This window comes from Antechinus flavipes, chromosome 2 (assembly GCF_016432865.1).
Source record: "Antechinus flavipes isolate AdamAnt ecotype Samford, QLD, Australia chromosome 2, AdamAnt_v2, whole genome shotgun sequence".
Lineage (NCBI taxonomy): Eukaryota > Metazoa > Chordata > Mammalia > Dasyuromorphia > Dasyuridae > Antechinus > Antechinus flavipes.
Window position 1 is genome coordinate 194595122 of NC_067399.1, and position 258076 is coordinate 194853197.

Here is a 258076-nt window from a genome sequence, read left to right on the forward strand (position 1 = left end):
ACAAAATTGATGAGCCTATCAATGCTTTCATCTGTAATTCATAAAAATCTACATTTTCATGAATAAATATCCTCTTAATCTTTCAGTCATCATTAACACTTTGTCATCATTGGCTCCTCATCCCTCTTCCCTTATATACATCTAGTCAGTTGCCAAATCCTGTAATATCTACCTGCAGAAATTTTCTTGCATTCTTTTCCTTCTTTTCTGTTTCTACAGCAGTCAACCTGCACTGAGCAATTCTTAATTTATATTTTGCTTAGACTACTGTAACAGCTTCCAGACTGGTTTTCCTCTCTTCATTCCATGCCAGCTCTAATTCATCCTCTACATTTTCCCCTAATAATCTTTTTAATGCTCTGCTAGGATATTACTCCTCTATTCAAAAACTGTCAGGGGCTTCCACTGCTTAACACATAAAGCATAAGCTCATAATCTTAGCATTTAAGAGTCTCCACAATCTTGTTCAAACCTATGTGTCAGATCTTCTCTTAAATGATACCCATTCTGAGATAATCTCTCTAATGTGCTTTTTATTGTTGTTCAGTTACTTTTTGTTATATCTAATTTTTCTGACCCATTTGGAGTGATTTTGCCATTTTCTTTTCCAGTTGATTTTATAGATGAGGAAACAGAGGCAAACAACATTCAGTAGCTTGCCCAGTGTCACACAACTAGTAAATTTGATTTGAACTTAGGTCTTTCTGTTTTTTGACCTGGCACTCTATCACCTCGCTATGCTTTAATAAAGTAATTTGTGAACCTTAAGGTGCTATGTAAATGCTATTTTTATTATTGTCATTATTAATAAAACCAAAAAGTTTTTTGGCCTTTGACAAGTACTCAACTTTTTTAAATGTAAAATCATTCATAGCAAATAAATATTATCTACTGCAATCTCTCCTATGCAAATAAGGAATATGAGGTCCAGAGAGAAGTGCTATATTTTAAAGTCAAGGTAATAAGCTGGGATTCATATCAAGGCCTTCTGACTGCAAATCTTCAGCCCTCTCTGCTATACCACACTAGTTGGACTGGATGACCTCTAAGTTTCCTAAGATTCTTCCCAGTTCTAGGATTCTACAAAGCTCATCTTCCAGGAGCTAACAATAAGGATCATTACTTCTTTAAACCTCTATTTCTTCATTTGAATAATTGGGATAATAATACCTGCAGTACTTAACTTTACAGGGTGTTATACATGTAAAGTGTTTTGCAAACTTAAAGCATCACACAAATGTCAATAATGATTATTACCTACAAAAGTGATGATATGTTATAGTGAATCAGCTTAGATTTAAAGTTAAGAAGATGTGTGTTTGAACTCTGCCCTCAGACATTATTAGCTATATGATTCTAGGAAACCACTTAAATTGTCCAAGGTATCCATTTCTTCATCTGCAAAGTGAGGAATTTAGATTTGATGAACTCTAAGTCTCCTACAGATTCAAATCTATGATTCTATAATCAGTCATAGATAATACAGTGTAGCTGTCAGCTAAATTCCTATGGACCAGGATGTTTTCCTCAAGTTTTAATCTTTGAAGTATTTCTTTGAATTTTATATGACAGTTCAAAACAATCAAGCAACATGAGAAACAAATATATTTCTACTTTTGTCCCTTCCCAGACTGCTCCTGAAGGGTTGATATTTTATCTTCAATAGCATCAAGATATTGGATGTTTCCTTTAAATTCTTGTTGAAAAGCCTGACAATGTCGTTTTTTTAAACAGAACATCTTCCCCAGTCCCACTATACTTACTTGCTCTACTCTCCTACCTCAGGGAGAAGAAATGGAAGCTTAGATGGCATAAAGATCAAGTCTCCACTTGGCCAAAAGCAGTATGCACCTGTGCCAAGGCTCTTCTTCTTTCTCTAATATCACACTAAAACATGTCTAGAATTTAATTAGATTATGTAAATGCTGCCTGCCAATTTGAACTTTCTAAAATCATAATTTCATGGTCTAAGCTATGTAAATATTGAAGTATTTTTCACAGCAGTTGAATTAAAACACAAGCCAAAAACTGCCTGGTGCTACTCCTACTATTCTAGCCTAAGGACTAGAGTCCACATAAGATATGCCATTAATCCTCATGTTTTTTTTTTTTTAATATAAAAGTTAGGACTGAAGATTGCAATGAGTTCATTCCTCTGCTTCTCCTCAAAATATTCCTCTTCAAAATTGAAGATGGGTCTTCATGTCCTTCATCTCACCTATAATAAAAGCAAAATTTTCTCAGAAGCAATGGTGGATAGTTAATCTGCAAGTACTATATATTGACTTCTGTATTAAAATAAAAAGAAAATTAAAAACCACCTGAGATCTGTAAGTAGAGCAACATATGAAAATATAAAGAACATTGTGATGAGCAAACAGAAATTGTCCTCATATTTTATAACAAATTTTGAAAAAAACTAAAAGCACCATAGACCAGATATAATAATTATATTTCTCTGCTCCTTCAGTGACACTTTCTTGAACTATTATTTCCTTTATTCCTAGTCTCAAAATTTCTTTGTATCATAAGCTTTCAAAATAATGCTTTGCACAAAGTAAGCACTTAATAAATGCTTTTTCATTCATTCATTCATCTCATTTCCTTTTTGCAGCTTATGTCCATCTTATTTGAATATTTTATTCAGTTTTGTTTCTGTGATAACAAAATCTGAAGTGAACTTTCCACCTAACTAACTAAATAGCTGTTTTATTTCCTCCATGTCCTTTCCCAAACTCCAGTTTCTTAATGCAACTCTTTAAAAAGGAAGGATTGATTGAAAGTCAAATGACTGATTCCTTCAAAGGCCATAGTCTACTATTAAATTATTTTAGAAGGTAAGAATACTATCAAAGCAGGTAGGAGTTAAGAGATTAACTATCCCAACTCCCTATTATTACAGATAAGAAAATTGAAGTTCAAAGGGGTGACATGACTGCCTACTGTCACAGACTATTTGGTGGAATTTTAGCATTATCACATCATTTTCTCTAGGTCATATTTACTGAGTAGATATCTATGTCTTTGATATATACTCAAACTACATTTGAATTCTTTCTTTCCTTTTTTTGTGAGGCAATTAGGTTATTAGGTTTAAGGGATATAGGATATAGCTAGTGTCATACAGCTAGTGTCTGAGGCAAGATTTGAACTCAGGTCCTCCTGACTTCAGGGGCTGTGCTCTATCCACTGCACACATCTAGCTGCCCCTCAAACTCTATTTGAGAGAATTGGCATAGCAATATAAAATAATGAGACATTAAAAAAAAATGCCTGAATTTACACTTTCAAGTAACAATTCTTTACTCTTATGGGCAGCACATCATAAAATTTAAAGTACTGTCATAGATTTTACTTTACTTGACAAATCTTCAGTCCAATTCCACAAATATATTTACTTATCATTTGCCATACATGAGGCACAGAGCTCACAAAGTGAAATTAATACTTATTGTCTTCTATTGGGAGGAAAAATAATCATAATATAAAGGAGAGAATGGTAAAGTCCTTGACTTTAGACAAAAAGCCTGAGGAAAGCTTGAAGCAAAAGAAAACACTAACAGTCTAATAGTGGGATGGATCCCATCCATTTTACCATTTGAAAACAAAAAGTATAGAGGAAAAGTGGTTTTTGTCCCTTCTTTACTAGAGATTGGATGATGCAGAATCCTGTTGAATGATAAGCTAGCTAGATTTCTCTGTCTTGCCTGAAAACACAAACTTAATGAGCTTTGCAGTTCTTTGGCTTAAGGGAATTGTCTGCTACTTTATTAGTAGCACGTCTAGGACTGGAAAGGAAGCAATTAGTGAAGAAGTGGCTTTCTGTGAAACAAATTGTTCCTAAAAAGACCACAGACATTAAGGCCTTCAGTTCATCATTGTGAGGTGCTTGAGTATATAGGTTTCTCCTTGCTAAGTTTTTGTGTATACCCAGTCTCCCCTAAAGATACTGTAGGGATTGGTAGAATATGACTCAGATTTATAGTAGACTATGATAAATTTGTTATTTCTGCATTTGCTTTATCTTTAGTAACTGTGACGTCATAATTATTCTTGCTTTTGCTTTATTATTTAGTCAATATTTTATGTCTAAAAGCTAACGGCATCATAGTGATTGATTTTTGTAAATGAAAAACACATCAGTAGGGGTTCATAAACTACAATGGTAAGCAGTGACATACATTCCATCTAAAAGGAGTAATACCTAGGCTCCTGAGAAAACTTGAGCAGTAGCAAAATGGTGGCACTCCATTTCTGAGAACCCCAAAATTGTCAATGTTGGGGCATAATGAAGTAGACACACCAGCTTAGAGAGAGGAAATATCTATGATCCATTCTAGAAATCAGGATAAGGAAGCATTCTTAGGAAGGCAGAATTTATGAAGTTTTCTTCTATGAAAAACAAGGTTATAAAATAAAGGAGGGGAAAGAATAGAGCCATTTAACCCCAAGCTTTGGCAATTGCCTCAAGTTAATGTGACACCTAACACTGGCAAAGAGAAGCAATTTTTAGGGAAAGGATTATTGCTCTTTTGGCTTTGGAATACCTTCACCTTTGTGTAAATTGCTGTTCTCAGGAACTAGAATTGCTATAGGAATTAAGAGAATAAGGAGCTGTGAGTCTCCTTGTCCTCATATATATTTGATTACCAATATTCCTATATCTTTGGATACTTAGTAAAAGGATAATTCAAATTGTCATAGTCCTAGTAATCCTGAACCTCAAGTCCCTGAGATTTAATAAAAATGGTGAGGAAGAAGGATGAAACTTTTGGGGCAAAGAATATAAGTTCAGATTTGGATGTATTATGATTGAAATACTAATAGATCTAGATGGACAGATCAAGTTTGATACATAGGCCTGGAGTTCAGAAAAGAGATTAGAACTAGATATATAGATTTAGGGGTCATTTACATGGAAGTGATTAATAAACCCAAGGGAGCAGAGGAGTAGAGACAGCAGACCCAAGGCAGAATTTTAAAGGGACAACCAAACTTATGGAAGATAGAACATAAATGATAATGCTGAGAAAGTAATTAGGTAAGAAAAAAATTAGAAGACAATAGTGGAGGTAGGGGAGAGAGAAAGTGGAATGTGGTGTGCCGAAAGGATAATCAACAGTCAAAATCTCTATAAAGACCAAGAAAGATGAAGACTGAAAAAAATAGACTGAGAAATGACCACTGGTTTTAATAACTATCAGATACTTCTGAGAGTGCAGCATCATTAGAGTGTATGGTTAGAAACCAAATTATAAAGGAGTTAGGAAGGAGCAGTTGGTGAGAAGTGAAAAAAATGAACACAGACTGCTCTACACTTTCCAAGAGTTTGAGAGTTCAAGGGAAGAGAAATATATGAAGATAGCATGAGGGGATGGCAGGATTAAATGAAAAGGAATTTTTTTTATTGTGGGAAAGAATTAATAAAGGAAGAGAGGAAGAAGAGGGAGAAAATGAACAGCAAAGGGGATGAGAAAGGGAAATGAAATAAATGAGACTGGTTGGTGAAACAAACTTCCAAAGGTTCTGGGAGTATATAAGATCTAAGATGCAAGTAGAATAGTCAGGTTTGGTAAGGATAAAGACCATCCTCTTAAAATTGGAAGAAAGCAAAAGGTTAAAGATGAGTTTTGCAGTTTAATAGGCATGAAATAAGGAAGTTGAGAGAACTTATAAAATAAGATACAGGATATTGTAGTATATGAATGTTATGGAATATTATTGTTCTGTAAGAAATGACCAGCAGAATGAATACAGAGAGGCTTGGAGAGACTTACATGAACTGATGCTGAGTGAAATGAGCAGAACCAGGAGATCATTATATACTTCAACAACGATACTGTATGAGGATGTATTCTGATGGAAGTGGATTTCCTCAACAAAGAGAAGATCTAATTCAGTTTCAATTGATCAATAATGGACAGAAGCAGCTACACCCAAAGAAAGAATACCAGGAAATGAAAGTAAACTGTTTGCATTTTTGTTTTAGTTCCCGAGTTATTTTCACCTTCTGAATCCAATTCTACCTGTGTAACAAGAGAATTGTTCGGTTCTGCACACATATATTGTATCTAGGATATATTGTGACATATTTAACATGTATAGGACTGCTTGCCATCTAGGGGAAGGAAGTGGAGGAAGAGAGGGGAAAAGTCGGAACAGAAGTGAGTGCAAGGGATAATGTTGTAAAAAAAAATTACCCAGGCATGGGTTCTGTCGATAAAAAGTTATAATTTAAAAAAAATAATAATAATAAATTAAAAAATAATAATAAAATTTTTTTAAAATACAGGGTATAATAGGAACAACATTCATCTCATGCAGGCTGGGATAATTTCTACTTAAGGGTCAGGGAAACTGTCATTGAAATCAAATTGGTCTGGGGGAATTAGATGTGAACCATCATAGTTTTCTGGTCACCTGGATATAAAAGAACTCAGTCTTGGAGGAGTCAGTGTTCTTTAGGCCTGATGGAATCACTAATGCCTTGTGAACTAACATATTATTTCTGCTCAGAAATTGCCAGCTACATCCATCTGAATCAGTGCTGTATCCTTACTGAATCTCCTTTTTATTATATAAGCTTCTTTTCATTAGTTATTTATTCATTATTCATTACTAAAGTTATTATTATTACATGGTCCTTGTTTTTCTATATTTATTACTAAGCCTGAAACACTGAACTTGACCTAAAATATAAGGTCCATTGAGAGAAAGGAGGCTGAAGAATAAAAAAAGGTTTGGAATAGTTTCTGTAAAGAGCATGATAGAGAATCAATCAGCAATGAATAAAAGTATTGCCATATAACAGTAAAAGTTCAGTGGAAGTTTAATAATACGAATTTGTTGCAGATTCAGCTCAACCCTGTAAAGTAGACAGAGGAAGCAGCAGAAAGAAAATAATGTTAGAATCATAGTTGGAAGGGATCTAAGGGTTTGTCCAGTCCAACTCCTGTCTAAAGGCCTTTCTATAACATCCCTCATAAGTGGCCATCCATTCTCTGCTTGAAGACCTCCAGTGACAGGAAACTATCCATCTCGACAGAGATAGATTTTTAGCTGTTCTCTTAGGAGGTTCAGCTGATTTCTGCTTCCTTGTAACTTTCTCTCATTGGTCCTAGATCTGTCTTCTGGGGCCCAACAGAATAGGTCTAATATTTCCTCCCTGTGACAATCCTTAAAGTATTTGAAGACCACAAACTCATCTAAAACCTCTCTTTTCTAGAGCAAAGTTTTTCATTCTTTTAGCTCTCAACCTAAATACATGGATTTGAATCCCCACACTCCTCTTTTGGATGCATTATACTTTGTCAATGTCCCTCCTAAATTGTGGTGCCCAGACTTGAATGTAATATTCCAGAATTGGTCTGAACAATACAGTCTCTGCTGGGACCATTATGCTATATTTCTGATATTATAGCCCATTAGCTTTTTGGCTGTCACATTTCCCAAATGGCTCATTACACTATGAAATCTCAGTACACTAAAACTCTCAGGTTTTAATCATCATCAAAGCTGGCATTTATAGAGCAGTTAGTCAGTCAATAAACAAGCATTTATTAAGTGCTTACTACATGTCAGGCCTCAAGAGGGTGTTTTGTCTATTGACCTTCAAGACTGTGTATTATATAAGTTGGAGAAAAACTATCCTAATTAATCTGTAGGGCATAACATCAAAGCACTGGCCTTAAGTCAGGAAGATATGAGTTCAAATTTAGCTCAGACCCTTACTAGCTAGCTATATGATTCTGGGTAAGTCATTTAAATCTGTTTGTCTCAGTTTGAGGATTTGTAAAGTGAAAATAATAATAGCACCTAAGGATTGTTATGAAGATGAAATATTTGTGAAATACTTTACAAATCTTTAAAGCTAGTTATTAAAAATCTTCAATTTTAGATGGCCTCCAAACAGGGAGTTTTGATCAAGGAATTGAAAATGGAGTCATAGAGCAATGCCTAGAGTGCAGAAGCGTGGCATGAAGAAAAAAAAATCTAAAAAAGGTCTAAGAAAGGTGAAAAATATAATCCTGGAAATTGTCCACATGCAGGAGTCTAGAAATAATTGTCCTTCACATATAAATTCATCCACTGGACAATAAAATTCACAAAACAAAGTTTGTCTATTTGATATTTAAGGAAATGATACTGTGGAAGCAAGACACTAAATCAAACACGTAAACAAAAGAATCATTTGCATTTTCTAAGAGTAGGTGGGGTTTTCATTAATCTCAAAATGCAAGCTTTTTGAAGGCAAGGATTGCCTCACCTTTATCTTTGCATCTCCAGTGTTTAACCCAATGTCATACACAGACAAGAGACATTTAATAAATGCTTGTGGACAGAAATAAATTGATCCTGAAGTCTGGGACAAAGACTTCCTAAATTTGGATCCACTTCATTTCATTTTCTTTTTATTCTATGGAAACCCCAAGGTTGATTCTTAATAACTGTTTTAGCTATAAGGGAGTGGAAAGAGTCATAGCCTTAGAAATATTAGACCTGGGTTCAAATTCTTGTCAGTAATAGTAGCTAACTGATGGAGAATTAGATATGTATTTGGGCAAATCACTTAACATTAATTCTCAGGTTCATTACCTGTAAAATGGAGATGATAATGAGTCCCTTTCTCATAGGATTGTTATAAAGATGAATCAGAAAATTTATGTAAAGCGCTTCACAAACTTTAAAGTTTTGTATAATTGTATGACAATTACACATAACTTTAAAGTTCATGAGCACATAGAAGATAATATATATGCTTATTTTCTTTTCAAAAATTGATTAAACATAATAATTTCAATAACTGTTCAATTATCTTCCCCCATCTTTAAGATTCTTTATTTTTTATTTTCTCATTTATTTCTCTTACTTGGTCATTGCTAGCATGTGTTACTCTTCTGAATCTTTTTTTTTTCCTGTTTTATTTCACAAAAATCATCCCAAATTTTTTACAGATAGTTCTCCCATTCATCTTAAATGCATTGCAGTATTTAATTATATTAGTGCACAAGAATGTTTTGAGCCATTATCCTATCTGACATTTGTTTTCAGTTTTGGGTGTTGTTTTTTTTTTTTTTTACAATTATGTATAATTCTAAAAATGTTTTTGGAAGAATAACTTTTTGAATGATCAAGTAAGCATTTATTCATATTAAGTACTTATCTACTACGTGCCAAGCTCTATATGATACTGAGTGGACCTGGGGATATAAACATAAAAATGTGATCCTTCCTTTAAAGAAGTGTTTCTAAATCTATGATTAGGTGGTGGTATAAATGATCTCTAAGGTCCCTTCCATTTCTAAATATTAAGATACTGAATGGGAGTAGAACATAGGGGATCATTTAGTTTCTTAAAGCTTAAAATATTATGAAATTGTCCTTTTAGGAAAAATGAATTTGGGGAAGTTGGATTGAAGGAGGAAAGGATTGGAAGTCAATTGCTGAAACAATCTATGTGTGAAATGAAAAGAGTTTGGGATTAAGGTTGTAGTCCCCCAAAAAGTGAACAAAGGAGGGCTATCAAAGAAAGGATGAGGTTTGGTGACCAATTAGATATACAAAAACCCATATCCAAAAATGAGCTGCCTTCATCTCTTCACTAATCTCTCTAGCTCCATCTTGTGCTTTTTGTTCACCCCTCTCAAAGACATATATTTCCAGTGTGGCAAAATTCTGCCAACTGTGTCCTCTCAACAATTCATGGATCCAAGTCTGGCTCATCAATTCATGTTTTTCTGCAAGACATTTTTCAAAGAAAACTTTCAGATCTTTTCCTGTGTCTTCTCTGTTCTTTATGCCTTTCTTCCCTTCATGGGGCTTTCATCCTGGCCTTTACTCGCTTTTGTTTTCAACGTCTATCCCTCTGTTCCATTCTTGGAGGTTCTGGGATGATAGTTCTTTGATCTTATCTTATCCAATTTACTTTTCATTCTTTGCTTTTAGTTTTTTCCTACTTTTGTTTCTTTTGCTCCATTCCCCCTTACCTCTTGCCCCTCCCAAGTCTTTAAGCCATTTCTTCCTCCCTTCTTTATTTTCTAGTCTCTTTTTCTAAGTAAAATAGACTTAGAATTAAACAAGAGCAACAATAGAATTTTATTTGGAAAATATTCACAAGGTGGATAGAATAATAGTTTTTCTTCCTGCTGATGGGAAGGCTCTTAACACACTTTTTAATCCTACACATATACATTGTTAGCACTGCAAGGGACCTTTGAGATTATATATACTAATCACCTCATTTTACAAAGGCAGATCCTGAAATCCAGGGAGTTTACACAATTTGCTTAAGGCTAGTTAATCACAGAACAGGGACTAGAACCCAGGATTCCTAGCTCCCAAACTGATGCTATTTCTGATAAGGTTCTGAATGGTGTGTTAGACTAAGAAACTAAAGTATTGATCCTGAGGCAAACAGGGAGAAGACACTGATATCAGTTTAGCTTCATGGTCCCACCATCTGGGGAGGTCTGAAATCCAAGTTATGTCAGCCCCTAAGACTATTCCTCTGTAGAGGTCTCCAGCAGTCTCATCTTGTCATGCCCTGTCAAAAATCCAGTAATATCCCTGAGATTAAATTTTCCCTATAAAATATACTTCTGGGACATCCTAAGGCCACTGTCCTCTTTTGAGTCACTCTGTCATGGCATTCTACCTCATGGGCTCTTTTTCTTTAAGCCCCGTCCTGACCCATGGCATATGGTATCTCTCCTCATCTCTCCTATGTTTCTCAACCTCACTTCTCATTACCATTAACTCTTTTAGGGTGCTAAGTCCCTTTAAGGATTTAGCCTGCCAGCTAAGGGCATGCCCCAACCTCATGGGGTGCTCCCTTTCAACTGATAATCGTGAGTTGCACTGAGGAACTGGTCTTTCATATGCTCTCCCACTCTATTTCATATTTACCATTCCTGATATCTATTGTGCCCCTTCATTTTGTCTACAACCTATTTTCCTAATTAAGTCAACCTTTTGCTAATGAAAATGGCATTATGAATTCTTCACATGACCAAATCCCAGCTTTTGGTGCCTACCATCATTTGATATCTACATCATTCAAATGATTTTGCTGAAATTATAGCATTTTGGTACATAACCCACGTACATAATTTTCACCATACTTCTGGGGCTATAATTTTCTTACTCTTCCTATCAATCCCCTCTTCTTCCCCCCACCAGTCCCTATAATTTACAAGGTAGAAAGAAAGAAAAAAAGGCTGAAAACAGTCTCAGACTCATTCAATGCACTTACTTCATGTATATGGACAAAAAGAGATGGGGGGAGGGGGAGATTTGATATGAAAACCAAGTTCTACAATTTATTATTTCGAATCTCTAAATATTCTATTTCTTTTCTATTATTCCAGGTACAAAAATATACTAAGGTGAAGAAAGTTTTGCCTTAATAATAACCTTACTGCTTCATTCAGTGAGGTCTGGATGATAAGAAGCAAGGGCAGAAGCCCAGTGAACAATACATTATGGATGATATTAATCTTATTCACCAATGACCTTGCAAATGGCTGCTAGCATGTGATGGCTCACAGCAGATACCCTGTGTTATAGAGTGAGCAAAAGAGAGAAGATGAGACTAAACAGACCAAACCTTGGCCTAACCCTGCTAAACTGCCTTCCCTCTTGCTTCTCCGTGATAAAAAGCAGCATTATCCCTTTATCACCAGTAATGAAGCTGAGCTGCAAAAACAAAATAAAATAAATTTTATTCCAAGGTTGAGCAGATACCTAGAGACCCCATTTTTAGTTTTATACTAAATCACCTGCTCCAAATAGAAAATACTGGTGAAGATAGAGCAAAATTTCAAAAATATTATAAGGAAAAACCTGGATATCCAAGTTTTCTAATTATATAAAAAAAAATTATGTGATGTTTGCATTTTAAATAATTATTTGCAACAGCCCATCATTATAATTCAAGTCCTCATCATTAGGATACTTTCATGTGATTACTGTCACGACCTGAGCTCCTAATAAATGATTTGATGACTAAGTTACTACTTCATTATTAAAGCTATTTTTATTGGTTGCTAATGAATAGAGCATGAAGTATTAAATGCCATGGAGGTATTAAGTTTTGATACCTACTAATTTTAAATAAGTTTATTTTCAAAAACATCTAAAATATTAGATTTTTTTCCCCCCTGAAATATCAGGGAACTGAATATATTTTTTAAAAATGGCAATGAAAAATGACTGATGAAATTAATATGTAATTAAAAACTAAAAAAAATTTAAAATAAATTCAAAAGAAGAAATCTTGAAATAAGGACAAGGATAAAAATGGGGGGGAAAGTCTTAGATGATAAACAAAAGTAAGCTAGGATTTTTGGATTAGGGGAAAAGCTTAACAATCAATATGTATTTAAACTGATTTTTAAAAAGAAACAAAATCAAACTGTCAAATTAAAAAAAAAAAAAAATGAACAAGGTGACCCCACAAGGGAAAATACAAAGAATAATTATATGAGTACTGGTTAGAAGAACAAGGGGCTATTTAACTTGGAGAAAAAAAGACTCAGATGGGGACATGATAATTATCTTCAAATAGTAGAGCTGTGATATGAAAAAGGCATGTTTGTTTTATTTAGCATTGGAAAGAAGAATTAGGACCAATGGGGGGAGTTTTGAAAAAAAAATAGGCTTAATAATATTTTTTTAAAAACTTTCTGACAATAACAGTGACCAAAAGTAGAATAAGCTGTTTCAAGAGTTGAAATCTGAAATCTACAGTTTGGAGAATTATTTGCTGACTATGTTAAAGTGGAGATTTCTTTCTTGTACTTAAAAGAATGTTTCTGTGAATTATATGCTGGCAAAAGTGACAATTTAAAGGCAAAAAAAATTTTTTTACAAAAAATAATTTTGTAAAATTATGAAATACTTATATTAAAACAACATGTAAACATCTTAAACAGATTACAATAAAGATGAGACTGAAAATCAAAAAGCTCATAAAAATCTTTCCCATTTCTATAATTCTCTGTTTTTTTTAACAATAATTCTGATTTAAGTAGTCAAGTACCATTTTACAGATCAGGAAACTGATACCAAATTTTTTGCTGGTAAAATAAATGTTTCTTTACAATAGAGACTATTAGCAAGCATATTTGTTTTTGTATTATACAAGGGAAATGAAATTAATAAATGTTTGTAGAATGAATAATGAATGAAAGCCTGAGAGATGTCAAATAACATACTATGGTTATAGAAATACTGTCAAATTTGGAATTTGAACTTGGTCTCCTCTGATATAAAGAGTTGGATTTCTTCCATTACATCATAGTACCATTCAAACAAAACTTAAAAGAATGAGGCAATATCATCCAAACTAATAAGCAGAGTTTGAATTTAATCAGCTAATGCTACAGTAACATTTATAAGTGGATCATTTATCCTTCTTTAGCAAGGTCAAAGTTGAAATTTGCAAGGCAAAAAAGGTTTCTGAGTTATCAAAATTGATATAATGAAGTCTATATAATAAATTTTATATATCTTACAGAAGAACCTTCATCTCTGTCTCAGCATGCTGACTCTTAGTTTACACATAATTCTAACCAAGTTTGGTTATCTGTTTGCACAGTTCACCATGGATTTCAAGCAAAAACTTCAAAGTAAGGAAGAGAAAAGTTGCTAAAGGGCATTGATGCAGGAGAAAGAAGAAATATCTGATAGCTTGAGAAAGGAAGAAATTAAAAAAAAAAAAAAAAACCAGACATAACAACAACAACAACAAAAAACATCCCATATTAACATAGTTGAGAACTTTTTAGTAAAGAGATCTAGATATTTTTTTCTATGTGATATGTGATAGGACCTTTGGATTTAAAATGGAAAAGAATCTTAAAATTCAGAAGGCCCACTTGATTATGTTACAGATTAGGAAAGTGAAGCCCAAAGAAATGAGGTCAAATAGCTAAAGAGATGCAAAGCTAAGACTAAAACCTAGATCTTATGAGTATTACATTATAATTCTTCCCATTACAATAATAAATGTTCAGAATGAGTCATCAATAAGGATTAGATTAAATTTGGTATCCTTCACAAGGATATCTCAAAAATTCATTTATGTGAAATAGCTCATCCCCCAAATTTGCTGGATAAATGATGTTTTGTTTCAATATTCCAATTTAGCTACCCAGAACCTATTCTTACATAAAAAATAGTGTCTAAGTCAGCCAAGAATGAACTTAAGTCTTCCTTTTTTCAAAAGACAGCCTTGCTATCAGATTCATTCATTTACTGGCTACACCAAATGCACAGTGTAGCAAGAACAGTAACAACATAAAGTTGATATTTGTTAATATTCTGATATCAGCACTTTTGAATTACTCTTTGCTATAAGCTGTGTAACAAACAACAGGAAAGAATAATTAACATTGTTTCATTTTCTCTGCAAGTACATGGATCCATTCTGACAGCGAAAAGTTGCAAAGAAGAGAGATCCAAAATAAATAAAATTCAGTAAGCATTGGCATAATCTTCTATCCTAAGCATGTATAGCAAATCCCAGAGCAAATACTACAGGAGTAACTTTGGAAATCACTCAGAGATTTCTCTTACATTTTTTTTAATTTTGCAAATTATGGCCTGTTTATATGATGATTCAAGCTGTTGGGGACACTGAGGGTCATTTTCTCCAGTCCCTCCACTATTTTAAAGTTGAGGAAATAAAAGTTCATAGAAATGATTTGACTTGCCCAAGGTGACTTGTCAAGTTCAGAAGCAGAACCTTGGAGCTATCTCCTTATTTAACAGGTTAGGATAGAAAACCATGCCATGGAGTTGTCTAAATAAGCCAAAGGAAGGAAAATGAATGACCAGACAGGTTGCAAAACTACGATCTGATTAACAGGGTATACTGAGATAAGAGCAAGACTTTTAACAGTTATACAATCATTGTATAGGGATACCCAACTAACTAAAAAAAGGAACATATTCTTTTATTTCCTAGAATGATAAAAGAAACATTTACTATATGAGCAACATAAAGACTGTGGTACATAATGGAGAATAATACACATAGATTAGAACAGGCATATAGATAAAGGACAAAATTTGGTAAAAAAGTAAAAATGCAGTCTTTATTACAGGATATTTCTTGAGGCTCCTGAAGTTCACTATGGCAAATACCACACTCCTTGGGACAATAGTGAGAGCAGGAGTCAATTCATAGGACATTTGATGATATGATGATCATGCATGCCTCAATCTATAAGGTTATTCAGTGATAAACAGCCCTCTTTGGAAGAGTTTTCAATATTGGCTTTGGGGAGTCAAAAGAAAAGAGGCTTCCTTACATTTACTCATGTGCCCTTCTTTTTCTGTACTGGACAGAGAAAAAATATGCAGATTCTTTACGGTGGCAAAATAAACAGTGATAGCCATTCATTAAAGGAGAAACCATAAAAATTCATGAAACATGACCTTGTTTATTATGATGACGATGATTATTCAAGAGAGAGACACAGTTACTGGTATAGAAATAGGAATTAAAAAAATTCCTTATCTTCATGAACCTTACATTATCTTTTGAAACAAACAAAAAACAAACAGCAGTGATTAAACAGGAACTCTTTTCCTGAATTGAAATAGGATAGGAAACCATTTTCCACCCCTCATATTTTCAGTGAACTTTTCCAAAGATGTCATTTTCTTCTTTCAATAAAGGAGAAAACCTTTTTAAATGTGTCAGTTTGTATAGTTAGTTGGTGGAAGACTTTATTATTATTTATAAATGCTTACATTAAAAGAAGGCAACATGGGTTGTCCTAGAGTAGGAACTATTTGGAAAACTAATTACCTCCAAATTGCTGCAAATTCTCAAGAATATGCCAAGAGAATGAATCGGGAATGGCATCCAAACAGATTAAAGTAATATGTGATATTTAAGAGCTCTGGGAACCCTGTTAATAACAAGTCTTCCATCATAACTTAAAGAGGCAAAAAGCCAGGGGTCTGCTGAGGACCACTCCACTGCATACACACTGTCTTCATGCTCTTCATAGGTGGCAATAACGCTGTCGGGCAGCGGCTCTTTGCTCCTAGAATCAAACAAAGACAGAAAAAAATGAATAACAAACCAGAGCAAGGATGTGCTCACCACACCCAAACATTCCAATGTTGGATTCTGAAGGAGGCTGTATGAAAGAGATATAAGGCCACATTGAAGCTGTTACTGTGAAGTGAGACAACTCCTACTTCATTTTTGATAATGCCATCTTATGTTGATGGAATCATCATGACATGTCTGTTTATTTTATGTTGGACTTTAGGACAATTATGAGACAATTCATTCATGAGAAAATGCAAGGCAAGAAAAGCATTAACTGTACCTGATTTCGCCATTAAAATAATAAAATACTATAAGTAGAAAACCTTTGGACATCTGGTTCAAACCCATCATTTTATTATTTCCAATGTTCTTTTTTCTCAAGACTCCCATATTCCTTCCTTCCCTGCCCCCCTCTGCTAAGGACTTCACCTCCTATTTTCCTGAGAAAATAGAGACCATTCTGTTTATACTTTCTGTTTCATAAACCTTTAACATCTTTTCCTGTTCTTTCCTCCATTTTCTGTTCAGGAGTTAGCCCTTTACATCAAGGCCAACTTCTTTACTTAAGCTTTTCATCCCATTTCCTTTTGTCTCTTCTGGCTGATTGCCCTTGCAATAATCCTTACTCCTTCTTTCTAACTGTCTGTCTCTCCCTATCTCCTGGCTCATTTACTGCAGTCTACAAATAATATCCAAGTCTCTCCCAACTTTAAAATCTCTCACTAAAACCTATCATCCTCTTCAAATTACCACCCTCTATTTTTCCTCTTATTCCCCAAACTCAAAAAACAAAACAAAACAAAAAAATCCTGTTTATTCTTGTCTTCACTTCTGTCTCTGTGCCTTTGCCTGGAGTGTTTCTTATGTTTGAAATGTATTCTCTGCTCACTTCTACCTTTTAGAATCCCCAATTTTCTTCAAAGCTCTACTCCGAGACCACGTTCTACATGAAGTCTTTCCTGAACTACTCTCCACCCCCCAAAGCTGATACTGCTTGTGCTCTCAAATTACCTTTTATTTATTTTGTATCTACCTAGATGTGTCTACATTGTTTTCCCAAAAGAAAGTAAGATCTTTTTAGCAAAATGGTCAAATTATGCAGATGAGGATGGTTAGGGAGACCAGAAAGGCTAAGAGAAGTTTGCCAAAGGAAGTGGCAGAACTAGAATTAGAATCCAAAATCTGATTGCAATATATTAAAGTGTCTTCTATATTATGTCTGTCATATCTACCTGTAAACAAAATGCTTACCACGTGAATAGGTTTAAAATATTTTTCTTACTATGGTATAGAATCTTAAATTTTAGTGTAGTAAGGAAAAATCATTTACAAATTAGAGAAGGAGGCATTATGAGGTAATAAGATTTGTAAAAAAAAAAAATTTCACTTAAAATTCTATTCAATAAGCATTTGTAGAGTACATAAATGTTAACTGCTATAAGGGCTATATAACATAGAATTTAGCTAGTCAAAAAACACTTATTAAGTACCTACCATATGCCAGGCACTATACTAAGTGCTAGGGATACACACACACACACACACACACACACACACACACACACACACACACAAAAGCATGTTCTTAAGGAGCCAATAGACTAATGTGAGAGACAACATGCAAAGTTATGTACAAATAAAATATATACCAGTTAAATTATGGATAATATCAGAGAGAAGGCATTAAGAAAGAGGACTGGGAATAGCTTCTTGCAGAAGGTGGAATTTAACTGAGTCCTGAAGGAAGCCAGGGATTTGAGAAGGAAGAAATGAGGAAGAAGAGAATTCAGGCATGGGAGATAGCCAATAAATTGGATTAGAACCTGGAAATGGAGTGCCTTGTGCAAGAAACTGAAAAGATATCAGCATCAAAAGATCAAAATGTATGTTGGGAGGGAGGTTGTGAGCTATAAGAAAAATGGAAACATAGCATGAGACCAAGTTATGAAAGATTTTAAAAGCCAAAAAGTATTTTATATTTGGTCCTCTACCAAGATACCTACTGGAATTCACCAAATGCAGGAAGGGCATAATATGTGTGAAATGGCCAGATCTGTGCTTCAGGAAAATCAGTTAACAGTTAAGTGAAGGATAGTTGGGGTAGAGAGTCACTTAAGGCAGGAAAGCCAACTAACAAGTTTTTTTTTAATAGTACAGGTTTCAGAAACAAACTAAAAAGAGAATAGCTGAACCCCTAAAAGCAAATGAAATCATTAAGTGAAATAATATAGATGAAGAAAAAGAAGGGATCTCCATGTATACTTACAGTTTGTGTCCATGCCCTAAATGAAGGTGTAGCAAAGGAAACTGAGAAAGAGTCATATATATCGGAGAACCAAAAGAGATTGGTATCATTAAAAAACATGACATTAAAAAAAAAAAATCAAGATAGAAAAGGTGACTGGTAGTGTTAAAGGCTGCAGAGAGGAACAAGAATGAATTTAACAATTAAAGACATATTGGGTAACTCTGTAGAGAGCAATTTCAATTTAATGGTGAGGATGGAAGCCAAAACGTATAGAGTTTACAAGAGAGTAAAAGTTACAGGAGGGGAGACAACTTGTGGTTCTTCTTTAAAATATAATAATGGTTCTCTCTGGGAGAAAGCAGGTTTCTCGGGGAGGTTTTCTGGAGGCAGCCTTAGTTTCAATTACAAGTAAATAATCACCCAAAATGCAGCCAGCTGGTAAAAATGCAAATATTTATTTTCTCCTTCCAAAATAGCCCGGTTAGTTGAGGCCTCTCTCTGCTTGGTTCTAAGAGCTCTTGCAGCTTTGTCCTTTGCTTCTGCCTCTGCTTTCTTCAGCCTCCTGCCAGCACCAAGTTGAATTTGTCTTGCCTCTGAGAGAGGTCTTCTGGCTCTCAGTCTCCCAGAGTGCTCCTCTCTGACCCCAGTCAATGTTCTGAAGTAAAACTCCTCACTCAGAGAAGGCTTCTGGCTGAACTCACTTGACGCTCCCCTCTCAATCTAAATTCAGCTGAACTCTCTCTGAGAGCCTCTGTCTGTTTCTTATATATGAGAGAGTGGGATTGTGGCATATCTCCCAGCGTGCTCTCTGGCCCTAAGAGCATCAAGGGAGGTGTGAATTCGGCTATCTCATACTAAACCCTGAAATCTCCCAAACGCGTGAACTCCAATGAGTAAAGGGAACACAAGCATTATATCAATTAGTTCTACTTAGTACCTTGTTTCAGGTTCTGGCCCAAAACATCTTCTTGTAAGATCAGATCAATAATACTGAACCATGCTAAATTAGATAATTATTGTCTTTATCAACTCTAATGAGCTAGCAGTTTGTAAAGATTCCAATACAACTATTGTAAACAATCGTGTCAAGGAACTTAGCATAAAAGGCAAGAGAAATAAGGGATAATAATAATGAGAGAGGATGGATGGATCAAATGATTGTTTTTGAGGATGAAGGAAAAATGGGAACATTTGCAGGCAGGAGGGAATTAAGAGGCAGGAAGAAATTGAAGATGAAAGACTGAGATGAAAGAGGAGAAAAGCTGCTACAGAAGATGGGATAGGACAGAATGGAATCACTTGTGCAGGTAAGGTAGTCTGCCTTGGCAAGGAGAAGGGCCAGCTCTTCATGTGAGATGGGAATGAAGGAAGAAATAGCGATAGAAAACAACCAGCTACATAAGCTGAAGAAACAGGGAGAATGGATAACTCTTGATGAATGATCTCTAATTGTTCAATAAAATATGAGACAAAGATATCAACTAAGAAGGTATGGGGGGGGGAGATATAGAAAGTTAGAGGAAAAATGAAAAATCACTTGTGGTTGGTGAGAAAGTGAATCCATTACGAAGTAATCGGAAAGGATTACTATTCTGCCAGGAGGGCCCATTTGGAATTATGTAACAAATTTGTAGTGGACTAAGCAGCATAGTTTCTGGTAGTGGGCCAAGTCAGCATGGTTTCTTTACTTTCACCAGCTCCATTGTACAGTATGTGAGTAGGAGCAAAGGACAATAGGAGTAATTCAAGGCTGGGGTGTGACAGGGAAGGATCTTTCCAAAGGGATAAATGCAAACCCTTAACTTTGAGTTAAAAAATTAACAATGAAAAATGGATGTCATCCCAGCCATTTAGGTAAAGAGGACTTATGAACTTACAAGTTCAACATAAGTAGACAGCAGACCAAACTGGATAGCTAATGCTTCTTTAGAGCCACATATAGGGTCTATAAAAAGGAAGGTACTTGATCTACAGCATTCTATTTCCCCAATTAGGCCATATCAGTATTGTGCTCAGTTCTGGAAACCTCATTTTGGAAAGGACATGAACAATATAGAATGAATCAAGTAAAATATTAACAAATGATAATTACAGATATTTAATTTGAAAAAATATTTTTATTTAGGAAGATAGGTGACAAGTGGAGAGAGTACAAGGCCTAATATAAAGAAGATTCCTCCTCCTGAGTTTAAATCTGGCCTCAAACACTTATTAGCTGTGTCTTATTAGCTAGGTAAGTCACTTAACCCTGTTGCCTCCATTCCTCACCTATAAAAGAACTTGAAAAAGAAATAGCAAACTACTCTAGTACTTTTGCCAAGATGAAATCACAGAGTAGGACACAACTGAAATGACTAAACAACAACAAATTTTTATTTACTTTATTAGCTATATTTTGAAAAATATAATTAAGCATTATGAGAGTCCTCTTAGATCTTCTATTTAGCATAAATAGCATGATATAGCAAAGCAAATAATTTCTAGTTCCCTAAAGCCCAAGAACAAAATAGGTACTTAAGGCAATTGTGATAGTGTATTAATTGAGTTTATATTTCTTTGTTCTTTGCACCTGGCAACACTGTTCTTTGCACCTGACAGCACTTTCGATAATTTTTGTAAGGCTCATAGAAATATGAAACCTGGAAGATTACCCTTTTCCTACATTTAAAGAGATAACACAACTTGTTTCCAAGTCTAGAGTTCTGCCATTTTCTCTCTCCAATATCACTGGACGATGGGTCAAAAAATAACTGTCCAGGAAACTCTCTATGTGCACCCATATCATTTCATTTTCCTCAGTACTATGAGCACTGGTATAGTTTGTATTTTAATTTTTACTTATATATTGTTGGGTAAGTGGTCTTAATTCTATTCACAAGTGAATTAACTTCTTGCAGGTACATCCCTATTTTTTGTTGCTTTACAGCACTGAGCACAGAATTCTCCACATAATAGGTTGGTAATTCATGTATTTCAAAATTCCGTAACTAGAGGATTTGGCTCATCAATTGAAAGTTTACTACTCCAAATGAATTAGAAAATGCTTATGAGTTGAGTACTTGTTATTTTCTGAATTAAATAAGATATGTAAGCAAATTAAATGAAAAATAAACCCCCAAACAATTGGGAAATTACTACAACAAACACATTTTGGTGTCTTCTTGTTTAGGTGCATCTGACAAGCAATAAATGCTTCATCTATTCCAGAGAACAGCTCCACTGCAGATTACCTGTATGGAAATGGGCCAGTACAACTATTCACAGAGGTTCCAATTAAGGGAATGATCAGGTTTCTCTTCTAATAAAGATTTCACATCAGAATCAGTGAAAAACATCTCCTTAACCATATGAAATACAGTTGGCCATAAAATAAACAAAACCTAGACTTTATAAGGATATATTGTTAGGTTGTAACCACTGTGATTGTGGTTAAATATTATTCTTTGAGGGACCTGTATTTCCAAGTATCTGAACATGAAAACTATAAATAGAGTAATTTCCTCAGTCTAACAATATATAAATTAGTAAATTATAGTTGTAGAGAAAGCCTCAAATACATAGACATTTTCCCACAAAACAATTGTAAAAGATGCACAAACAGGCACTGGAAGAATACAGATATATGAGTGATATGATGCTCTCAAAACAAAATAATAAAGCTATCTCAAACTTTAGAGACCACCCTATTCAATTCAATTAGGCTATTTTCCACAAATCATTACACAGTAAACATTAAGGGATCTGTGAAATCACAAGAATCTGAATTCTTTGAGATAAGTCCTTAAATACATTCAGAAGTGGGAAAGAGTTGCTGCAGGTACTGAAAGACAAATGAGTGATGTTTTCTTTTAATGTTGACTTTTGTGACAGCAACAAGGACATGTTCACAAACATGTTCACAGAACAGAACAGCAATGGATCTCCATTATTAGTACTGTGTGGCCCAGATCAGTGCAATTAAAAAACTGCTAGTTAGACCAAGAGTTAGAATTACACAGCACTAGACACAGAAGACTAGTTAATAGTAGACTGTGACCCTTGAGCAAGTCCCTAAGAAGATATTTCAATATGCTCTGTTTTGTCTATAAATTAGGAACAATATCTATCCTAAATGAGGATATTGTAGGGATTCAATGTTATGATGAATGTAAAGAGACTCTAAAATGTATAAATACTAGAAAAATCAAGGTTTTTTTTTATCATTATATTCATTATTATTTACTGTATTTACTATTATTAGCAGCCAATTAAGATGCTGAAATTCATTGGGACAGAAATTGGCATAGCAAGTTCAAGATCCTTAAGGAATACAAAGTTATTGAATACAAGTAATATTAGGCCTAAGGGAAAAATCCTAACAATTGGGGTGGTAATAGGAAAAGAGGTCTTATCTCATAGGAACATCTTACATATATCAAGTTAGGACCCTTCCCCTAGATCTAACACTACTTTTTATTTACTTATCAAGTTACTAGTTGCTTTCTTCCACTAGAATGTAAGTTTCTTGAGGGCAGAGACTGTTTTTGTTTTTTTTTTACTTTGTACTTGACACAATACCTAGCACATCATCCTAACAATAAAAACTTGTTGAATTAATGACTATAAATTAGAGTGTATAAAAGACTAAATGGTGACAGTTCTGAAATCATCACATGCTATTTTTTCATTGGAGTTTAAATTTGTTCCTGAGAGAGCAATCATAAGAAATGAAAGAGACAAAAAGTAGAGATCTCTGCTGCTGACTCCTAGTCTAAGGCATTAGTAATCAGACCACTGTTCTACCTTAGTTTAGAAATGAAACCTTTGTGAAGAAGGGGGATTTCAAATGCAACTACTACTGTACATAACTAAAAGTTTCATTTTTTTTAAAGCACCTAGAATAGCAGATTATACGTAATAAAAAAAAAAATAACAACATTTGAAAAAGTCATTTTTCCCCTAAAACACAATAATTGAATGGAAAGTCATTCTTACTTTTCTTCCTGGTGGTGGTCTTCCTGGTCACTAAGGTCATCTTCATCTACCAAATGACCAAAGGGCTCTGAAGAAATTGATACCATGTTTGAAAGAATGACTCTGCTATCACTGCTTCCTGTGAGGATCAGCTGGTCATGAGAATGGTTGTAACGCACATTCCATACCCTACAGAAGGTAATAAAAATCACATAAGTGAAGGTTGACTAATACAAATATACTAAAAAGACACACTATTTTGACTCTGAGGGTTCTTTCTGAGAGTCAGAAGACTGGAAAGTACTCTCCAAAAGATGTCAACAGATTATGCACACAGTCTAAAAGTGTCTTTAAGGGTATAGCTGCTGTTATAATCATGATCAATATGATTACATAAGATGATTGATTTAGTGCTGGAAGGGATCTAAGAGGTTATCTATTAAAAATCTCTTCATCCTACAAATGGGGAAATGGAGTCAGTCAATTAGCATTTACTCTACTGAAGGCCAGAGACTTAAAATGACATAGTCACACAAGAAGGAAACAAGAGAATCAAATAAGTTTTGAATTTAGGTCTTCTAATTCCAAAATCCAGTGTGCTTTTTATCTCTTAAAAGACCCAGTTGATCTGTTCAGTTTCTACGAGGTCAATGTCAAAACGCTTTATAACTTCACCAGGAGTTATAAAAAAAAAGCAAAGAAATGTGGGAAAATGGAATCATTAAAACTGGATTTGAAACTTAGCTCCACAGCTTTCTTGCTACATGATCTTAAGGAGTTATGTGACCTCTCTGGGCTTCCCTTGTTTTCAATCATAAAAAAGGTAAAAAGTAATTATCAAAAATTATCAAAATAACCAATATATATTTTATATACTCCTAAAACAGCATGCAAAAAATTCATATTACCAGTGGGAATGCTCATCGAGTGTCTTCACAGGTTCACCAACGTTTCTAGTGTCCCAAAACTTCACCTTGCAATCATCTCCACAACTAGCCAAGTAGTACTGTTTATTGGGATTAAAGTCAAGGTCCCGTACCAGCTGTCCATGGGCATTCTCTATGCAATATATCTGGCTAGAAAACAATAAAACATAACAGCATATAAAAATAAATTGATTAAGAAAAATAGTTGTGCTCTTTAAGAACAAATTGGTTTCCTGGTAACCTGTTTATTCCTTAGGTATTAAGAGTTCTGGTGGCTCCATCGCTGGGATGTTAGGAATAAGTTTGGGGAAATTTCAATTGGTATTTCCAGTTCTTTTCAAAACCTTTTTTTTTGCCCCTTTGAAGAGTTTGTTACAAATAACAACAAATAGTGAATTCAGGCAAGCATCTACTTTCATCTAAGTGAAAATAAGAATTAGCAATAAATTAATGACCTTCAGGGTTGCCTTTAGAGTTTACATAATTTTCAGATTTTTGCTATGAAAACAAACTGAGTACCTAAGAGTCAAAGTAATCTGATTGAAAAAGATTGATGATGACATAGAAGAGCAAGCTGAGACTGTTACTTAAGAGTTTTGTGAGAGGAAAAGGAAGGTTTGGGGTAGGAAAGGGTATAGGAAACAAAAGAAAAATAGGACAAGAGGTAAGAGGAATAAAGGAAAAGTAAGTTCAGTTTGAGGCTATCTAGTGAGATGGGAAGGAACTAGATGAGAGACTGGGATATCTGATGTTTTTTTTTTTTTTTTGACCCACTATCCAATAAAGCTTGCCTTGCTATTCATAACATTATCTTATACATCACATTTTTATCCTGAGGTGTTAACTTAATCCTTTCTTCTGCAGTTTAATTTCTTCTTGTTGTTGCATCAGTAGACATGGTGAACAGCTGGGCAACTTCGCTCCTTGTAATTATCTTTCACATATTTGAAGACCATTATTAAGTCACCTTCTAGTCCTCTATTCTCCAAGGTAGATAAACTCAACCCCTTTCAACTTCTCTCCTATGCTGTCTTTCCGGCCTTAAATCAGTTTCATTGTTCTCCCCTGGACTCTTTCCAGTTTTCTAAATTCTTTCACAAAATAGGACACCTCAAACCTAAAACCTTTCAATTGAAATAAATCAACATATAGAATTAAATAAATACTGACAAAAAATAGATAAGGCAAATGTTTCCAACATTTTTTCCATAAAATATTAACTAGCCCACTTCATGTCAACACTGTGCTAGGCACAAAGCTGTTTTTTTGAATAAGAAATGTAAATTTAGTGCTAGAAAAATGAAGAGAGTTTTCTGATTAGGAAATCCATGACTATTCCTCTGAAAAGAAAAATGTAATGTCCAATTAGAAATAATTGCTGCTCCCATCTTTTGCTCACTTCCCACTGATAATTCAACAAAGAGATAATGTAATGAAAAATGGATTAAATACTTAAGATTCTAGAATTCAAAGATTCATTCACATATTCTGGGCTTTTTAAATATTATTCTAAGGACCCCCAGTCTTTAGATACTAAAATACTGGATATCCTTTCATAGAACAATGGAATTAAAAAGGACAGAAAGAGAACACTGAGGAATGGTTTTCAATCAGTGTATTTATCATCTTTGAACTCTATGGCTTTCAGCTTCTGTTTATGGAACTAAATAAGCCCCTTTTATAGATATGCACATGCTTGGAAAACAGCGATTGATTGCTATACCCTGAGCTTGCAGAGGGAGCCATAGAACTAAATTTAAAGTTGTCCCCCCCTTAAAGGCAACAAAAGTTATTACAAGACATCCGTCTTCTTGGTTTAGTGATAAATTACGGTGTGCTGAGGGGATAAACTGTATCTTAAAAAAGCTTGCACAGGCTTCTGTTGCCATGGCAACAGATATGCACAACATCACTCCTTTGCTTATCAAAATCACAACCAGAGCAGAAAAAAAATGTCTCTTATTTGTTCCATTGGAACTGTTGGTTGTTGGGTACAATTACCTAAATGACAAAACTTGATTAACCAGTAAGTGTATATTTTAAAGATACAGCGATTACATATTTTAAAAAAGAAACAATTAAATATTTCCTGAGGAATTGTAATTATATTAAGTTGTAATACTTTATCATATATACAAAAACCAGTCTATAGTCACTATTTTCACATAAATCTGAAATTTTCATATAAACAATGATTCTTATTATAAATAACTGCTACTAAAGGGTTATTAATATCCAGCATTTAACAACTGATTCAGGTAATAGAATCCAGCTGTACTCAAAATGGAAAAAAAAATTGTACTACAAACATGATACAAAGAAAGACACACTATGTTAGCTACCCTCCAACCTCCAAAATCCATTTGGCTCTTAATCATTTTGCCCCTCTGCTATCTATGGGATAAAATATGAACTCCTTAGTTTGACATTTAAGACCCTTCAGGATTTGATTCCCACTTACCTTTCCAGCCTTGTTTCATATTACTTCCCTTCAGTCATTATATGTTTCAGTCTAACTAGATTGATTAATAGTTAGCTATTATTCCTTTATCTTCTCCTGCTGTTTCCTGCCTTTCTACATCTGCGTGGTTCCCTGTGCCTGAAATCCTTTCCTTCCTTGTAACCACATATTAAAATTCCTTTCAAGGGTTAGCTCAGGTGTCACCTCCCCGCAAAAGTCTTTCATGATCAATCCAGCTGAAATTAATCTTTCCTCAGCTTTCTCAGAGGGTATGGTTCAGATCTCTGCCTATATCTTTTCACATTCAACTTCATATCAGACTCATTTATATAATAATTATAATTCTCACTCTCCCTTAGCAGAATGATAGTTCCTAGAGACCACATAATAGTGCTTTAAAAAAGTTTCCTGAACTGATTAAGAGAAAAGGAAGGAAAAAAAAGAAGTTGGATTCTGGTCAGCTGAAGCTTCATATTAAATAAGGTATATTAGTGCTTCACTTACCTCATATTTCGAGTATCCCAACCCCGGATGGTAGTATCATTGGCTGTTGCAACTTGAGTGCAGTTGTGATGGGGGCTCCATCTACCAGAAGTAAACTTCAACTGACCTTTCCCTTCTAATGCTGTAGAACTAGACAGCTTGGCATTTGGACAATATTTCAAAAAAGAATAAAAATGAAAAAAGCAAATTCAATTCATTGAACTAAGATTCAAGTATAAAAATACCAAAAAAAATTACTAATAATAATTCAGAAGCATTTTTATCTTTTTCCTTGAAAAGGCTCACATGTTTAAACCTTCTCTGGAAAACTATAAAATTGAGGACATAGGAAAAATAAAACAAAAAGCCTATTAATAGATCTCTATTAAACAAGAATCATGTGCAAGTATATGAATAGAGATGATCTGCTAAAACTTGAAAGATAAATAATTCAAACATCTGGCCTTACATAAAGACAAGGACAGAGCCATTAAAGTACACACTAACATCTTGAGAATAAAAGGAATAATATAATTTAGTCAATAAAATGTTATTTTAAATTCTGTTTTCCTCTCCCTTTATTCTGAAGATCTCAAAGTACTTCCTATGGAAGTTGATTAAAACTCATTAGAACAGTGAATATGTGGTCAATGTCTGTTTCAAAGAAGTGTAAGGAAAACTTTCTCCTGGACAACATAATCTTCATCAGTGAAATAAATCCACGAGGGCAGAGCACCTGATAAGTGAGAAAAGGAAAAACAACTCCTTCTCTCTTTTTTTGGTGGGGAATTGAATTTGGAGCTAGATGACATACATTGAATCCCAACTCGGTATGGCCTCAGTCAAATCACCTCACCTCTATGGGAATTAATTTTGTTATCCACAAAATGAAGAAGTTGAAACAGATGATCCTTAAGGCCCACACCTTGATTTCAATCTATACATTTAGAATTGAGCTACTCTTTCTGCCTTATCTTTGATCAACTAACCTCACCAATTTATTCACATGATTTTTTTTTACTCCAGATTATATGGAACTGATTTACATATACTTCCCGCTCTAAGTTATAGAGAAAATTTTAATCATATTGTGTTATTTAAAGAATCCATACTCTTTTCCTCCCATGAGGTAGATATTTTCCATCTTTTGCAGTGCAACAGTTATTTTTACCTACCTATCCCAACTAAATAGTTCCCTTTAGTCACTGTGTATCTAATTATCTGACTGTCCTGAAAATTTCTCTCAAATAATCTTAAATCAACATTCGTTTTAATTTACCTTCAACTGGAAAAATAAATACTCCCTATATAGTACTTTTATGAGAGGGGAGACTAATCAAACTAATAATGATAGAATATTATAATTTCAAAAAGACTGAGAATCACCACTGTCTCTGAAAGAGCTAATTAAAATGTAATCTTATGGATATAATTTAGAAATCATTAGTATGGCAAAAAGGACTGAGGACCTATGTTCAATTTATAAACACATGGCAGATTTCTGGATAAAAGCAGGAGAAGTACTTCAAATTCCTGCTTTGACATTTACTACCTGTATAAACAGACAAGTTACTTAGTCTTTTTAAGTCTGTTTCCTTTATTTGCAAAATTATTGAAAAATTCATTATTTCCTTAAACAGTATTATTTTGAAGAAAGTCCTTTGTAAACTTTGAAGTGCTATAAAACTTTAAATTATACTCTCCTTACCTATTGAACAGCAAGTGATCCATCTACAATCTGAATAAATTCAGCTACAGAAACATTATATCATGAATAAACAAAATTACAATGCTGAAAATCAGAGAAAATAGAGCTCAAAAGAACCTTAAGTTTTGGGAAGAATTAAATTACTAATGACTTCTGCAGGGGTCAATATCATATAAAAAAAGAAAAAAGAACAAAATATACTACTCATGACTATGGTCCCTCTTTTGCCTTCTCAAAAAGAGCTCCTCAAAATATTCTAAGTTTTAAACCTTTTAAGGCAAAAAATATACATCTTCTCTCTCTATCACTTAATCATCAAAAATTTAGTTATTTTGTCAAACTAGTAAAGAAACAGAAATTTAAAAATACACACATAAAAAGTCATGTGGATTTGAAATATAAAGTGAAAGAATCTGCTCTACAACTACTGAACTCTCATCTTTAGCTATGATTATGTCAAGGTGGGAAAACACATCTAGTGATGGCCGGTGTCATAATGGAAACAAAGTCAGGACAAGTTTTGTGTTACTCTGGGAAAACCATATAACTTCTTTATGTTTCAGTTTCAGTTTCATTGTATGTGTATAAATAAGTTGAAACTAAAAGACTTCAAAAATCTTTTTTATTTTTGAGTGTATGATTCTAGCTATATGGGATCTTGGGCAAGTGCCTCCACCTATCTAGGTACTTCACTTTCCTCATTTGTAAAGCTCCTTCTCATTCTAGAGTTTGGTACTTGTGACATATTCAAGATCAGAAAAAGGCTAAAAAACCTTTATTTTGGGATATGCTAGGAAGAAGTATCTATCATTTCATATTCTCCACCCCAACTTAGTCTTTGGAGGATAACGGTAATCTGAATGAAGTTTACAAGATGCCACGTTACTGTAATTAATAGTCCCATGGTTTCTAAAATGTGACTGAAGAGTGATTTTTTTGAAACCATATTTAGGAATCAGAATTAAGTAAGGCTCATTAGCTAAGAGATCTAGGCTATCTAGGAACAGTAAGATATTTATAAGAATGAAGTAGTAGCAGAAAATAGCATAAATCACTAGAACAGATCATAATGATGTACAATGGGTAGATGGATTCTACAGAAATTTGGTTATATTTGGACAAAACAAAGCTATCAATAAACTCTATAAATAGCTCTTTTGGTGTAAATAAAATAATGTTTTATAAACTGTCAGCTATTTTTTCTACCTATCTTAGAGCCGACTCAGTTTAGTTAAATAAACATTTATTAGGTAATAATAGGTGGTGTAGTGGATACAGCATTATCCCTGAAGTCAGGAGGACCTGAGTTCAAATGGTTTCAGACACTTAATACTTCCTAGATGTGTGACTCTGGGCAAGTCACTTAACCCCAAATGCCTCAGCAAAAAAAAAAAAAACAAAAACAAAAACCATTTATTATACAGAGCACTATGATTACACAGAAATATATTTTAGATACATTAGGTAATCAGTTAATAACATACATTAAATACTGAAGGAGAAAAAAAGTTTTTTAAGATTTTACCTGGAGATCCATTCAGGTTCTTTTACTATTAGTGTATATTCTAGTTATGTCTTTAGCACTGTTTTAAAATACTCTAATAATAAGCATTCCATTTCTTCTCATTTATTCAACAAATATTTATTAAGCACTTATTGTGTGCAAAATTATAGGAAATTGAACTCTAGAGAGGTGATCTAGCTTAGATGGCTAGCATTGTAGAAAATGTGTGAGACTCCTAAAAGCCTTAATTTCTACATTTAGTTTGTTGATCATTCAGGAGTTTAGTCAAGTCCAGAGGCCACCTCTTTCATATGGTCCTAGGCAAATCTGCAAGGGACCTAAAACATCATCTAATCCCATCCTCTCATTTTGCATATGAAATAAACTGAACCCAGAGAAGTTACAAGACTTGAGATAATAGAGATAGAAGGCAGCAAACAGGGACTTAAAGCATGGTTCTCTAATTCCATATCCAGCACTTGTTACATTGTATCAATCAAAGGGCTGTATGTCTCTAATTAGTAAAAGGTATTTTTGTGAAGTGACTTTTCTATAATTCCTCTCAAAATTTTCAAGACGGTAGAGATTCAATGTTAGTGTAAGGTGGTTCTCTGTAAATGCCATCCAAAACCTTCCTTCCAATACAGCATACATCCATATAAAGATTGGTTTAGTTAATAGCACCACCAATTGGTCCAAATGCAGTCTACTTTCAAGTTTATATAAATCAAGTTTAATCAGATCAAGTTTATATAAAATTTGAGTGTGGTCAAAAATACGTGTTATTTTTATCATCTATATACATATATAATTTTCAGTAAGATATTTCAAGGATATGACCTATGTCTTGATAAGAGAATTCAAAAGAAGTAAAGGAAAATTATTCCTGCCCTTGGCTGCAGGAGCTTTTGTCTATCTGAAGAAACTTTAATCTAGCTTAATTACTAACTTTAAATATATTTTAAAAATCTAACTGGAGGAGCACTGATATTACTTAACTACTAGCAAAACCAAATAAAACAAGAAGAGAACAATTACTGTTAACCGTGATGGGCTGATCATGGGTACTATAGGAGTTCAGAAAAAAAAAAAAAAGATCAATGTAGGCTGGAATAATCAAGAGAAAGTCTTTGTGAAAGAGTAGAGTATGAATAAGGTAATTACAAGTATAGTAGACAATATATTCCAAGCACAAGAAATTATATGAGCAAAAATATGGAAGTAGAAATAAGTCTTGTTGTATAAAATGGACCTAATTATCTAGAGTGGAGAGATTTTATATTAGGGAATAGTGATTGGATGAATAGGATAGGGCCACTTTACAGGAAACCTTGAAAGCCGGAAAGAAAAGTTTGGACTTGATACAGTTGGCACCTCCATAAGTTTGTGAGCTAAGAAGTGTCATGATGAAGAGGATATTTTAGGAAGATGAATCTGGCAGCGGTGGGCGAGATGGTTTGGAGGGCAGAAAGACTGCAGGCAAGCAGAAGGCTGCTGCCAGGTGTGAGGTGAAAAGGAAGCACAGGAAAAGACAAATGGTTCCACTAAAACTTCATCCCCATAGGTACAAAGAAAAGAGTCTGTAAGGTAAATTTTAGTAAAAGCCCCAAAGAAAATTTATTATCAATTTTTACTGAGTGCCCATCCAAGGTGACCAGTCTAACATGGGATGAAGAGCCAATCAATCACATTTTTTTTGTTTGTTTCCTGGGTGCAATGTAAAAAATATTCAGTAAGAGATGCAATACACATAATTATATTTCTTAACATTAAAGAGAAATATTCAGTGATGCTGAGATTTTGTTGTTATTGTCATTTTTAAGACAATATAGTTATTCACAGGAAATGCTGTTAATACCCAGATACAAAAAAAAAAAAAAAAAAGGATATATCTTCTAAGGAACAGAATTATATGGCTTATATCAACTTTAGCAGTCTATAAATGGCACATTTATATGAAGGGCCTGAGATTTACAAAAATCTGTTAAGATTGAACTTCAAAACAAAAATCTATAATTACAACATAACAGAGAACCTAAAATAAAGGTTAAATTCAATTAAGGGAAAATGACACCCTTGACATAATATCTTATATACAGTAGCCCAATAATTTGATTACCAATGATATTAGAGTGATATTAATTAATTTATTGTTCACATTGTAATGTAGTGTAAAGAACACTAGACCTAGGATCAACTCCTGGCTCTCTCAATTACTAGCTCTGTAACCTAAGATAAGTTATAACTTCTCTGAGCCTAAACTTTATTATTTGTAAAATAAGGAAAATAAACACTATTTACCTTACAGGTTATTGTGATAATCAAATAATGAATCAGGTAGCATCCAGTATTCCCATACTCCAAAATAAATGTGAGCTCTTCAGTCTAAATGCTCATTCCAATCATGCAGAATACAACCTATCTATGACTATTGAAGTTCTAAGAGACAGAGAATCCCAAGCATGAGTATAGCCAAAGCAGAGAGGCAAGAGATGGAATATCACATTCACAGATCAGCAAGTAAGATATTTTGGCTAGATCATGTAAAGTAGTATAAAGAGCTGGCAAAAATAGACTAAAGGAGAATGCCAAGGGCTCTAAATGGTAAATGGAGGAGCTTGTGTTTTATTCCAAAGGCAATGGGGAGCTACTGAAACTCCCTGAACAGTGAAAGAAGCTTCTCTATTATTGTCTCCATTTTATAGAAGAGGAAATTGCAGCTCAAAATGAAGTGCCCTTAAAAATTAGAGGAGGAGCTGACCCCAGGCTTCCTTAGTTCAAGTCCATGATTCTCTTCTAAGAATCCCTGCCTCTTATTTAAGATCATGTACAATAATCAGGTGATCAGACTTTTATTCATGCAGCTTGCTCACAAGAAGAGATGCAGAAAACAAGGAGCCAAGTAGGACACTATTACAATGATCCAGACGAGATGATGAAGGTCAGCAGTAGGGTAGATGAAAGAGATTTTGAAGATGAAGCATAAATAAGACTTAACACATAATTGGATATTAGGGGAGGAAGATGAGGGAGAATGAAGAGTCATCCCTGAAATTCTAAATTTCCATAAGTAGAAAAATGATAGTAAGAACAGTAGGGAAATTAGGGACAGGGGTGAGTGATAATGAGTTGTTTTAGACATTTTGAATTTAAGATGCCTATGTAGCATTCTTGTGGAGATTCCAAATAGGCAGTTGTACATGTGATACTAGAATGCAGGAGAGAGATGAGAGATAGATATTTATAAGATCTGGGAATCAATTATCTAGAGAGATGAATGAATCTATGGGAATTGATAAGAACACCAAGTGAGATAGAAAAAAGAGTTTCTAGAATAGAGCTCCAGGATATATCCATGCATCAAGAGCAGAATATAGAGCTAAAGGATGACAGCTTAAAGAGATGGTTGGGTCAAGTGAAGGTTTCTTAAGATTGGGGAAGGAATGTGAGCCTGTGTGAAGTAGATAATATCATATAATCAGAGCTCTAGAGCTAGACAGCCCTTCAGAGGTCATCTAGTACAACTCCTCATTATTTTACATGTAATAAACTGAGGTCCAGAGAGATTAAGTGAGAATACTTAATTGAGATGACTCCACAAAACACTGTTCACCTCTGCAGCATAAGCTGATCACCTGAAATCTCATCACCAGGAAAACTGACTCAGCTTTTAATATACCTTTTCATCTCATCCTACCTGCCTCTCCTCTCTGACTGAAGGCTGCTGTTGCTTGTCCTTCATTCTTGAAGAGAACCATGACATCAGGGAGGTAATGCCATGATATGCAAGTGTATTGGATTTAAATGAGGGAGGGCTGTGCAAAGTCACTTGTCTCACTTTTCCCTCCAGAGCTATCTGGATGCAGTGGCAAGATATGGATCAAGATGACAAGAGATGGCATTAAATCCTCCCAAAGCCTTCCTTTATAGAAACTCACATTTCCCGTAGTTTTGGGGCCCTTTCAACTAATATTTTTGTTTTCTTCTCCTGTTAGATTGAGTGTAAGCTTTTTGAGGGTAGGTATTATCAAATTTTCTTATTTATATTCCCAGCACTTTAATACAATGCATGGAACATAATAAGTACTTAATAAATGTTTATTAAATTAAATTAAAAGAATCTATAAAGTGACAGAATTATTCATCTTAATCATGATATGTCTCACAACTGAGTCTGAATTATTTTGACTTCCTAAAAATATCTTACCTTTAGAGAATAAAGATTTGCCACAACTGAGGACAGTTGAATGAGGACATTCAAAAAGAATGGCCAAAATCCTAAAGGCAATTCATTTAAAAGGCTGGACTCTAAAGGCTCCAACAATCTTGTAATTATCTCTGCAAATAAATAATCCTTCCCCATAACTCTCTCTGTTCTAAACTTTCTCTTCAAATGACCAATGGCATCTCTGGTTCCCTTTCTCAGCAAATGACTAATAATTTTTTAGGAAAATCAGGACCAAATGACTGAAGCTTTCTCATTTTTTCTATTCCCCACTTCAAAACATCTACATTTTCACTCTTTTCTTCTTTGCTCTAACACTCAGATAATGAGATGATACTTTCTCATTACCAAGACTCCACTTTCACCTGTGATTCAGTCTGTACACCTTTAGAACGTTTTCCCCATCAATCATTCCTTCTCACCTTAAATCTATCTATTGATTTTATCTTTACTTTTTACAAAATTGCCCAATTCTCCCTCACCTTTTAAAAAAGAAAAAACCTCACACTTCATTTGACCCTTACATTTCACTTTATCAATTATTCTTATCAAAGACTTAGAAAGAAGAGTATATGCTTCCTTCTTTCACTTCCTCACTAATCACTTATTTCTCAACCTCCTATGACCTGGTTTCTGACCACAGCATATTAATAAAAAAGCAAGGCATTCCTCACAAATCTGGCAGAATAATCTCAAGGTATGAGTCTGATCAGGTCAAGTTCTTGTTCAAAGGCTGTCTGTCTTTATTGCCTCTAGGATAAGGTACAATCTCCTTAATCTGGTGATGGTGTCATCCTCACCACTGTCATCACATAAACTGACTTGACAAACTTGAAAAAACATTTTAAGATTTACAATATATTTTATATACATTATTTCATTTCAGCCTCAAAACAGCACTATGAGATAGATGCTGCAGATGTAATTGTCTTCATTTCATAAATGAAGATACTGCAGCTCAGAGAAACTAAAAGACGTGCCCATAGTCACATAGCTATTAAGTGTTAGAAGAGTAGGCCACTCCAGGTCTTCCTAACTTCAAGTTCAAAACTCTCTCCATAAGCCTCTCTACCTCTAAATTAAGACAATATGCAAAAATCAAGCTCTAACCTACAAGTCCAGCTTTATTTTGCATCATTTCTCTTTATCTAATCTAAAGCTACCACGATCTACATCTAAGGATTATTTCTCTGCCCTTGCCCTTCCTGATTTTTCCATAGACTTTCCACTGTTAATCTCCTCTCCAGGATTTTGTTATGCTTTTCTCTCCTTGTTCTTCTCTTATTGGTTCCTTTTGAATCTTCTTTCCTAGATCTTCATTCAGTCACACCTACTAACTATGGTAGTCATGCTCTGAATCTTCTCTCTCTCTCTCTCTCTCTCTCTCTCTCTCTCTCTCTCTCTCTCTCTCTCTGTGTGTGTGTATGTGTGTGTGTGTGTGTGTATATGTAAAAAACACTTCACTTGATGACTTCATTGCCTTCCATGGATTTAGTGAACATCTCTGACTGGACTATCTCCATTTCTCTCTCTACATAGTTTATAATCTCTCTTGAGCTCATGTACCACATTACCCATGCCTTTTGAATATCTACAATTCGAGGACCATAAATATCTCAAACTCAGCTCCTTCCTCGCCTTTATCACACATATCCAACTTGTTCTCAGAAGATGTCATTGTTAAATTCACAATATTTCTCCCAACTTTCTTTCTACTTCCACAACTGCCACTCTACTCTAGGCTCTCATCATTGTATTGTAAAAATAAAATAGCTTATATCTGGTCTTCATGTTTCAAGTTTCTCCCTGTTCCATCCATCCTCCATTCATCTACCAAAAAGATTTCTCTAAAGTGTAGGTCTGATCATTTCATCTCACCTCCCTAATTAATTAATGCCAGTCACTCCAAATTACCTCTAAAATCAAATATGAAATCCTCTATTTAGCATTTAAAACCTTTCATGACCTCTCCCCTTCCAACCTTTCCAGTCTCCTTACACTTTGCTTTCCTTCATACACTTTACAGTCTAGCTACACTGACTTATTTATTCTTCCTACATGACACTCCATTAGATAATTATGTACATTTGCAATAATTGCATCCCAAAGTCTAGAAATGCTCTCCCTTTTTACTTCTGCATTCTGACTTCTTTGGGTTTTCCAAAGCTTAGCTGAAACATCCTCTTCTTCAGGAGGCCTATTCTAGTCCCAATCCTACCAATGGCACTTGTGCAAGTTTAATCTGGCTGAGGTTTCAGTTTATCAATAAACATTTATTACATACCTACCATGCTGCACTACAAAGGGATGCAAAAAGAGGCTGAAGACAGTCTTTGTCCTCAAGGAGCTTATAATCTAATATACAAACAAATAACAAATATATACAAAGTGATCTATAAATAGGATAAATAGGAAATAACAATGGAAAGCACAAAGAATTAAGATGGTAGGTAAAGCTTCCTGTAGAAGGTGAGATTTTGCTTATAATTTGTAGGAAGCCAGGGAGATCAGTTGTCAGAAGGCAGGAGCATAAGGAAAAGCCAGAGAAAATTCCAGAGCTGAGAATAAAGTGTCTTGTTTGTGGAACAGCAAAGAGGCTAGTTTAAGTTTTCTTCTTGTGAAATAAGAATAACACTGGCATCAGCTATTTCATGGGAATGTTGTAATGCTCAAAAGAGATTATGTGAACATTCTCTTTTCCTCTATATTTTGAAAAAAAAACCTTTGTCATTATCTCATTTTTTTTCTTCCTTTACTCCACTGTCTAAATGAAAAGGTTATTCTTTCTAAGGACAGATTCTCCATTCATACTTGATTCTATCCCCTCCTGTTTCTTTGGGCTAATTGCTTCCATGATTATCCTTTCTTTCTAATCTGTTGTTCAGTTGTCTCAATCATGTCCCAACTCTTTTTGTGACCCCAATTTTCCTGGCAAAGGTACTAAAGTTGTTTGCCATTTCCTTCTCCAGTTCATTTTATAGATGAAAAAGCTAGAGCAAACAAGATTAAATGACTTGCCCTGAGTGAGACAGCTAGTTAAGTGTGTGAGGTTAGATTTGAATTCAGCAAGATGTCTTCCTGACATCAGACCTGGCACTCTATTTTCTATGCCACCTACCTGCCCTCTCTGATCTGTAATCTCTCCCTATTTATTGACTTTTTCCACTGCTGCCTAAAAATATAACCTGGTGCTCCCTATCTTTAAAATCAAACAAACAAACAAACAATAACAATAACAACTCTTGTTGGATTCTACCATTCTTTCAAGCTATAGTTCTATCTCTTTCTTCCCTTTCACAATCAACTCGTAGAAAAATCTAACCTTGCCCCTACCTCACATTATGTCACTTCTCAATACTTTGTAACTTGGCTCCTGACACAACTAAAGCTGTTCTCTCCAAAGTTACTGTTATCCATCCAGCCATTCTGGAGAGCAATTTGGAACCATGTTCAAAAAGTTATCAAACTGTGCATACCCTTTGATCCAGCAGTGTTTCTACTGGGCTTATACTCCAAAGAGATACTAAAGGAAGGAAAGGGACCTGTATGTGCCAAAATGTTTGTGGCAGCCCTGTTTGTAGTGGCTAGAAACTGGAAAAATGAAAGGATGCCCATCAATTGGAGAATGGTTGGGTAAATTGTATATGAATGTTATGGAATATTATTGTTCTGTAAGAAATGACAAGCAGGATGAATACAGAGAGGACTGGCGAGACTTACATGAACTGATGCTAAGTGAAATGAGCAGATCATTATATATCTCAACAACGATACTGTATGAGGATGTATTCTGATGGAAGTGGATTTCTTCAACAAAGAGATCTAACTCAGTTTCAATTGATCAATGATGGACAGAAGCAGCTACACCCAAAGAAAGGACACCGGGAAACGAATGTGAACTATCTGCATTTTTGTTTTTCTTCCCGGGTTATTTATACTTCTGAATCCAATTCTCCCTATGCAACAAGAGAATTGTTTGGTTCTGCACACATATATTGTATCTAAGATATACTGTAATCTATTCAACATGTAAAGGACTGCTTGCCATCTGGGGGAGGAGGTGGAGGGAGGGAAGAGAAAAATTGGAACAGAAGAGAGTGCAAGGGATAATGTTGTAAAAAATTACCTTGGCATGGGTTCTGTCAATAAAAAGTTATTTAAAAAATAAAAAAAATAAAAAAACAAAGTTACTGGTGATCTCTTAATTATCAAATTTTATGGCCTCTTTTCAGTCCCCATTCTTCCTAATCTTTGTGTAGCATTTAACACATTTAGCTTTCCCTCTCTTCCTCTGGCCCATGTTTTCAAAACATTCCCTTGCTTGGCTTTCCTGCTACCTGTCTGGTCACTACTCCTTTGTAGTATCATCACTCATAAGGTACTGCCTAAATATGAAAGTACCTCAAAGATTTGTCCTGTGCCCTGTTCTCTTCTCTTTCTACACTTTTTCACTTGATGACTTCATGACAATAGGTGAGTTTTTGGTCTTATCTTGCTGGGGCCTAGTCCTATACAACACTTCCTGGACATTTTCTCATCGCACTCTTTTGTGGCATCCTCCTCCCTCCCTGCTCTCTGGAGAGGAGACAGACCCGAGGCAGGGAGAGCAATCAGAAGAATTTACAAAAATCTACAGATGAAATGAGAGCCTAAACCAGGGTGGTGGCCATGTAAGGAAAGAGGAGAATTGTGAAAGATGTTATGAAAGTAGAATGAATAAGACTTGGCAACTGAGTAAATATTTGTGATAAGGAAGAATGAGAAGACAAGGATACTGCCAGTCTTGAAAATTCAAATGTCTAGAAAGATCTCATTGGCAAATAATGTCCATATTCTTCAGAATGGCTTTCAAGGTCTTTCACAACTTTAATCAACTAACCTCTTCAACCTTTCCTCATATATACTTATTCAATGTCTGTTGGAGAAATCTCAGAAAGAGCAAAAGAAGAAAGACAATTCCCAATACAGGAGCCTTTAGCATTATTTTATTTTCCCTTCCTGTTATCACTTTTATCTTAGCACAAAGCAATTTTTTCCTGTAGCTTGTGAGTACTACTTGATCTACAGGCAAATAAGCTCAAATAGAAATGGAAATCTCAGCCAATATGGTTTTCCCCTCATCAAAACCTGAAGACCCTGTGAAAAGTGTGGGCTCTAGACCTCCCCTGAGTTCTGCTAATGATTATAAATGGCATAGAATCTACAATTTAATTGCAAGAGGTAATGATGCAGGGAGCATAAGATTAGATTCACCACAGAAGGTAATATCCTCAAACAATAAAAAAAAAAAAAAAATTGAGAGGCTTGGTGTGAAGATGGTTGCAATCGATAGGAAGGTTTCTGTATTAAATACTACAGTGGAAGATCACAAAGTGATATTGACAGAACTGCTGACAGAGAATAAAAAAGGAGAAAGAAAACTAAATTGGTGTCTGCAGAAAATAAGTTACAGATTAATCACCCTACCAAAAAATCATTTTTAGATAGCTTAGGGTCTAAAGATACATTAGCAGTTTGATTATAAGATGGCAGTACTAAGTTGGAAGAGAAAAAAACCTGCTGAAAGCATCAGACTTAGTTTCTTCTAGACATTCTAGTTATGGAGATACCAAGTGGCTCATACCAGAGAAATTTTTATTGCCCAAAATATACTCCGTACTGTATGCCAGGATGCCTGACAGCTAAGGAAACATACAAAGGGATGTAGTACCTGAATTCACCTTTAAAATTTTTTTGCCTATTCTATTTTATTCTGAGCTAAACAAACATCAAATAAAATGAGCATTTCCATACACTATAGAACAGAGGGGAAAGGGTTATACATGAAACTGCAAGTCTCTTATTCTGTAGAGCTTGTTATTCTTTTTAAGTATATAATCAATTCAACATATAATTTTCAAAGTTGTCTACTTGCATATGATTCTTTCTTTTTTTTCTGACTTCTTTTAGAAGGGGGAAGAAGATAGCTTGTCTCTACTCTCTCTTTCTACTATATACTATTCCTTCTGAGAGAGAAGGAGAAAGAGACAGAGAGAGACACAGAGAGAAAGAAAATATCAAAATAAATGTATAGTCAAGGGGAAAAAATGATTACATTTTCCACGTCCAAAAATTATAGCCCGGTCTGCATATTGTTTTCATCAGAAGGAAGATGGTATACATCTGATGGGCACTCTTAAGTTTTTACAAATTGAGTACCTTTACAATGCTGATATTTTATGCAAATTGTTCTTTTAGTTCTGCTAATTTTATTCCATAACAGTGCTCTCAAGTCTTCTCAGGTTTTTTTAAAAACCATCCCAATTATATTCACATACTATGTAATTTGTTCAGGCATTTCCCAATTGATGGGCACCTTGACTTCTTGATTTCCAGTCCTCTGTCACTATAAAAAAAAAACCTGGTATAAATATAATTTTTTTTGCATGTGGGTCCTTCTACCTTTAGATCTATGTCCTGATGAGCTTAATCTGACAATATGCTTAAAATATTCATTAGAATCACCATGTGGATCACAATAACATGGTTAACTTCTTACTGACATATCCCACAAAGTAATATTATTCCAAGGGAGAAGTTACAACGATAGAATTCCAGTATAGTTTTTATAGACACCTTTGTCAATCTATAATTACTAGAATCAATGAAAGGACAAAGAGCCAGTCATTAAATCTGCTGAGTGACAGCTTAACTCAATGAGTCATTAATTATTTTGTTAACAATTTGAAGCTCACTGGGTTTATATTCCAAAGAGATATTAAAGAAGGGAAAGGAATTTGTATGTGTCAAAAATGTTTGTGGCAGCCCTTTTTGTAGTGGCTAGAAACTAGAAATTGAATGGATGCCCATCAATTGGAGAATGATTGGGTAAATTGTGGTATATGAATATTATGCAATATTATTGTTCTGTAAGAAATGACCAGTAGGATGAATACAGAGAGGCTTGGAGAGACTTACATTAACTGATGCTAAGTGAAATGAGCAGAACCAGGAGATCATTATACACTTCAACAACAATACTATATGAGGATCAATTCTGATGGAAGTGGCTGTCTTCAACAATGAGAGGATCCAAATCAGTTCCAATTGATCAGTAATGAACAGAACCAACTACACCCAACAAAAGAACACTGGGAAATGAGTGACTACAACGTAGCATTTATACTCTTTCTGTTGTTTGCTTTCATTTTTGTTTTTCTTCCCAGGTTATTTTTCCCTTTTTTCCTAAATCCTATTTTTCTTGTGTAGCAAGACAACTATATAAATATGTGTGTGTGTGTGTGTCTGTGTGTGTGTGTGTGTGTGTGTATACACACACACACACACACAGACACACACACACACACATATATATATATATACACACATAGATATAGTATTTAATATATATTTTAACATATTTAACATGTATGGGACTACCTGCCATCTAGGGAAGGGGGTGGAGGGAAGGAGGGGAAAAGTTAGCACAGAAGTTTTTGCAAGGATCAATGTTGAAAAATTACCCATGCATATGTTCTATCAATAAAAAGCTAAAATAAAAAAAAAAAAAAAACAATGTTGAAGCTCTAAATGAGTTTTAATTTAGAAACCATCCTAAGTTTAAGCAAATGCAGGCAGACAGGTAGGGAAGAAAAGAAGAGAGGGATAAAAGGGAGAGAAGGAAGGGAGGAAAAAAGGGAGGAAGGAAGGAAGGGAACAGAAAGAAACTTCTTTAATTTATTTTCCTTACCACAGCTTGGCTTGAACTTTCTTGTAAATCCCACAATAGCAGGTGATTATCAGCCAAAGAAATAATCTTTTTACCATCACCCATTGGCTCCCATGTAACACTGCAAGAATAAATGGAATCAAAAGTTAATACAAGACATTTAAAAATAGTTCCAAGGATTCTAATATATTTTCTTCAAAAATGAATAATGAGGTTATTCTTTTTTCTTTTTTATTATTCCAATATTTCCTTTTTCCTCAATTACATGTGAAAAGAATTTTTAACAATTTTTAAGGTCTTGAGTTCCAAATTCTATCACCTCTCCTCTCCTAATAGGGAACAATCTGATTTAAATTCAATATCTGCAATCATGTAAACCATTTTTTCCATAGTAGACATTTTGTATAAGAAAACAAAAAGGAAGGAATGAAGAAAAGAGGGAGGAAGGGAAAGAGGCAGGGAAAAAAGAAGGGAGAGAGAACTTTCTATAATATCCTATAATAATTTATGATAATAATGAATGGTAATTGATGGGCCTGAGTTAAGCTTAATTACTGTTTACACATGTTTTAGTACCTATTTCTCCGTGGTATTTAATTACCATGCTAAAGGCCTATCACCCGGTTTTGGGGTTTGGGGTTTTGGGAGGAAGGGAGGAAGATAGGAAGGGAGAAAGGGAAGAAGGGAGGAAGGAATCAGTTGTTTTCTCTGGAGGTAGAAAGCATGAATCCTTTGGGATTGTTCTGGATCACTTTATTGCTGAAAATAGCTAAGTCAACTATAATTCTTTATTATAAAACACCGCTGTTACTATGTACAATGTTCTTCTATCCGATTCTCCTCACTTCACTTTGCATAAGTTCATGTAAGTCTTTTCAGATTTTTCTGAAACCATCTTGCTTGTCATTTCTTATAGTACAATAATATTCTATCACCATTACAAACCCACAGTTTGTTGTGCCATTCCCCAATAGATGGTCATTTCCACAAATTCCAGTTCTTAGCTACCACAAAAAAGAATTGCTATAAATGTTTTTTAACAAGTAGATCCTATTCTTTTTTTGCAAATCTCTTTGGGATATAGTATAATAATGAGGTTATTTTCAAATTTTTCTTTTCCTAGGCAATGGCCTTGAAGTACAATTAAGAAATAGTAAATTAAAGTAAACTAGTAAAACAAAACAAAAAATTCCTAAGTGACATCTCTCTGATAAAAGATCAAGTATCTTCTAATTTGACAATGTTATCTTTTTGAGCAACCTGAGTTGTATCTAATATAGCAGAATTTTCTATTTCCATATTCTTACTAAGTTCTTTATCAGCATGGGAATAAAAACATACTTTTGAAACAATTAGATTAAGCACAGGAATTAAAATTAATCCTCTCCATTGACAAAGAATCAAAATAATTTTGTTGATTCAAAACTCCAAAATCTGATTAATTTATTATATTAAATATAATACTGACTTCTTAGAGTGTTAAGATTCTTATAAGGTACTAAGTCAGTGGAATTGATAGAGACAATGACTGTTTAGATGTTACCTAACAGTTCTCTAGTTTACTCATATATTTAGTACTCATTAGACTTCCACAAGAATCATACCTTTAAGAGAGCATATATAAGGAGGAGCCCACTAAAGGACAAGTCCATTCTCAGAGGCGGAGTCAGATTCATTCCATATTCCACCTTTGTGTTGGCTGGAGATTTGGAGGGAGCTAGAGGCTGAAGCTGGCAGAGGCAAAGGACTAGCGGCAGGAGCCAAAGAGAAATAGGCCTCTAAGAAAGGTAACTGGGCCCAAAGAAGGAGACAAGACTTAAAAGGAAACGATAAAGGATTTGGACTTTAGTTCCTGGCTGAATTTGAAGTAATTATTACTCTGAACTGAAACTAAGGCTGCCTCTAGAAGCCCCCCAAGAAACCTGCTCTCAGATAACATTATATTTTAGAGAAGAATATTATATTAGAGTACCCTTGTATGCTCCTACACTGTAATATCATTTTAGCTCTTTCAAATAATATAATATTTCTTCAAATTACAGAAAGGAATGCACACAGTCATGTGTCCCAATGACCTTGGGTTAAACACGCCTGAGTCACAGCACTAATTTATTTTAACACTTACAGAAAAATTTGGTCATTATGTAATGACCAAATTATATTAAATTAGCAATTCATAAAATAAGAGTTAGAAGAGACCTAAAGAAATTGTTTAGGCCAAACTAACACTTCTAAGTCATGTCCAAACTCAGATTGTCTAAAGATATCAACATCTAAAGATATCAAGATATATCGTGAGATGGAGATTTGATCTCAAGGAAAAGTTCTCACTACAAAATTATATTAAAAAAAAATAAAACAAAGGACAAAATCAAAGAAGAGTAATGTAATATTGTCTCCTTGTATAAGATGATATTAAATTAGCTATTAACAGGTCATTTACAGATTGTTTCTTCATTTGTATTGGTTAATTTGTACTAAGTGATGCATGCACTCTCTTGCAGAGCTCCTTTTTGGCATGCATTTTCTGGGCTAGGTAGGAGAAGAATGGTATCATACACCAATGAAGCATAAGATAACTTGGCCATATACACAGTGCTGATGAAAATTTCCTCAGATTTCAATTTTGTTATCTCCTGTTAGCTCTTTCTACCAGCTTCCTGTCACAGACAAATTTGCTGGGTATATAATTTATAGTACAATCTAAGTTATTGGCATAAACATTGAATAGAAGGTCAAGGACAGACCACTGAAGCTTACAACTAGAAACTTCACATCCAGATTCACAGTGAACCATTAACAGGTAATATTATTCAATTAATCTTGACTCCACCTAATTATTTAGGCCATATTTTTCTATCTTTTCCTTAAGGATATCATAAAAAAGACTGTCAAATAATTGCTGAAATTCTGTTGTGTCTGTATCTATGGAATACCCCCAACTTGCCAGTCTAATAAACTATTAAAAATAAAATAGTTAATCTGGTATAATCTATTCTTGATAAAGTTCTCACTTAATGATTAATCAATCAATAAATAAACACGAATTAAGTGTGGCAGACACTGTGCTAATGGCTAGGAATAAAAAAAGAAAGGGAAAAAATCTTAGGAGATCAAAGTCTAATGGAGAAAGTAACATGTCTGAAAGATAATATTTCTTTTTATATATATATATTTTATTTTATTTTATTTTATAATAACTTTATATTGACAGAATCCATGCCAGGGTAATTTTTTTACGACATTATCCCTTGCACTCGCTTCTGTTTCAATTTTTCTCCTCCCTCCCTCCACCCCCTTCCCTAGATGGCAAGCAGTCCTATATATGTTAGATATGTTGCAGTATATCCTAGATACAATATATGTTTGCAGAACCGAACAGTTCTCTTGTTGCACAGGGACAATTGGATTCAGAAGGTAAAAATAACCCGGGAAGAAAAACAAAAATGCAAATAGTTCACATTCGTTTCCCAGTGTTCTTTCTTTGGGTGTAGCTGCTTCTGTCCATCATTTATCAATTGAAACTGAATTAGGTCTCTTTGTCAAAGAAATCCACTTCCATCAGAATACATCCTCATACAATATCGTTGTTGAAGTGTATAATGATCTCCTGGTTCTGCTCATTTCATTTAGCATCAGTTCATGTAAGTCTCTCCAAGCCTCTCTGTATTCATCCTGCCTGGTCATTTCTTACAAAACAATAATATTCCATAACATTCATATACCACAATTTACCCAACCATTCTCCAAATGATGGGCATCCATTCAATTTCCAGTTTCTGGCCACTATAAACAGGGCTGCCACAAACATTTTGGCACATACAGGTCCCTTTCCCTTCTTTAGTATTTCTTTGGGATCTAAGCCCAGACACTGCTGGATCAAAGGGTAAGCACAGTTTGATAACTTTTTGGGCATTCCAGATTGCTCTCCAGAATGGTTGGATTCGTTCACACCTCCACCAACAATGCATTAGTGTCCCAGTTTTCCCGCATCCCCTCCAACATTCATCATTATTTTTTCCTGTCATCTTAGCCAATCTGACAGGTGTGTAGTGGTATCTCAGAGTTGTCTTAATTTGCATTTCTCTGATCAATGAAAGATAATATTTCAAAAAATGTATTTAAATTTAGGGAGATAGGAAAAAGCTTCCTATATGAAAGGTGGGATTTTAGCTAGAATTTGAAGAAAGGGAACCCAACATGTTCTGGAGATGAAGAAAGACAGATTTCCAAGCATAGAAGACAGTAAAAATTAGCAAAAAGTAGAGATGGAATGTCTTAAACAAAGCAACAACAAGGAGGCCAATATCACTAGATCATAGTGAGGAAGAGAATCACTTGAGAGAAATGTTATCAATGTCTTTGAATACCAAAAAGAGGATTTTATAGATTATAGAAAGTCATTATAGTTTATTGAGTACGGGTAACAATGGTCAGATCTGTGCTTTTGGAAGATCATTTTGGTAGCTGAGTAGAAAATGGATTATACTGAGGAGAGATTTATGAAAGAGAAACCAGCATCAGGCTATTGCAATAGTTCATGTAAGAGGTGATAAGGGTCTGCACTAGAGTAGTAACAATGTAAGAAAAGAGAAGAGTGCATATATGTAAGATGTCACAAGGCAAAATTGACAGGCCTTGGCAAAAAGATTAGATATGGGAGAGAAAAGGAGAGTGAGAAATTAAGGATGACACTTTTATTTAAATAAAATTTTAATCCAATTTTATTTTATTTTATTTTAAGGTCTGTATTCCTTCCTTTCCACTTCACAATGTCTATCCCCCTCCAACTAAGAAAACAAGGAAAAAAAAAAAAAAAAGGAGTTACAAACATGTATAGTAAAGCAAAACAATTTCACTCTGTGAGAGTCTATCAAAAAAAAATATATTTAAATACTTCACTTGGCACTCTAAATCTATCACATCTTGATCTCACAATAAGTAGTATGTTTCATCATAAGTCTTCTGGAATTGTGGTTGGTTACTTTGTTGATCAAAGTCCCTAAATCTTTTAGAATGGCTTGTTTTTACAACATTGTTATTGAATACATCATTCTCCTCGTTCTGCTCATTTCATTCTGCATCAGTTCATACAAGATTTTTTTTTAAACTATCACTTTCAATATTTTTAGAGCACAATGTTATTCAATCATATACATATATCAAAAGTTTTAGCTAATTACAATTGAGGAGTAAGCTCTCAGGTTCTAATTTTCTTCCTCCACAAAAAGAGTTACTAAAAACACTTTTGTATACATGGGCTTCATACCTTTTAAACCTTCAATAACATATTCTAGAAATTTGATAGAAGTTGAAGCCAAGTCACCAACAAATAAAACTCAATTTGTAGTCTGGAAGTTATAAGTTTTAATCCTGCTTCAGACTCCTCACTAGGTGAATGATCCGGAGTAACAAGTTCTTGGAGCCTCAGTTTCTTCATCAGTAAAAGGGGAAGAATAATAATAGTTCTGACCTTACAAAGCTGTTGTGAGGGTCAAATGAAATCATATACAAAAAGAGCTTCTCAGTCTTTAAGCACTATAAAATAATATCTACTTATTATAATTACTATTATCATTACTATTTTAGAAATTTAGGGTATCATTTGCCCATTTCAAGTCCCAAGTACTTGTTCTATTCTCTAAATGTTTCAAAGATAATTGACAGAGGATTATCAATCACAGCAATCAACATGCATTTATTAGGTGTTTGCTTTGTGCCAAGTACTGTACTAAGGACTGGTGATACAAAGGTAAAAGTAAGAGTCTCTGTCCACAAGGATCTGACATTCTAAAAGATGCTGTTGTGAAACATGTACATTAATAGGTTTACAAAAGACATATACAAAGAAAGACAAGATAACCTTATGAGGATAGGCACTAATAGCTAAAGAGAAAAGGAAAGCCTTGACCCATGTGGTGGCATCTAAGTTGAGTCCTAAAGAAAGCCAGGGAGGTGACTAGGGAGTCCATTCCAGACACAAGACACAGCCAATAAAAAGACACAAAGACAGGAGAGAGTTTTGTTAATAAGGAACACCAACTAGACTAGCATGGCTAGAGTAAATGGAGAGTACTTGTAAAGGGCTGAAACTCTTGAGTTGATGCACTGAGGTCAGGACTGCCGAGCACTGAGGCTAACTACGTATTGGACAATATTCTATGGGCATATGCTTGGAGGGTGGCCCTCCCCACTATCTTGTGCTGGCTCAATGATTGGTGTATATAGAGGATTGTAGGAAGGACTAGGGGGTGGAGTAAGATGAGCCAGAGTCACTTTTTGCACTTTTCTACCCCTAAAGACCAAGAATAAAAACCAAGGACTTTTGCTTATCCTGACTCCGACTGATTCTAAGGTATCCTGGATGCTAGTGCAGTCGTCACAAGTACTGACATGTAAGAATGCTGAAAATGTAATAATAGGACGGCTTTGAAGAGTTTTAAATGACAAGACCAGAATTTATATCTTTACTTCAAAACTCTTCAAATTTGTATATGATTCATTTTGGCAAGAGAAAAAATGCTTCAGCTCTTGATGCCATGCTTGATACTCATCCACTTGGTTGTTGTCTTGGTTAAGCAGTAGGCATACTGCCCAGCCCCATTGCCCACTACTACTGCCCTCCACCATGGACAGCTTCTGCCCAAAGAAGGTAGCATCAGGTTGAAGTCCACAATGCTGAGGTTGTACACAACAGCAGCCAGGTTGTATGGCAATTCTTGCAGGATAATGTGGCTACAGCATTTAGTATACTGACTCCCAAAACAGGGATGGGGTAGGGAGCATAGCTTGCATTTCCAAGGCCCCACCTCCACCCCAAAGGAAGCTTGGACAGGAGAGAATAAAAGTCATGGTTCCTCTCAGAAAGGAAATTGGGTCAAGAAAGGAAGAACCCAGCTAAGCTGAGCTGAGTTGGACTGGGCTGGCCTGTTTCTCAGCAGCTAGGAGACCCACTTGCCCCTTTAAGAAACTAGATGGAGATAGATGATTAGGTTGCAGACTGGAGAGTACTCAGTATTCATTGTTTTTGCCACTAGTAATGAATTCTAGAGCCAATTAATCATGATACCAAGATACCACTATATTAGAGCTTCCTGAATAGGAGATTAACATGGTCACAATTAAGTTTTAAGAAAATCACATTGGTAATTGTATCCTGAGTTTATTCAAGGTTACTAAATTGAACAGATTGAAGACAGCTAAGTACTCTCTTCATCTTTTCATTTATTGAGTATTTCAATTTCTTGTTACCCACTTTTATATTATTCTTCCTAATCCAAAACAAAACAAAAAAAGCCCCAACCCAACCTAGAATGTCTCTATATTTTCTTTGTTATCCATTAACATCATCCCATCTTGACTTAAGATTAAGTATTTCTGGCATCATTCTTTTTTAATTTGTTATTTTAGTAGTATTTTAATTTTCCAAATATATGCAAAGATAGTTTTCAACATTTACCCTTGAAAAACCTTGTGTTCCAAATTTTTCTCCTTCACCATCTCCCTGCCCTCTCCCCAAGACAGCAATCAATCTGATATAGGTTAAACATGTAATTCTTCTAAACATATTTCCACATTTATCATGCTACACACAAAAAATACCAGATCAAAAATGAGAAAAAGACAGAAAAAGGAAAAAACAAAACAAAACAAGCAAACAATAAAAACAACAAAAGGAAAAATTACTATGCTTTGATCCGCATTTAGTCTCTATAGTCCTTTCTCTGAATGTGGATGGACAAATTTATTGGAATAGTCTGACATCATTCTTAAAAGATCAACCTTATCTTTCATATGTTGTACAAGACACCTGCTTTTACTCTCATTTTTGTCTAATTACTTCCAAAAATTAGCCAGGTGACAGATCTTTTCTTTTTCTATAGCTCCACATTTACTAAAATTGTTTATGTTTATTTCATCCAAATTTAATTCTATAAAGTTTCACATTTCTTTTGGATCAATTTTTCCCTTTAAACTTGGCTAAAGAATCCAATCAGTCTTTGTGACTCTGAAATTTGCTTTTCTGAAAAGAGATCCTACCGTATTCCTTCAAAGATATAAATATAGTATTGGTATCCAAACCAACTATAACACATTATTTGAAGATATACAGATGTAAATGATTGCAAATTATTACTTATTCATGGTTAGACTAAGCTTATATAATAAAAATAACAATACTACCTAAAATAATTTCGTTATTCAGTACCATCTCAAACAATAAAACTATGATTTAACAGAACCAGAAAAAATAATAACAAAGTATATCTGATCAAGAATCTCAAGAAATAATTTTTTTTTAAGTTTGTAAAGTATTGGGCCTAGCGGAACAAGATTTACCATTTATTCTCTACGTAGTTTGTTTTTATATAACTGTTTATATGTTGTCTCCACCATTAGATTGCAAACTCCTTGAGATCAGGGACTATCTTTAACTTTTATTTGTATCTCCAACAAATAGGTACTTTTTCAGTGCTTGGGATATAACAGGCACTTAACAAATGTTTATTAACTTTCTGACCACTGATATAGTTGTGAACTTCATTCTGGTACAGCCATTCTGGACAGTAATTTGGAAGTGTGTACAAAAAGTTATTAAATTGTATAGCAAAATTATCTGATACTGAGAAAAGATTGGTATAATGGATATTATACTTGTAAACTATATTTACAAAACTTAAAATGCACTATATAAATATTATTTTTTGTCATTACTGGTTAAAAATGAAAAAGTAGAACAGTAAAAACCAAAGAAAACATTTACATAAGAAAAATAAACAGGTGTACAGATGAGTTGATCAGATTGGAGACAGTTAAGTACTCTCCTAATCTTTTCACTTATTGTGGACACCCAGAAAAAAAAAAAAAGGAATGGACTTTTATGGGATAGATCAAACAAAATTAAGGAGAAAAAAAAAAAAAAAAGCTGAACCCAATACCTAATATTCAATAATATCCTCCCCCAAATACAATACTTGGGGGAAGACTTCCTATTTAAAAGACATGCTAAGAAGTTTGCCAAAAAGGGGGAAAAAAAAGTTTAAATAAGCATCTTATACCATATTCAGAAAGTACCAACTACCTACATAATTTAAATTAAAAGGTCATATCATAAGAGGATAATAAAATGTTGTGTTTCACAATTATGAATAGGATAAGAAATCCAAATTAAAAAAAAAAGATATAGAAGAGATCAGAAAAGATAAAATAGATCTTTTTAATTGCATTAAATTGAAAGCCTTTGTATAAATAAATCAAGGCAATTTAAATAAAAAAGAGAAACCATAATAATTGAGGGGAAAATTTCACATCAAATTTCTCTGACAAAAGACAGATATCTATAATATAAATGAAAAATAATGCAGGTTTAAAGGCCAAATGTCATTTTGCAAATGCAGTTGTTTTTTTTTAACGGATATGAACAGCTTACAAGAATGTAAGGGTCAGAAAATAAAGGTCACAATTTAGTGCAAACAGGAAGTAAACAAGCAAGAAATGCTTGAAGTCCCTGGAAGTAATTTCTGTGAGCAGAGACCACCTCGTGGACGGGAACTCTAACCATATTGACATTGCTTCATTAATGGGAGTGTTTCCTTCTATGATTGGCTGTGCCTGTGACCTCATAGACCCTATTTAAGCTCTATGGAAAAGGAAGTCACTCTCTTTAATCCGGTGTTCACCTGGGAGCTGCAGAGAAGTTATAGGCAGGTTGTGAACACATAGGTCTCTCTTTGAGTGGTATTCACCTGGGAGTCAACAAGAGGTCAGGGCAGAATGTGAACATGTGAATAAAAGACTTTAAGCTTGCATATGGCTGTTCTTGAATGTGCTACCAGTTTTTAAACTACAATTCATTGTGAAACTGTGGCCAGACCTCTGAGGACCTCAGAAAGAGGTAAGCTAGGTAAAATTGATTTATATACTGCAAAAGACAAGGACCAGAAGTTTCTTTGAGGACCTGGGAATTAGGACAGAATGGCAATGCAAAATGCATAGTAGTACTAGGGTGTTCGCAATGAAGTCAATGCCCAGGGTCAAGCATTTTATTTTACAAGTTCTCAAGAGAATTGCAAATTATTAACATTCACATGAAATACTCTCCAAATCACTAATAAGACAAATATCAGTTAAACTAACTATGTAAAATGGCAAAGATGATGACAGATGGGAGCAGCTAGGTAGGGCAGTAGATAGAGCACCAGCCCTTAAGTCAGGAGGACCCAAGTTCAAATCTAGCTTCAGACACTTAACACTTCCTGGCTGTGTGACCCTGGGCAAAGTCACTTAACCCCCAATTGCCTCAGGCAAAAAAAAAAAAAAAAAAGATGAGCGATGGATATAACTAATGCTATATGGGTTGTGGATGATAGGCACACTAATAAATGATGGCTGGAATTATGAAACTGTCTAACTATTCTGGAAACCATTCATAATTATGTGAAAAAGAAAAAATAATCATACTCTTTACCCCATAGATAATATTCCAGAATATATTCAAAGGAATTATTGGGTATACCAAGTTAATCATTATAGAACTTTTTGGGAGAAAGGAAAAGTACTAAAAACTACAAACAAAAAGGATTTCCATAGCTAACTATATGATTATTTGATTATGGTATATAGTTTAAAACACCAGTGTTCTACCAATGTTGACTATGTTTAGGAGATGTTTGGGAGAACTACAGTCTCTGAAGTATTGAAAATGAATAACACACAAAGCAATGGAAAAGGCACCTCCATCTAAAGGAGCAAATACATGTAAGCAAGTGCAATGTATAATAAAAATAGAACTTTAAAGAAATACTAGGGGGAAACGTCTTCAGGAATAAAAAAAGAAGATGGCCTGAATATGTGGCAAGGGTGATGGACAACAAATAGATAACCTCAGTGCTCCACTGGTATCCTTATAATCTTTAGAGAAAGCAAGGAAAGTCTCTCAAATAATGGGTGGACCCTCTGTAATGAACTTAAATGAGAAGACTGAAAAAGTTACATAGGATAGACAGAAATGGATTTAAATCATTGAAGAGAACATACAAATTGACAAGATCACAGATTCATCTGAATCAATATTCATCTGAATATTGAAGAAATAATAAATGATGCATCCAGAGAAATATGGATAGACTTGTAATGAATTAATACAGAGTAAAGTAAGAAAAATTAAGAAAACTATTCACAATATTTAAAATAATATAAAAAAAATTAAAACAAAACTGAACACATGGGAGTATAATGACCAAGCATGACCCCAAATAAACAAATCTACCTCTCTTCTTTCACTAAAGGATGGGATGTTACATACGTTGTCAGATATGTCAATTTGCCATGTAAGTTTTATTTAAACTAGTCTTGGTTTCCTTAAAAGAAAAAGGGTAGATGATTAATAGAAGGTTATATTTGGAATTATTTTTTAAAGCACACGCTACAAGTTAATCTACATACTCTTCATTTTACTTTACAATCTATGTATACCCTCCTGCCACCAATTCTTCCTATCTTTTGTGTGGGTCAAGGGATTTATTTCTCCATGAGAAAGCTGGTGTTTTTCAAGGATATTCTCAAAGCAAATAATAAACTATATTTAAAGTAGCTATAGAAGTGAAGTTTCTTGTGTATAGAGGGAAAAATACATTTAATGATTTCAAAAGAATTTTTTTTAATTTAAGAGTGCAGGAGGTAATATCTCAGAAAATAATTTGGTTTAGGATTTTTCTAGGGGAAGGTTACAAGAAATAGTTTATTTTTATGAAGGGCCACATTGAAAAGCATCAGGTTATAATATCTACTTTAATGAATATCGGAAAATGGGATAAAGAGAAACTACAGTCATTAAGCACAAAAGATTTTATTAGAAAGATTCATGAAAGGGTGGCATAGTACACTCCAAGAGTTCTCTAAACATAATTAACAACATCGGATTGAAAAGTTATGACCCACAGTGTATTATAATACATATAATAATATATGTATTGTCTTTGGAAAGAACAAACAATATAAGGATTGGGAAGAACTAGGCATGTTAGTAAGGAATGGAAAAGAAGCCAGTAGAAAGGGAAAGACTGAAGATGAGAGAGAAAATAATTGTTCAAATTAGCTTCTGCAGGAAATACGAGATGATAGGATCTATAGGCAATTGTACTTAAGGGCTGGAAATACAAATAAAAAAAGACAGTCCCTGTCCTCAACAATCTAGCAATCTAATAGGGGAAGACAAAACACAAAAGAAACATGAGATTCTGAAGGAGAAAGAGAAAGTGAAAAGGCATGGTAGAAAAGTCAAACAGGTTCAAAATAAGTATAAAATCAAAGCTTAAAAGTAAAGCCTTGGCAAGAAAGACCACCAATGTCTAAGAGTCTGCTCTAAAGAAGCTAAGTGTGAGGGAAGACATAAAAGGAGTTAGAAGGCACTAAGGGAAGAGAGGGGACTTAGTGTAGGATGGACAATTTCTTCAGCAAAGCAGCAAGTAAGGTCATATGCTGAGAAAGAAGGAGGTGAAAGGGATCTAGGTAGTTTGAGGAGAGAAATTTAAAACAACCACTGACAGCAGTGTGATAGAGTTGATCTGCTAAGAATAAAAGGCATGGATGTGACACTGACTCTAGAAGTGTTCTGTAGCACAATTACAGGGAAAAAAGTAAAGGAGGAGGATGTAAGGGTAAGGATAACACCCTGAACAGTAAAAAAGTTCAAGGTAAAATATAGTATATAGTTAAAATAAACTTGAGAACGAGAGAAAGCCTTTGAGAGTGACATCTAGGGTTAAATACAAATTCGTAAGTTTTGCATTTAAGATGGTTCACAACCTAGCTTCAACATGCCCTTTAACCTTATTATGACTCTTTTACAATCCATCCAAATTCTTGATGTTCCTCAAACACAACACAACATCTTACACGTACAAGCCTTTGTTATTCCTTCTTCCACATGCTATGATCCTGCCAAATGGACCTACTGTCTCCATACCTTTGTGCTAATAAAAAGAGGAATGCCCTCTCTTTTTACCTGAAGCTCAGATGCCATCTCCCATATAAAAGCTTTTCCTGATCTCCTCAAGTGCCCATGATTTCCTCTCCCCAAAACTTTGAACTTAACTATTTTATACATATTTGTACTTATTAACTGTGTTTAAACTGTACACATTTTAAAATATATTTGTCATTGCCACCTTTCCCCATCAGAATGTAAGTTCCTTGTACAAAGGGATTATGACTTTCTTTATACTTGTGTGTGAACTCATTGAACTCCAATGAGTAAAGGTGTGAACACAAGCCTTGTATTAATTAGTTCTACTTAGTACCTTGTTTCAGGTTCTGCCCAAAACATCTTCTTGTAAGATTAGATCAACTCTAATTACTTAGCAGTTAGTAAGGATTCCAACATCTCCCCCTTTCTTTTGTTAGATGAAAACACCAAAGGAAATAGGAAATCTAATCAGATTAGTGGGTTTCTGAAGGGGTACACATAAATCCATCAATATGGGCCAGAACTTTGTAACCGACATACATGGTATACATAAATCCATCAATATGGGAGGCATTATACATAATTTACATAAGCACATAGCAATGTAACACAGGCTAGTAGTAATGTAACAACATGAATCAACCTGAAGATTTACACATGTCCACAAGTCCTAGAAATAGTCCATAAGCAATACATTGTCCATTAGTTCATGTGCCAGGAATCTAATAATTCTTGTAAGCTCTGAAGTACTGCAAAAGATCTCATCAACAATTTTTCATCTCAGGGTTTTCAAGAACTAAAACAGTTTCATCTTGTGTTAGGAAATCCAATGATTCCTGAAGATTTTAAAAGTCTTTTTAACAGTCTCCTTGTCAGCCATTTGATTCTTTCTCCATCTGTGCAAATATAAGCAGATCCTCTTCCCCAAGCAGTTAATCTAATTTCCTTCTATTTACCAAATTTGGGATTTCTCTTCATCATCTGGTAATTACATTGGAGCTGTTTGCACTGGATATTGCCTTGTTGTCTTAAAAGGCCTGTATTCTTCCCAACTGTAATCCTGATTGCTTTTCTGTTGGTTGATGACATCAGAATCCTGAATTTCTAAAGTCTCTCAGGGTATAACTTCAGCTGCTATCATGCCCCACCTGTCCTTTGATTGATACTTTGGAGCTGGGCCCTGCCTCTCATTTTTCTGGGTCAATATACATTTGGAGGCCCAATCTCCACTGTCTAGCACATAATAGGTGCTTCCACTCAATGATGAATATTCTCATGGAATACACATCCCAGTGATTCTAAAGTCTTGTGGAGTTAGGCTCTGGGTAGCTGGCCACACACCCCCCTTTCTATATCAGACCCTGGATAGCAGGCCATACCCCGCCTTCCCATGTTGGGCCCTAGATAGCACTCCATACACTCCCCACCCCCCCTTTTTCATTTGTGCAATTAGACTTGGGAAAACTGAATTTAAAAAGAAAACTTTAAATGCTGAAATTCCAATTCTCCTTCACATACCAGTGTGACACAACGAAGGACAGAAAAGAAAAACAATATTCAGATGCCTGCCATTCTGACTCCATCCTTGTCCAAAATTACCCTGGGAATAGAATTATTGTCAAGGACAAAGACACCAAGTTATGTTATCTCATCTCCTGCCCTGACTCAAAAACTTAAATTATGCCCTCATTAAAGCCTCCCTATCTGACAGGGCCTGAACCACAATCCCCAAGCTGTAAATGCCAAGTTAACTCTTCTCTCCCTATTCTCTCTTTAAAGTAAAGATAACAACAGCTGCCAGATATAGACTAATTGCATTCTTGGCTTCTATATCCTGCTTGCAAACTCTAGTTAGCTAAAAGACTATATAAACTCTGTGCCTCAGTTCCTCTGCATCCATTCGATCAGCTAGTTTATGGAACTCTCCACATTAAAATCAATAAATCTCTACTTGCCTCGGTTTTTCTGATACTACAGTAAGTCATCATCCAAATCCCATTTCCTAATCACCTAATCACCTTATTCCCTATTCCCATCCCCCTTAATTTTCCCACTCCAAAATCCCAACCAAATACCACCCACATCAACCACTGTGCTCTCTGAAATGCATGTTCTGTAAGTAATAAATTTCCCTTCATCCTAAATTTTTTCCTCTCTCATTCTTTCCAATTTCTAGTAACCATTCAAATTTGGCTCCCCACTAATGACACAAAGTCCTTGGCCACCTTCTCCAGTACAAGGTGCACCTTCAATCATTCTTCTCAGCCTACTGATTGAAATGAATTGGAATACTCCTTCTTCTCTCTTGCCACTTCCAAGTTTTTATTCTATCTCCATTACTCATTAACCTCTCTTCTGAGGTTCAAATAATTAATATCTACAACCCAATCAAATATTGGTAGTTGTTGTCTGTAGAACTCTCTGTCACTCCCTTTCCCTCCTCAATGAGTTCAAGACATGGTTCACAATCGTTTCTCCTTTTCAACTCTTGCCCTCATGCTAGGGGACGTCTATATCTAAGTGTGTGTGTGTGCGCGCGCGTGTGTGTGTATGCATGCATGTATTTATGTGTAGATACACAGAGAAATATACTTATGTGTACATGTGTACATTTGTGTTTGTGTGTATATAGACACAGAGAGAGACACACGAGAGAGATTCTTCCTTTAATACCCTAACCACTCAGTTCCTCAACATACTTCCCATAAATTACTCTTCCATTCTACCTCAGCCCCATACAAAGTACCACACTTTGCTTTCTGAAGTTCAGTTTAACTATTTACTGCATTTCACCTTCGAATCCCTTACCTGCTCAGGGTGTCATTCTCATTCTATCAGTGTTTAACCCTAGTTAACTTTCTTTCTTTCTTTTTATTCCTGTTCCTATGTTCTATCACACCACCTCTAGTTCAAATTCCAAATGTGACCACAATCTATTAGTTTTCCACTTCTGCCTTTCCTAAACAAGCTCTACTCTTCAATTACAAAATGACCTCTAATCTCTTAACACCCTGGTTCTCCCCTAGTCCATTTCCTTGGACTGGCCATTCTTTCCTTTTCCCCATCTTAACCCCTTAATGAAGAGTCCTTTTCTTTTTTGAGTCTTTGGCCCCCTTATTATATTGCAAATTTTGCCCTATAAAACCTTGGCCTTTGATGAATTCCATCTTCATTTTTACATACATGTTGCTGAGCATATCTAGAGAATATGAAGTAACTATTCTGGCTGGATCTACTAAAAATTATATTAATATCGGTTGGGCCCTCATAGAAAATCCTTCTGTACCTCTCTTACCCACTTAGTATCCAGTTCTTTACTGCAGTTCATCCCCACTTAAACCTCCAAAGGCTCCTTCTCTGCCACTTTCTCAGTATAGAATCTTCCCTTATAGTTTACAGAAAAAACTGATAGCATTTGTCATGAATTCCTGTTTTTCCCCTTTCTCATCCCTCACATGTCTCCTGCTTCATCTCAGTTTGACATGAAAAGGATTTTATTCCTCATCAAGCCTGCTTCTCCAACTTTACTTGTGATCCCATTCCATTCCAACTTCCATCAACGGATTGCTCCTTCTTTCATTGTCATTCTAACATTACATTGCCCATAAACATGTATAACTTCTCCTAACCTCAAAAAACCTTCACTTGATCTTTACATCTTTGCTAACTATTGCTTTTCAAGATTAAGCTCTTTGAAAAAATAACATACAATAGATATCTCCATTTTCTATCCTTTTCTCTAACTTCTTAACCAGTTTTGGCTGGCATCAAAATTGTTCTCTACAATTACCAATACTCTTTTAATTAGCAAATCTAAAGGCCTTTTCTTAATCCTCATTATTCTTGACCTCTCCATAACCTCTAACACTATGAATCACCCTATTTTCCCTGACTTCTTCCCCTCAGGTTTTCAAGCCACCATTTAATTCTCTTCTTATCTACTCCTTAGTTTCCTTTGCTAGATCCACATATGGGTCACACACCTTTTAATCCTGTCCCACAGGGTTCTCTCCTGGGCTCTCTTCTCTTCTCCCTCTAAACTATTTCATTTGTTCTCAGGGACTTAATTACTATTCTAAAGATTCTCAAACATATCTATACTGCCTTTACTCCAATCCTGCATCCACAATTGCCTTTAAGACATCTTGAATTAGATATTCTTAAATAGGTCCAAAATGGAATTCATTATTTCCCTTCCTAAATCATACCCCTACTTAACTTCCCCCTTAATATTGAAGTTACATCATCCTCCCAGTTCCTCAGGTTTACTCTTCCTCTTGATCTCTGGGTTCCCCTTCCTTCAAGTCCCAATTAAAATCTCATCTTCCGGGGAAAACTTTTCCCAACTTCTCTTAATCCTAATGCCTTCCCTCTTTCGATATATATTATAAACATATTTGTTTGTTTGTTGTCTCTTTCATTAGAGTTGTGAGTTCCTTGAGGGCAGAAACTGTCTTATGTGTCCCCAGCACAATACCTGGCATATAGTAGGCATTTAATAAATGTTTATTAACTGAATGAAGTATTTATCAAGTACTTACTATGAACAAAACACTGAGGATACAAAGAGAAAAGACAGTCCTTGCTCTTAAGGAGTTCAAATTCAAATAAGGAAGACAATATATATATATATATATATGGAAGATTTAGCTACAAGTCAGATGGAAAGTTCCCCTGGTTCTGATGATACAGTGGCAAAGCAAATGATAGCTTTTATTTTTTTTTCTTGATGTCATTTCCACAGATAAAATCTTTTCAGCTTTTGATGGTTGAATAATTTTGTCTATCTTCTGGGTCATCAATATCATTTATATCACCTGAAGGAGTAGTTCCCTGGATACTTCTCTTCAGTCACTGCTTAGCTGGATGATGGGTGATGACACTAGTCTATCCCAAGGCCCTTAGACTTAGGCACCTAAGACATCTCCACTGAAGTCTGAAGAGAGAGAGTAGTTAAAGTGGTAATGGTGGTTTGATGTTCGTGATACATGCTGTTTCTTGTCTTTACCTCAGGGTGCCTTATTACTTCTTCTAAATCTGCTTCCCTTCCTATGATTCCTATTTGGTTATTAGTTGGTGAGGACAGTTGCTCACCCTTTCTCAAAAAAAAAAAAAAAATTTGAAGCAATAGCATGGAGTTTTTGTGCTCATCTGCCTATTGATAGCAGCTTATCAGTAGTTATTGCTAGTGGTGAGCCCCTTTTTCACAATGATAACTGCTTTCAAAGATGGAAGTGAAGTTTGGTCTGAAATCAAGTCTGCTATGAAGGAGACACTGCTATTCTATTCCTTTCTCTTTTTTAAACAACATTTTTATAGCTTTTTATTTTTCCAAAGTACATGAGAAGATAGTTTTTAACATTTACCTTTGCAAAACCTTATGTTCCAAATTTTTCTTCCTTCCAGCCACTTGTCCGTCCCTCTATAGACAGCAAGCAATGTAATATAGGTTAAACATATAGTTCTTTGAAACCTTTTTCTATAATTGTCATGCTGCACAAGAAGAATCAAATCAAAAGGTGAAAGAAAAAAAAATGAGGGGGAAAAAAAACAACAGAAAGAGTGAAAAATATGATGCTTTGATCCACATTCAATCTCCATAGTTCTCTCTCTGGATGTGGATGGCTCTTTCCATCACAAGTCTATTGAAATTGCCTTGAATCACTTCTTTGTTTTGTTTTGTTTTTTGGTTTGTTTCTTTTGCTGGGGCCATTGAGGTTAAGTGACTTGCCCAGGGTCACACAGCCAGGAAATGTTAAGTGTCTAAGGCCAGGTTTGAACTCAGGTCTTCCTGCTCTATGCACGTCATCATCTAGCTACCCCAAATCACCTCACTGATGTAAAGAGCCAAGGGTCACTACTATTCTCAAGATTCCCAGATTCAGGGTCCTCTGAGGGGAGATGGTGAACAAGGTGGTGGTAATCTGACTCTTCTGGTAAAAACTACCTTCTGTTTCTCACTCAAAATGTCCTGCTGCTTTAGCTACTATAAAGTATTTAAATTTTTTTGGTGGCAAGAACTATTTCATTTTTTACTTTCTATCTTAAGCACCACATATAATGCCTCACACACTGCAGACCATTAACAAATATTTACTTGTTAATTATATAACCAGGAAAAGAAAAGGGTATGAAAGTAGTACTAGAAAGCAAGGAGAAGGCAGATTCCTCCTCCTGGCTCACTGTGTTAGGAATCATGGGAAAGAGGGGTCAGTACAGGAGAGAAGAGAAAGGTTTGAGGTAAAGTGTTTTTAGTATTTTATGGTTCACCAAAGTCTCACCGAATTCTAGCACTTTATCTGAATCATGACATTGGCATGAGTTTGTCAGGGCCCAAAATACAGGCCAATGAAAGCACAGATTTTTTTCTTCTATAACCTTGATGCAGAAAGCTATCCTATAGTGCTTCCTCCCCAAACTAGCTGGATCTCACAATAATCTTCCATTTTAGGTAATCACTGCAAATGTGTTGACTCAGTCTTGCCACTGATTTGATTTATTTTGAGGGTGTAGTTCATTTGAGAGTGTAGTTTTGTGCTATGTGCCCTAAACACGTTTTGTGAATACCGCTCTCTGTGTCCAATTTCTACATATGGCTCTTTTAAAGCACATCATTTAGGCATACTCTCTTAAGAGACCTGTTTGGGCATTTGTTTATAGAAGAGATGGCATTTGAATAACACATGTATACACACAATAATATGCCTCACTGAGAGTACTATAGTACTAGACCTAAGGTTCCTTTCCATTTTTGTCACTTTTATAAAGTTTATGAACTTCAATTCAATCATCAAAATGATGGCAATGAAACCATATAACAAACAAGAATAATCACAAAAACCAATGAAGAACAAAGTAAAGCAATGATTAGGTGCCCAATCAGATGCCAATATATCTGACAATCTGAGTAAAAAAAGAGGAATATTTATGAAAATGTTACCTAGTGACTTCACACCTCTCAGATTGGCTAAAATGACAGGAAAACATAATGATGAATGTTGAAGAGGATATGGGAAAACTGGCACACCAATGCATTGTTGGTGGAATAGTGAAATGATCCAACCATTTTGGAGAGAAATTTGGAACTATACCCAAAAGGCTATCAAAGTATGCATATCCTTTGATCCAACAATAGAATAAGTATTTATTAAGCAATTCTAGGTACTAATTAGCTTAAAGTTTAAAAATATTATCTAATTTGATCCTCACCATGACCCTGTGAAGTACATACTAGCTATTAATGTTGTTATAATGATTATCATATAATTATCTAAAGAGTAGATTTTAATTTTATATATACTGTATAGATATATAATAACTGACTTAAAGAATATGTTGAAGATTACAATTTACATAATTTCTGAATGTTTAGCTAAAATCAGTATAAGTGCTTAATAAATGTGCTTAACCATAAAGACATTTAATAGACTAATTTGAAAAAAAATCTAGCCCCATCTATATATTTTTTAAAAATTCTCTGTTGGAGGAGATGTGGGAAAACTGGGATGCTAATGCATTGTTGGTGGAGTTGTGAAATGATCCAATCATTCTGGAGAATAATTTGGAACTATGTCCAAAGGATAATAAAACCGTACATAGCCTTTGATCCAGCAGTCTTATTATTGATCACAGATCAATAGAGATCATAAAAGAGAAAAAGGAACATACATTTGCAAAAATGTCTATAGCAGCCTTTTTGTAGTGGCAAGGAACTGGAAACTGAGTAGATGTCCATCAGTTGAGGAGTAATTGAATAAGTTACGATATATGAATATAACAGAATATTATTGTTCTATAAGAAATGATATGCAGGCTGGTTTCAGAAAAGCCTAGAAAGACTTATATGAACTAATGCTGAGTGAAGTGAGCAGAATCAAGAGAACACTGCACACAGTAACAACAAGATTATGGACATAATTAATTCTGATGGACTTGGCTGCTCTCAACAATGTGGTAGTTTGGAATACTTCCAATGGACTTTGGATAGCAGGTGCCATCCACATCCAGAGAGAGAACTTTGGAGACCGAGTATAGATTGAGGCATAGTGTTTTTACCTTTTGTTTGTTTGTTTATTTGGTTTTTTTCCTTTCTCATGTTTTTGTTTTTTTTTTTCCTTTTGGTCTGGTTTTTCTTGCACAACATGATAGGTGTGGAGGCATAAAAAAAGTGCATATATATGTATGTGTATATATACATATACACATAAATATGAAACTGTAACCTAGATTGACATATCAAAAAATAGAAATAATCCTAAACAATCCCATCTTAAGAAACTGAATAAGTTATTAATGAACTTCCCAGGAAAAAATCCCCAGGGCCAGACGGGTTCATGAGTAAAGTCTACCAAACATTTAAAGAATAATTAATTCCAATACTATAGGAACTATTTGAAAAAAATAAGCAGAATCCTACCAAACTCTTTTTATAATGCAAATATGGTGCTGGTATCAAAACCAGAAAGAGCCAAAACAGAGAAAGAAAATTACAGACCAATGAATATTGATGCAAAAATTTTGAACAAAATGCTAGCAATATGATTACAACAATACATCACAAGTGTTAAATAAATACAAGCTACTGTTACTACTATTATTTCAGCCCATTTCCATATAAAGAGTTGGGTAAGAAAATTTTCTTTTCTCATAATTAATGAAACAGGAGATATATGGATATATGTTAAAACAAGTATAGATATAGGTATTTATGAATACCTAATGCTCAATAAGCAATTTATATCTATTCCTTGCACCCATCTTTTCTAAAGATATATATAAATGACAAACAAAATATATAGTAGTCTTCATTTATAAGTTTCAGAGCATTTTCGTTGCCATTAATAAAAAGTTTTCTAGGGAAAGGAAGAAAAAGAATAATAATTCAAAGCAAGACATAACTATTAGGTACATTAAGTTTTTTTTTAAATTAAAAAACAAACACACATATAAACAATTAAAATGATGGAGAGAATCTAAAGTAGATAGAATGTAATTAGCTAATTACTTGGTCACACAATAGAATTAACATCTCTATTGAAGCGGGTTGTGGTCCTTTTAAGAAACTGTATTTCCTATTGATCTGTGATTCCTTTCATATTGATCTGTGATTACTTTCAGATTCTTAGCCCCTCCTTGCTGAAGCACATCCTCCCTGGTCCAGGACGCCAGAGCCTTTGATTCACAAATCCTGGTCAAAAGCATCCCTTTGAATTCCAATAGGAGATCTGGGCTTGTCCCAGCCCCAACTGGATGGATCTGACCCAACTTGGGCTCTCCCAGCCCCCATTGGTTCTGATTTGCTTGGGTTTTCCAACCCCCCCACCAAGACAATCAATATAATAAGCTTCCATCAACTAAAGTCTTTGCAGATGGACCTCGGTGGCTTACTCAGCTACCAGGACTTTTTGTCCACTGACATTCTCAGTGCAAAACTCTTATTTTCCATAGATCTATCACTATAAAAGTCAGTCTCTGGTTAAAGTGATTTCTATCTAACAATAAACTCATTTTGCAACTAATATTCGGGAATGAATGAATTCTTTCACTCCTGGAACTTGTGGCTGATTTAATGAGGATTCTTGATAACTCTCTAATAGCCACTAACCTCTAGACCACCAGGGATCTAGACCACTCAAATAGCATCACTATGGCTATGAAACACCACACACACACACACACACACACACACACACCATAGAGTCAGAAATTCCATTTTATATTTATTTTTAAAAATCACAACCTGAGTTCACTTTACATTAGTCCAGGACCTAGATTTACGAAGAATATTTTACATAATATCTGAACCTTCACGCGTGGAATCTCCCACTCAAAAGCTGACCAACACCAATAAATTATAACCTGACCAATTTAAGAAGATTATAATATCCAGATTAAGAAAGCTGCAGAAAGCAGTGTCATAAATGTAACAAAAGACCACAGGTTATGATTCTATTTAAGTTGAAAAACTCCTAAATATAAAAAAACTATAAACAAGTAGTATCCTTCATCTCAAATTCTCAGTTTCATGTTTGCTAAGATTTCTAGCTTTTAAATAGAATTCTGTTCCCAATAGTTTCCTGAAATGTCCTAAAAAATCTGTCTCCAGTCCTCCTATTCATTTAATTTGCTAGCATTAACCAAAATATCTTTATAAAAATTCTTTCTCAAAAAATATCATAAAGCCTATTTGAAAGCTCTGTTCAAAAATATTATTTGAATTTTATTTAAAAGGTTCTATTCTACAGTTAGGAAATATGACTATAACTAACATCATTTGAAAGTAGAGACTAATGCAAGTAACACTATGCTAATTGATAAATATCATTGCATTAATTTAAATGAATTAGTCAACTAATTATTTATAAATTCAATCATTGTGTCTTATGAATGAAGATTGTTCTAGTGGTTATAAGAGAGACAAAACAAAAGGATGTTAGCAAATAATACCTACATTTTGCAGGATAAAATTTATAAGGATAAAAAAATTAAAAGAATAAAATGAAAAAAAAAATCTAATGATTGGAAAAAAAGAGACATGGGAACTTTTATGTTCCTAGTGGCATCATGAAATTACACAGCTATTTTTCTCTTTTCTTTTTTTTTCTTGTATAGAAAAATAAAATAGAAATTTAGAATGAGAGGCAACTAAGATTTTTCACCATCAATAGTTTGAAAAGCCAAGGCAAGGTGAACAGGCTGCCTGTGGCTGAGAAAAAGATATATATCTCAAGGGTCCTTCAATGCAGATACAGCACAAAGGCTGAAGACAAAGAGATTGGAAGGTTTTGACATCAAGCCAACACTCAGGATGAAAGCCGAAAAAGAAAATATTAAAGATTAATGAGAAAGATACCAAATTATACCTAAATGGTGATACCTAAGATTTTAAAGTAGCAATGTAAGAACTTTCAGATGGTTAGTGTTGACTTTAGAATTATGTTATTTATATTTTTTAATAAGAAAAGAGAACAGAAAATTCTTGAGGAAAGATTCTATATAGAAGATTCTAGTAGCACCTAAGCCCAAACCTTTCTTACAGTTTTTATAGCACATTACTGCCACTCAATGGAAGTATCTCTAAATTGCAGGATAAATTTTACAGAGGAAAAGACATATTTTGATAGCTGATCTTGGAAAACCTAATGGTGTAAAGTAAGAACAAAACCATGCTGGCGTGTATCCTTATTTGCCATTAATGTGCTTTTATTTGCCATTCAACATCAAGTTTTATGCATAAGATTAATATTTGATTCCATGAAACTTATTAACTAAAAACAATATTAATAAATCATAAATTACTTTCAAAATTAAGAAAACACCTCTCAGATCCCTTGTAAAATACAAATATAGCTCTAATACCTAAATTAGGAGAACTATGAAACAATGTTATTAATGAATATCTATTCAAATATTTATGGGTTTTTTTTGGGGGGGTGGGAGAGTGTAAGATAACTGGGTTAAGTGACTTGCCCAGAGTTACAGTTAAGAAGTGTTAATTGTAAAGGCTGAATTTGAATTCAGGACCTCCTGACTCCAGGGCAGGTATTCAGGCCAGTGCTCTATCCATTGTACCATCTAGCTGTCACTATTTAAATATTTAAATAAATCTTGTAGAGCAGACATCAGTGCCTCATCAAATAAACCATTCGTTATGATCATGTTGGATTTATAACAATGAGGCAGCTCGGTGGTACAGTGAGACAAAGCAATGGGCCTGGAGTCAGAAAGACCAGAGTTTAGGCACTTCTTAGTTATTACCTATTTTCTATATGCCTCAATTTTCTCAAATATAAAATGGGGATACCAGAACCTGCCTTCTAGGAAAGGATAAACAAAATGTTTGATTTTTAAAATTCACTAAGAATACTTCAACATTATAAAAATAATCAATATATTTAATCATATTAAAAATAAAAACATCCCCACATGATTATCTAAATAAATGTGGAGAAAGCCTTTAATAAAGTAAATAATCATATGCTTACAACTCTATATGGGATAGACATAAAAATATCTTTTTTCAAAATATCTAAAATATTTAGAAAAAATATTTAAAACTAAAAGCAAATATCATATACTAAAGGGATGCACTAAAAGGTTAGCTAGTAAATATAGGAGTAAAGCAATGAAGCCTCCAAAATGATTTACTACAGTGCTAGAAAAATATCAAAATCAGTAAGTCAAAAGAAAAAAAAAAAAAACTAAAGGCATATAAAGACAGGTAAAAAGGAAATAAAACTATCCCTATTTGCTGATATGATGGTTTATTTGGACAATCATATGAAACAACAAGGATACCAATTAAGACAAAAACTTTAACAAAGTGTAAAGCTACAAAATAAATTCAAAAATCAACATTTTTATATAATAACAAAATCTAAGAAATTCTATAAACAAACATAAATAAATAAATGAAATGGAAAGCTGGGGGAGGAGAGGTAGGGGGAAAACTCTAATAAATAGTAGTTTAAAATAGATAAACTACTGCTTATTTTAATTTAAAAACTAAATTACCACCCACAGAAATGAAAAGGGCAAATTCACTATCAATTAAGATGGAATTTTAAAGCTATTATTGGGAGGTATTTTGCTTAATTGTATACCAATGAAGCTACCAATCTAATTGAAATGACCAAATAAAAACGATCAGAGCACTGTGAGACATAAAATGGATAATTCTGATTAGTTAAATTTAAAAATATTTTGCATAAACAAAATCAATACAATCAAAATTACAAGGAAAGCAGAAATCTGAGGAGGAGGAGTTTTGATAGCAAGTTTCTCTGATAAAGGCCTCATTTCATAAATATATAGAGAAAAAAGTCAAATTCATAAAAATATGGCATTCCTAAATCGATAAACAGTTAAAGAATAAAAATTGAAATTTTTCAGAGAAATTGAAAGTCATATATGGTCATATTTAAAAAAAAAAAAGGTCTAAGTGCAGATGAAAACAATTCCAGAGTGGTTGGAGAGAAATTTGGAATATGCCCAAAGAAATATTGGTATGGACAATAACTGTCCTGACTCAGTTTCCCTGCACTAGTTTCCCTTGCCTCAATTTCCTTAACTATTCTGTCTCAATCCCCTAAACTGTAAAACTCTCCCTCTGGCCAATTAAGACTGAGCACCACTTACTCTAAGGTTATAAATTGTTAATGCAAGCAAGATAAACAAGAGGGTAGACTTCCAGACTCTTTTCTGTCCTCAAGAATTTACAATATCCCTCTAAAATATTCCAAGATACCTCACTAACATCTTTATCCCTGTGTATTCAGACATACTGTCTCTGGTTTTTAGGATTTATGGCCTCCCCTATTCTGATAGAAGTTTTCATGCCCTTTTCCTTCTTCTTTGTTTCTAAAAGTTATTTAAGGGTTTGAGATTCTCCCATTCATTGCTGGATGCTAGACCCTGGATTCTTTGAGATGACAGTCTCCTCCAGCCCTGGGATCAACATGGATCCCTTGGTCCCAGTATATCTCTCCATCCTAATATCTGTCTGACTGGATAATTTGAGACCAGAGTCCTATCCACTCAATTATGCTCTCCAATTAACAAAATATTAAAAACTCTAATCTCTCTCCTGCCTCAGTTTCTCCGGCATTACAATATAAACCTGGGTACACTCTTTGACCAAACAATACTACTACAAAGTCTGTATGCCAAAGAGATAGTTTTTAAAGGACCTATCTATACAGTATATTTATAGCAGCTCTTTTTTGTGGTGTCAAAGAACTGGAATATGAAAAATGCTCATTAACCGGGGAATGGCTGAATAATTTGTGGTAAATGTGATGGAATATTATCATCCTGTAAAAAAAAATAAGCAGAATACTTTCAGAAAAATCTAGAAAGACTTACATGAACTGCTGCAGAGTAAAATGAGGAGAACCAAGAAAACACTGCAAATAATAACAGAAATATTGTATGATGATCAATACATTTTACCTATTCAAGTGATACAATGATCTTGCTATCTCAGGGACAGAGGAAAAAAGAAGAGAGAAAATTTGGAACTCAAAATTTAAAAAAAAAAAGATGTTAAAAATTATTTTAATATAAATTATTATTCAAAAATTATAATTCAAGGTGGAAGAAAATGATAACCCCAATGGTGGCATGTCTTCTTGATGCCCTTCCATGAATGCCATGACTTCCTTAGAAGATAATCCCTCTTCAATCCTCAAGAATTGCATTGACCGGAAAAAAATTCATTAAGGATGAGCTTTTCCATTGTGGATGACCTCTAATTGTTCAGCCTTTTCTTCAGCCGAACATCCTATTTTTATCGGTATAGCCTTTGAGAACCTTCATACCATGACATGGCATTGGAATAAGACTTTAGTGAAGGATTAAGTCTTCTATGTAGACTTATATATAATCAAAGAAAATCAAATCATTTTAGACAAAACTGCTTCTTTACACTCAAATTTCATCATTTATTCCTAGGTGATTGAATACATCTAAAAAGATTAACAGTTTTATTATTTTATAGGTAGCAACCCCTATAATCATTAGTGCTTGTAAAATATGTTGAAATAACTGGTGTATACAATATGCAGTAAAAAAAAGAAATTCTATTTTACCATGGATCATCAACATGAAACTAGTGTTATAAACATAAGAAAATAAGCTAGAATTTTAGAGTAACTTGTTACTTCAAACTATGGAGTTTAATTCTTTGTTCATAAAAATCATCTCCTTTTTTTTGCTTTAACACACTCTAACAGTGAATTAGAAGTGACATAAAATGAAATGAACAAGAAAGAACACAGTAGCACATATCTAACATTAAAATATTCAATATCCTTAAAGTCATAAAAACAAATAAAGATTTTTTAATTCTTTGAGCAAACCCAGCCCCTACCAAAATAAAAAATTAAAAAATAAGCCTTTTAAAGGAAATTAATAAGGACAATAGCAAAAGGGAGGAAGGAAGGAAAATAACTCCTTCATTTTTGTTAATGGGAAAAAGAACTTGAAATTTGAAACACGGATTTGGAATCCTGGCTCTTTCACCTAGCTACATAATCTTGAGACATTTCACCTCCCTGAATTTCCATTCCCTCATGTATAAGATTGGGGCAATAATACCTATGTGAAAGATTTCATGGGATGGCTGAAAGAATCAAAGGAAAATGCAGAAAATGTTTTTGAAATCTTAAATAGATTATTTGCTTATTTATTCATTAATCAAGTATTTATTGAGTATCGATTATGTATCATAATGATGAAAATTGAGTTTTTTCATATTGGCCAAAAAATGCATCTTTTCTTTAGGTAATCAAATTAGTGAAGGAATTTACTTTCTGATAACCTGAGCTGAAGGTCATATGTAAAAAAAATTGCTGTAAAATTCTAAAATAAAGCTAATATGAAATGAATCTTAATTCCTTTTCATTTGCATCTTTCATTCAAGTCCTATTCTAATAAACCATCATATCTTGGAGGTAACTTTGATTTCTAAAAGGCTATGTCAAATAGAGAGAAAATTCAAAAAGTCTACCATGTGAAAAAAGTCTTAAATATATGTTAGCAATGAACAGTATGCCTGTCATCCCAAAAATAAGTTTAGAGAAAATGATCACTAAATTGCTTTAATAACTAGTATGATATGATGAATTTTTCAGTCACAGCTAAATAGTGAATTTGGTTATATTCTCTGTTGGTAGAGAGAAGACCCACATCAATGAAACCAAAAATAACTGAAATATTCCTTTACATATTTATATTTTTCATAAAAATATTTTAGGAGAGAAATCAGGAATGGTATACAATCAAACAGATATCAGAAGTTCCTAAAATGCTGGGAACCACTGCTCTAAACTATGCCATTATTTTATTATTAGATGCCAGTTATTCAATGTTTAAACTCTAAAAGATAATTGTTTTTAGATTAAAGAGGAATTGCCTATGTTAAGATTATTTGCTAAAGTATCTTTTTTAAACACAAAGTTTATAACAAAAAGAAAAAATCAAATATTTCAACAAATGATATGTATAGAAAAAATATGGTAAAGTTATATATGTTATATAAAGTGTTATATATATATATAAATATATATAAAGTAAATATGGTTACTCTTCCTTTTTTATTATGGTTTATAAGGGGAAAAGTAATAAATTATTTATATAGCTTGTACATATCCCTTTAAAAAATACAGGTGGTATTTGGTGGTAGGAAATGCACAAAAGAATATTCTATAGCTTTTCTTCAAAGATTGATAATTTTATTAAAGCTAGAGTTATCTAATTAAAGCAAGTATGTTGCCATCAAAATTTTAAATACTCAAATAATCTATATTACTATGAGATGTGGAAAATTCTAAAGTAAATTTTAAATCATATACCATCAAAAAAAGCATTTCTGGCAGAAATGGCTCAAAATCTTTTCACTAAATTTTCTTAAGCACTTTCTATGCATCAGGAATTATGCTAGGTACTGGGGACACAAAATAAAAATGAAATATTTCAAAATATACAAAATATAAATATTTCAAAATATACAAAAATAAACAGAAAATACATCAAGGGAATAAGGAAAGATCTGTTATAAAAAGCAGCTATGGAATTGAGCTTGGAAGAGAATTAGGCGTTCCAAGAAGTATAGAAAGGAAGCATTCCAAATAAGGAGAACAGCCTATTCAAAGGCAGATACATAAGAGAAAGAGGATATATATATAAAAAAGCAAATTGGTCAGCTTGGTTAAAATACAGAGTATATAAAAGTGTGTAATGTAGAGTAAAGCTGGAGCCACTACATGGATTTTTTAAAATCAATTTCATTTTATTTTCATATCATTCTCTCCTTCCCACCTCAATTCTATATCCTACTGAGAAAGAAAAAATCCCAAACCCCGAATTCAAACATATAAACAAATCCCTTCATTGATCTTAAAAAAAAAAAAAAAAGTATCTCTATTGTGAGTCTTTCCTCTCTCCCACAGGACATAAGAAGCATATTTTAATCATGTTTCCTTTGGAATCATTTTGTTCAAAGTTCCTAAGTCTTTCAAAGTTTTGTTACCCTATAAATTATTTTCCCAGTGATGCTACCTTCACTCTGCACCAGTTCATCCAAATATTCCCAAGTTTTCTGAATGCATTCCCCCTTCATCATTTTTTACAGGCCAATAATATTCCAATTGTTCAACTTATTCAGCTAATTCTCAATTAATGGGTACCTTCTCAATTTCCATTTCTTTGCTACCACAAAAAAGAATTGCTATAAATTTTTTTGTACATATGGAACTTTTTCCTTTTTCTTTTACCTCTCTTGGGATACAGACATTAATAGTTAAATCAATGGGTATACAACAGTTGAACGGCTTTTCAGGAATAAATCCAAACTGCTAGACCAACTCACAACCACACCAACAGTAACTTAATGTACCTCTTTTTCCACAGCCTTGTAGCATATCATTTCCTTTTCATTTTTGCCAATACAATAATTGTAGAGAAATCTCAGAGTTGCTTTAACTTGGAATTCTCATGCCCTTTCTTACACTATAATTATTTGAAAAATTCTTGAGCAATGTGTATCACAATCTCTCCATGATTTTCATAAATTGTTGGACCAAAATTTCATAATTTTTTGATTAACCATACAGTAGTGATGAACCTCTATGAATTCAGCTAAGCTATTCTTCCATTCTTTTGCTGCTGCTGTATGTCAGCAAGATGTGGACTTCTACAATCTCCAACTATTAAAAAGGAATATCAAACACAGGATAATAGAGAAGTTCTTTATGGATGTGAGAGGATTACAACATAGAACTAGTGTGGAATTTCAAAAAAGAATAGCAATAAAAGATGTCATTAAAGAAATAAGATAGGAGAAGATGAGATAATATGGTAAGGGTAATAGACCACAGATAGACCCAGCCAGAGTGCTTTAATAGTACTGTTGAACCACGACATTCTAGAGGCCTAAGATTTATTTCACACTGTCCTGAGATGCCATAAAAGAACCCGAAAGATCAAAAAATCTGAATCTCAAAAATTCATGGAGATTTAACCCTGGGAAAAACAGGTCACAAGAACCCACATAATCTGTGGGAGACCAAGTAAGGCTTACACTGACCCCAAAGAGCAGCAGGGATAGAACAAAATCCTAATTTAGGAACTAAAACTAGAAAGACAAATAAACCAAAACTTATTGTTTGATGCCAAAGGTATCGACCAACGCTAAAAATTACTGTGGACAGAAGTCAGAGAGAATGAGCTGATAAAAAGCTAAAGAGAGAGTGAGTGATAAAAAAAGTAGAAGCACTAGCTATTTTTTCATTCAAGAAATTTAACTGTGAAGAGGAAAAAAATTAATTAAATAGTAGCTGAATGGTTAAAGGAAAGCTGTACTGTATTTTCATTTAAAAAACTAACCATACAAATATAAAATGGGAGAGATGTAGTCAAACTGATTTTTCTAGAAAAGATCTGGCAGTTGTAGTGAGCTATAAGCCCAAAAAGAATTAAAATCAATTTCATTTTATTTTCATATCATTCTCTCCTTCCCATCTCAATTCTATATCCTATTGAGATAATAGTAATAAAGTTAATTCAATCATATGCTATATCAGAAAAGGGATAATATACAGAACTAAGTAGTGATGGTCTCACTACAGTCTGCCAGGGTCATATTGCCACTAGTGTTCAATATTCCACTAGGAAGAACATTGATAAATTGGAATACATACCAATGAAAATTAATGATAACAATACAAGGTGTTGAGATCAAGAATCAATGGAAAGTTATAGAGCTGTTTATCCTAAAAGAAAAAGTCAGGGGCAATTTTCAGATGATGAAATTGAAACTATTACCACTCATATGAAAGAGTGTTCCAAATCACTATTGATCAGAGAAATGCAAATTATGACAATTCTGAGATACCACTACACACCTGTCAGATTGGCTAAGATGACAGGAAAAAATAATGATGAATGTTGGAGAGGATGCGGGAAAACTGGGACACTGATGCATTGTTGATGGAGTTGTGAACAAATCCAACCATTCTGGAGAGCAATCTGGAATTATGCCCAAAAAGTTATCAAACTGTGCATACCCTTTGATCCAGCAGTGTTACTTCTGGGCTTATATCCCAAAGAAATACTAAAGAAGGGAAAGGGACCTGTATGTGCCAAAATGTTTGTGGCAGCCCTGTTTGTAGTAGCTAGAAACTGAAAATTGAATGGATGCCCATCAATTGGAGAATGGCTGGGTAAATTGTGGTATATGAATGTTATAGAATATTATTGATCTATAAGAAATGACCAGCAGGATGAATACAGAAAAGCTCGGAGAGACTTACATGAACTGATGCTAAGTAAAATGAGCAGAACCAGGAGATCATTATACACTTCAACAATGATACTATATGTATTCTGATGGAAGTGGATTTCTTTGACAAAGAGACCTAACTCAGTTTCAATTGATAAATGATGGACAGAAGCAGCTACTCCAAAGAAAGAACACTGGGAAATGAATGTGAACTATTTGCATTTTTGTTTTTCTTCCCGGGTTATTTTTACCTTCTGAATCCAATTCTCCCTGTGCAACAAGAAAACTGTTCGGTTCTGCAAACATATCTAGGATATACTGCAACATATTTAACATATATAGGACTGCTTGCCATCTAGGGGAGGGGGTGGAGGGAGGGAGAGAGGGGAAAAATTGGAACAGAAGCGAGTGCAAGGGATAATGTTGTAAAAAAAATTACCCTGGCATGAATTCTGTCAATAAAAAAGTTATTATAAAATAAAATAAAATAATAAAAAAAAAAAAAAGAAAAAAGAAAAAGTCAGGGGGAAAAGGTAGGAAAAAAGTGTGAATGAGATTTGTCTTCAAATATTTGAAGAGCTGACACCTGAAAAAGGTATTAGAATGTTTGACTTGTCCCTAAGGAGTAAAACTAATCATAATTTGTGAAAGTTACAAAGTGATTAATTAGTGTATGAGGTGAGGAAAACCTTTCTAAGAATTAGAGTTCTCTAAGAATGGAAAGAGGTGTTTACAAATATTGACATAAAAGCTAGATGACCCATTTGGCAGACATTCTATAGAAAAGATACTTGTTTAGGCATAATTTGCCCTAGAAGCCTTCTAAGGTTCTTTTAATTTAGAAATTCTGTTTACAAGTCTATGAGAAAGAATTAGCAAAAAGAGACAGAATAAAGATGCATAAATAGAGAGGATGGATATGAAGCAAGGACTACAATGAGTAGTATATGGAAATCTCTTTCTGAGATGGAAAAGAAAATAAGTAATGACATTAAGAAATTTTGAAGTATGGAGGAAAGGAATCAAGGAATCAAGAAAAGTCTTATTAAATGGTCTCAGTCTTTGCAGTGAAGTAGGAAATTGTATTAACTGCTATAAATAGATAGCTCTGGGAATGTGGTTGGAGGTATGATAAGAGATCAAAATATTTAGAATAATTAATGTAGGAAAGTCTATTCAGTTATATCCAACAAGCACCAATCTGGCACATGCTATTTTAGGAGCACTATGCTTGAGAATAGGATGCAAAAATAAAACTAAAGCAGTCTTTGGTCTAAAGGAGCTTACATTTTAACCTAGAGTTCATGGGCTATGGTTAATGAATGGTTGAACGAAAGTTATAATGTATTTTCATTTAAAAAACTAACCATACAAATATAAAATGGAAGGGATGTAGTCAAACTGATTTTTCTAGAAAAGATCTGGCAGTTGTAGTGAGCTATAAGCCCAAAATGAATTAAAAGTGGCAGATAATAAAGTTAATTCAATCATATGCTATATCAGAAAAGGGATAATATACAGAACTAAGTAGTGATGATCTCATGACTTGGGTACCTCTTTTTACCTACAATCAAACCTGTTATCACCAGCCACAAAAACTACATGAGTCCTGTGCCTCAGGATCAGTTTATCACAATACAAGCCCCCCAAATACTCTACTTAGGACTCCCCTGAAGACAATCTCCACAGGATTTATGTCCTTTTTAACTCAAGGTCCTTTTTGGCTATGGTTTAGATGAGTGATATGAAATTAAAATACAAACAGAGGATATTGAAAGTCACATGTTGACTTAAAAAAACAAGTCTATATATTTTTGTTGCTGTTAATACTTCAAGAAAAAATCAAATAGGAGCTATATTTGAATCTGGTCTGGGTCCAACTCAGGAGTGTTGTAAGCATTTGATACTTTGGCTTTAGAGCTTTGTTTTAAATATGACATAGAGAATCAATAATTCTTATATGAACTAGCTAAGCATCATGAATTTTGTTGAATTAATGCACCTTCTTCTAAAAAAATTCAACCTAATAAACTGTGGAATCCAAGTCACTTGATAAATCAGAAGATCTTTCTAAAATCTGTCTCAGCTCTAAAATCTTGTGACCGCTTACAATATGCTCCTTTTCTGGAGGAAGGCCATTGTTCTTTTTTCAAGAAGCAGTCACTACAGTTCCTTAACATCACAGAAAAGCACTGTAATAGCTTTGTCTTTGTGGGGATGTGTCAAAAAAAAACTGAATAGACCAATTGTTGATGGTGCAGCCTGCCTAACCCTTAACTAACTTGTCCTAAAACTACCTGATGTAAGCAAGAAATTATCTTAAAGGGGCTTTGATTACATTGTGATCTCTAGGGAAAATAGGCAAAAAATAAAAACTTCAAAAAATAAAGACTGCCAACACTAAAGTTACATTAAAAAAAAAGTTTTAAAGACAATTCCTTATCAAGGAGTTCCCAAAAATAATGTGGATAATGGCAACATCATCAGAATAATATTTCAATGCTGCTGCCAAGGTGATTGAATTGAAAAGGTCACCATTCACAAGATCACACAAATGAAAGTTATCAAAAATCATCTTGTTCAATCAACTAGGTTATCTCTCTTATACTGCTTTAAAATGTGATATTATACACAATGCTTCTTTTATACATAATAAAGCTCATATTTATATACTGCTTTAGTATTTACAAAACATTCTCCTCATAAAAGTCCTCTGAAGTAGGCAATATAATATTATGTCCACTTTACAAATAAGCAAGTGATTTCTAATGTGGCCATGAGGTCAAAAACTCAAGGATCTAAAACTGTAATTAATCTCCAAGACAAGCCCTTCATTTTACAAATGTTGGAATTGGTGATCAGAAAACTTAAGTGACTTACCCCAAGGTCACAAGGGAAAATTTGAAAGGGTATTTAAAACCAGATTCCTAGATTCTATAAAGTAATGTGATTAAGATCACATAGCAATTAAAAATGTAGAATAAAAAGTCCAACGGAGGTCTCTTGATTCCAAAGCTTATACTCTATCTATTACACAAAATTGGACAGAAAGAGAGAGAAACAGAGAGAGAGAGAGAGGAAAAAGAGAGAGAGAGAGAGAGAGAGAGAGAGAGAGAGAGAGAAAGAAAGAGAGAGAGAGAGAGAGAGAGAGAGAGAGAGAGAAAATCTTTAAATGTAATGCCCCAAACCTCAGTTTGAATTTGTTTAACTCCGTCTATGGATGGTACCCAAATGTTACATCTTTAACAGAAGTGAGCCTTTGATTCAGTTAATCAAAGATGTTAATCAAAAGCACATAAACCCCAGGGGAAGGGGTTATGATTGTTTTTATGTCTGAGGATACTGCTTATTCTTTATTTTCTCTCGGATTAAAAGTCACTCAAAGTATAGTAAATTTCCATTGGAGGATTAACCACCAAAAATTTGTAATCCCATGTCAGTTTCTATTTGGTAACTAAAATGTTTGTCATGTGTCCCTAATCACCAGTGAATGAGCATCTCAAGAATTATAAGCTAATTTTAATATTGCATATATACTGAACTTTCCAAGTAAATATAAGTAAATGACCCAATAGTAGCAAAATAATTTAAAAGTATGTCACAAAATGAATAAAAAATGCATTTCATCCCACATGTAACTTACTGTTGGATTTAATCATTACTATGGACAATTTTCAGCAAAAGGTCTCCTTCTCCTTGTTGATATTTGAAAATTTATTACCAAAACATGAATATATACAGAATTCCAAATACAAAAAGGACCATTGTTTTTATAGTTTTAATTACAAATCCATACTCTGCTCTCTCTTCATCTCTATTCCTACCTCCCCCAGAATGGAACCCATTAATTACTTAAAATTTGCCTATCTGATTCTGAGATCAAGTGTAATTCTATCCTCTAAAAGGAATTTCCAATTCTTCCCCTATTCCTAAATTGTATGGTGCTAGTGCTTACCAGATATAAGGCAATGATTGCTCTAAGGTGGTGAGTTGGATGTGCTAACTATTATAATCCTATGCTGTAGATATCTACATAGCAATTGGCTAGTAAATGTACAATGAATGACTTAAATTCAAATATCAGATGGAACAAATAAATGTGACTATAAAGGCACAGAGCATTTATGAAGCATGATATATATAGTGTGTATGTAGACATATACACATCTAATTCTATATTGGATAAAACCATTATGCACTTTACTTGAAACAATAAATAAAAATTTTATGACTAAAATATGTGAAATAAAAGGTATTTATGAAGATAAAAAGAAATATAAAAATGGTATACTATTCAGTGACTGACTTTTTTTTATTAAGTCAAGTAGCCATGTGCAACACTGATTTTTATATGAAAGTAAAAAAGCACAGAAGGAGACAGACTGTTCAGCCGTGCATGTGGCAGGACTACATATAAATGTTTCTAATAGACAAAACATCTGGGACCAAAAACGAATCAATTTGTACCATTTTTTGGAAAAAAGAAGTTTTTAGGTGTGTAATATCGCTTCAACAATATAAATCTGTACAAACTAAGAGCTCTGGTCTATCCTTCAGGCTTGTTCAGAGTATATAAAATATGCAGAATCCTACCAGGCCATGTTGCCATGGGCTGTGTTGTCAAGGTGACAGAGTAGCTCCAGGGTCTGAGTGGTGCTTGATGAATCATCAGGGGATTCATGACTGCCTGATTCCAATTCCTTCGGCATCCTCCACACAGCAGCACATGTCATGACTTTACTATCTGAAACTAAGCAATAGAGGATAATGTCAACAGAGCATGGTACGTGGCACACATTCAGTATACAATTCATCAACATTTACACAAATCCAAAAGCAGCTCACATCTGCACTTTAAAATATTAAAAATTTCATAATAAGTAACATGAAGCAAACAGAGAACTCTGTTCTCTCTCTAGACACAAATACTTTTAAGTTAGAAATCAGTTCAATGCATACAATGCACAATAAGCATGCATTTAAGTTACTTTCCTTGTTTTAAAAACCAGCATTTTATTACAAATGGAAATTTAATTTCCTCAAAAGTGATTTTCTTTCCCTATTCCTAGACAATTGTCTAAAAACACTATCATAAAGTATTTAGTATAAATACTTATAACTAAGCCCAAATTAAAAAAAAATTTTTTCAATAATTTTATTGGGTTATGCAAAACTGGAACTAGTAGTACTGAGGTTGGGATGGAAACCCCAAAAGTTTGGAGCCACAGACAGGTGTCAGGAGCAAAAGAATTTGCAGGGTTGAATCAATTTCCTAGGCAAAGTTTTATTATAATTGTAATGCCAATTGTAGCAGGCTAAGTTCCAAAAGTGCTAAGAGAGAGGAAACCCCTTTATCCAGCTTTCTATCACTGACATGTTAATTCTATGGCCCAGAGGTAGGAGAGGAGTGGTCCTCTCTGGAATTTGGTTCTCAATGACCAAGAGATTATCACTATTGTCTCAGAAGTTTGGTCCCTGGAACTATCCTGAGGCCAGAAGCTATCTGACAGTCAGCAATGAATTGAAAGTTGTCTATTCAGAATCAGACAGATTGGGAGTGTGGGAATTCCCTGAGGTGGACTTTAAAGGCAGAAGATTTAGAATTATGGAGTTATTCTGTCAATAAAAAGATATTTTTTACATAAATAATTAAATAAATAAATATGGAGTTATTATTAGAACAGAACCCTCCCCCTTAAAATCATGGGACCTCAAAATCATTGCTGTCCTCCCTAGAAGCTATGTTACATCAGTAGTATATGTTGGAATAACTGTCATTGTAATTCACCATTTTTTTAATCCACATGATACTGTTTTTATAAAATTCTGTTTTAAATTTTGAAACCAAAATTCTGAAAAAATATTTGCATTCATCAGAATTTTATCAGAAAACAATAACATATGAATGAAAGGTGATACCATCCACCACCGCTGCTGGCAGAAAATAAAAGTTTCATCACTAGAAGACTAAATAACAATTTCACAAACAAAACAATGAAATTTTTTTGGACATAGAATTAATTAAAACTCCCCCCAAAAAAGACATTTTAAAAGGACAAGTATTCATTGTCTAGTTCCAAAAGGTTAAGCCTTGACTTTTCACTTCTAAAATGTAATTATCTAATTCCAACTAAGCAATCAACCAATCGATGTTTATCTATTTGAAAAGTACTGTGCTACGAATTATGGCATATAGAAAGCCATATAACACATTTCTGAACTTCAAGAAATCACACTCACCTATCTTATCTGTAGCACTGTTCTAAAACTATTGGGCAAGGACACATCCACCTAATTAAACCTTACATTGTAGAGATGATGCTGAGGAATAGCAACAGCAACTTGCAACTTTTTGATGCAATGGTCCCATTTAACTCTGAAAACAGATTACATTGCCTTCTGTCTATATCAGAGATATATTTTGGTCATTGTGAATTTCGATTAGACACTTTTCATTGTAAGTGTATCTGCTAACTCTAAGAGATTTGACTAAAGCTGAAAAAAAAAATGTTACAGTAACTGAGAAATATTGGTTAATTGTGAAATGCCAAAAAAATGCAAATATATAAAACATTATTTCCTCCAAAATACAGATAACACTCTATCTTAATAAGGCCATATTATAAACTTCCAATAAGAAAAGTAATAGAACACAGTGAGAAATGAATTGTGTCTTCACCCCAAATGAATAAGAACTCACACCAAAGCATAAAACAAGCATAGGGTAGAAACTATTTTTGAAACAGCTTTCATATGAGAGAAATCACAGGTGGTCAGGCACTCACTGTTCCCAAGTGCAAATAAAATTTATACTAATACTTGGTAGCTAACATTTATATACTGCTTTAAAGCTTAAAGCACTATTTAGGTATGTAATGCTGGAGAAACTGAGGCAAGATAGAGATTAGAGTTTTTAATATTTTATTTGGATTTCTGAGAGGGAGAGATTGTGCTAGGGGCATGATGTCCTCAGGGCTGATGTCCAATCTTAGCTCGGGTAGCTAAACAAAGGCAGGGGGTGGAGTCCAAACTCTGGTGAGCAGGAATCTCCAGAAAGGGACCAGTTCTGACAGGTTAGGGGGTAGGACTAAAGATTCTAAAAAAGTTGAGAGTTAAGGAGTTGTCCAACTAGAGCCAGGAAGTCTGAAATATAGAGATATAAACAATGCCAATTAGGTATTTGAGATATTTATGGACTCTTATCTTCTAGAATGTCAGATCTCCATAGCACTAATTATCTCAATTTTAATGGGCAGAAAAGGAGAGTTGCAACCAGGTTAACTGAGGCAGAACAATAAAAGGGAACTGTGGCACAACATTCCACACTCTCTTTTCTGAATATTCAAATCATTGAATTACCTTCCTCTAGATATCTGCAAGGTCTTAGCACCATAATTTTGACCAACTCTATGTGAAGCAAATAAGCCAAAATAAAACTAGAAAAATTAACTCTGGGATTGTCAGGGAGAGACTTGTCCTTGCCATAAGGCCAAGTCTTTCCCTGACAATCCCAGAGTTAATCAGCAATAAAAGGTTCCCTGTTGCAAGCATGTCAGGTCCTCTGCAGTTGGGGCAACATCTCAACCAGAGAATCCAGTTTGAGATAGACAATTCACTTGGAGTTAGATCTGTGCTCATTTGTGGATTTAACTCAGCCTCTGCTTATATAGGGAGTAGCAGTGCTCAAGACAGTCTTGCTGCCTATCCTAAGAGGGGCTCTCCAGGTCTGTCAGGGACTCCAAAAGGGAGGGAAGAGTGAAACTTGGAATTGCTCCATCTGTCCCCTCTCAGAAGAATAGGAGCTGCTACTAGAATACAGAAAGGATCCAGATTTCTGAGCAGAATTATCAAAGTATGCACAGTTAGACTATCAAGGAAGGTAACCCCTGAACTTTTAGAGGCCTGATATCAAACTGCAAGGTCCTTTAAGAATGCTGAAATACTAATTAACAGGGTTACAGGACTGGAGAAACAGATTAGAGAGACTGCCAGTTCCAAAATAGGTATCTGATTTCTGGTTGTTTCTTAAAAATATTCCCAAAAACTGAGTCTGCCAGGGCAATTCTGACAGAATAAGGGGTTCTAAAACTAAAGCATAACCAGCAATCATAGTCCACTAAATTTAAACAAGAAAATGAAAAGAACTGCTTAAAAGATTTCCAGTTCAATCTGAACTAGTGAAAAGTGAACAGAAAACTAAGGGTTCCCATTCTTTCAGGTATTTTTGAAAAAATTCACCATTTTCCCCAATTTCCTATCTCTTCCTCCTTTTTTTCTCACAGAAAGGAATTATCAAATAACCATCCCACATATAAATCCCAAGAGTGAATCAAAATTCCTATACATAACAGACTAGTACAGTAGGGCTTCCTAAAAATTTCTCAAACATAACAGAAATAGTTACACAAGTTTAACAATTTCCATCCCAAATCTTAAAACACACAGTAATAGATGACCCAGGCAGGGTTTAACAGTCATTCATCAACCATTCCCAAATTCCCATATCAATCCATCAGGTGTAGGGGATGAAGCCTCATTCAAAACTACTTTGTGCTGATAAGGAGTAATGATCTCTATCCAAGCTGCTTCAGGCTGAGAATGGGCAAAGAACTGGCTCTCAGTTCAAGAGGGGGATTGGTGTGGTGTGGTGACAACAATCAAAATTTCCAAGTCCCAGAAGCAGATCAATATAGCTATAGTTTGACCAAAATCTAGAACAAAAAACAAATCTAATAAATAAAGGTTAGAACAGTTTGAGATAGAAAGATTGGTCCACAATGACTGCTACAAGATGTGGTGAGGCCAAAATAGATTGGCCAGCAGCTTCCTATGTAAAGAGACATGCTTGTCTCACAGGACAGGAAAACGGCTGTCAGCTATAGTCCCAATAAATAAAACCCCAAATAAACAGTTAATTAGGTTTCACAGACAACTGACCAAGCTAAATATTTATTTGGTTAAGTATTTAGGATATAATGATTACATATAATCAGATTGAAAACAGCAAGGTATGACATAATTGAATTGCATGAACAGTTCTTATTGACCATTGTCTCTGATCAGTCACAGGAAGAAAAAAAATGCAGGGATTATTAACTATAACATAATATAAGCAGTTAAAACTCAACCTTCAGTATACAGGATAATATAGCCTTAAACCCAGTTTTATTCCAGTTAATTGTCCACTAACTGTCAGAGGGTGGAGCTTTAAAACTCCCAAATAGCAGTAACTATAAGCCCAAGAAATTTTACCTCCAATAACAAATCCCATTAACCAAAGTTCCAGATAAATCCCAAACAGATATTTATCATAACTTTATATTGATAAAGGTAAGAAATTTGTCCCAGTAAGTTCACATCTTTCATATCTAAGTAGTCCGTTTCATAAGTGAACATTATACATATAAATCATTTTGCTTTAAAATACTCAATACATAGAAAAAATATCACAAATTACATATTGTCCATAACAGAAACATTTTCAAAAGGACAAAGGAAAAAACTATTATTTTCAGAGGCCCTTTAAATGACTTCAGGATGACCCAATACAATAAATTAAACCTATATAGACTATCCCATACAGAATATCAGAATATCAGATATCAGAATATCACATAAAAGAATCCAAGAAGATCTTTAAAATATTAGACTTTTAGAAATAATCCTACCAAATTATAGAAACAAATAATTCAGTCAATTAACTTTAAAGTAGGCCTATCTCTTAAATCACAGTTTTCTCCTTTCAGCTGAGAACTAGAAGGTTACAACTTGATAAAAATAAAAACAAAACAAAACAAAACAAAATTGGCTGGCACACATTTGGGGAGTAGCAGGGGATTCCATGTGGCCACTCTTCCCCCCACTCCACCTCCAAAGAGGCAGGGGGGATGGGAAGGCGAGCCAAACTGCATCCCTGGACAAAAAATTCCCTCCCGTTTCCCACTCAATTTTCCCCACATAGAAATCCTTCCATTAAAAACTTTCCTTTTTCTTCTCCTATTTAGCTCTTCTCTTTCCCACAGCTACGTGCCTTAAACAATCTCCATCTTTCTAACTAGATGCTCCATTGCTAAAGTAGCAGAAGGAAGTGGGGGGGGAGGAAGGGGAGGGAAGTTGAGTTGAATCTTTGAAGACAAAGGATCCTCTCCTGTTTCTCCCACCCCCACCCTTTTTTCTCCTCCCAAATACCTTCCCAATATGTTCTTCTCCCCTTCTTTCTCTTACTTCCTAAAATCATGCAAACCTTTAATTGCTCCTACAAACTAATCCTTCATGAATCACCTTCATTCTTCTCTACTTTTCCCTTCAAAACTTTTAAGATTCACAGTACAGTGAATAGTTAAATTACTCCATAAAGCATAACTTAAAATGTTAACAAATTACCCAATATGTTTCAGAAGGTAACATACTCTGAACCAAACTAAATATAGTTTTTGTTTTTTGTTGTTTGTTTTTTTTCCTTCTGCCAGAGTGTTCTTCTGACAGCAATTAGCATCTCTCTTATCTATCCAGGCCAAGCTTTCATGGCCCAGGCCAAGCTAAGCTTGAATTTTATTGCTTTTTCCCTCCTCTCTAACTAGAACAGGCTGCTTTTTGAGGAAAAAACTTTTCTGCCATTCTTAAAATAGCCAATTTTTTTCTTTTTCCTCTTTAGTAATAAAAGTTCCAATATTCAAACAAATTCCAAGATCTTATACTCAGAATAAACAAATCTAGCATGCAAAGGCAATAGTAAAATTATTTCCCACAATTTCAGAATCATCCTAAAATTACTAATCAAATGTTTTCTCTACCTGAGTTTCAATCAGATATGGTTTTATTGCCCTTTACTCTAGCATGCTTTGAAAACCTGTTCCAAGAAAGTTTTAAAATAGTTTTAAAATGTCAGTTTTAAAATAGCCAAGCTTTTCTGTTCCTTTTACTTACAGATCAGTGCCAACAGGTTAAAAAGTTTAAAATCACAAGCAAATTTTATACTAAGCACAGTTGCAACATTGAAATGACCAATTGCCAAATTTCTTAATCATTGTTCTTAAAACTTAATAGCACTCTTAAATTAACAAAACAAACAGACAAATCACACAAAACACAAATCACACAGACATAGTTACACAGTTACAACAATAAACAAAACATTTAACACATATAACCAGATAGTGCCCAAAAAGGTGCTCAGATCAGACAGTGTCACATAGTGTCCTATTGACACTTCCCAGAATTGTATAGCTCATCAGCCCAACTTTTTCTGGGGACCCAGATTTGCTAGCAATCAGAGCAGACAGAAAACTTACCCTACAGGAGTTTCAAAACAGATTCTCCCTTGGCCAGATGGAGGTATCCACAGTAGGTCTTGTCTCAGCTGAGAAACTGTTCTCTTCCCGGAAATTCTGAAGAAATCCAGAGGGCCAGCCTTTCCCTAACAAAAGAGCCTAGATGCTCAGCCTACCCAAGGCTCAAGGAGGAGACTTGAAGGTCTCTAATATCTAATCCTGCTCTCATATCTTGCTAGAACTACCAAATGTAATGCTGGAGAAAATGAGGCAGGACAATTATAGGGAAACTGAATCAGGACAATAAAAGGTAACTGTGGCACAACAGGTATTGTCTTATTTAATCCTCTGGTAAGTGATATTTTAATTTAACATATGAGGAAACTGAGTCAAGAGGCTGGTCTTTTACAATTAGTGGATTAATCAAGATAGGATTTAACCCAGTTCTTCCAGACCCCACACCCAGTACTCTGTGCAACAGGTCACTTAGCTACTGAGATAAATATTGGACCAAATTTTTACACTACACATATTATTACCTAGAAGAATTTGGCCTAAGAGTTAAGCATTCATATGCATTACTTATACATGCAAATATAAACACACACATAAATATAGATATAGATATAAACAGACAGACAGGTAGATACAGATATGTACACACACCTATATCTTCACCAACCTCTCTGGTACCTGTGTCTTTATTTTTCAATTAGGTCAAAAATTTTCCTTTTTAAGTCATTAATTACTGATATTTTTCCCCCAAAGGCGTCATCCTCTTATCCAACCTAAATGACCTCTTTTGGATTCCAAGTCCAATTCTCTGTGACATCTCTGTCTCTGTCACATTCCTGGCCATATGACATAACTCACCTGGCAACACATCCCTACTCACTTTGGCTTTAGTTGGGTAATTCCAATTCTTTTCATTTTTTTCTTCCATTTACAACTGTAAGTATACAACATATCCTTAAGTTGACAATTACATTCAATTTCAGAGCAATCAATCTAATTCCTTCCACTCCCTTTGAGGATCACTGTCAAATCTACTTTTTCATAAATTGAAAAAAAAAAAAAAAAAAAAAAAAAGAAAGAAAGAAATGGAGGTTACTTTCACATAATTAAATAACTTCAGCCCCCTAAATTAAAAAATCAAACAAGAAAATAAATCTATTACAGAAAATAATGTACATGTAGCTAACTATCTTGTTTTCACTAGACCGTAAATAATTTGAACCCAGTGACTATCCTTTTTATGAATGGCTGAACTGGGAAAATCCCAGTATACTCTGAGTGTGGGGCTGTGGTAGTAAGGAAAAGGCTGTTTTACTTGGCCCTTGGGCAATAATGAGTCTCAGGTTTTGAACTTAAGTAACTATAAGGATGGTGATAACAATACTAAAATTGTAAAGCACCAAACTAAAGTGTTGTTATACAAATAAAAAAGAAAGAAAAATATGAACAGTACTTAAAATTATCAAGTCTCCTAAAATTACACCAATCAAAGGAACCACCAACATTCTAAGCAAATATCTTTAGAACAGGAGTTCTAAGTCCTTTTTTTTTTTTTTTTTTTTTTTTTTTTTTTTGTATTTTGGACTATTAGGTAATCTGGCAAACCCTATGAACTATTTTTCAAATAGTCCAAATTTTCAAAATAAAATTTTTAAATGCATCAAGTAAAATTACAAAGGAAGTTGTCTATCCTGAAATATAGTAGATATATTTGTCAGAAAATTTAAAAATAAATTCATGTACTTGAACCACTATTGTTTAGGAGTATATGCTACTTACATACATATACATACATTCCTATTAGTCCATCTGACTACAGAAAATGAACAAGATTAATCCACTGTTTTAAAAGACTAATGGGCCCAGGCTGTCATTCTGTTTAAATCTAGAGTATGGCTTTTCTTAGGGGCAAGGGAAGGGATAAGGAATGCTGCTGCCAGAGTAGAAACCTCCCCTTTCCTTTCAGTTCCAGAGCCTCCAATGCTGACTGACTATTCAAATAATCTCAATTACAACCAAGAGTCCCCATATTTTTGGAAATAGTGGTTAGATTTCCTAGAGAATTAAGCTATAATAAGTAGAATGAAAATGTTTTATGATGGTTTATACTTTCATGATACCCATAACTACACCTAAATCTTGAATTTTCACTCTAATCTAGGGACATGATGTTTATTTCTCTAAATCTCAACTTTCTCATTTATAAGACAGAAATAATATCTGAGCTACCTATCCCAAAAGATATTTGTGAGGTAAATGCTGGTAAATGTTATTAGTACTTATTATTATGACGAGGTTGAAGTGACTTTGACTGGACACTCTGGGAAACTCTCCAGTCACTAATGGATATGCATTAGTGAGTTAAAATGAGTTCCTAATACTACAAACATCAAATCAAATTTGTAATCTTGTTCAATTTGCTACATCATAAGTAAACTTAATAATATTAAGAGGGGATTTAAAAAAAAAACATACAGGAGTACACAATTGTTCAGATAATTGTTCAGCTCTAAGATAATTCCTTTTAAAAAGTTACTTGACCTTTTATCAAATTTCTTTTTTTTTTTTTACCTCAAATATGTCTTTAATTCATTGTTTTTTGTTTTATTGTTATAATAACTTTTTATTGACAGAACCCATGCCAGGGTAATTTTTTACAACATTATCCCTTGCACTCACTTCTGTTCCAATTTTCCCCCTCTCTCCCTCCACCCCCTTCCCTAAATGGCAAGCAGTCCTATATATGTTAAATATGTCGCAGTATATCCTAGATATAATATATGTGTACAGAACTGAACAGTTCTCTTGTTGCACAGGGAGAATTGGATACAGAAGGTAGAAATGACCCAGGAAGAAAAACAAAAATGCAAACAGTTTACATTCATTTCCCAGTGTTCTTTCTTTGGGTGTAGCTGCTTCTGTCCATCATTGATCAATTGAAACTGAGTTAGGTCTCTTTGTCAAAGAAATCCACTTCTATCAGAATACATCTTCATACAGTATCATTGTTGAAGTATGTAATGATGTCCTGGTTCTGCTCATTTCACTTAGCATCAGTTCATATAAGTCTCTCCAAGCCTCTCTGTATTCATCCTGCTGGTCATTTCTTACAGAACAATAATATTCCATAACATTCATACACCACGATTTACCCAACCATATTTGTCAAATTTCTAAAAGTTCCTGAATAAAAACTGAAAAAACAAAAGAATCTAATTAGATCTGCTCCTCATTAGTAAAAAGAAAATTATAAATAACCTTGATGTTAACCATATCACCCATTTGCACCGATTATCTTTTATATTAGTGATCCACAGAATTCCTAAGGCTACAAAAGCTGTTGGGAAAATAGTATTTCATAGGTTTAAAAAGTTAAAACAGTTACTTTCAGAAACTCACCAAATATTCAGTAGCAGATGAAAGTCAATGAAAATAAAAAACAAAATAAGGATGAAATAAACATATATGCAACTAATTTTCATCAATCTATAAACATTTATTGAATACCTATTATGTGCAAAGCATATGTTAATCACTGGAGATAAAAAAGGCAGAAGATAGTCCCTATCCTCAAGGAGCTTACAACCTAAAGAGGGAAGATAAATGCAACCAAATACTCATACATACACACAGCAAGCTATGTACAGGATGATTTTTAAAAATTATTAGAGGTAAGACAAAGGAATTAAGAAACAGTAAGAAAAAGATTCCTGCAGGTGGTGAAATTTTAGTTGGGACTTAAAGAAAGTCAGGAAGATCAGTAATTCAAGTAAAGGAAGGAAAGCATTCCAGGTATGAAGGGATAGTCAGCAAATAATGCTCAGAGCTGAGAGATTGAACAGACCAGAGGCCAGAGTTAACTGGATCACACATTGTGTGAGTTCCAGAAAGACTAGAAGGTCCAAGATTATAAAGAGTTTTTGAATGACAAAGAGAGCTTGGGAAGTAGCAGGAAGTCACTGAAATGTATTTAGTAGAGGAGGTAACATTATTATATCTGTGCCTTAGGAAAATCACTAAGTGAATGAATGATGGACTATGGAGACCTGAAAGCAGAAAAGTCCACTAATGGCCTGAGAAGTCTTAGGATTCTGGATGAAAATTCATAAGGAACAGTTATCACACAAGTTGTAAAGGTTTTTAAAACTATGTTAAGAAGGAAAAAACTACAATGTTTATTGAATGTCCCTATAAATATGAATGTTACATCTGACAACAGCTGTTGAATAAACAAGTAAATTCATTCTGTGTGGGGCAGTAGCAACCACAAAAACAATCAGAAACTCTCAGAGTAAGAAAAGCAAAAAGGGGTTTATTATGATCTCAAGAGAAAGGGCAACTCCAATTTGACAAGATGTACTTGTGAGTTAAAAGTGCAAAGCCCAAACTGCAAAACACAAGATTAAATACAGGCTCATTTCAGAAGCCCCCCCCCCCCCTTTTCTCCCATTGTTTGGGAGAGTCTGGGTTACATTCTAAACACAGAAATCTATCCCCAAAACAAAAGAATAAATTGCTTTTAAAAGAAGTACTTAAATGCTAATTAAGAGTTGGGGGAAAACAGGAGAAGAATGTTCATTCAAGACAATTATCTATAGCTTAACTTGTTGTTGCAAAGTTGCAAGTCACAATTAGGGCATAGGTCAAAATCACATATTTATGAAATGTCTTCACTTAGTTTCTTCCATCACTTCTTACTTGGGCTGTTATGTACAAATTTTCAAAACGAAAAGTTTCCCATGTCCAAAGTATTCAGACTTTAACAAAGAATACTTTTCTGTATATTAATAGATCATATATAATAATACATTAAAAAACAATGATTCCTTGTAAAATAAATTAAGGAGGAACATATAAAGAACCCAGCAATAGGCACTGATAGATCTGGATTTGAGTTAGGGCTTTTCCATTATTTAGCTATATGAACTTAAACAAGTTGACTTCATCTAGTGTCTCAGTTTCCTTATCTCTAAAAATAAGGTAGTTGGACTCAATTTCTAAGATCACTTCCAGTCCTAAGAATTTATCATTCTAAAGTAGGAACTTGTCACAAACCAGCTAATTCACTAAGTAAAATAGAGATAATGTTTGGTTAAAGAAAGGAATGAATAGAAGGCAATGTCCCACTAATGCCAAGGCATTTGCAATGCAATTTAATAAATACTTAATGTGTACTTATAGGGTAAAGAAAACACATAAGGTAGATATAAAATTTCATAAGACACAATTCTATTCTTTTGGAGCTTACAGTTTATGAAAAAAGATAAAGAAAAATACATAAGATGTAAAAATGTAAGATCAATTTGTTAGAAAGTTGCAAAGTAAGTGGTACATGAAGTCCAATAGTGGAAGTTTTCCACCAGTCATTTGGAGAGGCTTCATGAACTAAGTAGCATTTTATTAGGCTTTAAAGTAGGAGCTTTTAATGTTTTTTGCATCATGGACAATTTTGGCAATCTGGACTAACCCACTCTTTCTCAGAATGTTTTTTAATCACATAAAACAAAAAGAAAAGTATTACAAAGAAAACAAATAATATTGAAAGAATTATTATTGTTGAGTCTTTTTTTTTCAGTTATACCTGAAGAACATTTGGTCAGAAAATTTAAAACATATACCAATTTAAATGGTGAAACAAGCATTCTTATACTCTGTGTTGAGATTGGGAAGGAGACCTCCAAAATTTGGTATCACGGACTGGTTTCAAAAGATGTCTCAAAAGAATTTGCAGACTTGAACCCATTTCCTGGTCAAGGGGCAAAATTTAATGTAATGCCATTACAAGAGACCTGAATTCCAAGAAAAATTCAGTAAGGAAAGAGAAGCAAAGAGACACATTGATCCACTTTTTATCATTGATCTGCTAATTCTATAGCCAATAAGTAAGACAGAGAAGTGATAGCCAGAATTTGGTTCTCATTGTCCAGATTATCACTGACCAGATTATCAATCAGCAATGAATTGAGGAGTGATCTCCAGAATTTGATTCTCACAGACAAGATTATCATTCAGCAATGAACTGAGGAGTGGTCTATTCACTATTGTCTCAGGAATTTTATCTGTGGGACTATCTTGAGGCCAGAAGCTATCTGACTGAGGGGTAGTCTATTCAGAATCAGATGGACTGGGCGTGGGAGTATCCTGAAGAAGACTCCAAAGCCAGAAGATTTAGGACCACTACTTATTGTTTAGAACAGAAGCACCCCTAAAATCAGGGGACCACAAAAATCATATTACATCATAAGTATATCAGTTTTGACTAGATATTATTAAAAATTCCATGAGGACAGGATCCTAGCTCCTCCCATACTCTTTATCCAGAGAATCAGCAAAGGAGAAAGAATATTGGTCTTCCGAAACAAAAGCAGTGAATTGTTATGGACCAGAACTTGAAATAAGGTGCTAAGTCAGTGGCATTGATAGAGACAATGGTTATTTAGCATGGTGCTTAACAACTCTCTAGTTCAGTACATGTACTTAGTACTTACTATAGTTCTACAAGATTCACACTTTTGATAAGAGACCATATAAGTTTGGACAAACTCAGCCAAAATCAGAACTGGAAGACAGAGACTATGGTGGCAGTCCTCCTGTCCCCCCCCACAGAAACCAAGACACATTCAGGAGGACCTCAAGAAGTTGGCAGAGGTAGAGAACACAAAGAACTGGCAGCATTAAGCTCTCGGAACCAAGGAGAGAGATAGGCCTCTAAGAAAGCTAACAGGGCCCCAAGAAAGGAGACAAGACTTGGAAAGAGACAATAAAGGATTTGGACTTTAACCTCTGGCTACTCATGTGGTGATTTCTGACCTGAAACGAAGGCTGCCTCCAGAGACCCCAAGAAAACCCCAACAAGAGAACATTACATTTTAGAGAGAATATTACAGTGAATTTCTTTCTTTCTTCCACCAATTAACTGTACAACTTCTGATGAATTATTTAATCACTCTGAGCTCTGGTTTCCTAATTTTTTTAAATAAACTTAAAGATTGGGACCTTGTCTGATTTTTCTCAGCTCCTAGCAGATAATAGACATTGAATAAATCTTTAATTGAACACAATGTCTGCACATAGTTGGCATTTTATAAATGTTTATTGATTGAACAATTGAACTGTCCATAATATAATGTTGTATAATAAAAAAAAGTTTTGCACTAGTAATTGGAAGACCAACTTTCAAATTAGCAAAGTTTTTTTCTCACATATATGAATCCAAGTTCTCTCATCTATAAACTGAGGATGGATTGTTATTGATCAGCCATTCTGTCATGATTGAATCTTCATGACCTCATATTCTATAATACACCAATACTGTCTACGGGGTTTTCATGGCAAGGACACTTTTGCCTTTTTTTGCCATTTACTTAAGACAAAACATGTAACTTACCCAGAGTCACATAACTACTAAGTGTCTGAGGTCAAATCTGAACTCAAGTCTTCCTAACTTCTGTCACAGTATTCTATCCATTGAGCAGCTTAGTTTACCTCAAAGGTCCTTTCTAGTTTCAAAATTGTATGATTCTAAGTATAATATAATATCAAACATTCCTTTATTCCACACATTTTAACTTAATTTAATCTATGAAAAGAAAGTCATCAAATCTCTATAATTTTTAAGGGTTTTAGAAAATATTGTGTCCATCACATTTGCTCATTTTATAGATACGGTAATTTAACTCAATGGAAGAGGCTGGGCTAGAACTAAGACCATTTGATTCCAAACCCAAGGCTATGAAATATAAATCACTAAGTTTTGAACTTCAGTTCAATTGGACAATACTCCTTATTTATTATCTATAACATAATTGCAAAAAAGATAATAAAATTAAAAGATAAGGAAAGTAAAATTAATAGAGAAGCAGTTTTTAGGCTGCAAATTACCCATAAAGTATTACTTTGGGTTATTAGTCAAAACATGTAGTAGAATTCAAAGGAGATTAGAACCCTTTAAGAAGATGAATAGCATGTATCCTAGGCTACAGCTAAAGAAGCAAGTCTCTTACTTTGGGGTACAATCTGGTAACTAGCTGTAGTAGGTAGAATAGTTTGCACATTAAAAATCTAATGGTTATTTTTGAAGCATCTAGGCATTTACAAGAATCAGGCCCGGGCCATAGAATCTAAGCTTAATGGTGTCTGATTAGGTAAGGTCTGATCTGCAATAGCTGTGAATGAATGAATATAGCCATGTTTCATTTTATGCAATAGACACAGGCTTAAAGAATAAAATGACTTTTTTTTTCTCTAAATCAAATCATTTTTGAAATTTTCTAGGAGAAGCTTCAATTTGAAAGAGTCCAACTGCAAAAGCTTTACTAAAGCAAAAGTTCTTATTTACTACACTTACAGCATTTGAGTTGGGCCTTGAAAACTCTGTAGAATATCAAGACAGATTCAATAGGGAGGGTAGGGTGGAAAAGAAGAAAGGAAGAAGTGTATTTCAGGCACAACCAAAGGTACAGAAGTAGGAAGATATAGGATATTTGGGAGGAAATAGTATATTTTGGTTGAAGTATTTGAAGTAAATTGAAAAGGGAAGTGTGCAGAAAAACTCTGAGAGCCTTAAAAATCCTTCACCTGATGATACCTTCAAGTTATTGTATCATTACTTCTCTTATTTTTATATGGTCAAATTCTACCCAAAAAAAGTTAACCTGCATTTGAAATTTAATGCCTAAAAGACCTGTTAATTGCCAAATCCAATGGTCTTTTCTCAATTTTCATCTTTCCAGCTTCCTTGGCAGCAAGTCTATTGTACTGTAAATCACTCTCTTCTCCTGGATACTTGCCTATCTGGGTTTTCATGCCATTGTTCTCTCTTGATTCTGCTACCTGTCTGGCTTTTTTCCATCAGCTTTGCTGGATCATCACTTACGTCCCACTCCCTAGCTGCAGCTTTATCCCAAGGTTCTTTCCCTTTTATCTTTTCTCCCTCCTGATGATCTCATAAATTCCCATGTTTATCCTTACAGAGAAAGTATGCAGATTTAAATATCCAGACTCTCTCCACATGCAATTAAATATTGCCAATTGCCCCTTGTATGTTTTGAACTGTTGGTAAACATCTTAACCTCAATATGTCCAAAGCAGAAATCATTATCTTTCCCTCTAAACCCACCCCTCTTCTTTCTCTTAAGGTCACCACAATTCTTCTAGTCACTATGATTCACTATCTTGGAAAACCCCAACCTCTAAAATATCTCCCATAGCCATCTTTGCTATTAATAGAACCACCACCCTAGTTCAGGCCATACTGATGATATTCAACAAGTAATGAAGTTACTTGTCCAGAGGAGTTGTCCAGAATGAATTCACAAACTCAAACCATCTTCAGGTCAAAGGGCAAAGCTTTATTATTCACTTAGCAAGTGAGCAAAGTTCCTAATGAACTCAAAATTAACAAGGGGAGAGGTGGAACCTTTTATAGAAAAGGATTCTAAAAGTGCACTAACTATGCTAATTGTGTATGTCAGTAAATCAAACAGGTCTGTCTTGTTTGTACAAGATAGCCTCAGGAGTTGACATCTATAGCTTAATTTGCAGATTGTAAAAGAGAATAGAAGGCATTTTAGGGCCCACTTAGATACTGAGACATAGTTTTTTGCTGGAGGCCCTACCACCTTTCTTCCAGACTACTGGAGATCTCCTAATTAGCCTTTTTGCCTCATCTCCTCTTCTCAAATTTATCCTATAGCCAACCATCAAAACACTATTTCTAAATCACAGGGTTGACAATGATGTTCCCTATTCAATAAAACTACTATTTTCAGGATCAGAAAAAAACTCCTTTCCACACTTAAAGCCACTGACAATCTGGTGCCAACTTACCTTTCCAACCTTATTATGAATTACTCCCTGTCATACTTTTTTCCCCAATGTTTTTACTTTTTTTTTTACTTTTAAAAAATACAAAGGAAAAAAGGAAAATAAAAACATTGCCATGGAGATAGAAGAGGATTCAAAATATGAAATGATAAATTTCCATTTCAATAAAGTCTATGTAATAAATACTTCACGTTTTCAAAGTGGCCCATCTTTTCTTTGCTTCCTTGTAGCTTTCTTTTGTTCTCCACTGTTTTTACTTTATTCTTTTTTCCCCTTTCCCCTCAACAAAGCTACAATTAAGTGCAACTATATATAGATATAGATATCTCCATACATATACACATATACATGTATATACATGCACATAGATACATATGATATCTATAATCATACAGATATTTATACATGTACATTCATATTGTTGTGCCAAAGTTCCCTTTTAATGTTGTGACCCAGTTTCTCCAATTATCCTATTTAGTTATTCTGCCTCAGGTTATAACCTTTCCCTCTTAATGTTTGATGAGATGAAGGTCTACCTCAGTTGCTCTGCCCCAAAACCCCAGGCTATAATCATTTCCTCTTAAATGGTTGATGAGATGAAGGTTGTATATCTTTAGGTTATAGACATTCCTTCTTAATGTTTGACAGGATAAAGGTTTATCCATTTTAGATGTCATTAGAATAGCAGTAACCTCCCTCCATTGTGTCATCCTAAGGGCTTCCCCCACCATTAGGTTATCCCCATCTAGGTACCTCCCCCGTTATGTCATTGTTCTTGTTATCATATAAAAAAGCTTGCTGTCCCAATACTTGGGGCTGGACTCTTTGAGATGGTAGTCTCATCCAGCCCTGGGACCAAACATGGATGCATTGGTCCCAGTATCTCTGTCCATTTAATAAACTATTGAATTGGTCTCTAATCTCTGTCTTGCTCAGTTTCTTTGGCATTACAATATGCATCTATTACCTAAGGTTCATATTACCCTAGTCCATCCTCTTTCTTTGAAGGTCAAAAACATCATCCTTTATGAGTCTAAAAATCTTTTCATATTTTCTAAATCCACCATCTCATTATTTCCTATATCACAGAACTATTCCAACCTTATACTATCTAGTTATTTTAAAAAGCCTAAAAAAAGTATTGTTTAATATGTTGTTCTGATAGTGTAGTTTCCCTATTTTTCTCTTTGATTAAATCTACTTTAGCTTTATTATGTAAATTACTCCATGATTACTACTCTTTTTTTCCCCTTAATAAATTGTACTCCTGACTCCTGGTCATTAATATTATGTTTGTGTCTCTTTATTTCCTATATGGCTTGGAAACTTGGTTCCTCTGCTTTATTTCTACCTGTGTCTCGCCTTGCTATATTACCTAACCTAATGTCACTCCCAGGAACCTTCCTTTACCGTCTCCCCACACTTTTCCCCTCTTTTTTAATGCTATTTCCATTAACGTACATACTTTATTCCTTTTTCCCTTAATCTACACACCCTTTTAAAGAAACCAGGATAGATTTGAAAGAGTTTTTCATTCCTCATGACCATAAATATTCAAATGAAGTTTTAAAGGGTCTAACTCGAAGCATCTTAAAAAATTGAAAAGTCATTAGTATTTAGAAATTTTAAGCCAGCAAATTTTCTGTAGTTTAGGAAGAATTGGTTCCAAGATTCTCTAGAGTTGGGTAATGTTGTGCCAAAGTTCTCTTTTATTATCCTGACTCAATTTTCCTAATTATCTTGACTCAGTCTCCCTAAATTGTCCTGCCTTGGTTTCCCTGAATTGTGACCCAATTGTTCTGGTCAATCCTGCAGCCACCAATAGTCTAGATGAGGTGACAAGAATTAGGCAGGACAAAGGTTGTGAAAACAGAGAATGGGATAGATATCAGTTGTATAGAAAAGGTAGAGCAAATGCCATTAAGCAACTTATTGGAAGGTGTTTGAATAGTTAAGAGAGATTAAGGAATTTGAAGTTTTAATTGGACAAACAAATGGAGATGTCTGATGGATTAGTTTCTCATACAGAAGTGAATAAAGATTGTAGATTTGGGAATCATCCACATTGAGATGACAATTTTAATAATGGAACTAGGAGAGACCACCATGAGAGAAGAGATAGGAAAAAAAAAGTGGAGAATAAAGGTGAGAAGAGGAAGAGAAATTAGGGGGGAAAAAACATTAATAGAGAGAAAGAAATAATAAGAAATAGTAAGAGTAGAAATAACACTATTTAAAATCTGAGAGCATGGAACTGAATCTGAGCTTTTTCACTTATTGAGAATGAACACATCACAAATTCTCTGTGACTCAATTTTCTAATCTGCCAAATGGAGTACAAGGTGACTGTACAAAAGTGCTTAGCAAATCTTAAAATATCTAAATGTGATCTATTGGTAGTAGCTAACCTGGTGGGTTGTTGTAAGGATTAAACATAGAATTCATGTAAAACATTCGGTAAAGTATAAATGACTTACAAATGTGAGCTTGAGAAAATCTGGAAATCTGGAAAAGATACCATGGAGATTATAATAAGGAACTGATGAATAATATATAAAAATGCTACTAGATAGCAATAACCCAGCTAGAGTTATAAGGCAAACTCCAACAAGGACAAAATTAGTAGGCTTTCTCAAAAGAAAGTAGGAGCTTAGGAATGACAGGATGACAAAGGAAAGGTAACATGGTATTGTAGGTAAAGAACAAGGCTTGGAAAAAGAAATATCTTGACTCAAATTTTATCTCAGGCATTAGCTGTGTAACCCTGGACAAGTCATTAACCTTCTCTGAACCATAGCAATAAAATGTAAGAAGACTGCAAAGGTAAGAGAAGGCAGATTATGATGGTCTTTAAAAACTCAACAGAAGATTTTATATTTGACCCTAAAAGTAATTGGGAACTAATGAAATTTATTGAATAGGGGAAGAAGGGTAACAACAGATCTACACTTTAGGAAGATAAATTTGAGAATGGACTGGAATAGTGAGATACTTGATGTGAGCACTGCAATACCCTAGGCATGAGGTGATGAGAGTCTGTACCAACCAAATTTCTGGCAATGTCAAAGGGGAGATGTAGGCATATGCAAGAGATTTTAGTAGTTTGAAAATAGGGGGTGTCAGAATGAGAATTCAAAGACAACACACAAATTGAGAGCCTAAGTGATTGGGAGAATGGTGGTATCCTCAATAATAATAAGCAGACTGGGGAGAAAGATAATGAGTTTACTTTAGGACATGCTTAATTTAAGATATGTAAATATTTCCAAATATATTAGTGGCAAAAGCATACTAATAAAATGGTTGACCGCCAGATCATGAACTAGGAGACTGGGAGAATAAGTAGGAGCCAAAGGGCCACAGGTCAACAAGAAAAAGAGTAACAAAGTTACAGAGAACATGGCATTTTGATCCATGTCTTTATGGCTTCTTCAAGTGAACTCAGGAAAAGTGAAAGACTCAGAGGTGTGACCTAGGGAGGTTACAGTTAGGCAAATAGTGAGAGCTTATAGCTCTCTAAGTCATTGGAATGAATAAACTTGTTGACTACTGTCTCATCCAAGTTATGCCAACAGTCAAGCAGCCCAAGCAAGGAGAGAAGGATAACATGAAATCTGACAGTAATGGGTCTTTCCAACATTTTAGATGGGCTATGTCAGAGGCACAAAGCTAAAGGAATTTAATATATTGCATTTAAGAAAAGAGGTAAGTACATAATCTGTTTTATAATAATTTCCATCCAGAGCAATAAACTGGGAAAACACTTTTATTCAAAGGTTCTGATAAAGACCTTGTTTCTAAAATATATAGAGAATTGACTCAAGTTTATAAGAGTTCAAGCTGTGTGGGAAAAGGTGAAGAACTTACAGATTCTAAAGTAGATCAAGCCTTATAGGCTTCAGTTTCGGCTTCTCCGGAGTCACGTGATTTTAGATAAGGCCTGGACCATGTGGCCAAAGAAGCTTTATATCATCTTGTCTACTACATTCCACTGACCAACTAGGGGAACAGTAGATTTATGTGACCAATCACAACATATAGAGGGTGGGATTTTGGAGATTCTTTGTCTGAAATGTATAAAAGCTGTAAGCATCTTCAAGGTTCTGGCCCTATCCTGCTGTGAAATTTTGCTCGCAGACCAGGATGGGGTCCGCTTCTCGAGATTCTAATAAATTATTCTGCTTTCTATGAGTGATCTCTGTAGTAGTCAATTTGGGTAGGTCTATTTGTCCCAAACAAAGCCATTCTCCAATTGATAAATGGTCAAAAGATATGAACAGTTTTCAGATAAAGAAATTGAAACTATTTCTAGTTATGTGAAAAGGTACTCTAAATCACTACTGATTAGAGAAATGAAAATTAAGACAACTCTGAGATAGCACTATCCATCTTTCAAATTGGCTAAGATGACAGGAAAAGATTATAACCAATGTTGGAGAGGGTGTGGGAAAACTAGGACACTGATACATTGTTGGTGAAACTGTGAATGGATCCAACCATACTGGAGAGCAACTTGAAACTATGTTCAAAAAATTATCAAACTGTGCATACCCTTTGACCCAGAAGTGTTTCTACTGGGCTTATATCCCAAAGAGATCTTAAAAGAAGGGAAAGGACCCACATGTGCAAAAATGTTGTGGCAGCCCTTTTTGTATTGGCAAGGAACTGGAAACTGAGTGGATGCCCATCAATTGGAGAATGGATTAATAAACTATGGTATACAGCTACACCCAGTGAAAGAACTCTGGGAGATGACTAGGAATCACTACATAGAATTTCCAATCCCTCTATTTTTGTCCGCCTGCATTTTTGATTTCCTTCACAGGTTAATTGTACACTATTTCAAAGTCCGATTCTTTATATACAGCAAAATAAATATGGACATGTATACATTTATTGTATTTAACTTATACTTTAACATATTTAATATGTATTGATCAACATGCCATCTGATGGAGGGGGTAGGGAGAAGGAGGGGAAAAATTGGAACAAAAGGTTTTGCAATTGTCAATGCTGAAACATTACCCATGCATATATCTTGTAAATAAAAAGCTCTAATAAATAAATAAATTGTATATGAATGTTATAAAATATTGTTGTTTGGTAAGAAATGACCAACAGGATGATTTCAGAGAGAACTGGAGAGACTTACATGAACTGATGCTAAGTGAAATGAGCAGAACCAGGATATCATTATATACAGCAACAAGAAGATTATACAATAATCAATTCTGATGGACATGGCTCTCTTTAACAATGAGATGATTCAAATCAGTGCCAATTGTTCAGTGAAGAGAGCCATCTACATCCAGAGAAAAGACTAAGTGTGATTCACAGCATAGCATTTTCACTCTTTTTGTTATTGTTTACTTGCATTTTATTTTGCTTCTCTCTCTTTTTTATTTTTAACTGGTTTGATTTGATTTTTCTTATGCAGCATGATAATTGTATAAATATGTATACATACATTGGATTTAACATATATTTCTACCATGTTTAACATATATTAGACTACTTGCCATTTAGAACAGGGTGTGGGGAAAGGGAGGGGAAACTTGAAACACAAGGTTTTGCAAGGGCTAATGTTAAAGAATTGTCCACGCATATGTTTTCAAAATTAAAAAGCTTTAATTTAAAAAATTCATCCAAATTCATCCAAAATAGTTAAATTTTTAAAAAATGTTCTGTGACTAAAAGCTTAAATTCCTAAGACACAACAGTCATTCCCTAAAGTCAAACAAAATACCAAGTTTTCTAAAACTGGTACACACCTATGCTATAATCTGCCTTAAAAAGGCAGCAAAACAGTAAATTACAGACTAGTTATTTAAATTACCTGAGCTTTATTTTCTCATCTACAAAAAGAAAGATGGGAGGTGGATAACTTCAATGTATTCTGCCCATTATTCTGGCAGAGTATTTATATTCCCATTATAACCTGAGGCAAGCTTGAAATAATCATTTAGATTTAAATAACCTCATTTTACCTTTATGTACCACAAAATAAAGAAAAAAGAGGAAATTTTTTTAACAACTTATTACAAACATACTATCAACAAAATACAAAATGTGAAACTGATTCATTCAACATTTATTGAACCTCTCCTTGTGATAGTTATTTTTATATATTTTCTAATGACTTAAGACATTGTCCCTACCCTCAGAAAATTTGTAATGTGATAATAATAATAGCAATAATAAAAATAGCTTTCATGTAACATTTAAAGGTGTAGTAAAAATTGTTTTACAATTTGTGAGGTACATAGTGTAAATATAATTATTTCTGCTTTAGCAATGAGGAAAATGAGATGAAACAAATTGTGATTTGGCCACCATCAGAACAATATTTGAACTCAGGTCTCCTAGGACCAAATTCAAAGTTTATTACATTACTGAAGGAGAAAAAGAACAACTTTACAATAAAAAAATTAACATGATACATATACTAAAGGTATAAAAGGTAGAAAAGCCACTTCTGGTTACAGTAGAGGAGGGAGAAACCCCCATAGAAAAAAGTACCATTTGAAATTGATAAACAGGATAGGAGTTCAATAGATAAAGATGCCAGAGAAAAAAGTTTATAATCTTCAAAGATTCAGAGAGAGGCCAAGAACTTTAAAAATATAATGAAAAAGTTAATTTTATACACAAGAATTATGAGTCTGAAAACTTGTTTTATACTTTTTTTTTGGCATGCTTTAAATCATTAAGATTCTACATACATTTCTGATTCAAGACAAACCTAGGACAAATGCATGAGATTGGGACGAAAAACAACTCCTGAATGCTGGGTGGCCTTGCATATGTAGAGGAAGCTTTTATATTTGGCAAAAAAAAAAAAAAAAAAAAAAAAAAGGCAGAAAAAACTGGAAAGCAGAAATGCAATTATTTGTTTGTAGCACTCAGATCGTGTTTTTCTTAAACTGATAATTCTGAATACAAAAACAAGTTTGCAGTAAACAGTGCTGACCAAGGAATTAAAAAACCTTGAATGTGGACAAAACAGTTATTATAGAAAGATATTTGGATGAATCATACCTCATGCTCTGCCTGCAGAAGACTAGCTGTATATTGTTACTATGGGGCTTATATCCCAAAGAGATTTTAAAGGAGGGAAAGGGACCTGTATGTGTAAGAATGTTATAGTGGCCAGAAATTGGCAACTGAGTGGATGCCCATCAATTGGAGAATGGCTGAATAAATTGTGGTATATGAATATTATGGAATACTATTGTTCTATAAGAAATGACCAGCAGGATGATTTCAGAAAGGCCTGGAGAGACTTACATGAACTGATGCTGAGTGAAATGAGCCAGGAGATCATTATATACTCAAACAACAATACTATATGATGAACAATTCTGATGGACCTGGCCATCTTCAACAATGAGATGAATCAAATCAGTTCCAATCGAGCAGTAATGAACTGAACCAGCTACACCCAGAGAAAGAACTCTGAGAGATGACTATGAACCACTACATAGAATTCCCAATCCCTCTAATTTTGTCCGCCTGCATTTTTATTTCCTTCACAGGCTAATTGTATACTATTTCAAAGTCCGATTCTTTTTGTACACAAAATAACTGGACATGTATACATATATTGTATTTAACTTATACTTTAACATATTTAACATGCATTGGTTAACCTGCCATCTGGGGAAGGGGTGGGGGGAAGAAGAGGAAAAGTTGGAACAAAAGGTTTTGCAACTGTTAATGCTAAAAAATTACCCATGCAATATGCTATAATAAAAATTTTAAAATAAAAAAAATAAAAAAAGACTAGCTGTAGTGTTGATTCAATCTACATGCATGCATGTGTTGAGGGGAAAAAAGAGGAAGGGAAAGACTGAACACTCAAGTCCAAAATCACTCCTAATCCAGAAGACTCTTCTTCCCTCTAATAATCCCAAGAGATGAATTTGGGGTAGGAGTTGGGATCCCCATGACAATTTATGGCATGATTTAAAACTTCCTGTCTCTAATTTCAGTATTCTTTCCTCCATATTTTAAGTATTTAAAAAAAATACTTTAAAAAAAGACTCCTAGAAAAATGAAGTGCTTTGCTGTGGTACTACAGAGAAAAAGATTTGTTATACATTATATATATTCTAGAATCTCTCCAAGTTAGCTAGTTTGCTGTCTTCACCAGTGACATTTTATATCCCATGTCTTTACACAAACTGAAACTTACTCTGCAATGCAGTCTCTTCTCAATTCTGCCTAGTAAAATAGCTAGTTTCCTTTGAAGGTCAGCAATTTAAGTACTACCAACTAAATGAAACCTTTCCCTGTCCCCCAGCAGTACATACATAACACACACACATACACACACACACACATACATACATACATACATACATACACACACAGGCAGTTTCCCCAATAGAAGAAATGTAAGCTCCTTAAGAGCATGGACTATTTGATTTTGTCTTTGTTTGGTTTAGTTTATATCAGTCATTTATGAGTGTTGAATGCTGTTTGAGAAAAGAAATACTATCATATGCAAATGTATGTTATAAAGGAAGCATGTGTTTTGGAGTCTTTAGGGAATAGGTTGCTCTAAATAGCCAACAGCTACTACCATATAGTTTTATTGAAATCTCTTTTAAATATAATATTCAGGTATACTCTTCATAAAGTTGTCTCAAACATAACTGTAAAATAACACCATTAATTAATTACTAAATTCCAGATTAACATCAATAAGCTGTATCATCTTTTAGAAATCAGTAGATAGCTCAGTTCCAGGGTTTCTCCTATGTTCTTACAGTGTTCAGTCTTCTTTCATCTTAAACCATAGGTTATACAACCCAGTTTCTTCTTTTCCTCACCATGCTTCATCTAAGAATACATTTCCCTTACAATATAATATTACTTGTTTTGTTTTCCTAGAATTGAATATATTATATTATGCCATATTATATTGCAATAAATAATAATAGGTCTAACATTTTAATAGTTCTTTCCTCATGATAATCCTGCAAAAATAAGTTGAGAGGTACACATTCCCATTTTACACATTATGAAACTGAGGTATAAGGAGAATTGACTTGTACAAAATCACAAAGTGTTTTAAACAAGATTGATTGAACTTGAGTTTTCTAACTCTAAAACCATTACTTTCCTACCAGCTGTATAATTTCATACCTCTCTAATGATGCAATGAATAAAATTTGCTTTTATTACTGTGCAAACAAGAATAATACTCATATAATACTTTACGTATTAAAGATATTATCTGATTTTGTTCCTGACAATAAATTGTATGCAAAAGATTCTTTACAAGACACACTTGAAATGACAAATCACAATGAGTTTATATAATAGGGAAAATCAAAATTTATTATACTTCAGACAAACAAAAAAGAAAAGTAGAGTATTTCAGATATGACAAAAATTTTAAAAGACCCAATAAGAGAGAAGTAGAGAAGGTAAAATATGCTTTAATGAAACATAAAGAATAAAATAATATCAATACATAACATAAATGCTATAACATCTAAGTGATGAAAGAAAAAGCAAACTAGATTTAAGAACTTCAATACAACCCCTTTAGATCTAGATAAATCTAACAAAAAAAAATAATAATAATAGTGAAGATGTTAACCTGAATGAAATTTTAGATGTTTTAGATTTATGTCAGTTGCTGAATAAAAATTGAAATATTTTCTACCTGTGCATGGTATATTTACATAAACTGACTATGTAGTATGGCATAATAAGCATAAGCATGGTGGAGGTTCTGAACAGTGTATTTGACAGAATGAAACTAAAGAATCAGTTTGACTCTATGATCCCATCTTCTGGGTAGGTTCTCCATTCTGAAATCCAAGTTATGTCAACCCCCTGAGACCTATCCTTTTTAGAGGTCTTGAGCAGTCTCACCTGCCCATACCTTGTCAGAAATCCTAGTCATGTTTCTGAAGTTAAATTTTCTCTATAAAATCTATTTATGGGCCATTCCATGGCTGCTGCCTTACTTTGGGTCACTCTACCATGGCACTCTGCCTCATGGTGGTTTTCCCCTTATCCTTCCCCCATGACATGTGGTATCTCCCCTAACTCCACTATGCTTCCCAAACCCACTTTTTTCCCTTATAGTTAACTAACTCTTTTAGAGTGCTAAGTTCCTTTCAGGATTTAGTCTGCCAGCTAAGAGCAATCCCTTGGGGTGCCCCTTTTCTATTAGGTAATTTTGAGTTCTGAGGAACTGGTCTTTCATAAATAAATCTACCTTTTGCCAAAGAGAATGGTCATTGTGAATACTTCCCATGATTGAACCCCAACTTTTGATGCCTACCATCATCTGATGTCTACATCACACATATTATTTTGGTATCATATCAAACAGATGAAAAAAGCAAAAATATTATATACAACCTTTACTAACCATAACTTAATAAAAATTATGGGTAATTATAAAACTCTGAAAAAAGAACAAGTTTAAATGAAGATTAGATATGTCACAGAACAAATTATAGAAATAATAGAATTTTATCAAATAAAATTACAAGATGACAAAATACCAGAACTTTTGAGATGTAAGCCAGGCAGGCTTTATAGTAATAGTTGTCTCTTTAAATGTTTTATCAGCAATTCAATTAAAAAAACTAAAAAAGCAACAAATAAAAAAACAAAAAACAAAATTCTGAAAATCATATTACAAATTTTGAATTTTAAAAATTAAAATTAGGATATAGGTCTTTTTAATTAACAAAAAAATGACTTACAAATCCATTTTTTAGAGTCAAAAAAGCAAACTGAAAAATGAAAAAAAAAGTAAATGTATAACACTAAGGAAATTATCAGAAACTATTTTTACCTTATTACATATCAACAAAATAGATAACTGAAAATTAAATGAAATAATACTTACAAAAATATAAAATATCTTGATTAAAAGAACTAGAAGGAACTTTAAAAATCCAATCTCAAGGGGAAAAAATTAACAAATTATAAAGAATCTCTCAAAGGGAATAAAAAATACCCCAAGGTTAGCTGATTTTTACAAATGAATTCTATTAAGCATTCAAAAGGCAATTAATTCCAATAAAACTTTAACTGTGTGCAAACATAAAGAAAGAAAGCATTCTGCCAAACTCATTAAAAAAAAAAATTAATCAAATACAATTTTGATATCTAAACCAAGGAAAGACAACGAGAAAAAAACTAAAAAGCATACTTTGGAAGAACATTGATTCAAAAATACAAAATATTAGCAAAGAGACTAAAACAAAATAATGAAATGATTTTATACTATGACCAAGTAGGATTTATACAAAGAATGCAGGACTGGTTTAGTATTAAGAAAACTATAGGCATAAAGAGTATATCAATAAGAAAAACAAGAAAAATCAAATGATCATTTATATCAATAGATAAAAAGGGTTAAGACAAAATATAACATTCATTTCTATTAATAACATTAAAAAACAATGGAATAAATAGGATAGCAACAGGAAGTAGATCTGTAATTTAATTTATATAGAGAAGATCAATAAAATAGGAATAATATCCTGTAACAGCCACTTTATGACATTGTTTTGAGGCCCAAATGAGATTATATTTTTGAAGTACCTTGCAAATATTTAAGTACTGTGTAAAAATCAGTTACTAATATATTAATATTTTTATTAGCTGTTATTAATAACACAATGATACACTAACACATATTCCTATACTTGCCAGTTTAAATTATGCATATTTTCCCCCACAATTAGCATGATGCTTTTGTGTTTCCATAATGGCTTTTTAATACTGCCCCCTTTTTCTTAAATTCATATCTCTATCTCAACAAATGACCCTGATCTTTATTTTGGTGGGAAAATGAAGGTCATCATGAGATTCCTTATCTTTCTTTCTCCATACTTCAAAATCTTTCTATGTCAATCCTACAATCTTAGAGGATAATGCAGCCCTACTTTTCAAAGAGTAATTCTTCTATGACTGTTGGAATCCTTACAAACTGCTAACTAATTAGAGTTGATCTAATCTTACAAGAAGATGTTTTGGGTAGAACCTGAAACAAGGTACTAAGTAGAACTAATTAGTACAATGCTTGTGTTTGCACCTTTACTCATTGGAGTTCACAAGTATGCCAGCTTCACAAAGTAAACTTTGTAACTTTGTGAGTTCACACCTCCCTTAAAGCTCTTTGGGCCAGAGAGCACTATGGGAGAAAACCCATAATTCCTCTCTCTCATATCCCACAATTCCTCCCTCTTGTATAAAAGAAACAAACAGAGGCTCTCAGTCAGATTTCACCGGAATGACATGAAGAGTGGAGCTGGCTGGAAGCTGAAGAAAGCAGAGGCAGAGGCTGAAGGACAAAACCTTTGGATTTGGCGACATTCGGAGGGAGCTCTTGGAACCAAGCAGAGAGATAGGCCTCTAAGCTAACCAGGCTATATTGGAGATAATAAAAAATCTGAACTTTTATCACCTGGCTGCGTTTTGGGAACAAGATCACCACATTTTGGCGCCTGAACAGGGACCGACAAAATCCTGATTCCAGGGAAGGCACCCAGAGAGAACTTTTATAATATTTTAAAGAAGAACAAGAACCCAACATTTGAACCCCAACATTTTGGCGCCCAATGTGGGGCACGAACCCACGACCCTGAGATTAAGAGTCTCATGCTCTACCGACTGAGCTAGCCAGGCAAGACAAGAAAGGAAGTTGTAGTCTCTCTCGGGTGGACAGCACTACTTGCCTTTTTCCTGTTGAAGAAAAAGCTGTTGAATATTACTTTGCTTCTGATGCAAGTGCTGTCATAGAACATATCAACTGTATGATCTTTCTTGAAGATGATGATGTGACACCTGTGGTGGATGGTCGTCTTTCTATTCATCGAATCAAACATACTGCAGGTGATCACCCTGGCTGAGCTGTACAGACATTACAGATGGAACTACAGCAGATCATGAAGGGCAACTTCAGTTCATTTATGCAGAAGGAAATATTTGAGCAGCCTGAATCTGTTGTTAACACAATGAGAGGAAGAGAAAACTTTGATGATTTTACTGTGAATTTGGGAGGTTTGAAAGATCACATAAAAGAAATCCAGAGATGTCGACGTTTGATTCTTATTGCATGTGGAAGAAGTTATCATGCTGGAGTTGCAACTCGTCAAGTTCTTGAGGAGTTGACAGAATTGCCTGTTATGGTGGAACTTGCCAATGACTTTCTGGATAGAAATATTCCAGTTTTTTGAGATGATGTTTGCTTTTTTATCAGTCAGTCAGGAGAGACAGCAGATACATTAATGGGTCTTAGATATTGTAGAGAGAGAGGAATTATGGGTTTTCTCCCATAGTGCTCTCTGGCCCAAAGAGCTTTAAGGGAGGTCTGAACTCACAAAGTTACAAAGTTTACTTTGTGAAGCTGGCATACTTGTGAACTCCAATGAGTAAAGGTGCAAACACAAGCATTGTACTAATTAGTTCTACTTAGTACCTTGTTTCAGGTTCTGCCCAAAACATCTTCTTGTAAGATTAGATCAACTCTAATTAGTTAGCAGTTTGTAAGGATTCCAACATATGACAATGCTCTTGACTGTTTTCTATCCCTCATCATCTCCAGAACTTGTTCATCCACTTACTAGTTGTATGACCTTGGGCAGGTCACTTAATCTCTGTATTACTCATTACCTCATCTATAAAATGGGGATAATAATAGCATCTACATCTCAGGATTGATGTGAGGCTCCAATGAGATAATAACTTGACATTGTGCCTGGCACACAACGAACTGTTAATATATGTTAGCTATTATTACAATCTAAGGCAACTAAGTGATGCAGTGGATAGAGTACAGAATATGAAGAAATATTTGAGTTCAAATCCAGACTCAGATACTTCTTTGGTGTTTGATTCTGGAAAGTTATTTAACCTCTGTTTGCCTTGGTTTTCTCAAATGAAATGGGAACGGTAACAGCACCTATTCCCAGTGTTGTAAAGATCAAATGACATCTGTGTAAGCCTTAAGCATGGTACCTGACACATATTAGATATAATATACAAGTTTTCATCATCACCATTATTCCTCACTTTCTCTTACCTCAAAAATTCAAATTCATTCCAAATAGAATGTAATAGTGGTAAAACATATGCCCAGATATTTTTTCTAGGAAAATCTAAAGAGGGAGAGAGAACCTGTATTACTCCCAAGGCCAGCTACCTTTTTGCTTCTATTCAGATGATTCTAAATGGAAATGGACAAAGTCATGAACCTATGCTGAATCTATGAAAAATGTAGTTTACATAACAATAACTAGACCCTCACTGCAGCAAGGCAATCTTTTTATATCTTCCTAATCAATTTATTCTTTCACTCACCAGCAAGGTTTTTCTAAGCCTTTTCAAGCCTCCTACAGCATGTTATCCTACTCTCAGCTGAGACTGCACTTCATACTATACTTCACTGAAAAAATAAGACATTCAATGACAGCTCTCTGTTTTTTTTATTCCACTGACTTCACATCATACAGAGGTCATTTCTCACTAATTCCTCCTTTACCCCAGTATCTCAGGAAGAGATGACCCTTCTTCTCAGGAAAACTCTTGTATATGTATCCTTGATCCTATCCCATTCTATTTACAAAAGATTGTCTAATAGAAGTGATGGAGGTATCATCCTATCTCTTTTATCTTCAACCTCTGTTGGCTTCAAACAAATTTATGTCTTCCCATCCTTGGTCTGATTATTTAAAGTCACTCAGAGAATTCCCTTCATCATTTCCAATTAGGTTGCTTTCCTGGATACCAATTAGAGGTTGGAGTACAGAAACTGAAAGGCTATTCCCAAATGCTCCACCATTTAAGGATGGCACCTAAGGACTGCTCAGTGTTTCCCTTCCTATCCCAATTCCCATTCTGAATTCATTATCTCCAGAAACTCATAGCTCTACTGGATGAAATCAGGTCAGAAATTCACACTTCCTCAGATCATTTATCACAGCTGTTATACGAGTTCATCATGTCTTTCCCCACCTTTCCAGCTGAAACTATTTTTCACTTTCCACATCCCTTCCTTTCAGCTTCTATTAATGTGTAGTTTCTTCCATTGGATTATGAGTACCTTGAAGATAGGATTGCTTTACACTTTTCTTTATATTCCCAATATATGACACAGTGCCTGACAAATAGTAGGCATATAATAAATGTTTATGGACTTTGAATAATATGCTTCCTACTTATCATCCTAGCTCTTCTCCCCTGCTTGTAGAAGGCTGAAACTCTTGAGTCAATGCACTGAGGTCAGGACAGCCGAGCACTTGAGGCTAACTACTGATTGGACAATACTCTATGGTCATATGCTTGGAAAATGGTCTTTCCCACTATCCTGTAATGACTCAATGATTGGTATATACAGAGGATTGTAGGAGGGACTAGGGGGTGGAGTAAGACTAGTCAGAGTCACTTTTGCGGTAGACAAGGAAGAAGGAGATCAAGAATAAAGATCAAGACTTTTGCTTATCCTGACTCCAGCTGATTCTAAGGTATCCTGGGCGCTAGCGGTCATTACACCTACTTAGGTAAATTATTTAAGAAAATTGTCTACATTTGCTGCTTTGACTTGTTTTCCTCTCACTTGATTCAAAATCCTCAGCAAACTTGCTTCCATCCTAATCATTTAAATAAAAATGCTTCCTTCAATCATCAGTGATCTATTAATTCTCAAAGTGAAAGGCCTTTTCTCAGTTCTCACACTTCTTAATCTTTCTGCAGCTCTTGACACTGCTGATCACCCCTTTCAGAAAACCCTCTGCTCTCTGGCTTTTAATGATTTTTTGAGGATTCCTTGTGATCTTGCAAAAATAGGTCATGCACACTAATACACGGAACATTTTGGCCTCAAATCTAAGCCTTCATCTCATCTTTTTGCTACCTTGTTTGTGATCTCTTCAGCTGCATGCTGAATGGATTCAATAATTTTCTCTATGCAGATGAGTGTCATATCTATATATCTCCCCTACCCTCATTCCTACAGTCTCCCGTTACTGCTTTTTCAATATTTTCAACTGGATGTCTCATAGACACCTCAAACTCAACACATGCAAATAGATTTTTTTTTTCACCCTAAACCTTCCCTTCTTCTAAACTTCTCTATTAATAAAGACTCACTATTTCACCAAAATTGCTGAGAAAACTGGAAAGTAATGTCAGAAACTCGGCATAGACCTAAATCTCACACCTCATATCAAAATAAGGTCAAAATGGATCCATTATTGAGGCATAAAGAGTGATACTATAAGGAAATTAGGAGAGCAGGGGATAGTTTACCTAAATTGGAAAATAAATAGATGTCCATCAATCAGGGGAATGGCTGAATAAACTTTGATCTATGAAAGTAATGGAATATTACTCTATAAAAAATGGTGAACAGACTGATTTTAGAAAGGCCTGGAAAGATATACATGTACTTATGCTGAGTGAAACAAGCAGAACCTGGAAACCATTGTACACAGCAACTGCAAGATTGTACGATGACCAACTATGACAAACATGGTCCCACTCAGTGATCAAAGGAAATTCCAATAAACTTTAGATGGAAAATACCATCTGCATTCAGAGAAAAAACTATGGAGATTAAATATAAATCAACAGATGTTATTTTTACTTTTTTTTCTTTCATGGTTTTTTCCTTTTCCTGATTTTTTTCTCCCAACATGATTCATAAGAAAACATAAATTAAAAAAAAAAAAAAAAGAGAGAGTATACATGTATACACTCCCAAAAAATGTTTGGGGAATTGTAATTGGGAAAAAAATAAAAATTTTTCTAAAAAATACCAAGTTAATGGTCAATACTATTCCAGATATCAATTTAAGAAGGGAATAGGAATAGGATTACAGGACTACAAAGATCTATTGTTTCAGCAAATTTAATGCATTACATCAGTGGTCTAATCTCTGGTCTAGGACCCCTGGTGATCATGGAACTATTATAATAGGTTCATGACTTATGAAACCAAAAAACTGTCATTTGGCTCTTTTTTTAACTCCAATAATTTATATATAGCATGACTTTGAATACTAAAAATGCAAATTTAAATATAAAATAAAATAAACTTTCTTTTGATTGTCAATGACTATATTAACCTCCCAGCCATCCACAGTCACAACTTCAATGTCATACTCAACTCCTTTCTCAGTCAAATCTTCACAATATCTCTTCTATACACCCTCTTCTGACTACTCATATAGCTAACAGCTGGTACAGGTTCTCATCATTTCTTGCCTGAACTATTCCAATAGTCTGCTGGTTAGTTTTCCTTCCTCAAATGTCTCTCCCCTCCAAACTGTCTTCCAACCATGGGCCAAAGTGATCTTATCAAAGTTCAGGTTTGATCACATCACTCCTCTACCCTCTCAATAAATTCCAGTGATTCTCTATTGCCTATAAGAGCAAATATAAAATTCTTTGTGTTCAAAGCCCTTCATAATTTGGTGCTTTCCAATAGTTCCAGTATTCTTATCATCATATTCTTTCTTCAATTACTCTTCAAGCTAGTTAACAGTAGTCTCCTTGCTGTTCCTAGCATACAATTATCTCCCCACTTTGTATCTTTTCACTGCTGTCCCCCAAGTAGGGGAATGCTCTCTCTCCGATCTCTGCCTCCTATTTCCCTGACTTCCTTTAAAATCCAGCTCAAATCCTACCTTCTACAGAAAGTTTTTCTTGGTCCTTCACTTATACGTAGCCATGTAGCCCAGTGCCTGACACAAATAACATGCTTTTAAAAAGCTGAATGACTGACCAACTTTCAGAGACAAGATCATGGAAAATTTCAAAAAAGAAATGACAACAAACCTCAAAGAAATAAAACACTGACAGAGGTGAAGAAAGTGTGTGTTCTGGAGAAGAGGAACAGCCAACAGAAATGCACAGAGATGAGAAGAAGATCAGGGGACAGTAGTCTAATTTGGCAAAAATACACATATGAAGAAGAGTAAAAGGAAGTAAGTTTATTGAAAATACTTTAGTGCCAGATTGTGGAAGGACTTAAATGCTAAGATAAGAAGTTTGTATTTCATCCAATAAGAGATACTAACAATTTTGAGCAAAAGAGTCACATGATTACGCTTGTGATTAAAAAGATTATTAAAAGTAATCTTTTGGGGTTTTTTGAGAGAAAGTAATCTTCTAAAACTGTTCAGACCCAGAAAAAAAATCTGGAAAGTATATGTAAGAGGAAGAAAGCAAACTTTAGCATCTGAGCAGCCAATAACAAATATACATAGTTGCCCGACTGGATAATTTGCTGTTCTCTGCCCTCACCTATTACCATGCCCTTCTACAATCCATCCTCCATTACTAGAACACATTATCACTGTATATCTACGTTCAAAGGCAACTGAAGGCACCAAATGCTTCATGAAACCTTTCATGAATTTTCTTTGAAGTGATGATCCTTGCATCCTTGAAACTGTCAAACCTATCAATTTGACCTTTTTTATGAACTTATCTCTTATGATAATTTGTGTTCATGTCTCACAAATACTGGCTTCTTCATCTAATAAGACAGCCAGCAATCATTTAAGTGTCTACTATGTCAAACACTAGAAATAAAAACACAACCTTCCATAGAAAGACAAAAGCATTTCCTTCCTCTCCATTCAATACATCTGTATCTAGAATTACTGCAGAAACCTGAAAAGTGTTAGAAGCATATGAATTTTATTTAATAAAAATTGGAATAAAGATAAAGGAGTTTGTCTTATATTTTGCCACAAGAATAGTATCAATATATTGGACACCAAGTAGGGAGGAAGGTAACAAAAAGAAGAAAATAAATATTAGCAAATGAAAAGGATCAATGGAAAGATCACATAGGAATAAGAAATATTTGAGCTAATTTAAAAAGGAACAATTCAAATGGGATAAAAAAATTTAAGGTAATTTTTAAATGTATTCAGATAAATCAATCTTCAAAAACATTTCTGTAGATATAGCAACAATACATTATTTCTATAAAATATGAGCATTTGGATTCTTTTTTAAAGGCACAGATATCAAGATTTTGAATTTTCAAAATAGTACAGTATTTTTTTTTTCCTGAGGCAACTGGGGTTAAGTGACTTGCCCAGGTCACACAGCTAGGAAGTGTTATGTGTCTGAGACCAAATTTTAACTCAGGTCCTCCTGACTTCAGGGCTGGTGCTCTATACTGCACCACCTAGCTGCCAATATTGCAGTATTTTTAAAAACTTAATTGCTCTGCAAAAACCATCGCCTCACTTCCATTAAAAAAAAAAAATGTCCACATTTTTCCAGTTTTAAAATTCAATGTCAACATTACTTTCTAAATGAAATACTTTATAAAAGTACTATGTTGTAATGGAGAAAGAACAGTGCATATAGAGAAAGAACACTGGATTTGGGTGAATTTAGACAAGTTATCTGACTAATCTGAGTTTCAAATTTCTAATCCATAATTCTGGCCAAGATAATTTCTAAGATCTTTTCCAGTCCCCAAACTTGGAAAACCTTTACATGAACTTTTCACACTTCAAAGACATAAGTATTTCTAAAGTAAAAAATAAATAAGAATACTTGTGGAGAGGAGCAGAATACTTTCACTTAAATCCTGAGCTAGTTGGCTCAACATAAATGTGGCCATATCAAATCAAAATGCCAAGATGCAAAAGGGTAGGTTTTTAAATGAACTAAATGATAATGGAAATTTCTAGAATAGCAGTTATTTAAAGGGGAAATTCCAAGAAGACTAAGATAATTTGTTGGAGAGAATTAAAGGAAAATAAGTCATAGCCAAAACTAACCTTAGTTTAACTTACTATCAACCAGGATCACTCCTGACAGCTGTCCAACTTTCTTTCTGTCATGCTTTTGTGGCCTCTTGCTGAATAAAACCCACACAGCGAGAGAAGTATCCTTCTCTGATCACATCTGCCTTGTTCTTGATGATTTATGGCAGCAGGCCATACACCTTGGTGGATGTTCCATATACCTAGCCTCTTGTCATTCTGTAAACGGCAGATTTTCATATCTGAAACTTTATCTGTATAAATGGGCTGCACTACTTTAAACTAATCATGCACTAAACTTTGGCTCTCTAGCAATGACAGGAGAGGAAAAGGCAGGTCTTTCTTTGTAACTTTTTGCCTTGACATTATATCTTAGCAAATAATTTCTTCTTTGGTCTTTGTTCCCTTGGCCAGAAACCTAACACACAAGTTAAAGTCTAGACGAATATGAAATCAGAGTCACTGTCTATTTATTCATTTCATTTCATTCTCAAGTGTTTAAGTCTGAAATCTAATGTAAGATGTTTCCAACATCACTGACTGTAGATCTTGCCCCGGGAATTTCATTTTCAGAGTCTGAGAGGACTTGCTCTTTGATCAGCTCAGGTAGGGCAAAGCCAGCTGGCTGCAGTTAGTCTGTTACGCAGATAACAACTGAAGTGCAGACCTCCTCAATCTGCACAGGAGGCACTTTTGCCCCATCACCACTGCAGCTCTTTCTGTATGTGTAAAACTGAAGTGGCCAAACTGCTTTAGCTACAGCTCAGCTTGTGTCCATTAATGTTCCCCTTAGGACAGGAACAGAAGCTGGGTAGAGAAGCATTATTTTTTCCATTGACAAATAGGCTGATCTCTCTCCTTTATTAATAAGCAGAACATCTCTCACACATATAAGAAAAAAATCATTTCAAGGCTGTATTCTTTTCAAAAATATCAACCTCTCTAACTTGTCAAAAGAAAATAAGTTGCATCTATCTCAATATCGTTACAGAATAATCTCTTTTTATTTAGAGTAAAACTGTTCTGCTTTCCTTTAGTTTGTTTTTAATGACTAAAAATGCAAAATGTAATTTTAAAAAAATCATCTGGAATCTCAAGCAAAAAATAAATAAATAAATAAACTCTTCCCTTGTCAACAACATCAGCTTTAGTTATTGTTTTGAAATTTGAGACCAAATTTTTATTTCTAGTGCACAGAGGTATTTTCTAAGCAAGATGTCACCAAAATCAATCAAACCATGAAATTTCTTTGGATAGTTTGTTCAAATATTGCATGAACTATTTTTCTTCTTTTAAATTTTTTTTTCAATTACACACAAAAAATATTTAGCATTCATTTTTGAAAACTGAGTTCCAAAAATTCTTCCTCCTACCCTTATTTTACCCCTCACTGAGAAAGAAAGCAATTTGATATAGGTTATAAATGTATGGTCATATTAATCATGTTATAAAAAAAAAAGACAGATGAACGAAAGCTTTGTGGGTGTTTTTTAATAAGTATGCTTTGATCTATATTCAGACCACATCAGCACTTTTTCTGGAAACAGAGAGCATTTTTTCATGGGTCTTTCAGAATTTTTATAGATCATTATATTGCTGAGAATAGCAAATCATTCACAGCTGATCATTGTATATAATATTCTCCTAGTTCTGCTCACTTCACTTTATATAGTTCATATAAATCTTTCCAGATATTTCTGAAAGCATCCTGCTTGTCATTTCTTAGAGTATAATAGCATTCCATCACAATCATATGCCACAATTTGTTCAGCTATTCCCTAATTAAGGGGCATCCCCTCATTTCCCTATTTTTTGCCAACACAGAAAGAACTGTTATAAATATCTTAATACATATTTAAATGTTTATTTACATAATATTTAATATTTATGTGTGTGTATGTGTGTATGTATGTATGTAAATCTTTTCCTTTTTAAAAAAATATCTCTTTGATATAGGAACATGGTGGTAGTAGTATTGCTATACTAAAAGGTATTAGTGTCCCAATTTTCCCACATATACATCCTTCTAAGAGTTATCATTTTCCTTTTTTGCCATATTAGCCAATCTGATAGGTATAAAGCACTGTCTCAGAATTCTTTTGATTTGGATTTCTCCAATCAATAGTGACTCAAAGCCTTTTTCATATGCTTCACATAGCTTTCAATTCTTCATCTAAAAGTTTCATCCTTTGAACATGTATCAACTGGGGAATAACTTATATTCTTATATATTTGACTCAGTACTTCATATATTTGAAAAATAATACCTTTAGCAAAGAAACTAAATATTAAAAAAAATTCCTAAATTTTGGCTTTCCTTCTAATATTGCCTGCATTGATTTTATTTGTGAAAAAAATCTTTTAATTTAACAATCAAAATTATACATTTTACATGATGCTATCTCTTGTATGGTCCTAAGTCCTTTCCTTGTATATACTCTCCCAATTGTCTTATGTTATCACTCTTGATGTCTAAATCATGTACCCATTTTGACCTCATCTTGGTATATGGTGTGAAATATTGGTTTATAACCCGTTTCTACCAAATTGCTTTCCAGCTATCCCAGCAGTTTCTCTCAAACAGTAAATTCTTATCCAAAAGCCAAAGTTTGATCTTTAGGTTTACCAAACACTAGATTACTATGGTTATTTACTGCTATGTATATGTACCTAATCTATTCTACTAGTCTAATTCTATTTCTTAGTCATAACCAGATTGTTTCAATGATTACTGCTTTAATCATCTCCAATAAGATCAGGAGTGAAACAAGGTTGCCCACTATCACCATTACTATTCAATATTGTATTAGAAATGCTAACTTTGACAATAAGAGTTGAGAAAGAGATAAAAGGTATTAGAGTAGGTAATGAGGAAACCAAATTATCACTCTTTGCTGATGATATGATGGTATACTTAAAGAACTTCAGAGATTCTACTAAAAAGGTATTAGAAATAATTCATAATTTTAGCAAAGTTGCAGGATACAAAATAAAGCCTCATAAGTCATCAACATTCTTATAACACTAACAAAACCCAACAGTTAGAGTTACAAAGAGAAATTCCATTTAAAGTAACTACTGATAGTATAAAATACTTAAGAATCTATCTGCAAGGGAAAATCAGAAACTTTATGAGCAAAACTACAAAACACTTTCCATACAAATTAAGTCTGATCTAACCAATTAGAAAAATATTAAATGCTCTTGGATAGGGCAAGCAAATATAATAAAGATAACAATACTACCTAAACTAATCTATTTATTTAACGCTGTACCAGACTCCCAAAAAACTATTTTAATGACCTAGAAAAAAATAACAACAAAGTTTATATGGAAAAACAAAAGGTCAAGAATTTCAAGGGAATTAATGAAAAAAAAAAATCAAATGAAGGTGGCCTAGCTGTACCAGATCTAAAATTATTTTATAAAGCAGTGGTTACCAAAATCATTTGGTATTGGCTAAGAAATAGACTAGTTGATCAGTGGAATAGGTTAGGTTCAAAGGACAAAACAGTCAATAACTTTAATAATCTAGTGTTTGACAAACCCAAAGACAGTTTTTGGGATAAGAACTATTTGACAAAAATTGCTGGGAAAATTTGAAATTAGTATGGCAGAAACTAGGCACTGACCCACACTTAACACCGTACACCAAGATAAAGTCAAAATGGATTCATGACCTAGGCATAAAGAATGAGACTATAAATAAATTGGAAGAGCCTAGGATAGTTTACCTCTCAGACCTGTGGAAGAGGAAGGAATTTATAGCCAAAGAAGAACTAGAGATCATTACTGATCACAAAATAGAAAAATTTAATTATATCAAATTAAAAAGTTTTTGTACAAACAAAACTAATGCATACAAGATTAGAAGGGAAGCAATAAACTGGGAAAACATTTTTACAGTCAAAGGTTCTGATAAAGACCTCATTTCCTAAATATATAGAGAATTGACTCTAATTTATAAGAAATCAAGCCATTCTCCAATTGATAAATGGTCAAAGGATATGAACAGACAATTCTCAGACAAAGAAATTGAAACTATTTCTAGCCATATGAAAAGATGCTCCACGTCATTATTAATCAGAAAAATGCAAATTAAAACAACTGTGAGATACCACTACACACCTGTCAGATTGGCTAGAATGACAAGGAAAGATAATGCGGAATGTTGGAGGGGATGTGGGAAAACAGGGACACTAATATATTGTTGGTAGAATTGTGAATATATCCAACCATTCTGGAGAGCAATTTGGAACTATGCTCAAAAAGTTATCAAACTGTGCATACCCTTTGATCGAGCAGTGTTATTACTGGGCTTATATCCCAAAGAAATCTTAAAGAAGGGAAAGGGACCTGTATGTGCAAGAATGTTTGTGGCAGGTCCCTTTGTAGTGGCCATAAACTGGAAACTGAGTGGGATGCCCATCAGTTGGAGAATGGCTGAATAAACTGTGGTATATGAATATTATTGTTCAGTAAGAAAAGACCAGCAGCATAATTTCAGGAAGGCCTGGAGAGGCTTATATAAACTGATGCTGAGTGAAATGAGCAGGACCAGGAGATCATTATATACTTCAACAACAATACTATATGATGATCAATTCTGATGGATGTGGCCATCTCCAGCAATGAGATGAACCAAATCAGCTCCAATAGAGCAGTAATGAATTGAACCAGCTACACCCATCGAAAGAACTCTGGGAGATGACTATGAACCATTACAAAGAATTCCCAATCCCTATATTTTTGTCTGCCTACATTTTTGATTTCCTTCACAGGCTAATAGTACACTATTTCAAAGTCCGATTCTTTTTGTACAGCAAAATAACTGTTTAAACATGTATACTTATATTTTATTTAATTTATACTTTGTGGAGATCTTGTTCTTTTGAAATAAGTAGAATAGTTCTCTCTGGGGGAGAAGGTAGGTTTCTTGGGGAAGGTTTTTCTTGGAGGCAGTCTTAGTTGCAGTTGAAAGTAATAATTACCCAAATGCAGCCAGCTGGTAAAAATACAAACATTTATTTTCTCCTTTCAAAATAGCCCGGTTAGTTGAGGTCTATCTCTCTGCTTGATTCCAAGAGCTCTTGCACATTGTCCTTTGCTTTCTTCAGCCTCCAGACAGCACAAAGATGGAATGAATCTCTTGTCTCCTTCACTTGGGGCTCGGCTAGCTTTCTGGTAAGTCTTTTAGACCAGCTTGGTCTCAGTGGGGGAAGTGCAGGAGCCCAGCCACCACAGTGGTGTGAGATGAAGAGGAATCTGATTGTGCCTCTGAGAGAGCCTTCTCAGTCTTCCACTGAACTCTCGACTCGCAGCTTCTTCCTCTGAAAACTCTCCTTCCGCCACCAGCCAGCCAAGTGGAAAATATTCTGGAATAGATCTCTCTTACCTCCAAGAGAGGGCTTCTGGTGTAATTCTGCTGAAATCTCACCGAGAGCCTCTGTCTGTTTCTTTTATACAAGAGGGAGGAATTGTGGGATACAAGAGAGAGGGATTATGGGTTTTCTCCCATAGTGTTCTCTGGCCCTAAGAGCTTTAAAGGAGGTGTGAATTCACAAAGTTACAAAGTTTACTTTGTGAAGCTGGCATACTTGTGAACTCCAATGAGTAAAGGTGTAAACACAAGCATTGTACTAATTAGTTCTACTTAGTATCTTGTTTCAGGTTCTGGCCCAAAACATCTTCTTGTAAGATCAGATCAACTCTAATTAGTTAGCAGTTTGTAAAGATTCCAACAATACTTTAACATATTTAACATATTGGTCAACTTGCCATCTGGGGGAGGGGATGGGGGGAAGGAGGGGAAAAATTGAAACAAAAGGTTTAGCAATTGTCAATGTTGTAAAATTACCCATGCATATAACTTGTAAATAAAAAGCTATAATTAAAAAGAGAGAAAAAAAATGATTACTGCTTTATAAAATAGTTTGAGATCTAGATTGGCTAAGCCACCTTCCTTTTTTTTTTTCAATGATTTTCCTAATATACTTAATCTCTGTTCTTCCAGATGACTTTTTTTAAATTATTTTTTTCTAGCTCTATAAAATAATTTTTGGTTATCTGAATGTTATGACACTCAAATAAATTATTTTAGGAAGAATTGTTATTTTTCTTATATTGCCCTACTCTAGCCACTAGTCACTAATACTTCTTCATTTGTTTAGGTCTGGCTTTATTTATGTGACAAGTGTTTTGTAATAGTATTCACAGAGCTTCTAGATTTGGCTTGGCAGGTTGCATTTCATATTGTCTACATATATATTAAATGGAACTTCTCTTTCTATCTCTTGCTACCAGACTTTGTTGGTAAGATACAGAAATGATGGTTTATTTGGGTTTATTTTATATCCTGCAAATCTGCTAAAGTTGTTAGTTATTTCAACTATTTTTAGTTGACTTTCTAGAATTCTCCAAGTATATCATCATATCACCTGCAGAATGTCAATTTTATTTCCCCATTGGCTACCTAATCTCCACTATAGATAATATTTTCTAATGATCGTAGATAGGGATTACTAATCATTTAAAGCAAAAGTTCCATTAATTTCTATGCTTTAAAGTGTTCTAAATAGGAATGACTTACATTTTATCAAAAACTTTTTTTTTTGCATGTATTGGGATAATCAAGATTTCTATTGGCTTTGTTATTGATATGGTTAATTATGCTGATAGTTTTTCTAATATTGAACCAGCCTGCATTCATGGTATAAATCTCACTTTTAGTGTATGATCTTTGTGATATATTGCTGTAATCTCCTTGCTAGTACTTTATTTTAAGTGTTTGCAACAATATTAATTGGAGATATTGGTCTATAGTTTTCTTTCTGTTTTTGCTGATTTAGGTTTCAAGACCATATTTGTGTCATAAAAACAATTTGGTAAGACTCCTTCTTTGCCTATTTTTCTAAATAGTTAATGCTGGATTAGAATTGTTCTTTAACTATTTAGTAAAATTCACTTGTGAATGTACCTGGTCCTGGTGATTTTTTTCTTAGAGAGCTCATTGATGGCCTGTTCAAATTTTTTTTCAACGATAGGGTTACTTAAGTATGTTGCTTACTCTTCTGTTAACCTGTACAATTTATATTTTTATAAATATTCATCCATTTCATTTAGATTGTTAATGATATATAATTGAGCAAAATAGCTTCTATTAATTATTCTAATTTCATCTTCATTGTTAGTGAATTCACCCTTTTCATTTTGGATACTAGTAATTTCATTTTCTTTTTTAAAAAAATCTTATTAACCAGTGATTTATCTATTTTATTTCTTTTTCATAAAATCAACTACTAGTTTTATTTGTTTATTCAGCAGTTTTTTCTTACTTTCAATTTGTTAATCCCTCCTTTGATTTTAAGATTTCTAATTGATGTTTAATTGAGAATTTTTCATTTGTTCTTTTGCTAGTGAGTTTTTTTTTTTTAATTTCATGCCCAATTTATTGATCTGCTCTTTATTTTATTTGGTGTAAACTTTTAGAAATATAAATTTCCTTTAAGTATTACTTTGACTGCAACCCATGAATTTTGGCATGTTGTTTCAGTACTATTCTCTTTAATGAAATTATTTATTGCTTCTATGATTTGTTTTGATACTCATTCTTTATCATTGATTATTTAGTTTCCAATTAATTTTTAATTTATTGAATGTGATTTTTATTGCATTATGATTTAAAAAGGACACATTTAATATTTCCACTTTTATGCATTTGATTATGAGATTTCATGCTATAATAAAAAAAAATGGTCCATTTTTCTTTAGGTGACATGTACTAGTGAAAAAAGATATTCCTTTCTATTCCAGTTCAATCTTCTCCAGAGATCTAACATATCTAAATTTTCTAAAATTCTATTCATTACTTTACTTACTTTATTTTTTATTTTTTATTAAATTTATCTAGTTTTGAGAGGGAGAAGTTGAAGTCCAACCCGTATAGTTTTGCCATCTGTTTCCTTCTATAACTCATTTTACTTTTCCTTCAAGAATTTGGATACTATACCATTTGGTGCATATATATTATTTCATTGTCTGAGGTACCTTTTTATTAAGAGAGTTTTCTTTCAGATCTAACTCAGTTTCAATTGATCAAGGACAGATAGAAGCAGCTACACCCAAAGAAAGAACACTGGGAAATGAATATAAACTGCTTGCATTTTTGTTTTTCTTCCCAGATTATTTATACCTTCTGAACCCAATTCTCCCTGTGCAACAAGAGAACTGTTCGGCTCTGCACACATATATTGTATCTAGGATATACTGTAACCTATTTAACATGTATAGGACTACTTGCCATCTGGGGGAGGGGGTGGAGGGAAGGAGGGGAAAAATCGGAACAGAAGAAAGTGCAAGGGATAATGTTGTAAAAAATTACCCTGGCATGGGTTCTGTCAATAAAAAGTTATTTAAAAAAAGAGAGAGAGAGAGAGAGTTTTCTTTCTTATCTTTTTTTGTAGTGTGCTTTCTAAAGCTCCCAAATTGGGGTGCCAAAATATACCATCCAGACTAGCTCTCTGGAGGATCTCGGGACAAGCCTTGGTCTTAGTTGAGGAGTCAAGGTGGCAGGAGACGCAAGAGGATGATGGTCATAGATGTGGTCCATATTTCAAATCCTCTTAGCCCTTAAATATCTTACTATGATTACATCATTACAACACACTAAGCAAGTGCTAACTAGAGAACCATTATATCATCACCACAAGGATCAAGTGCTAACTATAGTAGCATTACATCACCACAGCACACTATGCAAGTGCTAACTATAAGCACCCTGCTACTTATATGTAAATTCCTCTCTTTACTATAAGTATCCCTTGCTTCAAGTAGAACACAGGTGGTCACACCCTTCATGACTTCTCAGGAAGGTTGAGAGCACCAAAGGGAGGTGGGGAGTCAAACCAGACATTGTCAATAGGTTCCCTCTGGGCTGAAGGGTCAATAACCCATGCCAGGGTAATTTTTTACAACATTATCCCTTGCACTTTCTTCTGTTCCGATTTTTCCCCTCCTTCCCTCCACCCCCTCCCCCAGACCTTACCCTGAGTTTCTCCACTATCTGTGGCCCTCTATATCTTTTAATTAGATTTATTTTTCCTTTTGATTTGTTTAAGATCATGATTGCTCTCCCTGCTTTTTTACTTCAGCTGAAACATAGTAGCTTTTGATCCAATCCATTGTTTTAACTCTTTAGTTTCTCTTTTTAATATTTCTTGTATTGGATTTTGGTTTCTAATCCATTCTGTTACATGCTATCTGCTTCTGTTTTATGGCAAGTTCTTCCCATTCACAGGGAGGGGGAGGAGATGGCTCAGTGGGCAGAGCACCAGCCCTGAAGTCAGGAGGACCTGAGTTCAAATCCAGCCTCAGACACTTAACAATTCCTGGTTGTGTGACCATGGGCAAGTCACTTAACCCCAACTATCTCAGCAAAAAGCAAAAAGAAGAAGAGAAATAAACAGAAAGGAGAGAGAGATCTGAGCTGAAAGGCCATCCCAATTGCAATTGCAAAAATCCTAGCAGTCTCTCCTTCCCCTTCCTTTTCCACTCCCCTGCCTCCACCCACCACAATCGTCATTTCCTATACAACACATCAGGACTTGCACAAAGAGTAGGCAGGGGCCATTCTTTCTCCAAGCTTATATATTAATACTCTAATACATTAGAGTATGGTCCAATTACTATTTAGCCTCATGTGCTTCCGACCTCAGTGCATCAACTCAAGCCTCAGCCCATTACAAACATGTAAAGGACTGCTTGCCATCTGGGGGTGGGGGTGGAGGGAGGGAGGTGAAAAATCGGAACAGAAGTGAATGCAAAGGATAATGCTGTAAAAAATTATCCTGGCATGGGTTCTATCAATAAAAAGTTATTAAAAAAAAAAAAAAAAGTAGAGGTATACAGGAATCTCAGTGGAATCTAGACAAAAGACAGGCTACATCAGGATCAGGGTAGATCATCATTTGCCTATTTTAGTAAGCCCAATGTCTTCTGATATGATCTGGGCAATGGGGTGAGATGGTTTTAAGGAAGAAATCCCTATGTGTCCTTCTCTAATGGATGCCTCAGGAGAGACATAATAAGGGAATATTCTCAAGAATAGGAACTATTTCACTTCTGAATTTGTGTGTCCAATGTTTGGTACATAGTAAGGGTTTAATAAACTTTTCATTCACACTTAAATAGTAAGAAAAAAGTTGATAGAAAAACCAGGTTTCTCAGGCCCGAATTTCTTAAATATTTTTACCTTATAAAATACAAAACTTTCATGAAGAACTCTGTTGGGGGCAGCTAGGTAGCACAGTGGATAGAGCACCAGCTCTGAAGTCAGGAGGACCCCAGTTCAAATCTGACCTCAGACACTTAATACTTCCTAGTTGTGTCACACTGGGCAAGTCACTTAACCCCAACTGCCTCGAGGGGGATGGGGGGTGGGAGGGGAAGAATTTTGTGTTTAGATCAGAAATTGAACTCTCAAGAACACAAGTAAAACATAAAATGGAATATATATTCTCTGGAAAATAGCCTTTTTTTAAAATAATAAGAGAGGAAAAAGACTAGAAAAATCCAGTGAGTTCTACAACCTGTTCTGTATCATTTAAGGACTAAGAAAGAAATGAAGTTAGGGTGAATCAGGATAAGAAAACAAGGCAAGGAGAAGGAAGGCAAGTCTGTGAACACAACATAAGGATCAGGCAAAACACAATAAGATGACAGAATAGCAGAAAGCATTTTCAGCTATTGAAGTCCTAGGCAAGTCAGTAGGTTAGAAACCTACTGGCTTGCCCATCAAATTATGGGAAATCAGGGAACACAAAGGTGAGCACGAAACGGGAGTTTAGAGTGAGAGGCAAAAGCAAATTTCAGGATGTCATTAAACTAAGGTCTATTGATGAATCAGGTAAGTTTTTCTCAGGAGAAAAACAGCAGCTTATCTTACACAAAGTGGGGCACACTGTCAAAAACAAGATAGGTTCTGACATCCAATTTCCAAGCCCAAGTTATTAAGAGCTAGGGCATGGCTCTGAGCTTTTTAAAAACAAATAAGCGAAGAAAAAAATAACTATTGAGTGTTAAACAATCACCTCAGCTAGTCATGTTTTCTGTTTAGAGTGCCCAATGCCAATTAACCCTAAAAAGAACAGCAAAAATTTGCATCATTTGATTTGCCTGATCCTCTGTGAGTGGAAAGAACAAGAATTCTAAACAAGAACTTTGGAGAAGTCTTAAAAGGGATAATAAAGCCATAAACCAGAAACCACAGCGAATTCCTTCAAGTTCAAGATAAAACTTATAAACTATCACTGTGGACTGGTATTAAAAAAATTAAAAAGAGAGAGTGCATTGGTCCAGAGGCCAGCAGCTGAGAAATGTTGCCCTAGGCCATCATTTAACTCAAATCTCATTGCTCCTTCAATAGCTTTTAGATTCAATTAAGTGCCCTCGCTTCAGGCACTGAATGATTCCAATTCCAAATAATTAGGAATTTTGTTTTCATTTTATGTTATTCCCTATCCTCTTAAGAAGTCCTTCTATGATGTGTCTCTGTACATAGAAGTAACCATGTTTCTCAAAGGGTATACTAGTAGGCAATATCTAAAACTCTGGGAGGTCTCAAGGGTGGAAATACTTCTATGAAATCAACAGTAAACTATGTCATTATGGAAATGAACATCTTCATAGTCTGGGTACTAAATGGTGATGAATGTTTTGACCATAGTAACAAATGAAACAGATAAAAATTACAAATTGGCCCTCAGTATTTTTATGGCACCTTCTGGCTTTTAAGTGAAAGTGGCAAAGCAACAGACAAGAAACATCAAAAAGTAGTAAAAATAAGAGGTCTCCAACTGTCAAGAAATATTGATTTAACTATCAGTACTCTGACTATGCAATCATTGTTCAAACATCACCAGGTTGATATACTATTAAAGGAATAGGATAATACCCTATTGATATGTTTGCTCTAAATAAAAACATAAGAAAGAAGTTACAGCTAAATGGGAAACAGCTCATAGGATCTCCTTGGAGAAGTAAAAAGTTATATTCAATATACAGCTGCAAGCAATAAGAAACATCATTTGGGCCTCAGGTCAAATAATTTTGCAACACTCAGGGTGAATATCAGGAAAAGCAAAAACTTATGTACCGTTATGAGCTATAGAGGAAGAACAAAACCCTACAAACTAAAAACATATCTTGACCTTGTAACTGCAATACAAAGATTAAAATCATATCACCTTACCTCAGAGACAAAGTGGATCTCAAAGGACCACTAATTCAGACCTAAAAATTCCTTCTACAATGTATTTTCAAAATGAGAGATTGAGTTGGATAAACATGCAATGGAAAACAAATCAAAATCTTTTTAAACTGAACGGGAAAATAATGGAGTTGATCAGAAAATTTCAAACTCTCCAGATTTCCTCCACAAACAAGACAAAATAACGCCTCAGAGTGAATACAGAGTGGAAAAATAAACAATAATTGGGGCAGAACAGGTAACCTTCTAAGACAGGCAGAGAAGATTTGAAGAAAGTTAACAGGACAGAGATTTGGTCCAGGTGAAGTGGAAATACCTCAGCCAAGATTCACTGAAACAAATTGCAAGCCCTTGGGATAGCTGGGTTGAGCTTCAGCCACAGGAACTTTCATCTCCCATACAGTGTAAGAGATAAGTCTGAGGAGGGAAAGATTGAGGGAAGCTCTGCTGACAAGAGATGCCAGGCCCAGCTGTGTTTCCAAGACATGGTCGAGGGCAAGAAGAAACTAGGACAAATCCAGGGAGTACAAAAGCAGTGGGGTAGGAAGGGGGCAAGCTGTGAACACTTACAGGAAGGTGGAGTTCTTGGTTTGGATTCCAGGCCAAAGTGGAGAACTGAGGGTTATTGACAATGAAGGGTTTTCAGGGAGCAAGGGCATGTCTAGCATATGCCCACAGACCTTAGCTTAGAAGAGAAAAGGAGTAAAGAGTTTGAGCCCAGGACAAAACTTAAGAAATAACAGTAAAAAAATAGCTGAAGCCAGAGGCATCATATCCTAGGATTAAAGGTGCTTATAATAATAAACCTCTATAAATAAAACAAAACAAAACAAAAAATGAGCAGGCAAAGGAGAAAGAACACAACCATAGACAGTTACCATTGGAATAGAGGGCAGTTCATCTTTGGAAAACAATGAAATTTTTAAAATCTTCTCCTACCCCAGAGTAAAATGGCCACCTGCCCAAAAAGAATTCACACAACTCAAAAATTCAATGACAGAGACTAAGGGGAAAAAAATTTTTAAATAACAACAATCCAAGAAAAACAACATTATGAAAATAAAATCAACCAAAAAGAAGGAGCCAGAATCTTAAGAAAATGACTCTATGAAAATTAGGATTGAGCAAGGGGAAGTCACCAAAGTTATAAGAAATAAAGAAATAATAAAATAAAATATAAATAATGAAAAAATAGAAGAGAATGCATGACATCTTATAAGAAAAACAACTGATCTGGAAAACAGATCTAGAAAAGAAAATGTTAAGTATAATAGTTCTACTGGAAAGCTATGATCAAAAAAAAAAATAATCTCAACATTAGAGTATAAGAAATAATTAAAGAAAATTGTGCTCAAGTGTAAGAACAAGAGGAAAAAGTAGAAATGGGAAAAAAAAAACTCACCAATGATCATCTGAAAAAGATCCTATGAGAAAAACCTAAAGAAATATCATAACTAAATTCAGAAATCCCTAGATTAAAGAAAAAATATTATGAACAACATGAAACAAAAACAATTCAAATATGGTAGAACCACAAGTAGAATTACACAAGACCAAGCAGTAGCTACACGAAAAGATTATAGGTCTTGAAATATGATATATTTTTATATATATAAAAAGAACTGGGGTTGCAACCGAAAACATCATATGCAGCAAAGTTAAGCGTAATCCTAAATGGAAAAAAAAAAAAAAGGATATTCAATAAACTGCAAGCTTTCAGAATTTTGTTGCAAAAAGACCTGAATTTAATAAAAATTTAGGAGGGGTAATGGCAGAGAAAAGACAGGTCTTTATCTGAGCTCTTCCTGGCATCCCTTAGATCCACACTAGATCAAAGCTCTGAACTGATTTTGGAGTGACAGAACTGACAAATATTTGGAGTGTAACAAATTTCCAGCAGAAGATACCTCAGAAAAGATCTCTTGTAATCAGGCAAAGGGTTGGGAGTGGAGACTGCTGGCTGGCTTCTTGTTACAGCTGCTCGCATTGCTATCGCCACTGCCCTTGACCTCCGATCCCTCTCTGCTAGCTGGCTTCCTGTCGCAGCTGCCCATATTGCTATCACAATCCTTCTTCACCTTTACTGAGAATAAAGATTGAAGATTTTCCCCTTAACCTGAATTCCTGACTCCGGCTGATTTTAAATACGCGGTCATCACAGATATGAATGTCTGGGGTGTGTGTGTGTGTGTGTGTGTGTGTGTGTATGATCATAGATATCATTTTAAAAGATATATATATATGTATACATACATATACATGTGCATGTGTGTATGTGTGTATATATCTGTATAATTGTATTATGAGAATATACACTTAATTGTAGCCTTCTTGGGGAGAGGGGGAGGAAGGAAGAGAAAAATAAAGTAAAAAGTGACAGCAAAGAACAAAAGAAAACCTATAAGGAAGCAAAGAAAATGTAGACAGCTATGAATACACTGTGTAGTATTTATTATATAGGCTTTCTTGAAGTGGAAATTTATTATATAATATTTTGAATTCTCTCATATTCTGATGTGCATTTGGCACTTTTTTTCTTTTTAAATTTAAAATAAAACACACTCAGGATAAAGAAATGAAAAAGACAAAATACAAATTTAATGTATTTCAAAAGTCAAAATACTATGAAATTTTTCTTTTAAAATATTTCAGAAAGGGTTGGAGCCAGTGAACACGGAACAATATCATTTTCAAAAACCCTCCTAGATTAACAGACAGGAAATACTTGACATGATGGTCATTTTAGAATCAGGTGTTTGTATATAGTTTAGACTGGTTAGAGTAAAGGTCAAAATCAATATCAAATTATAAACACAGGCTAAAGATAAGAAAATATAACATGTAATTATAGCAATTCCAACTGGATAGATTTAAACAAGCTGTAAAGTCCTCAATATGCAAAGTGAAGAAAAGGAAAGACAATTACCATTTCTTACAGAAAATGAATTAATGTAAAACCTTCTTCATCATAAAGAGGCCAAAAGAACCCAGAGATCTCTTAGCTAGCAAACTTTAATTCTGGCTGCTAAGCATGTAGATATGACAATAATAGGTAAAACAGGTCTAAGATGCAAATTCTTCTGAAAACTAAGACTAAGGATGACAAGAAATTCCAGCAAAATGGTTAAAAAAAAAAAATGGTAAAAGCAGTTAAAGGGAAAATAATCCCATAGAAGGTTTCTTGCAAGACCCAAGTAATACAATTTACTCCAAGTACATGCATAGAGGAAAATGAAATACAATGATAAGAATGAAACAGCAGAATTTAAACCTTATCTTCTCAATCCTGGATATAAATAAGTGACATTCTTAAGAGGAAAAAGTTGGGAAAAGTAACTGACCCTGATCAAATAAATTCAGAAAAGCTGAGTTAGAAACTATTCAATTTCAAAAAGAAGAGTTGATTTTCATGGTATCTCAAAAAAAGGGTAATTTTAAAAGAATAGAAAAGGTAAAAGATGTTATTCTACCAATAAAGGTGATTAAGAAGATATTGGCAACTATCAGCCCACTATATCATCTACATAATGCTTCTGAGAATAGTCATGTTTTCGTACAGAAGATAGATATAAAGCAGATCTCAAGTGAAAATAAGAGAAGGAAAAAAAACAAGTTTTCATTCATTTTTCTTCAGCAAATATCTATAGTTGCACAAATTATCAAATAATGTGAATATAAGATAACACCATATCTAAATTTTATTGACTTCCCAAAAAAGCATTTGACCCAATATTATAAAATATGTGACTGAAGGACTAAATAAATGAAAAAGTATTTATTAAACACTATGTGTAAAACAGTGCAGCAAACACTGGATATACAAATACAAAAGATAGTTCCTGCTTTCAAGAAGCTCATGTTCTAATAGGGTATGAGATAACACAGATAAGAGACTTCAGTGGCAAGTCAGAAGGAAAGGTAATATGGTTTTAAGAGTAAAGCAGTTATAGTCCTTCTTCGTTAAGTGTCATGTCTATAGATAACTATATTATTTCTGATGCTGAACTATTTGACAATGCCAAAGATTTTGGTATAAAAATTTTTCTTTCTGGGTCTTCAATACCTATGGTTTCTTAGAAAGTAGGGATGAAACCCTCGGAGAAGTAATTCCCAGGTCACATCTTCACAACTGTTTCTGCCTGAGATAATGAGTTTAAAGGCTGAGACAGAAACAGAAACAGGGGGCAGGGGAAAAGGTGGGGATTAGAATTAGATACTTCAGATGTGACAACTAGTGAGTAGTTGGTATTGGTAGAAAGCAGCTATGTATCAAACTGAAGGTCTACAAAACCATTGTGCTGTCTTTATTGCTGTATATCTATGAAATCTGGACAGTATACTAGCACTGTTAAGAAGTAAAATTATAAGGTCTTGTTTCTACAGTCGAAAAGTTTCAGAGTCTCATAGTCTCCCTCTCTCTTGTCATGGTAGAAAAGAATGTGAAAAGGCTGAAAAGAATTAAAGAAATAACCTTAGGTGCTGGTTGAGTGCAAATGACCTGGATTTATGCCCTGGAGACGTATTAAGGAGTGCATGTAATGGAAGAGTCATGAAATGTTAAATTTCAGAAGGGCCTCATCCAATGGAAATTCTGAAGAGGGGATAAGGAGGAAGGGCAAGAAATGTAACTGCTGATTCTGGCCTCTGTAAACTGTGTCTGTGCCCTCTCTCAAAGGGGTATCACACCCACTTCTTGCAAGAAACATATAAAACCTTCCCCCATTCACTCCAAAAATTTGAGTCTGCAGTTTTCATTTCTAACAAATGCCATGCCAGAAAACTGAATTGCTCCTATTTGAATTGTCATAGTAAGATTCTGAAGATCACCTGGGATGATAAAATATCAGACACTTAAGTCCTTTTTCAAACCAAACTGCCAAGTATTCAATCTCTACTGAAGAGCACAACTCTAGTGGGCTGGCCATAATGTTCAAATGCCAAATGTTCACTTGCCAAAAAGTCAATTAATATGACTAACTCACATAGGGCAAGTGCTCAAAAGGTTGTCAGAAAAAGCAATACAAGCATACTCTAAAGATCTCTCTTAAGAATGATAAAAAAATGTTAGTATGACATAGAGACACTGGCACAGGACCACCCAGCATGGTGTGCCCTCATCAGAGAAGGTACTATGCTTTATGAACAAAGCAAATTTGAATCAACTCAGAAGAAACATGAGATGCACAGTTAGATAAGCCATCCCAAAATCTCACAGGACTATTTATGTATAACCTGTGGTAGAGGTTTCCAAGCTCAACTAACAGTGATGTCATTTTGGTTCTCTTTGAAAATTAAGGACAACAGCATTGCTGTAGTCAAGGCATTAGGTTATGAGGGCCTCCACTAGAGTGGTAGCAGTGTCAAAAGACAGAAAGGGGTATGTTTGAGAGATGTTACAAAAATAAAATCCATAGGCCTTGGCAGCACCTTGGAGGGAGGAGGAAACTGAGAACGAGGAATCCAGATGACTCCTAGGTTGGGAGCCTAAGGGACTGGAAAGGTGTTGTTCTCTATAGTAATGGCAGTTAGGGATGTGAGAAATGGATGAGTATTTGTTTTCCACAGTTATAAGAAGTAAATTGGAGAAATGAAATTTAAATTAGAAAACTGAAACTGACAAGGATATCAAGGAATAATCAAGGATAGAATTTAATTTCTCCCAAAGAATTAATCCCAATGCTCTTTGGGGGCAAAGACAGACTGTCTCTTGTAATGAAGGTAGCCTGAGATTTGAAAAGAATCTTTTGTTTTCTGCCCTTAGCCCTCCTCAGTTACTGTTAAGGGCCAGAACTCTGAACTTGAAACAAAGGATTCTTACAAGGTGCTAAATCAGTGGAATTGATAGAGACAATAGTTACCTAATTTAGCAGGATGCTTAACAGTTCTCTAGTTCAGTACATGTACATTAGTACTTACTATAGTTCTACAAGATAAGAGAGCATATATAAGCTACAAGCCTCAGTCAGGATTCAGCTGGGGAGATTCAGAAGCCAGAGAAGGCAGGTGTGAACTCAAGCTCTCAGAACCAAGGCCAGACTGAAAGGCTCTCCAGAAAGCTGCCCAGCCCCAGGAAGGAAATAATAAAGGATCTGGACTATAAGAAAGCTAACCGGGCCCCAGGAAAAGAGAAAAGACTTGGAAAAAGACAATAAAGGATTTGGACTTTAACCCATGGCTATTTGTGTGGTGATTACTGAACTGAAAGGAAAGCTGCCTCCAGAGACCCTAAAAAAACCCCAACAAGAGAATATTACATTTTAGAGAGAATATTACAAGTTACCCTTCTAGAATGGAAGTTCCTTTGGGAACAAGGACTGGTTATATCATGAGAGGTGACATTCACGTGGTAACATCCAGTTAATGGGGAATCAGGGGAGGGATTTGTGTGTCAAGACAAGAAATAAAATGCTACCTTTGGAATTTCAAAGGTGTGTCTACTCACCCATTCTTGAAAGAATGTAAAATAAATTTTTATTGTATATAATGTGAGTCAGGGCTGTTGAGGCTCAGAAGAGAACCCAAAAGTTAGAGTTCACAGACTGGTGTTATGAGGTGTCTCAAAAGAATCTGCAGGCTTGAACCCATATCCAAGTCAAGGGGAAAAGTTTATTGTAACTGTAACACCAATTGAAGCAGGCTAAGTTCCAAAAGAATTTAGTAAAGAACCAGGAGCAAGGAGACACATTTATTCAGTTCTTCATGTCACTGATGTACTAATTTTATGGTCTAGAGGTAGAACTGAGAAGTGGTCTCAGGAATTTGATTACTGCTGACCAGCAGATCTAGGACTATCCCAAGGCCAGAAGACTTTACAATCACTGACAGACAGATTGTTAGAATAATAGCATTCTAAGATCAGAGGATCTCAGGATCACTAATATATCTTCCCTAAATCAAAGGGAAGAAATATTATTATATTCTTAGGCCAGAAGACTTTTACAATCATTGACAGATTATTAGAACAATAGTACTCTAAGGTTGGAGGGACCTCAAGATCACTGATAAAGCAAGAACATTTTAGAATCATTGACAAGATTATTTAGAACAGAAGCACTCTAAGGTAAAGGTTTCGGGGGAGAAGGGGAGAGAACTTCCTAATTGCTGTTTCCCCTAAAATTGCTATTTTATTTCTTACCGGAAGAAGAGAATTAAGTTGGAAAGATAATGAGTTCTAAATTGGACAAACTGAGATTAAGATGTCCACAGGACATTCAGTTCAAAATGAAAGAACTAAAAATGTGAGATCAAAGAAAATAGGATGATCAACAGTGTCAGCTGTTATAGAGGTAAAGTATGAGGATTGAAAAAAAAAAAAAAAGCCGTTAAGATTTGACAATTGAGGAATATTAGTAACTATAGAAAGAGGAGTTTCAGCTAAATGATGAAACCAGAAGCAAGATTGCAAAGAAGAAAGAAAAGAAGAAGAAAGGAAATAGAAGAATCTGATGTGGTAGAATATCAAAATAAACATGTGAAATTTGGACTCAGACACTTAACTCTTCCTAGCTGTACAACTCTGGGCAAGTCACTTAACCCCAATTGCCTCAGCAAAAAATAAAATAAAATAAAAATAAAAATAAACACGTGACAAATTCACAATGGCCATTCTCATTGACAAAAAGTAGAATTATTTAAGGGAAGAGGTTTCAGATAAAAGGGATAAAATAGATATCAGGAATGGTAAGTATGAAATAAAGTCTGAGAGAGCATATAATTAGACTAAGGAAAAAGACATGTCCTCAGGGGAAACTCACAATTAACCAGGGGAAAGGAAATACTCCAAGAAGTGGGAGAAAGCCATAGTGTGGCAGGTTAGACTGACCAGAGTTAGCTAGAGTAAGGAGAGAGGCACCATTAGAAGGAAGGCACTATGAGGGACAGCAAGAGAGTAGTGGGCTTAGTCCAGAAGAGAATTTAGTGAAGACCATCATAACCAGATCTTTTATAGGGAAAATATACCCTTAGGGGTTTCTCAGTTGCAAAGATGGAAACTCAAGAAGGAAAGGATATAAAGGAGAGGAAGTGCCAGGGAGTTCAAAGGTGGGGGAATCCAGGCAAATTGAATATACTTGGCAGATCAGTTCCCAGATATGCTAATCAAAATCTCAAAAGGTTGTTTGAAGATACCCAGAGGTAGAGGAATGGACATGGAGGTTGCTAAAGAATTCCTTCCTAGAATAGTCTGGGAATTACCTGATAACAGAATTATCTAATGATAGTTTCTTCCTGACCTAAGACTAAGTCACATTAGCACCTATTATAGATAGCTTTCTCAAGAAGTTTAGACACTAAAGAAAGGAAAGCTATGGGACAAAAGCTATCCGGAATGGATAGACCAAGTAAGGGATTTCTGAAGATAGAGAAAACATGGGCATATTTGTAAACAGTAGGGAAAAAGTCAGTAGACAAGAAGTAAGAAAATGAGAATCGAGCAATCTGCTAAAAAAGACAGGATGAAATAGAATTACTTGTGCACACAGAGGAGTTTTTCTTGAGAGGAAGAAAGGCCACCTTTATTGTGTGAGACTCAGAAAAGGGAAGGGTAACAGAAGGAAGAGGAACAGAGAAATGGAGAAACTATAATAGTTTTATTTTAGAAATGCTGAATTTAGGGTTCTCAGAGGCTTGCAATTCAAAATGTGTATTATGTGATTAATGAAACTGAAGTAAAATACAAAGTAAAGTCTGGGACGGGATATATAGTAATCTATATAGAAATAATCAAACTTCTAGGACCTGAAGAGGTCACTAAGAGCATTGTTTAGAGAAAAAGGAGAAAAGAGCCTAGGGCAGAACCTTAGGAAACATCTACAACTGGGGGGTATAGTACAGATAGCAAAGCAGCAGAAGTGACTGAAGTAATTCCACAAATAAAAAGAAAATCAGGAAAAAATAAGGGCATGAAAATCCAGAGACAAGAGAGTATTCAAGAAGTAGGGTGATCAGCAATGTCAGATACAGTGGGAAATCAGAACGATGAGGATTGTCAATAACAATAATAATGATATAAGAGTTGAGAATTGAAAAGATCATTAGTATAACAAAAAGACAAAAAAAACATAATAATTGTAGCAATGTAAATAGAAAGAACACAACAAAAATTAAAAAATGAATGAAACAAAATTATAAATATTAGCAAGACTTGATGAAGAGTTATGAAAGGACAAGCCCGAAACAGTCCTCCATGGAGGTGAAAAGTCCATACATGTTACACATTGCACATGACTTCAGACTGTTTCAATATATCCTTACGTTGGGCTGATTTTTTTTCCTTTCAAAAGAATATATATATATAAAATTGAATGGCTTTCTGGTATTGAACTAAATAAAATGAGATCTTTCAAGACAGTTGTGAAAATCGAGTAAGGCTTCATCTATTTCAAAGTTTGAGTAGGCCTGAAGGACTTTAAGTCAAGAGCATACTTAAAGTGTCTCCTCCCTGCTATCTTAAGGATATACTTAAAATCTCTTCCTGCTATCCCCTCCCTGTTAGCCCCCTAAGGGCATACTTAAGTCCCCTTCGTGTTATCCTCCCTATTTCAGCCAAATATGGGCAACTATGTACTTGTTGGTCAAGTTCAATTTCTTGGATAGTTCCCTCATTTAGAATGTAAGATCCTCAGCCAATAAGGATGAGGGTCAGTGGTGGGAGGGGGAATTTGCGTTAGGGATAAAAGCACCGACTCTACCCCCTTTCCCCACTACGGTGCCTCCTCCCTTCGATTGTCTGCTCAATGGGTAGGCCGCCCGTTCTCGAGAACTAAATAAACTTTGCTTTGCTTCTAGAGATCTATCCAGTTGTTTTATTAATGGTTTCTGACCCACACAGTATTATGCCACAGTCTCCTTAAACTGTTCTACCTCAGTTTCCCTGTATTAGTTTCCCTAATTGTCCTGACTGAATTTCCCTAAATTGTTCTGCCTCAGTTTCCTTCATTGTTCTGCCTCAATCCCCTTACTGACAAAACCCCACTCTGGTTCATTAAGACTGAGGGCCCCGTGCTCTAAGGTTATAAATTGTTAATGTGAGACTCAAGATGAGAGGGAGTTCAGACTTCCTGGCTCCTAACTCCTTCAGTCATCAAGAATTTATGGCACTACCCCCTCTAAATATTCCAAAAGAGAAGACTATCCCAGATACCTCATTGACACCTTTACTTCTGTTTATTCAGACTGACTCTGGCTCCCTACTTTTCCCCCCATCCTGCTAGGAACAAATTTATGGTCCTGAAACCTCCTGCTCTTTTCTTCCTCCTTTGTTTCAAGGGTCCTATAAAAAAAACTTGAGATTCTCACATTCGCCACTGGATACTTAAAGACAAGAGTCCTGTCCAGTCAATCAATTAAACTCTCCAATTAATAAGATATTAAAAACTTTCTAATCTCTATCTTGCCTCAGTTTCTCCGGCATTACACTGGGAAGGGGAAAAAGAAGGAAATATGAGAAAGCTAAGATAATGTGAAAGAAGATATCATTAAAAACAGAGACAGAGACAGAGAGGATGACTGTGAGGGAAAACTGCTAAAGGGAAAAAGAAGGAATGAGATGAAGGATCAAATAGGGGAAGATGGCCTACCTTAGCAAACAGAAGGCAGATAGATAATGGCAGTTACCCAGAGTGATAGAATTGGGAAGACATAAAATTGAATTCGACCTCAGCTATTTACTGGCTGTGTGACTCTAGGAAAATCATTTAACTCTTGTTTTATCTTAATTTCCTCATCTGTAAAATGAGTATCTACATTCCCTGGGAAAGACTCTCTTCCCACACATTATGCACCTTTTGGATGCAAAACCTACTTTCCCTGGGAAAGACTCTTCCCACACATAATCTCAAGTATGCACCTTTTGGATGCAAAACCTACATTCCCAGGGAAAGACACCTTTCCCACACCCTATCTCAATTATGTTTCTTTCAGGTGCAAAACCTAAATTGTTTTGTTTCTGTATAAAAGTAAGCCCTTAGAAAATGTCTTGGTAATTCTTTGATACTGTCCACCAAGTGAACATCTTGGTGTCTCTCTCTTTAATAAAGTGCCTTTCTTATCATAACCTTTTGTGTAGCGTTTCTCGCGGGGAACCCACTCTAACTTGATGTTCTGGAGACTAGGAGACCAACCCATATTCCTGCCATGATCCATACCTCATCAGTGTGAAGATCAAATGAGATAATGTTTGTAAAAAGCATTTAATATGTGCCTAGCACAGAGGAGGCACTTTATAAATGCTTTTCTTTTCTGCTTTTCCAGCTTATCAGATACTAAAAAAAAAAAAGAAGAAATATGAAGGTTGATATAAAAAAATAGGATTAAAAGAAAGACATATTCACATAAAAGGACTATGTCAGTATCATAGAAAATATCATGCACAAAGGAGAAAAAAGAATTCACAAGTGAATAGTATCAAATATTCAAAGAACAATTAATTCTAATAATATATAAATCAAATTCCCTCTATGACATTCTTGCATATAAACTAAGGAATCAGAACTGAAAAAGAACTTCCAAGCCAATATCCCTAATAAACAATGAAGCAAAAATATTTAATAAAATATTATTTAAAAAGTTATAACAACATATCATAAACATACCTTACAACGTTGGATTTATAACAAGAATGTAGAACTGAGTTAATATTAGGAAACCTATAAAATTAATAATTTAAGTAAATCAATTAATGAAATTAATAAAGCTTATATGATTATATCAATAGATGAAGAAAAAGATTGACAAAATACACCTATTTCCATTCAAAATATTATAAAGCAAAAATAAATGGATCTTTTTAAAAAATTATAAACAGATTATCTCTAAAACCATATATGGAAGGGAAATAAGTTAAAATCTTTTCCAATAAAATCAAAGATGGAACAAGAAAAGAGATGTCCTGTCAATAGGAGAGATTTTCCAGATGTTCTAGTTTCCTTATGACATTGTGCTGATGTAAATTGTGTCTCCTTTAACTTTTGGGGAGAGGGCCCTAAAACTGTACTTCCTTTAATCTGTGAGGGAAAGGTGATTCGGGATCTCAAACTCTCCTCTGGAAGGGGCCACTCCCTTCCCAAAATAATCTCTTTTCAATTAGAAATCTCAACCTGGGGCATAGTCAACATTGAGAGGCTCAAACTCCCAGTTAAGTAATCTCATTCAATTTTGAATTGAATTTAAATTGAAAATCAGTCTCTCAGGAGTTGGCCCCCACCTTGGGGCCAAAGATCAAAGCTGCCCCACTATATCTAACCCTCTATGCCCAGACAGGTTTTCAGTAGTCCTTAACAGGATTTTGTCCACTAAGAAGACTCTTCTTAGTATACAGTTTTCTTAACCCACCTTTGCTAAATTCTCAACAGGACCTTGCCCACTAAGAAGGTTGTCTTCCTAGAAAGCTGTCCTCTTAGCTTAAAGAAATGTCATTCTTTGCCACAAACCTCCTGCCTATATTCATTGGGCTTTGTGAACTAGCAAAGCCTGCCCCCGGCCAAAAGGGGCATTGCTGTTAGGGGATCTATTTCTCTCTATTCTAGTACCTCATCAGTGCTAATTACATCAATCCCTAGTATAGAACAAGACTTTGTCAATGAGATACAAGGTTATTTGAAACAGATAGATCTAATCACATTGGCATAACAAGTTGAGTAGAAATGTTTTATCATGCAGGATATAACATGAGGGTGAACAAGTAAACAACTGAGTTACTATATTTCTTGAATGATGGTACAAATAGGTAATCAACACATACCTGAAAAAGAATACATTCTATAGCATAAGAAAAATACATTTTTTATTATAATTCTTGTTCTTTTCACAGGTGGAATTGAAGAAGGGACCCTGAAACTCAAAAATCTTCAACTCTGCCTCAGTGAGGGACCCCGCCCAAGGGAAACAAGACAAACAGTTTCATTCTGTTATCTAGAGGGGGGTTGATTCAGTCCTGAGCTAGAAGAATTCCAATCCTATTCAATTAAAGAAACTTATCCAATTCTATTCAATTTCCAGCTCAAGCTGAAACCTAGTTTGTAGATAGAGCCAACTTGGGACTCCACCCAACAGCTCCTATTATAAAGGAGCCAATCTAAAATCCTCTCTTTGCAGAGGTTCTAAACATGCCATGATATGCTATGCCAAGAAAGCCTCTGCTTGTTTTTTTCCAGTACTATTCCTGTAATGCTGGAGAAACTGAAGCAGGATACTGATTAGAGAGTATTTAATAATTTATTTAATGGGAGAGATTTACTGGGACCAAATGGATCCATAGTTTGGTCCCAGGGCTGAATGAGACTATCATCTCCAAAAATCCAGCAAACATTGAGAGTTCTCAATGACCTAGATACATATGGCTCAGACTCAGGGGATAGAGTGAGGTGGGGGGGGGGGGGGGGGGGGGGGGGGGGGGAGAAGAGAGGGGGGAGGAGGTGTGGAGTCAGGGTGCTGAGAGCTGAACCGAACTCTGCCAATCTGGTTCTGACAGGGTGAGGGGAGGAATGGGGAGAGGAAACCTGGAGATGGGGAGAGTCATCTTGATAAGATGGTATCCGACATTCTGGTAGCTTGGGATGGGGAGAGGCTTTCTGATATTCTAAAACATAAGATCTTTTATCCTTATCAAATATTCTGATAAAGAGGGAGGGGAGGTTTTGCAGGATTGAGCTATGAGCTGAAGCAGAGAAACTGAGTCAGGAGTGGATCAGGATAATCATGGAAACTGAGAACTGTGGCATAACACCCTCTCTCTATCCTCATCTATTTCCCTAACAAGACTTTATGCCTCTGTCAGGATTTCTAACCTTATTTCCCAATTCCTATTAACAAACTTTTTTTTTATCAGTCTAGGTTTTCAGGTCTGTAAATTCCTTAACAGAGAATTCCTGTGCCCCCAGAAGGGGGTTCCCCAAACTGCCTACCCTTGCCCCGAATCCCAAGAGGTGTAGGGGAGCCAAACCTCTCCATTTGGTGCCCTGAACCTCGAACCTGCCACTAGACCTTATTTAACTCCCTGACCACCAGAAACCCTAATTTCATTTTGATTCCCTAAATCTCAACTTTATCATTTGGTTGCTTATGAAAGGGAATTCCAAAACCTAAACCTCATCATATTTTTGGTTCCTATACCGGGAGCCCCAAAAACTAGACTTTATTTCATCAGAATAACTGAATAAAAGTATTAAAATGTAACCTAACTTCTATAGGTTCTCCAAAAACATCTTCAGGGTAATCCAGTAGCAGATAGGATGATGAAAATGATACATGCTTTATCCTGTTCTCATATGCTTTTGATAAGTCAATTAGATAACAAGCATTTATTAATCTCTTACTTTACATCAAGCACTATGCTAAGGCCAAATAGAAAGAAAGTCCTCATGGCCCTTAAATTTTAAAACTCAAAAAAACACATAAAAGAAACCTGAAAACAAAGTGGGAGATAGGAGGAGACAAAGGTACATAGAGAGAGAGGGATGGTAGAAAAAGATGTAAGTGCAGCCTGGAGAAAACTGAGACATGGTTCTGGGAGAAACCATCTAATCATAGGAAGAGGTCATGGGCATTTCTAACATGTAAGTTCCAGGGCTGACATGAGGCTGCAGGATGAAGATCTGAAGCATGGTAGGGGAAGCTCAGAATGCAGCTACAAAGAAGATTTGATCTTATATTTCTACATATTTAATAAGTGTCAAATTTTACATCTACTATATGCAGAGATACTTTGCACAATTTTGCCACTTATTTGCAAAAAAAAAAATGCATTGATTAATGAGCTTTTTTGTAATTTTTGATAGTAGTGACTTAGTCTTGCATCCACATAAAAAATATCTTTTTTCTGGTAAACTGTTTCTAGATGATGATTCTTCCAGTGAGTTACACCATATATACTATCATCAAACTTAATATTACCATTGCTTCTAGAAATGGCATGTTAATTAAGGCAGCTAAGTAGAAAAGTAGAAATAGATTGCTGGACTTCAAGTCAAAAAGCTCTAAATTCAAATCCTGCCTCAGTCTGGCCAAATCACTTTACCTTCTCTCAGTCTGTTTCCTTGTTTATAAAATAGAGATAAACATAGCACTGATCTCTTAATGTTGTTGTGATGATTAAATGAGAAAGTAATATAATGTGCTTTAAACCTTAAAGCACTATATAAATGCTAGGTATTATTATTATTAACCAACCAATAAATATTTATTAAGTGTCTAATATATTTTTAGCACTGCACTAACCATTAAGTTTATAAAAAGATGAAAAACACAATTCTTGCTTTCAAGGAGCTTACAATCAAGTGGAGGAAAAGTGAAAAGGACCTATTTGAACAAAAATATAGCAGCTCTTTTTTGCAGTGGCAAAGAACTGGAAATTGCGGTAATGTCCATCAACTGAAGAATGGCTGAACAATGTATTAAAAGACTGGAATGGAATACTACTGTGCTTTAAGAAATGACAAGCAGGATAATTTCAAACTTATATGAACTGATGCAAAATGAAGTGAACAAAACCAGAACGTTGTACACAGTAATGACTAAGCTATTCTCACTAATATAATGATCAAAACTGCGGTGTTCTCTTCTTTAAAATATAATGGTTCTCTCTGGGAGCAGGTTTCTTGGGGAGGTTTTCTGGAGGCAGGCTTAGTTTCAGTTCAGAGTAATAATCACTTCAAATGCAGCCAGCTGATAAAATCCAAACGTTTATTTCTTATCCTTCCTTGATTCCAAGAGCTGTTGCAGCTTGTCCTTTGCCTTTGCTTTCTTCAGTCTCCAGCCAGCACAAAGGTGAAAGATGGAATGAATCTGTCTCCACCTCCGACAGTGGGCTTCTATAATCTGTCCCAGAGTGCTCCCTGATCCTAAGAGCTTCTTGCTTATATGAGCTCTCTAAAGGTGTGAACACAAGCATTGTTTCTATCAGTTCCACTTAGTACTTTGTTTCAAGTTCTGACCCATAACATCTCTCTTGTAAGATCAGATCAAACATACTGAACCATGCTAAATTAGATAATTATTGTCTCTATCAACTCTAATGAGTTAACACTTTGTAAGGATTCCAACACAAGACAATCCTAAAAAACTCATGATGAAACATATTAATCACCTCCAGAGAAAGAACTGATATCTGAATACAAACTAAAGTACGCAGTTTTTCTCTTTCTTACTTTACTTCTTTTTTAATCTATTCAACTAAAATAGAAATATTTTACATGACTGTGCTTGTATAACCAATACCATGTTGCTTTCCAGGGAGGAGAGATAGAAGAAACAAAAGGATAAAATTTGAAGTTCAACACTTTTTTTAAAAAAATATTTTAAATTATTTTAACATATAATTGGGAGAAAACAAAATGTTATTTTAAAAACAAAATATCAAATGGGGGAGATCACATGCAAACAAATATATTCAAAACAAGCAATATACAGGATAAATAGGAAGCAATTGGGAATAGGAATAGGAAGTACTGGAATTAAGAGTTGGAAAAGATTTCCTATAGAAAGTGGAATTTTATTTGTGACTTAAAGAAGTCAAAGAAGACTGGATGGAATCAACTGCAGATGGAGTTGAGGAGGAAGAGTGTTCTAGGCAAGGGGAATAGCCAGAAAAAATGCCCAGAGCTGAAAGATGAAATGTCTTGGAACAGCTTAGGAAACCAATGTCACTAAATGAAAAAGGACATGTTGAGGAGCAAGGTATAATAAACTGGAAAAGCAAGATGGGGCCAGGCTATAAAGAGTTGTGAATGCAAGATCCTGAAGACCACTGGAATTTACTGGAGGTGATATGATCAGACCTGTGTTTTAGGAAAATCACTTTAGAATGGAGGATGGAGTAGAGTGGAGTGAGAATCAGGGCAGGCAATCTCATCAGTATGCTGTTGCGATAGGCCTGGAATGAATGGATATTTAGTGGCAGTATCAAGGAAAAGAGACATATTGAAGACATGTTATAAAGGTGAAATCAACAAACCTTGGGAACAGATTGGATTGGATGGGGGGGAGTGCAGAGGGAGGAGGTGAGAGAGAATGAGAAGATGACTCCTACATTGCATTAGGAGCCAGAGAAACTAGAAGGATGGTGTTAAGCTCCATGGTAACAAGGAAAATAAAAAAGGGGAACAGTCTAGGGCAGGAGTGTGGAATTTTTTTTTTTCCACCAAGGGCCATTTGAATATTTATTACATCATTTGTGGGATCATACAAAATTATCAACTTATAGAACTCAAACAGTAGGAGGCTATTTTATGTAGCTACAGGCCAGACATTACCCATGTCTGGTTGGCAGGGAGAGAGGAGTGAGACTAGATATGCTTATTTTAAGATGTCTACTGTACATCTAGTTTAAAATGTCTGAAAGGCAACTGTAGATTAGAGGTCAGCAGTGAGACTGGAGCAGGACAGGTAGATTTGAGAATCATCAATATAAAGATGGTAATTAAAATCCATGGGAGCTGATGAGATCACCAATGACATAATGCAGAAGAAGAAAAAAGGGCCCAAGACAGAACCCTGAGGAACACTTGTAGTCAAAAGATAAATCCAAAGGAAGATCTAGCAAAGGAGACAGAAGAATGGTCAAATAAGTAGAAAGAAAACTGGAAGAGAGCGGTGTCCAGAAAATTATGAAAGAAAAGAGTGCTAAAGAGGAAAAAGTGATCAACAGTGTTTTACATGCAGTAGAGAAGACATGGAGAACGAGGACTGAGAAAAAGTTATTATGAGATTTGGCACCTAAGATCATCAATAACTGAAAAAAGAGTTTCAGTGGAATGAAGAAGAGAGTGAGAGAAGAGAAAGTGGAGGAACTTGTTGTAGACATCTTTTTCAAAGAGTTTAGACATAAAGAGCAAAAGACATATAGAGCAATTAGTCAGTGAAGATAGGAGAATCATCAAATGAGGGTTTTTTTCCCCAGTAGAGGGGAAACCAAATGAAGATTTTTTTTCTCAGTAGAGGGGAAATAGGGATATATTTGTAGGCTGCAAGAAATGAGCCATTAGATAAACAAAGACTGAACCTAAGTGAGAGAGGATGAAAGATAACAATTTATTGGAGGAGACAGGGGGAGAATGTGATCACTTGAACAAGTAGAGGGGTTTGGCTCATAAGAAGTAAGGCTACTTCATCATGTGAGACAATGATGAAGGAGGAGAGTGGCAGAAGATATCTGAGTGATAAGAGATGAGAAAAAGAGAAGAAGAAAGAGCTCTGGCAAATTACCTCAATTTGTTTTCTCTAAAATATGAGGCAAGATTCTTAGCTGAGAAAGTGATGGTGGGAGGCATGGGAGGTCTGAAGAAAAATGAAAAGGTTTGGAAGAGGAGAATAGAATAATGAGTGAATAAGGGAGATAGAGTAGGATTGCCTAATAGAAGTGAGATTGTGTTACATAAATCTGTAGATTGGCTCTCCATTTTCTCTACCTTTATTCAGCAGCAACTGTGTTGGAGCAAAGATGACAAGTGGTAAAAATAATCCAAGACTTAGATTCGCCTGAGTGTAATAGATGACATGAAAAGGAAGCTAGAGATCCAAGAGAAAAAAATAGCATAGAATAAAAGTGATTAACCTAGAAATCAAGATGGAGAGAAAAGACAAAAGTAGCTAGTAAAGTAGAGATGGCCTGAGAAAGAATTCAGGGATCAAAAGATTGGAGATCACAGTGAGGATGAAGAGTAGCTTTCCATAAGGAAAGACAGAGAGAGAGAGATGAAAAGCCAATAGATTATTATTAATCTCTCTTATGGTTTCATTCAGCAAGCCTATAAATTTGTAGAGCTAAAAATCCTTCCTTGGTCATCATGCCTTCTCTACTTGTGTTCTTTCCCCTTAGAATGTATAGGAAACATTCTGACACACAGAGACACGCACGTGTGCGCGCGCACACACACACACACACACACACACACACTTTTGACAACTCAAAGGTATTCATTTTTCTTTATATTCCAAAAAGCACTTAACAGTGTGATTTATACATGGCAATTTTTGTAGATTGATAGAGATTTTGTACTAAATGAAAGCTTTTTTTTTTTTTTGTGGCCTTTTCTTACACTATTCCTCCATTCATACTCAATTTTTTTTTCTCTTTTTCCTTACAATCTACTATTTCTTAGCTTTTTACATTTTTTTCTTTTCATGTAAACCCATTCTTGTGGAATTGTTTAATTAGGAGGGTGCCATTATGGTTTTGAAGATGGTGCTTTTCATATCTAGTACATTCAGGTAGGAATGGTATTACCAATTTTTATGTACAGATAAAAATATAACTTTTCTCTCCACTCCCATCTCCAATATAAAGAATATTGAATGTTTATATATTATTTTTGATGCATTCTGACAGCGAAAAATCATTGTCTAAAGGTTAAGGCAGGAACCAAGGAAATAAGAAATTCAGTTCCATGTTATCATAAAATCATAATTTAGAAAAAGTTAGTTTTATGTACATCAGCAAAACAAGGATATTATTATCCAATCATTTTCATCTTTGTGAACATATTCCTAATGGTTCTTTCTATGGCAGAGTTTGCATAAGGTTTAGGGCTGATAGAACATGTGACCTTTCTTTGTGCTGCCCATTTGTTTTATGATGACAGATAATAGGCCCATTAGTCCAACTTAGGTTTATCTTAATACCTATTTGGAATACCTCAAACTGAATAAATACTACCCAACTGCAGCAAAAGTTATCAAAAAATAAACAAACAGGTTAACGCAAAACGTAAAGTAGCAGGTTTGAGAGGCATCATTTCATTGAAATTTTATTTTTAAAAGGTTAGTTATGTAAATAAAAATCACGAAATAAGTTATTGATTTTAAGAAAGCAATAATAATAATAATAAAGTAATGCCAAATACAAACCTAGATCATTATTCCAATCTCTGAATGAACAGATGCTAGCTAGAACTCAGTTGCCAGGCAACAAGGCTAACTCTCCTCTCTTTACCCTTTGGTTGGCTTTTCAGGTGTCAGGTTTTTGACCTGTCAGCTAATGTTATATGGTGTCAACCACTTGACTTCAGTCCAAATATGCAGATCCCAGAAGACAAGACCGAACTTTCACACGGTCTTAGAGACAAACTTCCTTCCAGAAAGTACATTACAACTGTCATTATAATAGCATATATGAACTATTATGACTTATCTCTGATGTATCCTTCTTTAAGAAAAATAACAAATGGAGAAATACATATTCTATTTTAAAAGTTTCAAGGCAAAATGTGATGCAAAAGCCAATCCTGCCATAAAGAAAGTATAAGGAATATAAATTACATTAAATATTCATTCACCTTAGTGAATGTTTGTCTAATGATCCTGTATATGCTCTGTTCTGTATTATTCTTATGATATAAGTATTTATTTTTGATTTTCGGTTTTCAAGAGGACAGTAGGGTATAGCAAAATGCTGAATTTGTAGTTAAGAGGTATGGGTTCAAAGCCTAGTTCTATCTTTATTATCTCTATAACAAGATAGTTATCTTTCCACAAACCATTTCTTCATTTATAAAATGATTTGTTTTACCTGAATAATCTCTAAGATATCTTTTAGGTCTAAAGCTATAGTCCATGATCCAAAAATCTATATATATGGACAGAACATTATTAATTAATAACAATTACATACTTTGTAATCTGTTTAAATGCCAAGCTTTTAAAATCAGATTTTTACATAAAATTCAATTTTCTAGTTTTAATTACTCATTTTCCTTTCTTCCTAGGTACCAGAACCACTAAATTAATCTTTCTCTCTCTTTACTGAGTTAGAAGTAGAGGGGAATATTGCAATTTTTTTTTAATTCATTAATTGGCAAATCTCTATGTTTTCTTCCTTAACCTCCCAGGGTTCATTTTTGCTCATTTGATTTTTTCTCATTTTTTCCTTTGCTGTCCCCTTCTTCTACCTTTCTTTCTCAACCTGCAAATCTTGGCAAGGTAGACTTAAAAGTCACAGTGTTTTCCAAGTACATGGGACGGTCCTGAACAATGTGAAGAAAATTGACTAAAATTACACTCAACACCATTCAATTCAAAAAGCATTTAAAGTGCCAGTGTGTACCAAGGAACTATGTTGGGCATAAGGAATGCAAAGCAAAAGTTAAAAACAATTCAAAGAAACTATTTGATATGCATATATTTCAATCACAGTTATAATAAATGCACATAGCATTCTGCATTTATTTTTAAAATTCATTTAACAATCAAAGTAATTTTACATATATACCTAATAACCAAAGTAGAGATTATAAAGGATCAAAAATATAACTTCTTTTAAAGAAAAAAAGAAAAACTTAAAAAATGGTAATATATACATATGAGCTCTATATTCTTTTTTTTAAATATTTTATTTTATTTTATTTTATAATAACTTTATATTGACAGAATCCTTGCCAGGGTAATTTTTTTTACAACATTATCCCTTGAACTCGTTTCTGTTCCGATTTTTCCTCTCCCTTCCTCCACCCCCTCCCCTAGATGGCAAGCAGTCCTATATATGTTAGATATGTTGCAGTATATCCTAGATACAATATATGTTTGCAGAACCAAACAGGACTAGACACTGTTTGGCAACTCTACTACCTATATCCACTTCTAAGTCAAAGTTTAAGAGCAGAACGGTGCACTTTCAGTCAAGAGAGAGTGGTGGGAGACCTGAGGCACAGGATCATTTCTGGCTCTAAGAGATCAGGGACTCTGAAGAACAATATAATTTCAGATTCCAAAAGAGGAGGGGCCTAAACAACAATATTAATTGTTATCAATCAATCACTCAATGAAGGATCAATGGTCCTTCCTGGGCAAAGGACAAGAGTACAGACCAAGAAAGCAGTGACAAAACCTCTCCTCAGATCACACTATTTTGGAAACACCAAAAACTTGAGACCTTCAATTCTAGCTGAGTAAAATGGTAGCAGAGCAGACAAGTTGCCTCCAAGCTCAGTGCAGAAGACAACTTGCCATCCTAGGAAACCAAGCAACAAGTGGGAATAGATCAGGCTACTCCCAGCATTATGAGCAAGATACTAAACACAAGGGGCCTTTGCTCAAAGCCAAGTCTCAAAGCTGCAGAAGAAGCTTGGGCCAGAGTTCCCTATATCCCAGGATGAGATTTATTTCAAAATAAGGAAACAAAATAGGGGAGAAGGGGGAAAGAAATAAAGAAAATGAATAAGAAACAGAAAGAACTTTAACCATAGAAAGCTACTAAGGTGAACAGGGAAGACTGGAACACCAATGAAGAAGAGGACAAAATGCTTACATGCAAAACCTCAAAAGGGAGATACAAATTGGTCTTGAGCCCAAAAAATCTTGGAAGAACTCATAAAGGATTTTAAAAGTCAAATAAAAAAAGTAGGAAAAAATCTTAAAAGAAATGAAAAATATACAAGAGAGAGTCAATAACTTGGAAAAGGAAGACTAAAAATTAACTGAAAAAAATTCCTTAAAAAATACAACTGGCCAAATGCAAAAAAAAAAAAAAAACACTAAAGAAAACAACACATTTAAAAGTAGATTTCATCAAATGAAAAAGGAGATACAAAAGCTAACTGAAGAAAATCACACATTAAAAACTAGAACTGAGCATACGGAAGCTAATGACTCTATGAGACATCAAGAATCAATCAAACAAAATAAGAATGAAAAAAATGGAAGAAAATGTAAAATACTTTGTTGGAAAAACAGCTGACTTGGAAAATAGATTCAGGAGAGACAATTTTTAAATTATTAGTCTACCTGAATCAGGTCATGACCAAAAAAAAAGTCTGGATAGCATTCTTCAAGAGATCAACAAGGAAAACTTCCTTGATATACTAGAACCAGGTGGGGAAATAATCATGGGAAAGAATCTATCAGTCACCTTCAGAAAGAAATCCCACAAGGAAAACTCTAAGAAATATTATTGCAAAACTCCAGAAAAAATATCGTAGGCTATCAGAAAAAAGCAATTAAAGTTTTGAGTAGTCACAGTCAGGATTATCCAGGATTTGGCACCTTCTACAATAAAGAATCAGAGAGCCTGGAATACCATATTCCAGAATGCAAAAGACTATGCATTACAACCAAGAATCATAAGGATTTTACTACCCAATGAGACTAAGCATTATCTTTCAGGAAATGAGATGGATCTTCAATGAAGTAGGGGGCTTTCAATCATTTTTATTTAAAAGCCCAGAAATAAACACAAATTTTGATCTACAAATCTTCAAGAGAAGCATAAAAAAGGTAAACAGAAAAGGGGGGAGGGGGGAGAAAGCATATTATTTAAAGGTTAATCTATTACATCCCTATATGGGAAAATTGATTCTTGTAACTCCTGAGAACTGTATCTTTTATTAGGGCAGTTTGAGGGGGCACAATAAAATGTGGACATAAATTGACTCTGATGTGATGATATGATAGAAAAAGACATTAAGGAGTGGAAAAAGGATTAGATCACATAGAGAGGCACAAAAGACCCATTGTATTAAAGAGAAAGAAGGGAAAGAAATGAGTATTCTGTGAAGCTTAATCTCATCAGTTTTGGCTCAAAGAGGGAATAATATATACACTCAGTTGGGTATAGAAATTTATCTTACCCAAAGAGAAGTAGAAGAAAAAAGGAGAAAGAAAAGGAAAGGGCTGAATAGAAGGGAGGGCAGAAACACAAGGAGTAAGGGATAAGAGAAAAGAGGAGGTGTGATGGCAGGGAAGGCAGGTTGAGGAAAGAGTTGTTCAGAAACAAAATATAACTAAGGAGAGACAGGATGTAAAGAGATGGGGGGGGGAGGAAGGATGAAGAGTGTAATGTTCTTCTCTAAAATATAATTTTCTTCAAGCCATTCAAATGGTCAAAGGATATGAACAGACAATTCTCAGATGAAGAAAATTAAACTATTCCTATCCATATGAAAAGATGCTCCAAGTCATTATTAATCAGAGAAATGCAAATTAAGACAACTCTGAGATAACCACTACATATCTGTCAGATTGGCTAGAATGACACGGAAAGATAATGCAGAATGTTGGAGGGGATGTGGGAAAACAGGAACACAAATACATTGTTGGTGGAATTGTGAATACATCCAACCATTCTGGAAATCAATTTGGATCTATGCTCAAAAAGTTATCAAGCTGTGCATACCCTTTGATCCAGCAGTGTTACTACTGAGCTTATACCCCAAAGAGATTTTAAAGAAGGGAAAGGGACCTGTCTGTGCAAGAATGTTTGTGGCAGCCCTCTTTGTAGTGGCCAGAAACTAGAAACCGAGTAGATGCCCATCAACTGGAGAATGGCTGAATAATTTGTGGTATATGAATATTATGTGTTGGAATCCTTACTAACTGCTAACTAATTAGAGTTGATCTAATCTTACAAGAAGTTGTTTTGGCCAGAACCTGAAACAAGGTACTAAGTAGAACTAATCAAGACAAGGCTTGTGTTCCCACCTTTACTCATTGGAGTCTACAAGTATGCTAGCTTCACAAAGTACACTTTCTAACTTCAAGGGAGTCCACACCTTAAAGCTCTTTGGGCCAGAGAGCACTATGGGAGAAAACCCATAATCCCATTCTCTCAGAAGGTTCACATATAAGGCGAGACAGCCATTCCAGAATACACTTTTTCCTTTTGGCTGGCTGATCGCGCTAGACTCGAGAGGAACGACTCTGGTGCAGAGAACACTTTTGACGGATTCTAGGGGAGCTACGCCAGAAGCCCTCTCTCCGCGGCAAGTTGGTGGCTGGACGCCAGAAGCCCTCTCTCCGCGGCAAGTTGGTGGCTGGGCTCCCCAGAGGGAGATAAGAGAGACCTTCCATCTCTGTCTTGGTTGGAGGCAGAAGAAAGCAGAGGCAGAGGCTGAAGGACAGAACCTTTGGATTTGGAGACATCCGAAGGGCTCCAAGCCTCTAAACCGGCTGCGCTCTGAGAAGAACAAACTCCAACATTTGAACTCTCAACAATTATGGAATATTATTGTTCGGCAAGAAATGACCAACAGCTTGATTTCAGAAAGGCCTGGAGAGACTTACACCAATAGATGCTGAGTGAAACGAGCAGGGCCAGGAGATCATTATATACTTCAACAACAATACTATATAATGATCAATTCTGATGGACCTGGCCATCTTCAGCAATGAGATGAACCAAATCAGTTCCAATGCAGCAGTAATGAACTGAACCAGCTACACCCAGCGAAAGAACTCTGGGAGATGACTAAGAACTATTATATTGAATTCCCAATCCCTATAATTTTGCCTGTCTGCATTTTTTATTTCCTTCACAGGCTAACTGTACAATATTTCAGAGTCTGATTCTTTTTGTATAGCAAAATAACGGTTTGGACATGTATACTTATTTTGTATTTAATTTGTACTTTAATATATTTAACATGTATTGGTCATCCTGCCATCTAGGGAGTGGGTGAGGAGAAAGAGGGGAAAAATTGGAACAAAAGGTTTGGCAATTGTCAATGCTATAAAATTTCCCATGCATATAACTTGTAAATAAAAAGCTATTAAAAATTTAAAAAAATAAAAAAATAACATAATTTTCTCTGGGCGCAAGTTTCTTGGGGGACTTCTAGAAGCAGCCTTCATTTCAATTCTGTGTAATCATCGCAAACACAGCCAGGGATTAAAGTCCAAATCCTTTAATTTCTCTTTCCTTCACATGGGGCTCAGCTAGCTTTTCTGGAGGACTTCCGGATATTAGTTTCAGTGTTCTCCACAGGACAGTCTGCCACCACTTCTCTGTCTTCCTCAGTTCTGCCCAACTGTGTTCTCTTCAACTGAATCCTGGCTTGTGAATCTCCCGAAGTGCATCCTGGTTGAGGCTCCTAGCTTATATATGCTCTCTTAAAGGTGTGAATCTTGGTTAAGCACCCTGCTAAACAACCATTGTCTCTAGCAATTCCACTGACTTAGCACCTTGTAAAAATTCTAACAGAAGAGAAATACAGCTATGTAGATATAATTGTGAACGGGATGAACTCTCCCATAAAATGGAAGCAGATAGCAGAGTGTATTAAAAACCAGAATTCTACAATAAATTTTTTAAAACAAGAAACACATTTGAAACAGAGAGAAAGCAATTCTGATCTCATACAAAGCAGAAAAAAGTGGGTATAATTAAAACAGATAAAGAAGGAAGCTATATTCTGTTAAAGAACACTATATACGCTGAAATGGTATCAATACTAAATATATAAGCACCAAGTGGTACAGCATCCAAATTCTTAGAGAAGTTAAGCCACAGAAACTAGGCATTGACCCACACTTAACACCATACACCAAAATAAGGTCAAAATGGGTTCATGATCTAGGCATAAAGAATGAGATGATAAATAAATTGGAAGAGCATAGGATAGTTTACCTCTCAGACCTGTGGAAGAGGGAGGAATTTATGACCAAAGAAGAATTAGAGATCACTACTGACCACAAAATATAAAATTTTAATTAAATCAAATTGAAAAGTTTTTGTACAAACAAAACAAATGCATACAAGATTAGAAGGGAAGCAATAAACTGGAAAAACATTTTTATAGTCAAAGGTTATGATAAAGGCTTCATTTCCAAAATATATAGAGAATTGACTCTAATTTATAGGAAATCAAACCATTCTCCAATTGATAAATGGTCAAAGGATATGAACAGACAATTTGCAGATGAAGAAAATGAAACTATTTATAGACATATGAAAATATGCTCCAAATCATTATTAATCAGAGAAATGCAAATTAAGACAACTCTGAGATACCACTACATACCTGTCAGATTGCCAAAATGACTGGGAAAGATAATGTGGAATGTTGAAGGGGATGTGGGAAAACAGGGACACTGATACATTGTTGGTGGAATTGTGAACACATCCAGCCATTCTGGAGAGCTATTTAGATCTATGCTCAAAAAGTTATCAAACTGTGCATACCCTTTGATCCAGCAGTGTTTCTACTGAGCTTATACCCCAAAGAGATACTAAAGAAGGGAAAGGGACCTGTATGTGCCAAAATGTTTGTGGCAGCCCTGTTTGTAGTGGCTAGAAGCTGGAAAATGAATGCATGCCCATCAATTGGGGAATGGTTGAGTAAATTGTGGTATATGAACGTCATGGAATATTATTGTTCTGTAAGGAATGACCATCAGGATGAATACAGAGAGGACAGGTGAGACTTATATGAACTGATGCTAAGTGAAATGAGCAGAACCAGGAGATCATTATATACCTCAACAACGATACTGTTTGAGGATGTATTCTGATGGAAGTGGATCTCTTCGATAAAGAGAGCTAATTCAGTTTCAATTGATCAAGGATGGACAGAAGCAACTACACCCAAAGAAAGAACACTGGGAAACAAATGTGAACTATCTGCATTTTTATTTTTCTTCCTGGGTTATTTTTACCTTCTGAATCCAATTCTCCCTGTGCAACAAGAGAACTGTTCGGTTCTGCACACATATATTGTATCTAGGATATACTGTAACCCATTTAATATGTAAAGGATTGCTCCCCATCTGGGGGAGGAGGTGGAGGGAAGGAGGGGAAAAATCGGAACAGAAGTGAGTGCAAGAGATAATGCTATAAAAAATTACTCTGGCATAGGTTCTGTCAATAAAAAGTTATTTAAAAAAAAAAAAAAGAGAGAGAAGTTAAGCCACTTATAGGAAGAAATAGACATCAAAATTCTACTAATACTAATTCTCTCATAATATATAACTTTAACCATAAAATAAACAAGAAAGTAATTAAAAAGATTAATAGAATTTTAGAAAACTTAGATATGATGGACTTATATATATATGATGGACAACTGAATGGGGATAGATAGATTTTTTTTCCCTTGGTGGCACATGGCACCTACACAAAAATTGACCTTGTATTGGGCATGAAAATCTCACAAATACAGAAAGGCAAAAATATTAAATGCATCCTTTTCAGACTACAATACAATAAAAATTACATTCAATAAAGAGGCAGGGAAGGATAGATAAAAACAAATTGAAAATTAAATAATCTAATCCTAAAGAACAAGTGGATAAAACAACAAATCACAAGAACAATCGAAAATTTCATCCAAGAGAATCCATGAATCACATTAATGAAATCACATACCAAAACTCATGGGATGCAGCCAAAGTAGTTCTTAGGGGAAATTTTATATCTCTCAATACTTACATAAACAAAATAGAGAAAGAGAAGATCAATGAATTAGGTATACAGCTATAAAAGCTAGAAAAAGAACAAATTAAAAAGCTCCAACTTAATATTAAATGAGAAATTCTGAAAATCAAAGGAGAATTAAGTAAGAAACTACTGAGCCAATTGTTTCGTGAAAAAGCCAACAAAACAGATAAATCTTAGAAAAGGAAAAGAAAAAAAAAAACAAAACCAAATTACCAGCAACAAAAATGAAAAGGGGTAACTTACCACCAATAAAGAAGAAATTAAAACAATAATTAGGAGCTACTTTGCCCAACTGTATGCCAATAAATCTGACAATCTAATTGAAATAAATGAATATTTACAAAAATATAAATTGCCCAGATTAAAAGAAGAAGAAATAAAATACTTAAATAACTCCATTTTAGAAAGAGAAATTGAACAAGCCATCAATGAATTCCAAAAGAAAAAATATCCAGGGCCAGATGAATTTACAAGTGAATTGTACCAAACATTTAAAGAATTATTCATTCTAGTATTATATAAACTACTTGGGAAAATAAGCAAATAAAGAATTCTGCCAAATTGCTTTTATAACAAAAATATGGTAGTGATATCTAAACCAGGAAGAGCCACAAAAGAGGAAAAAATTAATGAACCAATCTTCCTAATGAACACTGATGCAAAAATTTTAAAAATAATATTAGCCAAGGAATTACAACAATTTATCAAGAGGATAATACACTATGACTAAGTGGGATTTATACAGGCATGCCGAGTGAAGCAAGCAGAACTAGAAAAACATTGTACACAGCAACAGCAGGATTGTGCAATGATCAACTATCATAGACTTGTTTCTTTTCAGTGGTTCAGTGGTCCAAGGGAATCCCAATAAACTTTGGATGTAAAATGCCATCCACGTCTAGAAACAGAATTGTAAAGCCTATAAATGTAGATCAATACATACTATTTTCACTTTTCTTGTGGTTTTAACCTTTTTTTTTTTTCTGATTTTTCTCTCCCAGCATCATATGTATGGAAAGATGTAAAAAATGAATATACATGTATAACCAAAAAAAAAAAAAAAAAGAGTTACAAAAATATTGAAGAAAATAATAAATTAAATTGACAAAATGGAAGAAGCAACAAAATCTATTGATGAAAATAACTCCTTAAAAAAGCAGAACTGGTCAAACAGAAAAAAAGTTACAAAAGTTCACAGAAAAAAACAGTTCCTTAAAAATTGGGCAAGTCAAAGCTAATGACTCACAAAACATCTATGAGAAATAATAAATTAAAAAATAAAACAAAGTCAAAAGAATACAAAAACAAAAGGAAATTATAAATATCTCACTGGAAAAACAACTAACCTGAAAATAGGAGATAATTTATGAATTATTGGATTACCCAAAAGCCAGGATCAAATAAAGAGCCAAGACTTCATCTTTCAAGAAATTATCATGAATCATCTCTTTAAAAAGATCCCAAAAATGAAAATCCCCAGGAATGTAAAATGCCAAATTCCAGAGTTTCCAGCTCAAAAAGAAAATACTTCAAATAACCAGAAAAAAATAATGTAGATCCACAGTCAGAATAACACAAAATTTAGCAGCAATAACAATAAAGGAACAGTAAAGTAAACAGAGGGCATGGAATATGATATTCCAGAAGACAAAAGAGCTGAGATTACAACCATTGCCTACCCACTAAAACTGAATATAATGCTTCAGGGAGAAATGGATATTTCATGAAAGAGGATTTTTAAGCATGCCAAATAAAATGAAAAGAACTGAACAGAAAATCTGACTTTCAAATACAAGACTTAAGAGTCTTTTAAAAAGGTAAACATGAAAGAAAAATTATAAAGGACTCAAAAAGGTTAAAATGTTTGCCTATCTATAAGGGAAGACATATTATTTAACCTTCTATATGGGAAGATACATGTATCTTCTAGGAAATTTATTACTAGGGAAGTTAAAAGGGTTCTACATAAAAAGAAGGTGCAACAGTGGTCAATTACATTGAAATAATGTAAAAAACATGGATAGTCAAGGAAAGGGATGTTCTGGAAAAGGGAGAGGGGAAAGAAAGAATGTGAGAAATGATCTCACAGAAAAGAGGTACAAAAGTTGTTTTTATCATAAAGGGGAAAATGGGAGAGGTTGGTTAGTGTTTAAACCTCACTCATATCTAAACTGGGTCAAAGAAGGAAAATATATCTACATAGTTACTTGGAAATAGAAATCTAGAGGAGAGGATTCTGGGAAGATAACAGAGAAAAATCTGAAAATTCTAAGCTCTCCAAATTTCCCCCACAAACAAAATAAAATTTAGTGCAAACATAGGCCAAAGCAGAACAGGAATCCTCCTGGGACAATCAGAAGATTTGGAGAAAGCCTGCAGGAAAAAAGTTTGGTCAATGTGAAGCATCAACACCTATAGCCTAGTTCCACTGAAATAGCAAGTGGAGAGCCCCACGGCTAACTGAATTTGGAGGTAACTTCAGCTCCAGATAGTACGGGGATTTTTACCTCCCAGACAGTAAGGGGAGTCAGGGTTTGAGTCCAGAAAAACTGAGGGAATCTCTGCTGATAAAGAATACCAGGCCCAGCTATGATGCTGAGACAAAGCCGTAGGTGAGAAGGAACCATCATATTCCCAGTAAGTTCAGAAGCAATGGAGCAGGAAAGCTGCTGGCTTCAGACATTTATGGGAGGGTAGAGTTCTTGGTTTTAAGGTTCCATGCTGGAGGAAAAGAACTGAAGGAAGACTTGAAGTCAGAGGCATTCTCCACTCCAGAATTAGAGGTAATTACACTAACAACTCCTTATGAATTAAAAAAATAAATAAGCAAGCAAAAGATAAAGAACCTAACTATAGAAAGTTACTATAAGAATAGAGAAGCCCAGGATTCATTTTCAGAGAATATTGAAGTAAAATCTACCCCAAAGAATAATGTTAAAAGATTACCTGTCCAAAAAGAATTTATAGAACTTTAAAAGACATTAAAAAAACAAATGAGATTGAGAAAAACTAAGTAAAACAAGAAGATTATGAAAAGAAAGTCATTCAACTAGAAAAGAAGATACAGAATTTTAAGGAAGAAACTAGCTCAGTGAAAACTAGAGTCAGCAAGCCAGTGAAGTTATGAGACTAAGAACTAATAAAACAAAATATAAAAAAATGAAAAAAGAAAAGAAGATGAGATATAAGGAAAACAACAGATTTGGAGAACAGAAGAATAATTAGATTATCTGAAAGCTATGACCAAAAAATAAACCTTTAATACAAGAAATAATTAAAGAAAATTGTCCTGAAGTGACAGAATAAGAGGGAAAAGTAGAAATAGAAAAAAAAGATGCCCTTTATCACCTGAAAGGGATCCTACAATAAAATATACAAGAAGATCACTACTAAATTTTGAAAAACCCTGATCAAAGAGAGAATTTTTCAAGAAATAACAACAATAAAATTCAAATATGCTGGTGCTAAAATCAGTCACACGAGACCTATCAGCAGTAAAAAGGACCACAGATGCTAAAATATTATATATCAACAATCAAAAGAATTAGGGTAGCAGTCAAAAATATTAATTCAACAAAATTAAGTATAACATTAAATGGAAAAAAAAAAGGCATTCAATGAACTATTAGATTTTCAGGATTTTGTGTCAACTTTAAACTCAATAGAAATTTTAATATATAAGAGCCAACATCAAAGACTAATTTCAAGGCACTCAATAAGGACAAACTTTATGTTTTATATGTGGAAATTAGTCATTAGTAATTGAGAAGTTCAAAATAAAGATTGGGATTGAATTGAGTATGATGTGATTTTAAAAAGCAAAACCATATAGGAAATGATGAAAACAGCAATATGCTATATAAATGAGGTGCAAGAGGAAGAACTGACAGATGGTGGCTGGGGACTGGTAGTTCTGAAATTCTATTCACATTGGGAGTAAGTTCAAGAGAGGAAAATACATACCTATACATATGTGTGTGTGTGTGTATACATATATATGTATATACACACATACATATATACATACACATATATACATACATACATATATACATAAAATATATAAATGTGTACATGTATGTATGTATGTGTACACACACACACACATACACACTCACACCAAGGAGATAGAGCTCTCCAAAAGCTATAAAGAAATGGGGAGGAAGAAAGGAAATAGGATAAGACAGAATATAGAAGGAGGTGTAGATTAGCAGTGGAAGGATATGGTATGTAGAATAATGGAAAATAGGATACAGAGAGAGGGAAAGAGTAGGGAGAGAGGATAAAGAGGAATTCTTGAGGTGAGGGGGAACTTATAGAATACTAAGTCAAGTTAATGGGTATAAGTAGAAGGGTTAGCAAGAATAGGAAATAGAGATAATGTATATATGTGTTTGTACATATGAATATATATGTATATATATAAAGATGTATATGTATGTATAAGTATATGACAATTTTTTTTCTTTTTCTATTTCATTTTATTTCTACTTAAGTTTTAAATTTTTAAAAAAGGAAATAGAAATCTATTTTAATCCCAAGTAGGAAGGAAAAAGGATTAAAAAAAGGGGGTGTGGTAAAAAGGAAGGCAGATAAAGAAGGCAATGGTCAGACACAAAATCAGCTTCAAGATGAAGGACAAGATAAAAAGATAGAAAAAAAAAATAAGCAAAAGGAAATATGTTAGAAGGAAATGTAGAGTTAGTAATGAAACCTGTGAATGTGAATGAAATGAACTCATCCATAAAACAAAAGGGGATAAGACACCAAAATCCAGCAACATATTGTTTACAAGAAACATATTTAAAATATAAAAACATACAAAGGGTTAAAATAATAGGTTACCAAAAAATCTCCTATGCTTTAGCTAAAGCAGAAAAGGCAGGAGTAGCAATCATGTTATCAGACAAAGCAAAAGGCAAAGAAGACAATTAAATGAGTTCAAAGAAAAAGTACATCTTACTAAAAGGAACCATAGAACTAATATCAATAACAAACATATATGCAGCAAATGGCATAGCATTCAAATTCTTAAAGGAAATTAAATGAATTACAGGAGGAAATAGATAGTAAAACTATACTAATGTAATACCAGAGAAACTGAGACAAACAGAGATCGGTTTTCAAACTCAAATGTGAAGAGTTTAGGCTAGCTGACTGAATGGGACTCTTGTCCAAAGCATTTGGCCCAGAAAAACCAAGACAGGGAATTTATATAGGGTTTTAGCTAACTAGGGTTTGATATGAGAAACAAAAGCAAATAAGAGGGTGACAAAGTCTCTGGGAAGATGGACAAATTATAATTCCAGAAAAGGATCACAATTTAATCCTGACAGGATAGGAGTCAAGATAAGAAGGTCTCGGACAGAAGACAGCAAAGCAGGAGCAATACTCAAATGGATGGGGAATTATCCTAGCAAGGATTGAGATAAAGCTCATAGAGTTTGTTGTGGCTGTCTTGATTGAAAGCCAAAGTATATGAGTCCTTTGATCTCAGGGATGAGATGAATAAGGTGGGAGACTCACAGAGTATGAAAAGAGCTCCAGACTTTATTATGCAGCCTTGTTGATATACATTTTTGCAAGTGTGATCAGCACATGAACAGTAGGCAATTCCCAATCACCATTCAGAGAAGCATTGCGCATGCATGGTAAGTGCCAATGGGAGGAGACAATTTAGCAACCCACTAACAGGCAAGAGGCCCTGTCAAGGCATACCTGCTTGTGATGACCACGCTAGAGCCAAGGTTACCCCAGAATCAGCCGGAGTCAGGATAAGCAAAAGTCCTTAGTCTTTATTCTTGGTCTTAGACGCAGGATTAAACAGGATGGAAGCAGAATCTCCACACCCACCTTCTCCCTCATCTACCACCAAAGAGTGAGTCTGGCTAATCTTACACCACCCCCTAGTCCCTCCTACAATCCTCTGTATACACAATCATCGAGCCAGCACAGAATAGTGCGAAGGGCCATTTTCCAAGCATATGCCCATAGAGTATTGTCCAATGGGTAGTTAGCCTCAAGTGCTCAGCTGTCCTGACCTCAGGGCATCAACTCAAGAGTTTCAGCCCTCTACACTTGTTCACAAACAACTGTACTGTGACCCTTAGATTGATCCCTTTCCCATGTTGGACATCACTGCTCCTTGCTCAACAAGTGCATTTCTGCAACATAGCAGAAAATTTTATTGTGAACCAAAAGTCAAGGTGGTCTCTGTACTCCCTCTCAGCTGGGTCTTATACCCTAGCAGGAGTTTATGACACAATGATATGTAAAACTCAATTTCCAGTCCTAATGGCAAGGAAGAGAGGTGTTTATAAATTTTTTTTATTCAGGCTAGTAAGATACCTCAACTTTCCCCTTTCAGAGCTCAATGTTTAACCAGAAAATAAGAAAGAAATCAGAGATAAACAGAATATTAGAAAAGTTACCTCTGAAAAGGCCTCTGGAAAAAAAAAACTGAATGAGAATAGAAATGGATATACCTTTTTCTCAGTGGTACATGGAATTTACACAAGAACTGAATATATACTAGGGCATAACAACATTTTTTTCAGACCATGATGAAATAAAAATTATATTTAATAAAAGGCTATGGAAACATAAATTAAAAGTTAATTGAAGGGGCAACCAGGTAGCAAATCGGATAGAGCACCAGCCCTGAAGTCAGGAGGACATGAGTTCAAATTTGATCTCAGATACTTAACACTTCCTAGCTGTGTGACCCGAGGCAAGTCACTCAACTCCAACTGCCTCAGCAAAAAAAAAGTTAATTGGAAATTAAATATTGTAATCATAAAGAAAAATGGGTCAAAGAACAAGTCATAGAAACAATCAATAATATCCCTAATAAAAATATCAACAATGAGACATTCTAAAACTTATGGGATGTAGACAAAGTAATACTTAGGAGAAAATTTACATGTCGAAGTGGGTAGCAAATGACATCAAAATTACTTCCTTTCTCAAAGAGAAGAAAGGGGCAGGAGGAAAGGAGCGAATTTAAAGGTCAAAATTTCAACAACAAAAAAAGAGATTAATTTTGGTTTTATATTTTATTTGCCATTTAATTAATTTTATTTATTTATTATTAATTTAATAATAAATTCCCCATATAAGTTTATTTGTTTTATTTAATTAATATTTAATGAAATCAATAAAAACAACTAACAAAAAAATTAAGAGAAAATTATGTTCAAAGAGTAACATCATGTTCACAAAGGTCTAAACTCACCAAATACGAAGAAAATGGCATTAACCATTGAATATATTTCTACCCTGATGGAACTTGCCAGAGTTTGCAGCATTACAGATTTGGAGCTTGAAGGGACCTTAGAAATCATCAGGATAAAGCCCATGATTTTGCAAATGATGAAATCAGTTCTCAGAGGAAACCAACTTCCTAAGGCTACACAAGTATTAAGGAGCAAAGCTAAAAAAATTAGCTTTCAGTTTTGGTAATCTTTAAATACAATAAACCCAGTTGTATTCAGGAGTATTAAGTCAATCATCATTAGGAACAGAAGGCTTCCCTATCTTAATTTGTGAAGATTCTAAATATTTTTTCATCCTTTTTGCAGTTTCATTTTTTCAGAGTTCACTATCACATAGCTCTTTCCTAACCTACTTTTAAAAACTATACACACACACACAGAGATATGTTTGTAGGTGTATGTGTATATGTGTGTGTGTGTATACATATATATATATATATATATATATATATATATTTGCTTTTATCTTAACTTCATTTCCAAATATATTCCTACCCTCTCACCTATCCAGAATCTTCCTTTACAACAGATTAAAAAGGAGGGAAAAAAAGTAGTTCATTACAATTATTCAATATATTGATCTAATCTGATGTATATTCAAGGTCACAAATTTATAATTCCCTAATTCTGCAAAGAAAGAGATGGATTTACCAACAAAGGTAGCTAGGAAGCACAATGGATGGAGCACTTGACCTAGAGTCAAGAAGACCCAAGTTCAAATCTGGCCTCAGTCACTTACAAGTTGTATGACTCTAGGCAAGTCACTTAACTTTTGTTTGCCTCAATTCCCCAATCTATAAAATGAGACAGAACTTCTAGGGAGGAAATGTGATAATACTTGTGAATATTTCAATAACTGTTAAATGCTTTGCAAACCTTGAAATATTTTATAAATGCTAACTATTAGTGTTATGAAACAGGGTCTTCCTTAGTTGTTATAACTATATAATATTCCCTTCTTTTTTAAAAGTTCTTTCCATTTACATTGGTATAATCATTATGTATATTATCTATCTGGATCTACTAACTTTATTTTGTATCAATTCAAATGAGTCTTCTTATGATTTTCTAAAGTTTTTTATATTTGCTGCTTGTTATGGCTCAGTAAAATTCCATTAGGTTCACATACCATAATTTGCTTAGTAATTTTTCAATCAACTAGCACCACTTTGTTTTGAAACAAAATACAAAAAGTGCTGCTATGAATATGTGGTGGACCTTTCTTTAAACAGAGTATTTTCAAAGAATGTTAGTATTATTCTTTTCAAGTTTACAGGAACAATTATAAAAGGCTAACAAAATATGGCAAGGTAGAGTCCCAAGCAGATGTTTTAATGGATAGAAAAGTGCTTTCACACTTTAATCATCCATTTACAAATAACTATGAATACTATAAAGCTAAATCTTTTAAGGCCAATTATCTTAAGGAAGTTAAGTATTCTTCCATCATCTCCTTTGTGCTACCAATATGCTTAGCAAATCTGTTTTTCATAGACAATAAAAAGGTAAATTCTAGCCCATTCTTGGGCCAACTTATCTCAAACAGTCAATTAGGGCAAACTGAATTAATAAGGTTTTGTGGTAGCTGATATTTATGTAGTACTTAAAGATATGAAAATATTTGATTCTCTGAATAAGTCAAAAATATAGTAATAGAAATTAATTCCAATTCTCCTCCAAACTGCTATTTGTTCCCTAGTTTCCCAAAGGAGCTACTTACTAATAGTCTTAAATTGGGGTAGAAAGAGATGAGAGTAGGAGAGAAGGTGGATGGGCCAAAAAAGATCACCACTTTTTAGAGGTCCATCAAAATAGAAAGTTTGCTATTCTGTCAGGAGTTAATATCATCTCATCCATTCCTTAGATCTGTTTCTACATAAATACATATTGTTTCCCCAGTTAGATTATAAACTCTTTGAAGGCAAAAATTATCACTTTGGGTTTTTTGCTTATATTTTAATCCCCAATATCTATAAAAGTCCCCGGCACAATAGAAGCAGCTTAATAAATGTTTGATTGAGAATTAAGAGTTACCTTCAATTCTACTTGCAGCTACTAGAGTTTATTGAGTAAGAAGTTGGAGGAAAGGGGTGGTTAAATGGTCAGATCCAAGCTTCTGAGAAATTACTTTAGCAGCTGAGTGAAGGACATATTGGAGTTGGTAGAACCAACCAATTGGTTGGTTGGTAGAATTAGACCAATTAAGAAGCTATTCTAAAGCAGTATCTTGACATAGTAGGCACATAGACATATAGAACAAATCATAACAATATCAAAAACAAATTATATATTTTAAAACTATATAATTATTATTATTAAACAATGATAAGGTCAAAGAACAAAACTTGAAAAACTTAAGTAATTATATCCAAGAGTTTGACAACTGAAAGAAAACTAAAATATATAAGAAACATTCTCCAATTACCAAAATTAACGAATTAGCAAAAAAGAAATATATATATATATATGTATATATATATATATATATAACAACATATATATATATATATATTTATTGTTCTTGTAAACTTGAAAAGTATGAAACATTACTTCCCATTTTATATTCTATGGCCCCTGCAAAATAGCCTTTTTTGTTAATCATAGAATTAATTGTATGAATTATATATAATTTGTTAATTAACCTTTCTTCAAGATACAAATCAAGTATCACCTTCAATGTGATACCTTTCCCAACACTCTCCCTACTTCTATTTCCAACGCTCTTAAATTAACCTTTTTAACTTTGTTTTCCTCTCTGTCCCTCTCTACCTTCTTACACCCTCCTTCCCATTTCTCCCTCTATACATATATAATGTAGGGAGTAAGAAAAATATTTCCATGCCATATTATAGTATCAGTAAAGGAAGAAAGAATTTAGTAGTGGTAACATTTATTACGGATGATATGATTTGGTTTGTTAGAAATAAATGGAAAAGACATGCTTTCTAACCTCATTCCCACCCAACCAATCTCAAGAAAAGTCTCAAAGCTGACAGTTGCGACTGAATGTTTTGATGGAAGCTTATCTCCAACCTGAGCTGGGTTTTACCCAAATCAGTCTTATTTACCCGAGACACTCCATTATATTTAATCCTTTGGATACTGTACTTCAAAAAGAAAGAATATTATAAATAATAGAAGACTGATGACTTCAATAGACTAAATTTTTTATCTTCTCTTTTTCCATCTCATTGTGTAAACATTCTGTTTCTTTATCAAATACATTATGTTGATTTCTGATATTCTGATCCATCTTAAAGTTAGTGTGGAAGTTAATTCCAATAAATTGCTATCCAACTTAGTTGTATCTGCAAACCCAAAAATGAGAAAGTTTTGGGTTCCTTTCAGGACACAAATGAAAATTTCAAACAACAGAATCAAATGAAAATTTCAAACAATCAGAATACAGGCATCACATTTTTAAAAAATTATGTTTTATCTCCTTTCTGCCTTCTCTCCTTTGTATCCCAAGCACTGTCCCTCAAGTAAGAACAAAAAGAAAAAGAAAACCTTTAGTATAAATTTGTATAGTCAAGCAGAACAAATTTCCTCATTGGTCATGTCTTTAAAAAAAAAAAATGTCTCATTTTCTACTCTGAATCCTTTCATACCTCTATCAGGAGGCGAGTATCATGTTTTTTTTATAGTTCTTCGGAATTATGGTTGGTTATGATACTGATAAGAGTTCCTAATTTTTTTTCAAAGTTATTTGTCTTTACCATACTGCTATCAATATATAAATTGTTATCCTGTTTCTGGTCATTTCACTCTGCATCAATTCTTGCAAGTCTTTCCAGATATCTCTGAATCTATCCCCTTCATCTGTTCTTACAACACAATACTATTCTATCACATTTATATAACATAACTTGCTCAGTCATCTCCCAATTTATAGATAGCCTCTAAGATCTTTATTTTTGTCACCTCAAAAAAAGTTATATTTTTATGTATCCTTAGTAGATATTGTTTTGCTTAGTACTAATCCTGCATTAACTTATGGTACCTCAAAATCCTCTTTTGTTCTCTCTCTTTATTTTCCTATTGAGTGAAATGTATTTCTCTACTCAACTATATGTGTGTATGTATTCTCTCCTTTGATCAGTTCAGATAAGAGTGAGGTTGAAGCATCAGTGCCTCCCTCACACCCTTCTCTTTCTTTTGTATAGATATCCTCTAGCATAGTCTGAATCTTTGAGATCATTCCCCCTAATATTCTTTTCCCTTGCTTTCTTAGTATATTCATCTTCCCTTCTCTTTCCATTCCTCTCTTCAGATCACCAAGAAATAATAAAAATACTTCTATGTCTTGTCCAATTAGACAGTTCTCTATAAACCCTAATAATTGGGTTCATAAATTAAATGTATCTCTTGGTATCTGACTTTCTAATCTATTGAAGATGGAGTGGCTTGCATCATCTCCCCATATTTGAATGCAAGCAATTTATCCTTGTTTAGTCCCTTATGACTGTTCATTTATGCTTACCTTTTTATGTTTTTCTTAACTCCTATGTTTGAACTTCAAAGTTTCTATACAATTGTGATCTTTTCATCCAGAATGCTTGGAAGTCTTTTTCGTTAAAGGTCCATTTCCTCCCTGTCATATCATATTCAGTTTTGCTGGGCAAATTATTCTTTGTTGTAAATCTTTATCTTTTATCTTCTGGAATATCATATTCTAAGTTCTCCATTCCTCAAAACTAGTGGCTGCTAAAAATCCGTATGATCCGATTGCAGCTCATCAGTATCTAAATTATTTCTTTCTGGCTGCTTATAGTATTTTTTACTTTGAGCAGGAAGCTCTAAATTTTGGCTATCAGGATCTTGGAAGTTTTTATTTGGAGATTTATTTTGGAAAATGTCCAGTGAATTCTTTAATTTTTACTTTGTCATCTGGTTCTAAGAAATTTGGGCAGTTTTCTTTTACCATTTCTTGAAATACAATGTCTAAACTTTTTTTAATATGCCATAATATTCAAGCAGTCCAATAACGCTTAAATTTTTCTTCTTGATCTCTTTTTTCTGGTCAGTTGTTTTTTGCTACAAGATACCTTACATTTTCTTCTATGTGTATTGTCTTTTAACTTTATTTTAATATTTTTTGTTATCTCATGCAGCCATTGGCTTCTACTTAATCCATTCAAATTTTCAGGGAATTTGTGGCTTGGGCAAGGTTTTGTACTTCTGTTAATTCCCTTTCAAATACTTTCTAATATGGCTCTCTACTTTTTAAATAATTTTCTTCAATTAAAATTCATTTCACTTATTAAAAAATTTTTTTATTCTTTTCAAAAAGTCATTTTATGTCTTTCAGTAATTCTAGTTAAATTTGTGCCTATGCTGAATTTTTTTCTTGTAATGTCACTTATGGATGCTTTGTAAACACTCTCTTTGGGGTTTATGTCTTGATCAACCTTATCACCATAATGACTTTTAATTGTGAGATTTGTTTGTTTACTTATCTCTCGTTTCATACAGAGAATTTCCCTCAGTACCCTGGATATTCCTGTCCTAGAACATCAGTCAACTTCTCCAGGTCCATTCTTCTACTCGTGAGTTCCTACTGGACTCTTCATTTTGGAGAAGAGTCTTAAAAAAGTTATGTTTCATTCTGCTTCTACTTCTGCTTTTAACTCTTAAGATTTGAACACCTTGATTCCTCTTGAGTAACTCTCCATACCCCCTCATTTTTCAGCTTCTGTTAGTGTGTTGTTTTAAAAATGTAAACTCCTCAAGTCTTTGTTTTTTATGGTATTTGTGTCCCCAGTGCTTAAGTACAGTACATAGTGTATTGTAAATGCTTATTTAATGCTTCTTGCCTTTCTTGTCACTGGAGTTTGTATTAAAATGTATAATGATCAAGAAACAATATAGAATTACAATAAGTTACTTTTTTGTAACCTAGAATTCCATATAAAGTCAACTAGGAATACAAGGGCAGCAAGAAAAGGAGCTGCCAGCACAGTTAGCATCATAACAGGGTACTTCACAGCACAGATTGGAGAACTAAGAAAAACAAAAGTTAAGTGACTTGCCTAGGATCATACAACTAGTGTTGAGATGAGATCTGAACTTGGGTCTTCTTGACTCTAATAAGTGCTCCATCCAATGTGTTTCCCAGCTACCTAGATAAATCCACCTCTCTCTTCTTTGCAAAACTAGGGAACTATGAATTTGTGACTTTGTATAATCAGATTAATATAGATCAGTTTTGCTGAGCTACTTTGTTACCAGGGACAGAGTTGGGAGGGAGGCAGTGATGGGACCAATCTCTAAAGGTTTCTTTCATCTTCGTCTTAAGGCCTTTTCCTTTCTTGGGACAGAGAAGTTATGGACACATGGTAAAGGATACATAAATTTTTTGCTATGGCCAGTGAGGATTTCTTGTGCTTAACTATGATTATTATTTACAAGCATTTTTTTCTTTCTTTCTCTGGGTTAATTTGAGAAAGGTTAGCAATAGTGATGTCCAAAAAAAAAAGAAAAAGAAAAAGAGTCACTGAAATCAGAATAAAACAGAAAGAACAGAAGCTTAAAGCAGAGAATTTATTGCATATTTTTAAAAAAGTGATATGGAGATTCATAGTTTCACAGATAATTGTCTTTTTGTCTTCTGTTAGGTATCTACATATGCTCACCAAATTTAAAGTTCAATGTTTAAAAAAAAGATTTTTTAAACTGTTTTTACATATAATTGGGGGGGAAATAAAATACTAAATAAATAAACAAATACTATCAAAAAAGAATACTTATTTTAGTGTTTAATTTTAGGATTTTAAAAATTAACATTAAAAAAAGAATATAAAGCCCACCCACCTACTTCCTTCTCATTTAAAAGTCTTTTTTATTAGATATGCAACTGCAGACAAATTGTTACCAGCCTTTCCTAAATTCATTCCATCTTTGGCCAGAAGCTTATTATATAGGATGTCCCAAAAAGTCTTGGTGCAGCTTCAAGTTTTATTAATTTCAACCTTTAACAGCTTAACACTGCACTGAGACTTTTGGGATGCCTTGTACTTCAAGTCCTGGTAAAGAAAAGCAATCTCATTCTTTGAATCCATTTTCTTAATGCTTTCTGTTTTTTTCTAACTTTATGGCTTAAGTGGTATTGATATTTTCTTTCTGGAGCTCTCACCCTCAATATACAACGGCAAAGAAAACACAATTCATGTCCCTAAGGTTTTCTATTTCTTGTCCAAGATGGCATCATCTTTGGCAATGCTCTCTAGGTGTTTTCAGGAGGTTCTGTCATGTTTTAAATATGCACCCTGGGAAAGTACAATATCTCTCTATTGTTATCAGACTAAAAAACAATTGCTTCAGTACTCCTCAGCAGGATTCATTAACCATCCCCTCTCTTCTAGCCTCTTTGTCCTCTGGTCCTTTCTATCTGATCTCTAACCTGATATTACTTGTAGATCTACTTTATCATTGCTTGAAGGATACTCCTTCAGCATCTAACCTTCTCCCTCTTTAGGAAAACTCTCAAATTTCTTTTTCCTTTCATCCTGTTTCTTCAGATAATGTTTTCTTCTTGGTTTTCAAAATGAAGTCTTTGTTGTCATTTTTTAAAAATTAAAACTCTATTGTCTTTGATAACTTCTTGAGAAGTATTCCTCAGAATTTCCTTACAACTTCTCTCTAGGAGGAATGTATATTTTCATATAGTGATTTATGTCTTGTAATTCTTTCTTTTTTTTTTTCTTCTAGGAAGGAGACTACACTTTGATCTCTATACTTATTAGAAATGAAACCCTAAATCTTCATTTTTCTTTTTAGCAACCTCCTGTAGAACTACTATTAAATAAAATGTAAACTTCTCAGGTTGGCATTCAAATTTTTCCACTCTTTTTTTCCAGATTAATCACATACTTCTTTCTTTCACACACTCTCTGTTCCAGCAAAACTGTACTACTGGTCATTCCCCTTATAAGTCCAGCAGTTTCCCACCTTTGTTCTTTATTTCTAAAATGTCTTGATCCACTCAATTCTTGTTTGCTTAATCCTGTAAGACTCTGCTCAAATGCTACCTACTCCATGAAACTTTCTTTGATCTCACTAAATCACAAATGTTCTCTCTCTTCTTGGTATTTGCACAACAATTTGTTATATACTTACCATATCATATTATGGTTATTTGTAGATACATTGTATGCATAAAATTGATAAGGGACCATTCAAAAATTTTTCCTTAAATCATTCTTAAATTTTCCATGTGCACTAATTACACTGCTCTGCACACAGCAAGCATTTAATATGTGCTAAATAAACTAATATGTAGTAAATTTTCAGATTTAACAATTATGATGTCAGTATTCTTAATTAAAAGAAAAGGAAATCTGACAAATTTTAAAATATCAATAACAATCAAGTTGATTTAAGTGGTTTATGTCTCAAATCACCTATTTAAAATACCCTTTGTATATTTTGTGAGAATGGTATCTCAGTTAAAAATCAAGATAATAAGTCAATAAATATAGTAATTCACAGTTAGTTAAACTTCTTACTTCTAAGGTCAGGGTCAAATGAACAAGAGGCGGAGATGCATGCCAATTAGAAATCAAAAGGATTACTATAACAGTTGAAAGCCGCTGAGATAATACCAAGTAAACCAGAGCAGACCCCTATGGGACTAAAAATATCTTATATGTCTACAAACATGCACATTTTTTTTAAATAGGGATTCTGAATCAGAAAAGATTGAGATTGAATCTCCAGGGTCATGGATATCCCCACAGTGATTGTTGAAAGTTTATTGAACGTGATAGCAGAAAACTTTTTGGCAAGCTGCAAGATGAACTTCTTTGAACTCATCCACCCAAAACTGTGACTGATTTGAAAAAGGTATCATTTAGCTTAAGTCTAAGTTCTATGATATCTGGAAGCAACAATACCATTTGAGTCATAAGAACAGATTAAACAAAAACAGATGTAATCATTTTCTCTCATGATTTCTAGCACAAGTTTTGCCTAAGTCTTTTAAAAAGTGCTTTTAGAGACATGAAAATTTTTAGTAAGAGGGTCAGGAAATAAAGAGGGAGAGATTTTCCATTTCCAGACTTTATTTTTTTCCAATGGTATTCTATTTTTCCAAATACATGTAAAGAAAGTTTTCAATATTCATCTTTATAAAACTTTTGTGTTCCAAATTTTTCTTCCTCTGTCCTTTATCTCCCCCCCTCCTCATGATAGCAAGCAATCTGATAAAGGTTAAATATATGCAATTCTTTTAAATATATTTCCTTATTTGTCATGTTGTGGGAAAAAAAATTAGATCAAAGGGGAAAAAAAAACATGAGAAAGAAATAAAAACAAACAAATAACAACAACAAAAAGGTTAAAACACCAATACTTCGATACATAGTCTGTCTCCAGTAGTTCTCTCTGTGGATGGAAATGGCATTTTCTTTATATTACAAATTCAGTAATGATAAACAACTACCAGCAATAAAGTTGCAAGGATCTGAAAAGCAATTTCCATTAAGAAGTGCAAAGTACATGACATTTTCTTATCTTATCTATATCATTCTTTAGATCCTCCAGTAAGGTGAGTATTTATTATTTGTTTTTTATCTCTTCACCTTCTTTGTAGACTCTCATATTCCATTTTTTTATGTCAGTATATTTACATTTTTAATGGGTATTTATATGACTAAATGAATTATTACTTCTAAGAAAGAAGATTGTGACCTAAGTATTTTAGAAGTGCTTAGGACAAAATGAGTTAAGCAAAAATCACAGGATCACAAACAAAATTATAAAGTTGGAAAAAACTGCAGAGCTTATTTAATCCACTAACTGTCCAAATCTTTCAATTTAATGAAAATTTTAGTACTACTATTTGCAGGATGCTGTGCTATATACTAGGGATACAAAGCCAAGAACTGAGAAGGGTTATTTCAATAAAGGTGTTTATAAATATATAAATAAATATGAAACAATCTGAAGTGAAAGAAAGCACAGGACAGACTTTCAGCATAGGCTGGCAACTGAGCTGAGCCTTGAAAGATTCAAAAACTTGGGTTTGAAGAGGTATTATATCACAAGCAAATGCACACAGAGAAAGAGATGGTAATAGGAGGTCCAGGGAACAAGTAGAAAGCTACCATAAGATCCAATATGAAGGAATATATGAAATAAGTCTGAAAATTGTAGTCAGACTATTAGGGTTTTAAAATATTAAGCAGAAAAGATTATATTTTATTCTAGAAGAAACAAACAAAAAAATGGAAATTTTTCAATTGAGAAATGATATACTCAACCCTGGGCTCTTGAAATATCCTATGGGAACAGTGACATGAAGAGAAGAAACAAGAAGGCTAAGAACTATATCAATAGTCTAAGAAAAAGGTTATAAAGACCTGAACTAAGGGGACAGCTATGTCAAGTAGCCTGTCAGGATTTTCTTTGGACTTTGATTCTATACTCCAATGCATCAATTACTCTAATCTACATATCTAAAGATATCACCTAGTTCTTTATACCAACGGCAAGGTCAACATAGAAATTCCTAGACATAGTCTGCAAAGATCTGCCTACATTTATTCATATTATTGACGTCATTGAGTCAGTTATGAATTTCCAAGTAAATTGTCAAAACACACATAAAATCCTTCCATAAATATTCTTTGTATCTACTCACTCAGCTATTTCAAATCCAATGAACTAATCCACATTTCTCCACCTTAAGTACAAAGAAGCAACTATGAGAAATTTAATCCATTACTTTTTTTTTTAATCTAGATAGACATCTACAGCATTCCCTGACTTAATAAATCAGTAGAAAGAAATCTCTCAATCAATACAAATTTATGTTATTTGGAAACAATTTTCTCTCTCATGATGTAAAGACAATGTAGTATGGGAAAAGGACACTGGACTAGAAGTTAGGAGCCCAGAATTCTATGAATCTCTGATGTTACTTAGTAAAATGACCTTGGAAAAATTCCTTTTCTCCTTTCTTTACTCACTTCTCAGTTTCTTCATCTGTAAAATGATGCAATTTGACTAGAGGATCTTTCAGGTCACTTAAAACATTAATATTCTATGAGTACTTTGCTATAATTTTCTTGTACATAATTAGGACAATATAATATATATAACTAAGGTCTTATAATAAAAATAAAGCCTCGCCCTCTGGTGGATTTAAATGCCATTGCATCACAATACTTGCTTTCACATTTCATTTTCATGTTCCTTTCTTCATATATGTATTTATATCTCAGACTGACCTTAGGGGAGGAAAAAAGTGTTGACCAGTGGTAAACTAGCAAATCACTGCCAATATTTTGAAATTAAATATTTTCTGGTTTATAAATACCACATACAGATTTGGGATTTAACATTAAAGAGCTATCATGAAACCTCTCTGTACTACATGTTTATTCAAGGTAATAATTTAGAATAAAATACATTTTAAATAAAAATTCACTGAACTTGTAAATATACCTTGACTGGAAGAACTCTGGTCTTAAAACAATGGGATTTTGTTTCTAGGAGAAAAGTATGAAGTCACTTAATATATTATATAATTTAACATCTCATGCCTAAGACTACACTCTAAAATTATAAATTTGTGAAGAACTACTGATTTCCATTAGCATTTTCTCACTAGGATTTTCTTATGCTAAGGAAATTATGGGGACATGGACACATATTAAATCAGTAATAATTTTTCCCATAGAACTGCTAAGAGGATATGTTGTGGGGGTAAAATGAGACAGTGTAAATAAAATATTTTTAAACCTTAGAAACCTTGAAGCACTATATAAATGTCAGCAATTTTTATTAAGACTTATTAGTAGATTATGGATAGGAAAAACTCCCTTCCAATCCTATAGGATCTATGTCTTGCTGTTTTGGGAGGAACTTATCTTGCCTCACAACACTCTTTCCCAATCATTTTTATACCAGAGATGAGGTTAAAAGAAACACCAATAGCATCCCAAAAAAGGAAAAATGAAGTACAAAATGCCCCAGCACTTTCTCCCCTATAGGTTATCTTTCTTTGTCACTGCATGAGCTCACCCTCTTCAAAGTCAGGGTTCAAGATTTGCCCTCAAATCACTTATTCTTATCTCTACTGAGAATCAACTGTCTGAGAAGGAAGCTTGGTCTGAACAAAAAGGGCTTTTAAACTGCATTCTGGAGGGCTGCCTATGACCATGAAAATTAGGTAATTCAGAGCATATACACAAGTTGTATTTCATCTAGGCCTAGTGCTTGGTCAGCTTTTCCTTGTTCTAATTTCCTGAGTACTCTGTTCTGGCATGATCTACAGTCTTTCTGACATTTCACCTTCTTCTACTGAAAAATTTATCCTAGTCCTAATGTGTGGTACTCTCTTACAAATATCAAGGCAAGAGATTGATTCAGGCTGCTGGTAATATGATCTGCCACTCCTTCCTCCTTTCACCAAATGCAAGCAAAACTACTAGCTACTTACGTCTTGATAGAATTTTTTTTTAATTTTAAGATATTTTAATTAGCTTTTTGCTAGGGCTCTTATGACACAGATTACAAGACCTTCAGAACTTTTCCTGAATCTTTAACAGACTATTTGGAGAAAGACTTGTATCTTGCTTTTATCCTATCACTAATCTTTTTTCTTTCTTTAAAATGACATTTTTGCATAATTTTATGCCTATAAATTCAATCCTACAAAGTGACAATGAATCACAATGACACAAACAAGTCAAGCAGAACAGAACAAGAACTAGGTAATCTTATACCATCTACCACCTCCCTTTATGATAGATAAGTTTATAAAACAATTCTAGTTTGATTCAGTTAGAATAATGTCTTTCAATAGGAAAAGAGAGGCATGAAATGATGAAAAAGGGTTCAAACATTACATATGGAGTCTATTAAGAAGGAAGATCTAAACGGAAGTAACTTAATAGTACAAGGCCTATGAAACCACCTAACACAAACTTTCCTGTATGGATTATAACATCGAGGACAAAAAAGCCTCTGGAAACCAAATCTTATTAATTCTTCTTTCTATCCCAAAAATAGCAGAGCAAGCTAAAGGCCACCTTTTCATAGTCCTTAGATAGGAGAGACTTGGGGAGAGGGCAGGGAGAAGAGGGCAAACTCAGAAATCTAACCACCAAATCATAGATGAACATAGTAAACAACACATCTGTAATTGAGAAAGGAATCTGGCACAGGATTTTACAATCTTACTAGAAAAATTAAATTTAAATTGGGTTTAGTCTGAGTACTCCCATATGAATTAAAAACTGGAGAAAGGACCATAAACAAAGAACAATGATAAATGGTAGCATATTGAGTTGTGGGGAGGTGTCCAGTGAAGTACTCCAGGGATCTAGTCTTACTTAACATCTTCATTAGTGATATAGAAGGAGCAGTAAACAGCACATTAATTAAATTTCCAGATGATACTAAACTTGGAAGTTCTGCAAAAATTCATAGAGGACAGATAATAATAGAAACAAACTCTAAATATGTTAGTTAAAAATTAAGAAAATAAAACTAGATTTAACTCAAGAAATATAAACTTGTTCTAATTTTAATGGCTATTTTGAATGACTTTCTAATTTCTATCATGACCAGACAAAATAAAATGATGGCTTTGTGATTCCATTTGTGATTTACAGGGACTGTTTTGTAAAAATGTGTTAGTTCTGCTGCAAAACTGAGTCACTAGCCTTTCTCAGAACTCTTTTGTCAGGAAAAATTCAACCACAATTAATTATAATCATTATTAATAATAGTAATAATGTTATAAAATATAGAGTATTAAGAAGTTAGCGCTGTCATTTTTGCACTACTTAAAAGTGCAGAGAAACAGAGGAGTATAAAGAGCAAGGTCTGTCATGATATTTTTCTGGCAAATTATTTAACTATGACTCAGTTTCTCTATCAAGTGGAAATCTTACTACATTGAAGGAATATAATGATAAAAATGAAAGCATTTTGAGGTCTTTGGGAAAACACTCTGCAATCTTCATATTTTATTATAACCACAAATGTTTGTGAAAATGAGAAGCACAGTGCAATTAAAAAAAAATTCTAGATGTAAAATCAGGAGACAAATATCTGAATCCTAACTCTGCTATTTATTATGTGAGTAGTATTGTCTAATTCATTTCCTATCCATGGGCTTTAGTTTCCTCATCTATAAAATGAAAGGGCTGAATTCACTGACCTTCAAGTTTTCTAACACCTCTAAATCTATGATCCTACTTTGATATATCCTATCCTAAAGAAAGAAAAGATCTCCAGCTGTTAGAGCTGGAATGAGATTTAGAAATTACATTTCATCTTCCCCCTCCCTCTAATTTTACCATAAAAGAAATCAAGGGTAAGTAATTTGTTCTTGGACAAATAGGTAATTAACAGACCCAGGATTTAAATCCACCTCCTTCATGGCAAATGACATGCTTTTTAGACCATACCACATAGACACATTGTTTCACCAAATCTGACTTTTTTTTTTTTTTTACTTTCCTGACAGTTTCCTTTCTCTTCTCCATCCCCTTCCTTCCAGATAACACTTGACTTCTCTTTCCTTTGGCAAAACAACCCACATTCAATTCATAAAATATTTGTTAAATGCCTACTACATGCAAGTTAGTGTGCTTAATATTAGTTTACAAATATAAAACCATAACAGTACTGGCCCTTTCCCCAGAAATTTATATTTTACATCATGCTTTCTGAAGGAGAAAAGTCTTTTTGATTCCACTTCAAGAAGTAGGTTAATTGGATAAGCATTTGTATATAAGATAATTGTTTTATTAATTTTATGCTTTATTTTTTACTACTAAGAAATAACTATTAAGAAGTTAAACTGTTTAATCTAAAAAGCAAATAGAGGCAATCACAAAAGATAGATAATTCTGATAACATTAAATTGAAAGGCTTTTGTAAAAAAATAAATAAATAAAATCAATGCAAGTAAGCAAAGGGGACAGGGCATCTAGAAGAGTTTGATATTCAAGATATGTAAAACAAATACTTAAGCGCAATGAAATGTTGTCAAAGGATATTAATTAATCAACAAGACTTTATCTCAGAGCCTCAGTGTTCCAAACACTTTACTAGGAACTAGGAATACAAAGACCAAAACATTGTTCTCAAGGAAGTAACCTTCTATTGTGAAAACATACATACATACATACATACATTTTTATATATATAAAACTACATACAGAAAAATGCTAAATATATGAAAAGTAGATGGGAAAAGAGGCCACAAACAAATGAGAGGGTTATGAAAAGCTTCATGGAAAAGCTGGTGTTTGAGCTAAGTTGGGGGGGAAAAAGATTCGGAGAAGGAAGTGCTTTCCAGGCATGGATAATAAGAACAAGAAAAATTATCTAATTACTATATGTGAAGAACAGAGATAAAAATCAGTTTGGCTAAACCACAGTGTAAGGGAAGGGTAGTAATACATAAGAAGATCACTAGAATTTACTGAGTAGGGGAGTGACATAAGGAGACTTGCTATTAAAGAAAACCATTTTGGTACCTGTATGGAAGATAGACTGGACTAGGGAGGCCAATGTGAAATATTCCAGATGAAAAATAAGAGGATGGATGTGAATGAGAGAAATTATGTAGGCAGAAACAGCAGGACTTGACACAGCTTAGATATGTAGGGAAAGTATTTTTCATATTGCCTGGTACACAGTAGGTGTTTAATAAGTATTTCTTAATTGATTGTGCTAAGCACTTGGGGGAAAAAAAAGAAAAAAGAGCTCTTGCCTTCTGGGAGCTTACAATGTTATTACAATATACACATTAAATTCGCACATAAAAGATGAATACATAGTCCATGGAAGGGAGCCTTAAAAGAAAAACACTAAATAATGCTGCAGAAAGTTCAAGACGGAAAAAGACTGAAAAAAAGAGAACATTAGATTTGGCAAATAAGAGACTGTTAGTAATATTGAAGAGAGCAAGTTCAGTTCACTGGTACACTGGAAGCCAGAGTGCATAGGGTTGAGAAGTTAGTGAATAGAGCAGTGGAATTAATGATTATAGACAGCTTCTTCCTAGGGGTTTGGCTGAAAAACACGAAAAAGCTACAGGCAGACAGTTGAAAGAGACGGTAGGGTCTGGTAAGAGTTTTCAAAGGATGAGGAAGATTTGGGCATGTTTGAAAGGCAATAGGCAGGAAAATATTTAAGATCTGAGTGAAAGGGTAAAATAATTGAGGGAGCAATCTGCTAGAGCAGGAAGGCTAAGATTAAGGAAATGTGCAAAAGGGTTGGACTTGGCAAATAAAAGGATCATCTCAATATCACTGAAAGAAAGGAAGAAAGAAAAAGGGGTAATGCCAAAAGATTTTCAGATAATAAATGGAGAAAAAGGAGCTAATGGTGAATAACTCTTTTTTTCTCAGTACAGTAAGAGATGAGATGCTCAACAGAAAATGTTGAGGAAGGGAAAGATAGAGATGGAAGTAGAAAAAGTTTGAGAAGAAAAGAAAAGACTTAGAACAGCCTATGTAGGGAATAGACTACAAATCAATTAAGAAGGAATCAAAGGTTACCATTCTGTAGTGAGGCTTAATGTTTATCTAGAACTTTAAAATGTACAAAGTCTCTCACAAAAACTCTGTGAGACAAGTGCTATTATCCTTTTTGTAAATAAGGAAAGTGAAGTTCAGGAATGTAAAGTCTCCAAGGCCACAGAGCTACTACAAAATTCAAATTTAGGGATTGATGACAGACTAGTACAAGAAAGACAACAGGAAATTAGTATTGCTACTACTAAGGGGTATAAAGGATCTCTAAAAGGTCAAAGTGCAGGATGCCAGCTCTGCCTTTGAGACACCATCACATGCAAAAAGCCACTAACCTCATTCCTAGTGAGTAAGAAGTTCTTCATTTACAAATATCCATAAGACAGCCACTATATAGCTGACATTCGTGGTCCAAACAAGTTTCTGCACTATCAGGAAGCCTTGAGTTAAATGTGCTCTTTTTATCAGAACCCATACTGAGAATTCTCAGGGGCAACAAAATGTGTGACACAATATTCTAGTGTCTTCCCAGTAACTATCTAAGCTTCCCATTTGCCCTCCACTTAGAAGAGTAAAAGAACTTCTTAGAACTTAAGTTTTAAGGATAATTGCAACCCACGAGATCCTCCCTTGACTTGTTTGAAGACAGTTATAACCAACATTGATCCTACTACTAGGAGTGTCCAGCCTTAAAATACAAGGATTTTTTTTTTAAAGCATAAGATACAGAAGCACTGGACATAGCACTGATATCATTATGTTCAGAATTCTTGAAATGTATATCTAGAATCTTCCAAATCTTTCTTTAGCTCATCTTTCTGATCTGTTATAGAACTTCAGTGCCATGAGGCCTTCTCCCCACTCCCTGCCATTAGCACTTTTCTGAAGTTGAACCTATTTGTTCTTCCTCTGTTTGTATCACTTCTCCCTTAGTCAGATTTGGTTTTTATCAGTTATTTTTTATCCTATCCCCAAATCTATTTTATCCTAAATAGATTAATAGAGAAGGAAGGAGGGGTAGTTATTATAATAAAGATGGAAATCACAGAGCATCCATCTTTATACACTATTGGATGGGAACCATACCCTAAGGGCAGGTCATTTAACGTTGTGGAGTGAGAAGGGCAAACAGAAACTAAGATGTTTCACTTAAACCAGATCCTATTGAAAATTTGGGTATCCTACACCCAAAGAAAGAACACTAGGAAATGAATATAAACTGCTTGCATTTTTGTTTTTCTTCCCGGGTTATTTACATCTTCTGAATCCAATTCTCCCTGTGCAACAAGAGAACAGTTCGGTTCTGCACACATATATTGTATCTAGGATATACTGTAATCTATTTAACACGTAAAGGACTGCTTGCCTTCTGGGGGAGGGAGTAGAGGAAGGGAGGGGAAAAAGTGGAACAGAAGTGAGTGCAAGGGATAATGTTGCAAAAAATTACCCTGGCAGGGATTCTGTCAATAAAAAGTTATTTTTTTAAAAAATAAATAAAGAAAATGAGAATTGTGTCCTACATATTTAACATGTATAGGACTGTTTGCCATCTGGGGAAGGGGGTCAAGGGAGGGGAAAAATCGGAACAGAAGTGAGTGCAAGGGATAATGTTGTAAAAATTACCCTGGCATGGGTTCTGTCAACAAAAAGTTATAATTATTAAAAAAAAGAAAGAAAGAAAGAAAGAAAGAAAGAAAGAAAGAAAATTGTGTCCTATTCAATGGACTATACTGTCCTCTTATCCACATTCCATATCAAGACTGACAAGTGCTAAATGGAACTGTTGTGATACTATATTAATTCTAAGTTTTTCCCCAAAGATTCACTGTATTGGTTGAACATCATAAGCTGATTATTTAATAAAACAACAGACTGCAAAAATGTTTTTTTCTTTCATTGCGATTTGGCAAATTCAGAGTGGTCCTTTGAGTCCCTCTCTGCTCCATGACAGAGTTTTGACTCACTGAAAAGTACAAATAGCATCAGGGTGATGCTTTCTTCCTTTGATTTTCCAAATCCCATTATGTAAATCAGAGGGACAGAAAAAGAGCTGGTCCTCTTCTACTCCAGCATCATGACAGGTATTAATTACATTGTGGCATAAGGAACACTCAATTAGATGAGCCTGAGCCAGCGTCCCTAACTGCCTTTTCCAATTTTGTATTTGTTCTTTTCTGATCTTAGCTGAATGAGAATTTACCTTAAGGCAGATGTAGGTGGGCTTAGTAGGGAAGATAACCTTGAGAATTCAAGAAAGCCACAGTTCCTGGGTCGACTAAGTACAAATGACATAATCACCAACAAGCATAAGATTGGCCTGAGCCTGGTTCATTTTGCCAATAAACATGTACTTGTATTTTAGATAGTTCAGAGCAGAGATAAAATGTAAAATGTCATGAATTACTTCATATTTTGACAAGGTTTAAGTACCAGCCTACCAACAGGCTGTATGTTACTGAATTCTGTTTCAAATAAGCATTTGTGAGTGTTCTGTGTTTAAAACTCCTTTTGCATATAGAGAATATTATCTGTCTAATATCTGATTCATATTGTACAATGAATACTTTTAAGTCTCCCTTTTGGGGAAAGCCTAGATATGAGCTTAAACATAAGCAATGAGTAAATTTATCCCCAAGGTATTGGGGTGAGGGATTAATAAGCAATAAAACACGAAAAAAGGGAAGCTAGTCCCTCTTTCCTTTGAAGCTAGGAAATGCCTGGGTTTAGAAGAAAGGGGATCCTTAGTGAAAAGAAAGTGGGTAAAGTAGCTCAGGCCCTATGGGCCCAGCAGCAGTTTATTAATATAAGACCCACAAAATAATGATGATGATTTTTTCTGATAATTTTAGTTTATAAAAAAGTATTTCTAAAAACTATTTATATTCTTCTTCTGCATAGTTCTATAAAACAAAACAACCAAAGAAGACTTTATTATCAAAAATGCAATCTGCTTTTATGTGCTTCATAGGTTCACTAAGAAAACTGTTTTGTTTTTAATTTTCAAATCATTATATTCAGATATGATGTCAAAATAAAATTATTGAACTTTACATCTCAAAGAGAACTTAGAAAAAATCTTTCACACACTCCACATTTTATTGGTGAGGAAACTGAGGTTCTGGTTGATTGACTGCAAGATTACATAATAGAAAGGCTCTGGAACTAGAGCATTGCTCCAAAGAACTCCTTCCTTTTCACTATTCCATTCATTTTCATTCAGCAGCGAGTTGATGAGTTGAGATCATCTACTTTTAATTGACTTCTAAGAAATAGTTAGTCTTGATAAAGCAATACCCATGGAATAATCTTACCAGACCTTATCCCAAAACCTCAAAGATATTTCCTACTTTTTGAAATTAAAGCACTGAATGCTTAAAGAAAATCCACTCACTGATAGTCACAGTATCCTGATAAGGTAGGTAACAATTTGTATCTCCATTTAATAGGCAGGTAGAAAAACAAATACTGTAGAAGCTGAATTATAGAAGGTCACATTTTCTTCACTCACACAGCTATCACCTTGAGTTCTAGTTCTTTTCATTACCTTCTACCTAGATTATTGCCACACCTCTGAACTGATCTTCCTACAGTCTCCTACCACTCCAATCTACTTTATATCTTGCTGACAAAGTAATTTTCCTTAAGCTCAGTTTTGACCGTGTTTTTCCCCTATTCAATTACTTAATTGGACCTATAGCTTTTAGGTTCAAATATAAATTCTGTTTAGCTTTGAAAGTCCTTCACAACCTGGCCCCAATCTATCTTTCAAATTTAGAACTCATTCTCCCACCAAACTGGCATTTTCTCTATTTTTCACACACACCACTCAATATATATCTCTATGCCTTTGCATTGGGCTTCCATCTGCAATCTCTTCTCCCTTAGCTCTTAACTTCCAAAGTCCCTTTCTTATTTTCAGACATAGATTCTGGCACCATCCTCTTCATGCAGCTTTCCCTAAACCTCACCAAAGCCTGACCCAAACTCCTAAACTTCCTTGTATTTAACATTTTATATTTATGCACTCAATTTATAGTGTGTTTACAGAAATATACATATACACACAGACCCATACATACACAAAAGCATTTATTTATAGTATTCTCCATTAGAATATAAACTTCTTTTCAGTAAGAATTGTTTCATTCTTAATACTTATATCCCCAGTATCTAGCATAGTGCCTGGTACATAGAATTAATTTAATAAATGTTTATTGATTGATTGATTGATAATAAATTTGCTGCAAGACCTAAAACAGAAATTGGTAGGTCTCCATTTTGAACTAGTCTCACAAGTTAGATTTTGCTTTAATTCCTCTTTGCTTTAATTAATTCAATTAATTCGTGGACCTGTACTGATTTCATTCTCTAGTTTCATCATAGGAATATCTAAATTACTCTTGATCACAATAATTTAAGGGACTTAACTTGAGATGAGAGAATTTAGGTGTGAAAGGAATCTTAAAGGTAACTTTCTCCAATTCCTAGTTTTGTCATATGTAAAATGAAAATGATAATACTAATACGACTGAGTTTCCTCCTCTTTCATTCTCATTCTAACTTTTTCCAATCTCTTCCCAATATGTGGCTGTTTCCCTGCTGCCCCAAAAACATGTCTATTAAAAAAAAAATTTGATTTTTTTTTTTGATGACCCCGGCTAGCTATTTTTTATATCTTTTTTCTCTTTCTTCAATAAACTTCCTGAGAAGGCCTTCTACAATGGATGCCTCCATTTTTCTCTTTTCTTACACTCTGGAATTTACTTCTGAGCTCACCATTCAATAGATTCATCACATAATTCAATAGGAACTCTCTTAGAAGTCCTTTCTACTGTTACCAATGATTTCTTAACTGACAAATCTAATGGCTTTTGTTTTTTTTTTTTTTGGTAAGTCCTTATCCTTCCTGATTTCTCTGCAGCCTTTGACACGATCACCTTCTTCTATTTTCACGATACTGGTTTTCCTTCACTTTGATCTTCTTCTAGTTAATGACTGATATTCTAGGTGCTCCCAAAGCCTCTATCCAGAGCCTTTTCTTCTTCTGTCTCGAGTAAATCTCTTTGTGAACTCAGCAGCTTCCATGGACTTAATTATCATCACTATGTAGATAATTATCAGATATATTTATCTAGCAATAACCTCTCTCCTGTATTTGAAGCTCACACCTTCAACTGACAACTGGAAAATTTGATATTCCATTGACATCTTAAGATTCAACTATTCACTAATGATCAGAGAAATGTAAATTAAAACAACTTCAAGGAACTACCTCTCATCTATTAGATTGGAAAAGACGACAGGAAAAAGTAATGATGATGAAAGGATAGGATGGATAGGATGAAAAAAAAAAAACTGGGACACTAAAACATTGCTGGTGGAGCTGTGAAGTGGTCCAACCATTTTGAAGAATAATTTGTAACTATGCCTAAAGAGCTATCAAATTGGGTATATCCTTTGATCCAGCATTGTCTCCATAGGATCTGTATCTAGATCATAGAAGAGGGGGAAAAAAAACCCATATGTGCAAAAAAATCTTTGAAGCAGTTCTTTTTGTGATGGCAAGGAATTGGAAAATGAATGGATACCCATCAATTAGGGAATGGCTTAAGTTATGGTACATGAATGTAATGAAATATTATGGTTCTGTAAGAAATGATGAGCAGGCTGATTTCAGAACAATCTGGAAAGATTTATATGAATTGATGCTGAGTGAAGTAATCAGAACCAGGAAAATACTGTATACAATAACAGTAAGATTATGTGATGATCGACTATGACAGATTTGGCTCTTCTCAACAATATACTGATTCAAAACAATTTCAAAAGATTTGGATTGGAAAATGCCATCTGCATTCAGAAAGAAAGAACTATTGGAGACTGTGGATCGAAGCATACTATTTTCACTTTTTTTTGCTTCCTTTTTCTTTCTTGTAGTTTTTCTCTTTTATTCTGATTTTTCTTTCACAAAATGATTAATATGGAAATGTGTAAAATGATTATATATGTATAACCTATATCAATTTACTGTAATTCCTGAGGTCTTGTTGAACGCTGCAATTCCATTATTTCTAAGAATATATTTTAAACTGCATATTCATCTTAGCTATGATATCAATTAGAGTAGAACTGTATTTCCCTATAACTTTGAAGATGGACAAATATAAACTAGTTCATCAATGTTCTAAGCATAGATGGATTAGCAATCTATCACATTTTAAGAAGAATGGCCAAAAAAAAGCAACATTTCACTCTATGTCCTCACCATAGGGACCAAGCTGTGTGGTCAAAACAGAACAGAATTCAAGGTTCAAATATTCATTCACAATTTTAGGAAAGAAAAATTTCACAGCACTATAGTTAGTATACTAAGAGTTTAAGCCTATGAAGAAGAAATATAATCTCATAAAGGAAACATGATTGATATTGGTGCACTCAATTTTTAAAAACTGAGTAAAAAAATGGAATGTACATTTATACCCCACCCCCCAAATGTTGTTTTACATGTACTGGAAAAAAATTTTAAAAACCAAAAAAATAAAATAAAATTGCCCCCAAAAAATAAATAAGTAAATTTAAATTTAAATAGTTTTTTAAAATGAGGAAGAAGAAAAAGAAAAGGAAGAAAGTGGCTAATTCCTGTACTGCCTCAGTATCTTCTCTTTAATATGGAGATATTATACCTGTTTTTCCATTCAAGTTTACAAAACAGAGGCAAAGATGATTTGAAACAGTAAATAAAAGCATTGTAAACCTCTTAGAAAAATGTAGTACACATATGAAATGACAATACTATCTTATTACAAATATTATAAAGAAGTTTAACTTATAAAGCAATTGCCATAATAAAGAGACCTAAAATATAAAAACCTCTTTAGTCATCAAATGCCTAATCTGCTTGCTAAGTAAAATGCTATGGCAGCCAAGGGCATCACTGGTTTAGAATATAAACTCATTTATGAGATCTTGGAAAGGTACTACAAATGAACAATGAACAAAGCCCAGAATTGAATAGGCTTATAAGCAGAAGGAATTACCTCTGGGAAATTACAAAATTCTTTTAATGACAACAAGTTTTTCCCTGAAACAAAGGCCCATCTCCTAAAACCAATATTTTTCCAATAATGTTGTCTGGCTGCCAATCATAAAGAACTAGAACTGAAGTTAAGGTCAACTAAAAGAAGATAAAAAGGCTTCTCTCAAAGGAGAAGAACATGATGGATATGAGCAGAGGGCATCACATTAAAATAAGTAATTACATAGAAAAAGTGGCATAAAGAATGTCAATGAAATCTGTAATCTAGAAAGAAGATGAACTGGTCATGAAATAAAGATACACCCCACCTTACACTGTATTGAACTTGATGAGGTTTAGATTTGGGGTACCCAAATCAAATTAGGGTTTAAATGAGGTCTAGTGGCAGGCTCGGGGTTCAGGGAGTCAAATGATGCTCCCCTGCAACCCCTCAGAATTCAACGCAAGGGTAGGGAGTTAAATGAGGTCTAACGAGTGGCAGCACAAGAGTCCCCTGCAAAGGAATTTACAGACCCAAAAACCTAGATTGATAAAAGAGGTTTATTATGGGGAATGGAAGTAAGGTTCAAGTCTAGTTAGTAAAAGGTGTTAGGTAAAGAGAGGTTGGCACTAGAAACTATTCCAGTGGGCAGAGGCTCCTAGGGGTACCAAGACGGCTGGCATGTTTGGAACCTCTGCAAAGAGAGGATTTTAGTTTGGCTCTTTTATAATGAGAGATTTAGCTAAAGGGGCCCATGGGTGGAGTCCCAAGTTGGCTCAGATCTGATGGGGGCAGTGAGAGCCCAAGTTAGCTCAGATCCTGTGGAGGCTGAGACAAGCCCAGATCTCCTATTGGAATTCAAAGGGGTGCTTTTGACCAGGATTTGTGAATCAAAGCTCCTAGCTTCTTGAATTGATAATGCATTAGCCAGGAGGTGTTGGAAATCATCTGAATCACAAAATCAATTTGAAAGGATCACAAATCAGTTATTTCCATTTTTTTTCTTTTTAATTTTTTAAATTAAACTTTAATAGAAAACGCCATCTACATTCAGAAAGAACTATGGAGAATGAATGTAAATCAATACATCTATATACATATTCATTTCTTTTTTCTGTTTGTTTTTTCCTCTCTCATGGTTTTTCCCTCTTGTTCTGTTTTTTCTCTCCCCAAATTCATAAAACAATGTACAATAAATAAATTTTAAAGAATATTTTTTTATTCTTCAAAACAGTATCATGTCTCATGAAATCTTCACAGTAACACCAAGAAAAGGATTATTATCAACTCTATTTGAGAGATAAGAGAAGTGAGGAGGCCACACTGCAAGTTAGCAGGAAAACTAATTCTAAAATCCAAATATTCACGAGTCTTGTGTTCTTTCCTAATGAACTGTGATCAATAAAATATTTATCTTTTCCTTGTTGTCCTTCACTTACTTAGCTCGTGCTTCACTCTCCAGTCTGCTTTACCTACACACTAGCCATCTCTTACACAATCCTCCCTCCAACCTTCAGTCTTTCCTTTGTATGCTATCTTCACTCATTAAAATCCTGGTTGTCCTTCCTGCTTGAAAAATTCTAAAATGACCTTGCCATGTCAGGGTCAAAGTATAGTATGTTCAACTATGGCTGATTAGATCAATATGATCTTGGAAGATTGTACTACACGCCAAGCACAAATAATCCATATGAACACTTGGAGGGGAGAAATCTCCAACTTGGGAAACCTGCATTTTCTTTAACTACTGAAATTCTGCTTTGCTCATAGAGCATAGTACCTTCTTTAATGTGAGCACACCATGTCCTTTACCAGTGCCTCCTAAATTTTACAATTGTTTCCCATGTTTCACAATTGAGTCCAAAGTTCTTCAGAGAAAATGTGGAAGTGTTTTGCTTCTTCTGACCTCCATGTGAGTGTCTGTCTTTGTGTGAGTTCTCATACAAAGTAAAGTAGTCTTCTTTTAAGCAAACTTACAGCTGGCATTTGAATAATGTGGCTAGCCCATCAGAGTTTTATACTCTGCAATAAGTTTGAATGCTTAGTTTAGAGCTAGAAAATTCCAGCACTTTATCTTTATCTTGACAAGTAATCTTCCTAAGCCAATTCAAATAGAAGGGAATGAGTTTCCTAGCATGTCGTGGTATATGTACAGGTTTCACAGGCATACAACAAAAAAGTCAGCACAACAACTCTATAGACCTTAAGTTTGGTAGGCAAACCAATACCTCTTCTCTCCTACTTTCAGAGTATTCCAAACACTAAGCTAGCTCTGACAATGCATGTATCAACTTCATCATCTATGTATACATCCCTGGAAAATATATTGCCAAGGTAAATGAACTTATTTATAGCCTTCAAAATTTTTCCATTTGCTATAAACAGAAGGATGGCATATGCTGACTAATGGAGAATCTCTGTTTTCTTGGTATTAAAGGGGCAAAATTAGCATAAATGGCAGAAAATCAATCCATACTCTGTGGCAGCTCAGGTTACACTGAGTGTACAGTCATCTATGAACAAAAAGTCATGCACCAGCTCTCCCTCCATTTTAATTTTGGTTTGTAGCATTTTCAATTTAAATAATTTACCATCAGTGCAGCTGCTGGCCTTGATGAGATTTTCATCCTTGTTGAAGGCATCCAATAACATCATTAAGAAAGTCATGCTAAAAAGCACATGAGCAAGCACTCAACCTTGTTTCACTCCAATGGTGACCAGGGAAGTACAAGAGTATAGTCCATCATCCAAAACTTGTACAAACATGTTATCATGAAGTTAATGTTCAAAACTGATGAAATTTTTTAGGCAGTTGAATTTTGCCACGATCTTCTACAAGCCCTCACAACCGACAGCATCAAGGCTTTGGTCAGATTGACAATCATCGTATATATTCTGCTCTGCTCCTAGCATTTCACCTGGAGTTGTCAGGCAGGAAACACCATTCTGACAGCTTCTCAGCCCTTTCTGAAGCTCTCTGGTAATTAAACATCTTCTAGATGAAGAACCAGCACATTAAGGAGGATTCTGGCAAGGATCTTGTCAGCAGTGACTAAGAGAGAGACACCCTTGTGGTTGTCACAAGACAATCTAATTCCTTTTCCTTTACAGAGATGGACAATGAAGGCACTTGATCTCTTGGGGAATAACTTCCTACTACCATATAATACAAAAGATTTTAGTCAGCTTTTATACAAGCAGTGAACAATCCCCTGCTTTGTAAGTCTCTGCTAGAATAGAATTAGCACCAGGTACTATGCCACAGGAGATGAGCCTAATGGCATTCAAAACCTTTTCTTCAGTTGGAATTTTGGCTGAAGAAGGACTAACTTCAACCTAAGGAATAGAATCAATGGCATTAGCACTGATTGATGGTGATCTGCTGAGAAGACGAAGTGTTCAGCCCATCTCTCCAAGATCAGTCCTTATTGCTAATCTTGTGTCTCCAACAGAAATCAGTAGTTGAGAAGTCTTTGGCCTATAAATAGTCCATAAACAGTCATCATAAAAGCTGTTTGGATTGTTATTATTAGCATAAAACTGAATTTCATCTGCCTTCCTACTGAGCCAAGAATCTAACATCTCTCTAAGTTCAATTACATGTAACTTTTTTTTTTTTTTTAACACTTTACTTTTGATGGGAGTTACATGCTGTCTTCTTAGAGACAAATGAACTATCCTGACAGTAAATCCTATGGAGTTCTCATTTTTCACTCAGCAGCTTCTGACTTTCCCCATAATTTTCATTAAACTAATCTTGATGTTTGTTAATATTCTGGCTCAGATGAGTAAATATGGTACTTTACACCAAACTTCTGAAAGCTGCCAATTCCTTTTCTGCCCCACAGTTGCTAACTATGTGTTGGCTCAGCTTTCCCAAATTCAACTTAGCAACAAACTGGTCACCATGAGAACTACCCTAATCTGTTGACATTGAGTCTTCTGGTAGTCATTTTACCTTGAGATCTCCACTTTTGTTGAATGAGAAAATTTTGTTTGGAGATGATCAGCACAGCATCATCTCCAAACTAAATTTTCACATTCAACAAATCAGAGCTGGATATTCATTTTCCTGACTATAGTGATGGGGAGGGCCAAGAAGCTGGCATAGGCTTTGCAATCCAATCTATCTAGTCAACAAGCTTGTATGCCTCCCAAAAGGAGTGAACAGCAAGCTTGTGACAGTGCGATTGCCACTTGTAGGAAAGCACCATGCTGCCATCATCAGTGCACATGCTCCTATCATGATGAACTCTGATGAGGTTAAAGAAAAATTTTATGAAGATCCTCATCATCAGAGTGCCAAAAGAGGACAGGCTTGTACATCTGGGTGACTTTCATGCCAAAGTAGGCAAATCTCTCAGACATGGCAAAGCAGTTAGAAACAACAACAACAACAATGATCTCTTATGTATCTCATGACCTCATCACCAGCGCTGTCTTCCACTTATCTAAGTGGAAGAAAACTTCATAGATGCATCTTCACAGCAACATTAAAATTTAGCATATCACATAATCTGTTTCCACCACCTCCATGGCCCATTGGAACAAACTGTTCACATCTACCAATTCCATGGGGGAAGTCTTCATATGCTTTGGGTACACCCACACAATTCACTACCAAGTTTGAAACTTCTCTGTTTCCTTCAAGTTTCTTATCAGAATGTAAATTGCTTTAGAATAAAGGTCATCTTGTTTTCTTGTTTGTGTATGCCCTGAGTTTAACACAGTTCCTAACACATGGCAAGTGCTGAAGAACTAAATGACTCTCTTTGTATATATATATATATATATATATATATATATATATATATATATATATATATATATATATATATATATATATGTGTGTGTGTGTGTGTGTGTGTGTGTGTGTGTGTGTGTGTGTGTGTGTGTGTCTTTCTTTTTAGATTTATACAGAATGGCCTGAATACATTAATTCTTTATAAGAAAAATAAAGGTCACTCCATAGTGGCCTAATTCTTGACTTGAAAAGATTACTGTTTCCAAGTCTTTCATAAAATCACATTATATTACAGAGTCTAAGTTCTAAACTTTCTATTTCCCTTTTACTTTTCTGAACCCAATGGACATTCAACTGTTTTGAAGCCCATTTTCTTTTTTCCTATCTCCTTTTTCACTGTAAGTTAAGTGGTGATAGAATAACAAACCTATATTCTCCAATTATATGTTTAAGAAATTAGCTTAGATCCCCATAAATCCTCAGCATTTTTATACATCACCAAAAAACCCAACAGCAAGAGATACAAAGAGAAATTCCGTTCAGAATAACTGTTAATACCATAAAACATTTGGGAATCTATCTACCAAAGGAAAGTCAGGAATTATATGAGCAAAATTATAAAAAAGTCTCCACACAAATAAAGTCAGACTTAAATAATTGGAAAAATATTAAGTGCTCTTGGATCGGCCGAGCGAACATAATAAAGATGACAATACTCCCTAAACTAATCTATTTATTTAGTGCTATACCAATCAGACTTCCAAGAAAATATTTTAATGATCTAGAAAAAATAACAACAAAATTCATATGGAACAATAAAAAGTCGAGAATCTCAAGGGAATTAATGAAAAAAAAAAATCAAATGAAGGTGGCCTAGCTGTACCTGATCTAAAATTATATTATAAAGCAGCAGTCACCAAAACCATTTGGTATTGGCTAAGAAATAGATTAGTTCATCAGTGGAATAGGTTAGGTTCACAAGATAGAATAGTCAACTATAGCAATCTAATGTTTGACAAACCCAAAGCCCCTAACTTCTGGGAAAAGAATTCATTATTTGATAAAAACTGCTGGGATAATTGGAAATTAGTATGGCAGAAATTAGGCATGGACCCACACTTAACACCATATACCAAGATAAGATCAAAATGGGTCTATGACCTAGGCATAAAGAACGAGATTATAAATAAATTAGAGGAACATAGAATAGTTTATCTCTCAGACTTGTGGAGGAGAAAGAAATTTGTGACCAAAGATGAACTAGAGACCATTACTGATCACAAAATAGAAAATTTTGATTACATCAAATTAAAAAGCCTTTGAACAAACAAAACTAATGCAAACAAGATTAGAAGGGAAGCAACAAACTGGGAAAACATCTTCACAGTTAAAGGTTCTGATAAAGGCCTCATTTCCAAAATATATAGAGAACTGACTCAAATTTATAAGAAATCAAGCCATTCTCTAATTGATAAATGGTCAAAGGATATGAACAGACAATTTTCAGAGGATGAAATTGAAACTATTACCACTCATATGAAAGAGTGTTCCAAATCATTATTGATCAGAGAAATGCAAATTAAGACAACTCTGAGATACCACTACACACCTGTCAGATTGGCTAAGATGACAGGAAAAAATAATGATGAATGTTGGAGGGGATGCGGGAAAACTGGGACACTAATGCATTGTTGGTGGAGTTGTGAACGAATCCAACCATTCTGGAGAGCAATCTGGAATTATGCCCAAAAAATTATCAAATTGTGCATACCCTTTGATCCAGCAGTGTTTCTATTGGACTTATATCCCAAAGAAATACTAAAGAAGGGAAAGGGACCTGTATGTGCCAAAATGTTTGTAGCAGCCCTATTTGTAGTGGCTAGAAACTGGAAAATGAATGGATGCCCATCAATTGGAGAATGGCTGGGTAAATTGTGGTATATGAATGTTATGGAATATTATTGTTCTGTAAGAAATGACCAGCAGGATGAATACAGAGAGGACTGGCGAGACTTACATGAACTGATGCTAAGTGAAATGAGCAGAACCAGGAGATCATTATACACTTCGACAACGATATTGTATGAGGACATATTTTGATGGAAGTGGATTTCTCTGACAAAGAGACCTAACTGAGTTTCAATTGATAAATGACGGACAAAAGCAGCTACACCCAAAGAAAGAACACTGGGAAACGAATGTGAGCTATCTGCATTTTTGTTTTTCTTCCCGGGTTATTTATACCTTCTGAATCCAATTCTCCCTATGCAACAAGAGAACTGTTCGGTTCTGCAAACATATATTGTATCTAGGATATACTGCAACATATCCAACATATAAAGGACTGCTTGCCATCTAGGGGAGGGGGTGGAGGGAGGGAGGGGAAAAAAATCGGAACAGAAACGAGTGCAAGGGATAATGTTGTAAAAAAAATTACCCTGGCATGGATTCTGTCAATATAAAGTAATTATTAAATAAAAATTAAAAAAAAAAAGAAATTAGCTTAGAATGTGTACTTTACCACTTAAGACAGTTTAAAAAATTAAATATATTTTCAAAAAGGACAGTTAAATTTTCACAGTTAAAGGTTCTGATAAAGGCCTCATTTCCAAAATATATAGAGAACTGACTCAAATTTATAAGAAATCAAGCCATTCTCCAATTGATAAATGGTCAAAGGATATGAACAGACAATTTTCAGAGGATGAGATTGAAACTATTACCACTCATATGAAAGAGTGTTCCAAATCATTATTGATCAGAGAAATGCAAATTAAGACAACTCTGAGATACCACTACACACCTGTCAGATTGGCTAAGATGACAGGAAAAAATAATGATGAATGTTGGAGGGGATGCGGGAAAACTGGGACACTAATGCATTGTTGGTGGAGTTGTGAACGAATCCAACCATTCTGGAGAGCAATCTGGAATTATGCCCAAAAAATTATCAAAATGTGCATATCCTTTGATCCAGCAGTGTTTCTATTGGGCTTATATCCCAAAGAAATACTAAAGAAGGGAAAGGGACCTGTATGTGCCAAAATGTTTGTAGCAGCCCTGTTTGTAGTGGCTAGAAACTGGAAAATGAATGGATGCCCATCAATTGGAGAATGGCTGGGTAAATTGTGGTATATGAATGTTATGGAATATTATTGTTCTGTAAGAAATGACCAGCAGGATGAATACAGAGAGGCTTGGAGAGACCTACATGAACTGATGCTAAGTGAAATGAGCAGAACCAGGAGATCATTATACACTTCGACAACGATATTGTATGAGGACATATTTTGATGGAAGTGGATTTCTTTGACAAAGAGACCTGAGTTTCAATTGATAAATGACGGACAAAAGCAGCTACACCCAAAGAAAGAACACTGGGAAACGAATGTGAACTATCTGCATTTTTGTTTCTCTTCCCGGATTATTTCTACCTTCTGAATCCAATTCTCCCTACGCAACAAGAGAACTGTTCGGTTCTGCAAACATATATTGTATCTAGGATATACTGCAACATATCCAACATATAAAGGACTGCTTGCCATCTAGGGGAGGGGGTGGAGGGAGGGAGGGGAAAAAAAAATCGGAACAGAAATGAGTGTAAATATAATGTAATTATTAAATAAAAAAATTAATAAAAAAAAAAAAAAACAAAAAGGACAGTTAACAGGTTGGATGTGTGTGAATCAGAATTATTTTCGCAACTACAAGGTCTCAAAAACCAAGGGAAGGCTCTTGTTTGATATTTCTCTTGAATCTCTCCTTCTGCCCAGCACAGTACTGGAAACATAGAAGGTAAACAACTGACTGAAAATACCTGTTCAACAAAATATCTTTCAAAGCTAGTTTTGATAGTAACTTGATAGTAATTTTCTACTTTAAAAAAAAGGAATCATATATCACAGTATAATATGCAGGTATGATATGGATTAACCCAATATTCTTCTCTTTTAACAAATGTCAAAAAAATGAGTATTTTCATCTTTTTTTAATTGACAACTCAATCTAGTATAATTTTGTAAATATGGTTTTCCTGGAACACTAATACATTATGGGTGGAATTGTGAATGGATCCAACCATTCTGGAGAACAATTTGGAACTATGCCCAAAGGATTATCAAACTGTGCATACCCTTTGATATAGCAGTGTTTCTACTAAGCTTATATCCCAAAGAGATCTTAAAGGAAGGAAAAGGACCCACATGTGCAAAAATGTTTGTGGCAGCCCTTTTTGTAGTGGCAACAAACTGGAAACTGAGTGGAGGCCCATCAGTTGGAGAATGTTTGAATAAGATATGGTATATGAATGCTATGGAATATTATTATTCTATAAGAAACAATCAGCAGGATGATTTCAGAGATGCCTGGAGAGACTTATATGAACTGATGCTAAGTGAAATGAGCAGAACCAGGAGATCATTGCATACAGCAATACCAAGATTATACAATGATCAATTCTGATGAATGTGGCTCTTTTCAACAATGAGATGATTCAAATCTGTTCCAATGATCTTGTAATGATGAGAGTTATCTACACCCAGAGAAAGGACTGTGGCAACTGAGGGTGGATTACAACATATCATTTCCCTCTTTTTGTTGTGATTTGGTTGAATTTTATTTTCTTTCTCATTTTTTTAACTTTTTGATTTTTCTTTCATAACAAGATAATTGTATAAATAAATAATTTTGAATTTAACATATATTTCTACCATGTCTAATATATATCAGATTACATGCCATAAAGGGGAGGGAAGAAGAGGGAAAATTGGAACACCAGATTTTTCAAATGTCAATGTTGAAAAAAATTATCCTTGCATATGTTTTGAAAATAAAAAACCAATTAAAAAATACAAAACAAATGGGTAAATGTGGTTTTCAAATAAGATTTTAGTGTCTCTGAAAATATTTACAGAAACCTCTGAAAAGCATTTAAATTTACTGCTTCATATAATGAATAAAGTTTTTAGCTGGACAAACTATAATGAAGCACTGAAAGTTAACACAATCAAAAGAATCTCAGAAGTGACTTCCATAATGTAGAAATAGGCCACTGGTGCCCTCTGTTGACTTTACATCATTACAATGAAATCGTAATTCAGTACAAATTAGTCGGGCTCATTTGAGGAAATAATGCAAGTATGAAATCATTCTCACTTTCAAAACAATAAAATACTAAATTTAAAAACATGCAGTAAAGCCAGAGTCATGAAATTTATATTTAGCTTTAAAATGCTAGAAATTGTGAAATCTACATTTTGGGGAAATGAGCAAAAAAAATAAAACCATGAACTTAAAAACATAATAGAACTTTATCTTAAAATCTCAAACAAAACTAGCTTAAGTTTTAGATGGGTCAAAAGATTTAATCTTTTATTATTTTTATGCCTGAGAAGAACATAGGAATTATCTCTTATTGAGAAATAATTTCTTACCCCCTTTCTCTCTTATAATGCACATACTGATAACATCTCTGTTGATAACAAGTTAACATCTCTGAAACATCATATGAAACATTCATCTGTTTTTGATGATGCTTTAATCACCATTTAGTTTGAACCCAATCTGCAATGGAGCAGAAAATAAGCCATAGGGCCTAATGCCTATAAGACTAATATTACTGAAAGCTATAAGTAAGGAAGAAAGAATAAGAGCCCTTTGTCTAATTCTGTTCTTAAAAGCAGGAAAAATCCTAAATCACTTTAAATCATTCAAAAGTCTATCTTTTCAAATTGAGTAAATACTGATCAGATCCACATGATTGCTATCTATGGTAGCAAGACATGAATCCTAGAATTGATGTAAATGAACTTCAAAATGTACAAGTAATAAACACTCCCAGAAAGCAGACATCTCAGGAGATCTCTGGGGATGTGTTTAGCAAGCTTCTTCAATTGGATTGCCATTTGATAGGGAAGACCCAATTCTTTACTCTCTTTGGCAACTTCCTGACCATAAACTAACAAACTCCTCTTCTCCCACATATTCACAAAAAGCACAAGTTAAATAAAAAGGTATATAATACTACTGTTGCATAATAACTCTTGAGATATGTTTTTAGGGACTGATACCTTAGTTACCACCTATCTGTTCCATTCCATTCCTATCCATCACTCCCTTAGCAGGACATAATCTAATATATGGATCATGTAGCACTACACTTAGCCAAAAATATCAAAATATGATAACTGCCTAAAGGGATCAAAAAAAGAAATCATAACAATTGTGCAATGTTCAGACAAGCTTTCTGGAGGTCCTTAGGACGGACCTTAGTCTTTAGGTGGAGAAGTGATAAAGGCAGAGAGAGCCATCAGGAGGATGGTCAAAAATGGAATGTCTCATTTCCAGTCCTCTCAGCCCTTATATACCTTAGTACAATTGCCTCATTACAGGTTTGAACCTGTAATCACCATACTAAGTATTAAGTATATGTAAACTAGAGAACCATCAAGGTGAGTTAACACCTTGTTGTAAGTATCCTTGTTTCAAGTATACTTTTCCAAAGTTCCAGCCCTCTACACAATTGGAAAAGAAAAAAGTTAGCAAAGAATCATCAAGGTCACTTATGGTCAATGTAGTAACAGTAACCACGTGTCTTTCAGTTCTTCACCCTAATCTTTAGGCCTGTAACCTGCAAAGAATAACATTTTAGCAGTGCTCACAAACCTCTTTAAAAAATGAATATATAAACAAAAAATGAAAGGAGACCATGTAAAAGATATGTCCTTAGCTCTTTTCAACAATGCTGTGATTCAAGGCAATTCCAAAAGACTCAGAACGGAAAATGCCATCTGCATCCAGAAAACTATTAAGACTGAATGTGGTTTAAAATATAGTATTTTCAAATCGGAACAGAAACGAATGCAAGGGATAATGTTGTAAAAAAAAAAAATTACCCTGGCATGGATTCTGTCAATATAAAGTAATTATTAAATAAAAATTTTAAAAAATAAAATAAAATAAAATATAGTATTTTCATCTTTTTTGTTTTTTTTCTTTCTTGTGGCTTTTTCCATTTTAGTCTGATTTTTCTTACACAACATGACAGATATCGAAACATGTTTAAAAGGATTGCACATATTCAACTTGTATCAACTGGATTGCTTGCTATCTTGGGGAGGGGGGAAGAAAAGAAGAAAAATTTGAAATACCAAGTCTTGTAAAAATGCATGTTGAAAATTGTCTTTGCATGTATTTAGAAAAATAAAAAAACTATGTGGGGGGTAGGGGGAAGGAGAAGAGGTGTAAGTCTTTATCCAAAAAACCTGTTTCTAGCTTATACATCATTAGAAAAAAGCAACATACAACAAATGCACATTGATACGTAAGTAGAACATGGAACAATTCCAATCTTTCCAAATATTTTTTAATGGCATGACAAGTTAAAACCTGGATTTTAACCTAATTTAGTGGCATTCCATTCCACCATAGTTGCGTGCATTTTAATCCTATATTAATTTGGGGGGGGAGGGAGGGAGCAACAAGGCAATTGAGATTTAGTAATTTACTCAGGGTCACACAACTAATAAGTGTCAAGTGTCTGAGACCATATTTAAACTCAGATCTTCCTAATTCTAGTGCTCTATTCACTTAGCTGCCCCTTAATTCTGTTAGTTTATTGAACTGTGATCTTAGAAATTTATTTAAAGATTAAAGATACAAAATGAAATTCATTGAAATTCTTAACCTTTTTAAAATTTTTGCTTTTAAGGAGTTCTAAATCCTTTTTTAAAGTCCATCCATATTAGAAGGAACATTTCTATTTAATACTATAAGTAAAATAATTCCCAAAAGTTTAGGAATAGCATGGTATGGTGGAAAAAGTATTATTAGATTTGGAGCTAGGAAATATCCAGGGTCAAATTCCACCTTTAATAGTTATTAACCACATGATGTTGACCAAGTCACTTAACTGCTCAAAGGCTCAATTTCCTTATTTATAAAAATGAGGGTAATATCACTTATCTTATATTGTTATGAAGATCAAATGAGATAATTTGTGAAAAGCACTTCCAAAACCTCTGAGTATCATATAAATGTTCATAGTGACTGACTATTAAAAGGTCAAAGAACTAAGGTACTCTTCTATTTGGAAAAGAATCAAAGGGTATCACAACCATTCTCCTCAAAAAAAAAAAAAAAATAGGGGATAGGGGAATACGTTAACCTGATTTCTCTTTTAGCTTCTCTACATGACAAAATAATATACTTTTAGACAATAAGTATGTCTTCCTATTCCAGAAATTGTATGTGATAGGGGCAGAAAGCTTGTCACTTCTACTAGTAAGCCTGTTACCAGTATATGTTGAAGTAATAACTTCTAAAGTCTCTTACAAATCTAAGATATTAAAAGAGAAAGGAGTCCTTAGCATCCCTGGATATAACTATATATTCTAGGAAAGACATTTTCATGCTTGATTTAGAAGCAGTCAGATTTATCTTCTAGACAAAAGGATCAAAAAAAAAAAAAAGAAAAGAAAAGAAAATTACTAGAAAATTAAGAAAATTGAAGGGTTATCCATGAATTTAGAAATGGCTAAACAAACTATATAATACATGAATAGGTGATAGAATACTACAGAAGTGAAAAAAATTATGAAGGTGATGCTTTTTGAAAAACTTACAACAAAGCCAATCAGAAGTACTAGAACTATCAAAATGTCTTGGGAAGCTTATGATTCTAAGTTAGAAAATTCAAGATAAGTTGAAGAAAATGTTCTATTTAAATCTGGAGAAGACCATTACATTGAACTGAACTGAATTGAATTGAAACAATTAAAAATTAGAGACAAACTGATAATTACAGAAATTAAAATTAAAGTAATTTTAAGATTTTTCTTCACACTCAAAGATGGCAAAGATGACATTGAGACAAATGATGTTGGAAGAACTTAAGGAAAATAAATACACTAATGCACTATTTGGTAAAGCTATGAACTGGTTCAGATATTCTAAAAAGCTATTTAGAACTATATATAAAATATCACCACCTATGCATACCCTTTAACCTAGCAATACTGCTTCTATGTATATATCCCCAAAGAGATCAAACTTGTATGTATGAAAGTATTTATAGCAGCTCTTTTTGTGGTAGCAAAGAATTAGAAATTGAAGGGTTATCCATGAACTTAGAAATGGCTAAACTAGCTATATAGTATATGAAGGTGATAGAATACTACAGAACTTTAAGAAATGATGGAGGTAATGCTCTTTGAAAAACCTAGAAAGACTTGTATGAATTGGTGCAAAGTGCAAAGGAATAGAACAAATTAAACAATAACACTCTATTTTAAAGATAAATAATTCTGAAGTACTTAGAAATTCAGATTAACACAACAACCAACCAGTTCCAAAGAATCCATGATAAAACATATTATTTCCTCTACATAGATAACTGAGGGACTTGGAGTACATACTGAAATATATTTTCTTAAAATGCTCTAACTCACTCTTGACTAGAGAAATGCAAATTAAAACAAATTAAAACTATGAGGTACAACCTCACACCTCTCAGATTGGCTAAAATGACAGAAAAGATGATAAATGTTGGAGGGGATTTGGGAAAAGTGGGACACTAATGCACTGTTCATAGAGTTGAAATGATCCAACCATTCTGGAAAACAATTTGAAACTAAGCCCAAAAGGCTATCAAACTATGCATTACCCTTGGACACAGCAGTGCCATTACTGGGTCTGTATCTCAAAGAAATCATAAAGGAGGGAAAAGGACCCACATGTGTAATGGGCTGAGGCTTGAGTTGATGCACTGAGGTCCCAAGCACGTGAGGCTAAATAGTAATTGGACCATACTCTATTAATATATATGCTTGGAGAAAGCATGGCCCCCGCCCACTCTTTGTGCAAGTCCTGATGTGTTGTATAGGAAATGGCGTTTTTGGTGGGTGGAGGCAAGGGAGTGGAAAGGGAAGCAGAAGGAGAGGCTGCTGGCTGGCATCTTGTCACAGCTGCATGCATTGCTATCGCAGCGGCCCTTCATCTCCAATCCCCCTCTGCAAGCTGGCTTCCTGTCACAGCTGCCCATATTGCTATCGCAATCCTTCTTGCCCATATTACTATCGTAATTCTTTTTCACCTCTTCACTTCCATAAAGATTGAAGATTTTTCCCTTAACCTGAATTCCTGACTCCGGCTGATTTTAAATACGCAGTCATCACACACATGTGCAAAAATGTTTGTAGCAGTTCTTTTTGTGGTAGCAAAAATTGGAAAACGAGTAGATGCCCATCAATTTAGGAATGGCTTGAACAAGTTGTGGTAGATGAAGAAAATGAAATATTATTATTCTATAAAAAATGATGAACAAGCTGATTATAGAAAGGCCTGGAAAGATTTTACATGAATTAATGCTGAATGAAAGAAGCAAAATCTAGGAATACACTGTACATAGTAACAGCAAGAATGTGCGATGATCAACTATGAAAGACTTGGTTCTTCTCAGTGATTCAGTGATCTGAAGCAATCTCAATAGACTTTGAACAGAAAATGCCATCTGTATCCAGAGGGACAACTATGGAGACTGAATGTAAATCAACACATGCTATGTTCACTTCTTTTTTCTATTTTTTAAAAATCTTTCCCATGGTTTTTCCCTTTTGCTCTCATTTTTCCTCTCCCAAGATGATTCATGAAGCAATGTACATTAAAAATATTTTTAAAAAAAGAAAGAAATATGCTTTTTTTCTTCTTTTTTTGAATATAGCTAATTCAGAAATTGTTTTGCTTGATTAGATATTTGTAAGTTTTCTTTTTTTTTGACTTTTCAGTTGGCATAGGAGGGAAGAGAATTAGAACTGAAAATAAAACTGAATTGAATTTTTTTTTTAATTTTAAAGAAAAAAATTAGTTACTCAAATTCAATCTTAGTTTTTTTTTTTTCCATGGGATTTGCCTGAGTAGAAAAGAATATTGTTCTTTCTCTTTCTCTCAATTAATCACACATTTGGAAAATTTAGATGTTTTGACCACCTGATAGTAACTTATCCTACCATAGTTCTTGCTTAGCAAGAAATAAACTGCATCTTGAGTTGATTTTTTTTGAAAAAATAAATCCATAAAAACTTAAGCCCAACAAATATCATTAAATGTCATAGCTTATATAAGGTGTTTACAGAAGGAGAGGAAGAAGAAACTTGGGGAGCCTTCATTGAGAGGATATATTCAGAGGACATAACAGATGAGATAATCTAAAAGAAATCCTATAGTTGACAACAGTAAACGTAAATGCCGACAACGTTATTTCAGAAATGAATTTTTGGTCCTGAAAAGGAGGTGTGACAAAGAAGACAAAGAAAATGCTAAATAAAGACCAAGTTATGGAGAGATTTATAGGAAATAAAAAAAATCTAATAACAGAGAATTTTAAAATTAAAAACAACCATTTAGACAAATGGCTAAATTCACAGGAAAGGGAAGTAATCCCTACACTAATATTTTAATGGACCTAGAGAGTGGGAAAGAGACAAAGTGATAGGATGGATAATAAACAATATATACAAAAACCTTTTGAATAGTATATGAAATGAAAAAAAGAACAAATTTTTTTGACCCTGAATAGAAAGAAACATGAGTACTTTGTCCTGGCATAATTATAGCAAAAAAACAAAATTAAAGGACTTTTTCTTTCCAAAGCCAAAAACTTGATAAAAGGCATTACTGAGTGACAGAGAAAGGAGAATTAAGGAAGGGCAAGGTCAGTTTAGTCACAATATTTAATTTGACACTATTCAGAATCATCCCAGAGAAGACAGAGAACAATAGGATAAAGAGAAAGGAGGTATATTTAGGGCACATTAACATAAATACTGCCTAAAAATTTTTTTAAAGAAATTACTAAATAGTATTTGAAATGATCCCACACTCTCATTATCTGTTAACTGCAATATATGATACACAAACACAACAAATGAAGCAAAAGTTACTTTTTATATACACCTATATAGCTTGCTAATTATATGAGTACCTGCTTTCTTCACATTCTGACCACTAAACACCCAACAACCAAGCCCCAGACAAAGAGTTAATCTTCGTGGATGCTATTACTGAGGCATAAAAGGCCTTTTTTAGAAAAATGCTTTTAAAATACACAAAATATGTAAGATAACAAAGGAAACTAAATGTATAGAAATATAAGTTATCAGAATATTTTTTTAAAATCAAGTTCTTTAAGTGACATGTTAAACATCTCTACCCTAGGCTAAAGCTACTAAAACACATCTGGCACATTTGAGATTCAAGTTTTTCTTCTAAGCACTTCAGTAATATAATCATTTCTGAGAACATCTGCTCATAATAACAATAATCTTTATGTATGTATCAACCAATCAACAAACATTTATTAAGAACCTATTATATGCCAGAAACTGTGTTATAAGATACCAGGAATACAAAGACAATCCTTATCCCCAAGGAGCTTACAGCCTAGCACTCATATATAAACATACACATATAAACATACATGTATATATACATTTGTATAAAAATGTATGTGTAGGTATGTGTAAATGTATACACATGTAGGTAAGTAAATATATGAAAGAGTTACAAGGGAATGGAATGATGGTGGAATCAGAAAAGGAAAATCTCCATATAAAAGATGGCCTTAAGTTAAATTTTGAAAAAAATGAAGGATTCTATGACCTAGAAGTGAAAGGGAATACATTCCAGGCATGGAGGACAAACTTTATTGATTTTTAAATCTTTAAAAGTTGGGTTTTTATTTTAACCAACTTTACACTGTTTCATTTTGGAAATGAGTGAGGCAGTAAACAAGCCATGCCTGACTCAAGATGATCTAGAAGATTAGGTTCAAGACTGGAATAAAGTGACTGGAACAAGGTAATTAAGAAAAAGAGGTTAACTTAGCCCTAGCCTTAGCATGAGCAATAGAAGGATATTGAGCAATTATATAGCACTGATTTAGTTGAGCATAACCTCCCTGCCCTAAATTACCTATGATCATCTGACAGATAAAAGTCTGAGAGACACATTAATGTATTAGGGGGAAGGGGGTTTGTACCTAGGCAGTTATCTCAACAACCAAGCTTTTAATTCAATAAGCCAATTAAGTCTCCAGGGCAGTTTTAATGCCTTTTGAAAAAAAACTAATCTAAACTGATACATGAGCCTTGGGTACTGCTACTACCACAATGGGTAAACAGTCCTAAGTATTTCTGCTTCCTAGGCATAAACATACATTGAAGTAAATATGAACTTACTTTGATTGTAGCAGGTTGCTAGTACACCTTTATCAGCTGGACTGGCACTAATGTGCCAAATTTCACCCACTTGATGGAGCAGAACATTTTTGTTTATAATATTATTTTCATCATCAAAATCTATGATGTGGATCTACAAATATAATAAAAGAGTACATTAAGATTTCAAACATTTTCCTATAAATCTTAATTAAATATGATTACACATAACAATAAAATGGAAATTTTATGACATATCTACTTGAATTAGCTGTTTTTCTCTTTTATAACATTTCTGTGATTTTGTTCACATTGTATTCAAGTCAAAAGTAAGGCATTTGTTGAGTTCAATTCAATAAAGACTCTCTATATGCCAGACCCAATGGTAGGTTCTGGGAATAAAAAGACAAAAAAGAGAAACAGACCCTGCCTTTAAGGTGCTTACATTTTACTGGAGGTGAAAAGCATCCATATGAATAAATAAATGCAAAATTTATACAGAGATTTGAGGCAGAGCACTAAGAACCAGAGAAGGGAAAATCTCAGAAAGGGATCCTACAGAGAGATACACTTAAGCTGAGGGAAGTGAGGAAAAAGAGAATTCTAGACATGAAGATAGGTAAAGATCTGGAGATGGCAAAGGAAACATCGAGTATGGATGCTGGGTGTTCTGCATTGAAGATTTCTATAAATCAAAAAACTTTAACATATTAGTCAGAGGAATGGAAGTGCACAGATACAAAGGCTACTATCATGTAGCTTTGCAACCCTAGAGATGAGGCAGTCATTCTTACTACTGCTGCTGGTGTTAGCACCGATCAATGATGATAAAATTACACTATTTCAATCAAGAAAACAGTACAATATGGTGCGAAAGAGTACTAAACTGAAAATCAAAAGATCTAGGTTGGAATTCTTTTTCTATTTTTTACTACTTATATAACCTTAGGAAAATCACTAAAACTTTTTTTTTTTTTTTTTTTTTTTTTTTTACATTTCAGTTTCCTCCTCTGTCAATGGAAGGTAGGAGGGAGGTAGATTTAATGATCAAGAAAATAAGTTCTAACTAAAAATCCTGGGCCCCTATAACTCTCTCCAGAGTACTGGAGTGTGTGGAATGAATAACTTATTTAGGTTCATAATTGACAGTGCCATGAAGGAGGGTAAGAGTAGTTTCAATCATCCTTTATTTTACATTTAACTCATAAAAACTAACATCTGTTAATTAAATTTAGGGGAGAGGAAAATAGTCTAAATTAAGGTTTTCCTTGATAATTTTTACTAAAAAAAATAGAAGAGGGAAAGTCTGACAGCAATCAGTCCTCATGATTAGACATTTTAGATTTTGCCCACTGAGTGACTAGTATATCATACTACATACTACAGTATGATATACACAACTGCAGTATAAGGCACTTCAGCTTCACTGTAATTATCTAGCTTTATTAGTTATTATTTCTGTAATCTTAAGCAAATCAGATATACTCTATGAGCCTCATCTGAAAAATAGATACAATACAAATACTATCAACCTCATATGGTGATCCTAAAAAACATATTCCATTTAAATTATTTTGTCACTTTTAAGATGTAGATTTAAATATTAATTACTACTTATTTTAATATTTCTATTATTGAAAAAATTATCATCACCCAGTGGCTAATCCTCGATTTGAGTCAGATTAGTCCTCTGACAACAGATGTATCCACACTATAGATCTTTAATACTTTTATTTCTATGAGAGTTTATGCCCTAATAGACTAGTCTTTGAGACTCAATGTTACTTCCATACCTCAGTGAGCAAGTGAAATCCAATTTCAGTGGAGGGAATTATTATTATAGCATAGTACTTTAGACATAGTAGGTGCTTAATAAAGCCTGCTAAATTAATTAACCTTGTTGTAAAAGAGGCACTTTATTGCCACTATGCCTGGCTTCACCCATTTCTTTGGCTTCTCTCTGTTGATTTCTACACTGTTCCATACCTAAATGAGTCTTATATTGGTTTAATACATATGCTATTTCTAGGTATTGAAGAAAAAAAGGCAGATGAAAATCTTAAGTAAAGACTAGGTGCTCAATAGACATTTACTCAATTAATGAGAAACTAAAGTTACTGAGGAAATTTTTTTTAATGATGAAAATTCCTCTATGCTTTCAGAAGATAATGGCATTATTTATATGAAAGAACAGTTTTTGTTAACAGACAACTTCTAAAGTATAAAATGTATATATGCAACTATAGCAAACAATAATAAAGTTAATCTTTAGTTTTTAATTCATATCAATTCATCTTAATATTTAAAAGTAAAACTGAGTTTTTCTATACTTGCACAAATTAGAAAATCTCACCACTTTTTCTTCTCAGGTTTTGTGTATTTGATGACTTCTATTTCATATGCCCAAATAAGAATAAGCATAAATGACTACTACTTCTACACCTAGAACTATCCTCTGAAGTATCCTAAAGCACAAAGGCCACTATGCTTCAACATGTAATAGTGTATCTGGGCTCCTTGTCTGCTGCTTTCATTTGCCAACCCATCAAGGAAAGTTTCCTGTATTATTTATACTGTGATTTTTTTTATCCATCTTCAAATCTAATCCTCAACTTCTCTCCTTACTTTAAAGCTTTCTCTGTACTTATATCTTATTCTATTATAAAGATTTGAAGCCATAAAATCATTTCCCCCTCTTCCTAGCCATCTTACTAATTTTCCCACAACCACAGCTCTCACCTATGGAAGGGGCTTGGCTTTCTATTGTACCATCTGGAGTGGGGAGGAAAGGGAATGGAGGGGAGATGTGTGGGTGGGTGTGGGTGTGTTTTATTGTTCTCTGTTTTCCAATCATACAGTATTCTTTGGCCTCAAACAGGTTTTAATGTTTTCTATTATAAAATGAATCTAGGAACAAGACTAGCTCCCTAAATCCTTACATATTGCCAAGCAAGAAAAAATTTTCCATACTAGCACTTCACAAAAGGAAGTCCCTCTGCTGACTGTTACAATTGGGTTAGCCCAGGAGGTCCCTATGACTCTGGCCTAACTTTGGGCAATTCACATATCCTCTCCATGTTTGATTATTCATATCCAAAATAAGAGACTAAATTCAATATAACACATCTCGAGGTTCTTTTGTTATTTCATATCTTGAGTTTCCATTACATCTAAGCAAAATGTAGTATATCCTAATACGTAATATCTACTCTGTTCTCTTCTTCCTTCACTATAGTACAGCAGAATGAGAACTGCATTAGGACTTAAGATCTGAGTTCTAGAGTTACTTCTACCACTCACTATATGACAGTCTTTATGGACTTTAGTTTACTCATGTATAAAATATTCCCTTACAACCTCAAACTTCTCTAAGGTAATTTAGATGATCACTTCTTTGTCTACAATTCTTCAATTTCACTTTTACTACTAGAATATTAAGTAGCTCCATCTACCTTCAATACTAAAAAGATTTGATCACTCTTTTCTTAGATCAAAATTCCAATGATGTCTTCAAGAGTTACTACTTCGAGAGAAGGGGGAGGAGGATATATAGATATATATTCAAAAGTTATTCCCCAAAAAGTGGTCTAACGATATGAACAAGTAATTCTCAAAAGATCTGCAAATTATTAACAATTTTAGGAAAGAAAGCTCCAATTCACTAATAATAAGAGACAAGAAAATCAAAATAACGCTGAGGCTTTATCTCACACTCAGTAAATTGGCAAATATGACAAAGGATGAGAATGGTAAATATTGAAGGAGATGTGGAAAGATAGGCAAAGTAATACATTGGTGTATTAGTACAATCATGTTAGAAAACAATATGAAATTATATAAATTACAACACTGTTAATAGAAAGAATAATGACAAAAAATGAATTATACAAAATTATAAAAAAATCAATCAATCAATATCTATTTGTTAAGCATCTACTATGTTAACACTGGAAATACAAAAAGAGGCTAAAAATCTAATGAAGGAGCCAAAATGTTAAAAAAAATATGTAATAAAGTAAGATATATATAATATAAATAAGAAACAATTAATGGAGGGAAGGTACTGGAATTAAGATGGTTTGAGGAAGGCTTTCTAATAAAGAAGGATTTTAGTTGGGGACTAAAGAAAACTAGGGAGGTCAGTGATCAGAATGAAGAGAAAGTATTCCAAGCATGTCAGAGAGAATGCCCAGCGCTAAGAGATGGAGTGTTTTACTCATGGAATAGCCCATAAGGCTAGAATCACTGGACTGAAAAATATGTCAGTAAGTAAGGTGTAAAAAGACTGGAAAGGTAGGAAGTGTTAGATTTTGAAAGGCTCAACACCAGAGCATTCTGTATTTACTTCCTGAGGCAACAGAAAACTACTAGAGTTTATCAAGAGGGGAATGACATATTTGGACCTGCATTTAAGAAAATCACTTTAGTGGCTGAATGGAGGATGGATTGGGCGAAGGAAAAACTTGATCCTGGCAGCCCCGCCAACAAGCAATAATCCAGGCTGGAAGTGATAAAGGCCTGCACCAGAGTGATGGCAACGTAAGAAAAGAATAGGCAACATATTTAAAACATATTGTAAAAGTGAAATTGACAGTTTACAGTGAAATTGACCAACGAGCCAAGACAAGGAAATGAGAAGGGAGTAGCTAGTGCAGGGGAAAAGATCCAGGCAAGAATTGAGGGGCCAGGAGGTCACGGTATAGGAAAAAAGCAAAGTTCTATAAAAGAAGACAGAAAGAGAGGTGAAAAGTCAAGAGATCATGGTAAAATAAAGGGATTTCAGAATTATTGAATATAAAAGTGGTATATTTATGGGAGCAGCAAAACCAAGAAATAAGAAAACATCCTCGCCCTACTTCTTTGCAGAGGTAGAATAAGGTTTCCTCGTATGATACATTGCATATATTTTCAATACATTGCTGATTTTTTTTTTCTTTCTTTTCTTTTTTGGGAGAGAAGGGGAAAAAGTCAGAATCAGAAAACCTGAGTTTGAATCTTGCATTAGGTATTTACCATGTGACTTACTAGCAAATCACCTGAACTCTCTGGGCCTCTACTGCTTCATCTGTAAAGTAGAAATAATAATCACACTCACCTCCCAGAAATTTTGTAAGAATCAAAAAAGATAATATACACAAAATCACTTTTCAAATTTTAATGCACAATATATACACTAGCCATTACTATTTTTAAAATATTATTTGTTAACCTGGGGTGGATTTCTGAAGATGAGGGAAAGGAAAACTAAAGAAATCCTTGTAATGGAGTAATAAAAAATATTAATAAAATAGTTTTAAAAGAGAAAAGCTAAGGTGTATACATAATATCAAATACTTGAAATTAATTTTCAATTATAGGAAAACAATAAAAAATTTACATCTGCAAATTGTTTTTCCTAAAATACTGAGAGTGAGAAGGGTGTATTATTCCCCTATTTTGCAGATGAAATTGATAAGTGAAGTAAATCACCCAGGTCCATACAGGTAGTAAGAGTTTGTAAAGGGAGGATTTTAAACAGGGTCTCTCTAAGTGCAGAGCTCTTTATATCACACAATCTGTCTGAACTCAAGTTTGGGCAAAAATCACTAATCACAATAAAAATTAATAATGATTAAATGAATCAATAAACACATATTTAGCATATATTAAAAGCCAACTTCTGAGCCAGATGTTGGGAATACAAATACCAAGAATGAAACAATTTCTGCTCCCAAGAAGCTTATGATTTATCTCAAAATTGTCCACATCTACCTGCAGTAGAAGGTAGATGTTTCAGGTGGAAGGGTAAGAGATGAAAGTTAAAATGAAAGTATGGAAAGTAAACCTGTACATTAAAAAAGAAAACAAACAAATTAAAAATCAATCCTAATAAAATAAATCTAATAGGATTAGAATCCCAAAAAAACCAAATTTATAATTTATAATCATTATAAATTTATAATTTATTTATTATTTATGTATTTTCCATATAATTTATGGAACAAGAAAGAAAAGAAACAAAAAGCTTAAAGAATGGCACTATTCTTCTGTGCTTGGAACAATACACAACATTATTTAATATCAAAGAGATAACAATGAACAATTTCCCAAAATATAATGATGCTTTGAATGGCAAGCTCTTGGAATTCATCAAAAAATCTACTTCTTATAATTCAAATTTAGTTTGTATGTCACCATAGACTTTTTGTTTGTCTTCAAACTAGATTAAAATGAAGGAAACTACACATAAGTCTAAAAAGAAATGAAAATGGACAGACACTTTAAAGAAATTATTCTCAAACTATCACTTTTAAAGAGGTAAAAGTAGTTGGTATCGAGAAATGTGAAAGAAATTCAAAAATACCTAATGCCAGGCCTAAACTTCTAAATGATTCGAAGATAACAAAGTAGAAATGGGCTTTGATATCAAGTCTGACCTCTAATACAATGTACTTATTAACATCTATATTATCAAAAAATTCATATTGGATTTCATCAAATACAAGTCTCACAAGTACTATAACTTCATTTGACAACAACAGACCTTCAAAGACTGCAAATGTTGCTTCACAAAGAACACAAGATAATTCTGTCCCTCCTAAGCACTGACTCATAAGACTACAATTGACCAGCTCTGCTGACCTATTACTACAAACTTTTAACTACCTTTCAAATGTCCACTGAATCCCTAAAAAAAAAAAAAAAAAAAAAAAAAAAAAAAAAAAAAAAAAAAAAGAGGAGATTATTCTCTAAAAATATTTAGAGGATCTAAACCCAAGAACAAATGCAGGATCATTTTAACACTCATTCCAGCATTGCCATCAACTAACTTGTGATAAGTAGATTAAAGGAATGTCAAGAAACCACAAAAATGATAATAATTGGTAATCTTTATCTTAGGTAAAAAAATTAAAATTCACTGCATCAACTTGGTCTTTTGGGTATTCTAAAATTCTAGTACTTCTAGTGATAAGTACTTACTGTGTACAAGGTCCTATAATATACAACATTGATAGACAAACTACAGACTTTTAACAACCATGTGAAAAACTGCTCTGATAATAAGAAAAATGCAGTTCAAAAAAACTCATCTAGCAACTGACAAAGATGACAAAAGATGAAAATAGTCAATATTGGAAGGACTGCCAAAAAACCACAAATATACCCATTAGTACATAAACTCCTTGTGAGTAGTGAGGTTTCATTCTGTGTACATGTGCCCTAGCATCTAGCACAATATCTGGCATCCAGCAGATACTTAATGCTTGTTGCTTGATTAATAATTCTCTCAGTAAAACTGTGAAGTGACTCAAACATTCTGAAAAATAACTTTAAATTATGCTAAGAAACTGATAAAATTTCCAAACTCTTTAACCCATCTATCACACTGATTGGCATATATCAGAAGAGGACCAAAGACAAAAACAAAGGTCTAATATATATCAAAATATTTATTGCAGAACCTTTTAAGTAAAAAAAAAAACAAAACCTGGAAACTAAGTCAGTGACCATCAACTTCAAATGGCTAAATACAATGTGATATATAACCGTAATGAATGTCATTGAGCAGGTTAAGAAATGATGAATATGAAGAATTCAAACAATCATAGGATTATATGAATTGATACAGGGTGAAATAAACACAATAAAGAAAATAATAAATGCAGTAACAGCAATATAAATATAAAGAACACATAAAATTGAAACTGAATGCTATTAGTTTTATTAATTAGAAAATGCACCTCCCTTCCTTTTTTTGTAAAGATGGAAAACTGAGATGGGGAAAATCACTTATATTTGTCAATCACTGGATGTGTTGGTTGATTTTCAACCACTTTTCCCCCTCTTTCTTACTTTTTGTTACAAATAGGGGAGAAAGAAAAGATATTATTTGAAATGAAAATAGCTTAAAAACAAAAGATAACTTTTTTTAAATTAAAGTAGCAATAACCAAGATTTCTTCCAAGTCTAACATTCAATGAATTAATGTAGCACTTTCTTCAATGACAGGTTTGAAGAAAAGACTAAAGAGTAAATTTGCTTACATAAGCACTTTTTAAAATTATATATCTCTGATTCTTTTTGCAGTGAAAATATTATTTATATTAAGGAAAGTGATGGATACTCTTTTAAAGCAGATAATCTGTTAATAAATGAAATCCACTTTTCAGATATGCAGCTACTGACTGAACAAAGTAGAAATTACAAGATGTTGTAGATAAACAAGAAAGCTTCTAAAGCATCTAAAATCAACTGCTCTCACAATTAGACAACACAACCACCTCTGACTGTGGCCCTGATAGACTTATTTCCATTTTAAAGCAACCATAAGTCATAAATACAACAGGATTATTGAGTATGGAAAGCAGCAGAGAAAGGGTTAAGATGAGGAAAAGAGAACATCTCCCTGCTCAGTTTGGTCACTAAGTCTTTCTGCCAGCTGTTTCTATCTTCTGCAATCTAACTCCAGAGGCTCTAAAGGGGCACTTTGAAATAGATTTAGATGGAGAATCTCCATCTTTAGTCTCAGTCAGAGGGTAAGGGATAAGACAAAAAATACTCCAAAAAAGGGGGAAATTTTCTATTTCCATCACTCATCTACAAAAGTTTGGGAGACTGTTAACCCTGATTAGAAAGGCTACTATTTGGAATTAAAAGATCTGAATGTAAGCCTGTTTCTCCCATTTACTAACCTACATAATATGTAAACAAATCGCCTCACCAATCTAAGCTTCAATTTCCTCAAATGTAAAAAAAAGGAAACTCACCTCTAAATTCTCTTTCAGCTAAAAATACCACACTATCATGAATTTCAATTTAGAGAGGCAAGAAAAGTTATAGAGGATGAGTAATGAATAGATAGAGTAGGTAGTCAGATATGTAACATAATTTTCACAATCTAAAGAAGGCTTCCTCACCACATATACTCCAAATCCCTCGCAAAGAATTTTTGGAATTCATAGATGACATTTTTCTGGGCAATATCATTCTTTCTCTTCTTAAAAATGAAAATGTTCCCAGTAGTATTAAAAGAAAAGAGAAGGGAGAGACAGAAACTAGAAATAAGCAAAGACAACTTTAGTCATTTGAAAGTTTTCAAGAACTGGCCCTGAAGGCAATAATAAACAAACTTTCCCTGGTACCCCAAAGGATCAAATTACTCTATTCTGTACAACAATCATCCAATTTTTGTTTCCTTGGTAGATTTTATCGTTTTTCTTGATCTCGGGAAAAAGTCACCATTCTTTCTACAACAATGCCTTGAGCTCTTTAGTATCTTTTTTTTTAACTGAAATTCATATGCCCTTCATCTAGTCTCTTCAATAATCTCAAACTGATCAAACTTAATTTCATAGGACATTTGGTCATTTGAAGGACTTTGATAGTACTTCTTTCTTAATAATGCTTCTCTCAAAAACAACCTCTATCCCTTTTCAGTGATATGAGCCTTTTCTTTTTCTTTTTTTTTTTTTTTGTTTGCTTATGGTTTTTCTTTCTCTCTCTCTTTTTTTTTTTTAATAACTTTTTATTGACAGAACCTATGCTAGGGTAATTTTTTACAGCATTATCCCTTGCACTCACTTCTGTTCCGATTTTTCCCCTCCCTCCCTCCACTCCCTCCCCCAGATGGCAAGCAGTACTTTACATGTTAAATAGGTTACAGTATATCCTAGATAAAATATATGTGTGCAGAACCGAATAGTTCTCTTATTGCATAGGGAGAATTGGATTCAGAAGGTATAAATAACCCGGGATGAAAAACAAAAATGCAAGCAGTTTATATTCATTTCCCAGTGTTCTTTCTTTGGGTGTAGCTGCTTCTATCCATCCTTGATCAATTGAAACTGAATTAGCTCTCTTTATCGAAGAGATCCATTTCCATCAGAATACATCCTCAAACAGTATCGTTGTTGAGGTATATAATGATCTCCTGGTTCTGCTCATTTCACTTAGCATCAGTTCATGTAAGTCTCTCCAACCCTCTCTGTATTCATCCTGATGGTCATTCCTTACAGAACAATAATATTCCATAACGTTCATATACCAAAATTTACTCAACCATTCTCCAATTTGATGGGTACCCATTCATTTTCCAGCTTCTAGCCCCTACAAACAGGGCTGCCACAAACATTTTGGCACATACAGGTCCCTTTTCCAATATGAGCCTTTTCAATGATCACTATCACTAGAGAAGTCCAATTCAGAACCTTCCCCTTCCATCAAAGCAGAATTCTCAAACTGTTTCCAACAGAAGTGAGGGAAGGCAGAATCCATCTATGCCTTCAGTACATTTCTATACATTTGTACAACTTTTAACAATTAACAAACTGCTTGCACATATATTCTCTCCTTGATATACCCAATAACTATGGGGGTATGTAGGACAGATGAGGAAATTAAGGATCAGAGAGGTTAGTCACCTGGCTTATCCAAGATTGTACCCAGACTTCGTCAAAAATCTCAAATTCTTATCTTCTGGTTCCTGGTTCAAAGCTTTTTGATCACAAGATTTAGAATTGTAAAGGTCTTCTGAGATTATCTAATCCAGTTTTTTCAATTTATAGGTAAGGAAACAAAGATAAAAACAGAGTAAATGACTGGTCAAAATTAGCCAAGTAGCAAGTGAAAGGATCCAAAGATTTCCAAAAGGATTCCAAAGAATTTTCCATTATATATTATCCAGTCTCTCAGACTTACAATTATATTAAGAAATCATTAAGAAAAAATGTATAAATTAATGGTTTATGAACTTAAATAACTAAAAAGTCTCCAATTTAAGATTCATTTCAACTGTTTACAAGTCATCTTACTTTCTCTCTGCATATTTTTTACTACTCTGTAATTATAAGCCTAAGTGTCAGTTTATAAGAAGAAAAACAGCTCTTTCATGAAAGGGAAGCCCCAGAAGGAAAATAGCAGAAATTCAGTATGCTGTTATTCCTAGTTAGAAAGTTGGCTGATTGAGAGAGCCACAGGTAAAATTAAGAGCATAGAAAATAAAGCAGCTCTTCTCACAAAGAAAGGTCAGGCAACTATGACAGTTTTTGAAATTTCTACAAGAAGGCATGGCCGAATTAAGCAGTAAAGATTCAGGTGCCAAGCATTTTCTAGGGAATTAATGACTGCCTGGGAGGAGTTGATGGCCTGAGGCAAAGCCAAGGGCCATTAACCCCAACCATCCAGTCATTAATTCCCCAAGAAAAGCCTTGTGCCACTATTACAAACTTAAATTGTAAAAATGGAGGGGGATGGACTGAAAAGTTTTACTAGAGGTGATGCAGTTTTGATGATTATATAAAGTGCACCTGAAATGTGCCTGCCCATTAACCAATGTGAAGCTATTCTTTGCATCATACTGCTTTGTGGTCTGCTTTGGCTGGAGAGAAAAAACTAACCCAAATATGGAAACCAAGACCTGTAGGGTCATGCAATAAATAAGCCTCAAATTCCATTCCATTCAATATCATTTATTTTATGATTTCTCATAAGATAATCAATTATCATATTAACCCGCTACGTGAAAAAAAGCACTACAACAGACATTGCAGGTACAAAGACAGAAGAAATGGCATTTAGCTTTAAGAAACTTACATTCTTCAGCACAAATAAATGCAAAATAATTTGAAGAAAACATTAATTGAAGGAAGATGAAGGAAAACACTAAAAGATATGAAATCTTTCATAAATGTATGCAAAGTGACATTTTCAGCTATGTCATTCTATCATGCTGCAACACTTTCTCTCCCCAATAAAAAAAAAAGCTTTACAATATATCACACATGTATACATGCACATATATTATATTATTCAAAAGATAATTATTTATCCAGCGAATCAGTTCAAGACCTAGAAAGCAAGCATAAAAAGGTCTTTCTGAGAAGCTGAAACAGGTGTCAAAGTCCATACATCAAATTTTATGCACTTTCTTCATTGGAAAACCTCGAAGCTCTTCTTCACTATGTAAGTTGTTTATTCATATATAATACAAAAAAGCTGGAACTTAAAGCAAGGAATAGTAGCTTCTACAAACAAGCATATTGACAGTAGTGATAAATAACACAAGGAAGGAAACAAAAAGCAAATATAATAACCAAATCTAAATACTGACCTTTGCTACTTTTTCTATTTGGGTCTCAGTTCCCTCTTCTGTAAAATGAAGGAATTAGACTTCAAAACCTCTATGATCTCTTCCAGCTTTAAAAACATTAGCCTATTATCTGAAAAAGGCCAACAGTTTGGGGCCACTTATGTATCAACCTAGATACTTTAAAAGATTTTGAGGGTATCACTGTGTATGTTTGTTCATTATAGTAATGAATGTTCAAGATCATGACCTCAAATCATCAAGAAAAAGATACTTTCTATACACTAAATTTAGGAAGGCAAGAAAATATCATCTTAGACAGATTTCCAATTTTTAAAGTGACTAAAAAGCTTCTGAAAAATTTGATTGGATAAAAAAAGCAAAAAACTCAACTCTTCAAATAATTCAACTATCAATTATATCCAAAAAAATTATTTATTAAACCATCTCTGCCATCATACAAATACATAAGTTCAAAAATAAATAGCATTATAGAACTGTACAATTTGAATACCAAAAAAAAAAAAGAGAGAGTCATGATAGGATTGCAGAATTTAGAACTGGAAGGAGGCTTAGTCATTTATGCTCCCAGCATGGGCTTGTACTAGAAGGACCAGGCCTATCAACTCATGCAAAAATAACATAATTTTGTTTCAAAATAATAATTTTAATCCTACTATCTCTATTTTCTTTGCCTAATGTATTAAAAAAAATCATTGTCAATGGACTCATTACAGGGTATTCTTAAATTCAAATTCTTCATTAACATTGCTGATTGGTTGATTCATCTAGGCCAAAATCCTCATCTTAACTGAAAAACTGAATACCAAGCAACATCAAACTAATCTGTAAAGTAATGAATCAAAACTTTATTTCATTTTAAGAATTTCACTTATAACATTTATTAGTGTTCTCAATTTCCTTGAAGTTCCAGATTGCTTATCTTGAAGATATATATAAATGTTTGTAGCAGCCCTTTATAACAATGAACTATAAATTGAGTAGATGTTCATCAGCTGGGGAATGGCTGAATAAGTATATGAAGGTAATGGAGTATTATTTTCCTAAAAGAAATGATGAGAAGGTTGATTTCAGAAAGACTACATGAACTGATGCTAAGTGATGTGAGTAGTACCAAGAAAACATTGTACACAGTAATAACAAAATTATGTGATTATCAACTGTAATGAACTTGGTTCTTCTCAACAATACAGTGATTCAAGATAATTCCAATAGAATTGGGAAGGAAAATCCTTCCTATACCCAGAGAAAGAATTATGGAGACTGAATGTGTATTGAAGCATAGTATTTTCAACATTTTTTTTCTTTCTTGTGGCTTTTTTTTTCCCTCTTTAGTCTGATTTTTCTTGAACAACATGACAAATATAGAAATATTTTTAAAGAATTGAGACCTACATCAGATGGCTTGTTGTCTTGGGGAGGGAAGAGGTAAGGAAGGGAGAAAAATCTGGACAAAAAGCCTTATAAAAATGAATGCTGAAGACTAACTTTAAATATATTTGAAAAAATAAAATACTCCTGAAAATTAAAAAAAAAAAAAATGAGGAGTCCTGAGATACTAAGGAATCAAGATTTGAAAATGAATAAGAAGTTTGAAGGCAAGATGGAAACATCATTCAATCCTTCAATAATTTAACTGCTAAACCCAGTGGCTTTCTTGACATCTCTGAGGCATATGATACTATCAACTGCTCCCTTTGTCAGATGTATTCTCTACCTTCTGTTTTCAAGAAATTGGAAAGCCTGGTTTTCCTTTATGTCTGATATCTCCTTTTCAGTCTCTTTTGCTGGACTCAAGTCCTTCTCAATGAAGTGTCCCCCAAAGTTCCTGTCTGGACCTTCTCCCTTTTCTCTCAATACCTTCTCTCTTTTGAGAAACATCATCTGACTCCACAAAGCCAATTATTTCTATGCAGCTCCCAAATCTATATATTCAATCCTACTCTCTGAGCTCCAACTCCTTATCACCAATTGCTTATTGGTGTTTTTTACTTGTATACTCTACAATCTTCTCAAACTCAATAAATCTCAAAGGTAATTCATTATCACTCCTACTCCTCCAAACTTCATTATTTCTGTTTAAAGGCATCATCATTTCCTCCTGTCACTGAGCTTTGGAACATACAAGTAACCTTCTTCATTCTCACTCACTCCCCCAACTAATGGTATCATCAGTGAACAAGGCTCATCGATTCTACTTCCATAACCTTTGCCCTCTTTCCATTCATTCAATACTACTCTAATTTAGGTCCTCTCACCTTTAGTCTGAAGTATACAACTTCTGAATTGAGTTCTTAACTTGTAACTGTTCCTTTTTCTGATTCATCCTCATATAAACTATTAAAATAATCTTCCAAAAGCACAAATATAACCCCGATACATCTCTGTTCAAGAATCTTCTAGAATTGGTGTTCAAAGTCCTTCCCAAAATGATTAAAGCCTACTTTTTCACACATATCACACATTACAGCCAAACTCGATTGTGAATATTCCCCCACTTAGAATTACATTTCCCACATTTAGGCTTTTTTTACATATTGTCCATGTTTGGGACCTCTGCTTAGTCCCAAACTTAAAATGCTTGGCTTCCCTGAAAACTAAGCTCATGTGCCACCTTTTAAAGAAAGCTTTTCCTGATTCCCAGTTATTAGTGTTCTCTGCTTCTTTAAATTATCCTGTGTTCATTTATATTTTTAGAACTTTATGACTATTCTTACTAAACTATCTTAGTATATGCTCTTTTCTAAAAGCTAAGTGAAGTTCCTGCCTAATAATCAATGTGAAGCACATTAATATGAACTCATGAAATACTAGAAATCTTAAGCCTGAGGGAAGCAGTATTCATTGCTTTCTGAAGATGGAACTTCTTTTAGAGGAAAGGGAAAAGTGAGTCTGAATCCAGACAATAGTCAACAAACATTTATTAAGCACTTACTATGTGACTGTAGATGAGAAAACTTATTAGAGAAGTAAAGAAAATTAGTCATATAGCTAATAATTAGCACAGCTAATATTTAAACCCATTCTTTATAACACAAAATCAAGTGCTCTTTTAGCTATACCATGTGGTCCCAATTCAAAAAATATATTAAATAATCTGAAACTAAAAATTTAGAAACTGAAATTATTTAAGCCTAAATCAATAAATGATAATAGTGTAAATTAATAATAATACAAGTAATAATAGCATTTTAAATAGCTTAAATAAAAGCTTTTTACAAATATTATTTCATTTTATCCTCACCACAATAATGTAAATTATTGAGTACTATTATGCCTTTTTTACAGATAAGAAAACTGGGGCAGAAAGATGTTAAGTGATGTGCCCAGGGTCACATAGCTAATAAGTATCTGAGATTAATTTGTGCTTAGGTATTAAGTTTTCCTAAATCCAAATCTAAAACATAACTAGTGTTATGTTTTATTCAAATAACTTTAAAAATAAACATTGTCAAATATTATACTGGTAAGACCGAAGCAAAAAATTGATAAAAGAAAAAGCTTATTAATTAACATTCATAGATTTCTCAAAAACAATTACCTGATTATCATATTTAAGAGACTGTGTCCCAACCAAAAATCGAATGGCATCCGTTTCTGCAGTTTGAGGTGTTAAAGCACGGGCCTACAAAGGAAGGGGAAAAAGCAATAAATATTTATAAAATTTGATCCAATACATAAAAACCAAAAAACAAAGTTACAACTCACAACTTTGTATTTGTTATCAAAAGGAGAAAATCCTTTTATATGAAGTTCATTCTCAATTGGGCCTCTTTCAATCTACAGAATGAAAGAAAACCTCAAAAAGCTTATATTCTAATGGGAAAGGCAAATATATGTAGGAAAAATGTAAAGTACCTAAATATAAATATAAAGAAAGTTGTTTAAGTACAAGATAGTTTTGAAGGAAAGGCTCTAGCAATTGGGAGAATATAAAGACAAAAATAAAATAAAACATTGTCATTGTCCTTAAGGAGCTTACATATTATCAGGAAAAACAGCAAATACACATATAAGTATATGAAGTAAATGCAAGATAACTTCAGAGAGAGAAGAAATGAAAAACTAGCACCTAGAGGATCATAAAAGGTCATATATAAGATATCAACATTTGAACTGAGTTTGAAGGGCAGCTCAGATTTGTCAGAGGCAAGAAAAAAGTTCTTTGCAGAAATCTAGAACAGAACAGCCAGTACAAAAACAGTGATGGGAAATAGAGTATCATGTATGAACAACAGCAAGGTCAGTTTGTCTAAACCATGAAGTCCATAAACCAAAGTAATAAGCTATAAGCCTGAAAAGGTGAACTAAAGCTGGATTGTATAGGACTTTAAATGACAGAGGAATTCTTATTTGACCCTAGAAGTAACTAAGAATCACTGGAACCTACCCTAGGAATAACATGGTCAAAGCTATGATTTAGGAATATCACTCTGGCAATTTTGTGGAAGGTAAAATGAAGAAGGAAGAGATTTGAAAGTGGGAGACCAATTATATACCCATCTATATTAATATGTATATATGTATATATGGCTATATATATTTATAGCAAGAGAACACACATATATATAAAGTATCTTCATATATGTGAGTATATATGTGTGTATTGTATGTATTGTGTATCTATGTATATATTGTTCTTTCTTCATTTTCAAAAAGGATAAATAACATCACAAGGTGATGTCTTCTACTAATGCATTGTTGGTGGAGTTGTGAATGAATCCAACTATTCTGGAGAGCAATCTGGAATTATGCCCAAAAAATTATCAAATTGTGCATACCCTTTGATCCAGCAGTGTTTCTATTGGGCTTATATCCCAAAGAAATACTAAAGAAGGGAAAGGGACCTGTATGTGCCAAAATGTTTGTAGCAGCCCTGTTTGTAGTGGCCAGAAACTGGAAAATGAATGGATGCCCATCAATTGGAGAATGGCTGGGTAAATTGTGGTATATGAATGTTATGGAATATTATTGTTCTGTAAGAAATGACCAGCAGGATGAATACAGAGAGGACTGGCGAGACTTACATGAACTGATGCTAAGTGAAATGAGCAGAACCAGGAGATCATTATACACTTCGACAACGATATTGTATGAGGACATATTTTGATGGAAGTGGATTTCTTTGACAAAGAGACCTGAGTTTCAATTGATAAATGACAGACAAAAGCAGCTACACCCAAAGAAAGAACACTGGGAAACGAATGTGAACTATCTGCATTTTTGTTTTTCTTCCCGGGTTATTTATACCTTCTGAATCCAATTCTCCCTATGCAACAAGAGAACTGTTCGGTTCTGCAAACATATATTGTATCTAGGATATACTGCAACATATCCAACATATAAAGGACTGCTTGCCATCTAGGGGAGGGGGTGGAGGGAGGGGAAAAAAAAATCGGAAAAGAAACGAGTGTCAATATAAAGTAATTATTAAATAAAAAATTAAAAAAAAAAAAAAAAGGTGATGTCTTCACTGGGAAGTGAATTGGATGTAAATGAGACAGTTACACAAAGTCATCAGGCTCAATCTATCTTCCTGAATCATCAAAGTCTAATGACAAGACAAAAGTTAAACAATTAGTGGTAGCCCAGGATGCACCAGTGACCTTGTGTCTTTGGTGACTGACCAGTCTCTAAGCACTCCACAACACTTATTAAACTGCCTTCATGGACCCTGAAACAAATTATTCTCATCTGCCCAATTCAGCTTAAGGAAATCTTTACATGCTTAGGGTAGATATCCCCATAACTCAATGAGTTTGGGTACTGTCAGTTACCCTCAACTGTTGTGCCACAGTTCTCTTTTAACTGTCCTGACTCAGTTTCCTCAACTGTTCTGCCTCATACCCTTAGTTGTAAAATCCCCCTCTGGTCCATTAAGACTGAGGACCATTTGCTCTAAGGTTATAAATTGCTAATGTGGGACTCAAGATAAGGGGGAGTTCAGACTTCCTAATTCCTGCTCCTCCTGTCCTCAAGAATTTACACTATCCCTCTAAAATATTCCAAGAGATAAGACTATCCCAGATACCTCATTGACATCTTTACTTCTTTTTATTCAGACATTCTGACTCTGGCTTTTAGTAAGAATTTATGGCCTCCCCCCCATCCTGACAGAACCAAATGGGTCTATGAAGAAGTTTCCCACTTCTGTGTCCCCTTCTTTATCTGTAACTTCCCACTCTCAGTGTTCTGACTCTGCCCCTGGTCTACCCCTGTAGCTGAGCCATGTGGCTATATATGTCATTAAGAACTCACATTCATCACTGGATACTTTGAGATGATAGTCTCATCCAGCCCTGGGACCAACCATGGATCCTTTTGGTCTTAGTCAATTATGCTCTCCAATTAATGAATTATTAAAAACTCTCTAATCTCTCTCCTACCTCAGTTTCTCTGGCATTACACAACCTGCTTAATCTAGTCCACTGTGAAGGTTTTACCAGGGTTTGGCCACTGTGCATGCTACAGTTTCTTAGAGCTACAGAAGAAGGTTGGATAAAGATGAACCCCAAAGGTGGATAAGCAGCCCTAAAAAGGGCTTGGCCTCAAATCAGAGGTACTGGTATTCCTTGAGATCCTATACACTGGGTCCTATAATGTCAAGACCACCAATGACCAGAAAACTGAAATTGTTATCAATATAAAGAATTTAAAAAGTGATATTTTTAAAGGCTATTTGGGGATGCAGAAGAAAACAAATGGAGAGAAAAGCTATTTGTATTGGAGATCATGCTAATAATCAATGAAGCCAATTTTGTTTCAATTTATTTTACCAGAGATAACTATTTTTGGACAAGTATGAAACAAAAATGGTTGAGTAATTAAAACACAAGATAGTGAGTTAAACCAGATGAACTCTAAGGTTTCTTTTATCTTATAGACTGTGATTGGTTAATTTAGTCTATACAGCATAAGTAAATTAAGCTACCCAATTAACATTCAAATATTTTAATATAATCAATGAATTTTAGAACCCTTTTGAGATCACCTAAGCACGCTTATCAATCAATGAGCCAACAAGTACTTGTTAAGTGTATCCTATGTGCCAGGCACTGTTCTGAACTAAGGAAACAAAAACACAATGAAAAATATCTATGGGTGAATAAGTTATATTTTAATGCAGGAGACAAGAAGTACACATAAAATATATGTAGAATAAATAAAAAGATAATAATTCTATATAAGCACAAAGTAATTAAATGAAAGGCAATTTGTAGGGAAGGTCCAAGTATAGCAACTGGATGTTTTATGCTGAATGTTGTGTCCAAGATACATCTTAAAGGAACAAAAGGAATTAACTAATCCTTAAGAAATTTGTCTAAGATTAGATAATTTAACATCAGAGTTAAAAAGTGTAAGAACCAATTAAAGACTATTTGAGCACCTACTATGTGTAAGGTGTTACACAATTAAGATGCTGTTAAAGATACTCTTTCAAGCTGGGCCTTGATTATAGAGCAAGTGATGAAAATCACTAGAGGGTCAGTCTAATGCTTAGCTTCCTAATTTCAGAAGTACACCCACAGATGTACATTCAGACAAATCAAATGACTCTTACCAAACTCAAAAAAGAATGATGTATAATGAACTGATGCTAAGTGAAATGAGCAGAACCAGGAGATCATTATATACCTCAACAATGATACTGTTTGAGGGTGTATTCTGATAGAAGTGGATCTCTTCCATAAAGAGAGCTAATTCAGTTTCAATTGATCAAGGATGGACAGAAGCAGCTACACCCAAAGAAAGAACACTGGGAAATGAATATAAACTGCTTGCATTTTTGTTTTTCTTCCCAGGTTATTTATACCTTCTGAATCCAATTCTCCCTGTGCAACAAGAAAATTGTTCGGTTCTGCACACATATATTGTATCTAGAATATACTGTAACCTACTCAACATGTAAAGGACTGCTTGCCATCTGGGGGAGGGGGTGGAAGGAGGGAGGGGAAAAATCGGAACAGAAGTGAGTACAAGGGATAATGCTGTAAAAAATTACCTTGGCATGGGTTCTGTCAATAAAAAGTTATTTAAAAAATAAAATAAAATAAAATAAGATCATTGCATTTAAAAAAAAAAAAGAATGATGTATAAACAAAAATGTCAATATTTATTCATTTTCAATCTGACATTTACCTAGCAAAAAGAATTATACCAAGTACTCTGCACAAGGCTTTCTTCTCCAATAAAAAAATCTACTCCTAAAATAAAATTATGAAACCAGAAGTTTCAGCAAACAAATTCAGCAAACATTAAGTGCCTACTATTATGCTAGGCACTGGACATACAAAAACAATTTTTTTTAAAGAAAGAAAATGATCATCAAAGAATCTCTCAGTTCTAACTCCAAGGTCTTAAGAGTCCTGTCTTCACAGAGTTTTCCACTCTCTAGATTTGTACTCAGAACGCTTGGATTTGAATCCTAATTCTTATGTTCTGGATGTCCTTTGGCAATTCTGTGGAATGAAGAATAACTAGATGATTTTAAAGCTATGATTTTTTTGTAAGCAGATACAAGAGTATTTTGAGAAAGAGAATGTTATTAAATTACCTTTCTTTGTTTCCTCAGCACTTAGCACAAAGTGTGGAACATATGATGTAATAAATGCTTGTAGTTTGTTTTGTTTGATTAATTGATCAATTGGTAGAGCAGGGGAAAAGGGTGTGTGTGTGTGTGTGTGTGTGTGTGTGTGTGTGTGTACACACACATATATATATAGTTACCTAGATTTTTGAAATATGGAGAGATGTTGACTAAACAATGGTACAACTAGATAGATTCTAATCAGAATTGAAAAATCTGATTCAAAAGAGTATACATTAATAGTTCTATATCAATTATTAAGTTTATATGGTAAGATTCAAATGCTTCTAAATCCAAGACTAGCACTCTTGATATCATAATATACTGTCTCTATAAGGAAGACTATCCTGAAGTCATTTTACTGGCAATTTGATTTATAAAGAGTCAAATAAAGTTCATTTCTTCTTTTATTTAAAAGGGGTAACAAGTACATATATATCACCCTTCATCTTGAAATAGTATTTAAGAGATAACTATCACTTTCTATATTAGAATGTTTCTACTAGAAAGAAATCTTCCTGAGATTTGTGATTTATTTTTATTTTTTTTATTAAAGCTTTATTTTCAAAACATATGCATGGATAATTTTCAACATTCCCCCATGCAAAATCCTGTGTTTCAAATATTCTTCCTCCCTTTCTCCAACCCCTCCCTTAGACATCAAGTAATCTATGTTAATTAAAAATGTGCAATTGTTCTATACATAATTCCACAATTATCATGCTGCACAAGAAAAATCAGATCAAAAAGGGAAAAAAATGAGAAAGAAAACAAAATGCAAGCAAACAACAACAGAAAGGGTGAAAATGCTGTGTTGTGATCCACATTCAGCTCCACAGTCTTCTCTCTGGGTGCAGATGGCTCTCTTCATCACAAGAACACTAGAACTGGCCTGAATTATCTCACTGTTGAAAAGAGCCACTTCCATCAGAATTGATCATAATATAGTCTTATTGTTGCTGTGTATAATGATCTCCGAGTTCTGCTTATTTCACTTAGCATCAGTTCATGTAAGTCTTTCTAGGTCTCTCTGAAATCATCCCGCTGGTAGTTTTTTATAGCACAATAATATTCCATAACATTCATATACCATTAACTTATTCAGCTATTCCCCAACTGATGGGCATCTTGTGATTTATTTTTCCAAGAATAAAATATATTTTTAGGAAAACAGCTGTTTGGGTGAATAATTTTTATGGAAATAAAGCTTCTTTTAACTTTATCAATCTGAATATAGTAGGTATTGGGGAAAGTTCTGTTTACAGTTTGGGGGAAAGTCAGTATAGTTATATACAGTCAATCTCATGGATGAATCAGGCCTTGCTGGGGATTAGACAAAGGGAATAAGCATTTATATTGAGTCTATTATATAATAGGCACTGTACCTATCACTTTATAAATATTATTTCATTTGATCGTTCACAGCAATCTTGTAAGGTAAAAGCCATTGTTATTACCATTTTATAGGTGAGGAAACTGAGGAAAATAGATGAAATGACTTGCTTAAAAATAATGTAGACTTTAATGGACTGTAAGTGAACCTCAGTTCTCATACAACTTAAAAAAAAAATAGACAATAAATCTTGTGCGGGAAAGAGAAAAAGTGTATTTGGCCAAAGAAAGTTATAATGGGGGAAGGTGAGAGAGCAGCTAGGTGGTACAGTGGATAGAACACTGAAGTCAGGAGTTCGAGAGTTCAAAACTGACTTCTGACAATAGCTACATGACTCTGGACCTTTTCTCCCCTATGGAGAAAAGAAGGAAAGGAGGAAGAGAAGGAAGAAATAGAGAAATAGGAGGAGGAAGGAATGAAGAAAGGGAGGAAAGAAAGAAGGGAGGAAGGGAGGAAACCCCAAATACCAAAACTACTGGAATATTATTTATGGTACTTAGAATTGTATAAGTTTAAATTTATTTGGATACCACTCTGGATCTTTATTTGTTTGTAAAATAAGAAGTTTGGACCAGATGAATTCTAAGGCTTCCATAAAATATTGTGATTCTACAATGGGAGTAAAATTACTCTCATTCAATAATCTCTATATAAGACATGGTTGCCACATTTACAAAGCTCACATTCTGTTTAAAGAAATAAGCCATATAGCCATGAAACAGAAAACCATACAAGGCAGCATATGATCAACTGCCAAATCTAGCCAACATAATAATAATTGCTACGATTTAACATTTATCAAAAACCAAGGTTAAATCAAATGCTACATGGAATAGAGGATTAATGCCATCATTACAAAATAAAAGAAAAACAAAAATAGGCAAATTGTACCAATGGTTATTATACTTAAAGAGAAGTGCAATCTTGGAAAAAGAAAGTAACTGAGTTTCTATAACAAATTGGTATTTTTATTTACTGCAACCTAAATCAATTTATGGAGCCATGAATTACATATCTAGAGAAAAATAACAGTATGCATGAGAGAATATTGTCTATACTGTCTTATCTATTTAAGTTAATATAGCTGCCATAATTTTAGAAGAATCACTACTAATTTGTAATGATCTTTCCTCATCTCACACAAATAAAAAAGTCACTTGCTTTAAAAAAAAAAAAAAAATGAAGGAAAGTCATCATTGAAGTGCCCAGGCGAGAGAAAAACAGGGCAACCAAAATAATGAAGTTTTAAGTGTTTACTTCTGGCCAGGACTGATCCCCCAACACCAAGACTGGAGGGGTCAGTAATGAGTGGCCTCAGGGCCACAATTTATAGAAAGAAGAGAGAGACATCAAAATGTTTCTCGATCCATTTGTCATAATAAAGGAATTTGTATTCTAAACATGAGGCAAAAAAAGTTATCACTCTAAGGGGGTCATTCTCACGCAGCAGTAAGCAATATTTCTTTAAAATTATCAGGTTGTCAAGATCTCAGGTCTCTCAGGACAGTACATCTAGTTGTTAAAAATACCATGTGTATTAGGGAGTGAAGAACTAGTAATAAACTTCTAACTACAAAGATTCAAGATTATGTTTCTCACAGTTCCATTTGGGGTGCTTTTCCACTTCAATCATCAGTCTAATGAAGGGTCTTAAGATACTACAGAAGAATGTGCCAAAATGTCTGTGGCAGCCCTGTTTGTAGTGGCTAGAAGCTGGAAAATGAATGGATGCCCATCAATTGGAGACTGATTGAGTAAATTGTGGTATATGAATGATATGGAATATTATTGTTCTGTAAGGAATGACCAACAGGATGAATACAGAGAGGACTGGCGAGACTTACATGAACTGATGCTAAGTGAAATGAGCAGAACCAGGAGATCATTATATATCTCAACAATGATACTGTTTGAAGATGTATTCTGATGGAAGTGGATCTCTTTAATAAAGAGAGCTAATTCAGTTTCAATTGATCAAAGATGGGCAGAAGCAGCTACACCCAAAGAAAGAACACTGGGAGATGAATATAAACTGCTTGCATTTTTATTTTTCCTCCCGGATTATTTATACCTTCTGAATTCAATTCTCCCTGTGCAACAAGAAAACTGTTCGGTTCTGCACATATATATTGTATCCAGGATATACTGTAACTTATTCAACATGTAAAGGATTGCTTGCCATCTGGGGGAGGGGGTGAAGGGAGGGAGGGGAAAAATCGGAACAGAAGTGAATGCAAGGGATAATAAAAATCACCCTGGCATGAGTTCTATCAATAAAAAGTTATTAAAAAAAAAAAAAAAGATACTACAGAAGGGAATATGGCACAGCATAGTGAAAAAATGATAGATCTGGAAGCAGAGAAGTTATTATGGAATCTCAGATCTGCTACTATCTGTGAGAACTTACCTTTCTGCAGCTACAGAATTGGGGATTTTTATTACTGGGTAAAAAAAAAAAAAAGCCCATTCAGTAGGCCTATATCGCTCTTTGTATGTATGACATTGTTAAAGAATATATTACTTTATAGTAACAGTAATAATAGCTAGCATTTATTTAGGGTTCAAAGGTTTACAAAGTGCCTTACTATGTTAACTCATTTGATCTTAACAACAATCCTGTAAAACAGGTATTATTATAATGCTCATTCTTACAAATGAGGAAACAAAGGTTAAGTGTCCTGACTTGAATCTCACAGCTAATAAGTGCTTAAAACAGGATGTGAACTTAAGGTCTTACTAATTCCAAATCCTGTGCTCTTTTAATTATACCACCTAGCTACTTCTCTTTGTATATAACAAAATCTTCCCATTCCTACACTATTCTAGTCCACATCCTTTATAAACCCTACATAGAGGGTCTAATCAACCATACTTTAAAGCTGTTCCTCAAAATCTTCTAATATTTCATCAGAACCAAGTCAGCACTTAGGCTGTCCATCTATGCATATAAAAATGGAGATTTTTTTGTTTTGGGTCGGGTTTGACTTTTTTTTGAATATCCAGTCATTATTATAAAACTTCATGATATCCCAGTCACTTCTTACAACAATATGGTCATGGAGTATCATTGAGTTATAGAAAACAATGGAAATGGAGAATTCAGAATACAAAATTTTGTATGAACTCATCTAAAATGAAGTATGCAGAATCTAGAAAACAATATGCAAAACGACTATAAAGTACATATAAAATCAACACTAAAGGACAGATAAACTCTATAATGACTGACCTCAGCCTCAGAAAAAAGATGATGAAACAGATTTCCTTTTCTCAATAAAAATGGTGGGGAGGGGACTAAAGGGATCAGATGTGGTCACTATGCTCATTTTTTTTTTCCTTATTTGTTTTTCTTTGTAATGAAGAGGGTTCAAAATAGCAAAGATTGAGAGCCATAAGGGACCTCTGAAGTAACCAAATTTAACCACTTTCTTTTACAAGTACATAAAGGTCCAGAAAGATTAAAGGACTTTCAGGCAAGGTTACAGGACTAATATATCTCAAGCAGGATTCAAATCCAGGCTTCCTGACTACAAATCTAATGTTCTATCTACTATATCAAACTTCAAAGAGAAGAAGGCATAGATTAAATTTTTGGAGAAATTGTATGATGACTGACAAGATGAGCCCTACATAAAGGAGAAAACAAACTTTGTTCTGTTACTGTTTATTATAGTGTCCCAAATTTCATTCAAAATAGATTCTTCATGGAACCTAAATATAGAGTCCTGACATTCTATTTGTCAAGAGTTAAAAACTATAGATACAGATATTAAAGTGTCAGATTAGCAGGGAAAAATGATTAGTAAATTATCCAAAAGTTATGATTCTACTTCATCTATGAAGGATAATTATGTATTTGTTCATTTAAGATCCCTCATACCTTGATTATAAGTATTGACCTGGCTTAGATATCTATTATGAAATTGAAGCAACCCATAAAGAAGGCAAAAATATTACATTTAATGATGAGCTTTAATGATTGAATAACAATATTTAAATTTTAAAACAGGTTTTTTCAAACCACATTACTGTTATACTTTATCACCTACTTCCTCCAAAACACATTTTATAATCTTCCAGTTCTGTGACTTTGTTCCTAAAAGTTTCCTACTCTATGTAGGGCTTTGTATAACAATCATTTCTCATTATCAGCCCCAAAACCTATGGTTATATTCTGCGCACAGCAGGCACTTATTATATGTTTATTTAATAAAATAATTAATTGTGACCAACATTCTAATAAAATTTGTTCTGGCCTGCCCATGAGGTATGTAGATTGAATTTGGTACTACAAACCTAGAAAGCTTGTACTATAAATCATTAAAAAAAAAAAATCACAGAAGATTATCAGATTAACATTTTCCTATAACATTTGAAGGCTATGGTTCTCACATGTAATTTTCCCCAAAAAGAATTCACAAATCATAATACGGACAGGAAAGATCAAGTCGCAGAAATCCTTTAAGGATCTTAGTAAGATCATAGAATCATGGATTTAGAACTGGTAAGAAATTTTAGCAGCTATCAGATCCAACTCCCTCATTTTATAAGTGAGAGAACGGAGATCCAAAGAGGTTAGGTGATTTGCTCAGGGTCACACATATGAGGTAGGATATAAACTTGTCTTAACTGCAAATCTAATACTCAATTTACCACAGCACAAAGATCAAATTAAGAATCAGAGTTTTAACATTTGTAAAACTGGTCCTAAAATCAATGCTAAAGAATGCTACTAACCTCCTAACAGAGAAGTTATAGAATAAATATGTAGGTTCAGACATTTTTAAACATGATCAATAAGGTCTTTGTATTGCTTGACACTCCATATGTGTAAAAAAGATTTTGTTTTTTATTCTTTTTTCCCTCTAGGGAAGGAGAGAGGAAGAAAAAATGCTCATTAATTGAAAAAAAAAATTTTTTTTAATGTTTCTTAGATGCTTTTTTTTTTAAATTGATATGTCCTTTCCATAAATAGAAAGAAAAACTAAGGCCTAAATCTTGAGTAAGTTATCCAAAAAATGAACTGTTCCAGGAAAGGCACATTTTTAATCTTATAAACAACAATTTTCTACAAGGCTTTACATTTTTATATACTTTTTTTAATGAACATTATATTTGATCCCTAAAACTCTAAAGAAGGTAATTTAAAGTGAAATATTTAGGAATTCAATTTAATCCAACAAGCATTTATTCAAGGCTACTTAATAAGAAAGGCAAATTACTACATGATTCTTGCCCTCAAGAAGTTTACAACCTAGTTAGAGAACATTTCACTGGCATGCATAAAAATAACTATAATATAAAATAAAATCTAAGTACACAACTGAGGTAGGAAAGAAAGTTTATTAGAAAAAGTCTACCTACTTCTGAGCAAAAATAAATTTGGGCAGTATAATATTTATAAAGACAAGCAAAATGCTTTTTTCTTCCAAGTTGGAAAATTAAGGACAGAGAATATGAGATCATTAAGCACTCAAAATGTGCTAGGCACTCTCCTAGTCACTGAGTATACAAAGACAAAAATTAAAGTCTCTACTCTCAAAGAGCTTACATTCTAATGCACATAAATAATTATATATAAAACTAAATACAAAGCAAATACAAGCCAACCTTGGCTAGGAGAAGAAAAGAAAAAAGATTGGGGGAAATAAATTGAGGAGTGGAGGTAGAAGACAACTCCAGAAACAAGAAAGACCTCATACAGAAGGCATCACTTCAATCTTGAAGGAAATCAAAAATTCTGAGAGCTAATTCAGTTTCAGTTGATCAAAGATGGGCAGAAGCAGCTACACCCAAAGAAAGAACACAGGGAGATGAATATAAACTGCTTGCATTTTTGTTTTTCTTCCCAGATTATTTATACCTTCTGAATTCAATTCTCCCTGTGCAACAAGAAAACTGTTCGGTTCTGCACACGTATCCAGGATATACTGTAATCTATTCAACATGTAAAGGATTGCTTGCCATCTGAGGGAGGGGGTGGAGGGAGGGAGGGGAAAAATCGGAACAGAAGTGAATGCAAGGGATAATGTTGTAAAAAATTACCCTGGCATGAGTTCTATCAATAAAAAGTTATTTTAAAAAAAAAATCAAAAATTCTAAGATACAGAAAGTAAGGAGGTCTAAGAATATTCAAGACAAGAAATATGGCCAGTACAGGACACAGATCCTAAACATAGTTTAGTGATTCTGATACACCAAAAAAGTCCAAATAGAACATAGAATGCATGAAAGGGAATAACATATAAGGGATGCATCCAGGTTCTGGTGTACATTAATTAAAACCAACTAAGCTTATACTTGATCCTAGAAACAACTGGAACCTACTAAAGATTATTGAATGGGACAATATAGTCAAATAATGCCCTTTAGGAAAATAATTTTGGCTACTGAGTAGATGTACTGAGATGAAGAGACTTGAAGCAGACAGAGTAATGAGAAGAGCAATACAACAATAGTATAGATTCTCATTATCTTTTCCCATAGAACAATATTCCAACATAATATACCACAATTTATTCAGTCATTTTTCAATAGATGAATATTCCTCCAATTTCCAATTCTTTACTTGAGAGCTGTTATAAATATTTTTGTACACAGAGGTCCTTTTCCTTTTTTTAATATATATGCCCTTTAGGCATAGTTCATGTCTTGTGACCCATATCACAACCAATGTCAACCCATGTCTTCCACTATCCTCTAAAAGCTAGTAAGATGGTATATAATGAAAAAAATCTTGGATTAGAAGTCATCGAATTTGTCTGTAGTCACAATCTTGGTAAATAAAATGAACATTCTTTTAAAGGCACTGGTGAATCATTCAATATGGGTATAGAAATCTATCTTACCTTAGAGGAAAGTAGAAGGGGAAGAGGATATGAGAAAGGGGAAGAGTGATAAAAGAGAGGGCATTTGAGGAGAGTCAGGGTAAAAGGATAGAGAGAATAGAATAAACGAAGGGAAATACAGTTAATAGTAATTGTAAAAAAGATTTTTGAAGTTTCTCTGATAAAGGCCTCATTTCTCAAATGTATAGGGAACTGAATCAAATTTATTTATTTATTTATTTTATTATAGCTTTTTATTTACAAGACATATGCATGGGTAATTTTTCAGCATTGACCCTTGCAAAACCTTCTGTTCCAACTTTTCCCCTCCTTTTCCCTACTCCCTCCCCTAAACGGCAGGTAGACCAGTACATGTTAAATATGTTGAAGTATATGTTAAATACAATATATGTGTACATATTTATACAGTTATCTTGTGTACAAGAGAAATCGGATTTAGAAATAAGGTAAAAATAACCTGAGAAGGAAAACAAAAATGCAAGCGAAAAAAAACAGAAGGAGTGGAAATGCTATGTAGCGGTCTACACTCAATTCTTATAGTTCTTTTGCTAGGTGTAGCTGGTTCTTTTCATTATTGAACAATTGGAATTGATTTAGTTCATCTCGTTGAAGAAAGCCACGTCCACCAGAATTGATCATCATATAATATTACTGTTGAAGTGTATAATGATCTCCTGGTTCTGCTTATTTCACTCACCATCAGTTCATGTAAGTCTCTCCAGGCCTTTCTGAAATTATCCTGCTGGTTGTTTCTTACAAAACAATAATATTCCATAACATTCATATACCACCGCTATTCTCCAATTGATGGGCATCCATTCAGTTTCCAGTCAAATTTATTTTTTATAAAAGTCATTCCCCAATTGATAAACAATCAAAGGATATGAACTATGTCCAAAGAGTTATAAAATCATGCATATCCTTTGACCCAACAATACCACTAAACATAAACCCCAAAAAAGATTAAAAAAAAAAAAAAAGGAAAAAGACCTTTATGTACAAAAATACTTATAGCAGCTCTCTTCTCAGGCAAAGAATTGGAAATTGAAGGGATGCCCATCAATTGGGGAATGGCTGAATAAACTATGGTGTGTGATTATGTTAGAATATTATTGTTCCATGGGAAATGATAAGCAGGATGCTCTCAGGAAAACCTGGAAATTCCTCCATGAACTCAAACAAAATGAAATATATTGTGCACAAAGAAAATCAATGTTGTGGAATGATCAGCTAGTTAAGATTTATCTATTATCAGCAATATAAGGATCCAACACTATTCTGAAGAACTTATAATAAAACATTCTATCCATACCTAGAAAAAGAACTGGTTGTGTCTGAATACAGATTGAAGCATACAATTTTTTTCTTGAGGATTTTTTTTGGGGGGGAGGTGTCTTCTTTCACATGACTTTTGTGGAAATGTTTTGCATAATGTCACATATGCCTTCTCAATATGGAGTGGAGGTACAAAGGAAAGGAGAGAATCTGGAACTGAAAAGATTTAAAAACAAATGTAAAAAAATTGTTTTACACATACCTGGGGAAAATCAAAATAAATGAATAAATGAATGAAAGCACTAGTGAATTTATGATAGCCTATCATCATGCATTTAGGCAAATCATTAATCTTCCCAGTGGCTCAATTTCTTCACTTCTAAAATGACAGCATTAGTTTGGATGACCTTCAAGATTTCTCCCAACTCTAAAACATTAAAGTAAAATTTTTCTAGTGCCCAAAATCTATATTTTTCCTCAAATCCTGATCTTTAATTATAAAACACATAGTAACATAACTTAACTTGTTCTATTCTCTAATTCAAAGGCATAAGTCTTTTCTCCCCAATTACATTGTAAATTCCTCAAGAGCAGGAACTGTTTCTGAATCAGTATTTCATAAATACTTGCTAGTTAACAGATTGATATAATCAAAAAGGCTAAGAGAGTAGAGGTCACAGGAAGAGGAAAACTGCTTTCATCTTCCTTTTACATCTCCTTAACATATTTCCCTCCCCCAACACTGTCAATCTGAACATTGCTATACGTAGTTAACTAGGGGTTTACTTTATATTAACTTTATAAAATTGGTATATATTTATATGTGTACATGTTACTCACATTCACCACCCATACCCATAGAATAAAAGTTCCTTAAAGGCAAATTCTTTTTATTTGTGCTTGTATCTACCACCTTTTACCCATCATCTACCACTATTCCCAACACTTTATAAATGCTTGCTAGTTGATTTAAGCCATAAGGAAAACAAATTTAAAAAGTTTGATAATCACTCATAGGAGGAAGGCAGAGCAAGAAATGTTTAAGAGGTGAGAGGATTATATGAGATCAACTTAGGACTGATCTGGTACTGGTTTTGACTTGGAACAAACTCAAACTGTGGAATAAAAACAAACAAACAAACAACAACAAAAAAAAAAAAAAAAAAAAAAAGAAGTCACACTAACTTGCTGATTCTCAAACCAAATCTCAGCTTTATTTTAGAGAAACAACAACAAAAAAAAAGAATTTCTTTTAATTTCTAACAAAAGAGTTTGAGCTGGAATCAAATCCACATATTTTCTAAAACCACAGAACCAATACAAAACAGGATTAACAAAATAGTCTATTAATCTAACTAATATTTCATTTGGTTAAGGGGCCTTGGGGAACTGATACCAAAATCTACAATGAGTTTATTTTCTCATCAAACTCTATTACTTATGACAATCCTAGAAAATATTTACATTAATTAAATAAACACAAAAGGCATTTATCCAAGATGATCACAACAAATATGCAATATTACTAAACTAATAATTATGTTCATCATATATTTGTATTTACTATTTACAATTTGTCTTCTGCCATCTTCATCATAAAAACTCAAGGCCCTGGCTCAGTACTTTAAAGACAGAAGCAGCATCCTTAAATTTAAGGAAATTCTTCAAGGTCACTAATCATGCCAAATCATAAAGGGATAAACTTTTTTGATTGACAGCACAGGGGAAAAAGAAAGAGTAGAAGTTGCATAAAGACAAATATCAACTTGACATCAGAAAAATGTCTAGAATTTAGAACCATCTAAAAGTTGAGTGGGTTGCCTTTGAAGGTTGTAGGTTCCTTCTCATTGGAGGTGCTCAAGAAAAAGATGGATTACCACTTGTCAGGAATGTCATGGAGGAAATTCAACTCTAAGTTTGGGATCTATTAAAATGTTTCTTAAGTCCTTTCAGTCCTCTGAGATTCCATGAAAGTCAAAGCCCTTATTTTAATCCTCATCCTTGACTTTTCATCATATTGTATTGTGAACTATCTCTTCCTGTGGAAAACTTTTTCCTCCTTTGATTTCTATAATACCATATTTTCATTGTTAGCTTTTGATTCAAGTAAATGCTTCTTTTCTGTTTTTACCACTGTTTCCTCATTATCTTTCTGCCTTTTAAACGTAAGTATTGTCCAAGATTCTGTTCTTGCCTCTTTCTTCCTTGTTGTTTCCATAGATAGTCTTATTTAAACTGAAATCTTCAATTACCACATACTTGATGAATTCCAAATCAGTTTTTCCACACTTGAGGCTCATCCTCACAATTCCAAGTCACCATTTCTTAAGTCTTGATCATTATTTTCATCTTGAAGCCCTAATGACAACTCAAACTCAAGATATAAATACATCAGGAAATTGAATTTCATGATTAATCTATATTCTCCCACTTCCCCAAATAAAGAATAAAATACCGGTCATGCTTTATAAAATAAACATATATACTACCAGAAAATTCGATTAAAAAGGATAAAAAAAAAGAGTTGTCAAGTTTTGGAGTGATGCAATGTGAATGCATGGAACAAAGCCTTGAAGGAGTATTCCAAACAAATGAGAAAAAAACTAAATCATTACAATTAGCCAGTCATAATTCATTAGGAAATACTATGTGCCAAGCACTGTGGTAGACACTGGAAATACAAAAACAAAAATGAAACAGCACTTGAGCTCAAGAAGCTTACATTCTATTGGGAAAGTCAATATGTATCATATAATCATAAACATGAGCACGTTCATACAGAGTAAATAAAATGTAGAAGTTTTAGGAGGAAGGATAGCAGCTGGGTGAAATCAGGGAAGTCTTCATGTAGAAGATGTTGTCTGAGATGAATCTTGAAGGAAATAAAAGACTTTAAAAGGCAAAAAAGAGAAAAAAGAAATTCATTCCAGGCATGGTGGGGTGACCAAAGTAGACCCAGAAACTGGAGATGGGAAATGGAGTATCATAAAGGCCAGTTTAGCTAGATCATAAATTGAAGGAAGGTAGTAATGTTGGAAAGAAAAGCTGGAAGCCAAGTTATGAAAGGCTTTAAATACCAAACAGAGGAGTTAATCTTGAAAGCAATATAACTACTTGAGTTTACTGAAGGGTAATAACATTTTTAGACCCTAGCTTAAGAAAAATTGAGAGGCTCATAGAAGGCGGGATGGACTGGAGAAGAGTCTTGAAACATGAAGACTAATTAAAAGGCTATTTCAACTGTCCAGGCAAGTGATGATGAGGGATTGATCTAAGGCAGTGACAGTGTAAGTAATAAGAAGTTGTCAAAAATATCATGTTCCACAAGTACAAAACATGCTGGAAGAGAACTAAGAAACTCTAGTTCTGAGAGCAATGAGAGTTTAAAGAAAAAGGGTTCAAAAAAAAGTGGTAGTAATAATAGCTGACATGTATATATTATATTGCTTTAAGGCTTATAAAATATATACATAGAATATACATAGGATGCAATGTGAATGCATATACATATATATTTATTTTATTTTTTTTGCTAAGGCAATTGGAGTTAAGTGACTTGCCCAGAGTCACACAACTAGGAAGTGTTAAGTGTCTGAGGCCAGATTTGAATTCAGGTCCTCCTGACTTCAGGACTGATCCTCTATCCACTGAGCCACCTAGCTTCATATACATAGGACCTCAATTTTAATCCTCATAACAGCATTATGAAGCAGACTGACGAACAACATGAGGTAGATTGGGTATATGATTTGTATTTTTTAAATTAAAAAACTGAAAATCAGAGACATTAAATAACTTGTCTGTGGACTCTCAAATATTAAACATCAAAGATAAAATGTGAATTTTGTACACACTTTATATCCAGCATGCTTTCTACTATCCTATGAAGCTGTTGCAGAGAAATCAAGCAGTATGAAAATTGAGATAACACCACTGGATTGTAGCTGTGTGGAAATTTCGGCAAGATACTTCACATATTTGAGACAATTTGTTATAATTGAGAGAAAGTGGGTCTTTAAGCCTGGAATACCTGGGTACACATACATACATACTGTGTGATCCTGAGCAAGAAACTTAACCTTTCCCTGCTCTACACAATATTGCAGAGGAAATACCAACCTATACTGTTGAAAGGAGTTTTCTCATCTGGGAATCCCCTAACTCATCAAAATCGTTCTTATCCCTAGTAACACAATAGCTAGTACAGTTGAATACTGGTCTTCAGTTAAATTGGGGTTCAAATCACAGTTCTGCCATCTATTATCTGTGAAAAAGGGCAATTGATTTGAAAAAGGGCAAATCACTTAAAACCTCTGGACCTCAATTTCCTTATATGTAAAATGAGTAAGGTGGGCTAGATAACTTCTAATGACCCAGGTTTAGTTCTAGGATTCTATCTCATAGCACTGTAGCGAGAAAAGCATTTACAAACATTAAGGAGCAATGGAAAGGGGAACAATTATGATTACCATCATCATTATTATTAGGAGAAGAGGCTGTTGTCACTTTAAGTCTCAGTTTCCCAATTTATAAAATGAAAATGGGAGCGTAGTGGGGGAGGTTGAAGTAGATAGTCCCTAAGATTCTTCCAGTTTGTGCAAACAGATATCTGAATATCTGATTCCTTCGTTCTGGAAGCAGGTGGGACTGTAGTCCAGAATGACCTCCAGTCCTTTCCCAATTATCTCGGGCGATCCACCTCGCCTGTCACTTGTACTGGACATGACCTGCCTTCCCTCCAAACTCGCTTCTAAATGACTCACCTGAAATTCCAGCCCATAGATCACCGGTGCATCGTCCTCCATGGCCCTTCTGATCAGGACACCTGCGGCCGATCCTCAGGGTTCCTCAAGCTACGTCAAGACGTTCCTGGAGAGTCATTCGTCCCAGTTCATTCCCTTCCCAGCTTTCTACCCACCTTAGGCAAAGAAATCGCCCGCACTGGGCTAATTTTGGTCCTCGTCGGTTTCCGTTGCCTCTCACTTCCGGTATAGTCAATGTGCGGCGTTTCCATGGCTTCCTAGCGGCAGCCAATAAGAGGCCTGAATACTGTGCGCGTGCGTTCACGTATACGTAAATGCGCGCGTGCGCCTTCTGGTTCCATAACCTGTTGCTGAGGCAGTCGTCTGCACTGACTCATTCATTCATTCATTACTTCAATAAGCATTTGTTCAGCGTCTGCTGGATGCTAGACTATGTGTTAAGCTCTTGGGATATAAAAAGAGACGAAAAACAAGTCCCTGCCCTCAAGAATCTTATAATCTAATGGGAGAAATAACATGCAAACAAATAAATATAAAACAATCTATAGAACAAATAATTATCTGGGGCAGAGTACTGAAATTAAGACTTCCTGTAAAGATGGGATTTTAGTTTGGGACTTAAAGGAAACCAGGGAGATCAGTAGTCAAGATTGTGGAAGGGAGAGCATTCTTAGGCAGCCAGAAAAATCGCCCCCGAACCCAGAGATGAATTGTTTCAGTGGAACAGTCAAAAGAAAAAGACCAAAAAACGCTGAAAAGGTAGGAAGGGATTAATCCGGTTATTGAGGACTTTGAATGCCAACAAGATCATTTTGTAGTTGATTCTAAAGACAACAGGGAGACTGGAATTTATTGGAGAGGGGAAAGAGAGTTGGTGATACTATCAAATCTCCACATTGGAAACTCCCTTTAGGAGCTGAATGGAGAATGAATTGGAGTGAGATGAGACTAAAGTCAGTCGGACCCACCCCCAAGCCATAGCAACAGTTGAGATGTAAGGTGATAAGGGTCTGAACCAGAATGGTGTCAGTTTATCAGGGGAGTGAGGAGAGCATATTGGAGAGATGTTGCAAAAGTTAAATTAACAGGCTATGGCAATAGGCTGGACCTGAGAGAAGAGAGATAGTGAGATATTCAAGATAATTCCTAGAGCTTTTTCCTGTAAAAGCAGGGATGGGGAACATTCAACCGGAAGCCACATAAGATGCCAGAAATCTTTTGCTAAAACAACGGGCAGGTGATGATAAGATGAAAACTAGATAAAACAAACTCCCACTGCTTGAATTCTATACATTAATAATTTTATATGGCCAGAGAATGATGTTATAAATATCTAAATGGTCTTTGACAGAAAAAAGTTCCCCACCCCTGCTTGAATCTAAACCAAGAAAACAAAGTGTATTTTGTCAGACTCTAATTTCCATGAGGGCAAAGATCTATTTCTTTTCTAAACTTTGTGTCACCCTCACCACTCACCTAGCACTGCATATAATAGGCACTTAATAAATTGAATGGAAGGTAGGCATTTCTATGATGTTTTGGAGAATTTTTGTTGAATTTAAAATCATGGGATTATAATCTAGGGATGAAAAGGACCTCAGAGGTAATTTAATCAATCCCTTCCCTTTTACAAGTAAGGAAACTTGCAGGGGAGAGGAAGTTGACTTTCCAAAATTGAATATATAAGCATCACAAGTAATATTTAAACTAAGACCCTAAGATTTTCTAACTCCCAGGATCCAATTCCATGCCTACTTAACATTTCCCCTCCCTCAACTTTCCCCTCCACACACACATAAGTTTCTAGACACAGGCAGAGGTAATAAATTAGTTTGTCACTGGACACCGAACTTACTTCTAGAATGAAAGTTAAACTGGCTTCCTTGGTCCAGGATCTCTGTAACTGGTAGTTTCTTAATAGATGACAAAAACTGCATATTTCAGGCTAAGCAGAACGCAGAAAATGAAACTATACTATTCAATTCAGTTCAACAAATGTTTAATCAGTATTTGGTGCAGTAAACTAAATGCTAAATATGCAAAAAAATGAAAAATAACATTCCTTAAAAGAATTACTTAAGAGGCAGCTGGATGGCGAAGTCGATAGAGAACCAGCCCTGAAGTCAGAAAGATCTGAGTTCAAATGAGACCTCAGACACTTAACACTTCCTAGCTGTATGACCTATGGCAAGTCATTTAATCCTAATTGCCTCAGGTGAAAAAAAAAAAGAATTATTTAAAAGTAATTTACAATCTGAAAGAGAATGTTATGACTTGTACACAAAATATAGTGTAAAAGGTATTGAGGAATTAGAGTGCTGTAAGAAGTATGGAAAATCATTTTCTGCTTGAGAGAATCAAGGAGAATTTCATAGAAAATGTGGTGGTTCACCTGACCCTTGAAGAAAAATAAAATTTTTTTAAAATCGCATTTTGTGTTCTAAATATCAGCTAGAATAATTTTAATATTCTATTTTTATATATTTATAGAAGCCAGAATGAGCAATTATATTCTATAATCCTGCCCTAACTTCTTATTCCTTCCTCAGAATTTCCATTTCAATAGACCATTCCAAAGTCTAACATTTCATCCCAACTCCTCTATATACACTCCTTGATATGTTTCCATGTTTATCCTCCCCTTGCCACATCATCATTTGTTCAAAAATAGTGGATATCTCCTTAACAGAGAAGTTAATATACATGAGGCTTATTAAGCCTCAATTAATTATGGACCTTACTTAGCGCATAAATCAAAGTCATTTGCACTCAACATCTGCAGTTACTTCTGTTGACTTAAGACATTCTTTAATTCTCTTCAGCCAATATTGACCCTAAGCTTAGATCACATTCTTTTCTATCATAGCAAGGGAGAGGGAGGCTGAGACTGAAAATTTTCAACTGTGGAAACAAAATCTTACAATTTTACTTTTCACATTGTGTATGCTATGCAAGTCAAACTACCATCACCACCTTGACCACCATCTCTTCTCACATTTTTGATGATGATAGTCCAGAACTATGTCCATAAGCCTTGGGAAAGACTGTGCCCTCCAAGCAAAGGGACTTACTTCTAACTAGTCCATACAATCCAATCCTCCAATCCAAACTATCACAGAAGACAGAAATCATTATAGAGAAGGATCTACTCCCCATGTCACCACAAACAACTGCTTATCAATTATCACCAATATGCAGATAATCGCTAGAGCCTTGGGAGTGGCAACACTCCCCACCTAGGCCACAGGTGCCACTTCCAACCCTTCCTTCACCAAGACAACATCCTGGGAAGCTTGTCCTATGGAGAAGGGACTACTTGCTACAAACATATGGAGAAGGGACTACCTCCTACAAACAAGGCAAGCAAGTTTTCCTAGCTAAAGAAGCAAGACACTCTGAGGGAGAAGCAAGAAATATCATGTGCAGACAAGTCAAACTGAAGGAATATAGTATAGTATAGGTTCTAAGGGAAATAGCACCTTCTAGGGAGGTCCCCCCACCCCAACTTTAGAATGGTTCTGTCAGTGAAGGCTTCGGAACCTGTGACCCCAAGGTTCCCCTCCTTAACCTTAAAGTACTATTGTTGAAAAATCTGTCAATGATTGTAAAAGTCCTCGGGCCTAGGAATATAATATTTCTTCCCTTAGACTTTAGGGAAGATATTAGTGATCCTGAGATTCTCTAACCTTAGGATGCTATTATTCTCACAATCTGCCAATGATTCTAAAGTCTTCTGGCTTTAGAATTGTTCTAGATCTGCTGGTCAGTGATAACCAAATTCATGAGGTCATTCCTCAGTTCTACTTCTAGGCCATAAAATTAGCATGTTAGTGAGATGAACAACTAGATAAAGGTGTCTCCTTTCTCTTGGTTCTTTGCTAAATTCTTTTGGAACTTAGCCCATTTCAATTAGTGTTACAATTATAATAAACTTTGCCCCTTTACTTGGATATGGGTTTCTTTTGAGACATCTCTTGACACCAGTCTGTAACCCCAACCTTTTGGATCCCTTCCCAAGCTCAACATTTGGTGGCCCAATGTGGAAAGAGTCTGGCTTCCTCTGGCTTGATTCCCTCATCAAGGTAAGTCCTGCCTTTTTTTTCTCTCTCAGTCCTATGGCTGGAACACCCCAAGCAATGGAGAGAAAGCTTGTCTGGATCTTTATTCATGCTCAGCAAGTTTTACTTGATTGGGGACACCCAGATTTGAAAATCACCTTCTCTGGGATGACAGAGGATCAGAGCACTATTGGATGGCTTTTGACAAAATTTTATGGTTTTGGGCAAAGATGGGACAATCCTTTTATGTCATTTTTGTTTATGTCTATGTTTCTGTGCAGACTGTCTGTGTCATGTTTGTTCTATGAGCTAGATTTTATTACCTGGAAAAATTTGAAATGCAACCAGCAAGAAAAAACTTTTAGGTTGTAGTTAGAATGCTGGGAAGATTTCTTAACATCCTTGACTCCTAATAACCTAACTTTCTCCTGTGGACTTCAGCTCTGGCCAAACTGGGGCATACAGAAATAAAGTTAGCTAATTATAATTAAACTAAAATCTGCTAAGATGTTTTGAGAGCAGTGATTAAGAAATTTGGCAGTAATTTTAAGATTGCAAGAAAAATTCCTAAAACACTGGGGATAATTTCAGAAATTTTACTCTATTCTGAGAGGAAAGACAAAGAAAAAAACAAATTAGGTAAATAGCAACTTTTGGCTAATCCTTCCTTGACTCCTATCTTGTCCGGAGTCCCCTTATGCTCCTTTGGACCCCAGAAAGTTTTAAGAGACCCTCTCCACTCTACTCCCTGGAGTTTTGAGTGTATCTTAGTTGTGAGGATTGCTAACAAGATCAATATAGCCCAAATCCCTCCATCTGCCAACTCCTCTCCTCTCAGATCAGATTAAGAGAATGCAAAGGGAAACTGTAGGGAAACTCGAATTCTGCCTCACCTATAGAAATAGGGAGTTACCACAGCAGTGGAGACCCCACACAACCTTGCCCAAACACTTCCCCAATCCAATTTGGGGATGGGGACAAAATTTGGATCAGGCTCCATGGTCAGCATTCTCTGAGGCCTGGCACCTGAAACTGCCATCAAAAGGAGATGCTGGTACTAATCACCACAGCTTTCAGCAGGTTCTGTCCAGCAACTTCATGAGAAGGATCTGGGTACCCCTGGCACCACCCAGCATGGCAGTATAATGTGAGAAAGCCACTCAGCTTCTGCATTTGGTAAGCCCACCATTCTGTTTCAGTTGCAGAAATGTTTTAGCTATGTAATTTATGGCAAATTATTTTATCTCTGCCTAGTTTTCTGAATTGTAAAGAGAAATAATGATTGTTATTATAAAGAACACGATTGCAAAAGTGCTTAGCATAAAATATGCTATATGAATATTAGCTGCTTTATTGGGTATAATTGCTTCATATTTGATAAATTTACATAGGTTTTTAAATGTGACCAATATACAATAGCAATGTTGAGATAAATGATTTCTAATTTGTTATTTGGGATATGATAGTAAAAGTAGTTTGTTTTGGGGAACTTTAGGAAAGCAGAAAAGCAGTTTGCTACTACTTTAAAAATTCTGGCAACAAGTAGTCTGCTTTTGAGTTATCTAGAGTCAGACTTCTGAGAGCCCTATCAGTAAAAACTATCACCTTAATCCTTTTCCTGGCTCACAAAAGAGAAATGATTTGCGTGAATTGAAAAATAACCAAATAGTAATTCAATTTTTCTAGAACATTTAATCAGAATCTAGGAAATCTCATTAAAGTTAAGTCAGTTTTAAGAATTGTCTTGTTTTCCTCCTAAAACAAAAGAGAAACTTATTTAAAAGAATGGAAATAATAGCAAAGACTATTTGGCTACAATTTAGGAAAATTCTAAAATTGTTATTTGGAGTTATATTGTGTGGAATAGAAACAGATAAGGTAAAGAACTTACAGGAATGTATGAATTCTTTTTCTGTATTTTATTTTCATAATTTCTGTGTTTCCCCTATGACCTGTAGAATATGTCCAGGCTCATATTTATTTGAGCCTTGGCCAGATATACACATATTTACTTAACTTGAGCTGATGACATTTATTAGTATTTGACATTTATCAATATTTAGTCTATTAGCTTGACTACTATCTGCTTGATTAAGCCTGAAGGCCTGATTTTGTGTTTCCTAGAAATCAGGAGATTTCAGAAACCTTCCATTCCAATCTCTCCAAATAGCAACAACTTATTAGATGCCTCCTCCTCCCCTTCTCAATTCTCTCTTACTTGTGCTGTAATCTCTTGTATAAAAGCTATGTATCTTTACTACTTCTTTAGCCCTTCTACCATGAGCTTTCTCTTTTTTATCTCATGATGGGATGGCTCATCTTCCAGAGGTTTTCAATAAACAACTTTTCTGTTTTCTACTGAGTTATCTCTGAGTAATCATTTTGGGTAAGGGTCTTCTACATCCCTCACAATGTTAAACCTAAAATTTGGTAATTGTGTGTGGAACATGAGGGATGAGGTGAAAGTCTTATCAGTTCACCTCCAAGTATGAGGTGTGCACCACCTTTTTCCCCTTTAACATCAAACAACACAGCCCATGAAAACACCAAGAATAGTTGAGGTGGGCAACAGCAAAGTCAGCCACTTTTCTAGGGTCTCTATCAACTCCCCTTAATTTGAAACCATCAAAGTTAACAACCCTGAAAAATGAAACTGTTTAGGATTTATAGTTCCTAAAAATAAATAAATAAATGTTTGCTAAGAATCTATAAGCTTGTTTTATGATTACTCCTTTGCACCAGGATAGGTTTAAACATATAAAACATGTTAAACAAAATTTCTTAGGTATGTAAGTCGGATAAATTTTTTTAAATAATGTATGTAGCCCTAAGCTGTGATTAGTAGAATTAGCTATTAGAGATAAAATGTCTTGGGAGTGTAATTGATATTCTTTTGAGGTTTGAATCTGATTGCTTGATCATTGTCAGTAACCCACCATTCGAGAAAAATATAAGCTACTCAGAGGAATGCCTTCCTGAACAATTGTCATAGATGGACATCTTATTTGGGTAAGAGTTGGGAAGAAAATCTTAGCTTCTGCTTAAGGTGGGATTCTTATGACTCAGTTTCCCAGTTCTGTTTCTTTGTTTCCTACATGATTATTTCTGAGTCTGGCTATGAGGTGGAATTATTACATGATTGGTTGTAAGATCTAAGGATGCTTTATCCTGTCATGTATATGCTCTCAGGTTGAAACCTGTAGGACTTGTTTTGATATTATTATAATCATGTACTTGCTTTTTCTTCTTATAGCAAGTTTCTATAATTTATAGCAAAGGGTTAGTAGAAGCCATGAGCCCAGTACAAGTATCCTAGGGAACATTTTTTTTTTTAATTGAAGCTTTTTATTAACAAAACATATGCATAGGTAATTTGTCAACATTAACCCTTGCAAAACCTTTTATTCCAAATTTTCCCCTCCTTCCCTCCACTCCCTCCCGTAGATGGCAGGTAGTCCAATACATGTTAAATATGTTAAAATATATGTGTACATAGTTATACAGTTATCTTGTTGTACAAGAAAAATCAGATCAAGAAGGAAAAAATTGAGGAAAAAAACAATATGAGCAAACAACAGAAAGAATGAAAATGCTAGGTTGTGAACCACACTTATTTCCCATAGTCCCCTCTCTGGGTGTAGATGGCTCTCTTCATCATTGAACAATTGAAACTGGTTTGAATAATCTCATTGTTGAAGAGAGCCAAGCTCTATCTTAGATCTTAAAGATGCTTTCTTTTGCATATCATTGCATAAAGATTCACAATTTCTTTTAGCCCCTGAAGGAGCAAATCCAGGGAAACACCCACCAATTAACATGGCCATTCATGTCCATATCATGGAGGTAGCTCAGGGTTTCCGAGACAACTCCCCCCATATTTGGACAGGTCTTGGCTAGCCAGTATGTAGATGACAACTTGATCTGCAGCCCCACTCAAGAGCCTTCTTTGTTTGCAGTTATAAAAACCTTTAACTTCCAGCCCTTCTCCCCCCAGAACTATGACGTTCCTTTCTCTAACGGCCCACATAGCCTATCAGTCTATCAAGATCCTAAAAACTAAATTAGTCCCTGGCTTCAGCCCTGCCTAAAACCTTTAACACTTAGATTAATGGAAGGCAGGACCAGGTCCTAAGGGTCTCATCTCAGTCTCTGGAATCCTATCCCAGACTCTTTGCTTACTTCTCAAAGAAACTTGGTGTCTTTGAGGTGACCCTCCTGCCTTAGAGCTAGCTGCCACAGCCCTTCTAATTGAGGAAGCCTTTAAGCTGATCCTAGGCCAATCATTGGAGGTTCTAACGCCCACTGGGTTCAGAGTATTTTTGCCCTCACAGAGTTTTAGAATTGGGGAAAGGAATGAGAATGAACAACTATACTGACTCCAAATATGCTTTTCATATTTTGCATGCTCATGGGGCTATTTGGAAAGAGGATTTTTGACAGCAAACAATTATGGCAAGCTGTCCATGGACCTAGAGAGGTTTCTGTTATGTTTTGTAAAGGACACCAGAAAGGGGATTCACTTTAGGCCAAGAGAAACAGGCTTTAAGATTCAGCTGCCCATGTTGCTGCCCATTTTCCCCTGACCATGCCACCTTTAATTCCCCAGCTCCCTGTCTTTTACACCCCTTCATATAGTTCATAGGAATAAGCCTTGCAGAAGAAAGGGGACATATCCTTTCTCTTTCTGGATGATTTTAAATACTCTCAGGCCAGCCTCTAATCCCAGAAGCTAGCCAATGGGAACTTCTTTCTGGTCTGCCTAGCTCTTTGCAGTGGACAATAGCCCAGCCTTCACTGAGGCACTTAAGATTACTTATCAATTCCACTCTGCCTGGTGTCCTCAGTTTTTGGGGGAAGGTGGAGAAAATGAATTATATCCTCAAATGAGTCTTTACTAACTGCTTGGAGACTCCAGAGGATTGCATGAAGAATTTCCCAGTAGGGCTTCTTAGTCTGTATTGCATTTCAGGAGAACATTACTCCGATCCCCTTTGATCTTTTGTATGGGAGGCTGTGGTGAGCTTTTTCTTCTCAAAAAGCAGCCAGGTGATAAAAGTTCAGATCTTTTATTATCTCCAATATAGCCCGGTTAGCTTAGAGGCCTATTTCTCTGCTTGGTTCCAAGAGCTCTCTCCAAATGTCTTTAAATCCAAAGGTCTGGTCCTTCAGCCTCTGCCTCTGCTTTCTTCAGCCTCCAGCCAGCTCCAGTCTTCATGTCATTCCAGTGAAATCTCGACTTGTAGCGTCTTCCTCTGAAGAACTCTTCGACTGGCCCATTGGCCTATTTATGCTCCTTCCAGAGAGAGGGATTATGGGTAGTTCTACTTAGTACCTTGTTTCAGGTTCTGCCCAAAACATCTTCTTGTAAGATTAGATCAACTCTAATTAGTTAGCAGTTAGTAAGGATTCCAACATCTCCCCCTTTCTTTTGTTTTAAAACATAGGGGGTTTCTGAGGGGGTATACATAAATCCATCAATATGGGCCAGAACTTTGTAACAGATATACATGGTATACATAAATCCATCAATATGGGAGGCATTATACATAATTTACATAAGTACATAGCAGTATAACACAGGCTAGTAGTAATGTAACAACATGAATCAACCTAAAAATTTACACATGTCCATAAGTCCTAGAAACAGTCCAATAGGATTCCATTGTCCATTAGTTCATGTGCCAGGAATCCAATAGTTCCTGTAAGCCCTGAAGTACTGCAAAAGTCTCATCAACAATTTTTCATCTCAGGAACCCAATGATTCTTGCTGGTTTTTCAAGAAGTAAAACAGTTTCATCTTGTGTTAGGAAATCCAATGATTCCTGAAGCTTTTAAAAGTCTTTTTAACAGTTTCATAGTCAGCCATCTGATTCTTTCTCCATCTGTGGAAATATAAGCAGATCCTCTTCCCCAAGCAGTTAATCTAATCCCCTTCTATTTACCAAATTTGGGATTTCTCCTCATCATCTGGTAATTACATTGGAGTCGTTTGCATTGGATATTGTCTTGTTGTCTTAAAAGGCCTGTATTCTTCCCAACTGTAATCCTGATTGCTTTTCTGTTGGTTGATGACATCAGAATCCTGAATTTCTAAAGTCTCTCTGGGTGTAACCTCAGCTGCTATCATGCCCCACCTGTCCTTTGATTGATACTTTAGAGCTGGGCCCTGCCTCTCATTCCTCTGGGTCAATATACATTTAGAGGCCCAGTGAAAGCCTCCGTTACATTTTGGACATGGGGTTTTGGGTTTTCTCTCACCCTGTCTTCTCACTCTATCTCCATATCTACAATGAGCTCTCAAATGTCCAATTTTTCCGCACTGAAAACATCGACGAGTTTCTCTAGAATTCCTCTGCCAAGAAAGACCTTGTCTTTCCATGTTCATCATAGTCTGGGCATAATAAGCATTTGTGCCCACTGTGGCACAGCGTCTAATGATTTCTTCTAAAGGAGCATTTTTGTCTAGCCCCCATATAATTCTTTTGCAAACCTCATTGGCATTTTCCTTAGCCAAATGTTTAGTCATTATTTCTGTTGCTGCATTGTCTCCAATGGTTCTTATTACAGCTGTTTGTAAACGTCCCACAAAATCTGCAAAAGGTTCATTGGGACCTTGCTCTATTTTTGTGAAAGCATTATTTCCATCTTTCTGTCCAGGGAGAGAATTCCAAGCTTTTATTGCAGCCTTAGAAATTTGCTCATACACTGTTATGGGATAATAAATCTGTTCTGAACTCTCTGCATACTGACCTTCTCCAATTAGTTGGTCAAAAGCAACTTGTACAATAGCTCCTGTTTGCCTATTGCGTTGGGCTTGAATCCTACATAATTCATGAAACTCCGAAAGCCACAATAAATTTTGTCCCGGTTCTAGACAAGTTTTTGTTATGGATTTCCAGTCATTCGGGGTTAGGATTTCATAAGACAAATTATCTAGTAACATCTTCACATAAGATGATGTAGCCCCATAAAGAGTGCAACCCTTTTTCAAATCTTTAATTTTTCCCAAATTAAAAGGAGTGTATTTTCTCTCTTTTTGACCTGAGGAGTTGAGCTCTTCAATCACAGGATATTCATTTATAAAATCAGATATATCTTCTCCTTCATTTTTTGCTTTAATTAATGCTTTTTCTAATCTTGTCAAATTCTGCTTTACAGGAGAAGCTGACTGTGTTTCTGTCTCTCTCCCTCCCCCTTGTTCCACCCATGAAGGGTTAATTGCGGGGGAGGGTCATGAGATGTGGAATCACCTAATTCCTCCTGCTGTGAAGTATCATACTCAGAATTGTAATTAACTCCATTCTCATCTGATTCGTCCTCCTTTTCACCTAGTAAAGTTGGCACTTCTTCCTCCTGTACTTTCCTTTTCATCATTCTATCACTTAAATAACTTCTTATAGCCAATTGTATTACATTATATGTATTAATTATTGAGTTAGGCCCATTTTTATCATAGAATTGACAAAGATCCTCTCCAACCAATTTCCATTCATTTAGATCTAATTCCTTATCAAGAGAGAAACAAGGGCATATGTCCTTTACAGTTTGTAAAAGTTCAGTGATTTGCTGTAAACTTATAATTAAACCTTGGCTTTCCATAATTTTGACAATGCTCTCTAAACATTTTCCTTGAACAGAAACAGGCTGTTTTCTAAATATCTGTCCCATCTTAGCTGAAATTCTACTTTAACTCTTCTAACAAAATTTCTTTGTTGCACTCACCCTAATTTCTGGGTTGAAGAGTCTTTTCCACTGGAACAGGATCAGAGGCTTTTCCACTTGAATCAGGATCGTAGCTTTTCCACTGAAATCCACTGAGGGGTCTGTTAGTCCCTGTTCGGGCGCCAAAATGTGGTGAGCTTTTTCTTCTCAAAAAGCAGCCAGGTGATAAAAGTTCAGATCTTTTATTATCTCCAATATAGCCCGGTTAGCTTAGAGGCCTATCTCTCTCTGCTTGGTTCCAAGAGCTCTCTCCAAATGTCTTTAAATCCAAAGGTCTGGTCCTTCAGCCTCTGCCTCTGCTTTCTTCAGCCTCCAGCCAGCTCCAGTCTTCATGTCATTCCAGTGAAATCTCGACTTGTAGCGTCTTCCTCTGAAGAACTCTCCGACTGGCCCATTGGCCTATTTATGCTCTTTCCAGAGAGAGGGATTATGGGTAGTTCTACTTAGTACCTTGTTTCAGGTTCTGCCCAAAACATCTTCTTGTAAGATTAGATCAACTCTAATTAGTTAGCAGTTAGTAAGGATTCCAACAGGAGGCCTTTTCTAACCACTGCCATTCTTGTAGATCCAGAACAGTATCTGGTCACTCAGTTTGCCACACAGCTTGGTGCAGTCCAAAAGTCCCTTTCTGAATATATAAATGAACATCTCCCTAACCCCACAGATGCTCAGACTCAGACTATCATCCAGATAATTCCAAGGGATGTGGTATACTTGAAATCTTAAAAGGCTCAAGGTGCTGACCCCCTGAGTATAAAGTAGAAAGGACCATATAAGGTCATTCTGACTATTCCAACTTCAGTCAAATTCGAAGGTTTCCTCACTTGGACTCATGTTTCTAGAATTAAAAGTGCTGCTCCTGTTACTTCTTCCTCAGACAGTCCTATTATTCCTGTGAAGCCACAGAGGACATAAGATTACTATTCTGCTGGACTCCTGGAAACACTGGAAACATACTGAATAGAGAAGGGTAAAATTGTCTGTGTCCTCTCCCTCACTCTAGTTTTCTTTCTCATTATTTTCCACTTTTTCCAGATGTACCTTTAACAACATTCAGGATGAGAGTTTTGCTCCTACTATTTTCTCTCCAACTCCCTCCGTATCACTCTGTGGGCCCCCATCACTGGGGAGATAACTTCTTAGTCAGGCTAGGGAAACTCTATGGACAGTAGGGGCATTCAGGATTCCTCAAGGCAGCCCACATATGTGACCTGATACATTATTTGGAAAGGCCCCATTCCCAAATGTCACCACCCTCATCCTGGATGTCACCCCATTTGTGCTAGCTAGTCCCCTGGGGAATAACTTTAAACTGACTATCTTCCCAGAAAAGATCTTTTACATATCTCAACACCTAGATCACAGGCGCAGAAACTGTCACTGTGAGCCCATAATGGCCATATTTATACCCCAGATGTTGGCACATTGATTTGTACTACTAATAAATACTATTGGAGCAAGTGAATGCAACCCCTCTTACACCTGCCACAATTTCACCTTGGCAACCTGTACTAGCTGTACAAGAGTCAAGAAGTCACTCTACTTATGACTATGGGCCATTCCTAGAAATAACTGTAGGGTATCCATTCCAAAATTATTTTAGCAAACTCACTCATAATGCTTCTATATCACCTTCCTTGAAAGCTTCATAATCTTCTGAAAACTATCATTCTTAATGGGATATTTGTTTCATCCAGATTCCAAGTTATGAACTTCCAACTATTTGTTCAACCTGAATACCATGGGCAAACTAATTTAGCACTCTCCTGGATGCTGCTGTCACAATCTTCAAGTCGTGTGCCTCCCCCTCCTCAGTCTGTACCCCAGTAGGCAGTGACAGCTCTATACCCCTTATCAGCATGAAGCAGTTTCAGAAGATATCTCTTTCACTTTGTCCCAAATAAATGTTGGGGTTCAAACTGCTTGAGAGGGGAAATGAAGGAGTATAGCTTTAAGGGGAGGCAGCATGTGGGAGGTGCCCCCACCCCAACCTTAGAGTGCCTCTAACAATCTGTCAGTGATTGTAAAGTCTTCTAGCTTTGGGAATCTGTGATCCTGAGGTCCCCTCCCCCAACCTTGGAGTACTATTGTTCTGGCAATCTGTCCTATCAATGTATAGACAATGTAAAATTCCTCTGGCCTAGGAATATAATATTTCTTCCCTTAGGCATTAGGGAAGATATGTTAGTGATCTTGAAACTCTCTAATCTTAGGATGCTATTATTCTAACAATCTGTCTGTCAATGATTCTAAAGTTTTCTGGTTTTCTAGTTTCAGATCTGCTGGTCAGTGATAACTAAATTCCTGAGACCACTCCTCAGTTCTACCTCTAGGCCATAAAATTAGCATATCAATGACATGAAGAGTGGCTAAAGGTATTCCTTTCTCTTAGTTCTTTCATAAATTCTTTTGGAACTTAGTCCACTTCAATTGGTGTTACAATTACAATAAACTTGGCCCCTTGACTTGGATATGGGTTCAAGCCTGCAATTTTTTTGAGACACCTTGTGACATTGTTCTGTGACCCCCAATCTTTTGGGATCCCTTCCCAACCTCAACAAAACCACCATCTTCAAACTTAAGAGATAGTGCAAAACTGAACCCAGGAGCCTTCAGAATATCAGTGATTTGAGCCTAAGGCCCACAGGAATCATCCTGGTAAACAATTCCTATGGAGATGGAGCCTGGCAAGTGCTCCTGTAGGTGCTATAAACACAGCTCCTAAAGAAACAAACAAACAAAAGTTTCATACTCCTAAAGTCTTTGGCAAAGTCAAATGGTTAAACAAACTGATATGATTTTGATTAAAAATTACATTTAAGAAAAGATATTACCATCTGCTTTGTTGTTGGACCCCAAGGACCATAAGACCTTCCTTTCTGACATAACTGAAATCTTCCATTTTTTGTTATTTGTCCCCATAAAAAAGATTCTTGAGAGCAGGGACTGTGTTTTCTATTTGTATCCCCTGCACTTAAGTGCATTGCATATTGTTAGTGTTTAATAAATATTTTTTATTCATTTCTTAAGAGATCTATTCACAAAACTCCTTAAAAGTCTTCAATAGTTTCCTGCTGTTTTCTAAGAAAAAACAAATGCTTCTCTTTCTGGCATTCAAGCACTCCAAAAGTTTGGATTTCCTTGCACAAGCTAAATTTTCCAGCCAAACTGGATTGTTCTTTTCCCTCAAAACATACATTGCATTCTTGACCATATGCTTTTTCTCATGCAATTCTTCCTGAAATGTTCCAGTTGAATTCCCATTGAAATCTTACCCATGCTTTAAAACTGAACTCAAATGCTACCTTCTCCAAGAAGCAAAATGCTTCGTAGCTTTGAAAAGAATTTATCATGGAACAGTATCTTCTTTTTTTCATTTATCAACAAATATTCATTATTTGTTGCATCCAGTGTAAGAAGAATACTATGCTTGGCACAGGAAGAAAAAAGAAAGTTGAGGTAAGAGAGTTGATATTGAGCATATTAGTTTTTTAAGTTGATGTAAATTTAGAGTTTAAGCTGTAGGAGAGCAAGGGTCATGTTTTAGCTGTTTTTTTCTCTTGCAGTGCCTTTCACTGTTCTCTGCACATGATAGTTTTTTTTTTCCCTTTCTTTTCTTTCTTTCTTTTTTTCTTTCTTTCTTTTTTTTGGCTGAGGCAATTGGGGCTAAGTGACTTGCCCAGGGTCACACAGCTAGGAAGTGTTAAGTGTCTGGGGCCATATTTGAACTTAGGTCCTCCTGACTTCAGGGCTGGTATACATGATAGTTTTTCAATTGGCTAGTTGGATTCAACTCTTTGTTACCCTGTGGACCATAGCATACCAGGGCCTTCTATCTTCCACTCTCTCTCAAAATCTGTCCAATAACTCTCATAGGCATACATTGCTACCAGAAAAAGAAACAAACATAACTTTGACTCTATGGATTTTGTTGGCAAGGGGTTGACTCTGCTTTTTATTATGCTGTCCAGATTTGCCATAGCTTTCTACCATCAGAGTGATATCATCTGCACATCTGAGATTGGTGATATTTCTCCTAGCAACCTTAACCAAGCCTGGCATTTTGCATGATGTACTCTGCATAAAATTTGAATAAATAAGGTGTAATATACATCCTTATCATACTTCTTTATGAATCTTAAGACAACCAGTTGTTCCATGTTTGATTCTAACTGTTGCTTCTTGGCTTGAATACAGGTTCTTTAGGAGACAAGTAAGATGATTGGTATTCTCATCTCTTTGATGAATTGCCAAAATATTTTGTGAAATGTACAAAGACTTCAGTGTAGTCAGTGAAGAAGTAGTAAATGTTTTTTGTGGAACTTTTTTGCTTTCCATATAATTCAACAAATGTTGGCAATTTGGTCTCTAGTTCCTCTGGTTCTTTAAAAACTAGTCTGTTGGGGGCAGCTAGGTAGTGCAGTGGATAGAGTACCAATTCTGAAGTCAAGAAGACCTGATTTTAAATTTGGAATCAACATAATACTTCCTAGCTATATGACCCTGGGCAAGTCACTTAACTCCAATTGCCTCAGCAAAAAAAGAAAAAGAAAAAAAAAAAAAAAAACCCAGTCTGTCCTTCTGGTTCATATATTGCTGAAACCTAGCTTGCAGAATCTTAAGATTAGCCTTGCTGACATGTGAGATGAGTACAGTTGTTTGGGGAATTTGAATATTCCTTGGCATTGCCCTTCTTTAGGACTGGGATACAAACAAATTTTTTCCAACCTTGTAGCCACTGCTGTGTTTTCCAAATTTGCTCAAATATTAATGGTTGCAATTTAACAACATCATTTTTTTAGGATTTGAAATAGCTCAGTTAGAATTCCATCACCTTCCCTAGTTTTGTTGTTAGCAGTGCTACTAAGAACTACTTAATTCTCCAGCATATCTAGATCATTAATCACACCATTGTGGTTATTGGTGATGTTAAGATCTTTAGTGTATAGTTATTTTGTGTATTCTTGCCACTTCTTAATCTTTTCTGTTCCTGGAAAATCTCTACCATTTTTGTTTTTTATCATGCCCATTTTTGCATGAACCTTTCCTTTACCATCTCTGATTTTCTTGAAGAGCTCATCTTTCCCATTCAATTGTTTTTTTTTTCTTCTTTGCATTGTTCATTTAAGAAAATCTTATCTCTCTTTGCTATTCTCTGTAATTCTGCATTCAGTTGGGTATATCTTTGCCTTTTTGCTTTTGCTTTTGCTTTTCTTCTTTCCTTAGCATTATAAAACCTCATGAGACAGCCATTTTGTTTTCTTGCTCTTCTTTTTTTCTTGGTAATGTATTTTGTTGCTGCCTCCTATACAACAATACAAGCAAGCTTCTGTCTGTCATACTTCAGGCACTCTGTCTACTAGATCCAGTCCCTGAAATGTATTAATCACTTCCATTTCACATAGAAAAGACATTTTAGGCCATACTATATGGTCTGATGGTTTTCCTTACTTTTTTCAATTTAAATCTAAATTTTGCAATAAGAAGTTCATGATCTGATCTGCATTCATCTCCAGGTCTTGTTTTAACTGATTGTAGCAGGCGTCCTCAAACTACAGCCCATGGGCCAGATGCGGCAGCTGAGGACCATTATTCCCCTCATCCAGGGCTACGAAGTTTCTTTATTTAAAGGCCCACAAAACAAAGATTTTGTTTTTACTATAGTCCGGCCCTCCAACAGTCTGAGGGACAGTGAACTGGCCCCCTATTTAAAGAGTTTGAGGACCCCTGGGAGCCTTTCCATCTTTGGCTGAAAAGTATATAGTCAATCTGATTTCGATATTAAGCATCTGATAAAGTCGATATGTAAAGTCACTTTTTAGGTTGTTGAAAAAGTGTTTGTTATGACCAGTGACTTATCCTGACAAAACTCTGTTAGTCTGTGCCCAGTTTCATTTTGTATCCCAAGGCTAAACCGGCCTATTATTCCAATTATCTTTTGTTTTCCTATTTAGCATTCTAATCCCCTATGACCAACTCAATGACATTGTTTTAGGAGCATTATGTCTAGAAAATGTTGTAGATCTTCACAAAACTGATCAACTTTGACTTTTTCAGCATCAGTAATTGAAGCATAAATATATTACTGTGATGTTGCACAGTTTGATTTGAACAGATATCATATAGTCTTTATTATTATTATTATACCCTAGCAGTGCTTTTCATACCCTTTTATTGATTGAATGAGTGAATTTAATTCAGATGATCACTACATATACTAGTATAGGCAAGAATCCCTTATAAAAAAATGGAATAGCCCCAAAATTGATTGGAACTTTCCTTTCATCACCCACAGCTGACTTTCCTTTGGCCTTTGGTCCAACCACTTCATTCTTTCTGGATGTCTTGGAACTGTCCTCTGCTCTTCTTAGTATATTGGATATCTTTGGACCTAAGGGACTCATCTTATTATTTACATTTTACTACTGTCCATGGGATTTTCTTGGCAGAGACGTTGGAGTGATTTGCCATTTCCTTCTTCAGAGGATTACCTTTTGTCAGAACACTCCACTATGATCTGTCTAGCTTAGGTAACAGTGCTTTATAGTATAATTGAGTTATGCAACCCTCTCCATGAAAACGAACTAATGGGGATGGGGGTGGGAATCTGCACACCTTAAGAGTCCTTAATAATTATGTTTCAAAGCCATTTGAGCTAGAATAGACAGAGCTAGGAAAATACTTGCATGTTATTTAGCCCATTCCCTACCTTTGAGATATGAAGGAATTGAGATCAATGAGGATTCTGTGACTTTCTCAGGGTCACACAGATGGCAAATGAACAGAGC

General features: G+C 34.5%; 1 protein-coding gene across 2 annotated transcripts; it reads right to left on the bottom strand.

Annotated features, from left to right (window-relative positions):
- Positions 1-15426: 15426 nt before the first annotated feature.
- On the bottom strand, positions 15427-239711 carry EIPR1 (EARP complex and GARP complex interacting protein 1). Of its 2 annotated transcripts, XM_051976046.1 has the most exons (9): positions 239509-239711; positions 220184-220267; positions 204579-204711; positions 79125-79281; positions 42307-42406; positions 27162-27298; positions 24179-24346; positions 23292-23459; positions 15427-16058 (listed from the first exon to the last, which is right to left on the bottom strand). In XM_051976046.1, exons 1-9 carry the CDS (start codon positions 239548-239550, stop codon positions 15884-15886), a joined length of 1164 nt encoding a protein of 387 aa, XP_051832006.1. In that variant the 5' UTR covers positions 239551-239711; the 3' UTR covers positions 15427-15883. The 2 variants fall into 2 exon arrangements, with proteins under 2 accessions (XP_051832006.1, XP_051832007.1); XM_051976047.1 differs by lacking the exons at positions 204579-204711; positions 239509-239711 and having other exon boundaries at positions 220184-220269.
- Positions 239712-258076: the final 18365 nt, after the last annotated feature.

Excerpts from the sequence above, each read along its gene's own strand:
- EIPR1 (XM_051976046.1), bottom strand. The coding sequence starts at position 239,550 with ATGGAGGACGATGCACCGGTGATCTATGGGCTGGAATTTCAG. Across the intron at positions 204,712-220,183 it reads CTCTTAAATATGATAATCAG|ATCCACATCATAGATTTTGA; the intron begins GTAATTGTTTTT and ends TTATATTTGTAG. Across the intron at positions 79,282-204,578 it reads AGCAACCTGCTACAATCAAA|TTTCAGATAGTAAAGTCATG; the intron begins GTAAGTTCATAT and ends TCTATTGCTTAG.